Genomic DNA, 229,124 nt, shown 5'->3' with positions numbered 1-229,124 from the left:
TTATTTTTTGTGCAAATTAACATTAAGTAACTACGGTAAGGAGGCCCTTAGAGGACAGGGCGGGAATTATTTTTCTGAAATAGTTTTGCATTCCCTCTCAATAAATTTACCATAGTTTTACTACAGTAACCATATTTGAACCATGATATTCATTGTGAATCCATAGTGATAATACAGGAAACCTAAAACTATAGTAATAAAAATCATAATTTTGTGGTTATTATGGTTTTATTATACAAATACCATAGTTTAACTATTTTAAGTGGTTTTTGTTTGGCAGAAACATGGTTTTACTAAAGTATTATTGTAGACTGTTGTAACCCATAGTTTTTTGCCGTAAATCATGGTTTTACTATAGTAATATTATAAAAAGTAACCATGTTTCATTTTTTTGGGTTGAAACCATGGTTTTAATACAGTACACTGTATCCATGACTTGCTAGAAAGACTTTGATTGAGCTTAACCAAAGTCTTTCTTGCAAGTCAGTCCACTAACGGCCATCTTTGGAACGCTCCCAGGAAGCTATTTCCAGTCATGAAAGTGCTGCTCTTATCTACTTGAATGGAGAAAGACTGAAATATCCAAAACGGTTGGTCAAGATTAAGATCAAATAACATACACTATATTGCCAAAAGTATTCGTTCACCCATCCAAATAATTGAATTCAGGTGTTCCAATCACTTCCATGGCCACAGGTGTATAAAATGAAGCACCTAGGCATGCAGACTGCTTCTACAAACATTTGTGAAAGAATGGGCCGCTCTCAGGAGCTCAGTGAATTCCAGCGTGGTACTGTGATAGGATGCCACCTATGCAACAAGTCCAGTCATGAAATTTTCTCACTACTAAATATTCCACAGTCAACTGTCAGTGGTATTATAACAAAGTGGAAGCGATTGGGAATGACAGCAACTCAGCCACGAAGTGGTGGTCAGCGGATGCTGAGGCGCATAGTGCGCAGAGGTCGCCAACTTTCTGCAGAGTCAATCGCTACAGACCTCCAAAGATCATGTGGCCTTCAGATTAGCTCAAGAACAGTGCGTAGAGAGCTTCATGGAATGGGTTTCCATGGCCGAGCAGCTGCATCCAAGCCATACATCACCAAGTGCAATGCAAAGAGTCGGATGCAGTGGTGTAAAGCACGCCGCCACTGGACTCTAGAGCAGTGGAGACGTGTTCTCTGGAGTGACGAATCACGCTTCTCCATCTGGCAATCTGATGGACGAGTCTGGGTTTGGCGGTTGCCAGGAGAACGGTACTTGTCTGACTGCATTGTGCCAACTGTGAAGTTTGGTGGAGGGGGATTATGGTGTGGGGTTGTTTTTCAGGAGCTGGGCTTTGCCCCTTAGTTCCAGTGAAAGGAACTCTGAATGCTTCAGCATACCAAGAGATTTTGGACAATTCCATGCTCCCAACTTTGTGGGAACAGTTTGGGGATGGCCCCTTCCTGTTCCAACATGACTGCGCACCAGTGCACAAAGCAAGGTCCATAAAGACATGGATGAGAGAGTTTGGTGTGGAAGAACTTGACTGGCCTGCACAGAGTCCTGACCTCAACCCGATAGAGCACCTTTGGGATGAATTAGAGCGAAGACTGCGAGCCAGGCCTTCTCGTCCAACATCAGTGTCTGACCTCACAAATGCGCTTCTGGAAGAATGGTCAAAAATTCCCATAAACGCACTCCTAAACCTTGTGGAAAGCCTTCCCAGAAGAGTTGAAGCTGTTATAGCTGCAAAGGGTGGGCCAACGTCATATTAAACCCTATGGATTAAGAATGGGATTTCACTTAAGTTCATATGCGTCTAAAGGCAGATGAGCGAATACTTTTGGCAATATAGTGTATTTCAAATCAGCAGAAAAATCTGACAACATTGGTATCATAAATTGTGCGCCTTTACCTCAGATGACGAAAAAAACTGCAATTTTCACGCTTTGAATAGCTAATGCATGCGTTCTAGAGTTGATTGACAGGCGATATCTTTATCTAAAAAGTGATTGGCTCTTTGACCTGTAAGGCGGGACTTTCTACATCTGCTGACCATTGGGCCCGCCTCTGCTAAATAGTCTCGAGCTTAACTTGTATTGAACCCAAAACATTCCTTTAAAGTATAGTGTAAAGACGATGTTGTTTCACAGCTATAAGTTGTGCCACTTTTATTTGAAAACAAGCTGCAATTCGGCAAAAATTGTTGTGTGATATATTTAGAATAATGCACATTATACTTTTACTTTATACTGTATGATGAGATGAGTGTCCATATTCTCTCTGATCCCTCTTCAAATGATTCAGAGTCACTCTGTAAAATTGGCTCAATTCACTCAAACATTCTTACTCTGAGTGCCAATGTATTTTGACATTCAACTCAGCTCCAGAGAGGGGTGAGTTATTTGTTTTTATGTCTCCTGAATAAGTAATACAACACTTTTACAGTTGCTGGAACGTCTTGGGACACAATATCTGTGGGAAATATGTGAGAAGAGCTTATCAGTGAATAAAAACATACACAAAAATAGCACATACAAAATAATAGCTATGCTTTCAAAGAAATGGCCACAAATATAATACTACAGTATGCTTACCTTCAGGATTAACAGACTGGACTGGAAGGCCTCTGTCTATGAGCAAATCCAATGCAAGTGTGACATTATGGAGCTTGAGGTGGAAAAAAACAACAAAAACAACAACAATAATTGTCATTTTAAAAATTAACTAAGGCCAAGTCCACACTTATCCATTTTCATTTGAAAACTCTGTTTTCAGCTATCTAACGTCATTCATTTTCAAAAGTCTCAATTATCGGTGGAGGAAAACACTGTTCCAGTGTGAATGAGAGGCGTAAATGTAGCAAAATCAATGCATTTTCAACACGTTTTTTTGTTTCAATGCAAATCGAACAGAGATTAATTGTAACCTGTGTCTGCTGGGTTTATGTTACTCTAGATGTTTTCACAAATTCTCACCATTTCCGAGAAACCGACGGGGCAGAGGTGAAACTCGCACAGCGGGATGAAGAACCCCTCCAACTGACCGATCAACAAAAGTAGAATCACTCCATCTGCAAACTAACAAAATCACAAATCATAAACATTATGAACTCATACACTGGCGGCCAAAAGTTTGGAATAATGTACAGATTTTGCTGTTTCGGAAGGAAATTGGTACTTTAATTCACCAAAGTGGCATTCAACTGATCACCAAGTATAGTCAGGACATTACTGATGTAAAAAACAGCACCATCACTATTTGAAAAAAGTCATTTTTGATCAAATCCAGACAGCAGCCATCACTCCAACACCTTATCCTTGAGTAATCATGATAAATTGCTAATTTGGTACTAGAAAATCACTTGCCATTATATCAAACACAGTTGAAAGATATTTGGTTCATTAAATGAAGCTTAACGTTGTCTTTGTGTTTGTTTTTGAGTTGCCACAGCATGCAATAGACTGGCATGTCTTAAGGTCAATATTAGGTCAAAAATGGCAAAAAGGAAGCAGCTTTCTCTAGAAACTCGTCAGTCAATCATTGTTTTGAGGAATGAAGGCTATACAATGCTTGAAATTGCCAAAAAAACTGAAGATTTCATACAAAGGTGTACACTACAGTCTTCAAAGACAAAGGACAACTGACTCTAACAAGGACAGAAAGAGATGTGGAAGGACAGATGTACAACTAAACAAGAGGATAAGTACATCAGAGTCTCTAGTTTGAGAAATAGACGCCTCACATGTCCTCAGCTGACAGCTTCATTGAATTCTACCCGCTCAACACCAGTTTCATGTACAACAGTAAAGAGAAGACTCAGGGGTGCAGGACTTATGGGAAGAATTGCAAAGAAAAAGCCACTTTTGAAACAGAAAATCAAAAAGAAAAGGTTAGAGTGGGCAAAGAAACACAGACATTGGACAACAGATAATTGGAAAAGAGTGTTATGGATCTTAACCCCATTGAGTTTTTGTGGGATCAGCTAGACTGTAAGGTGCGTGAGAAGTGCCCGATAAGACAGCCACATCTATGGCAAGTGCTACAGGAAGTGTGGGGTGAAATGTCACCTAAGTATCAGGACAAACTGACAGCTAGAATGCCAAGGATCTGCAAATTAAGATCTGTCATTGCTGCACGTGGAGGATTTTTTGATGAGAACTCTTTGAAGTAGTTTAAGAAGTTCTGAATATATTTTTCAAATTGTAATAGTAATTTTTCACATTATTAATGTCCTGACTATACATTGTGATCAGTTGAATGCCACTTTGGTGAATAAAAGTACCAATTTCTCTCCATAAGAGAAAAATCTGTACATTATTCCAAACTTTTGGCCGCCAGTGTATGAGATGTCTTGTCATTTTAAAACCGCTCAAGTGCTGAATTTCTGCGCCACTAGCGTCACCAAACAGAACTGTAAGAACTGTCCCTCAAACCCTCCCCTCACAGACTGCTCTGCACCAAACAAACACCATTGGTTGAGGCAATGTTACTAAGTCGGGCTGCTTGTGATGCTCAAACAAACAAAGCAATATTTTAATAGCGCTGCAGAGCAATAGTGTTGACAGTTTTCGTAAAAATCAACCTATGAATGGCTTACTTACAGTTTTCTCTGCATATCATACTGAGAGAAGCCAAATATTAAATGACTCAAATCACACTTAAGCTTTAAAGGGGTTATATATCATGAGAAATCAAATTTCATACTAAATTACAGCGTTTCGGTGCTAGACCCCTTGTCAGATATTATTTTTAAAAAGAATTATTATGATATAGCCCCTTTAGATTATCAAAACTGAAGTACAGGTGGATTTACACACCTGTTTCTCAAGGTCAGTCACATTTAGTCCAAGAGATGATATGTTCTTATTCACAAAGTGTAAAATAGCCTATAGGAAAGAAAAATAATGTTACTTTGATGTTAGCTTGACAAAGCATGGCCTGAGAGTTTAAAAAGTTTCTGGATGGATGGATGAATGGATGGATGGTTTGGTGGATGTAGCTTGAAAGCTGTAGTAGGAGTTACATTTAATAATTTTTAACATAATGAAGCTGATCAAAAAAACTGTGTCGAAGGCTACAGTTAGAGAAACTAACTGGATCAGAACCTTTTTCACTGTCTCAATTTTGTGCTCTTCCAGTTTGAAGAGCTCATCAATGGGACATTCCTCTGCAAAGAGATTGAAATGAGAGATTTGGAAAGATTCAAGGTTTTTTTCTTCATACGCCTCCACTATGTAAAATTGCTTATGAAAATGGAAATGAACAGGCTCAGAATTCAGCCTGCATTTCACTCACTGTTTGATTCCCTCTCAAGATCTTCTCTCGAATTACTGCAGAGACACAGAGCAGACCATGAAACATCTGGTCCGGGCATTATCATTGATTTTCAAAATGCAGTTTAACATGTTTCTTAAGGAGATCAGAGAGAAAAAGCTTCACACACCTTTGAAAAGTGATGAATTCTGTCTGCTTGTCTGACTTGATGCCACTTTTGGTGACCTGTCAAATGAGTGAGCTCTTAATAAATGGATCAAGGCACTGAGGTTTAAATCCAACACTCATTTAATATCTGTAATATCATGTACTTCTAAACAAAACAATATTCAACAGGAAATAATATAGGGCGGGGCTTGGTGATTATTATTATTATTATTATTATTATTATTATTATTGAGTCCTCATGTATGCTGGACACTTGTTGACTGATTAATTAATTCATATTCTTTTCTAATCATTTGCATATTAATCACAATCACCTCACACTGGATCACCTCCACGCTAACATTAGCAGGAAGGACCAGATCAGGCTGGAAACACCTCACCATGGAAACCAGAAGATGCATTGTAGCCAATAGGTCCCTGCTGTGAATGACTGACAGATGGGGGGAGAAGGGTGGGCATATGCTCATAAATATTTAATTAGGTCAATGACAAGAGCTGATGTGATTGGCTCACGTTTAACACTCCATTTGGCCTTTTCCTCGTTAATCTCTAAGGTCTCGTTCAAAGCGGCGAGGATCACCTCTAGTTTGTGTACCTGTGCTTCGGCGCTCAACGCAATCTCGTCTACCTGTAACTGTACACCTGCCAACCTGCCTACAATCAGAACACACACATACATGCATATTTTACCCCAAACACATTTGCACATTTTGCACAAAAATACTGTAATTAAATGTATTTAAAATGTTTTTATAAAAAGCATTAAAGCCAGTACAATACATTTGATCATGAAATTATTTTATATAGAAATCATTTTTATTAGTCAAAAAAGTAGACATTAGAAAGTGATATAAACTTTATATATATAGTGAATATATATATATATATATATGCATTCAATTTATGTGCTTAATTGTCATGAAAATAGTATCACAAAATAAAAACAGCTTAATAATCTTAAAATAAGCTTCATTTTCTTCAAGAAAAATATAATTTCTTATTTTTTTCTTTTGATTATGGTGTGAATTGTAACATGCTCTTGACAGGTTTTGTGAGATTCACCCAAAAATGCATCTGTTAAAATCTTAAACAGACTTTTTATTTTCTCTTTCTCGCTCTGTGATTCTTACGTAGCAGGTGATGAAGGACGAGTCCGTCATACAGGTCTTCCTCCAGCGATCTCACCACAATGTGTTCGTCTTTCAGAGTTCTGTTGGTCCATTCCACCAAAACCTGACACAGATTGACAAACAAAGAGATTCAGTGTGTTTGTTTTTAAGTCATTTAATAGACGCTTTTATCTAAAGTGACTTCAAGTACACTTAACAGAGGGATAATTCTTTTGGGGTTAAAGGGGTAGTTCAAGTAGTTCATTTACTTACCCTCATGTTATAAAACCTGAAAGTCATCCTGGTTTTGGAACAACGTGAGGGTGAGTAAATTATGACAAAATGTTCAGTTTCGGGCAGACTATCCCTTTAAATGTTTTGCTCAAGGGGACAATTGTGGTATTTCTCACCTCTTTAAGTTTGCTGAGTTTGGGGTTGTCTAAAGATGCTGGTTGAATGATCAGTCTTCTCTGTCCTCCTTACAAACACAATAAAACATGTCATGTGCCACTTATCAGGCACTGGATGGTTATTAGCATTCAACTTAATTTTTCCAAACACCAATGACCTGGATCAAGGTGAGCTATGCTGATTTTAGTGTATTTTTGGCTTGTCTTTCTGTACAAATATCAACAGTAAAAAAATATTTTTGCCTATTTTTAAGATTTACGCACTTCAATTTCACAACAAAATTCCAATATTATAATTTAGTGAGGTTTATGCTTAAAACTATTTACCAATGGAGTAAGAAAAAATAACTTAATTAAAAGAGAAAAGAGAAAGTAAATATTTATTTTAATAAAATTTTTGATTTTTGATGCATTCATGCACTATTTGGAACTAATATTACCCTAAAAAATATATTTTTAAACAAGTTTTAATATCAGGGAAAACAGAATAAAATATTGATAAATAATATATATACATACATACAGGTGCATCTCAATAAATTAGAATGTCGTGGAAAAGTTCATTTATTTCAGTAATTCAACTCAAATTGTGAAACTCGTGTATTAAATAAATTCAGTGCACACAGACTGAAGTAGTTTAAGTCTTTGGTTCTTTTAATTGTGATGATTTTGGCTCACATTTAACAAAAACCCACCAATTCACTATCTCAAAAAATTAGAATACATCATAAGACCAATAAAAAAACATTTTTAGTGAATTGTTGGCCTTCTGGAAAGTATGTTCATTTACTGTATATGTACTCAATACTTGGTAGGGGCTCATTTTGCTCTAATTACTGCCTCAATTCGGCGTGGCATGGAGGTGATCAGTTTGTGGCACTGCTGAGGTGGTATGGAAGCCCAGGTTTCTTTGACAGTGGCCTTCAGCTCATCTGCATTTTTTGGTCTCTTGTTTCTCATTTTCCTCTTGACAATACCCCATAGATTCTCTATGGGGTTCAGGTCTGGTGAGTTTGCTGGCCAGTCAAGCACACCAACACCATGGTCATTTAACCAACTTTTGGTGCTTTTGGCAGTGTGGGCAGGTGCCAAATCCTGCTGGAAAATGAAATCAGCATCTTTAAAAAGCTGGTCAGTAGAAGGAAGTATGAAGTGCTCCAAAATTTCTTGGTAAAAGGGTGCAGTGACTTTGGTTTTCAAAAAACACAATGGACCAACACCAGCAGATGACATTGCACCCCAAATCATCACAGACTGTGGAAACTTAACACTGGACTTCAAGCAACTTGGGCTATGAGCTTCTCCACCCTTCCTCCAGACTCTAGGACCTTGGTTTCCAAATGAAATACAAAACTTGCTCTCATCTGAAAAGAGGACTTTGGACCACTGGGCAACAGTCCAGTTCTTCTTCTCCTTAGCCCAGGTAAGACGCCTCTGACGTTGTCTGTGGTTCAGGAGTGGCTTAACAAGAGGAATACGACAACTGTAGCCAAATTCCTTGACATGTCTGTGTCTTGATGCCTTGACCCCAGCCTCAGTCCATTCCTTGTGAAGTTCACCCAAATTCTTGAATCGATTTTGCTTGACAATTCTCATAAGGCTGTGGTTCTCTCGGTTGGTTGTGCATCTTTTTCTTCCACACTTTTTCCTTCCACTCAACTTTCTGTTAACATGCTTGGATACAGCACTCTGTGAACAGCCAGCTTCTTTGGCAATGAATGTTTGTGGCTTACCCTCCTTGTGAAGGGTGTCAATGATTGTCTTCTGGACAACTGTCAGATCAGCAGTCTTCCCCATGATTGTGTAGCCTAGTGAACCAAACTGAGAGGCCATTTTGAAGGCTCAGGAAACCTTTGCAGGTGTTTTGAGTTGATTAGCTGATTGGCATGTCACCATATTCTAATTTTTTGAGATAGTGAATTGGTGGGTTTTTGTTAAATGTGAGCCAAAATCATCACAATTAAAAGAACCAAAGACTTAAACTACTTCAGTCTGTGTGCATTGAATTTATTTAATACACGAGTTTCACAATTTGAGTTGAATTACTGAAATAAATGAACTTTTCCACGACATTCTAATTTATTGAGATGCACCTGTATATACACAGGCTGCCAAAAGTTTGGAATAATGTACAGATTTTGCTGTTTTGGAAGGAAATTGGTACTTTAATTCACCAAAGTGGCATTCAACTGATCACCAAGTATAGTCAGGACATTACTGATGTAAAAAACAGCACCATCACTATTTGAAAAAAGTCATTTTTGATCAAATCTAGACAGCAGCCATCACTCCAACACCTTATCCTTGAGTAATCATGATAAATTGATCATTTGATACTAGAAAATCACTTGCCGTTATATCAACAGCTGAAAGCTATTTGGTTCATTAAATGAAGCTTAACATTGTCTTTGTGTTTGTTTTTGAGTTGCCACAGTATGCAATAGACTGGCATGTCTTAAGGTCAATATTAGGTCACAAATGGCAAAAAAGAAACAGCTTTCTATAGAAACTCATCAGTCAATCATTGTTTTGAGGAATGAAGACTATACAATGCTTGAAATTGCCCAAAAACTGAAGATTTCATACAAAGGTGTACACTAAAGTCTACAAAGACAAAGGACAACTGGCTCTAACAAGGACAGAAATAGATGTGGAAGACCAGATGTACAACTAAACAAGAGGATAAGTACATCAGAGTCTCTAGTTTGAGAAATAGACGCCTCACATGTCCTCAGCTGACAGCTTCATTGAATTCTACCCGCTCAACACCAGTTTCATGTACAACAGTAAAGAGAAGACTCAGGGGTGCAGGACTTATGGGAAGAATTGCAAAGAAAAAGCCACTTTTGAAACAGAAAAACAAAAAGAAAAGGTTAGAGTGGGCAAAGAAACACAGACATTGGACAACAGATAATTGGAAAAGAGTGTTATGGATCTTAACCCCATTGAGCTTTTGTGGGATCAGCTAGACTATAAGGTGCATGAGAAGTGCCCGACAAGACCGCCACATCTATGGCAAGTGTTACAGGAAGTGTGGGGTGAAATGTCACCTGAGTATCTGGACAATCTGACAGCTCGAATGCCAAGGATCTGCAAATTAAGATCTGTCATTGCTGCACGTGGAGGATTTTTTGATAAGAAATCTTTGAAGTAGTTTAAGAAGTTCTGAACATTTTTTTCAAATTGTAATAGTAATTTTTCACGTTATTAATGTCCTGACTATACATTGTGATCAGTTGAATGCCACTTTGGTGAATAAAAGTACCAATTTCTTTCCATAAGAGCAAAATCTGTGCATTATTTCACACTTTTGGCCACCAGTGTATATGTATATATATTATTATTATTATTATTTTGTCATATATGTGACAAAGGGGTCTGTGGTAGTAAGGCACAATGTTTTGACATGGTAGTATGTCCCAATACTGCTTTACTATCTCATTACATACTCAAAGTATTTACTTTCCCATCACCATCTAAGTACATACTGTAAGTATGCTAATTGTGATGAAGCCCTATGAAAGTGTCATGTGATGTAACATTTGCTCACCCTGTCGACCACTGAAGTTGTCTTTTTCCTCCTCACAGCCTTCAGCTCTACAGTCTGCCATTCCTTTTACTGTTTTAAAACATTGTTTTTGTCAAAGAGAGAACTTTAATATTAGTTTTACTCAGCAGATTTTGATTTCTGGTGTTTGTGTTTGAAAACTCATGTTTTTGGTTATCTTTCTGTGTCCTGAGGGAATTTCAAGGACTGAATTCATCTTGAGGTTTTGTTTTCGAATGGACATTTTTATGGCTATGATGAAGTGCTGCAAACCAAAGCCGACTTTAAATGTCAAAACACAAGGACAGAGAATCTGCTTAAACAAATAGCAGACGTCTGCGAGAGTCTGCACTGAACTGAGAACAGAGCTCTGAGATTCTGCCTTCCTGCATCACGCATGCCAACACACACTGACATAATACAGACTGACATGCTTTATATAAAACTCTCTGACAACAAAAACATATTGAGAGACTCTCAGACAAAGAGAGAGAGAGAGAAATTAAAACACTGATAGGGGGAAAAAAATGATATTCCTCTTTCACATCTCTCATGTTTCTCCCGGATTTTAAATGAAGTAAATTAATTATTATATTAGATTATATTAGATTATTAGTATATGTAATTTGTTTCAGTTATTTTTCTCATTTGTTTTTTAATGGATATTCATTTAATATTTTTTATAAATAAAAAAATTACAAGTAAAATATTCATTGAGTAATAAATTAATAATTAATAAAGTAAACTATTATATTATAGTGCATTATAACATAGCATATTATTGTATATTATATGCCATTTGTTTCAATTATTTATCTAATTTGTTTTTTAATGGATATTAATTAAATATTTTGTATAAATAAAAAATTACAAATTAAATTTTCAATGATTAGTAAATTAATAATTAATAAAGTAAACTATTAAATTATATTATACTATAGTGTATTATAACATAGTATATTATATGTCATTTGTTTTTTATTGGATATTAATCAAATTATATTTTTTATAAATATAAAATGACAAGTGACATTTTCAAGTAGTGAGTATAGTAAATTAATAATAAAGTTATTATATTATATACAGTAGCATATTATATTATATTATAATATAGCATATTATATGTCATTTGTTTCAGTTATTTGTCTCATTTGTTTTTTAATGGATAATAATTAAATATTTTGTATAAACAAAAAAATGACAAGTGAAATTTTCAATGAGTAGTTCATTAATAATTAATAAATTATTAAATTACATTCTATTACAATATATTATATAATAGCATATTATAACAGCATATTGTTGTACATTATATGTCATTTGTTTCAGTTATTTATCTAATTTGGTTTTTAATGGATATTAATTTAATATTTGTATAAATAAAAAATGACAAGTAAAATTTTCAATGAGCAGTACAGTGCAACCGGAAAGTATTCACAGCGCTTCACTTTTTCCACATTTTGTTATGTTACAGCCTTATTCCAAAATGGATTAAATTCATTATTTTCCTCAAAATTCTACAAACAATACCCCATAATGACAACATGAAAGAAGATTCTACGAGCAGGTGTTCCCCTAGAACTGGTCACCAGGCGCGTCGTGGTCACAACAGATGCCTCCAAAACGGGCTGTGGCGCTGTTTGCAATGGGCACGCAGCCGCCGGCCTCTGGACGGGTCCGCGACTGCGTTGGCACATCAACTGCCTCGAGTTACTGGCAATTCTGCTCGCCCTGCGGAGGTTCCGGCCGTTGATCCAGGGCAAGCACGTGCTAGTTCGGACGGACAGCACGGCAGCGGTAGCATATGTCAACCGCCAAGGCGGTCTGCGCTCTCGCTGTATGTCACAGCTTGCCCGCCGTCTCCTCCTCTGGAGTCGGCAGCACCTCAAGTCGCTACGAGCCACTCACATCCCGGGCAACCTCAACACTACAGTGGACGCGCTGTCACGGCAGGTTTCCCTCAGGGGAGAGTGGAGACTCCACCCTCAGGTGGTCCAGCTGATTTGGAGTCGATTCGGTCGGGCACAGGTGGACCTGTTCGCCTCCCAAGAATCCTCCCACAGCCCGCTCTGGTACGCCCTCACCGAGGCTCCCCTCGGCATAGACGCGCTGGCACACAGCTGGCCCCCTGGCATTCACAAATATTTTCTTTCTCAGGGACGGGGCACCCTCTGGCACCCACGCCCAGACCTCTGGAATCTCCATGTCTGGTCCCTGGATGGGACACAGAAGACCTAAGTGGCCTACCACCCGCAGTGGTAGACATGATCACTCAAGCTAGGGCCCCCTCTACGAGGCGCCTGTATGCCTTTAAGTGGCGTCTATTCGCTAAGTGGTGTTCTTCTTGACACGAAGACCCCCAGAGATGCGCAGTCGGATCAGTGCTTTCCTTCCTGCAGGAGAGGCTGGAAGGGAGGCTGTCCCCTTCCACCTTGAAGGTGTACGTTGCTGCCATAGCAGCACACCACGACGCAGTTGACGGTAAGTCCTTAAGGAAGCACGACCTGATCATCAGGTTCCTAAGAGGCGCCAGGAGGCTGAATCCCTCCAGACCGCCCCTCGTTCCCTCATGGGATCTCTCCGTAGTTCTTCAGGGTCTACAGAGAGCCCCCTTTGAGCCTTTGCAGTCAGCCGAGCTTAAGGCACTCTCCTTGAAGACTGCCCTCCTGACTGCGCTCACTTCCATCAAGAGGGTAGGTGACCTGCAAGCGTTCTCTGTCAGCGAAACGTGCCTGGAGTTCGGTCCGGGCTATTCTCACGTGATCCTGAGACCCCGACCGGGCTATGTGCCAAAGGTTCCCACCACTCCTTTTAGGGACCAGGTGGTGAACCTGCAAGAGCTGCCCCAGGAGGAGGCAGACCCAGCCCTGTCGTTGCTGTGTCTGGTGCGTGCTTTACGCATCTATTTGGATCGCTGGAGTCTCTGAGCAGCTCTTTGTCTGCTTTGGTGCACAGCGGAAAGGAAGCACTGTCTCCAAGCAGAGGATCACCCACTGGCTCGTTAACGCCATAACCATGGCATATCTCGCCCAAAACATGCCGCCCCCGGTAGGGCTACGAGCCCATTCTACCCGTGGTGTAGCGGCTTCTTGGGCCCTGGCCAGAGGTGCCTCTCTAACAGACATTTGCAGAGCAGCGGGCTGGGCAACACCCAACACATTTGCAAGGTTCTACAACCTCCGGGTGGAACCGGTTTCGTCCCAGGTAGTGGCATGCAACACAAGTGGATAAGCCCGGGATAGCCGGCCGGGTGTATCGCTTGCACATAGCGCCTTCCACCTCCTTTTGAGCTGAAGACGTGCGCTGTTAATTCCCAGTAGTTTTCAAAAAAGATTTTCCCTGGTTGACTTCCTCCGAGCCCTGTGGCAGTCGAGTTTTCGGAGAAACTCACTGCCGGCACAGTACACGCGCTAACTAAGAGCCCTGTTCTGGGGTAGGTGCTCCGCATGTGGTGGTTCCCTGTAAGGCTAAACCCCATGCGATCTATATCTTCCGCTAGTTCGTTTCCCTGCTGGCAAACTGCGTCTTCCTTGGGCAGAGCCCCTCTGCCCCAGTCTCCATGTTTGTAGTAACTCCTCCCCCACTGGGCAGGACCTACCTTGAAGGCTCTCCACTTGGTTGGAAAGACCATGTGACGTAATTTTCCACTTAAAATATCCCCCCCTCTCTTGGGGCGAGGTGTGGTCTCCACGGTGTCCTCCTCTTGGGAGGGACACCCCCCGACTAGACCTGGCGGCCCAGTCGGATAATCCCCCTTCATTTTTAGGGAGTGGAAAAAGAGAAGGGGAAAAGAGGCCACGACTGGGTTAAGCCTGTCTCTATCTTTGGGTAGTCGACTTGTCCCCAAAAAGGGCCGTTCGACACTCATAACTGTGTTGGGGGAGGTTACGTGTCAACCTGGTGTGCTGGCTATGAAGCACACAGCAATTCTGCCCACGACACACCACCAGTTCACGTAACACCGTTCAGCCTTGTGGCGTTTTGTATAGGGACCCCTAGTGTCACTACATCGACACCAACGTCAAGTGAGTGACAGACAGGGAACGTCATGGTTACTGGTGTAACCTCCGTTCCCTGATGGAGGGAACGAGACGTTGGTCCCTCCTGCCACAACGCTGAACTACCCGCAGAAATGGCCGGACCTTATATCGGCTCCTCAGCGTAAAACCTGAATGAGTGGTTGCATACCAGCTCCTTTTATACCCGTATGTCCGGGGGAGTGGCATGCAAATACCACTCGCTAATTTTCATTGGCCTCTTATCAAAGACCAGAGGTGTCTCAGGCTCCCAAGAGTGACCCCTAGTGTCACTACATCGACACCAATGTCTCGTTCCCTCCATCAGGGAACGGAGGTTACACCAGTAACCATGACGTTATATTTCTTCAAAAGCTGATGAAATTTCACAATTCTCCAAACTAGCAGAATACATCAGTGAAATCAAAGATTGGATGGCCAGAAATTTCCTTCTACTCAATTCCGACAAAACAGAGGTACTAATTATTGGACCAAAAACCTCTAAAAATAAGCAGCTAAAATATAATTTGACTCTTGATGAATATACTGCTACTGCTTCACTTCAACAGTGAAATCAATATTTGATACCAATCAGTCCTTTGAAAATCAAATTACCAATGTTTGTAGAACAGCATATTTCCACCTAAGAAATATTGCTAAGTTACGACACATGCTCTCTGTTGCTGATGCCAAAAAACGAATTCATGCGTTCATGACCTCAAGACTAGATTATTGTAATGCATTACTGGGAGGATGTCCAGCAAGATCAGTAAATAAACTTCAATTGGTTCAAAATGCAGCAGCCAGATTGTTGACTAGAACCAATAAATATGATCATATTAGCCCCATTTTATCGTCGTTACATTGGCTACCTGTAAAATTTTGTATTCATTTTCAAATTTTGTTAACTATATACAAAGATTTGAATGGTCTAGCTCCACAGTGCTTAAGTGACCTTCTGACACGCTATATTCAGTCACGTTCATTACGATCACAAAATTCTGCCCTGTTAATAGTTCCTAGAATATCAAAATCCACAAAAGGAGGTAGATCCTTTTCATATTTGGCTCCTAAACTATGGAATAGTCTCCCTAACACTGTTCGGGATATAGACTCATCAGACACTCATTTATTTAGCCAGGCATACAACTAATTTATCCTTCAACTCACAATTAGGCTGCTTTAGTTAGGTCTGCCGGAACCAGAAACCAGAAAAACTGATCATGGCCTATAACTCTGCATAAAATTGAATGGCATCTATGCTAATATTATTCTATTTGTTTCCCTGTCTCAACCTCAGGACTCCTATCTTGAGGTCACCAGAACCGCCTGGATCCAGCTCCATTCCTGCTTGGTGTTGGACTCCACTGCTACGTGTCTCTGAATGATGACGACTAATAGCAGCCGGTGCCAGCCAGACATCACTTCAGTCTATTACGATGAAATGATGCCAACTCCAATCATAAGACATGGGATACTTCATTAGCCATTGCCTGAACCTTGGACTTAGGATAGACCTCACCGAAATTACCGGCCGGTTGAACTGCGATGCACCTCACCGATCTCTGCCTGCATCACCTTGGTCTAATGATGTACTACACTCTTGAAATGGAATACATAGACTATCAGTTAATTGCCAGCAAAAGTCTTCATCAGCCAACTAACAAGGACAATGCATCTATGTGAACTCTTGCAGTTAATCCAGGATGGACTTCAAAGACATCAGTCATTAATCTTACAGTTTATATAAAATCTTTGTTTTAAACACTGACCCTTAACACTTACTTAGTTTACTAATCTTAAACCATGACTTGCACTGCACATAAATAACTAATATTGGCATTATATTCATGATGTTAGTCAGAGGGGAACTGGCCCCCACAGTGAGTCTGGTTTCTCTCAAGGTTATTTTTCTCCATTAACCAACATCTTATTGGAGTTTTGTGTTCCTTGCCACAGTCACCTTCAGCTTGCTCACTGGGGTTCTAAATACAATTATTATTTAATTACTTATTTTTAAACACAATTCACAATCGTATTTAATCAAACTACACAATGATGACTCTAAGACTTTATAAATATTACAGTTTCATTTTCTGTTAATGCATGATTTTCTGTAAAGCTGCTTTGAAATGATGTGTGTTGTGAAAGGTGCTATACAAATACAAATGACTTATAGTTTATAGTCCTCCCCAGAAAATTTAGGAACAACATCTGAGACAAAGTTGATACTAAAAGAAGCATGACTGACATCTCAAATAAGTCTCCTGAGTGATGAAAGAGCAACATCTGAGCTATGAAAATGCCATGTTTACAGTGAACTCACACAAACTTTCACCTCAACTCTCAGCACACGTTTGCAGAAATCTTACGTCCTTCAGTTGGGTGGCAGCAGCCAAAACAGTGTCCAAACGGTTACGACACCAACCCTGAATCAATTTAACAAATATTTAATGAAACCTCCTTCAGAATCATGTCAAAACAAGAACTCAGATCCGGGGTGAGGCCTGCTACAAAACCAGACAGGAAGTTGCAGAAGTTTTACTTGTTGGGTTTCACTTCCTCTTTTAAGCTGTTAGATTTTGAGTGTAAATGGAAATGTTCTGGGGGAAACCAAAACTGTCAGACACACATCAAACGAAAAATACAGTTATTTCACAAAAAATGAAAATTCTGACATCATTTACTCTCCCACATGTAGCTCCAAACCCGCATGACTATTTCTTGCATGGAACACAAATGTAGATGTTGGGCAGAATGTTAGAGACTAACAGCTTCAGTCACCATTCACTTTCACTGTATGGAAAAAAGATGCAATGAAAGTGAATTTATTCAGGGAATAAATGATCAAATTATATTTATTAGTGAACAACCATTCAGTGGTCTAACATTTCCTGTTTGTGACTTACAAGGGCATATATTTTCCCCTCTCTCTTTTGACAAGAAACCAGAGGTAATTTGGGCTGTGGCATTACCATGGTTACCATCCCAATGAATTCCCCTCAATAAACACAAGTTTGAATCCAGAACAAACAAACATATCATCAAAGGAGAAACAAAAACAATAGCATTATTGTGGCTTAAACTCACCCTGGGTAGTTGCTAGGTGTTTGCTTGCATGCCCAAATCAAATTAACTCACGCCCAAGTCTCTGTTATATTCTGGTCACTAGGTATGGTTTGGATCCATCCTTCAATGTAAGTCCATAGGAATTTTTTCACCCGTTTTATCATCCACCAGGTGAAAATCGTACATCTAATCACTTATAAATGTAACAAAGGCCCATCATAAAGTAACAAGCCCTCGAATGAATCTTCAAACTCTAATCACCATTTAAATCTAAGCAGACACTTTGGTGAAATATTTATATGGACTGCGGTTTTAAAGTATGAATAATTCTAAGTATGTAGACATGATGCTTAACCGCTTATTTTGGCCAAAAGCCTTTTTTAGCTGTTCTTAAAACCACTGAATTTTCTACTGAGATCATCAATTCTGTCTGTTAAAATTCAGAGACAAAACATCATAAACTACTAAATGAATTCATGTAAATATAAAGAAAGCACTCTGCTGTTTATTTGATACAATAATTAAAGCATTTATTTTAGAATAATACACAGTGTACTAAATTTGCAAAACATTCCAGGACAAACAGTTATTCATTATATAATTTATCATATATATATATATATATATATATATAGCTGCTATATAGACGCATCTTTAAGGCTAAATACATTCGAGTTGGAGCATACGAAAACCCAAATTATACAACATGTGTGAGAAGTACAGGCATTGGTGAGGCACAAGGCAAGCTTTCTCTTGGCTGAATATTATGTCCTTCAATGTACTGTTACTCTGAGTTCTTGTAGTTGGTGAAAAGGTTGTAGAGCACCCTGAGGGTTGACTTCAGATTCAAGTTTACTACATCTATAAGACAACGAGAAAAAGAACAGAAACAACAGTTGCTTGAATATGTTAACTGTCATTGTGAAGGAATAGTATGTGTAATCATAGACTGTAATGAGGCCAGAGAGGAATGTACAGTATGCTTTAACATCTGAGGAACATTTTCACAGCATCACCATCTAGTGGATAATCTGGGAATCGCAGTTACATGTTTCACTGCTCACTGCTTAAACTGGATTAGTTCACCCAAAAATGAAAATTCTGCCAGGATTTACTCACCATGATTTTGCCATCATATGTATCGAATGACATGAGGGTGAAAAAATTATTACAGAATTTGCATTATTGGGTGAACTATCCTTTTAAGATAGTGGCTATAATTTTTTTTTACTTTGATGTAAGGTGTTTGGTACATGTTCTTCTGGTACCTTCTGGTCGAGCTTTGGGTTTCTGTAATCCTCCATCCTGCATGAGTTCAAAAGCAAATGCCACATTATGCACCTACAAGACAGATAGAAAATGATTATCTGTAACCATGACAAACATCAGACCACATCAGACCTTATCAGACCACATTAGACCCCCATGCGACCACATTAGAACCCATCAGTCCAAATCAGACCCTGATGGTAGGCTACATCAGACATAATCATTCCACATCAGTCCACAATCCACATCATACCCATTAGCCCACACTGGACAACATCAGTACACATCAGACCACATCATACCCAATCAGTCCGCATCAGACAACATCAGACAGGATCAGACCCCATCAGTCCACACCATACCCCATTAGCCTATGTCAGAATGTCAGACCACATTTGTCCACATTATAAACCATTAGTTTGTATCAGACCTCATTAGACCACATTAGTCCACATCATACCCCAACAGTCCACATCAGACCACATCAGATCCCATCAGAGCACATCAGATCCCATCAGACCTCATCAGTCCACATCATACCCCAGCAGTCCACATCAGACCTCATCAGCCCACACCAGAACAAATGAAACCTCATGAGTCTGCATTTGACCTTCAGTCAACATCAGGCCACATTAAACCACATCAGTCCATATCAAACCTCATCAGTCCACATCCAACCACAGAAGACCTCATCAGTCCACATCAGACATAAGCATTCCACATCAGTCCACAATCCACATCATACCCAACAGCCCACATTGGACAAAATCAGTACACATCAGGCCACATCATACACAATCAGTCCGCATCAGACAACATCAGACAGAATCAGACCCCATCAGTCCACACCATACCCCATTAGCCTACGTCAGAACACGTTAGATCCCATCAGACCACATAAGACCACATCAGTCCACATCATACAACATTAGTTTGTATGAGGCCTAATCAGACCACATCAGTCCACATCATACCCCAACAGTCCACATCAGACCACATCAGATCCCATCACACCACATCAGTCCACATCATACCCCATCAGCCCACACCAGAACAAATTAATCCTCACAACTCTGCATTAGATCTTATCAGTCCACATCCGACCACAGAAGACCTCATCAGTCCAAATCAGACACTGATGGTAGGCTACATCATACATAATCATTCCACATCAGTCCATAATCCACATCATACCCATTAGCCCACATTGGACAACATCAGTACACAACAGACCACATCATACTCAATCAGTCCACATCAGACAACATCAGACAGGATCAGACCCCATCAGTCCACACCATACGCCATTAGCCTACATCAGAACATATCAGATCCAATCAGACCACATAAGACCACATCAGTCCACATCATAAACCATTAGTTTGTATCAGACCTCATCAGACCACATCAGTCCACATCATACCCCAACAGTCCACATCAGACCACATCAGATCCCATCAGACCATATCAGTCCACATCATACCCCATCAGATCCCATCAGATCACATAAGACCAAATCAGTTGGCATCATACCCCATCAGTCCAAATCAGTCCACATCATACCCCATCAGTCCACATCAGTCCTCATCAGTCCACATCATACCCCATTAGTCCACATCAGATCAAATCAGACCACATAAGACCACATCAGTCAACATCATACCACATCAAACCTCATCACTTGACATCGGTCCACAACATACCCCATCAGTCCACATCAGACATAAGTAGACCACATCAGACCACATCACCCCATGTCACACTCACCTTCTGTTCGAAGCTTTCTGGAGTAAGGTAGAAGCTGTACAGAGGCACAAAATAATTTTCCAACAATCCCATCAGCAGCACCAGATACACACCATCTGCATACCCCATCAGACCAAATCAGATCCCATCAGACCACATCAGTCGACATCATACCCTATACAGTAAGTCCATATCAGACCTCAACAAACCACATCAGTCCACATCAGACCTCATCAGTCCACACCATACCCCATCAGTCCACACCAGACTACATCAAACCTCATCAGTCGACATCAGTCCACAACATTCCCCATCAGTCCACATCAGACCTTAGTAGACCACATCAGTACACAATAAGACCATATCACTCCATGTGACACTCACCTTCTGTTCAAAGCTTTCTGGAGTGAGGTAGAAGTTGTACAGAGGCACAAAGTAATTTTCCAACAATCCCATCAGCAACACCAGATACACACCATCTGCAAACTAAACAAACTTTTAAAATTCAAAACACTGTTTATTGAAGTATTGATGAAATTCAGGTGACATGGATGACAGGTGATACCTGTGAATCAAGCTCAGTCACCTCCAGGTTCAGTTTGTTCAAGTGTTTATTTACAAATGAGATCAGCGACTGCAAAAACAAAGCATCGTACAAACAGGTATAAATTATGTCTAAACTAATTATGGAAATTATTGAAAAATATTGAAATTTCCACTTATATCTATCACATATACACCTTTATCTCAAGACATTTTTCAAGTTTATGTCCCTAAAACATTCTTGAGTGCAGAGCTATTTCCTTATCCCACCAATGCCATGGTATAATTTTCAGTAATAACAGCAGTCCATTCAGATCTCAATGGCATGACCCTGTGTATTACCGTTTTTACTACATTCAGTTTGTCAGGTGCATGATCCAATAACGTGTCAAAAGCGTCCCGTTCTGCAAATCAATAAACAGAGAGAACATATGTATTGACCCTTGGGGCGAAACTGAAGTCGTAATTCATAAAAGAGAGTTTATTGAGAGTGTGTGTGGACAGACTCACCTGATCTTCCGGTCATCATTCTGCCAAAAAAGAGAGGAAAAAATTCAGGAACAGGTCATAAGCTCAGCCTTAAAAACAGTGTGGCCACAACTCTAGTTATTTTTTGGAGTAATAACCATATTTCTCCACTAGAGGTCGACTTTGAACCATAGTGAGCAGTCTGTGCCGTAAACATGACTTACTCTGTGGTGGTACTTGTGAGTTGTTTGGTCACATGAGAAGTCTGCAGGATGCCCTCTTTTTTCTGAAGCAAAAACAATACAAATCTGTATGATTAACCTGAAGACATTTGATATGACTTTCAATTCCAACACACTATGAAGTGCTCTTACTTTCACCACGATCACCTGGACAGACACATGTTCTGGTAAGCGGATGGGAGCCACATAGTATATGGCCAGCGCCAGCAACAAGTAAACGATGGACACCAGATTCTTAGAGTGTATGGCTAGAGAAAAAACAGCAAGACCGAGAATCATGTCCAAGAGGATAGTAAAACCTGAAATAATCTACATTGTTGGGACCAGCCAATGGTCTCCATGAGGAAAATGGCTTAATAAACATACTAAATTGTCTTGATGATATTAGAACCTATAATTAGCTCAGTACAAAAACAACAGAAGTCAATGAAAAGTCTCCACCTTGATAGAAAAACAAACATGTGTTTTGCCACTTACAGTCGACATTCCACTCTGTATTCCACTTCAGTGGTCCAAGAACTTCATTAACTGCTTCCAGAACTGTCTGCAGCTTCTGTTTCTGTCCGATCTCTGACTGCGTCACCTCTGCAACGTTCAGCTTATGACCTGAAAGCTTCTCTGTTGTAGAAACGATGCCATAAGAATACATCAAAAAGAAAACCGCTTAAATATGGGATAGCTCTCTTTCTCTTTTCCATTTTAGTCTTACCTAATAGTTTCTGCAACACCTGTCCATCATACAGATCCTCTTCAAGGTCTTTTACGATAATTCTTTCTTCCTCTAGTTCACTGTTGATCCAGTCAATGAGAACCTGAGAGGAACAGTTTACACTCAGACATGTATCTCTAGAGGGTGCTGTACACTGCCAAAACAGACTCTAAGGTCCAGTTTCAAGTTCCTTTGGTAACTGTTAGTGATTGTTTTTCTTTATTTTGTCCTTTATTTCCACAGCATTTATTTTTATATAAAGATGGAAGACTGTTCTACCTTCTGCAAGTCTTTGAATTTGAGGTCCTCTCTGGACGTGGGGTCTAAAATGTTCCTTTCTGCATTTTCCTCTGAAAAGATTTAGAATAAAAAAACGATAGTTTTAAACAGTAGTTCTCAGCTGGTGGATCGCAAGTGCGTTCTAAACCATGCTCAATGCAACTAACATTATAATTGTGCATAGTTAGCATACCAAAATAATCTTATCTTTGGGAAAATGCTTCCCATATCTTTTGTTTTTGACACTTTGCAGCAGTTAAAGCATTTGGTACAAATTCATGTCACTTGGTAGAAATTAACCAAATTAACTTAACATAAACTTCCTCGAAAATCATGAACAAAACTATGCAAGGTAAAAGAAACTAGATTACATTAAATACGGGTTCACTTGCAATGAGAATAAACGTGTTTTGCGACAACCACAATGTGTTACGTGCGATTAGCTTAATATAATACACTTCATTGTTTAATTTTAAGGACATTTTAGTTTACTTTTGTACGCTAATAATTTTAGTACTGTGTTTGGCCGGCACTTGTTGTCCTGAGGCAAAACCAGTTGAGAACCTCTGACCTTAAGTACGTTTCTAAGTGCTGTGTTCAAGAAAAAAACGTATTGCGTCAGTCTTTTTTTCTTGAACTCTGTCTAGGGTGTGGGTACCATGTCAGTTTCAACCAGTTCTCTGACTCAGACAGCAGCATTAGTAAGAGTCTTTATAGCTGGAAGGAAGACGTTTACCCCTACACACACAAAACCACATAATTGCTTGATAAAGACCATTAGACACTTGTTAGAGTCCACAATCAATGTGATGTACTGTACACAAATAATCTAAAAATCTAATCTATAAAAGAAGCCTGCAAGTCCAAATCAAGGGCATCATTTGGAAGCATGAAAACAGGTTTGACAGTAAAACACAAGAGACCGATAAATCTGTTTCTTACTCTGTATGTAAGAAAGTTTGTCTCTGAGTTGCTTAAAACTGTAGTGATTCTCAGTGAGTGCTGACCTCTAGTGGTGAGGAGGAATGGGACGATAAATTGAGTTTAATGGATGGGTTGAATGGGACAGAAATGTTACCTAGCAACGTGTCCTCTGGGAGCAGCTCTGAACCGGTGTGGAGGAGGGGAGCATTGATGGCGTTCTTGCCCTCTTCCTGAAGGTCACTCACTAAGAAGATAAACAGCAGAAACAGAGAAAACAGAGCAATATATTAGTAATAAAATAATGTAAAGGGTGATTTCACTTACACAAAAAGTCCCTTTTTAATCAAAATTCCCACATCTTCTGTTTTTGGAACTTTACGTACAGTTAAACAATTTGTCCGAATTCATGTCACTTGGTGTTTAAAAACATGATATTACCATGGTATATGTCCAATAAACATAGTAACACCATGGTAAAATGTCCCAAAAACATGATAATACCATGTTAAAACATCTACAAACATGATAAAACTATGGTACATTTCCAGAAATTATGGTTATACCATTGTAAAATGTCCAAAACACGGTATTATCATGGTGCTTGCCCAAAAAACATGGTAATATCATAATAAAATGTCTGAAAACCTGGTATTACTATAGTACATTTCCAAAAAAAAAAAAAAAAAAAATGATAATACCATGGTAAAATGTCCAAAAACATGGTATCACCATGGAAATATGTTCAAAACATGGTATTACTACGGTGCATTTCCTAAAAAAAAAAAAAAGGTAAAACTATGGTAAAATGTCCCAAAAACATAGTAATACCATGGCAAAATGTCCAAAACATGGTATTACTATGGTACATTTCCAAAGAACATGGTAATAATATGGTAAAATGTATAAAAACATGGTATTGCCATGGTACTTGTCAAAAAAAAAGAAAGAAAAAAGATGGCAATCCCATGTTTTGCCATCTTTGTGGGGACAGTGGTGGCTCAGCAGTTAAGGCTCTGGGTTACTGATCAGAAGGTCAGGGGTTCAAGCCCCAGCACTGCCAAGATGCCACTGTTGGGCCCTTGAGCAAGGCCCTTGACCCTATCTGCTCCAGGGGTGCTGCATCATGGCTGACCCTGCACTCTGACCCCAGCTTGGCTGGGATATGTGAAAAAAAGAATTTCACAGTATATGTGCAAATGTATAATGTGTGAAAAATAAATATAATTAATTAAAATGTTTTAACATGTTATCATAACCATGTTTTGGGACATGTACCATGTTAATCTCATGGTAGTCTTTGAAGAACCTTTTAAATAGTAGATGAATATGGTAATCATTCAGTACCATGTTTTAAGATAATATCTGCGATGGACAAAACAGCCAGTATGTCACATAACTCACTGTTATTGCTAAATCAATACCAGCAGGTTATTGAGTGATGTGTAGCATTTCACCTAACTAATTAGTGTGCAGTAAGCAGATGATCCATGAGTGACTCTCTCTCTCTCTCTCTCTCTCTCTCTCTCTCTCTCTCTTCCTCTGCCAGTTAATTACAGTTCATTTATAATTAGAGTAGTGATCTGACATCTCACTCTCAGTTTAATGCACTTCCTCCTAAACGGAAACTGAGTCATCAGGTCAAATCTAAACATAATTGACAACATCAGACAGATTTCCCTCTTTATGATACCACACCCAAACTTTACACATACACATAAACAAACACACATAATGAATTTTCCCCATTGGCAGTAGAATGACAATGCTTTAATGCTGGCAAAACTGACATTAAAGGTGAACTCAATTATTTTATTTTTTGTATTGCTAAACTTTTAAACAGAAAGGAATAGCTCTAGTAGAAGAGCACAAAAATGACTGAGTGCACTTTTAAACAACCAAAACAACAGTGGTGTTGGACTCTGTGAATATCAAACGTTTTAAAAATCTAAACAGAGACTGACTTACATGGACACTTCATGTCCAGTGGGACAGTTTTACTTTCACAGTTTCTCATCCACCCTGCAGATCATCTATTTACTACACATCTCGCACCCAGTCTGCATTTCCTGCATGATTACAGTCCTTCTTTTCATCATAATTGTGCATTTCCCCTCTGGGGCACCATAAAGCATACAACATGCCTCAGTTTCGTAAAACTACAATTCCGTCCATGCACATACCAACAAAATCTTCTAGAAATCACAGACTGTGAGGATGTACTGTAGATCAGGGACTGGCTATATAGCAAAGCTATTTATACTGAACAGTGGTAATTTAGTATATGAAATACTAACTAGATAGGCAAACTTTGATGTTGGCTTGACAAAGACTAGTTTAAACTAGTTTTATCATTTTGAAGTGTGATAGCTATACTGACATTACAGGAAGACAAACAGCCAGCCAGGTAGCTAGCTAGACAAACAGACAGACAGATTAAAGGCCTTTTGTGGGTTTGTTTACATTTGAATTTTTGACGGTTGGAGTTTGAATTAACAAGCATTCCATGGGCCCATTTGAACATTCCGTCAACTTACAATTTCTATGGGATTTTGTTTGTTTTTTGATCGTCCGCTGTGCGAAAACCACATATCAGATCAGTTAAAAAAGATATAGCACCCCTTACAAAAATCGAAAGTTCATGGCAAATTTGCCGCAAACTTGCAAATGAGCTTTGCGGCAAACTTGCGGCAAATTGTCCATTGTTGCCAAAGGTTCGCCAGAGGTTCACCATTACCGGCGAAGAGCTGCAAACTTCTGCCAAACATTTGTGGCAAATCAAAAGCTCATTTGCACGTGAAAATAAAGAGCGTCAAATCTGCGGCAAGTTTCATTTTTCACACTAAACCAGAACAGTCTGAAGGTCTGTGCCGAGATTGGTGGATGTTGCTTGAAAGTATATTAAATATATTAATGTGTTTATTTAAATCCATTTTAATTTATATTAAATATGTATTTATAATTTACATGTCATAAGTTAAAATTGTCATGACATGAGGAATCACATTTTTTCTTCATCTTTTGACATATAAGAGGTCATTGTACAATAAAAACATTCTGTAAGTTTCAGAACTCAAAACTTCGTCCTCACAGCAAAAAGAGCATTTGTTGAAACCAAGCTGCCAAAACGACTTTGTGATGTCACACTGTGGTAAACATTTGCATCTGACCGCCTCCACAACAACACATTAACCTCTACTTTAGCTTTAATCACTTTCGTAGCCCCGCCCAATAGTGGTGAGCAGTGAGAGAGCTGAGCCAATCAGAACGGCGGGCACTTACTATCAAGTCTTAAAGGAGAAGCAGCACCAAAACCAAGTGTTTATGACAGAGGGTCAGAATGAGGGAGGAAAATGATCATGTTTTACAAATATATTTGTGCAAAAAGTATTACTTATATAATAAGGGAACCTCAAGGAACATATTAAAATAACAATAAAATAAAAAAACATGTCATGATCCTTTTGACACATCATTTGCATTCATCCAATCAAGACTACTTACATTTCTGCACCATAGATTTTATGGATGCACCATAAAATAGCTATTTACTATTCCTAACCATAGTGAAAACATACATGTACGAAGCTGTGTAGCAAACAAATAAGGAATTAAAACTATACTATACAAGTACTGCATAATACTATAAATACAATAATACAAGTAATCCTTATGTTATCAACACCATATATATATATATATATATAAATAATCTGTTTATATTTAAGTATGCATTATTTAAACACGTACTTTATATAAATCTAATTAGGATATATTAATTGTACACCATAGAATAGCCAAAGTGAACACACACATATACATACTGCACGTGTCCTTCCACCAAAACTCTACCTTGCTTTCTTCTCTTCGACCCACACAGTAGACCAGCCATGTCCTGCTAAACTGTGCTGGATATTAGTAATGTCCCTGCAGTAAGTCCAAGTGGTTTGTGTGTATATGTGTGTGTGTGTGTGTGTGTGTGTGTGTGTGTGTGTGTGTGTGAGTGTGTGTGTGTGTGTGTGTGTGTGGGAGGCCGCCAGTGTGGCTACAGCAGTCGTACCCGCGTCATCACGTGTTATTTCTGTCTCTTTGACCCCCCCCCCCCCCGTCTGCTCCTGTTTTAATGAGGGGAGAGGAGAAAAGAGATGAGAAAATGAGAGGAGGGGAGTGAGCCAGGATCCAACCTGACAACTCAGTATAATGATAAATTCCTAACTACACTTACTGATGCAGTATGAGGGTAAACTGTAGGATGCACATTTCTGAGCAACTAACCGGAGAAAAACTTAATGAAGAGGCGATACAACTCTGTCTTTGGCTATTCAAGCCTTTCTTCATTAAGATTTTTAGATCACAAATTTGTTCTGTCCTATTCTAAGAAATTCTGTTGCATAGAATGGGTTAGATATTTACGTTTTTCTCCAACACAAACAATCCTAACATTTTTAGATCTTAAATGTGTCTTAATTATTAATTTGTGTTTTAATTTCTATTCTATTCTATAGAAATTCTGTTCTATTCCAAGACATTTTTAGAAATTATATTCTTTTTATAATTTGTTAAATGTATGTTTTTCTCCAACACGAGCAATCTTCATTAAAATTTTTAGATCTAAGATTTGTGTTAATTATCAGATTTGTGTATTAATTCTATTCTATTCTAATAAGAAATTCAGTTCTATTCCAAGACATTCTTAGAAATTCTATTCCTTCTACAGTGGCTTAGATATTTTAATTGTTCTCCAACACAAGCAATCCTCATGAACATTTATAGATCTTACATTTGTGTTAACTCTTAGATTTGTGTATTAATTCTAATCTTTTCTAAATAAATTATGTTCTATTCCAAGACATTCTTAGAAATTCTATTTTTTCTACAATTTTACAAAGTTTTTGTCACACAAGCAATCTTCACCACCATTTTTTGATTTTAGATGTAAATTCTTAGATTTGTGATTAATTCTATTCTATTCTAAAGAAATTCTGTTATATTTTTCTTTATAAAACATGTTAGATATTTGTTTTTCTCCAACACAAGCAATCCTCATTAAAATCACAGGACTTATTGACTACAGACCTGTCGCCTTGATGTCTGTGGTCATGAAATAATTTGAGAGACTGGTGTTGGCCCACTTGAAGAACATTACTGGACCCTTTCTAGATCCCCTTCAATTTGCTTATTGAGCAAACAGGTCTGTGGATGATGCAGTCAACATAGGATTGCATCATATCCTGCAACATCTGGACAGACCAGGGACATATGCAAGGATCCTTTTTGTGGACTTCAGTTCAGCTTTCAACACCATCATCCCAGCTATACTCCAGAATAAATTACACCAACTCTCTGTTCCCATGTCTATATGTCAGTGGATTACCAACTTTCTGATGGACAGGCAGCAGCTTGTAAGATAGGGGAAACTCACTTCTAGCACCTGTACAATCAGCACTGGTGCCCCCCAGGAATGTGTGCTCTCCCCACTACTCTTCTCCCTCTTCACCAACGACTGCATCGTCAAGGACCCCTCTGTCAAGCTCCTGAAGTTTGCAGATGACACCACTGTCATCAGCCTTATACGAGATGATGATGAGTCTGCATACAGAAGGGAGGTTGAACAGCTGGCTGTCTGGTGCAGTCAAAACAACCTTGAGCTGAACACGCTCAAAACGGTGGAGATCATTGTGGACTTTAGGAGAAACACCCCAACACTGACCCCCCTCTCCATTCTAAACAGCACTATGGCAGCAGTGGAGTCATTCAGGTTCCTGGGCACTACCATCTCACAGGACCTGAAGTGGGAGAGCCACATTGACTCCATAGTGAAAAAAGGCCCAGCAGAGGTTGTACTTCCTTCACCAGCTGAGGAAATTCAACCTGCCACAGGCGCTGCTGATACAGTTTTACTCAGCAGTCATTGAGTTCGTCCTCTGCACTTCAATAACTGTCTGGTTTGGTTCAGCTACGAAATTAGACATCAGAAGACTACAAAGGACAGTTCGGACTGCTGAGAGGATTATTGGTTGCCCCCTGCCCCCCACTTTAAGAACTATACACTTCCAGAGTGAGGAAAAAGGCTGGAAAAATCACTCTGGACCCCACTCACCCTGCCCACTACCTTTTCGAACTGTTGCCTTCTGGCCGACGCTTCAGAGCTCTGAGCACCAGAACCATCAGGCACAGGAACAGTTTTTTTCCCTCAGGCTATCCATCTCATGAACAGTTAAAACTGCCCCATTGAGCAATAACTATGTGCAATACACAGTTTAGTCTTTCTTATATTTATCCAACACATCCAACCTCTTCTGCCTTTTAATTCCTCTGAGAAAAAAACAAAAAAACATTTGCACTGTACATAACAGATTGTATTAGATTTGCACTACCCATGTGTATGTGTGTATGTATGCATGTGTGTGTCTGTACATATGTGTATAATTAGATTTATTTTTTATTTTTTATTATTATCTATGTCTTGCTGCTGTTTTTGTATTGTTTGTTTTATTGTTGTACACTGGAAGCTCCTGTCACCAAGACAAATTCCTTGTATGTGTAAGCATACTTGGCAATAAAGCTGATTCTGATTCTGATTCTATTCCAAGACATTCTTAGACATTTTATACTTTCTACAGTGGATTAGATAATTTTAGATTTAGTTTTTTTCCAACACAAGCAATCCTTATTAACATTTATAGATCTTACGCCTGTGTTAATTCTTAGATTTGTGATTAATTCTATTCTATTCTAAATAAATTCTGTATTATTCCAAGAGATTCTTTGTAATTATATTCTTTCTACAATATGTTAGATGTTTGTTTTTCTCCAACACAAGCAATCCTCATTAACATAGATCTAAGATTTGTGTTAATTGTTATATTTGTGTATTAATTCTATTTTGTTCTAAAGAAATTCTGTTCTACAGTATTCGAAAACATTCTTAGGAATTGTATTCTTTCTACAGTGGGTTAGATCATTTTAGATTACATTTTTGTCCAAGCAATCCTTATTAACATTTTTAGATCTTACACTTGTGTCAGTTTTTAAATTTGTGTTTTAATTCTATTATATTCTAAATAAATTCTATTCTATTCCAGGGCATTCTTAGAATTCTTATTTTTCTGCAATGGATTAGATATTCATGTTTTCTGCTTCTACACAAGAAATTGGTTATACTTTAAGAAATCTTTTAGTATTTAATTTTGTACTATTTAATCAGATTAATGAGGTAATAAATATAGTTTGACAATAATTCTTTCTCAGGAAGTTATAAATCTCCCTTTAAAAGCACTGCCGGCTGAATGCTTGGAAACCCTTTCTGTGTACAAATCAATTTAGTTAAAAGCTGCCCATCAGCGACTGCAGTGAGATTATAAACAGAGTAACAGCAGCAACATGCTATCCAAGATTGACACAACGCACCACACATCTCCATGAGAAATCAAAACACACACACTGCTACAGGCTGCTGTAAGTGTGTATGCAGTGTTTGTGTGTGGTCAGCGGTGTGTATGTTATATAGCACTTAGAGAAAACTATTTATTACAAAGCAGATATAAATAACGGCTCAGTCTGGTCAGAGGGAATGGAGCTGATTTTAAATATAGCACTACTTATTTCTGGAAGCATTGAGATTCTGAGACAGACACTAAATGAGTAACACACAGTTCAAGTGTCATAGAAGTTTATGTCAAGTTCCAGCATTATCAATATTTCTTTAAAACATTTTTTCGTGTCAACCCTGTTACATTTAAAATATTTCAGGATTGAAAATTAGTGCAAAAACAGCTAATAACAGCCTTAGCTAATAAATATCATTCACTGTAAAATCTAATTAGTTGACCTTACTTAGATTTGTTAAGGCAATCTGTTTGCATGCTTTTTATTTGGCTCAAGTAAACTGAACGTAATTTTTTAAGTAACATTAAGTAGTTACATGTAAACTTAACTTATCTGTGATTAAAGTATCATTGTTTTTATTTAATTATTTAAAATGAGTTATAACAAGTCTTATACAGTATAAGTGAGATTATGACTGGAATCTTGGTTAGCTATATGGCACATTGGATTCTCCTCAGTATGTCTTGTCCTCAGTATAAATCTGCACTTTTGTAAAGTACAACTGAGTAAATGCTTAAATTTAACAGGCTACAAATTGACCAGAAGTAACACTAATCACCCTCATGGTGACTTCACACAACTATCAACCAGCTACAACAAAACAACAACAATAGTCATAAGAATTAAAACTATATACATTCATAAGTTCTCTTGTTTTGACCAAACATACATAATTTATTCAAGCACAAGTGCTTATGGGTATTCCACACAGCCGCAATTTTGTACTTGATAATTTTGAGTCAGTAGTACTCGAAGCCAAAGTTTAAAGAATGTATATATTTGAGTTATGATTCCAAAATGTGACATATCAAGTACTGTTTAATTAGAACCACTTGTTTTTATTAATGACAACTTTAAGTTTTCCCAGTATATTAAAGCAGGCTCAAGTAACCCCACTGCTCAAAAAACCAACACATAACCCGACAGTAGTTGACAACTATAGACCAGTCTCTCTCCTACCCTTACTGTCTAAAACTATTGAGAGGGTCATGTTCAAGCAGTTGTCTGCTTTTCTCTCACAGAACAACCTACTCGACAGACATCAGTCTGGTTTCAATACAGGACACAGAGTTTGCCCTCTTGTCATTAGCTGAAACCCTGCAACTGGTGAGAGCTAACTCTAAATCATCCGTCCTCATCCTCCTTGACTTGCCTGCTGCTTTTGACACAGTGAACCACAAGATCCTCCTGTTCACCCTCTTTGACCTGGGCATCATAGGAACTGCATTTGGATGGGCTGAATCATACTTCATTGGCAGATCTTTCAAGGTCTCCTGGAGAGGAGAGGTGTCCAAGTCACACCAGCTGACCACTGGTATTCCTCAAGGATCAATGCTTGGACCCATCCTCTTCTCAATATACACAACATCACTCGGACCGATCATTGAGGCACATGGCTTTTCCTACCACTGCTACGCAAATGACATGCAGCTCTAACTTTCCTTCCAGCCTGATTACCCTACTGTCTCAGCTCGTATCTCTGCCTGCCTCTTGGACATTTCAGCCTGGATGAAGAAACGCCACCTTCAGCCCAACCTTGCAAGACAGAACTCCTCGTGATCCTAGCCAACCCATCTGTTGACCACAACCTCACTATTCATCTTGGTTCAACTACACTAAAACCAACCAGAACAGCTCGGAACCTAGGAGTGGTGGTGGATGACCAGCTTACTTTTATCGCCCACATCACATCAACCACCCGGTCTTGCAGATTTGCACTCTACAACATAAGGAAAATCAGACCTTTCCTGTCTGAATATGCTACACAGCTCCTGGTCCAAGCTCTGGTCATTTCAAGACTGGACTACTGCCATGCTTTGTTGGCTGGACTCCCAGCTAACAAAATTAAGGCACTGCTGATGATCCAGAATGCAACATCTCGTCTGGTCTTCAATCAGCCAAAAAGGGCTCATGTCACCCCACACTTGATTTCACTTCACTGGCTACCTGTAGCTGCCAGCATCAAATTCAAGTCTTTGACTCTGGCCTTTAGGACAGCCAATGGAACTGTCTATGAATGAGCGGCATCTGGTGGTCCCATCACATAGAAGCTCAAAGTCTATTTCCCAATCGTTCACTTTATGTTCCACTATGGTGGAATGAGCTTCCAACCTTCACATAATCAGCTGATAGCATCTCAGTGTTCAAGAACCAGCTGAAAGCACATCTGTTCTGCGAGCACTTAACGAATCCAAACTAACTGCACTTACTTTTGAACTTAACTTGCATTTATTCTACACAAAAAAATAATAAAATTATATATATATATATATATATATATATATATATATATATATACAGTACTGTGCAAAATTTTAGGCAATAGTAAAAAATTTAGTTTATTGAGGATGTCTTCAAAAATAATGCCATAAATAGTTTTCATTTAAATCTATTTAGTTAACATCATACAAAGTCCAGTAAACATAAAAAAGCTAAATCAATATTTGGTGTGACCACCTTTGCCTTTAAAACATCCCCAATTCTCCTAGGTACACCTGGACACAGTTTTTCTTGGTTGTTGGCAGATAGGATGTTCCAAGCTTCTTGGAGAATTCACCACAGTTCTTCTATCTATTTAGGCTGTCTCAATTGCTTCTGTCTCTTCATGTAATCTCAGACTGACTCGATGTTCAGTGGGGGCTCTGTGGGGGCAATGCCATCTCTTGCAGAGCACCTTGTTCTTCTATTCGAATCTTTTCTATTTGCAAAATGAATGTTTGGGAGTCTAAAATGTATTTTTCCTATTGACACACTAAAGCTGAAGATATAAATAACCATCTTAAGACAGATGTTTTTGTGAAGCATCTTATGTACCTAAGACATTTGCACAGTACTGTATATATATATATATATATATATATATATATATATACAGTTGTGCTCAAAAGTTTGCATACCCTGGCAGAAATCGTGAAATTTTAGCATTGATTTTGAAAATATGACTGATCATGCAAAAAAAAGTTATCATATGAAGCCATTTATTATCACATAGTTGTTTGTCTCCTTTTTAAATCATAATGATAACAGAAATCACCCAAATGGCCCTGATCAAAAGTTTACATACCCTTGAATGTTTGGCCTTGTTACAGACACACAAGGTGACACACACAGGTTTAAATGGCAATTAAAGGTTAATTTCCCACACCTGTGACTTTTTAAATTGCAATTAGTGTCTGTGTATAAATAGTCAATGAGTTTGTTAGCTCTCACGTGGATTCACTGAGCAGGCTAGATACTGAGCCATGGGGAGCAGAAAAGAACTGTCAAAAGACCTGTGTAATAAGGTAATGGAACTTTATAAAGATGGAAAAGGATATAAAAAGATATCCAAAGCCTTGAAAATGCAAGTCAGTACTGTTCAGTCACTTATTAAGAAGTGAAAAATTCGGGGATCTCTTGCTACAAAGCCAAGGTCAGGTAGACCAAGAAAGATTTCAGCCACAACTGCCAGAAGAATTGTTCGGGATACAAAGAAAAACCCACAGGTAACCTCAGGAGAAATACAGGCTGCTCTGGAAAAAGACGGTGTAGTTGTTTCAAGGAGCACAATACGACGATACTTGAACAAAAATGAGCTGCATGGTCGAGTTGCCAGAAAGAAGCTTTTACTGCGCCAATGCCACAAAAAAGCCCGGTTACAATATGTCCAACAACACCTTGACACGCCTTACAGCTTCTGGCACACTGTAATTTGGACTGATGAGACCAAAATAGAGCTTTATGGTCACAACCATAAGCACTAAGTTTGGAGAGGGGTCAACAAGGCCTATAGTGAAAAGAATACCATCACCACTGTGAAACATGGTGGTGGCTCACTGATGTTTTGGGGGTGTGTGAGCTCTAAAGGCACAGGGAATCTTGTGAAAATTGATGGCAAGATGAATGAAGCATGTTATCAGAAAATACTGGCAGACAATTTACATTCTTCTGCAGGAAAGCTGCGCATGGGACGCTCTTGGACTTTCCAGCATGACAATTGACCCTAAGCACAAGGCCAAGTTGACCCTCCAGTGGTTAGAGCAGAAAAAGGTGAAGGTTCTGGAGTGGCCATCACAGTCTCCTGACCTTAATATCATCGAGCCACTCTGGGGAGATCTCAAACGTGCGGTTCATGCAAGACGACCAAAGACTTTGCATGACCTGGAGGCATTTTTCCAAGACGAATGGGCAGCTATACCACCTGCAAGAATTTGGGGCCTCATAGACAACTATTACAAAAGACTGCACGCTGTCATTGATGCTAAAGGGGGCAATACACAGTATTACGAACTAAGGGTATGTAGAGTTTTGAACAGGGGTCGTTTCATTTTTTTTCTTTGTTGTCATGTTTTTTTTTTTTATGATTGTGCCATTCTGTTATAACCTACAGCTGAATATGAATCCCATAAGAAATAAAAGAAATGTGTTTTGCCTGCTCACTCATGTTTTCTTTAAAAATGGTACATATATTACCAATTCTCCAAGGGTATGAAAACTTTTGAGCACAACTGTATACAGTATATTAGAGCTGTCAGAATTAACACGTTAACACGTGTGATTAATTTAAAAGGTTTAACACGTTAATTTTTCTTAAACACAAATAATCGAATTTATCGTTAATACAGCATAAACACTGGTGTGAAGGGCGGAACCTTTGTAATGTGTCTGCCCGGAGTCATTACACTGACGCACACACCACAGAGCCAGAGCTCTTCTACCATGGTGAGCCTACAAGTTTAGCATAAAATAGGCAGCAGTCCCATAGACATTCTATGGGTGGAACTGTCTTAACACGCTAAAACTGATCATTGAAATCTCCTATGATAGAGTCGCGGAGGCTGTTATCTCAGTAAGTAAAAGACTCTCTGACAGCACTTTCCTGTCAGTGATAAAATGATGGGACTTGTGACAGAAATCAAGTATTTTTCAGTATATATAGTGTTAAATTTCAGCACTTTCAATATATATATATATATATATATATATATATATATATATATATATATACACACACACTTCTCTGTATCTTTCTTTTGTACTAGCTACTATACTACTCCAGCCACTTTGTGAACTTGGCAGTACAACACTGTAGATGTTTTTGAACTTTGTATGACAAATTGCTTGCTATGCTAACAATCATGCCATGGTCCAAATCACTGAGATCACATTTTTCCCCATTCTGATGGTTGATGTGAACATTAACTGAAGCTTCTGACCCATATATGCATGATTTTATGCACTGCACTGCTCTGCTGCCACATGATTGGCTGATTAGATAATTGCACGGATGATTGTGGGTGCCAGATCGGCTGGTTTGAGTATTTCTGTAACTGTTGATCTCCTGGGATTTTCACACACAATAGTCTCTAGAATTTACTCCGAATGGTGGCAAAAACAAAAAACATCCAGACAGTGGCAGTTCTGTGGACGAAAACGCCTTGTTGATGAGAGAGGTCAACAGAGAATGGCCAGACTGGTTCGAACTGACAAAGTCTGCAGTAACTCAGATAACCACTCTGTACAATTGCTGTTTTGGCGGCATGAGGAGGACCTACACAATATTAGGCAAGTGGTTTTAATGTTGTGGCTGATCGGTGTATATATATATATACACACACACACACACACACACTGTATATATTCTAAAATATGACCAAATGTATTTATTAATGACAAAATAAAATTTTTTAAATTTATATTTTCTTCTGTATAAATCAACAGCATTAGCTGAGATGGAATTTGTATACAAAATGAACATTATATCTTAAATATACCCATATCTATCGGAATCAAATCACAATCTAATCAAGAACTTGTGAATCAGAATCAAATTGAACTGGGTAATCTGTATCAATACCCATCTCTAGTAATGATGTCATTCTTTAAACTTGATCATCCATTTATTCTAAACATGGGAAATGTCACAGACGGTATAAAAGGTTGAACAGAAATTTTCTCTGAAAATTCCTAAAGAATTTAAGAAAAAAAAACTACATAGTGCAAGCATGATATCTACATTTCTGAAAGTGTTAAAAGGGGACATGCAAACTGGATGATATTTAGCTGAAAAACAGAAATTTTTAAAATCTAGAATACGTATATAGTATATTATCCAAAATTACAGGGACTATTTCTCTATAGGGAATACTGAACAGTGATGATAACCAACCAATCTAATCTAAGGAGAAAAAAAGCTCATCTTTGATAACTTCACCACCATAAATAATCATGCACAGGCAGAACTGATCAGGATAATACTGTATCAGTACTGAAGGATCTGAAAAGGTATTTTAGGTCACTGGATCTTACAATATCCACTAAGAAACTATACACTTCTGCATCCTGATGAAAGCTTTTTTTAATGTAGTACCTAAACTACACCTCAGGCTGTTCCACATAGCACACAAACAGTCACACATCACTGATGCTCAATGTAAATATCACATAAATATCACATAGAAAAAGTTAAACTTACTTGAATCTTGTGAAACTAACAGAAGTCTCAGGAAAATGTGTGGCACTCAACAAGTGAAGGCAAGAACAGCCAGCCACAGATCTTTCACAGTATATCTCACACTAACAATGTGTGACAGATGGCTCAGCATCCTGACGCACACACACACACACACACACACTTCCTTTTTATATATCTGAGGGTGTTCTAATATCAGTTTCTGCAGAACAGGGATGGAGGTTTGTGGTTCTGCTTTGTAAAGCTGCTGTCAGTCAAGGAAACTGTTATGACTTTCCTGCACAAAATAAGCTACTGTTTGAAAATTGCCAACAATGTCCTCTGGATGGCGATATAGACCTCATGCTTCATTCGTCTACTGTACACAGATCAGTGCTGCATGGCTGAAGTGACCCAAACATATACTTTGCGCAGTTCCTTTAATCAGTTTTTTTTGTATGTGCAGTATTAGTTAACGTTGGACTCTGTAACACATTTTCAGGTGCGTAATGGCTGCGTTCTGGTGCCCGACTTGAATGTGTCCGGACAATGTTCTGTTGAACATGCACTCACCAGCCTTACTAAATGGTACAACACTTGTAGTCATGCCAGAGCTACCTTTAAGGGGTAGTTCACTCAAAAATGATAATTCTGTCATCATTTACTTACCCTCATGAATGCTGTTATTTTTTTGTTTCAATGGAACCAAATTTTTTGTAATTATTAATAATCTTCAGACAGCTTTTTTCCATAATCTAACAGTTAAGAGAGACCATGTCTGTCAGAAAAAAATAAAATAAATAAATAATATATATATATATATTTAAAAATAGTATTAAAATAAATAATGGAAAAGAGCTGTGTGGAATGATTCACGAAAATAATAATAATAATAATAATAATAATAAATAACAACTGCATACCGGTTTGGAACTACAACATAGTGGTAAATAATGACAGGATTTTCATTTCTGGGTGAACTACTCCTTGAAGTCATGTTTTTCCAAAGTAGCCCTACTATTTAAAGAATATTTCAGGTTTAATACAAGTTAAGCTCAGTCGACAGAATTTGTGGCATAATGTTGATTACCACTCAAATTATTTTTAACTCGTCCCTCCTTTTCATTAAAAAATATATATATATATCTGGGTTACAGTGAGGCTCTTACAATGGAAGTGAATGGGGCCAATTTTTGGAGGGTTTAAAGTCAGAAATGTGAAGCTTTTAATTTTATAAATGCACTTACATTAATTCTTCATTTAAAACTTATGTATTATTTGAGCTGTAAAGTTGTTTAAGGGTTAAAGGGTTCAAGGCGTTATGTCGTCATGGCAACAAAGTTGTAAATTGGATATAACGCTAGACAGAAAATGAAGTAATATTATCACACTTCAATCATTTTAACAAACATATTGTTTATTTTCAGCTTGTGGCTATACATTTAAAACAGTGTGTATTTTAACATTTACAGATTGGTCCCATTCACTTCCATTGTAAGTGTCTCACTGTAACCTCAATTATTTGCTTTTTTTAAAGAAAAGGAGGGACAAGTCGAAATGTATTTTTGTGGTAATCAACATAATGCCACAAATGCTGTCGATTGAGCTTAACTTGTATTGAACCCGGAATATTTCTTTTATTTCTATAGCTGGAAAAAACATTCTTTACAAGTCCCCAAACAGGATCTGATCAAATATAAAGGGTCACTAAAAGTCTTTTTAACACATTGTGTCACTCCAGTGTGACTTTCTGAGGGTTATAACAGTACAAAACAATTATAAACAACATGTCTCTGTTCCTCAATGAGACACAAAGGCAGGAATGACCAATTCACTTTTAACTGTGCAGCTGTTCACACATATAAAGGCTAGAAAGGGGGTGAGCTGCATCTAAAATAGCACAAAACACCAAACTAAAGGGCTGAAACATACATTTGAAACATACATTAATCCTTAAAACGTTGAAAGGGGACAACCAACACATTTAAACAGTGGACAAAGCAGTCTGCTTCATTCTTATCTGCATAACTTAGAGTCCTTGACCTGTCTATTTCTGTCCCAGACATCAACAAAATAATTGCGGCCTGTCTGATATGAGACTAGTCAATGGCAACCCTTGAACAAATTTAATGATATAAAGATTGAAAAAAGTTCAATAGAAATGGATCACTATATATATTCTATTTTATACAAATGTTATATATTAATATTAATATTATACATAAGAGTTAATAACTCGTACTGAAAGATGCACTTTCAGAAATTCATCATAATATTGATCAAATGCAGCACCATGGACAGCGATATAATCAAACATGGCATGACGTCATGTGCTCTTCTAATTATATTATTTTCTTCTTTTTCTTTCTCAGCAGTCCCTGTATTCCCAGAAACGTACCTTCTTTCAGCTTCTTTTTGCGGACTAACGTTCCTCCCAGTTTCCCGAGCAGCGACTCGTCCTTCTTCATCTTGCCCGGGTGTCCGGATGATCTTGTCGGATTCGTGGCCATCCCGCTCCGCTGCGGCTTCGCTCAGAGAAATAGAACAAGAAATGTGTAGAATGGGCAATTCATATTAAAGAGGGTTCAATAAACGGGCGGGGCTTACCGGTCCTGATGTTGCCTCTGATTGGTCCGTTATGATCGGTCTACTTTTTACTTTTCTATTTTTACTTTTTAGGGGCCGTTCACACCAAACACTTTAATGCATCCATCTGCACGGTCTTTCCCCAATTGTTTTTATGTAAACATGCACTAAAAAATAAATAAATAAATAAAATAATAATAAAATAAAAAATTTATATTATATATATATATATATATATATATATATATATATATATATATATATATATATATATATATAAATTATTAAAACAAATTTAATAATAATTTACGCATTTCAGTTTTATAACAAAATTCCACCCAATTGAAGAGTAATCTTTAATAAAATAATATACTGTATATATATATATATATATATATATATATATATATATATATATATATATATATACACACACACACACACACACACACACACAGTACTGTGCAAAAGGTTTAGGCACTATGGAAAATGTTGTGTAGTGAGGATGTCTTCAAAAATAATGCCATAAATAGTTTTCATTTATCACTTAATGTCATACAAATTCCAGTAAACATAAAAAATCTAAATCAATATTCAGTGTGAACATCTTTACCTTTAAAACAGCACCAATTCTCCTAGGTACACCTGGACACAGTTTTTCTTGGTTGTTGGCAGATAGGATGTTCCAAGCTTCTTGGAGAATTCACCACAGTTCTTCTATCTATTCAGGCTGTCTCAATTGCTTCTGTCTCTTTATGTAATCTCAGACTGACTCGATGTTCAGTGGGGCGCTCTGTGGGGGCCATGACATCTGTTGCAGGGCTCCCTGTTCTTCTATTCGAATCTTTTCTCTTTGCAAAAGTAATGTTTGGGAGTCTAAAATTGTATTTATTTTCTAAAGCTGAAGATATAAATAACCATCTTAAGACAAATGTTTTTGTTAAACTTCTTAAGTGCCTAAAACTTTTGCACAGTATATATATATATATATATATATATATATACACACACACACACACAAACACACACACACACACACACACTACTGGTCAAAAGTTTTGAAACGCTTGACTAAAATGTTTCTCATGATCTTAAAAATCTTTTGATCTGAAGGCGTATGCTTAAATGTTTGAAATTAGTTTTATAGACAAAAATATAATTGTGCAACCATATTCATTTATTTCATTACAAAACTTAAATTTAATTTAAAAAAAAAGTTTTTGAAATTGATGACTTGGACCAAATAATAAAGAAAAGCAGCCAATAAGTGCCCAACATAGATGGGAACTCCTTCAATACTGTTTAAAAAGCATCCCAGGGTGATACCTCAAGAAGTTGGTTGAGAAAATGTCAAGAGTACATGTCTGCAAATTCTAGACAAAGGGTGACCACTTTGAAGATGCTCAAATATAACACAGTTTTGATTTATTTTGGATTTTGTTTAGTCACAATATAATTCCCATAGTTCCATTTATGTTATTCCATAGTTTGATGACTTTACTATTATTCTAAAATGTGGAAAAAATAAATAAATTAAAAAATAAATAAAATAATAATAATAATTATATATATATATATATATATATAAGAATACGTGTTTCAAAACTTTTGACCGGTAGTGTGTATGTGTGTGTGTTTGTATATATATATATATATATATATATATATATTAAAGGTGCACTCAGTAACTTTTATTTTTGTGTCATCTTGGCCTGACACCTAGCTGTTTGGATGCAGCATAATTTAAAATCAATAGTTTTCAGTTTCAGATGCCATTGTAGAAATGTAGTATTCACAGTCAGCCATGATTACTTTAACCAATGAGTGAAAGTGTCAAATAACAGGATGGTTACTAAGATAAAGCGAGTTGTATTCAGATGGTCATGTGATCCTAACATGGCCGCCCCCATGTGCGGACCCTCTCCATGTAGAATAAAACAGCTTTTATAAGGTTACTGATATGACTGGAGACTTCATTTTAATGTGAGTACTCATGATTTCATGTCTTTAGGAGTTAAAATTTTTGAATGAGGAAAATATTACTGAGTGCACCTTTAATTTTATTTAGTTAATGTTTCACAATTCAATTTATTAAAATTTGTTATGAAATGAAAATGCGAACATTTGAAAAAAGACACAAATATTTTTGTCGCATGTGCTAGAAAAACACATATTCTCGAATAAAACACATATTCGAGAGACAATGAACGCGTATTTGCGCTAAAAAAAATAAAAATAAAAAAATAAAATAAAAAATAAACATAGCTCTTTGAATAGAACAGAGTGCAGATGTCTCGAAATGCGTTTTCAAAGATTTACTAAGTTTTTTTGTTTTGTTTTTTTGACACCGTAAAATAAATAAATAAATAAATAAAAAATAAATAAATAAATAAAAACCTGCAACGCTTCTGCACGAGACGCGGCGCAAAGTATTTTTTATTTGTAAAGCACTTTTCACAACACACATCTTTAACACTTTTGGGCGGGGGAGGGGAGTACCCATACTCTACATTTTCACTTTAATAGCTATTAAAGTTTCTCAGTGTTATTATTCAGGTGTAAAATGTTGTCAAAACTGCTGCTGAAGCGGAATAGAAAAGGCGATGTCACCTGGTCACTGTTACTTTTCTCAGCGGCGGTCTGGATGAACGAATCACAGTCATTTGTGATTACTGGATAAGACATTTTTAAAGAATAATTGTCTAGAAATTGATGTGGCAGAATTTAATTAGTATTCCAGATACCGACCTTTGGAAATATTGGATTTAAACCACTATGCATTAAAGTGTACAAATGTCACCAATAAGACAAAAAACGTCCTGAAACTTGAATGTGGTTCAATGGAGGATTAGGAGTTCTGAGCAGTAAAGCGTCCCCTGGTGGAAAAATAATTTGTGTACCACAGTAAAGATTTTCAGCTATAAATTTTCAAGTACTCCTTGACTGCACACAACCGAACCCACCCACCACAGTTGCAGCTGGATGAATTAAAATACCACAATCCCTGATCCAGGAACAGACATCACATGCCATTCAGATTGATAATGAATTATTAACACAACTCAACAAGCTTCTACATTAAGATGTGTGCATTAAAAAAACAGAACAGTAAGTACCAGTGTTTTTCTGTAATAATAATTATGGTAAAAACAGGAAAGTGTATTCAAGTACAACTTATTTAAATATTTAGCTATATTTATACTCACCGTTACTCTGTCGAGTGTGGTGGTGGGGAATTTAATAGAAAGCAGGCCAAGAGTATCTTTATATACTATAATAGCGCAAAAAAAAAGGAAGTATGACAAAGTGTTTTTTCTTCAGACTTATTTGGAGAGACATATTAGTCATGTCTGGAGAAGTGTTGTAACGGATATCAAATTGGTCATCTTGAGACACACCCTTACTCTCAAATGAAAAAACACACAGAGACACAGGAAAGTCAGAAAATAACCATCCACTGCCAAATGCAGATTTGTTTTAATATCATAGAAAAGTATAAAATTACGAAAGAATTGTAAGAATTGATGATTTTCTCATAGCTCGACATAAGGAGTGAGGAGAGAGGACATCCCAGGAGTTTCCATCAGCTTTCTGAAACTGTAGACACCCACACACACATTATTATTATTCTTGTAAAACATTGTAGTATCATTACAATAAGGCTTAAAACTGGCTTACTCTAACGTCACAATGAACTCTGTATTTGAAAAATGATGAACATATTCTCATTTAGATTTACAAGCACACCATTTTGATTTGTTTTGTTGGTATTTTGGCTATAAGATCAGTACCTGTGCATCGGAGTAGACTCCACCGTTTCTGCAGCCTTTGTCTTTGCTTTTCCATCGCCTGAAAATCTTCAGGTTTGGGGGGCCCCAGGGCACCAAGAGCAGGGGCAGGGGCCCCAGAGAGGGCAGCGGCTGTAACCTCCACCAGATCTTTGTCATACCCCTAAAGACATGCAGAAATTATGATTTACTGCTAAAGTACTAGAAGCAAATACAGTGGCAAGAAAAGTATGTGAACCCTTTGGAAATACCTAGATTTATGTTTAAATTTGTCTTAAAATCTGGTTTGATCTTCATCTTAGTTACAATAATGAACAAACACAATCTGTTTTAACTAATAACACACAAATTACTGTATTGTTCTTGTACATATTGAATACATAATTCAAACATTCACAGTGTGGGCTGGAAAAAGTTTAACCCCTAGGGTAATGACGTCAACAAAAGCTAACTGGAGTCAGGAGTTGGCAAACCTGGCATCCAATTAATTAACGAGATTGGAGGTGTGGGTTAGAGCAACTATGACTTATAAAATGCTCTAAAACATTTCTAATTTGCTATTCAAAAGAAGCATTTGCTGACGTGGACCATGCCTCACAAATAAAGAGATCTCAGAAGACTTACAATCAAGAATTGTTGCTTTGCATAAAGCTGGAAAGGATTTTAACGTTATCTCGAAGAACTTATATATTCATCTGTCTACAAATTAGACAAATTGTCTATAAATGGAGACGATTTAGTACTGTGGATACTCTCACTAGAAGTGGCCGACCAGCCAAGATGACTCAAAGGTCACACCGCAGAATGCTCAATGAGATAAAAACCCTAGAGTGACAGATAAAGACTTGAAGGAATATTTGGAACTGGTTAACATCTCTGTTCATGAGTCTACTATACAGAAAACATTAAACAGGCATGATGTCCATGGCAGGACATCATGAAGGAAGCTGCTGCTTTCCAACAAAGTCATTGCTGCGCACCTGACGTTTGCTAAAGACCTCCTTGACACTCCATAACGCTTCTGGGAAAATGTTTTGTGGACTGATGAAACTAAGATGGTGTAAAAAGGCCACCGCATACCAACATGAAAACATCATCTCAACAATGAAGTACGGTGGAGGGAGCATCTTGATTTGGGGCTGCTTTGCTGCTTTGGGTCATGGACTGCTTGCCATGATCAAGGGATAAATGAATTCCCAAGATTATTAAGATATCCTACAGGATAATGTCAGGGTGGCTGTGTGCCATCTGAAGCAAAGTAAAGAAAATCCACCTTTTGGAGTGGCCCAGTCAGAGCCCAGACCTTAACCCGATAGAGATGCTATGGAATGACCTCAAGAGAGCCATTTACACCAGACATCCTAAGAATATGATTAAGCTGAAGCAGTTCTGTAAGAATAAATGGTCCAAAATTTCTTCTGAACGTTGATCAGGTCTAATCCGCAGCTACTGGAAATGCTTGGTTGAGGTTACTGCTGCCTAAGGAGGATCGACCAGTTATTAAATTCAAGGGTTCACTTACTTTTTCCACAGCACTGTGAATGTTTAATGGGATGTGTTCAATAAAGACATGAAAGATTATAATTGTTTGTGTTGTTAACTTAAGCACATCGTGTTTGTCTATACTTGTGACTTTGATGAAGTTGAGATCACATTTAATGAGCAATTAATGCAGAAAACCAGCTAATTCTAAAGGGTTCACATACTTTTTCTTGCCACTGTAGATGCTAAGTATACAAAAGTGACACATATTACAGAAGTCTCAGTGCATCACTGTAACCCAGATGTTTGCTTTTGATAAGAAAAGGTAGAACAAGTCAAAATAAAGTTTTGTGGTGATCTACATTATGTCACAAATGCTGTTGATTGAGCTTTACTTGTATTGAACCAAGAATTTTTTATTTAAAACCTATTTGAAAGAACAATTTGAAAGAAACCAGACCACAAAAAATGCTTTGGGCCAATTTCAGGTTCAGAGTCTGACCTGCAGTAAGGCAAGCGTTCGCCCCTGTGCCAGGCCTTGAAGCAGACTGATCAGGTGACCCCAGACTGGTGGCAAAAGAGTTTTCCATTTGCCCTCCTCAACAACCCCCAGCACCAGGTACGGGTTAAACTCATAAGCCAGGGGCAGAAGCAGACCCAACACTGCCTGCATGAAACCTTCTGTGAAACTTTCCCCCTAGCGAGAAACGAGAAGTGAAAGTGACTTTATGGTAACAGATTTTTTTTTTTTATATAAATGTTGCTCAATATCAGGTGTGATAACGCACTTTTCTTAGACACAATGGCACGTGGTTGATAGACTTCTCTTCTTCCGCTTCTTCACTGCATATTTGCACGAGTAATGCCGTCCTAGAGAGAAATAATGAAACTGAAAATCTAAAAACATCTGATAGATTTATGCTGCTATTTAAGGCGGAAACACATCATCACAGTCTTTGAAAAAGGTCAATTGGTAAACAGGCCATAAAAAAGATATTCAATAACTCTGCTCACCCATCACTGGTGTTGACTGGCAATTTTCCATCTCCAATAAAAACAATCAGCACCCTTCATTAAAATCACAAGCACTCCATTCAGTATCACATACTTGCAAGCAATTATGAATCTTCTCAAGGTCATTTTTAAAAGTAACTCTGGCATGACTACAAGTGTTGTACCGTTTAGTAAGGCTGGTGAGTGCATGTTCAACAGAACATTGTACGGACACATTCAAGTCGGGCACCAGAACGCAGCCATTACACACCTGAAAATGTGTTACAAGTCCAATGTTAACTAATACTGCACATACAAAAACAACTGATTAACCTGTTGTTGTTTGCTCACCTCTTTATTCTTCATTTGGTCAAGAACTGAAATTATATTTCCAAGGGGCTGGAGCATCTTTTGGTCCACTACGTCTTGGCAAAGCTTATCTCTGGGAATGGAAAAAAGGAATTTGAAAAGGCTGTAATTAGGGCCAGGCGATATTTAGAACATTCACAAAATGACTTTGCTTGTTATTTAAAAGAAAGCGATATCATGAATATCGCAATGATTTGAAAGTTATGCTTTTTATTTATATATCTATATATTTTTTAATTGTTTATATATATATATATTTTACACATATATTTTATTCATTATTCACAATTAAGTAACAATGAACATCGCAATGATTTGAAATGACTTTTGTTTTTACATTTATTTGAATTTATATATTTAATATTTTTATATATTATTTTTATTCTTAAATATTTTTTGTATTTATATTTATTTTATTTTTTATGGTATTTATTGTTTATTATTATATCTTATTATTCACAATTTTTGTAATGACTTTGCTGGCAAAATCATGAATATCGCAATGATTTAAAAGTGCCTTATTTGTATTCATTTTTATTTAATTTATATTATTGTTATTTATTAATTAATATAAAATGTTATTCATTATTCACAATATAAAATTAGGCTGCATCATGAATATCATAATGATTTGAAATGGCTTTTATTGTTATATTTATTAAATTTATATATTTTATTCATTTAAATATTTTTATTCTTAAATATGCATTTTGTATTTGTATTTATTTTATAGATTATATGTTATTGTTTATTATGATATTTTATTTATTATTCACAATATTTGAAATGACTTTGCTGGCAATCTAAATTTAAGCAACATCATGAATATTGCAATGATTTGAAAGTGATTTTTATTTTTTTTATATTTTATTTATTAACTATTATAACATTTTATTCTTTATTCACAATAAAAAATATAAAATTAGGCTACATCATGAATATTTCAATGATTTGAAAGCTCTTTTTATTTATTAGTAATATTTATTTTTAATTATATATATAATTTATTTTTATATTATTAAATATTTACTTTTATTTCATTTTATTTATATGATATTTACTGTTTATTATTATATTTTATTTATTATTCACAATATATTTGCAATTATTTTGCTGGCAATATGAAATTAAGCAACATAATGAATGCTGCAATTATTTGAAATAGTTTTTTTTTTTTTATTATTCACATTTATTATATATATATATATACACACACACACACACACACACACACACACTACTGGTCAAAAGTTTGGAAACACTTACTAATTCTTTATTATAATTTTTATTTATTATTTTAGAATAATAGTAAAGTCATCAAAACTATGGAATAACATCAATGGAACTATGGGAATTATGTTGTGACTAAACAAAATCCAAAATAAATCAAAACTGTGTTATATTTTAGCATCTTCAAAGTAGTCACCCTTTTGCCTAGAATTTGCAGACATGTACTCTTGACATTTTCTCAACCAACTTCTTGAGGTATCACCCTGGGATGCTTTTTAAACAGTACTGAAGGAGTTCCCATCTATGTTGGGCACTTATTGGCTGCTTTTCTTTATTATTTGGTCCAAGTCATCAATTTAAAAAAATTTTTTTTATTAAATTTTAGTTTTATAATGAAATAAATTAATATGGTGGCACAATTATATTTTTGTCTATAAAACTAATTTCAAACATTTAAGCATACGCCTTCAGATCAAAAGATTTTTAAGATCATGAGAAACATTTCAGTCAAGTGTTTCAAAATGTTTGACCGGTAGTGTACACACAGTTGAAGTCAGAAATGTACATACACCTTAGCCAAATACATTTAAACTCAGTTTTTCACAATTCCTGACATTTAATCATAGAAAACATTCCCTGTCTTAGGTCAGTTAGGATCACTACTTTATTTTAAGAATGTGAAATATCAGAATAATAGTAGAGAGAATGATTTATTTCAACACATTCTCAGTGGGTCAGAAGTTTACATATCCCTAGTGTCGCAGACATTTCATACTTCAGCTTTAAGCAGGAAAAATGGCGTTGGAGTTGGCAAGTTTAAGTTGGTATCTTGCATCCTTACGTTCCTTTAGTGAAAAACAGTGTGGAAAAGCTTGCCTTTATCATTCTAACTAGATTGTTACCAGTATTCTTCTTCTTGCGTTATAAATTTTCAAATGAACAAAGGCTGTTTGGTTGGAATGACTGTTCCTCCAATTGAAAAAATATAGAGATATATTTTGGATACTGTCAGGGGTAAAAAATATCAAGATTTTAAGCAATTCATCACAGCCCGTAGTTGCAATGTGGCCTTTATCCTTTTTTCTGATGTTTTCTAGTATTAGACATCTATCTGACACCCTTTTACCAACCTGATCTTTTGTGCTACTTCAGGAGCACTTTTGGAGATTTCCCCCAAACTCTTGCAGCCCTCTGGCAGTGCGACCTCCACACCAGAAGGGGGAGCTACAACTGTGCGCAGAGCAGGTGATGATCTTGGTAAGGGTTCAGGCCACACAATATCCTCCATCTTCTTCTTGGTTTGAGTCTCCGGTGAAGGTTTTGCATCTTTCGTTCCGCCGTTCTTCTCTTCCAGTTTGCGATGTTTAATGCTCGTGTCTGAATTAGTGCCTTCAAGAACAGGATGACAAAAGACCCCAACATTTTTAATTCTATTATCATTTACTCACCCTCATGTTTTTAAAATCCCATATGACTTTCTTCCCTCTGTGTAACACAAATGGAGATTGTTAGGCAGAATGTTTAGTACCAGTCACATTCTGCCTAACATCTCCATTTGTGTTCCACAGATAAAAGTACGTCATATGAATTAGGAACAACATGAGGGTGTTAAACCATGTCAGAATTTTAATTTAGTTTTAAGTAAATAAATAAATCAAGTAACTAAACATGTTTTAGTTGCCATGTGTAATCCACTCAATACTGCAAAGTTAGAAAACTTTTATTTCACCAACCTTTGTAAAACAATCTTTTTAAAGAAAAGGGAAAAAAGCAATTACATTTAAGTAAAACTGAGTAACAAACATTTACCTAAGTGTTTAAAACAGCTCCAGTACGGTGAATGAGCTGTACGAACATTCGCAATAGAATCCAGTGCACTGCGAAAGACCACACAACGTATGATTTTCAAATACTTTTTTGCTTCAAATCAAAGTTTGTAATGTTGTGATTCACCTCAGAGCTGGTTGGTTTGATTCATGACTTAGAACTCTTAAATGAAGGGTTTTATGGAATCTCTATGGAAAAATTAATAGGAAAAACACTTCTGAGAAAGTGTTTAGGGGCACTGTTGGACTCAACTCACCTATCACAAGGGGCACTGAGTTCTGACAGACGAGGGGCCGGATCTCCAAGAAGGGTCTGGACGGTCTGGCAAACCGATTGGGCCAAAGATTTGAGGTTGTACCCTCCCTTAAGGATTGAAACAGACCAGGAGAAACAGGATAACAAATTATGCAATATGCAAATGAATACAACAAGAGTGGAACTGAAAATTATGTCAACTGACCTCAAGGACGACACACATTTTGCCAGCAGCCAGAGGCATCAGGAGTTGGGTGAGGTGGGCAAAGATCTCAGGGGTGGCACACATTTCACCCTAAAACAGAACAACTGCTTAAAAGGATATTTCTAATTTAAATAAACCCTTACGACTTTATTTTTCCGTGGAACACAAAAGAGATGTGCTCTTACCTCTGGGTCACCGATGGCTGAATCAAAACCGGCACACACCAGAACCAGCTCTGGATTAAACTGAAAAGCAAAATGGTTTATCAGCTTGAACAAACAGGCACAGAAATCCTCTGACTGCTCAGGAGAACAAACACTCACCTCGTATGCGACAGGCAAAAGAACGTGGAAGAAGGCAGAGAGGTAGTCACTGTTCGTCATCCCCACCTGCAGGAAACAGGACACACTATATCAGCATGCATGTACAAAAACACAAGCCATGTGACTCACATGCTAACAAAACATATAAATGACAGATAATAAGGATTTTGGACTAATGGGATTTCACTGCAGTTGACGCCACAAAATTAAAACAAAGTGACCGACAAAATGTCATGTTGCTCATCACTTTATTAATCCTGCCTGATTAAAATATGGTGTTAGAACAAAATACTTTTTCTTAACCCATCTTAAAGGGATAGTTCACCCAAAAATGAAAATTCTCGCATTATTTCTCCTCCCTGCCCAGTAGGTGGCGATATGTAAGAAGAATGTGAATTGACAAAAACAAGAAAAGAAGAATGTGGAAGTGAAAGTGGAGATTAGAGTAAAAAAGGACTTAAATATTGATTTGTTTCTCATCCAAATTTAGGGCTGTCATGAATATGAAATTTGACTGACGATTAATTGTCAAACAAATAATTGCGATTATGATGATTAATTGTGTAATTAGGGCTTGAATGATAAATTGTCATGTAAATTGTCATATTTCTAAAGGTGCATGTGTGTTTCATACACCTCAAGAAGTCATTTTTACATATTTAACTTCAAATATATAAATCAAATAATAAAATATGGATTTATGATTTCCTTTTAAGGCTTTAAAACTATACGATAACATGAAAAATAATGTTTTATATATAAAAATATTTCAAAATACTTCAAATATGTCTCTCTTTTTGGTCAACATTAGTTTTGGTCAATTTATTTTACATTTACACTGTTGTTTTTGGAACTCATTTAAAAAAATATATATTTGATTTTTTGTTAAAAAAAATAATAATATAAAATATATATTTGTATTATATTTATATTATCTAATATTATTATATATTATATTATGCAATAGTAAAATATTTCTGTCCTAATTTCTTCACTTTCATACATTATTTTAATGCTCATAAGCCCTTATTTCTCATGAAGCAAAACCTTATTTTGTTTCATCATTTTATCCCTCCACAGAAATAAGTGCATGTCTCATCCTCTGGGTCATTGCATTAGCTATTTTACGATCATTTAAAGTGAAGCCGGAGTGCTTTGCATTCACTATCAAAGTTTATATTTGTTTGTTTATATTTTTGCAGGAGTTCGGTGCGAGCCTCTGGTGACGGCACGTGCATCAGAGCACTTGAGAAGCTCTTCACGTGCTCTTCCAGACAGCAGCTGCTCTGATTGACGTGGTGTCCGCGTCCGCGGTGCAGCTCAGTGACACTTGGAGTTCAACTGAATGACACACAAACACGGCACGGTGGCTCAGTGGTTAGCATTGTCGCCTCACAGCAAGAATGTCCTGGGTTCGAGTCCAAGCTCAACTGGGTTGTTCTCCCCATGTTTGCATGCGTTTCCTCCTAGTGCTCTGGTTTCCCCCACAAGCCCAAAAACATGCAGGTTAAGTGAATTGGAGACTCTAAATTGCCCCGTAGGTGTGAGTGAGAGTGCCCCAGACACTGGGGGTTGTGTCAGGAAGGTCATCTGGCGTAAAACCTGTCCCAAGACAAATATGCAGATCATGAATGGTCTGCTGTGGCGACCCCTAATGGGAGCAGCCGAAAGAAGAAGATGATACGCTTAAAATTCCCTTATTTAGGCATTATAATGTGATTGGAATTTTAAGTGCACAATAATCGCAGTTATCTTAACCGTGGCTAGATCAAAAAAACACGATCAGACGATTATATAATAATAATGACAGGCCTACCCAGACTTATCATATCACTTCTGAAGACATGGATTTAACCACTGGAGTCGTATGGATTACTTTTATGCTACTTTTGGACCTTCAAAGTTCTAGCCACCATTCACTTGCATTGTATGGACCAAAAGAGATGAAATATTCTTCTAAAAATATTTGTTTGTGTTCAGCAGATGAAAGAAAGTCATACACATCTGGGATGGCATGAGGTTGAGTAAATAATGAAAAAATAATTTTTGGGTGAACTATTCCTTTAATGTGGATAAAAAACTATAATTAAGCAACATGGGCTCAACCAATGGTGTGATTTATGGGCGGGGCTATCTATTTGTCCAACCAATAGAAAATGAGGGGAAGAGTTTGGGAAACCTGTTTGGAAACTTGTCATATTTCTGTTTGTTGATGGTGTGTGTTTTGAAATGTGTTTTCATTTGCCTTGTTCCAGGGGAGGTTAATGTTGAAGCCGGATCCTTTGCCTTTCCCGATACTGGTGTAGTCTGACTCTGGGAGATTGGGCCAAAAGGTCTGATGCTCATATCGATGCCAAGAAAAATAAAGCACACTAAGAAAAAAAAAAGAGAGTCATGTAAATGATATAACAGTATTATCATATTGTACTGTCCATCAGAAGAAAAGACAGTCTAACCTTGGGTCTTCCTCAAAGCAGTACTGGACACCCTGTCCATGGTGGATATCCCAGTCCACAATCAAAATCCTGGAAAGAACCCAGAAGATCAGAATTTATGTAGAGTAAACCAAATCTTATGGGACCCCATTTAGATTAGGTGTCTTTAACTACTATGTACTTAAGCATTTTATAAAATGTACCTATTATGTACACGTTTTGTTGCATCGTACTTACATTTAAAGTACCTGCATTTATTTACATCTGTAGTTACACTTTTAATCTTATGCCTAACCCTAAATCTAACCCTAACCCTTAACCTACTCGTACCTCAATCTCAGTAGCAGCAAATGTGAATTTTGTGAGAATTTTGCAGAACAAAATGTAGTTATACTGTAAGTACATTGTATTGTATGTATTTTTATGTTAGTACACAGTAGCTAAATACATCTAATATAAAGTGGGGCCGTCTTGTGCAACAAAACCTTTTTATTACAAGTGCAAATTTGGATCTGTTTCACAACTGTGCAGAACATCAACACCTGTTTACGCTGTAGTTTTTCTGAGCATAAAGTGCTGCAATGGCCACGTTATTGAACACGCAGAAACCGTTTGCAGCAGAACGCTGACTGTGGTGTCCGGGAGGCCTTGAAGAGAATAGAAGGAAATAAACAATAGTGAATTACTACAACTAAACAAAATGATGCATTCAAGTCATGTTGGAATTATCGTAATTAAGAGATGACCTGTCGGACCTGTTCACATGCTCAGAAATGACTTGTTTCTATGGCAACACTCAATTCACCAAATTGGATTCATGTGTGGCTTCGTTGGTAATGACAGCAAAATACTTAATCACTAGCACTGTTCATTAAATGCGTTAATTTTGTGTGATTAATTATATGAAAAATAATGCATTCAAAAAAATGTACGCAATTAATCATGCCCCTGACCTGTACATAAATTGCTTTATAAGGAATGTTTCAACTATCTGGGCAATACAAGCTTGATGTGCCCCCTTGAAGCAGTAGGGGGCAGTCAGCGCGACTCCAGTTGTGCAGGTAACAAAGCCTTGTTAAACCAACGAGCAGGCAGCTCAGCGTTCCACAGACACGCTTCTGCGCTCAAAGACAGCTGAAAACACGATACTCATTTTTCAATGTTTTAAACAATGTTTAATTTGGAACATCGTCCTTAAAACACAACACTTCTGACTATAGGCACTGGAAAATTATTAGACACGACACAACCTAAGTGAGACACTCCAAAAGCATCCATCTGATGCACAAATAAATAGACCAACAATTAACCCGTAATCACTGTTCAGGTCATTTAAATAAAAATTATTTCCTTAATTTGAGCAGATCAAAGTTTTAGTCTGACCCCACTGTGAGAAAGTTTATGCTTAGGTGTGGGAGATGCACACCATGGTCTGGTTTGACTGTAAGCATATTGTGGAATCTCTGCAAAATCTCACTCAACACAAGTGGTTTAAAAAAATTATACAACTTTACAAATAATTTACTTTTATAATGTGTAAAAATACATAATGCATTTATAAAGCATAACTTGTGATAATATCTGGAAATTACATTTGTTACAACATTGGCTTATAGAGATCAGCCAATGCATGGAGCACTGAAGCCATCTACTGGCTATAGTTGTCATTTCATGTAATTGTTATTTTTATTCCAGCAGATGTCACCAGAGACCCCAATGCATGACATATTTTGATGTTTTGACCATCTTTAAATGTACTGAAATTAAGATTTTTTTTACTGAAGTGAAGATAACTTAAAATGTGCTTATTTGCTATATTTGAACATGGAGTATTTTAGAGGTAAATAAGGTAAAAAATAAAATAAAATAAAAAACATAAAATCCCAAAAGCAATGCATAACTGCGGTGTTTTTACTTTAGTGAAGATAGCGTTATTACATTTCTTTAAAAAATAAATTTGGGGGATCCACATTTGATGATTCGAGTCAAATCTATTAATGGAACTATTGATAAGTGTACAAGTGTTAAACAAATAATATAAATAAAAAAATACTTTTAAAGAGACTTTTTGTATGCTGTAGGTATTTGATGTAATGTATTTGAATTGTCTGAATTATAATATTTATTATTATAATATATTATAATATTATTAAATTACTATACTCTAAATTAAAAAGTTTTCAGTGGCGTTTTGCAGTAAATTTTGATATGCGATTAATTGCAATTAATTTGATTTAATTAATCAGCACATCCTGTATTTAATTTGATTTAAAATCTTAATCAGTTGGCAGCACTATTAATCACTTTATTTATTCACCTCTGTCAAAATATCACAGAACATATAACAGTCATTTACAAGTTTAACAAAGACAAGTGAGAAATTAAGTTAATTCTGACATCACATAAACACAGCAAATGCTCTTTTTAAACACGTCAGTTTGCGGATTTCCAAAATGTAGGATGTCAGCAGATCAGAATCAGAATCAGCTTTATTGCCAAGTATGCTTACACATACAAGGAATTTGTCTTGGTGACAGGAGCTTCCAGTGTACAACAATACAAAAACAATACAAAAACAGCAGCAAGACATAGATAATAATAAAAAATAAAAAATAAATCTAATTATACACATATGTACAGACACACACATACATACATACACACATACATATGGGTAGTGCAAATCTAATACAATCTGTTATGTACAGTGCAAATGTTTTTTTTTTAATTTATTTATTTATTTATTTTTTCAGAGGAATTAAAAGGCAGAAGAGGTTGGATGTGTTGGATAAATATAAAAAAAGACTAAACTGTGTATTGCACATAGTTATTGCTCAATGGGGCAGTTTTAACTGTTCATGAGATGGATAGCCTGAGGGAAAAACTGTTCCTGTGCCTGACGGTTCTGGTGCTCAGAGCTCTGAAGCGTCGGCCAGAAGGCAACAGTTTGAACAGTTGATTTTCCAGACTTTTTCCTCACTCTGGAAGTGTATAGTTCTTGAAGGGGGGGCAGGGGGCAACCAATAATCCTCTCAGCAGTCCAAACTGTACTTTGTAGTCTTCTGATGTCTGATTTCGTAGCTGAACCAAACCAGACAGTTATTGAAGTGCAGAGGACAGACTCAATGACTGTTGAGTAGAACTGTATCAGCAGCGCCTGTGGCAGGTTGAATTTCCTCAGCTGGTGAAGGAAGTACAACCTCTGCTGGGCCTTTTTTCACAATGGAGTCAATGTGGGTCTCCCACTTCAGGTCCTGTGAGATGGTAGTGCCCAGGAACCTGAATGACTCCACTGCTGCCACAGTGCTGTTTAGAATGGTGAGGGGGGTCAGTGTTGGGGTGTTTCTCCTAAAGTCCACAATGATCTCCACCGTTTTGAGCGTGTTCAGCTCAAAGTTGTTTTGACTGCATCCATGGGGGGCACCAGTGCTGATTGTACAGGTGCTAGAAGTGAATTTCCCCTGTCTCACATGCTGCTGCCTGTCCATCAGGAAGCTGGTAATCCACTGACAGATAGATGTGGGAACAGAGAGTTGGTGTAATTTATTCTGGAGTATAGCTGGGATGATGGTGTTGAAAGCTGAACTGAAGTCCACAAAAAGGATCCTTGCATATGTCCCTGGTCTGTCCAGATGTTGCAGGATATGATGCAATCCTATGTTGACTGCATCATCCACAGACCTGTTTGCTCGATAAGCAAATTGAAGGGGATCTAGAAGAAGTCCAGTGATGTTCTTCAGGTGGGCCAACACCAGTCTTTCAAATGATTTCATGACCACAGACGTCAGGGCGACAGGTCTGTAGTCATTAAGTCCTGTGATTTTTGGTTTCTTTGGGACAGGAATAATGATTGAGCATTTGAAGCAGCATGGGACTTCACACTGCTCCAGTGATCTATTGAAGATCTGTGTGAAGATGGGGGCCAGATGGTTAGCACAGACTTTCAGACAGGCAGGTGAGACACCGTCTGGGCCTGAAGATTTCCTCATCTTTTGTTTCCGAAAGACACGGCTCACATCATCTTCACAGATCTTAAGTGCAGGTTGAGTAGCAGGAGGGGGGAGGAGGGGGGTTGCAGGAGGTGTTGGTGTTTGTGTGAAGTGAAGGTCAGAGTGGGTCTGGGGTGTAAGATTGGGCCTTTCAAATCTGCAGTAGAACACGTTCAGGTCGTCAGTCAGTTGTTGGTTCCCTACAGGGTTGGGGGTAGGAGTCCTATAATTTGTGAGTTGTTTCATACCACTCCACACTGATGCAGGGTCGTTAGCTGAAAACTTGTTTTTCAGCTTATCAGAGTATCTTCTTTTAGTCACTCTGATTTCCCTGTTCAGTGTGTTCCTGGCCTGACTGTACAAGACTTTATCCCCACTCCTGTAAGCATCTTCTTTGGCCTGACGAAGCTGCTTGAGCTCTGCTGTAAACCACGGTTTGTCGTTGTTGAACTTTAAATAAGTCCTAGTAGGAACGCACATATCCTCACAGAAACTGATATATGATGTCACAGTATCTGTGAGCTTGTCCATGTCTGTGGCTGCAGCCTCAAAAACACTCCAATCCGTGCAATCGAAGCAGGCTTGTAGGTCCCGCTCTGCTTCATTGGTCCATCTCTTTACAGTCCTTTCTACTGGCTTGGTTGATTTTAATTTCTGCCTGTAGGTTGGAAGATGATGAACCAGACACTGATCAGAGAGTCCCAAAGCTGCTCTAGGGACAGAGCGATATGCATCCTTTATTGTTGTGTAGCAATGATCCAGTATGTTCCTGTCTCTGGTGGGGCATGTGATGTGCTGTTTGTATTTGGGCAGTTCACGTGTGAGATTTGCTATGTTAAAATCCCCAAGAATAATAATAACTGAGTCCGGGTATTGTTGTTCTGTGTCTGTGATTTGATCAGTCAGCTGTTGCAGCGCTGTGTTCACACACGCGTTTGGCGCGATATACACACTCACCAGAATAAACGAGGAAAACTCCCGCGGCGAGTAGAAAGGCTTACAGTTAATAAAGAGCGCTTCCAAATTAGGACAGCACATCCTCTTTAACGTTGTTACATCTGTACACCAACTTTCATTGATATAAAAGCATGTTCCACCGCCTCTCGTTTTCCCCGTTAACTCCGTGATGCGATCCGCTCTGAACAGCGGAAAGCCCGGCAGATGTAACGTGCTGTCCAGAATGGCTTCACTCAGCCAGGTTTCTGTGAAGCACAAGGCAGCAGAGGTTGAAAAGTCCTTGTTTGTGCAGGTGAGGAGATGTTGATCGTCCGTTTTGTTAGAAAGAAAGCGAAGATTCGCTAAGTGAATACTCGGCAGCGTTGTTCAAAAGCCCCGCCGACGGAGTTTGACCAGCGCACCGGCTCGTCTTTCTCGCCTGCGTCTCCTGAACAACAAAGCTGCGCCTCCAACTAAAATGTCTAGCAAAATGTCTGAATATTCAAAAACCGGGAAAAGATTGTCTGGTACATGCTGTCGAATGTTCAGCAGTTCGTCTCTGTTAAAACTGATTGGAAAAAGATTACTAAACACAAGACAAACAAAAACAACAAAAGAACTGAGGAGCTCCACACCGAGGCAGCCATCCGCGGCACCATCGTGATGATTGTAGATTCATTCATATTTATGAGGATTGGTCTGTGAAATGCTTAGGGTTAGGTTTAGGGGTTGGGTTAGGTTTGGGTTAGCGCTTTCCTGATCAGGGCTTGACATTAAGGATTGTCATGTGCTTGTCCTTCGGACAAGTAAATTGGTCATCCACTTGTCTGAGTAAAAAAGTTACTTGTCCGGAGAGAAATAAAGGAAATGTGTTCAACTATAATTTTTTCAGAAGCAATATTCTCATCAATATTCTTATTCGCTCACTTGTTTCCCAGCAAAATGTGACACAATCATGTACCAACTTACATTTACATTGTTGTTCTTGGAAAATCAAATATTTAAAAAGGTCATTAAATGATAGTTCACCCAGAAATTACAATTCTGTCACGATTACTCAACCTCGTGTTGTTTCAATCCCACAGAAGAAAGAAATTAAAATGAATAATAAAAGGCAGAATGTTAGTCTCAGTGACTATTCACTTTCATTCATCTTTTCTTCCATTCAAAGTGAATGGAGACTGAGTCTAACATTCTGCCTAACATCTTTTGTGGTCCATGGATGAAAGAATGAATGTCATAAGGGTTTGCAATACATTAGGTGAGTATTTTATGACAGTATTTACATTTTTGGGTCAACTATCCCTTTAAGAGTTCAAGTCAATGCGCACCAGACTAAAGTTGACAAAATGCACAGAAAATCCTGAAAGAATGGACCTTGCTGCTAAATCAATTATGATGTTTATGACAAAAATAAAATTATATATATATATATATATATATATATATATATAAACACACACACACACACACACACACACACACACACATACACTGGCATAGAATTGGGGGAGACGTGGGCACACATCCCCCCCAATGCTGTGATGGCGGTGATTTGATTTATATTTCAATATCATGTCAAATCACCAAAATGATTTGATAACAATCTTAAATTTTAATGCTTTAGCTCGAACCAGTGCAAAAACCTGTATTTTTTTAGGATGGTACAGCAAATTGCCATGTAAGGACTGTCGTACCTAACCAGCGCCATGCCGTTTCTAACTTCTCTCTTCATGACGCTGTCCACCAGCTGCAATGTGGCCCCCACGGCTAACTGAGCACAATGATAGATGTTCTGCAGTCACATGACAGAAAAAAATCAACATTTAGTAGAATGTCTGAGTTGTTTGATATCATACAATGAAAGTAAATGGCGACTAGGTCTCCAAAAAGCTATATTCCAAGTATTCTGAAGCCATACAATAGCTTTGTATGTAGAACAGACTGAAATTTTATATCTTGCATTTTATATCTTTCACTGTATGGAAATGATTAACTTCGAAATTCTGCTATAAATAACTTTTTTATGTATTCCAAAGACGAAAGTCTCAACTTTTTAAACTTTTATATGTATCTACACCCAACAAGCCTGAAGGATCTGTAAAACTGGACTCACTTGGTGGAAATAGACGTCGTTGTACTTCTTTGAAAACTCCATCAGCTGTTCCTCAGTCATTTTTGGAGTTTGTTTCATGACCTCCAGATATTCCTCACTACATTGATCACAAAAATATTGAAGACATTAGAACTAAATGGAGTGATAATCCTGGAAATGACTCAATCAAAGGGATAGTGCACCCAAAAATGAAAATTCTGTCATCATTTAATCACCATCATGATGTTTCAAACCTATATTTTTTTCTTTCACACGTGCAACACAAAAAGCAGAATGTTTAGAACTGAAATCCTCATGGAAAAACTTTCAATGAAAAACAATGCAATGGTGATTGGTGTCGCCACCAACCTGTGTGCAAGTAAAATCTCCTGCTCGGTGGCCTGGCGGACTGGCACCTGTGTGCACCTCTGCACCGCGCCGGACGTCCTGAGCGCTTCATAAGACACGGTCAACCGCTCAGGCACCTCAATTTCACAAGTTGGACTGGACAAAATAAAAAGAATCTGATTGAGTATTTGACATGCTTGTGGGAGTTGATATTCAGCAAACATAAATCATAATTATTTATATTAGCAATGAAATTATTACTGGTTAAAAACCCTAATTAGTGTTATAATACAGCAATTTATCATTGACTTCTGTACAAACAGCAATAACAGAAATCAGCAATAAACTAATTTCTAAGGGGTTGCATTCACAGCTATAAACTTATTAGTTAAAATGATATCAATGATTTCTTGATATCAATAACTGAGTTACAACAAGCAACTGTGAATTACTAGGTTTTTGATTAGTGTCTATGTTAATTTCAAACAAATATTTCAGAAATAATTAAATTAAAATCCCTTAAGAAGTACTGTGGTACAGTAATGATATCAGCTACCAGTAATACCATGGTACTTTGATATAACAAGCTACTTCTTAAATATACCATAATGTTTACATACGTACTATCATGGTACATCATGTTTAAACCAAACATAATACTTTTTGGTGCTTTCTTTTTAACCCTTGTGCGTCAATTTAAAAAAGTTACTCAGAGGACAAAAATGTCCACGTCTAAAAACTGCCATAATAATATTATATATTAATTTGATTTTCCACTTTCAATGAGCTAATTTTTTTAACCATAACTACCAAATATTCATTCATTTTCAGGACTTTAACCCTTTAAATGCCAGTTTGTTTACATAATGCCACTACTGTTATTTACACATACACATCCACACAAATTTCTCAATACACATTTAAAAAACACACTCTGACATCCATACCAACACACCCACACAATTTTAGCTGCATCATTTATTCAACTGGCCTGCAGTGCTCTATAATACAGCAAACAGAAAATAGGGGAAAAGCATGTATTTGCTCCATAGGCTTAAACATGAGAAAAATGGCGCCATCTGGTGGGAAATATAAAAAATTTACATTTTGAAACCAGGGCTCCAGAATAAAAGCATATTATCATAGAATTCATGATTTTATGCTTTAATGGCACTGGGATCAAATATTGCAGTTTTAATGGGTTTCAATGGGGACATTTTTGTCCTGAAGGTCCTGAGTGGAACTATTTTGTGTACACAGTGTATTATAGATGTATTATAGGAACTGAGGTTGAAATATCAAAATTTCCCCCCAAAATGCACAGCTTTGGCAACATTTATGTCGTTGGCATTAACAAAAATGAAAAAGACAAAAATGTCACGAAGGTCGCACAAGGGTAGAAGACACTGAAAATGTCTTCAAAAGATATAACGGTAAAGTGATCGAAAGCTGAAAACGTAATTATTGATGCTAATACCAATTAACTTGTATATCTATAATGAATGACGAATGACTTGTGTATATCAAATAATTTATATATTACTAATTAAACGATAACTTACTCTTTCCAGAGGAGTTTATAACGGCTCATCTCCTCATCGAAGATCAGTGCGCATCCTGACGACATTTTAACACTTTACTTTCTGTCGCACTGATGGAATAAACTATTAATAACTGTAATTATAATGTCAATCTGTCTTCAGAATGCACATAAGCTTGTGTTTATGTTTGTTTCTTCGCGGAGAGAAGCTTCCGGCGCCCGCTCTTGGATTACTGCCATCTACCGGCTGATCGTGTGAATTACACATTCATCTTTTGTTTATGAGCGCCACCAACAGAGCTAGCAAGTGGAACAGCGATGCGAAATGACACTAAAAGTCTACATTATATTAACTCTTAAATGCATGGGTGTTTCAGCAAACATTATTACATACTTTGGTCTTTACAGACCTGGCACTCATATCTATCACAAATGGATCTTATAAAAAGTCCTATAGTGTCAAATCTTTCAAAATATTTTCAAGACAATTAGAAAATAATAGAACAAAATATATTTTTAAGTTTTATTTTTCAAAATCAAAGAAAAAATGCAACAAAACAGGAAAAATCTATAACAGGATTCATTACTTTCACACAAACAGTAATTGACTGTCGAACACATATTGAGCCACACATAATCTATAAAGTAGTATTTTCTCAGGTGCTTTTTGACTCTAAATAGCCACACAACTTACATAATTTCAGTAGTAAACCTGACTGACAATTGCCAAATCATACTGTTCATGTGTTAAACTTGCTATAGTTTACTTCCATGTTGTTTCTTCATCAAATTGCAATGTCAAATGTAAATCAAGTCAATCACTGAAACAACAGCGCCACCTTGAGTAAGAAATAGAGTGTATATTATGTACTCTGGCGGCTAAAATTTTGGAATAATGCACAGATTTTGCTCTTATGGAAAGAAATTGGTATTTTTATTCACCAAAGTGGCTTTCAACTGATCACAATGTATAGTCAGGACATTAATAATGTGAAAAATTACTATTACAATTTGAAAAATATATTCAGAACTTCTTAAACTACTTCAAAGAGTTCTCATCAAAAAATCCTCCACGTGCAGCAATGACAGCTTTGCAGATCCTTGACATTCTAGCTGTCAGATTGTCCAGATACTCAGGTGACATTTCACCCCACACTTCCTGTAACACTTGCCATAGATGTGGCTGTCTTGTCGGGCACTTCTCACACACCTTACAGTCTAACTGATCCCACAAAAGCTCAATGGGGTTAAGATCCATAACACTCTTTTCCGATTATCTGTTGTCCAGTGTCTGTGTTTCTTTGCCCACTCTAACCTTTTCTTTTTCTCAGCCTGCACCCGAGTCTTCTCTTTACTGTTGTACATGAAACTCGTGTTGAGCTGGTAGAATTCAATGAAGCTGTCAGCTGAGGACATGTGAGGCGTCTATTTCTCAAACTAGAGACTCTGATGTACTTATCCTCTTGTTTAGTTGTACATCTGGTCTTCCACATCTCTTTCTGTCCTTGTTAGAGCCAGTTGTCCTTTGTCTTTGAAGACTGTAGTGTACACCTTTGTATGAAATCTTCAGTTTTTTGGCAATTTCAAGCATTGTATAGCCTTCATTCCTCAAAACAATGATTGACTGATGAGTTTCTAGAGAAAGCTGTTTCTTTTTTTGCCATTTTTGACCTAATATTGACCTTAAGACATGCCAGTCTATTGCATACTGTGACAACTCAATAACAAACACAAAGACAATGTTAAACTTCATTTAATGAACCAAACAGCTTTCAACTGTGTTTGATATAATGGCAAGTGATTTTCTAGTACCAAATTAGCAATTTATCATGATTACTCAAGGATAAGGTGTTGGAGTGATGGCTGCTGTCTAGATTTGATCAAAAATGACTTTTTTCAAATAGTGATGGTGCTGTTTTTTACATCAGTAATGTCCTGACTATACTTTGTGATCAGTTGAATGTCACTTATTCCAAACTTTTGGCCGCCAGTGTATGTGTACGTACACGCATATGAGATACTGATCATTCAGATAATTCACCATTGTTGCACAGATGATCAACGTAATATAGTAGTCATTTGTATGAATATAATACTCACTTGTCTTGTAATAAGCAAATAAATATATACTGTATATATACTGTGATAGTAAACTTTTATAGATTTGAAATAATTATAAAAATGTGATTTATGAACGCACAAAAGTGACACTAGGACATATCTCAGGTCAATAATGACCCTATACACTTTTGGTACATAAGAAATAAAAAACAATATATATATATTATCGTTTTTGTGCAATACTATTTATAAGAGATATATTGAGGAATACGTAAGAGGTGTGGGCATAAATACATTTCATAACTTTTTTATGTACGGTTATATAGGCTGCCATAGACTTCAATGGCGGAAGAAGAAGAAGAACACTAACGAATACAATAGATGTCTATGCACTTTCAGTGCTTGGCCCCTAAAAATAACATTTCATTGATCTTCAAACGAAAGAACATGATGTGGAGTCGCACTGAAGTCTTCAGATTCCAAGAGTCTCTTCTGTCACCTGACATCCCAGCAGCACATTACCAACACACACACACTGGGACACACTGCCCACTGAAACACATGTAAAGTAATAACTGTACACACTGTAGTAAAATATGATCAAACATCTCACGAACGTTGACTGGAATGGGGATCTCACCTTTCTGAGAGCGGATCCATGATGCCGCCTTCATGGCCACAAACTGCCACTCAACCTGATCATTTATTTTATAGCCGTATAACCAGATGAGAGCCAGAAGAGTGGCCCAAACTGACTGATTCACCTGTAACACAAAACCACACATCATCCGCATGTGTTTGTCATTGGACAACGTGCACAATCATTCATACATTTATTTCAAACATCCCACTTGTTCTGGTTTCTGATTGGTCAGCTCATCCTCTGTCTTTCCAAACACATGAGCCAGTGTGGAGTTCAGATCCCAGCAGCCTGACGCCTTCTGGAGAGAAACCAGCTGGAGCAAAGAGTCCTTCTGGAGCTCAACATCGACTGAACACACACATATGTTATTTCATGTTGTTTTTACTATTCTGTTGAAGTTTGAAATGATCTTGTATTATTTATTTATAATCTGAAATTATTAGGAGATTATGTGTATACCCTCTTGTTTGCCTTGAGAGTTTGCCTGACCAGACGGCACAGCTGAAGTTTCAGACTGACGGCGAAATAAATTCATGAACTCTGCAAATGACGACAGCGATAGTGAGTTTTTGCATTTGTTTTATTTCGATTCTTTAGTGAGACTGTATATTGATTGTCTTACTTTTCTGAATTCCACTCTTCTGTTCTTGTACAGGAAAACTCCTGTTGGCTATTAAGAATAAGAAATAATATCCCACTCAAATGGAAAATCATTCATTTTTCATGTTCATTATTTTAAAATCCCCTCAGAAACAGACTATTGCGTACCCACAAACAGACACAGACTGTGAATTCATTTTGGACAATTAAAATTGCTTTAGTATTTTATTTCTTTTAGTAAACATTATTATAATTGACATTTACAGAGAATATTAATGTTTGTTATAAAAATGCTAGACACTTATGTGTGCCCAAACACACACATATTAGGGTCTGTCAGTCAATTAAAATTGTTGGTAACACTTTACAATAAGGTTGTATTCAGGTGGTATTTTTTGTTAACATTAACTAGCAAGTAACAACATGTTTACAGCTATTATTAATGTTGATTAATGTTGATTTCAGCATATGCTAATACATTTCATGACACCTGCATTTACTAATAAAGACTTACCAAATTGTTAAATTGAATTAATTACATGATATGCTTTATAATTAATGGAACTTATCGCATACTGTATATTGATATTTGCTGAGAAAAGCCCAGAAATTAAGATTTGATACTACATTCAATATATATAATTTTTTATATATATCATATCATTGAATATAAGCCAATTGCTGGCCTACAGTCCACAGAAATTCATTTTGCAATCGAGTTTGTCGGAGACAGACTTAAGGGGCCGTTCTTTATCTTTACAAAATAGCAACCGACTGAAAATAAAAGCAGATGTGCTATTAATCTGTCACAGTCACATTGCATGCACATCATTTCAGCTAAAAAGAAAGAGGTGAATTTAGTGAACGTGGCTCGGGACAGTGTCTCGGGAACGTGGCTCAGGAACGGGACAGTGGTGGCTCAGTGGTTAAGGCTCTGGGTTACTGACCAGAAGGTCAGGGCTTCAAGCTCCACTGCCAAGATGCCACTGTTGGACCCTTGATCAAGGCCCTTGACCCTATCTGCTCCAGGGGTGCCTGCGATCTTGGCTGACCCTGCGCTCTGACCCCAGCTTAGCTGGGATATGTGAAAAAAATGATTTCACTGTATATGTGCAAATGTATAATGTGTGACAAAAATAAAGGCTTCCTCTAATTGTTAGGTGACAGGAACAGCTATTTTACACGTCATAATTCTTACATGCATTCACACTTTTATGCATGTTTCCAGCAAATAATTGTCTAAATTCAGGAGAATATCAAGATAAAGCGAGAAATATTCGGCTGGTCGTGTAATCTCAACCTGGCGGTGCTCGTAAATGTGCGTTCAGCACTTTATGTACAAGAAGCATCTTATTTTTCTTTAAGATTGGTATGAAAAGTCTTCATCTAATGCGAGTGTATCAATTTAAACATATTTTCAAAAATACTATTCTACTATTATTAATTACCCTGCAAAAAAGGATCTTCAAGACAAGTATTTTTGTCTTGTTTTCCTGTAAAATTATTTCAACATTAACTTGTCATGCAAAATGGGATATGATATTAAGTCTTGTTTTAAGATAATGGGGTATTTCTGCCAATGGGGTAAGCAAAATAAACTTATCTCTTTGAATCAAGTTTATTTTTCTTACCCCATTGGCAAACAGTTTTTTCTTGTTTTAAGCATAAATCTCACTAAATTAGATTTCTCTCAAAACAAGACTTAAAATCTTACGCCAGTTTGCTTGTCAAGTAAATAAATCATGTTTTAAGAATGTTTAGATCATTTTACAGGAAAACCAGGCAAAAATACATGTCTTAAAAATCATTTTTTGCAGTGTATGTTTGTTTAACATTTTAGCAATTAGCAAAAAAACAAAAAGAAAATTCTAGGTGCAACTTTAATTTCCATCTTTATCTGCACAAGATTTGAATATCAAGCTTTAATAACTGTACTGGAAAAACTGGACCTGAATTATTTATTTATATGCAACCTCTTTGTTTTCAGTCATCAGTTTACTAGTCTTAGCAACACTTTTCATGTGGAAGTCAAAGTGGCACATGAATTTTGTGTTGCCGTGTGTTGAAGCCCTGATGCAAGCCATGTGACCGGGCCTTTAGTGATTCATTCTCTACATCGGAGTATGTTTGCTTCACTTACACTTCAATGACTTCTTAAAACCATCGATTCCTGCGCAGTCTCCTACAAACTTTGCATTTACATAGGATTTACACCTGGCAAGACCTTCACACATAGAGGAAAAACAAAAGTGAACAACTACAAAATATAAATAAATATAAATATATACTGTGTATATATATATAACAAATAAGAAAACTGTAAGGTGTGTGTTTCTCTTACTTCCACTGCGTTGGGAAGAAAACATCCCTAAACACACACACACGTAGATACATATTTATATATATATACTGTACATATACACTGTATATATATATGTTAATAAATATGTCTCTACAGGTATGTGTGACTGATAACATTTTTAATTGTTTTTAAAGCTGCGCTACGTAAACAGTTTTTGGTTAAAAATTAACCAATTTTCATTACTGATTGAGTACATAAACAATCAATGTTCAAAACAATGTCTTTGCCTTACCCCAATTCACTATGGTACGCCTATAAAAATGAGTTGTATTTTGAGCTGTCTGGTTGGATTTGGCGCGAAATCGCTGGATTATGTCGTGTACCCTTGCGTCATTACATCATGTCCGTAAACACAGGAAAGTAGTAACGGTTCACTTGCATTATCAACTGAGGCTCTACAATATGATATAATAATAATAATAAAGTCTTCCACTGAACTTGTATCAGCCATATCACATTTCAAATTGATAAGTGTAGTAAAATACAAACATTAATAGTAGATAAAACACTTGAATAATCATATTAAAATATACTGGTCATGGTTGGGTGATTTAGTCCCCTGTTCTCTATGTACAGTAAAAGCGCTTTGAGTGTAGTGTCAGAAAAGTGTTATAAATGTAAAAATCATTCATTCTAAATATGTAAATAAGACTGTTTTTATCTTCATCAAAGCAAGTTATATTGTAGTTTTAAATGTTTAATCGTATAACATAATATCAACATGAAAATAGGACATTATGACTCCGGCTCCAGTCATGATCACACACTGGCAATGTGCAGGTAAGCTCAAATCATGAGATTCATCCACCAGAAGAGTAGTGCCGAAACACGACTGACGTAAAGTGTTCTTCCGCAAATTGCTTGCAATTTTAAGTTTCAACCACAGATGTCGCTAGAGAGCACAAAGTTACATAGTGCAGCTTTAAATAAAATGTATTAATTGCAAAACAATCCATTACTAGGCACAATTTCAAGCATTTAATCATTATCTTTCAGGGCAAACGTTTTTAAGATCACAAGAAACATAAATTCAGTCTGTCCAAACATTTAACTGGTAATATTTATATCTGTATACAGTCCCCAGCAAACTCATGAAAACAGATCACACATATTGAAAAATAGCTCTGTAAGGAAAATGCAGTTTGTCTTACCGCTTAATGATGATTTTAGAAGCAGGTCTAAAAAAAAATTTTTAAAGAGGTGAATTTACCAAATGTAAAGTGTTTAGGGGCAGAAAAAGTCATTTTAAAATTATAATTTAAAATGATAAATTATGTAAATACATACAATATTTATAAATTATTTGTTTTATGTTTTTATCTTACATGTAATTTAATTATATTATTATTTATAATTATAATTTTATAATTCTTTTTTAATTTTATACATTATTTTAATTACATATTTAATTTATTTCCATTATAAATTATTTATTATCATTTGAAATAATAATTTTAAAGGGCTCGTTCACCCAAAAATTTTTATTCTGTCGCCATATTCTCACCCTCTTGTTGTTCCAAACCTATATGACTTTCTGTCTTCTGTGGATCACAAAAGAAGTTTAGCAGAATGTCCGATCTACTCTCTTTCATACAATGAAAGTGGATGGAGACCGAGGCTGTCAAGCTCCAAAAGGACAAAAATAAGACCGTAAAGGTATCATAAAAGTGCTTCATAACACTCGTGTGCAACATTTCAAGTCTTACAAAGCAGTATGATAGCTTTATGTGAGGAACATACCAAAATTTACATCGGCACTGAAAATCTTGCCATGAAAATCTTTCTTGACAGCCACTGGTTACCATTTGAACATTCAGCTAAAAATAACTCCTTTTGTGTTCCACAAAAGAAAGAAAGTCATACAGGTTTGATATGACATGAGGGTGAGGAAATAATGACAAATTTTCATTTTTGGGGGAACTTTCTCTGAGGTGAACACATCAAATGTACAGTAGTAAACTGTCAAGTGACAGGAAAAGCAACTCTTTCAAACACCTACTGACAAAAATACATTGAAAAGACAAGAAAAAAAAGTGTGAATATTATTTATCTTACCATTCTCCAAATCGGCTTGATATGATCCCAGGTTGCAATAAACACCTGACACATTTAAAAGAAGATAGATAAATTGATTGATTGATTGATTGATTGAAATACTTTATTAATCCCCAAAGAGGAAATTTCTTTGTTACACTAGCACATAAAAATATTAAAGTGCAGTTATTAAGCAAAAGACATACAACACAACAAACATATATCAAACATTATATAAAAAATAAAAAATACAATTCACAGTAGTGAATTAAAAACGGCAATGGCAGTGGGCAGTAAGGATTTTCTGTGTCTTTCAGTGGTACACCGGGGTAAGTCTCTTGCTAAAGGTGCTCTTATAGCTCATTATAGTATCATGTAGTGGGTGTGCAGAGTTGTCATAAAATACCCACAAATTTGGACAATAATCTCTTCTCAGTCACCACATTTATTGGGCCGGCTAAGGCCTTTCTTATAAACTCAGCAAAAAAAGAAACAGGACACTGTATTTTAAATATAATTTTGTAAAAATCCAAATAACTTTACAGATCTTTATTGTAAAGGGTTTAAACAATGTTTTTCATGCTTGTTCAATGAACCATAAACAATTAATGAACATGCACCTGTGGAACGGTCGTTGAGACACTAACAGCTTACAGACGGTAGGCAATTAAGGTCACAGTTATAAAAACTGAGGACACTAAAGAGACCTTTCTACTGACACTGAAAAACACCAAAAGAAAAATGCCCAGGGTCCCTGCTCATCTGTGTGAACATGGCTTAGGCATGCTGCATGGAGGCATGAGGACTGCGGATGTGGCCAGGGCAATGAATTGCAATGTCCGTACTGTGAGACGCCTAAGACAGCGCTACAGGGAAACAGGAAGGATAGCTGATCATCCTCACTGTGGCAGACCACGTGTAACAACACCTGCACAGGATCGGTACACCCGAATATCACACCTGCGGGACAGGTACAGGATGGCAACAACAACTGCCCGAGTTACACCAGGGATGCACAATCCCTCCATCAGTGCTCAGACTGTCCGCAATAGGCTGAGAGAGGCTGGACTGAGGGCTTGTAGGCCTGTTGTAAAGCAGGTCCTTACCAGACATCACCGGCAACAACGTCGCCTATGGGCACAAACCCACCTTCGCTGGACCAGACAGGACTGGCAAAAAGTGCTCTTCACTGACAAGTCGCGGTTTTGTCTCACCAGGGGTGATGGTCGAACTTGCGTTTATCGTCGAAGGAATGAGCGTTACACCGAGGCCTGTACTCTGGAGCGGGATCGATTTGGAGGTTGAGGGTCCGTCATGGTCTGGGGCGGTGTGTCACAGCATCATCGGACTGAGCTTGTTGTCATTGCAGGCAGTCTCAACACTGTGCGTTACAGGGAAGACCTCCTCCTCCCTCATGTGGTACCCTTCCTGCAGGCTCATCCTGACATGACCCTCCAGCATGACAATGCCACCAGCCATACTGCTCGTTCTGTGCACGATCTACTGCAAGACAGGAATGTCAGTGTTCTGCCATGGCCAGCGAAGAGCCCAGATCTCAATCCCATTGAGCACGTCTGGGACCTGTTGGATCGGAGGGTGAGGGCTAGGGCCATTCCCCCCAGAACTGTCCGGGAACTTGCAAGTGCCTTGGTGGAAGAGTGAGGTAACATCTCACAGCAAGAACTGGCAAATCTGGTGCAGTCCATGAGGAGGAGATGCACTGCAGTACTTAGTGCAGCTGGTGGCCACACCAGATACTGACTGTTACTTTTGACTTTGACCCCCCCTTTGTTCAGGGACACATTATTCCATTTCTGTTAGTCACATGTCTGTGAAACTTGTTCAGTTTGTGTCTTAGTTGTTGAATCTTTTTATGTTCATACAAATATTTATACATGTTAAGTTTACTGAAAATAAAAGTAGTTGAAAGTGAGAGGACGTTTCTTTTTTTGCTGAGTTTAAATGTTCTGTGTATTAATAGTCCAGTCGAGCCCCCAGTCGATGCTCTGTTTAGACCTGGTATTAAGACACGTCTCTGGTGATCCGATCACAAGTGGTCAGGCAAAATGAATCGCCATTTACACCTGGTAGTAAAATGTGTCTCCTCGGATTTTAAAGGGGGAGCTTTGATTTAATGACTGAATACATCACTCACTATATCAATGTGTTGCTTCATGATGATAAAATGTAAAAAAGTAAGAAAATACATAAAGCCCAAAAAAGAAACTAAATAAAGCGCAAAAAAATTGATAATAATCCTTTTAAAATCACACATCTACAGCCACACACAGAGTACTAACCTCCTGTTGGCACGCTCCTCTGCAGCAGGGGTCCTTTCACAGTCTGTCTGCTTTCTTTGTTAATGGCAATGAAGGCTGTATGAACACAGCTCACTCCTGCCTGAACACTGAGCTCCACCATCCTGCTCTTGATATCCTCCATTCCTGCACCACCTGCCCTCTCCTGCTGCTCCAGCGAGTGAATGAGGGACCGAGCCGCCAGACGGTGGATTGCCAACCTGCAGTAGCATAAGCCATCCATTTTTATGAAAATTTTGGGATATCACATAAATGCTGGATGGAAACACCAAGATGCTAATAAAATCGTCAAAATGCGCATAAAAAATGTATAAGCTCGTCTGAGGTGAATAAACTTGGTATTCGTTGAGAAGACACATGCATAAACTACGATGAAAGCACATTAACCAAATATATTCCTATACAATTCATACAGGAATACAAATGCGCATCAAAAAAGCCATGTGAATTCATAATTTGCCCCAAAAATATCATCAATATCATCATATAACATCTAAAATGTTGCTCTGGTTATTTTGAAATGCACGAAGCCTGTCATAAAATTATTGGCTCCTATCAACTCCAAGAACTGTCTGGCATGCTTTCGTTCCCAGACATGAGGCAAGTGGCGCTAAACGCTAGCAAACATGAGGTTCATCAGAGTGTTTTGTCTGCAAGCTCTAAAACACAAGTTATTAATTATATTTAATAAAAGAGCCAATGTGGATTGAACTTCCATTTTCATTTCTATTTTGCGCCAATTTCCCCAGAAGTGATGATTTTGTTTTCTTAAACACATGGGATGGAAACTTTAGTCACCAGTTGTTTTTAGTGATATTCCAATTTTGCACATAAATCAAATACGTAACTTGGATGGAAACATAACTATAGATGATAGAACATTTATAAAGATTTTTTGTTGGCCTTGAAAAGGGAATATGCAATTCCAACTGAAAAGCATATAAATTGAAGAAAGATATATTCAAGAAGCCACTGGAACTAACAGAACTAGTAGAATGAGCAGGCACTTGCAACACCACAGTCATGGGTTAAATTAAAAGGGGATACACGTACTGGTAAAACATTTATCCTGAATGCAGTGTAAGTTGCTTTGGATAGAAGCATCTGCAAATCCGTAAATTTAAATATTTAACAGATAATTCTAACAGCTGTTATAGTTTTGAGGAGTTATAATCAGTGTTGGAGAACATGGTTGCCACGTTCATGTGTTTTACCCAGTGTCTTCGGTTGGTTTTTGGCAGACGTGGAGCTTGTTTGTCACTGGTTGATCTTTCAGGCTGTATGTCACTGTCACTGTTCCTTCAGAGCTTCCTGAACTCTATAAAAGCAGGAAAAGGAACCATAACTTGAAGATGTGAGGTTTTTACAATCTATACTAATGAGAGACATTGGTCTGCAAATCTTATTAAAGCAAAACATGCTAAAACAGGGTTCCTCAACAGGCGGCCCGTGGGCCGGAGAGACAGCTGTTTGGCCCACGGCAAAGGCCTGATCACACCAAATCTGTGACGATTTTGTGAGACGAACCTCCGACGAAACACACACAGAGTCTGTGAAAAATAAAAACCAAACACAATTTCACCCTCGTACAGTAGGCGGCGTTGTTGCTGTTCTACAAAAATTTTCCCAGTCTCCTGCCCTGCCCAGCTGTGAATGCTAGATGAACACTGTTAAGGCATTTATTTACCTATTTTGGCATAACTGTTTCATTATGTTCTTTCCATGGGGTTGACGCATGTTGCATAAATATCATCCTGTTTATATTTGAACATGTATTCTGCTACGAGTAAACGGACTCCCAAACCCAACTACTCTTTTTATAATGTCTGCTTTAATGCCTGGATAATATAACACAAGGTTCTGTGATACAAATATACATGCACAATAGTGCAAATTAAGAATAACATGTATAGTAGAGTACAAAATACGATGCATAGGACTAATATTAAAAATAAGAAATCACTGGCTCACGGTCTTTACTTTTTTGCAATTATTGCAATACTTTGTTATATTTTCCTCACAATAAAAATAGCAGTGTGGTTCTGAAGTTCATTTGCGTACAGTAAAATATTGCATGTAAAGATTCTTTATATGGGATATTTTTACTACGAACTTAGTGCAAACGAATTGCCGAACCTCTCTGCTATTTTTAAAGGCAGGAGAGTGTGATATACATTAAATTATGTATATTAAGACAAAACACCATAAGCAGCCTTTCAAAAACAGACCAGGTGTTTGCAGTACAAACGGTTCAATTATATAATTTTCGGGGGTGCCAGCTGCACCTACATCTGTGAGTCATCGTTTTCTATAATGAATATCATCAAGAACCAGGACAGTGCACATCTTGATCAGTGTCTCAGGATTGCTATAGCAGAGTAAAGTCCCAACATCAGAGGTTGCTTCAGCTTGTCGCTGTCACTTCTGTCATTGAATGGGGAGTATATGTCAATTAATACAGGTACAGTTTGACAACAATATTAATGCTAACAGGTCTAAAAACTGAGTTTGCAGTTAGGGAAAGTGCAGGGAGTAGGTCCCATTTGGAGATAAGCAGGAACGGTTCCATGGAGAACATGGAGATCCAGATTGTTCATTAAAGTTTTTCATTTTTCATTATTTCATTCAGTTTTTATTATTTTAATTTTTTTCAACAGGTAAAGTTGTGTAGTTTTGTTGTATAGTCTGTATACAAACAAAATGTTCATAAATGTTTGAATAAATAAAACAGGCTACTAATACTGAGAAAAAACAAAAAAACAGGATATTTATGTCACGACTCTTTTAACAAAAACAATCAAAACAACAATAGTAATAATAATAATAATAATAATAATAATAATAATAGTAATAATATTAGTGGCAGCACAAACACTTTTTCATAACATCGAGGGCGGTGGCTCTTGGCTTTGTATTGTTGACAGAATATGGCCCTTGGAGAAAACTAATTGGGGAACCCTGTGCTAAAAACTCTTACCTCTCCTTTAAGATGGGCATAAATTAGTGTCCTTTGACCATGGAAGAGCACATTGATGGGTGGGGACAGTGTGTCAACAGTAATGCCGTCTTGCACAGTCCACTTCACAGAGATATTAACTACTGCGGGCTGCAATGCAAGCTTGAGGGACTGCATCACCTGATACAATTGAAAGAGAGAGAAAAAATGGTGATACATATTCAAACCCTTTACTTTAAATATTATTAAATTCTATATGTATCTTCCAGATAAACCCATTTATCTGTAGTCTTACTTTGGGCTGCATGCGGTCAGAGCCTGTGATGAACTGGGCATGACCAGATCCCTCTCTGGCCATTCCTGTAATGAGGGTGGTACTTGCACCCTCACCAATCCCGAATGAGAAACACCTGAAGACACAACAACAGCTCAGGTACTTAATTATTGGTTAATAATTGGCATCACCTGCCATGAATCAAATTCTAACATTAGAACAGGGTAATATGAGCCTTAAGCTAAATTGTGAATTATAAAGCCATGAAAGACCTGTGAGAGTGAGTATGACTTTTCACCAGGTCCAGCACCTCTTTAGTGTTAAAAACCTCTCCGTCAGTGAAGATAAACAGCTGTAAATAGGAGAAAAAGTCTTGGAGATGGTAGTCAAACATCAAAATCAGATTCTCAAGTCAAGTCATTTTTATTTTTATTTTTATTGCGCTTTTCACAACACACAGTGTTTCAAAGTAGCTTTATAGAAAATCATGATGTAACATAAAATTAAGCTGTAAAGTCTGTAATGTCTTAAAGTCCTTATTGTGTGGTTTAATTGAATAATGTGATTGTAAATAATGCCTTTCTAAATTATTTGTCTTAAGGCCCCCAGTGAGCAAGCCAAACTCCATGAGATGTTAATAACCTTGGGGGAAACCAGGCTCACTGGGGGAGCCAGTTCCCATTTGGCTAAATAGCATGAATATAAATGCCAATATTAGTTATTTATGTTTAATACAAGTCAAGGTTTAAATGAGTAAACTGAGCAGATGTTTGTGGCCAATGTTTAAACTAAAGGATATTGTATGACATTTACATTTATGCATTTGGCAGACACTTTTATCCAAAGCGACTTACAGTGCACTTATTACAGGGACAATCCCCCCCGGAGCAACCTGGAGTTAAGTGCCTTGCTCAAGGACATAATGGTGATGGCTGTGGGGATCAAACCAGCAACCTTGTGATTACCAGTTCTGTGCTTTAGCCCACTACGCCACCACCACTCCACACTATGAACTGTAAGATTTTACAACTGATAGGTCATGACCCATAATGGGTGGCAGTTACATTTTAATAATAAAATGCAACTAACCATACTGTATAATCGTGCATATTAAGAATAGAAAAATATAAAATAAAAGGGAGGAGAGAACGCTTCCCATGTCTTTTGTTGTTGTTTGTCCAATCTACAGTACTTCGGCTCAAATTGATCTGCCATTAGGTAGAAACAAAACTACAAAACTAGAAAAGGTAGAAGAAAATACGACCCTACATTAAATATGGATTCATTTGCAGTGAGGACAAACCATGTGTTTTCTGCAGTGAATGAGCATGAAACCATCGACATTCAAGAAACATTTATAAACCAAAATTGTCTATTTTTTCATTCAGCCTATGTCATGTTGACAATTTTGCATATTATTGGGTCTATGCAGTTGATGATAATATTAATAAATTTCAATATTTGATTTTCAGGACATTTTTGTCTACTTTTGTACAACAAACATTTTTGGTACACTTGATGTGGTGGCTTCTGAAGTAAAACCAACTGAGAACCACTGATCAAAGCATTTCCGAAAATTGTGTAAAGCCAGAAACATTCTGAAAAGTCCTCTATGTAGAATACTAAATTGTTTCCTGAAAGAGTAAGGTGCATTTTGAGGTGTTGTACCTGTCTGGGGTGATCAGGGTAACAGGGCTGACTGTAGATGTGTTTTAGCGGCTGTAAAATTTCAGTGCCGCCCATGTCTGCTTGCATTTTGTTCATTCTCTTCAAAGCATCATCCATTGTGTCCTGATTGTACACAACACTCTTACTGCAATCACACACACACACACACACACACACACACACACACACACACACACCAGTGAGCTCCTTTCCTCACACACAATGCAAAAATAAAAATAACAAACAAAAGATTATTAAAGATCTATTTACTAACGGGAATAACGACTCAAAATGAGAGCCAAATCCATAGATATTGAAGTAGCATCCCATTGGCAGACTCTTCAACAATAAGAGTAGCGTGTCCTATAAAGAGATATACACAGACATTTAAATGTGTCTCATCTGAATGCATTTATATATTGCAGGATTCTGAATTACCTTTGCACCTTCTATGCGACTCTGTGCTCCTTTCCCATGATGCATCATGTCGTTCATACTACCTGATCTGTCAACCACGAAAACAAACTCGCCTTGTGATCCCAATGATGACATCACTTCCTCAGGGAACTCTGGGTACAAACTGATCATGACTACAGGATCCCCCATCAAAGAACCTCAAAAAGAGAGAGAGAGCTTAATTATATTCGCCAAACACTAAACTGCTGTCAATGTGTTGTGCAATATGGCTCTTACATATCAGAGCTCATAGTTCAGGTGAAGTTCACGTTTTACCTGGCTGGTCAGTGGCCACTCCTGCCTCCACTATAGCAGTGGGCTGATGGGTATTCTGATAGTACAGAAACAGCTCAACGTCCTTATCAAACATGTGACCAGGACTCAGATTCACCTACACACACACACAGAATGTTTAGAACAACCTTATTTCTGCTTAAAAACCACATGTATAAAAACTCTTCTGTACACGCATAATAACACACACAGTACCATTGCGTAAGTGTGATCAGAGTTGAGGAACACTAGAGGATCCAGAGTGCAGTTGGACTCGAGTTTGGAGATGGGGTTTGGAGAGCTCACATGAACACTGAGAGTCAGAGTGTAGGGAACAGATCCACATACTGATGAAATCTCTGAAACTATTCCTCCACCTGAACCTGAAACACACACACACAGAATGTTATAATGATGTCATTCACTCTAGTGAGAAAGTGTGTATGAAGAACTGTAGTACCTGCTGGTGTGTATCGGGGGTTGAGTACAGCAGGCAGACAGAAGCGCAGGGCGTGATCGGCCTGAACAGCGAGCTCGGTGACGTAGATGATGGTGATGGCAGCGTTCTGACCCGGTGACAGACACCCAACACTCAGTCTGAACACATCAGAACTCTCTGCGCTCTCTTCCAACAGAAACGCCTGCTGACCCGAACTCACAGCATCATCATACTGATCCCTCGCCTACGAGAGAGACAAACTTGTGACTGATAACATATTTATTTATGTATTAACGGGACTGTCATATCAATACAGTTTTATGAACTGGCACTCAGTATTTAGACTCACACTCTGCCTTTCTTGCACCTCTGCCACAATCTCCTGCTCTCCGATCTTGGCACTGAAGTGGCAGACAGCAGCATCAGCTGGCAGAGGGAAGACGAACAAGGCCTCCAGGTGGCGCTCTTCCTCATTCACATACTGCAGAGTGGACGTGACTGTGACAACATGCCCCTGAACTAGCACATCCACCGTAATGTTCTTCAGAGGCACTAACACAAACAAACACATCAAGAACTGTATTTTATATATGAAATAGTCAAAATCAAATGTTAAAGCTTTCATTGTGGTAAATATATAAATAAGTGAGTTCATACCTGGCACATTTCCCTCAGATATAAGACCACAACTATTCATCATTCTGATAAGCCAACTGGAAACAGCAGGCGAGAATTTAGATTTGTGTGGGGAAGAAATGAGGCGCTTTCAAGGAAGTGGCGCTAACCTCACGAGGGAATTGAGCAATCCTACAGTATGGCGAAAGCTTTGCTTATGAATATTAATTAGATCGCGAATGCGGAAAGCAACCAATGCCAGCGTGGGCTAATGAATATTCATGCATATACCTTCGTCATAGTAGACCTCGTAATGTAGCGTTACGTGGGGCGAAATCCCAGCAGGGCATTGAAGTGTTCATTATTATCTCAAATGAGGTTCCGACCAGCAAAGTCTTTCTCTAAACATATCTGAAATTGCATATTTTTACATAAACATAAGCATAATGTATATGCAGGGTTGGGAGCGTTACTTTTGAATTGTATTCCACTACAGATTACAGAATACATGCTGTAAAATGTAATCTAACTTTGAGTAATCCGTTAGATTACTCAAGGTAAGTAACATATTCTAAATACTTTGGATTACTTCTTCAGCACTGGTAGATTTTTTCACTTGTTTTGACTATAAAAACTCTGTCAGTACAGTAAGACAAAATACACATGTTAAAAATACATTCTCTGAAAAACCGAAATATCTTATGCAGTGTTTCTAAAACAAGATAAATCAATTTGATCTTGTTTTAAGGATTTTTAGATATTTTTACAGGAAAACAATACCAAAATTATTATCAAGAATATGATTTTTGTCCTAATATCAAAGATCTTACTAGAAAAAAAGAAATTATGATCCAACGTGAATTTTCTTGATAAAAAAATATGATTGTGTCTGGTAATGTGCATGTAAAATGGCTAGAAATAGCATTTTAGTTTAGCGTAAAGCTGACAATTTACACAAGGTTTATTTTTATTTCTTCTGCTCCAAACTTACTTCAAACGTACTTCTCTGTCTGCTCGTATCAATGTAACACATCATAAGAAAGTGTTTCATCGCTGTTCAAATGCACTTTGGATCGCATCATTTATATGTATAAATGTTTTCCATCTGAAAGGACTAAATATTAAATGAAACAAATGTCAATAAAATGCAAAGTAATCTCTTCAGTAATCAAAATACTTTTAGAATGTAACTGTATTCTAATTACCAATGATTTAAATAGTAACTGTAGTGGAATACAGTTACTTATATTTTGTATTTTAAATACGTAATCCCGTTACATGTATTCCGTTACTCCCCAACACTGTGTATATGTGTTAGGGCTCCTTCCAAAATTTCAAAATGGGCAAAGAAGTGATGAATAGGTTTAACTGAATAAAAAATTATATGGTTTTTCTAGTCCTGTATTCACATACTAAACTGCCCTTTTTTAACGTTTGAATTAACAACAAATTAATTGGTCACTATAAATATTCTATGGCCTACATTTATTTGGACACTTGTATGTGTGTGTTTTTGTCTAAGTGTGATTAAATGTGCCAGATATAGCGGGGTGACTTCTTCTAAAGGCCATTGTTGTCTTTAGTTTGCTCACTGGCTTTAGAAAATCAATATAAGACAAAAACACTAAATGAAACAACACATATTCACTTCAGTTGTTTTCTCATTTATTTCAGAACAGCAAAAACAAATAGAGAGTTTTTATATTTTATAATATAATCATAATTTGGTGGTGATATAAACGTAATGTTAAACATCAACAAAAGCAAACAAAACAGAACATTGGTTTGCTAACGGAACATGATGTGGAGTCGCACTGAAGTCTTCAGATTCCAAGAGTCTCTTCTGTCACCTGACATCCCAGCAGCACATTACCAACACACACACACTGGGACACACTGCCCACTGAAACACATGTAAAGTAATAACTGTACACACTGTAGTAAAATATGATCAAACATCTCACGAACGTTGACTGGAATGGGGATCTCACCTTTCTGAGAGCGGATCCATGATGCCGCCTTCATGGCCACAAACTGCCACTCAACCTGATCATTTATTTTATAGCCGTATAACCAGATGAGAGCCAGAAGAGTGGCCCAAACTGACTGATTCACCTGTAACACAAAACCACACATCATCCGCATGTGTTTGTCATTGGACAACGTGCACAATCATTCATACATTTATTTCAAACATCCCACTTGTTCTGGTTTCTGATTGGTCAGCTCATCCTCTGTCTTTCCAAACACATGAGCCAGTGTGGAGTTCAGATCCCAGCAGCCTGACGCCTTCTGGAGAGAAACCAGCTGGAGCAAAGAGTCCTTCTGGAGCTCAACATCGACTGAACACACACATATGTAAAATGTTTATTTTTCTATTCTGTTGACATTTGAAATGATTTACTGTATTATTAATTATTAATAATCTGAAATGATTAATCTGAGGGTATCGAATGCAATAAGAGCTGTTTCCCAAACAATGGCAAACTATACCTCAATTCTTTCTTCCTGAAAATAACTTGAAGAATTGTCAACAGAACCATTAAGGATTCCGAATTGTTCATATATATATATATACCTTCTTATTTCGCTTGTGATTTTGTTTGACCAGACAGCACAACAAACAATGACAGCTATCGTGAGTTTTTGCATTTGTTTTAGATTTTGAAATGAAAACACCTTTAGTGAGACTGTATATTAACTGTCTTTTTATAATTCCACTCTTCTGTCTTTATACAGGAAAACCTCTATAGACTATTAATCAGTCAGGCTTCAGAAATGGACATTCCACTGAGACTGCCCTGCTGTCTGTCACCGATTTTCTGAGACAGGTGAGAGCTGGCACCAGATCATTTGTCTTTATTCTACTGGACCTATCTTTAGCCTTTGACACTGTCAACCATCAGCTCATCCAGTCCACCCTCTCTGCTCTGGGCATCACAGGAACTGTGCTCTGCTGTCTCCTACCCTCAGATAGGACTTTCAATGTAGTCTGGAGAGGTAGGGTGTTCAAGTTACATCAGCTACTTACTGGGGTACCTCAAGGCTCAGGGCTTGGACCACTTCTCTTCTCTATATACACAACTGTGATGAGGAGGAGGGCAGGGCCGGGCTGTGAGGGTACACGGCTGGCCCCCAATCGTGCTAATCAGCCGGAGAGGGATAAAGACGAGCCGGAGGCGGCAGTTCAGAAGAGAGAGAGATGCACGCGGCCATGCTGCATGTTTGTTTATGTTTGTTTTAAGTTCAGTTTTATTATTAAACTTTATGTTGACTGTTCAGCCAGTTCCCACCTCCTCCTTGCCCACCTTCACCCCGTTACATTGATGCCGAAACCCAGGAAGGAGGAGGGATGCGCTGTCATGGAGTCCTCGCCACTGCCGGCCGCCTGGAGCAGTGGTGCCGCTGCCAGGGGCGGAGGGGCTCGCTAACGGCCATCAGAATGCGGAGGGGTGTTCCATCCACCAGGGGTCAGAGGACTCGCTGCCGTCCACCCGGGGAGGAGCGGCTGTCGTCCGCCAGAGGGCGAGGGTTTAAGGTTTAAGGGGATGAAATTTAAGACATTTTAAAAATAATTTTAGACCATTTATGTAACAAAACATTTATTTAATTTTTCTTTGTCATTAAATATCGAGGTCAATATGTCAAGTTAAACTTTGTGAAAAAAAAAAAACAATTATTATTTGATATTCTCAGATGGCTTCAGGGGGCTGTGATCGATCTGAAACAATATTATGTGCCTATTTTTTATGAGTTAAATTCCTATTATCTCACAAATGCAACCAAAATATAATCTGAAAATTGTATTGACCTCTCTGAAAAGTGCAAATCCAGTATCCACATTAGGGTATCCACAACAAAATAAGGTCCTTTAGTTGTTGAAAAAATTTAATCGTACATATGATCAGCTCTGCACTATCCTTTCGCCGGAGCTCGCTTGCATTTCGAGTGAAGACTGGTTGACGCACGCACCTGCGAGCTTCAGAGACACTGCAGGATAGAGCAGAGTGCATCACTTAATCGCGCAACAAGCATGCAAAACCAGGCTTCAATCAACCTGTGCACATCTGTGTCCCACATAAGAAGCATATTTAGTACTAATGAGGCAAAATTTATATTTTTACATTTGCTTCGCCGGGCCGCTGAATACAATGAAAATGAAAGTGGCATGAGTGTGTCAAAATAAAGGTGCATCTTAAAAAATATATAATATATCCAGATTGATGGATTGTTGCACACCTAATTAATACATAAATAGCAATATTTGATTAATGTTTTTTTAATATGTTAATTTACATGAACCATCCAAGAAAACAGATTCAGTCGAATGATTTGGACATACTAACACTACATTTAATAGAAAGAGGACAGTGTGTTTGATTATTCCCTCAACTCAATTGGTGTGTACATTTTAAAACAGCGATTTAGTGTTTGATCGCTACTTGTCGGACACTAAACACCACCTCAAAGGTGGGGATTTATAGAAAAAAGGTACTTAAAATATCTTTTACTCACCGACACACATCATATCGCTTCTGAAGATATGGATTTAACCACTGGAGTCTTATGGATTACTTTTATGCTGCTTTTTTGTGATATTTGAAGATTCAAAGTTCTGGCCACCATTCATTTGCATTAAATGGACCTACAGAGCTGAGATATTTTTCTAAAAATCTTAATTTGTGTTCAGCAGAAGAAAGTCACACACATCTGAGATGGCATGAGAGTGAGTAAATGATGAGAGAATTTTCATTTTTGGGTGAACTATCCCTTAAAGTGACAGGAACAGCTATTTTCACTGCATATTTGGCTCGGTGCACAAGATGGAGCCTGTGAGCTTCCATGAAACAAGTTAGTGCATGCTTCCAGTCGTATGAGCGCTCATTGAAAATGAGATCATGGTGTGAGCTGGGCTTTATGGCGCGTTCACGTCATGTCGGAATTACTGTAATTACGAGATGGCAACTCGTAGATTCTGTTCCCATCCTCAGATGTCACTGTAAAAAAAAAAGGCTACTCGCTGTCGGCCAAGATGAATTTATTCCGGGAGAGAAAGCATCCAATTACGGGGGATTACTGAGATAAAGCAAGTAATACATGGCTGGTCACGTGATCTCAATATAGCCACACTCATGAATGTGCACATGGCACCTTGTGTACAATAAAGCACATTTTACTCATCTCATGTGAGTCTGCATATTTTGAAACATATTTAAAAAAAAAAACTTTTCTTACTATTACTAATTTTTCAGTTTAAAAGTTAAGCAGTTAGCAAAAAAATATCTTAAGTGCATCTTTAACATCCTTCTTTATCAGCACAACACTTGAATTTTGTGTTGAAGCCCTTATGCAAGTGATCAAGCCTTTAGTGTTTCATTCTTTACATCCGAGTATGTTTGCATCACTTACACAGCTCTGACTCCACAAAATCATCCATATCTTCACAGGCTCCTACAGACTCTGTATCTGCAAAGCAGCAAAGACTTTCTAAACCTTCAGACATGGAGGAAAAACAAAAGTTAAGAAAAAGAAAATATAAATAAATATATAACAAGTAGGCAAAACTCTGTACTTATGTTTGGTTCACTTACACTCCTCTGAATCATCAAAACAGTCCATTATTCCACACGCTTCACTGAACTCTATATCTGAATAAATGTCACTGTCAAAACCTTTATACATGGAAGAAACAAAAAGAAAATATATAAATATAATAAATATAAATATAATAAATAATTATATAACAATTAAGAACAATTTTGTAAGGGGGTACGTGAGGTGACAATGGGGGTACGCGAATACAATTCTGAGATTTACCGTACTTTTAATTTCATCAGTCTAAAATAACATTCAAACCCAGTTCATGTATTTCTCACTGGCAAAAATAATTTTGTGTCCTCTAGTGTAGAAACACCAAAATGGTTGTGTCACAAATGTCAGATTAATATGCAATGAAATAACCGTATCTTTTGCGGTTGAAAAAATGCATCTACTCATGCGTCGTGCATCACACAAGTATCTTTTTTCGCCAGCCCAGCACACTGCAAGGTGACGTAGCTTAGTGATTGCAAGTAAAATTGATACTTTACTGTTTTACCAGGTTTGTTTATTTTAGTTTGTCTGTTTTTTATTCGCAGTTTAAAACGTAATTTGTATTTAAGGTTAGATGCATGGGTAGTTTTGATTATGATGGTAGAAGTTAATAAGCTTTGATGATAGGTGTCAGACATCCGGTGCAGCCAAATAATTTTCCACATTCACACGCAGTAATTTTCACTCACATTTGCTCGCACGCTAGAGACCTATTTTTACATTGTTGCATGATATTTTTTCAGCAAATGAGAGCAACCTTGCTAACAGTGTCAAATGTGACATAAAAAAGCACCTTGAGCTGACCGCACAATTGCACAGATACTTACCCACAATGCTCGAAGTCGACTGGCGATGTCATACCTGCAATGATGCGCAATTTCAGGCACAGAACCGAACACTATTCTTGCATACCGTGTTTTCTCGGATAACATGTTTGTTATTAACACAAGTGTCACGGAAAAATTACGTCGTTGTGGAGAATGCTGCTTACTGACTAGCTGAATGTATACAGGAGTAAAGAGTATGCCACTTATATAGTGCATGTAAATGGATACGCTACTTTCTCACAAGAAGACACATTCTGTCATCTATGTAAACGTAGTCAGTTACACAGAGAAGCTGATGTCATCTTGAGTTGTTACCTAGTTACAGTAGTAAACAGCTTCAAGCAAAGTAATGGTCTGTGGAGATTTCATGCTGTCTTATACCGAGATCTTTAGCATTGAGCAAATTGAAATCTCCATGAATCTTCCATGTTTAATTAAATATGTTATTTAATTCATTTAATTTATACAGTCTCTATAGGCAAAATCATTCATTCAAGCTTGATTACACTTCCTAGCGCTTGACACATGCGGTGAGCACTAGATGGCGCTAGGAAGTGTAATCGAGCTTGAATTCATGATCGCCAAGGAGACGCCTGATTTCAGAATTTATAGTAACACATGGATTAAACCACTGAAGTCATTTGAATTACTTTTATGATGCCTTTGTGTCCTTTTTGAAACTTAAAACTTTGGTCAATTTTTCACTTGCATTAAATAGACAAACAGTCTATTAAAATATCTTTATTTTTGTTCCACAGAAGAAGGAAATTAATACACATTAGAGATGACATACGGGTGAGTAAATGATTAGAGAATTATCATTTTTGTGTGAACTATTCCTCTAAAGAGATCGACCAGTGGTTGTCATGCGATCGACCATCAATCACGATCAATGTAATGAGCATCCATGCAATAGGATCTTGGCCCTTAAAAAAGTTGGTGGGCTGTTTCTCCCAATCATACTTTAAATCTGAAATGTGGAACTTTTTCAGTGTTAAACTAAATTCTCCTATCCCAGGTTAATATTCAAAGGCAACTTTAAGTTAGCCATTCGTAGGTTGATGTCTTCAAAAGCTGTGGCACTCAGATCAAAACACTAATATGTTTGTCTGAGTGGCCCGTCCAGCCCACCACAACCACACTAACTCAACCAGTGGCGTGAGTTTGGGTCGGGGCTATCTGTTTATGGAATCTGTATAAAAGCAGTTTTTAGTTTGGTAATTCCATTTGCTGGCGCAAAAATTACACACTTCAGCTTCAATTTTAAAATCACACATCTACATCCACTCACAATCTGAGTAATAACCTCCTGTTGGCACTCTCCTCTGCAGCAGGGGTCCTTTCACAGTCTGTCTGCTTTCTTTGTTAATGGCAATGAAGGCTGTATGAACACAGCTCACTCCTGCCTGAACACTGAGCTCCACCATCCTGCTCTTGATATCCTCCATTCCTGCACCACCTGCCCTCTCCTGCTGCTCCAGCGAGTGAATGAGGGACCGAGCCGCCAGACGGTGGATGGCCAGTCTGCAGCAACATAGATGAAATCTGAAAAAAACTATTTACTGAGATTTAACACTCTGCTCGTGCTCCACTCCGGGTTGTTCATTGCTTGAAAAATAAATACACAATACTTGGAGAAATGTTACAATGTGCTTTATTGGAACACAAAATTAGCCCAAATCTATATGAAATGATTTATTTTAGCATACTTTTGAAACATGTCGGCAACATTCTCTGGGTTAAATAAATTAAATAATTTATATATATACCTCATTATGTAGAATTATGTATGTAATTATGTATGTACCTCATTAAGTAGAATGAAGTGTGCTTGTGTTGGAATTCAACAGACACTGGAATGGAGTGCCTGCCATAAATGTTGAGATGCTGATTTAAGAAAAATTTGGAGTGGTCTCTTAATTTTTCCCAGAGCTGTATATAAAAACAAGGTCAAGCAGCAGACATTGGGGACAACAAAGCGACAGACCAGCAGATGGCGAAAACGACTCTCCACTGACCGGGATGACCGCCAACTCATTTGAATGTCACTCAACAACTGTAGGATGACATCGAGTGACCTACAAAAAGAATGGCAAACGGCAGCTGGGGTGAAATGCACGGCGAGGAAGGTTCGAAACAGGCTCCTAGGGCCAGGACTGAAGTCGTGCAAAGCTAGAAAAAGCCCTTCTTCAATGAAAAGCAAAGAAGAGCCAGGCTGAGGTTTGCAAAAGACCATAAGGATTGGACCGTAGAGGACTAGAGTAAGGTCATCAGATTGTTTCACTTTTAATTGACTATATCACTATTCCAGTGGGTCAGAAGTTTATATACACTAAGTTAACTGTGCCTTTAAGCAGCTTGGAAAATACCAGAAAATGATGTCAAGCCTTTAGACAATTAGCCAATAAGCTTCTGATAGAAGGTGTCCTGAATTGAAGGTGTACCTGTGGACGTATTTTAAGGCCTACCTTCAAACTCAGTGCCTCTTTGCTTGACATCATGGGAAAATCAAAAGAAATCAGCCAAGATCTCAGAAAAAAAAACTGTGGACCTCCACATGTCTGGTTCATCCTTGGGAGCAATTTCCAAATGCCTGAAGGTACCACGTTCATCTGTACAAACAATAGTATGCAAGTATAAACACCATGGGACCACGCAGCCACCATACCGCTCAGGAAGGAAACGCATTCTGTCTCCTAGAGATGAACATAATTTGGTGTGAAAAGTGCAAATCAATCCCAGAACAACAGCAAAAGATTTTGTAAATATGCTGGAGGAAACAGGTAGACAAGTATCTATATCCACAGTAAAACGAGTCCTATATCGACATAAAGGCTGCTCTGCAAGGAAGAAGCCACTGCTCCAAAACCACCATAAAAAAGCCAGACTACAGTTTGCAAGTGCACATGGGGACAAAGATCTTACTTTTTGGAGAAATTTCCTCAGGTCTGATGAAACAAAAATGTTACTTTTTGCCATAATGATCATCGTTATGTTTGGAGGAATAAGGGTGAGGCTTGCAAGCCAAAGAACACCATCCCAACCATGAAGCATGGGGGTGGAAGCATCATGTTGTGGGGGTGCTTTGCTGCAGGAGGGACTGGTGCACTTCACAAAATAGATGGCATCATGAGGAAGGAAAATGATGTGGATATATTGAAACAACATCTCAAGACATCAGCCAGGAAGTTAAAGCTCAGTTGCAAATGGGTCTTCCAAATGGACAATGAACCCAAGTAGGGGTGTAACAGTTCTCGGTAAAAAAACGAACCATACGGTTCACCACCCACGGTTCGGGAAGTACTGGCACCGTGGTCGGTTCACCTCAAGTTTAATGACGCATCTGGAGCACAAGTTTTGGTCAAGAAAACAAAGCATCAAACAGACAGGCACAGTTACAACTTCTGCTAATGCACCTGAATGGATTTGTAGATGTATACGCTCTGCCTGTGTTTCACGTGGGTCAACTTGATGACATCACTGTTCTGCACGCGTTGTGTATAGTTGAAAATGGCAAGTGGAGAAAACGATCCGCTGAGAGAAAAGCCCCCTGCGTTTCTCCTTTCTGGGAACATTTTCTTTTTGCAGTCAGTTACAACAGCGATGGTAAAAAGACGTTTACAAATCAGGCACTGTTTGCAGACATCGCTCGACGCGAGTGCGCGTGGCTTGAATCTATCGCGAGCATCAATAATGCGCTTTGATTAGTGGCATTAAGATGCCATTATTGTAACACATTGATACATGATTAATCTTTTATGCTGACATCACCCAGGAAAAGAGACGCAGGTAAGCCGAAACGGCACACACTCTCTGCCAGTGCTAATTCGGACAGACATGAAACAATAACTAAAGCGTTTGGAGAGTTCATGTGGGATTTCCACGTATGATTAAAATACTTGAGCAGCATTATCAAAACATCCCTTCTTGTAAGCATTTTAATAGCAAGGTTATTCCTTTTATAGTGATGTACAGCTTCCGAATATTGAATATATGTTGAGATTAATTTTAAGTGCACTTTATGTTGATGCATGTAGTGTGCAGGTATTAAGTGTGGTGGATTGATCCGCCCCTCTGGCTCGTCATCGTCACCTTCAGCCAGGCTCATGACGGGAGTTGGGCGGGAGAGCAAAAAGAGGTGCATAATTAATAAGCCTCGTTTGGTCAGCGGTGAATGAAGCACACCTGATGGGGATAATGCTTCATCACCACTGTCTTTAGAACACAGTGCGCACCTCTTCTCGGGGAGCCGACTTCAAATCTCCATGTGTGCACACACAGCCATCCTCGCACGCCCAGGACCAGAGCTGGGAGGGATCGGACAAGTGGACGCACTGCCGGACCCGTTCTTCGGACCCCTGGACGCCGTAATGAGTCGCCGGGGTGAACAGCTCACGTTGCCGCCGATGGGCTAGATGCCGGGCCGCCTTCCCCTCACGCTTGCCGCGGGCCTGGGAAGATAGGCCGCCAGTGACGCCGTCGCCCCACGCGCCATAGACTTTGGAGGGGAGCGTGAGTGGCCGACTGACCCAGCCCGTGCCTGGGCTTTCCTATGAACACTACCCCGCCCCTTTCACGGAGCCCCGTTCACTGCGAGGATGCCAGATTCCCTCTTATATTGTGAACACTATTCCCCCTTTGACACTTTATTTCCCCTTTTGGACATTTTACGTTTATTATTGTTTCCAATAAATGCCTCTCCAAAACTTGACGTCACACCCACTGTGTCTGTCTCTTGCTCACCCTGCCACAGTGGTGGAGAATGTGGGCACTTTTGTAGGCAAAGACGGCACAGTTGGGCACCAACAGTTACGTCACTCTTCCTCTCATTCGCCGGTTCGATGGAAAGCCTGGAGTGGGACGGAGAGAACACGAGGACGGCCTCCCAGCGGAAGCAAAGGGTAAGTGGCACTTAATAAGCATTTACCCTGTAGTTGGCTGAGGCTGTCATTAATTCAGGTTTTTTCTCTGTTCCCACCTGGGTGCGAGTGAGAGGAGGAGTTGGTCTGGAGAGGTATCCCCCTTAAATCCACTCCGGCCATAGGGCCTGGTTGAGGAAGTAGCATTTCCGTGTGGGCTGCTAAAGAGTGTGCACCTCCGGCTCTGGATTCCATGATTGGATGTGAGCGTGGGAGGAGGTGCCGACGGGGTGACACTTGGGGGGAGGGGGGGGGGGAGATGTGGCGGAATGATCCGCCCCTTTGGCTCGTCATTGTCGCCCCGCCTCTTAGGGCCGCCCTTCAGCCAGGCTCATGAAGGGAGTTGGGCGGGAGAGCGAGAAGAGGTGCATAATTAATAAGTCTTGTTTGGTCAGCGGTGAATGAAGCACACCTGATGGGGATAATTCTTCATCACCGCTGTCTTTAAAACACAGTACACACCTCTTCTCGGGGAGCCAGCTTCAAATCTCCATGTGTGCACACACTGGCATCCTCGCACGCCCAGGACCAGAGCTGGGAGGGATCGGACAAGTGGACGTGCTGCCGGACCCGTTCTTCAGACCCCTGGACGCCGTAATGAGTCACCGGGGGTGAACTGCTCAGGTTGCTGCCGACAGGCTAGATGCCGGGCCGCCTTCCCCTCATGCTTGCCGCGGGCCTGGGAAGATAGGCCGCCAGTGATGCTGCCGCCCCACGCGCCATGGACTTTGCAGGGGAGCGTGAGCGGCTAACTGACCCAGCCCGTGCCTGGGCTTTCCCTATGCACACTACCCCGCCACTTTCACGGAGCCCCGTTCACCGCGAGGATGCCAGATTCCCCCTTTTATAATGAACACTATTCCCCCTTTGACACTTTATTACCCCTTTTGGATATTTTAAGTTTATTATTGTTTCCAATAAATGCCTCTCCGAGGCTTGACGCCACACCCACTGTGTCTGTCTCTTGTTCACCCAGCCACATAAGTTAAAATGTTGATTTAGTAATTAAAGAAAATGTTTTTTTTAGTTAAGGACCTTGACGAAAATTAACCATGGTTTTACTGTAGTAATATTGTAGTAACCATGACTGCTGTCACCATGGTTTTCTGAACAGAAATCAAGGTTTTGACACAATTAACCATGGTTTTATAACAGTAATACTTTAGTTTCTATAGTAACAATGATTTTACTATATATTGTAAACATGACGGTAACCATGTTTATATTGTGGTTACTATGATTTTATGACAAATGCCATGGTTAAACTATGGTTACTGTTGTAAAACAATGATTGTTATTTAAGGGTAAACCTGTTGAAGTGTTTACCAAATAGATTATTCTTTGGATTTACTGAACCGTACCGAAACCGTGACCCTAAAACCATGATACAAACCGAACCGTGATAAATTTTAACCGTTACACCCCTAACCCCAAGCATACCTCCAAAGTTGTTGCAAAATGGCTTAAGGACAACAAAGTCAAGGTTTTGGAATGGCCATCACAAAGCCCTGACCTCAATCTGATAGAAAATGTGTGGGCAGAACTGAAAAAGCTTGTGTGAGCAAGGAGGCCTACAAACCTGACACAGTTACGCCAGTTCTGTCTGGAGGAATGGGCCAAAATTCCAGAAACTTATTGTGAGAAGCTTGTAGAAGGCTACCCAAAACATTTTAGTTAAACAATTTAAAGACAATGCTACCAAATACTAACAAAGTGTATGTAAACTTCTGACCCACTGGGAATGTGATGAAAGAAATAAAAGCTGAAATAAATAATTCTCTCTACTATTATTCTGACATTTCACATTCTTAAAATAAATTAGTGATCCTAACTGACTTAAGACAGGGAATGTTTTCTAAGATTAAATGTCAGGTTGAGTTTAAATGTATTTGGCTAAGGTGTATGTAAATTTCTGACTTCAACTGTATATTGCCAAAACGGGGAAAAACATTAAAATTAAATCAAATTAATAAATTCCCAAATGAAAAAAGACTTAAACATTATTAGGTCTATGTATTATTGCACTTTATTTATTTAATTTATTAATTAGCCTTGCCCTTTAATTCTGTGAACAAAAAAAGAAACGAAAAAAAGTTGGTTATATGACACTGTAAGAATGTTCTAAAATAAGAGTAAATAAGACTATTTTTTAGAAAGACTAGATAAGACTATCAAAAATATGTTTCCAAATCTGAGTTCACTTTCAGAAATACTAACTTTTGAATCTTTTAAATCTTTTAAATCTACTCTCCTCTATCTCAGCTCGCATTTACTGAGCTTCTCCATCTGCAAATGTAAATTGCATAAATAACGCCACTAAAATAAATTCTAGATGGCAATTGCGAAGTCAAACTACGCCATATTAACAAACTCATAAGTTCAGTTGAAGTTTTAGATTGTTAAAAGTACAATTCTATTTAATGTGGGACGTAACCCAGTTGAGATAGCAATACATTAGAGTAGAATGATAATATGATTAATCAAAATATTTAATTGGGGATAGAGAGAGAGATATGTATAACTGACATTTAAATTTTCTTCCACATGTGAATGGATATTATCTATTTCTGGACACATCTTTTAAGGCTCCACAACAAACCTTTGGTCTTGGCAATTACCACCCCACTCGCATTCTCCTTCACTGTCATACATTTTCATTATACGGCAGTTGAGTTTCAAATAAGGAGCTGAGATACAAGCATTTAGTTCAAGGCAATTTTTACTAATTAATAGGGAGCGAGCGTGAACCCAGAATATAGAGAGTGAAAGTTAAAGTAGGAGGTGCAATAACCATGTACCGCTGCTCAGTACTAGTGTGTAACACTGCTTAACACATGGTAAATTATTGCATTATACATTATGGGCCATTAGCAGGTGTTGTACTCATGGAAGAGGTATTAGGGAGGCCAGCAGGGTGTGCTCACTCTGTGGTCTGTGTGAGTCCTAGTGCCCCAGTATAATGACAGGGACACTATACTGCAAAAAGGCACCATTCTTTGGATGAGACTAAAAAGATAAAAAATCCCAAAGACTAGGGGTGTAACCCTGGCATCCTGGCCAACCCCCCGGCCCTTCTAAATCATGGCCTCCTAATAATCCCCATCCATTAATTGGCTCTATAACTCTACTCTCTGTTCTCCATCAATAGCTGGTGTGTGGTAAGTGTACTGGCTCACTATGGCTGCCATTATATCATCCAGGTGGATGCTGCACACTGGTGGTGGTTGAGGAAAGTCCCCTGTTCACTGTGTAAAGCTCATTGAGTGTAGTGTCAGAAAAGCACTATATAAATGTAACATTCATTCATTCATGATGCAGCGTTAGTGGAGCACTCTTGAAGCGAGAGAAAACAATGACGCATAGATTTTCAAAAAGCCCGCACCTCGCTCTAGGCAAAATCATTCCGCTCCACTTCCGCTCCGCTCACATAGTCTGTTATTGGCCATGAAAAGCAAACAATTGATGCTACTGTAATTTAAATGTTTAAAATGACTTAAAACAATATTTTGAACATTGTTATAATTTTAAGGTGAATCTGACAGTTTCCAACACAAAGCTTTATTTGTTGAGTAAGAAGCTGTTGTTGTCTGTATCTATAAATGTGTGTGTGTTACCCAGTGTCTTCAGTTGGTTTAAGGCAGAAGTGGAGCTGGTTTGTCACTGGTTGACCTTTCAGGCTGTATGTCACTGTCACAGTTCCCTCAGAGCTTCCTGAATTCTGTAAGTGTGGGAAAGGGAACCATAAGTTGAAGATATGAGGATTTTACAATCTATACTAATGAGCGACATTGGTCTTCAATTCACATTAAAGCAAAACATGCTAAAAGCTCTTACCTCTCCATTAAGATGGGCATAAATTAGTGCCCTTTGACCCTGGAAGAGCACATTGATGGGTGGGGACAGGGTGTCAACAGTAATGCTGTCTGGCACAGTCCATTTCACAGAGATATTAACCACTCTAGGCTTCAGCGCAAATTGTAGGGACTGCATCACCTGATACAATTTAAAGAGAATGATAAAAATGGTGATACATATTCAAACCCTTTTCTTTTAGTTATTATTATGCTCTGAATGTATCTTCTTTGTTTCCAGATAAACTCTTTGATCTGCAGTCTTACTTTGGGCTGCATACGGTCAGAGCCTGTGATGAACTGGGCATGACCAGATCCTTCTCTGGCCATTCCTGTGATGAGGGCGGCACTTGCACCCTCACCAATACCGAATGAGAAACACCTGAAGACACAACAAAAGCTCAGTTACTCAAACACAGCAGTTTATTGCATTGACTAATTAGCATAATCTACCATGAATCAAACTCTTACATTGGAACAGGGTAATATGAGCCCACAATGTAAATTATAAAGCCATGAAAGACAGCCACCTGTGAGAGTGAACATGTCTTTTCACCAGGTCCAGCACCTCTTTAGTGTTTCCAACCTCTCCATCAGTGAATATGAACAGCTGCAAAAGGAAAAAAAGTCTTGGAGATGTTGGTTAAGCATCAAAATTAGTAGTTCTCAACAGTCACGACCCAAAATGGATTGCAGGTCTGTTCTGTAAAAAATTATGCTAAATCGAAATAATAAAATGCAACTAACCACATAATCATGCATAGTTAGAACAGAAAAATAAATAGGCTAATAAAATGCTTCCCATGTCTTTTGTTGTTGATGTAAAAGTCTAAACATCCAAGCAATCTCAACATTATTTCAGCAAGGGGTGTAACGGTATGAGATTTTCACGGTATGATAACCATCACAAAAATTACTACAGTATTACGGTATCCTGGTATTAAAGTGCATTGCTAATATTAGTAGTTTAATACTTAGCAGAAATATGAAATTTATATTTTTATAAAATAAGTGAATACAGCAATTAATTCCCCCAAGTAACATACATATATGCATTTATTTTTTTTTTTAGTTTTTCACCCAATTTGGAATGCCCAATTCCCAGTGTGCTTTTAAGTCCTTGTGGTTGCATAGTGATTTGCCTCAATCCAGGTGGAGGAGGATGAATCCCAGTTGCCTCCGCGTCTGAGACCATCAACCCACGCATCTTATCTTATCACGTGGCTTGTTGAGTGCATTGCCATGGAGACATAGCACGTGTGGAGGCTTCACCGCAGCATCCGCACTCAACTCACCATGTGTCCCACTGAGAATGAACCACATTATAGTGACCACGAGGAGGTTACCCCATATGACTCTACCCTCCCTAGCAACCGGGCCAATTTGGTTGCTTAGGAGACCTGGCTGGAGTCACTGAGCATGCCCTGGGATTTGAACTAGTGAGCTAGTGATCTCCAGGGTTGGTAGCCAGCGTCTTTTACCACTGAGCTACCCATATATGTATTTGTTGTATTTTTGCTTATAAGATCATGAAAGTAAATATGGCAAGTAAACCATAACAAATTATCAGGTTTTTTTTATTTCCCAGTTATCTATACAATATAATACATCAGCTGCAGATATATTGTGCATTCCTACTGAAAACTGTGTAAAGCCTGAAACAATCTTAAAAGTACTCTCTGTGGAATATTAAATGGTCCTGGTTTGGTTTCCTGAATGAATCTGGTGCATTTTGAGATGTTGTACCTGTCTGGGGTGATCGGGGTAACAGGGCTGACTGTAGATGTGTTTTAGCGGCTGTAAAATCTCAGTGCCGCCCATGTCTGCTTGCATTTTCTTCACTCTCTTCAGAGCCTCATCCATCGTGTCCTGATTGTACACAACACTCTTACTGCAATCACACACACACACTGTCATCTCCTCTCTTTTCACAGAATGTATTAATAAACATAACAAACAAAAGATTATTAAAGATCTGGTTACTAACGGGAAAAAGGACTCAAAATGAGAGCCGAATCCATAGATATTGAAGAAGCATCCCAATGGCAGACTCTTCAACAGTAAGAGTAAAGTGTCCTGTAAAGAGACATACAGTACACAGACATTTAAATGTGTCTCATAGGAATGCGTTTACTTATTCATGTGACCCTTATCTGAATGATTTTAAGCATTGCGCTGCTGCCACATGATTGGCTGATTAGATAATCGCATGAATAAGTAGTATCATAGGTGTTCCAAATAAAGTGGTCAGTGAGTGTGTATATATATATATATATATATATATATATATATATATATATATATATATATATATATATATATATATATATATATACAGTATATACAATGCCCTCCATAATTATTGAGACAGTGAGAAGAGTATGGACAAGGGAAGGAACGGCTCATGATCAAAGCATTCCACATTACCTGTTGTTGGGCCTCATGTATTCAGATAGAAGACAAAGGCAGGCCTTACACAGTTGTAAAATTTAACTCAGCCCCCACACACCAAGTCGTAAATCTTACTGATAAAAATAGCGCCAAAATCAAACAAAGACGAAAGCCTTGCTCACTAAAGGATCGAACTCTCAACTCCTATTGGATGAGGCACACAACAGAACGTCCCTCAAACCATGACATCATCAGGAGTAGAAATACCTCTGAAATGCTTCCGGGATTTGCTTCCAGCAACTTTGTTTGCAGTGTGTAGACGCAGTCCATCGCTGCTCTCAGGTGCAACCTCGTGGCACAAGGAAGTAACGTCCGACTTGAAACTGTAGCCATACAATCTCCATCTTGCTGGACGAGCTGAGATTACTCTGTGTTCAACCGAACACTCTAACGGATCTGAAGGATACCGCCGAGCAATCCGCATCTTCATCCGTTTGCCTGCAGAAGTGAAGAGATTAAAGATTTCTCTTCCATCTTCAATCAAGTCAACATTTCTGAAGTTCTCCACCAGCCCGCCAAGAATCAACAGCCGTGCCCGCCAACAGAGCAAGGAAACGGCCTCCCGTCATTACACAAGCCTCAAGGAACCAGGTTGGATTTAAAGGACGGATGAACACACATTCTACCTGTGTCCTCATGCGATTCAAGTAAGAGGTTTACGTCTGGGCAGAGATAGAATATTATAGTGTGTTATTCTTGTGTTTCAAGGTTTTTGCTTGTACAGTTTACGGACCGCCATGTCCGCTCATTATTAATACTCAGGGTATTAATTATCACAAATTTGTTTTGCTGTATTGTGGTCCAACCAAACTGGACTGTTGTGCATTTTCGCCATCGCGGGTGAGACCGGCAAGCTGTTTTGATCCATTAAGAGTCAAAGAATGCGGGACTGTTTACGAGCCGTCCACCGCGTCTCTGAGCAATAAACTAACAGCTGCTTTCTCTCCCATGATCGCGAAATCGGCTTTAGGGCCGTCATTTTATTCTCTCTCTCTCTCTCGTACTAACCACACACACACACACACCCCTCACAAACATTCTGGCACACATTTTTGGCTCGCAGATAGCTTAATGCTAAAGCCCAGCTTTGTCCCTAAGCTATCGTACAAGCGGATACACGCGGTAACTGGTAGACGCCAGTTCGCGGTCATATTCCCTGGCCGGAAGTCTCGCGTGACACTCTCCACGAGAGTCACGTCCGCCATTTTGTGCGCGTCCCTCCTTACACACACACACACACACACACTGTCACACACACACCTTATGTGTTATAGGATTATTTTAGTTTCCATATCTAATCATATCACTGTTTAGTTTGTAGTTGTAAGTCGGAAGTTTATTGACTGCATTGTATTAATTATTAATTGATATTACTGCATAAATAAACGTTGTTTATATAACAAAGAGAAGTGTTTTGGTTTGTTTTGCATATGCCTGTGTCATGCTGACGGGATGTCAGTGCTCGAATTCAAGTCTTCATTCATTGTTTTTTTCCCGAAAATCGATATTCTTCGGATGTCGATTTTCCTAAGAAAACAACCTAATATTGAGATTTATCTTTGATAATTGTTGATTTAAAGGATTAAAAAAAGCTAACATTGATTCTCATCAATGTTCTATTGATTTAAATAATTAATAATTATCTTTGATAATTATTAATTATTGCTAATAACCAAACTTGCTCCTAAGCGTAGCATACTACATTTACTGGAGCCCCATATGAGGTTTAATGAGTTAGATTCAATTAATTAATTAAAATATTAATTAATAACTAAAGAAATAATTATTAATTATTTCTGATGGTAACACTGATCTAAACAACCAGTAAAGCCCTACACTGTGAAACATGATGGAGGCAGGTGTTATAGTATGGGTATGTATGGCTGCTAGTGGAACTGGGTCACTAGTGTTTATTGATGATATGAATGTTGACAGAAGCAGCAGGATGAATTCGGAAGTGTTTAGGGCTATACTATCTGCTCAGATTTAGCCAAATGCTGCAAAACTGAAAGGATGGCTCTTCACAGACTGATGGACAGTAACCTAAAACATACTGTGAAAGTAACCAAAGAGATTTTCAAGGCAAAGATGTTGAATATACGCTGCCTGGCCAAAAAAAAAAAAAAAAAACTCTAATATTTCGTTGGACCACCTTTAGCTTTTTTTATGGTGTGCATTCGTCGTGGCATAGTTTTGATAACCTTATGCAACGTCACATCATTTATTTCCATCCAGAGTTGCATAAATCTTTGGCAGAGATCGGGAGAGTCGAACCACTCCGTAAAGTCTTCTCCAGCACATCCCTAAGACTTTTAATGGGGTTAAGGTCAGGACTCTGTGGTGGCCAATTTATGTGTGGAAATTATTGCTCATGTTCCCTGAACCACTCTTTCACAATTTGAGCCTAATGAATCTTGGCATTGTCATCCTGGAATATGCCCGTTCCGTCAGTGAAGAAAATATCCATTGATGGGATAACCTGGTCATTCAGTAAATTCAGGTAGTCAGCTGACTTCATTTTATTGCCACATAACATTGCTGAGCCTAGACCTGACCAATTGAAGCAACCTCAGATCATAACACTGCCTCCAGAGGCTTGTACGGGTGGGCACTATGCATGACGGGTGCATTGCTTCATGCGCTTCCCTTCTTACTCTGATGTGCCAATCGCTTTGGAATAGGTTAAATTTGGAACCATCAGACCACGTAACCTTTTTCCATTGCTCCACAGTCCAAACTTTATGCAAACTAGCAAACTAAGGTTGTTGTTTTTTCGATTAGCCTCACTAACAAGTGGCTTTCTTGTGGCCACACAGCTGTTTAGTCCCAATCCTGTAAGTTCTCGTCACATTGTGCTTATGGAAATGCTCTTATTTTCACTATTAAACATAGCCGTGAGTTCTACATTTGATTTTTTATGATGTGACTTCAAGCGTTTTAGTGATCTCCAATCATGATCATTCAAGATTTTCTTCTGACAACATTTCTTCCATAAACCTGTAGGTTCACCACTATCCTTCCAGGTTTTAATAATGCGTTGGACAGTTCTTAACCCAATTCCAGTATTTTTCTTTGCTTGATGCAGGCCAATAATTTGCCCCTTCTGAAACACAGTAACATCTTTTCCACCACCACGGCATGCGTCTTCCGACATGATTGTTTAAGAAATAAGAAGTTACACACTGCATCAGTTAGGGTTAAAAGAATTGTTGCCAGCTGAAACATATTAATCACTGCAATAATGATCCAATCATAGGCTCTTAAATATCTGCTCATTTAAATCCATACGGCAACTTTTTTTTGCCCAGGCAGTGTACTTCAATGGCTGATTCAGTAACCTGACCTAAACACAACTGAACATGCATTTCACTTGCTGGGGACAAAACGGAAAACAGAAAGACCCACAAACAAATAGCAACTTAAGACAGCAAAGATAAAGGCCTGACAAAGCATCACTAGGGAGAAACCCAGAATTTGGTGATATCCAGGGGTTCAAAACATCAGAGTCATTCACTGCAAAGGATTTTTAACCAAATGTTAACAATAATAATTGTATTTATGATTATGAAAGTTTGTTCTATTACTTTTGAGCATCAGAAAAGAAGGGGGGTCTGAGAATAAAACATGCTGTAAGTTCTAAACCGTTCACCCAATATGGATGTAAATAACTTAAAATTAAAACTGACAGACGTACAGAGCCAAAATGATTAAAAGTATCTCACTGTCTCAATACTTATGGAGGGCACTATATATACAGTATATACACCAATGAGCCAAAACATTAAGACCACTCACAGTTGAAGGGATTAACGTTGACCATCTATTAACAAGGCCAAATGTCAAGGTCTGGGTAGATTAGATGGTAAGCAAACAATCAGTTCTCATTGTCAACGTGTTGAATGCAGAAGAAATGAGCAGGAGTAAAGACCTGAGCAACTTTGACAAGGGCCAAATTGTTATGGCCAGACAACTGGGTCAGAGCATCTCTGAAACAGCAAGGGGCTCCTGGTCAGCAGTGGTGAGTACCTATCGAGAGTGACCCGAGGAAAGACAAACCACAAACCGGCGAAAGGGTGTTGGGAGCCAAAGGCTCATCTATGCACGAGGGCTATGAAGGCTATCCCGTCTGGTCCGAACCGACAAAAGGTCTAGTGTGGCACAAGTCACAAATTTTTTTTAATGACAGTTACTGGAGGAATGTGTCACAACACACAGTGCATCACACCCTGCTGTGTATGGGGCTGCGTAGCCGCAGACCGGTCAGAGTGCCGATGATGACCTCTGTCCACCATCTAAAGTGCCTACAATGGGCACGCAAGTGTCGGAACTGGACCTTGGAGTAGTGGAAGAAAGTCACCTAGTCCGATGAGTCCAGGTGGAGGGAGTGTGATGCTCTGGGCAATGTTCTGCTGGGAAACCATGGGTTTGACCATTCATGTGGACGTCAATTTGATACATGCCACCTAGCTAAACATCATTGCAGACCAGGTACACCCCTTCATGGCAATGGTATTCCCTTGCTGGCAGTGCCCTCTTTCAGCAGGATAATGTGCCCTGCCACACTGCACATATTGTTTAGATATGGTTTGAGGAACATGATGAAGATTTCAATGTGTTGCCCTGGCCTCCAAATTCCCCAGATCTCAATCTGATTGAGCATCAGTGGGATGAGCTGGACCAACAAGTCCGATCCACGGCAATTCCACCTCGCAACTTACAGGACTTGAAGGATCTGCTGCTAATGTCTTGGTGCCAGATACCACAGGACACCTTCAGGGGTCTTTTATAGTCCATGCCTCGGTGGGTTGTCGCTGTTTTGGCAGCACACGGAAGACTAACAGCATATTAGGCAGGGCTCATCTGTGTGTATATACAGTTGTGCTCAAAAGTATGCATACCCTGGCAGAAACTGTGAAATTTTGGCATTGATTTTGAAAATATGACTGATTATGCAAAAAAAAACTGTCTTTTATTTAAGGATAGTGATCATATGAAGCCATTTATTATCACATAGTTGTTTGGCTCCTTTTTAAATCATAATGATAACAGAAATCACCCAAATGGCCCTTATCAAAAGTTTACATACCCTTGAATATTTGGCCTTGTTACAGACACACAAGGTGACACACACAGGTTTAAATGGCAATTAAAGGTTAATTTCCCACACCTGTGGTTTTTAAATTGCAATTAGTGTCTATGTATAAATAGTCAATGAGTTTGTTAGCTCTCACGTGGATGCACTGAGCAGGCTAGATACTGAGCCATGGGGAACAGAAAAGAACTGTCAAAAGGCCGCGTAACAAGGTAATGGAACTTTATAAAGATGGAAAAGGATATAAAAAGATATCCAAAGCCTTGAAAATGCCAGTCAGTACAGTTAAATCACTTATTAAGAAGTGGAAAATTCGGGGGGTCACGTGACGCCATGCAAGAAGCAGACGTGTGAGTGACGAGCTCTGCGAACTTTGCTAAATTTTTAATTATTTTCATGATATAATCTGGTGAAATTTGATGCACCCAGTTACACATTTGCTCTTTGAGGCAAAACATGGCAAAGAAGTCAAAATCCTCAGGCTCTGGAGACATTAAAAGACACTTACATGTTCAGGATGAAAGCCCCGACAGGCCTACAGACCGGGGACTCAATTTGGATGGCGCGGCGGGAGATGAGATCCAGCATCAGTTGTCCAACATACCGGTGATGCTGACAAAGGTTCTTGCTGACTTGGAGAGTCTCGCTGTAATACGTCGATCGATTACGGCGATGGAAATAAAATTCTCTGAGTTAGTTATAAGAGTGACTGATGTTGAGAGACGAATCGATTGTCTGGAGTCTTCGGAGAGGGAATTTACCGCTAATCCTCCCGCGGCCAAAGTTGATTTGGAACGCTTGAAGATCTTGAGAAAAGAAGCCGCAGGAATGTCATTCGAATTGTTGGAATTCCTGAGCATGAGGAGGGCAAAGATATGGTGAAATTCCTAGACGAGCTTTTCCCGAGTCTGCTTGACATAACAGGCCATAAACTGGAAACCGAGCGAGCTCACAGAGTCCCAGCTCACAGATTTGCTGAGGGAGAAAGGCCCCGATCAATCCTGGCCAAATTTCTGATATCATCCGATAAAGATCTTGTGTTGCGCCAGGCGAGGAGCAAAGGGAAGCTTTCTTGGAAGAACCATAATATTTTCTTGTTCCCGGACTTTGCGAGTTCGACAAGAGAGAAACGCGATCAGTTCAAGGAATGTAAGAAATTCTTACATCAGCGAAAGATCACTTTTGCTCTGATGATTCCGGCCAAACTGAGAATAGAAACGAAGGACGGTCGCAAAGTATTTACATGTCCCAATCAGGCAATGTCTTTTATTGAATCAATGGGTGAGGAAACCATTGGGTGTTTCTCATGTGAGTGGGTCGACTCGCTGTACTTACTCTGGCTTTTGAGGAAGCTGGGCGTCATTTTGGTTTCTTTTTTCTTTTTGCAATAGCCGAGCGGCTGGAGTTTGTTTTGTGAATAACACTTTTCCTTAAAGAAACTTTTGCATTGACGGATGATCACTTTTGCATTGAAGTTCCTGGCCAGTTTGAGAGTGGACACTACGGAAGACTGAAAAATATCTACATGCTTACACAAAGGATGTCTTTTATAAAGTTGACGGATTGAGTAAGTCATGGTATATACTTTTATGCGGCCTCCAAGTGAATTGACTCGACCATCCGGGGAACCAGGATGCCAGTTTTGTTTCTTTTTGTATTGGTTCCGCCTAGCGGCTGGAGCTTGTTCTATTGAATAACACTCCCTTGGAACAGCTGTGGACTAATCTGTTCATTCTTCGTGCTTATTCCTCCTGCTGGCTGGAGTTTGTTTTGTTGAGTATTTTTACGGGACATTGGAAGGATTACGTCATTTGCTGAACTCATAACAGCTGGCTCACTGAACATTTGTTTGTCTGTCAGAGGAATCTGAACGGTTTTATATCAGCTAGAATTTGTTTTGTGGAAGATCACAACTTTGAGACAGTTCTGTGAATGAATCTACACGTTCTTTGTGTTCATTCTTCCAATTGGCTGGGGTTTATTTTACAAAGTATTCTCTGTTATGTAATTTTGCCTCACAAATTTGTGAGGCAAAATTGAGCAGTCCGATGGCAAAGTTATCATGGGGGCTCGTGTGCATTCATGGACCTTTTGAGTTTAGAGGGATTGTCGTCAGTTGGCGCTTCGTGCGTGGGGTTAATGCGCACGTTTTTCTTTTTTCTGTTTGTTTTGTTCGGGGGGAAGTTTGGGGATTGATTGTTTCACTAATGGGGAATGTGGTCTGTATAATTTTGTTTTTGACACACAATTTATTTTTTCTACTATATCAAAATGTCAAATGTTAATATGAGCAGATTGTCTTTCTCCACATGGAATGTAAATGGGTTGGGGCACCCCATAAAAAGATGGAAGGTTATTACTTTTCTTAATTGTAAGAAATATGATATAGTGTTTCTTCAAGAAACACATCTCTCTCCGCAGGAAGCTGACAAATTTGGGAAGATATGCGGTGGACATGTTTTCTTTAGTGCTGACTCAAGCAAATGCAAGGGAGTCATTATATTGATTAATAAACATCTACAATTCAAATGTCTCAAATAGACAAGATAAATTAGGGAGAGTCATTATTGTTTTAGCTGAAATTCAGGGGCAAAGGTTGATTTTGGCTAATATTTACGCACCTAACACTGATGATCAGGGCTTTTTTATAGATCTTGAAGGGATGCTGCAAACCGCTGGCACCCCTCATGTTATGATATTGGGAGGAGACTTTAATCTATTGATGGACTCAGTCCTTGATCATAGTGAAGCAAAAGTGTGTAAGCCCCCAAGAGCAACATTGACACTTCACAGGATGTGTATAAATCTTGGTCTTACAGATATTTGGAGACATTTGGACCCATCTGGAAGGAACTCCTTCATTTCATCTGTTGTTGATTGCTCAATTGGAAATATCTTAGTCTCGGATCATGCCCTGGTGAGTTTAGAGGTGTTGCCAAATACAGATAAAAAGAAATCATATAGCTGGTGCCTTAATGTGTCCCTTTTGCAAAATCCTGATTTCCAACAAATGTTAAAGACTGAAATCAATGTTTATATGGAGACCAACTGGTCCTCAGTATCCTCTGTGGGCGTGGCTTGGGAGGCACTTAAGGTGGTTCTTAGGGGCCGGATCATACAGTATGCCTCATTCATCAAAAAATCCAAGGCACGAGAACTCGTGGAGGTATGGCTTTTGCTTTACGCAGATGATGTTTTATTATTCGTCTCTGACCCCACTAGATCTATGCCTTGCCAGAATTATTAATTCCTTTTCCAAATTCTCAGAATACAAAGTCAATTGGTCTAAATCCGAAGCTTTGGCTTTGACAGCGTACTGTCCAGTAAAGGCCTTCCAGCCAGGCGCCTTCCAGTGGCCCAAACAGGGAATTAAGTATTTGGGAATTTTATTCCCAGCAAATTTGTCTGATTTAGTCAGAGTTAATTTTGATCCCTTAATAAAAAGGTTTTTGAGCGATGTGGGCAGGTGGGCTTCATTACACTTATCGATGATTGGGAAGGTTAATGTAATTAAAATGAATTGTATTCCAAAATTCAACTACCTGTTACAATCTCTCCCTATAGATGTCTCCCTCTCTTATTTCAAGCAATTTGATAGCATAGCGAAGTTCTTCATTTGGAATGGTAAGCATGCCAGGTTAAATTTCAATAAGTTACAGAGGCCGATTGACAAAGGTGGGTTAGGCCTACCCAAGATTTTGTTTTATTATTATGCATTCGGTCTCAGACATTTGGCTCATTGGTCGCTTCCACCTGAGAGAGCGCCTCCCTGGTTTTGTATTGAAAAGGAAGCTTGCCCCTATCTCGCCTCTGCAAAGCCTTTCGATCAAATTAATCGGAGAAGTTAAGTCACACCCCGTTATTTTGCATTTACACAAAAGTGTCCAGAGTGTTAAATTCTGATATTTATTTAAACGTAACCTCGAGCATATGACAGAACCCTAAACTATGCATTGATAAGTCCCCTTTCTGTTGGTCAGATTGGATTGTAAGGGAGGTTAATACACTCTGTGACCTATATGAGAGTGGAGTATTGAGACCTTTTGAAAATTTGGTTCAAAATTTTGGGATTCCCAGATCTCAAGTATAAGTATTTACAGCTGCGCCACCTAGTCTGCACTGTTTTTGGGAGTGGCACGCACCCCCCTAGTGTGGTAGATACTCTGGGAGTGGTGATTACTGCTTTTGGAAAAGGTCATGAGGCATCAGTGTATTACTCCCTGCTAATTCAGAGTCTGGGGGACGGAGCTTTAAATTCCCTCAAAAGATTATGGGAGGAAGATTTAAATTTGTTTTTGGAGGAGGGAGTGTGGGCTAGGATTCTTAAAAACATCAAGTCTGCATCTAGAGATGCAAGGGTGCGCCTTCTACAATTTAAGATTCTACATAGATTTTATTGGACCCCTTCTAAATTGAATAGGCTTGGTCTTAAGGACACACCCACCTGCTGGCGATGCCATTCAGAAGATGGAGACACCACCCATGTTTTTTGGGGGTGTCGTAAGATACAGGAGTTCTGGTTGAGGGTCCAGAATTTTATGGGTGATGTATTGGGTACTCGGATCTCCTTTTGCCCCAGGCTCTGTATTTTGGGTGACGGGGCAGTCATTGATATAGGAGATAAGTACATGAAGAATTGGATCCTGGCTGGTGTTATGGTGGGCAGACAGGTTATCCTTAGAGGATGGAAGTCAGCTGGAGCCCCCTCGTTTCGTGAGTGGTGCGAGGAGATGGGCAGGGTGGCAGCTTGGGAAGAGTTGTCATATAGAAGGCTAGGCAACATGGATATGTTCATTAGGAGTGGGGCAGCTATTTGGCCTTTTTGGAGGGCTCTCGGGGAGGGGCAGTGGAGGGAGACGTGTTGTTTTAAATGTGTATGTTGTAGCCTTTTTTTTTTTTACATATACTTTTTTTAAATGTATTTCTAAATATTTTCTTCAGTTTTATTGTCTGTTTGTGTGTCTTTGTCAATTGTATTTGACCACTGGGGTATCTGTTTGTGTTGGGTGGGGTGGGGTGGGGTGGTTAATGTTTGGGAGGAAGGGTTGTAAATAATATAATGTGATTCTAAATGTGATTTTATTGTTATATATATATATTATATAGAATCAATAAAAACTTTTAATAACAAAGAAAAAAATAAAGAAGTGGAAAATTCGGAGATCTCTTGATACCAAGCCAAGGTCAGGTAGACCAAGAAAGATTTCAGCCACAACTGCCAGAAGAATTGTTCGGGATACAAAGAAAAACCCACAGGTAACCTCAGGAGAAATACAGGCTGCTCTGGATAAAGACAGTGTGGTTGTTTCAAGGAGTACAATACGACGATACTTGAACAAAAATTAGCTGCATCATCGAGTTGCCAGAAAGAAACCTTTACTGCACCAATGCCACAAAAAAGTCCAGTTACAATATGCTCGACAACACCCTGACACGCCTCACAGCTTCTGGCACACTGTAATTTGGAGTGACGAGACCAAAATTGAGCTTTATGGTCACAACCATAAGCGCTATGTTTGGAGAGGGGTCAACAAGGCCTATAGTGAAAATAATACCATCCCCACTGTGAAGCATGGTGGTGGCACACTGATGTTTTGGGGGTGTGTGAGCTCTAAAGTCACGGGGAATCTTGTGAAACTTGATGGCAAGATGAATGCAGCATGTTATCAGAAAATACTGGCAGACAATTTGCATTCTTCTGCACGAAAGCTGCTCATGGGACGCTCTTGGACATTCTAGCATGACAATGACCCTAAGCACAAGGCCAAGTTGACCCTCCAGTGGTTACAGCAGAAAAAGGTGAAGGTTCTGGTGTGGCCATCAAAGTCTCCTGACCTTATTATCATCGAGCCACTCTGGGGAGATCTCAAACGTGCGGTTCATGCAAGACGACCAAAGACTTTGCATGACCTGGAGGCATTTTTCCAAGACGAATGGGCAGCTATACCACCTGCAAGAATTTGGGGCCTCATAGACAACTATTACAAAAGACTGCATGCTGTCATTAATGCTAAAGGGGGCAATTCACAATATTAAGAACTAAGGGTATGTATAGTTTTGAACAGGGGTCATTTCATTTTTTTTCTTTGTTGCCATGTTTTTTTAATGATTTTGCCATTCTGTTATAACCTACAGTTGAATATGAATCCCATAAGAAATAAAAGAAATGTGTTTTGCCTGCTCACTCATGTTTTCTTTAAAAATGGTACATATATTACCAATTCTCCAAGGTTATGGAAACTTTTGAGCACAACAGTATATATATATATATATATATATATATATATATATATATATATATATATATATATATATATATATATTATACAGTATATATATCTGGATCCTGAATTTTACCTTTGCGCTATCTATGCGCCTCTGTGCTCTTTTCCCACGATTTAACATACAGTCCATACTGCCTGATCTGTCAACCACGAAAACAAGCTCTCCTTGTGATGCCAATGATGACATCACTTCCTCAGGGAACTCTGGGTACAAACTGACCATGACTACTGGATCCCCCATCAGAGAACCTGAAAGAGAAAGATTTGTGATAAACTGCTATCAATGGATTATATTCAGTGTAAACACACATGTAAATATGGCTCCTACTGTACATATAAAAACAACAAAGTTAGTGTGTACCATGACACTGGACAGTCAGATTAATATGGGTATAAATGGAGCTCATAATTCAGGTGAAGTTTACGTTTTACCTGGCTGGTCAGTGGCCACTCCTGCCTCCACTATAGCAGTGGGCTGATGGGTATTCTGATAGTACAGAAACAGCTCAACGTCCTTATCAAACATGTGACCAGGACTCAGATTCACCTACAAAAACATGAAGCATTTAAAACAATGTTATCTCTCCATAAAAATACATGTTTAAACACTCTACTGCTCATATAACACATATAAATACCATTGCGTGAGTGTGATCAGAGTTGAGGAACACTAGAGTATCCAGAGTGCAGTTGGACTCGAGTTTGGAGATGGGGTTTGGAGAGCTCACATGAACACTGAGAGTCAGAGTGTAGGGAACAGATCCACATACTGATGAAATCTCTGAAACTATTCCTCCACCTGAACCTGAAACACACACACACAGAATGTTATAATGATGTCATTCACTCTAGTGAGAAAGTGTGTATGAAGAACTGTAGTACCTGCTGGTGTGTATCTGGGGTTGAGTACAGCAGGCAGACAGAAGCGCAGGGCGTGATCAGCCTGAACAGCGAGCTCGGTGACGTAGATGATGGTGATGGCAGCGTTCTGACCCGGTGACAGACACCCAACACTCAGTCTGAACACATCAGAACTCTCTGCACTCTCTTCCAACAGAAACGCCTGCTGACCCGAACTCACAGCATCATCATACTGATCCCTCGCCTACGAGAGAGACAAACTTGTGACTGATAACATATTTATTTATGTATTAACGGGACTGTCATATCAATACAGTTTTATGAACTGGTACTCAGTATTTAGACTCACACTCTGCCTCTCTTGCACCTCTGCCACAATCTCCTGCTCTCCGATCTTGGCACTGAAGTGGCAGACAGCAGCATCAGCTGGCAGAGGGAAGACGAACAAGGCCTCCAGGTGGCGCTCTTCCTCATTCACATACTGCAGAGTGGACGTGACTGTGACAACATGCCCCTGAATCCACGCATCCACTGTGATGCTCTTCAGAGGCACTAACAAGAATGGTATTTTATGTATTTTAAAATATGCCAAAATAAAATCTTAAACTGTCATTCAAGTTAATAAATAAACAGGTGAGCTCAAACCTGGTATTTTTCCTTCAGACACAAGGCCACAGCTGTTCATCGTTCTGACGCTATAAAGGAAACGAAAGTGAAAGTAAATCGAACACGAACTAACTTCCTGCCGTTAGATGTACTTCAGTGATTAACCGACAACAACAACAACTGGACTAAAGGAGTAAATACGCTACCCGTTAACCGCAGCCGAGAGTTTATGATAAATTGCAGCTAAATTTGTGTGAGGGGAAATGAGGCAACTTCTCGGAAACGACGCTCAAATCACGAGTGCAACGTTATGAATCCTACTATGGTAAAAGGATTATGCAGGGATTCATTTGGGATTTCAGTGGTGGGGGAACTCTAAAATCTGGTTATGTCGCACTCTTACATTAATAGTTTATATTAATAAAATTAATTGAACTTGTATATGCCTTTTAATAATAATAGCCTAATAATAATAATAATAATTATTATTATTATTATTATACAATTATTATTTTAAAAAAATATTATTTTCTTCTTTTTTTCTTCTTCTTCTTCTTACCAGATGAAGCTGAATTTGTTGGCCACATTAACTGTGGAATATGTTGTGGTTTCTCCTGGTATTTCAGATATTAATATCTGCATGAAACAGTATTTTCGTTTGTCTGTGCATGTATAACAACATTATTCTGGAGGCAGGACCTGTCAAGCAAAATGTGAAATGTCAAGCACACATTTTGCAGTGAATAATAAATACAAATTCAAACATTCAAATAAATTAAAATAAAATATAGCCTACAAACAGGTGTAATTCCCAAAAGTATATCAGGAATGTTTACGATAGGACACCATTATTTAGTTAAATAATAATAATAATAAGAAGAATTATAATAATAATAATGTTAAATTTATATAGCACCTTACCAGAGTTCCAGAACACTTAACATTTTCAAATTTAGCACAGTTTAAAGAAGAAGAAGAAATAAAGACGGAGTTTCAGTTTCTTCGTTTTACAAAATGGAGGAATATTCCTAATAGATGAATACTCTGGAGCATTTAAACCTTTATAGGGTATAAAGTCTTAACAGTTAATAACCTTAATTGCAGATGTGAATATAAATGTATACGTCTTTAAAAGATGTATAGACAGGCTCTGATGTGAAATCATCACTTCAGGCCATGAATTTAACATCACACTCATTACATTTATGCATTTGGCAGACGCTTTTATCCAAAGTAACTAACAGTGCACTTATTACAGGGACAATCCCCCTGGAGCAACCTGGAGTTAAGTGCCTTGCTCAAGGACACAATGGTGGTGGCTGTGGGGATCGAACCAGCAGCCTTCTGATTACCAGTTATGTGCTTTAGTCCACTACGCCACCACACTCAGGTTTAGGCTATAAATAAGTACATGAATCATGTGTGAAATGCGTGATACATTAACATAGACATTTCAAGAAGTATATATGATGTCCTATCTTAATTAATGTTTCACTTGATAAGCTCCAGACGTGCACAATTAACAGAGACAGCAAACGGAGTCGAGACGCGACCATCCGGTCTGAAATCACAATGTGCGCATTTTCATTCATAAGGTTTACACTTTAGAAATATTGGCCACACAGATTCATAAATTCGTTGTAATTTTATATGTTTATTTAAAATGTTGCTTTATCCTTGTGTTTTTTTGGATAATCAGTCATACAAATATTTTTTATATTATTCGGATGAATCCGTTATTCATTCTGAAGTCATTAGTCGTGCCTTTCTGAATAAGGTTTTCGCTTCGGGCACATCCCTATATAATTACATGGAAAATTTTGGTTTAGTAGATGACAAAAAAATCAAGAATGATATCACATGGACTACCACCCCTGGAGTCGTGAATTCGAATCCAGGACGTGCTGAGTGACTCCAGCCAGGTCTCCTAAGCAAACAAATTGGCCCGGTTGCTAGGGAGTTTAGAGTCCCATGGGGTAACCTCCTCGTGGTCACGATTAAGTGATTCTCGCTCTTAATGGGGCGTGGATCGCGGAGAGTAGCATGAGTCTCCACATGCTGTGAGTCTCTGCAGTGTCATGCACAATGAGCCACGTGATAAGATGCGCAGATTGACAGTCTCAGAAGTGGAGGCAACCACTAACTCTGTTTAGATTCTTATTTTTGTGCACCGTTTTTTTTTTTTTTTTTTTTTACAAATAAATGTGAAAAAAATGGTTTATGACCTTCTGTATCACACATTTAAATAACCCAAACCAACCTCAGATTTTTCATTTTCGTTTTGAAATTCCTAAGTAAGTGTTGTCACAAAAGGCCTCCTATTGCATTTTTTTATTTTTCATTTATTTTTTATAAATCACGTAAATTAAAATCAATAAGCACCGCCAACTGAGTCCTCCTCTCTATTCACTCTTAGCCATCCACAATGACTCTCACAATCTGGTTTAGAAATGCAATATTTTTGATGGTTAATTCTCTGAGGACTAGAGATGAGAATGCCTAGAACTCATTTAGCAATTAGTAAATCTAACAGGATGAATCTCATGAAAAACATGCAGGGGTCATACTTCAACATGAAATAAAAAGAAAAAAATTAGGAATTATATTTGCATAATGAAAGTTATGCCTATTTTTATTAGCATTAAGATTTTTTTGCATTATTTTAATGACAGTTAAGCACATTTACTCTTCAGTTCTCATTACTTTTACATATCCGGATGTTTTCCTTTTCAGTTTGTATTCAATTCTAATGATTATTAATGTAATGAAAATCAACCTATTTGTTTTACTCACAGACAAAAATATAGCGAGTAATAGCTAAGTATATGTCTTTTACAGTTATGTTGGTGTTGCTTGTATGCACAAAAAAACGAAAAATAAACGTACTTTTTAAATATATACGTAATATGGAGACATTTTTATAAATTAAAGCAAATGCATTTTTTAAAGAGATATTCAGCTTGACTTAAATTCCTTATAACAAATTATACCATGACATATAAATAAAATTTCTGTAATGAGAATGGGATTTGTTTGCATTACAGTAATGACATTGAGGAATGTGCTTAATTGTCATGAAAAACATGTCAATAAAAAAAGAAAAAAAAAAGATAATTTTTTATTTATTATAATTATTTTTTCCCTTTTGATTTTGGAGTGATATCTGACCTCCGACCTCGTGAGATTCAACGCATAAAAACCTATACTTTGCATGTTATTTTCCAGCCAGGGACTTCAGAATCCCATGTAAACGCAGACAGCCTAAATATTGATCATCAGGAGACTATAACGTAGGCTACATCCGAGTGGGATTCTCTGGGGGTTCAGATGGATGCTGGAGGAGAGAGAGAGAGAGAGAGAGAGAGAGAGAGAGAGCGTTCTTCATCCTTCATGACGTCACGCCAGCTGCTTCATCCGTTCGTCTCCAGGCTCTCTTCTCTCTGGTCTCCTCTAACCGGAAAAACACACTTCACCTCACCGTGAACCGTGTGTTTTCAAGTGAGAATGGCCGCACAGGAGGTGGACGTGCAGCCCAGCGACACTCTGGCGACGCTGAAAACCGAATCCGAGGCACTGAAGACCAAACTGGAGGAGGAGAGAGCCAAACTGCACGATGTCGAGCGTAAGAGCACCACGGGATTTACATAAATGAAAACATATGTCAGCATAATTCGGTTTCTATCCGGGATGTTTAGAGGAAATCAGGTTTATGATGAAATGGGAGCAATCGATCGTTTCAAACCGATCAGGGTTCAGGATGATGATGATGATGATTGCTGGGCAGCGTTTTATTTGCTGCTCACCATCACAATATTATTTTCTGAGAAAGAGAGCACTCGTTATTTAGTATGAATTTATTACAATAGTTATGCAATCCATATTTAATTGCCATTTTTATTTATTTATTTATTTATTTTTAATAATTGGTGTGTGGAATTACATTTATTTATACGAGTTCTTATTTATTTATCAATCAATCAATCAATAATTTATATTTATTTTATTTTTCAAGAAACTCGATAACTAAAAAGACTAGGAATCAACGCGCAGGTTCAAGACGATAAAACCCGAAAATAAAATAAAAAAACTCCATTGATGTTGTGGCTTTTTTTTAAATATTTTTTATTTTTATTTTTAAACAGTATATCTTTATTATTATTATTATTATTATTATTATTATTATTATTATTATTATATGGTTAGTGTGTGAAATGCTGTTTATTTATATGAGTTGTTGCTTATTATTTTGTGTATCAATCAAAAATTATATTTAAAGGAATAGTTTCCCAAAAATGAAAATTCTCTCATCATTTACTCACCCTCATGCCATCTCAGATGTGTATGACTTTCTGTCTTCTGCTGAACACAAGTGAAGATTTTTAGAAGAATATCTCAGCTCTGTAGGTCTTCACAATGCAAGTGAATGGGGACCAAAACTTTGAAGGTCCAAAAAGCACATAAAGGCAGCATAAAAGCAATCCAAATGACTCCAGTGGTTTAATCTATATCTTCAGAATCGATATGATAGGCATGGGTGAGAAACAGGTCAATATTTAAGTCCTTTTTTTACTATAAATCTCCACTTTCACTTTCACATTATTCATCTTTTAGTTTTTGCCGATTTGTATTCTTCGTGTATATCGCCACCTACTGGGTAGGGAGGAGAATTTATAGTAAAAAAGGACTTAAATATTTATCTGTTTCTCACCCACACCTATTTTATCACTTCTGAAGATATAGATTTAACCACTGGAGTCATATGTATTACATTTATGCTGCCTTTATGTGCCTTTTGGAGCTTCAAAATTTTGGTCACCATTCAGTTGTATTGTATGGATCTACAGAGCTGAGATATTCTTCTAAAAATCTTCGTTTGTGTTCAGCAGAAGACAGAAAGTCATACACATCATGTTACTAAAAAAAGAAATCCACTACAAATTACTGACTACTTCTCTAAAATTAGAATCAGATTACTTTACTGAATACTTCATTGAAAAGTAATCACATTACTAATTTCTTTACTTTTAAGTTACTTTCCAAAACACTTGTCATAAAAGTGCTTTTCTGCTCAACATATTCAAAATAATGTCTATTTTCTCCTTGTTCATTGTCGCACACCGTTCAGCTGTCACAGAAATGCAAACAGACATACATATGAACATATGAATTCACATTTTAATTGTATTACACATTAATAATAGTATTTTAGACATATATGTAACCCAAGGAATGTACTTAAAATTAATTACTTTCATTGAATATCAGTAACTGTAATCTGATTACAATAATTTAAAATGTAATGCTTTACACTACTGTTTGTGCCTAAAAGTACTTAGATTACAGTAACTAATTACTTTGTAATCCGATTACATCCAGCACTGCCCGCATCTGCTGTTGTTCAAACAGTCAGATAGTCCTGCCCCCAACTCACGTCAATGGTTGAATAACGTTCTTGGGGCGGGTCTTAGCGAGTCACTCAAAACAAACAGAGGAATTTTCATAGTGCCCCAGAGACATAGTGTTTTCACATTTCATGAAAATTAACCGATTAATAGCTTACTTATAGTTGTCTCTGCATATTAAGATAGGATATGAGGAAGTATTTTAACAACGGAAAAGTTATATATTTCAGCTTTAATTGTAATTTTGAAAAGGCTCATTCACCAAAATGACTCATTGCCAGCTAAATTTAGTGATATGGCACAGATTCATGACGCTCAGGATAAAACACAAAAATAAAGTGCCATTAATATTGTGGCTTTTTTCAAACAGTACATCAGGTGGCGGATAAGATGGAGGCTTTGGGTCAGTTTGTCATGAAGACCAGACGAACCCTGAAAGGCCATGGAAATAAAGTGCTGTGTATGGACTGGTGTAAAGACAAGAGGAGAATCGTCAGTTCATCTCAGGTCAGTTTATAAACTATGTCAAATAAGTATATACAATCAATTTTTGTAAATATCAAGGAGATCGTAAGTAGCTACATCTCTTAAACTGAACTGATGTCTGATTCGCTCTTCTTTTCAATCAAATTGGTTTGCAAACAGATCTGAATGATTCATTTGTGAAACTGTGAGGGAAATGAAGGGAATCCGCTGTTGAGTAAATCTAACACCGTGGTCAGTTTTTTGCCATTAGATTCATTCAAATGCCCCTTCTTGTCATTTCCTTTCACACTGACATTGTTAAATGCTTTGCTGGATTTTTAAATTCTTCCAAACTGTGTTTTTAGATGTAATTAGCCTATTTTATCATTAACAATTTCATATATATTTTTTCTCCTTTCAGGATGGAAAAGTGATTATTTGGGATGCATTTACAACAAATAAGGTAAATGAAGTGACTTTAAAAAACAAAACAAAATTAAAGTTGCAAGCAGCGATGAACGGGCCCTCGCATCCTGGTGCACGTTGGGGTTGCTGTGCCAGGGGAATGTCACTCCAAATTTTTTTAGCATTTTTTAGCACTTAAATGTTGTTAAGAGTGTATCACAGTGTAAAACATGTAATTTCCTGTTGCCAGTAGGTGGCGCTATGACTATAACTGAATATTGGCATATAGAAGTGTTCAGGCCGGGACTCTTATAAGACATGTAAAGTTTGGAGGAGATTAGACATTTTATGTTTGAGTTATAACAACTTCCAGTTTCATGGCGAAACATCGAACTTGTCAGGCCGCCACGGACACGCAGTTCAAAGAAAACTCAAAAGCTTCGCAATTTAGCATCACCAAGGTCTTTAGATTAGACTCACCGAATATGATGTTGATCTGATTTAATATCTAGGAGAAGTTCGTTAAAGTACAAGGCCTGGAAATGGCAAAAACTGAGCAAAAATTGAAGAAAAAAATCACAATGGCTGACTTCCTGTTGGGTTTAGGATATGGTTCTAAGAGACTTTTTTGTACGTGTTGACATGTTACATATGCCTACCGATGTTCTTACGTGTAGGTGAAACGTGGCATGAGGGCTACTTTGTTGAAATTTTGTAGGTGGCGCTATCGAGCAATTTTGCCACAGTTCATTCTAAATCCAGTATCAGAGGTAAATTTTCCCCACTTTTGAGATGTGTGCAAAGTTACTTGAGTTTTCAAGCATGTTAAGGCCTCAAAAATGTGACTCGTTTTGTACCAAATTTTGTCAGGCCGCCACGGACATGCCCTTCAACGAAAACTCAAAAGCTTCATAATTTAGCATCAACAAGGCCTTTAGATTAAGACTGACTAAATATAATGGTGATCTGATTAAGTCTCTGGGAGGAGTTTGTTAAAGTACAAGACCTGGAATTAGCTGTTGCCAGTAGGTGGCACTATGACTATAACTGAATATTGGCACGTAGATGTATTCAGGCCGGGACTATTATCAAACATATGAAGTTTGGGGCAGATTGGACATTTCATGTTTGAGTTATAACAACTTCCTGTTTCATGGCGAAACATCGAACTTGTCAGACCACCACGGACACGCCATTCAAAGAAAACTCAAAAGCTTCGCAATTTAGCATCGCCAAGGTCTTTAGATTAGACTGAATATGAAGTAGATCTGATGAAATCTCTAGGAGGAGTTTGTTAAAGTACGAGGCCTGGAAATGGCAAAAACTGAGCAAAAATTGAAGAGAAAAATCTAAATGGCTGACTTCCTGTTGAGTTTAGTGTATGGGTCCAAGAGACTTTTTTGTAGGTATTGGCATGTTACACATGTGTACCGATTCTCGTATGTGTAGGTGAAACGTAGCGTAAAGCGCACATCGTTGAATGTTTGTAGGTGGCGCTATCGAGCCATTTTGCCACACCTAATTCTGAAACCCATATCAGATGTACATTTTCGCTATTTCTGATGCGTGTGCAAAGTTTCATGAGTTTTCGGGTGTGTTTAGGCCCTCAAAAATGCGATATATTTATCTGTTTCTCACCCGTCCCACACCTATCATATTGCTTCTAAAGACATGGATTTAACCACTGGAGTCGTATGGATTACTTTTATGCTGCCTTTATGTGCTATTTGGACCTTCAAAGTTTTGGCCACAATTCACTTGCATTGTGAAGACCTACAGAGCTAAGATATTCTTCTAAAAATTATAATTTCTGTTCTGCAGAAGAAAGAAAATCATACACATCTTGGATGGCATGAGGGTGAATAAATGATGAGAGAATTTTCATTATTGGGTGAACATCCCTTTAAGTGTTAGGCTATATAGTGCTAATACTACTCTAAGAAAGTTTTATTTATAAATTTTTTTTAATCATATTACACAACTTTTGTTTAATTTTTTAAATATATTTTACAGCTCCATTGTGATTGGTTTTTTAAATGTCTTGACAGGAGCATGCAGTGACCATGCCCTGCACATGGGTCATGGCTTGTGCTTATGCCCCCTCTGGATGTGCAGTGGCTTGTGGGTGAGTCTAAAACTCAACTTTGTTGCATTGTGAACACCACTAACATTTTTTTAAATCAGTTTTATAAATCATATATTGTTTATTTTCAGTGGGCTGGACAACAAGTGCTCTGTATACCCGCTCTCCCTGGACAAGAATGAGAACCTTGCTGCAAAAAAGAAATCAGTGGCCATGCACACTAACTACCTGTCTGCATGCTGCTTCACCAACTCCGATATGCAGGTACGGCCCAATGACATAGTGTCTTGCATTTGTTGTACATTGCCATTTTGGACCTTGCTGATGGCTCTGGTGTGTTTTGTGTTTGCGTTAGATCTTGACATCTAGCGGTGATGGCACGTGTGCTCTGTGGGACGTGGAGAGCGGTCAGATGCTGCAGAGTTTCCACGGACATGCAGCTGATGTGTTGTGTCTGGATCTTGCCCCCTCTGAGACAGGAAACACCTTTGTGTCAGGGGTGAGAACAACACTGCCAATGAACAACACAAGCTATCCAAACCTCACCACTAACAAACCAATGTCACACATTACCTTTTTATGTAAACTTAAAGTCAACATGAAATCAAAATGGACTCTGTTCACTTTCTCAATACATGTTCCTGGTCTTATTGTGCTTAATTCATCAGTGCATGTTATAGAAAACTGTTTGTTTTTCATAATCTTTTATCAAATATAACTACTTGCTCCACCTCTGAAACAACTTAGCAATGTCATAGCAACCACCCACCCAAGCAATCACCTAGCCATGCCCTAGTAAGCACCCAGCACACCCTAGAAGCCACATTAAAAACGCACTAACATTGCTCAAAATACCTTAGCAACCACTTAGCAAAGCCAAGACAACCACCCAGAACACCCTAGCAACCACTTAGCAACCACACTGAACACCCTAGGAACCTCATTAAAATGCACTGACACTGCTCAAAATACCTTAGCAACCACTAAGCAATGCCATGGCAACCACCAAGAACACTGCAGCAACCACTTAGCAACCACACTGAGCACCCTAGAAACCACATTAAAAACACACTGACATTGCACAAAATAACTTAGCAACCACTTAGCAATGCCATGGCAACCACCGAGAACACCGTAGCAACCACTTAGCAACCACACTGAACACCCTAGAAACCACATTAAAAAACGCACTAGCATTGCTAAAAATACCTTAGCAACTGCATAGCAATGCATGGCAACCATCCAGAAAACCCTAGAAACCACATTAAAAATGCACAAACATCGCTCACAACACCTTAACAACCAAATAAAAATACTATGGCAACCACCCAGAACAGCTTAGAAACCACATTAAAAACACACTAGCAACCGTTTATAACACCTTAGCCACTGCATAGCAATTCCCTAGCAACCACCTAGAACATCCTACAAACCAAAAAAATGCACTAGCTACCATTTAGAACACCCTAGCAACCACTTAGCAACCACACAGAACACCCTAGAAACCACATTAAAAATGCACTAACTGTTTATTTTTCATAATCTTTTATCAAATATAATAACTTGCTCCACCTGTGAAACAACTTAGCAATGCCATAGCAACTTCCCACCCTAGCAACCACCAAGCAGTGCCCTAGAAACCACATTAAAACTGCACAAACATCTGTCATAACACCTTAGCAACAACATAAAAATACTATGGCATCCACACAGAACAGCTTAGAAACCAAAATAAAACACACTAACAATCGCTCAGAACACCTTAGCAATCACCTAGCAACACCATAGCACCCACCCAGAACTTCCTAGAAACCACATTAAAACACACTAACAACTGCTCAGAATACCCTAGAAACCACATTAAAACGCACTTACTTCACTCAAAACTCTTTTTGCAACCACATAGCAATGCCCTAGCAACACCCAGAACACCCTATAAACCAACTTGCAATGCCCTAGCAACCACCAAGAACACCCTAGAAACCACATTTAAAACACACTAACAACCGCTCAGAACACTTTAGCAACTGCATCGCAACACCCTTGCAACCACCAAGAACACCCTAGAAAGCACATTAAAAAATGCACTAACAACCACTCAGAACACCTTGGAAACCACCTAGCAACGCCTTGTCATTGACCCAGAGCACCCAAGCTATGTAGTGGGAAGTTTTTCTTCAGAAAATGTAAAAATCTAGTTAGGAGTAAATATTGCTACTGTACCTGACAGTATATATATATATATATATATATATATATATAAAATTTTGCCATTTTAAGGTACAAATTATGAGTCTATTAACCATTTATTAACCTTTTTTTGGGGACCATTGCCTTAAGGGCATTTAGTCAGGGGACGTTTTGGTACCCACAAGTATAGCCTGCCTACACACATTCAATCTTCTTCCAATTTGATTTTCATACACAGACACATTAGCATGATGGAGCTTGTTAACATGCCTGTGCAGTGACCTGTATATTCTCCCGTCTCTCTTAGGGCTGTGACAAGAAGGCTTGTGTGTGGGACATGCGCACTGGACAATGTGTACAGTCTTTTGAGACTCATGAATCGGACATAAACAGTGTGCGGTAAGTATGTCCGCAGGGCATCTTTTATCATCACAGAGCGAAAACCGTGAATTGGCACTGTGTCCTTCAGGAGTGACAGATAAGACCCTTAGGTGGTGGTAAATATTTATAGTTTGGGTAAACACTGAAATGTCAGCACTATCTTTGAGTATTGTTTACGGAGGAATTCACATTCATTCTCGCTGCAGGTACTATCCAAGTGGAGATGCTTTCGCTTCAGGCTCAGATGACTCCACCGTAAGTCTCTTGCTATGATTGAAATAGCATAAAATGTACTACTCACACTATTTTTGCAGTATGCAGTACTGTATGTATGCTTTGCAAAGTATGCACATTTTCTGCATGACTCAAACCTAAATATTAACATCTATTTTTTTAAATGAAAGGTGCCCCCTCTTTACAAAACCCCACACTCCAAAGATAACAAATTACTCTAAAACAACAATGGCAAAATAGCGCCCTCAACTGACAACTGTTATGAGCAACATGGCATAAAAATGGCATTAAGCCTTAATAATTCACTGCATCTACACTGTACTATGAGAACACGCAAAATGATTGACAGGCAGAAAGCGTCAGAGACCATGGCCAGCGGACACATTTTTGTTTGCTGTTTGCAGAGTCTAGAGCTGTCACAGAGACCGGTGAGATATCTCACGACACTTATTTCATTAATATCTTTTTTGCATACCATTCCGTGAAAAAATAGCTTACAGCACCTTTAATATTTGATTAAACTGTCAAAAAACATTTTACACAAAAATTGGATTTAAACATTAATTACCAACATGATAACTGAATAACATGAAACAGAATGAGGTCACGTGACAACAATGTGGCATAGTACTGTTTTAAATGCTTATCGTTGCATAATGCATGCTGTTTCACATAATAGATTTATACAGTGACGCATACTAGTACACTAGCATTATACTTGTATAGCATTCCAAACATTGCTTTTTTCTTTCTTTTCTTTTTTGCTGTATTGAAATAATAATAATACAATGTACTTCATTTCCCCCCCCTCATTTTATGTGTTTATAGTGTCGTCTCTATGATCTGAGGGCAGACAGAGAGGTGGCTATTTATTCTAAAGAAAGCATCATATTTGGGGCGTCTAGTGTGGACTTCTCCCTGAGTGGTAAGCACTGACACTGAGGGCATGTTTGGAATAGCAAACCACACTTCTGTTTTTATCAGTATGCAGCACACTCAAAAAATATAGAATAAAAGCCTATTTTTTAAGGTTGATGCCACATGAACGATTACAATTGTCAAAATGTGCCGCATACTACAGAGCACTACTTGCACTTATATAATAATAATATAGAATAGTGCAGAAGTGTGCAGTTTGGGACCAAAATGATCAAGAATCAGTTCATGCTATGCTAATATCCTTTGAATAACACTCTTAAAATTTTTTATGATGAAGTGACAATTCTGTTTGTTGATTATTTTGTATGTGTTGCAGGGAGACTACTGTTTGGGGGTTACAATGACTACACGATCAACGTGTGGGATGTTTTAAAGGGAATCCGCGTGTCCATCTTGTTCGGACATGAGAACAGAGTTAGCACCCTCCGGGTTTCACCGGATGGAACCGCATTCTGTTCAGGATCCTGGGATCATACATTACGAGTAAGGGTGCACTTAAAGGGATAGTTCAACCAAAAATGAAAATTCTCTCATCATTTACTCACCCTCATGCCATCACAGATGTGTATGAATTTCTGTCTTCTGCAGAACACAAAAAAAGATTTTTAGAAGAATATCTCAGCTCTTTTAGTCCTTTCAATGCACGTGAATGGTGACCAGAACTTTGAAGTTCCAAAAATCACATAAAGGCAGTATAAAAGTAATCCATATGACTCCAGTGGTTAAATCCATGTCTTCAGAAGCTATATGATAGGTGTGGGTGAGAAACAGTTTTATATTATAGTCCTTTTTTACTATATATCTCAACGTTCACTTTCACATTCTGAAAGTGAAAGTGGAGATTTATAGTAAAAAAGGATTGAAATATTGATCTGTTTCTCACCCATAGGGATTTTATTGCTTCAGAAGACATGGATTAAACCTCTGGAGTCTTATGGATTACTTTTACGATGCCTTTATGTGATTTTTTGGAGCTTGAAAGGTCTGGTCACCATTCACTTGCATTGAAAGGAAGTACAGGGCTGAGATATTCTTCTAAAAATCTGCTTTTGTGTTTAGCAGAAGAAAGAAAGTCACACACAACTGGGATGGCATGAGGGTGAGTAAATGATGAGAGAATTTTCATTTTTAGGTGAATTGTGCCTTTAAAGGAACTTGGAAATTAATATTTCTAGTATATATTGAACTAGTCACTAGTTTATAGTGAACAATTTATCAGTGCACGCTTTTCAAAAAAAAAAAAAAAAAAATTCGCTTTGTTATCTTCTGTCAAAATGTAATAACCTGCTCCGCCTCTTAAACAACTTATCTTTTTGGATGACATCACCAAGCCCTTATGTAATGTAACACCCATTGTGCATTAACTAATTATTCCTGATGAATAAAATGAAGTCCCGCCGTACATTTTTGAATATTTAATTTCACTCAGAATTATGTCAAATTATGGAAATTAAATGGGTTGCAAATAGCCTTACATGTTGACTTTAGTTATGTTGTTTATGGTTTATTTTTTTAATACTTTGCCAATCATGTTTAATGCAGTCTTTAAAAGATATCAGGAATCATGTATATTTGCTGTTCACATAAATAACTGATTTGTAACAGATTTTCTTATCTATTCTTTTTCCAGATCTGGGCTTGACTCTGCAACATCAGCTTTTATGTTCGGCACTATCGGATTTCTTGGTTTTATGATCGTCACTGGAATCCATGAAAACCACAGACTCTAATAGTGTGTTTAGTGCAGTAGTGATTATGATACGGGTGGGGCTGTAGTGCATCCACATAGACAAACTAAATCTCACCTTTAGTGAGCACAGTCGCCCAGTTCACCATGTGCTTGGTATTATGGGATGGCCTTGGATAGACTTCAGTTGTTGGTATGGCATCTGTTTCTAGAGCAGTAACTATCCCTTTATATGTATACTGTATATATATATATGTATAAACGTATGAACACATTTAAACTAGAAAATATATTTGTTTTAGGAAAGAATTGATTTTAACTACTGGTATTAATAATAATAATAATAATGAACAATATATTACATTTCTTGTTGTTTAGGTGTTTGCATGAGGCTGACAGCTAAACAGAGACTCTTATTATTCTTATTAACCCCTTGAAGCATTTTAAATGAGTGAAACAGAGGCAGATGAAGGACACTATATCTGATATGCAAGCTAGCAGGTTTTGTTATGCTTTCTTGTTCATAATAGTCTGCCTGTAATTCAGTTATTATGGCACTGTAGTTGTTTCTTACTGTAGCAAAGTGTATATACTATTATACCATATAGACTGTCTCAACAACACAGATATCCCCACACTTAAACAAAATAAATGCATTTTAAACACTGAAAGCTCTGTGGTGTCTTTTACTTAAATATGTCAAATGCTTGCTATTTTACTTGCTATTTTAGTAAAAAATAAGAGGAAATCAACCTATACCGCTTAAATTTGGGTCTGTTCCTCACACAAAGCTGTCATTTGGCTTTAGAAGGTTTGGAAAATGACAAAATTCTTTTGCTGTCATTTTAAAGGAATAGTTCATGTAAATTCTGTCATCATTTATTCTCCCTCATGTTGTTCCAAACCCATATGAATTTCTTTCTTTGGTGGTAAAACAAAAGGAGATGTTAGGTAGAATGTTCACCCCAGTCACCATTCATTTTTATTCACATTCATTGGAGCGACATGATGGAGAGTAAATCATGACAGAATTAAAAATATTTTAGTGAACTCTCCCTTTAAGAGCGCTCTTAGAACTTTTATTTTGAAAAACAGCAGCGCACTTCCGGTATGCGGTGAGAGAGTCTTGTCATGATGGCTTGTGTTTCTGTTTTCATACAGTGTGTTGTGAGTGTAGTGTAGACGTTTCTCCTCCTGTAGTGTACTTTAATGTGTTTTTACAGTCGTGTCAGTGTCTTATAGAACAGTATTCTAATTTTCTGTGTTTATGTGCTGAAATGAGTGATGTTGTGGAGAAAACCCTCATTGCTCTGCCCGGTTTATTTGATTCACAAACTGGAGCCGCAAAAATCACCAACAGATTAAAACAACTGATCAAAAGCATCACTGAGCTGACGTCTAAACATGTGAGTTATTAATATATATACATTTATAAAATAACAACTGTCAACTGACATGTCAGGTACTGACAGTAAAATTTGGGTAGTTGACATGACAAAAATAATTTATTATAAATTGCAGTAAGCAATATATATATATCATATATATATATATATATATATATATATATATATATAGTATATACTTTACTGTTAAGGTTTTTAAACTTTATATATATATATATATATATATATATATATATATATATATATATATATATACATATATACATAAAGTTAATAAACAATAAAGGAAATAAAAATATATATATTGTACATTTTTATAATTGAATATATAATACAGTAATATATATATATATATATATATATATATATATATATATATATACTATATATATATATATATATACAGTATTATACTGTCATTAAAAAAATGAATTATTATTATTAATAATAATATTATTAGAAACTAAAATATGAGGATCAAAATTATTTTTGCATACACTGGCGGCCAAAAGCTTGAAATAATGTACAGATTTTGCTGTTTCGGAAGGAAATTGGTATTTTTATTCACCAAAGTGGCATTCAACTGATCACAAAATATAGTCAGGACATTACTGATGTAAAAAACAGCACCATCACTATTTGAAAAAAGTCATTTTTGATCAAATCTAGACAGCAGCCATCACTCCAACACCTTATCCTTGAGTAATCATGTTAAATTGATCATTTGGTACTAGAAAATCACTTGCCATTATATCAAACACAGCTGAAAGATATTTGGTTCATTAAATGAAGTTTAACATTGTCTTTGTGTTTGTTTTTGAGTTGCCACAGCATGCAATAGACTGGCATGTCTCAAGGTCAATATTAGGTCACAAATGGCAAAAAAGAAACAGCTTTCTCTAGAAACTCGTCAGTAAATCATTGTTTTGAGGAATGAAGGCTATACAATGCTTGAAATTGCCAAAAAACTGAAGATTTCATACAAAGGTGTACACTACAGTCTTCAAAGACAAAGGACAACTGGCTCTAACAAGGACAGAAAGAGATGTGGAAGGACAGATGTACAACTAAACAAGAGGATAAGTACATCAGAGTCTCTAGTTTGAGAAATAGACGCCTCACATGTCCTCAGCTGACAGCTTCATTGAATTCTACCCGCTCAACACCAGTTTCATGTTCAACAGTAAAGAGAAGACTCAGGGGTGCAGGCTGAGAAAAAGAAAAGGTTAGAGTGGGCAAAGAAACACAGATATTGGACAACAGATAATTGGAAAAGAGTGTTATGGATCTTAACCCCATTGAGCTTTTGTGGGATCAGTTAGACTGTATGGTGCATGAGAAGTGCCCGATAAGACAGACACATCTATGGCAAGTGATACAGGAAGTGTGGGGTGAAATGTCACCTGAGTATCTGGACAAAATGACAGCTAGAATGCCAAGAATCTGCAAAGCTGTCATTGCTGCACGTGGAGGATTTTTTTGATGAGAACTCTTTGAAGGAGTTTGTTTTTTTCAAATTGTAATAGTAATTTTTCACGTTATTATTGTCCTGACTATACATTGTGATCAGTTGAATGCCACTTTGGTGAATAAAAGTACCAATTTCTCTCCATAAGAGCAAAATCTGTACATTATTCCAAACTTTTGGCCACCAGTGCATATGTATCAAATATTATAAGCTCTATAATGCAATTATAATACATACATATACAGTACTATATATGCATTATAATAACGTTATAGAGCTGACATTGAAATATGTGAGTTTACCATAAAATATTTTTAAAAAATGTTACAGAAATGGGGCCTGGTTCATGAAACATATTTAATTTAAGAATAAAAATAATAATAATAATAATAATAATTTTGTTTTCACGAAAAGACATATTTTTTTCTTAAACCATCAACATTTTTAGCTAAATACTTTTTTATACATTTCTTATAATAAGAACACTCTTACCCTTGGAAGACTTTCATGAATCATATTGTCCCTAGAGTTAGACCTAGCCTGACTGTATAATTCCTGACGTATTTTGCAGCGCTTGGCTGCATTATACTGTATTTTAACACATACTTGGGTGGGTGTTGAAGAAAAAGATGCAATGGTTTTTATTTTAAGGCAACATCTATTTTATTCTTCTTCAATGTCCCCTCGTAGGAGGAAGAGAATCTTATTAAGCAGGAGCTGACAGCCATGAAAGAGCAGGTGTCATCACCCAACACCACCATGGTGAGTGATACAAATACAATAGTACAGTCATCACTGTTAAAAGCTGTTAGTTTGACTCCGGTGTATGTGAATGTGCAAACAGAAGCAGATGAGAGAGATCATGGTGCGTGCCATGTACTGTGAGATGTTGGGCTACGACGCCTCGTTCACGTATATCCACGCCATCAAACTGGCCCAGCAGGGCGGCGTCCTGGAGAAGAGAGTGGGTACGTTCACAGCACATTTTCAATTCTAGCATGCTTCATTTCAGAGTACAATATATACAGGGTCCAAAATGAACACCGGCCAGGCAGATGCCTTAAAAATTGGGTTTTGGTATGTAAATAAAATGTTACTGTTTTGTTTATTATGAGTTACTGGCCACTTGGCTTGTTTAGGAAATGCACTATGCATTTCCGGCAGGTCTGCACTGCCGGCAGGTCTTTCCCACCTTCTTGGACCTGGGATGGAGACAAGGGGAGGGAAAAACAACAACAACAACAAAAAAGAGAGGGAAAGTCCAACATGGAGCGACAGCGGGAGAAAGAGAGAAGAGAGAGAGAAAACAACGTACTCGCCGGTTCTCTGATATTCCGTAGCCTGGTCCTCGGTCACTCCTCCACTCTCTAGTGGATGACAGCCACTCCTACCCCGGTGGATCGGAGGCAGTCCTCCAGCCCCTGATGGACGGAACGCCCCTCCGTGTTTCGGCGGATGGCCGCGGCTGCTCCTTTGGGGTGGATGGTAGTGGCGAGGACTTTACAATGGCGTATCCCTCCTCATCCCGGATTTCGGCACCAATGTAACGGGGTAAAAGTTAAAGGAGGAGGCGAGAACTGGATTGACAATATAAATAATGTTTAATGATAAATTAAAACAAAAGACATACAACACAAACGCATACAGGGTAGCTGCCTGTAGCTCTCTCGCTGCCAAACTGCCACCTCCGGCTGCCTTTATCCCTCTCGTCGGCTTGATTAGCCTGATTAGGGGCCAGGTGTGCGTCATCACGGCCCGGCCCCGCCCTCCTCCTTGCCACATTCATGTTAACTAATTATGCTAAATAATTTTAATGAATACAATATTATTGTAAAGTGTAACACCATATATAAAATCATTTTTTATTTCCTTATTGTCATTACTTGAGAACTCCATGTAAAGACGACAAAAATATGAGGAAAGAAATCATGACTTTCTTGTTGTTTTTGTGACAGGTAGCATTTCACCAACAGGTCTAAATCTATATAATTTGTGTTACTTTTTTGTGCTCCCAGGTTACCTTGCAGTGTCACTTTTCCTTAATGAGGGCCACGAATTGTTGTTACTGCTTGTAAACACAGTATTAAAGGTGTGTTTGCTTCTTAAATTCTTATAACCTCATTACTTACTCTATAAAAAACAAATTGCCTTAAATATGTAACTGAATATCTCATATTTAAGCATTATGTGTTCTCTTCTGCACAGGATCTTCAGAGCACCAACCTCATTGAAGTGTGCATGGCTTTGACTGTTGTCGCTCAGGAGTTTCCCAAAGACATGATACCTGCTGTGCTTCCACTGGTGGAGGAGAAATTGTCACATCCAAAGTAAGATTCACTCCTGTACCAATACACACAAATGTCTGAATTCCATTTAATACCTTCTTTTCTTCCTTTCTAAGGGAAATCATTAGGAGGAAAGCTGTCCTGGCGTTGTATAAGTTCTACCTGATCGCTCCGAATCAAGTCCAGCACATTCACGGCAAGTTCCGAAAGGCACTGTGCGATAAAGATCCAGGCGTCATGACATCATCCTTACACATTTACCTTCAGCTGATCAGGGTTGGTCATTTAAAAGTTTTTTTGGCTATAGAGACTGTAATTATGTGTCAGTATTTTGATTTAGCTTTGCTACATTGGACAGACAGTGTTTCCAAACAGTAGCTTTGTATTTATGAAAAAGATCCAGACATATTTATCCAGAATAATAAAGACAATACAGGTACAAGGATGTGACATTTAGGGTGGGCGACTTTTTATTTCGGACTGGTGCTCAAACTTGATAATTTTGCTTGGGTTTGTCCCCCTCTATCGTGTTTTGCGTTGGTCCGGGGGCATCAGAAGTTTAAGGGGACAGTGCCCCCACTTGCCCCCCTTTAGACCCGGCCATGTATAAAAGCCATAAATTACATTTTTTTATATATGTGTGAAATATGTTCTAATTGGCTGTGATTTTGATGCATCACACAACATTTCACTTTCATTGTGGACAGAAAAATTACTTGACACAAAAATTTTAGTTATTTGGTTGCATTTGTTGCACGAGATGTTAAGAATGAGAAATCTTTAAAAAAAAATCTAGATTTATAAAAATATCAAGTTAATAGAAATGTAATATTTGTGTCCATGTGGGTGTCATAAATTTTTTTTAAACATTTAATAGCATTTTATTAAAAAAAATTTGATTGAATGTCTTTAAAAATGTCAAGTGGTGTAACCATCAAGTAAAAGATATAAAATACTTGCACCTTGAATATGTAAGTATACACAACATTATCATTAATTTAAAAAAACGTTTTTGAAAAACATATTTTTCAAGGTGTATATATATATATATATATATATATATAGTACTGTGCAAAAGTCTTAGGCACAAAAACATTTGTCTTAAGATGGTTATCTATATCTTCAGCTTTAGTGTGTCAATAGGAAATATACATTTTAGACTCCCAAAAATTAATTTTGCGAATAGAAGAACAAAGCCCCCCACTGAACATCATGTCAGTCTGAGATTACATAAAGAGACAGAAGCAACTGGGACAGACTAAATAGACAGAAGAACTGTGGCGAATTCTCCAAGAAGCTTGGAACATCCTATCTGCCAGCAACCAAGAAAAACTGTGTCCAGGTGTACCTAGGAGAATTGGGGCTGTTTTAAAGCAAAGGTGGTCACACCAAATATTGATTTAGATTTTTTATGTTTACTGGACTTTGTATGATGTTAATTGATAAATGAAAACTATTTATGTCATTATTTTTGAAGACATCCTCACTATGCAACATTTTTCACAAGTGCCTAAAACTTTTGCACAGTACTGTATATATATATATATATATTAAAGGTCAACCAATAGTGGATTTTGCCGAATCCGATAACTAAGTTGGTGCAAAAGGCCGATAACCGATTTATCGGCCGATAGTTTTTTTAAAATCGATTTATAGAATGATAAATAATTTCTTAGTCTTTCCTTACTATGAAGGGCACAGACATTGAGGCTCCAAAATGAATAAAATCCCAAAAGCATTTTATTGTGCATCCCAAATTCCAATAATAACCAGCAAAATTAAAATTTGGTGTATACAGTGGGACTATTTTAACTGTAAACAAGCCCGAAATACACCAGGGACACTTATTTTAAAATTACAGGGCCTTGCCTTCGTTACAATGCTCTATATGTACAGTATTTACCAAATGAAGCTTTTATAGCCTTTATATTCACCAAATGAAGAGTTTTGTGTAATATTTCACCAGATGAGGATTATTGATTAGAAATAATAATAAAATAAATCATTTAAACTATCGGCAACAATCGGCATAGATTTTTGCAGATAACCGATAGTTCCAAAAAGCAACCATTGGCACAGAGTTGTCGGTAAAACCGATATATCGGTCTACCTCTAATATATATATATATATCTCATACATTTTTGAGTCATGAATATCAAGAAGTTTTCCTAGGGTTACTCCAGCTGACCTGAATGAAATGTGCTTTTTCATAAAACAAATGTCAAAATATCAGATATTAAAAAACATTTTTTTTTTTTATTCACACACAGTCATGCCAAAATATTTGCTACCTACATGTTGGTTGCACCACCTGATTCTGATTTGGTGGACAAACATTTTGTAAATATTAATAATATCTTAAAACAAAATTGTTTCACTGCTTACTTTTTAAGATATAATAATAAAAGTTTATTCTAAACAACTCATGCCAAGCAAACATTTCTTTTTAATGAATTTCAGCTTTTAATGAGACTTTTATTTTGTTTTACTGTCTTTGATCGATTACACTACTAAGACATTTTTGACTTCAAGCTCTAGAAAAAATATCGAAATGACTTTGAACTCAGAAATTTAAAACACGTTCATCATAGTTGAAGTGTATTCAAGTACTGGTAATTGTTTGTGAATTGAATTTTTAATGTATTTCTGAATAACTTAACAGTGACCCCTTTATCAGTCTTTTTCTGTTTTCCAGGAGAATCCAGACAGCTATAAGGACCTGACGGGCAGTTTTGTGACCATCCTGAAGCAGGTGGTGGGGGGGAAACTCCCAATAGATTTTAATTATCACAATGTTCCAGCGCCATGGCTGCAGATCCAGTTACTCCGAATCCTCTCGCTGCTTGGGAGAGAGGACCAAAGGTACTGACGGCCACCATAGACGCCACCGCCATGCTAATCACAGGATATTCACATACTTACACTACACACTTAGTCTATACTTGCCTGATGATTAGAAAGTACATACTTTTGAGGATAAACTCAAGATGTGTGCCATTATTTGGACATACTACCATGTCATAACCCCCCAAAATTTTAATGTAATATTTGTTTTTACATTTTCAGCACCAGCGAACTGATGTATGAAGTTCTGGATGAGTCTTTGCGAAGAGCTGAAATGAATCACAACATTACTTATGGTAAATTGTCTGTACATGAACTTTTCTACTGGCCTAAATGGTGATTTATAATCAAAATCAATGCATCTAACATGTAATCTCTCTTCCAGCAATTCTATATGAGTGTGTGAAGGCCATCTACACCATACAACCAAAAGCCGAGCTGTTGGAAAAAGCTGCGAGATGCATTGGAAACTTTGTTCTTTCTCCAAAGATCAACCTTAAATATCTGGGTAAAAGTCCTGCCTTTCTGTTTTCATTGTTTTATTTTTAGATAGTTTTGTTTCACACTGCTTCCCCTTATATGCATCTGTGTTTTCCAGGTTTGAAAGCTTTGACGTATGTTGTCCAGCACGATGCTAAACTGGCTCTGCAGCATCAGATGACCATTATAGAGTGTCTGGACCACTCAGATTTCACGATTAAGAGAGAGGTACTACAACAGGACTCTTTAAAAGAGTTTTAAGGCATAACAAATGTTTGTTATAATGCAATTGTGTACAGTGGATGTTTCAGGACATTACAGTGTTGTTTATATGGTTAGCAGATAAGTTTTGGAATAAATGCGGTATTTTCTCTTCTTTAAATCTTATTAATAGAGCAACATTTCGACTAAACCTGAGAGACTAAGGGTCTGTTCAGACAGAATGCGTTATTGCGCTGCAAACAGCAAGACGCTTAGCAGTGAATGGAACAGAACGCAGGTGTTTTGAGGTGCATTTTTTATTTATTTATTTTATTTTATCCCCTTTTCTCCCAATTTGTAATGTCCAATTCCCACTACTTAGCAGGTCCTCGTGGTGGTGCGGTTACACACCTCAATCCGGGTGGCAGAGGACAAGTCTCACTTGCCTCCGCTTCTGAGCTGTCAATCCGTGCATCTTATCACATGGCTAATTGTGCATGACACCACGGAGACTGGCAGCATGTGGAGGCTCCTGCTACTCTCTGTGATCCACGCACAACTTACCACACGCCCCATTGAGAGCGAGAACCACTAATCGCGACCATGAAGAGGTTACCCCATGTGACTCTACCCTCCCTAGCAACCGGGCCAATTTGGTTGCTTAGGAGACCTGACTGGAGTCACTCAGCACACCCTGGATTCAAACTCATGACTCCAGGGGTGGTAGTCAGCGTCAATACTCGCTGAGCTACCCAGGCCCCTTGAGGTGTATTTTTAAAAAGTTCTTTTGAAGTTAAAAATCTAAAAACATTGTGCTCCTGCACGAGACTGCTGAAAAAACAGAGGTCAATGGTCAAAAACGTCCATCTAGCGCATTTTTACGTTGAAAAACAATTGAAAAACAGTGCAGGCGGATGCAGAAATATGTTTGGTGTGATCGGCTCTCAGGTTTACACCATTTCATTTCATTTCATTTCATTTGTCTTCTCTCTCAGACTCTGGAGCTTCTGTTCAGGATCACAAACGCTCAGAATGTGATGGTGATTGTGGAGAAGATGTTGGACTTCCTGCGCGTCTGTAACGATGACCACACCGTCATTCATCTCGTTGGAAAAGTTGCAGAGCTAGCTGAGAAATATCCTTTTTCTTAAAGGGATAGTTCACCCTAAAATGAAAATTCTCTCATCATTTACTCACCCTCATGCCATCCCAGATGTGTATGACTTTCTTTCTTCTGCTGAACACAAACGAAGATTTTTAGAAGAATATCTCAGCTCTGTATGTCCATATAATACAAGTGAAAGGTGGCCAGAACTTTGAAGGTCTAAAAAGCACATAAAGGCAGCATAAAAGTAATCCATAGGACTCCATTGGTTAAATCTGTGTCTTCAGAAGAGATATGATAGTTGTGGGTGTGAAACAGATCAATATTTAAGTCCTTTTTTACAATAAATAGGCATGACATTTTGAGTTGAAATATTTATATATTATAGTGATAAGTATAAATGATTATACTTTACAGTATATGTTCCTATACAAGTCCTGTACGTTTGCTCCAGATAACTCGTGGTTCATTCAGACGATGAATGATGTTTTTTCCATCGGAGGAGACCTGTTGCAACAGGACGTCCCAAACAACTTCCTTCGAATGATGGCAGAAGGTGAACGAGAAATACAGATAGGCCAGTAATACAGAAACAGGGTGCTGTAAACTGAAGTAGATGCTGCATTTTGTAATATTTCTAAAGGTTTGGGTTTGTTTTACTCAGGCTCAGAGTCGATGGAGGAGGACGAGCAGTTACGACTGTATGCTGTCGAATCGTATCTGTCCGTACTGAATGGAGATTGTTCTCATCTGCCACAGCGTTTCCTACAGGTCATGAGTTGGGTATGTACAATGTTCTGCAACTTTACACGCGCTCATGTAATTTTCTGGTGACCTGTTGACTCATGTTGAGTTGCTGACTAGCATTTTTAGGTGTGTAGGTGTGTTTCTTAGACAAATTCTGTGGGCAGCAAAATTATGCTGCCAGATAAGAGACCTCGTTTGGACACATTTTTAGTGCTTCACTCTGTATTTGTGTGTGCTATTAACATTAAACATTAAAACCACCTGCCTAATATTGTGTAGGTCCCCCTCATGCCGCCAAAATAGCGCCAACCCGCATCTCAGAATAGAAGAGTTACCGTAGACTTTGTCAGTTCTAACCAGTCTGGCCATTCTCTGTTGACCTCTCTCATCAACAAGGCGTTTCCATCCACAGAACTGCCGCTCACTGGATGTTTTTTGTTTTTAGCACCATTTGGAGTAAATTCTAGAGACTGTTGTGCGTGAAAATCCCAGGAGATCAACAGCTACAGAAATACTCAAACCAGACCGTCTGGCGCCAACAATCATGCCATGGTCCAAATCACTGAGATCACATTTTTTACCCATTCTGACGGTTGATGTGAACATTAACTGAAGCTCCTGACCCATATCTGCATGATTTTATGCATTGCACTGCTGCCACAAGATTGGTTGATTAGATAATTGCATGATTGATTGTTGGTGCCAGACGGGCTGGTTTGAGTATTTCTGTAGCTTTTGATCTCCTGGGATTTTCACGCACAACAGTCTCTAGAATTTACTCCAAATGGTGCCAAAAACAAAAAAACATCCAGTGAGCGGCAGTTCTGTGGATGGAAACGCCTTGTTGATGAGAGAGGTCAACAGAGAATGTCAGCATTGTTACAACAAAACCCTTTAATCCCTGTATTGGATATAACTTTACCCAGATTCTGAAAATCCAGGGAATGATATTTGTACACCTCTGTATGCGTTCAGGTTCTTGGGGAATACTCTCACCTCCAAGAGGATCTGGACCCGCGAGAAGTCATTCATCTACTAATGAAACTACTGGATCATAGAAGGGTGAGCTTGGAGACACGGGTCTGGCTTCTGTCTGCTCTCACCAAGCTTTGTGAGGGCCACACAGACCTGATTCTGGACCTGTCTGAGAGTCTCTCCTCCTCACAGGACACGGTTCTCCGTCAGCAGGCCCATGAGCTGCGTCTCCTCAGCCAGGACTCGCAGATTCATGGGTGGGCACTGCCCCGTGGAGCCACCTGGGACAGTATGGAGGTAACTGCAGTGAACAAAGAAGATAGAACTTGTAAGGAGATTTTCAGCTGTCCTCACTTATTTGAAAGACTTGTATGTTGGACATATCATGTTTTGCTTGATATCTGCAGATGTTAACAGGTTTGAGGGTTAGGGGTAGAGTATAGCAAATATTTAATCACCATGATGTGTATGATATGTCCTCTCTAATATAGTCAAATTAACGTGTGTTTGTGTGTTTTATATACACTAGGTTGACTCCTCTCTGTCGTTTCTGGATGGGTTTGTGTCAGAGGCGCTGGCAGCAGGAGCTGCTCCATATAAACCTCCTCATCAGAGACATGAAGAGTTGTGTGAGGAGAGAGGTAAAGCTGTTATTATATGAGAAGTTAACCCAAAATATACAGTATTTGTGCTGTATATTCTTTCTCTAAACTGTACCATTATTACAACATAACTGGATTGTGGTTGATTGTGTTTTTCTCTGATCAGCATTGAGTCTGGAGCCGTATGTTTTTTCCCTTCCTGTAAGTTTATCATCATGTAGCATCACTGACAGACAATCTCCCACACTACCGTCTGTCACTTCAGAACTGTCAGACAACAGCACAGACCTCTTGCAGAAGGCAGGGTGAGTATCTGTGGACTGGTACATGACACGGAAACATGCTGTAACCTCATATGTGTTGAGGATTTGTATTCTAACTGTATGTCTTGTTTTAGTTCCAGTGCACTGATTTTTGAAGGGGTAAAGAGAGTGTGGGGGAAAGATGGTTATTTGCCTCAAAAAGAAACAACAGGAATAGCGCCTCCAGTGGAAGAGTCTAGCACTGCAGTTCTGGCCCCTATACAGCAGAGGGCAGCAGAGATGTTAGAGCCACAGCCGGAGCCCTTGCAGCAAAACCAGGAGAAACAGCAGCTGGCGTCGTCTTTATTTGTTGGTTTAGGGGCCCAGAGCTCCATGTCTCTGGTAAGAATAGTTTTTTTTATTTTTTTATAGCATTTTATAAAAAAAAAAATAATGTCTGGAACAATGAATGTGTGTGTGTGTGTGTGTGTGTATATATATACATATATATATATATATATATATATATATATATATATATATATATATATATATATATATATATATAAACATATGTTTGAAATTTCTGAATCATTTAGATATTTTTTGGGCCAAAAATGTCAAGGTGGTGTAACCGTCCTGAGATCGTAACAAAAAAAAAAAAAAAAATCTTATTTAAGCACTGACATCCTTGTAGAAATAAATAAATAAAAAAAATAAACCATAAAACAGAAAATGATATCAAAATGGAAGAAATGTTATTTTTCCTAAACTTAGAAAAACAACATAAAAAAACACACACATTTTAAACTAGGTTTTTTGTTTGTTTAGTTTTTTTAAAAAAATTCTTAAGCATAAATGTAATAAAGTTTAGTCAGATTTATGCTAAAAACAATAAAATAATGGGTTAAGAAAAAATTACTTGCGAGAAGAAAATTTTGATTTAGGAAGCTAAATCAAAATGGTAAAAATGTTTTCCAAAACGTATGAAACCAACATAAATGCAACTTTGCAAGTACATTTTAAACCAGATTTTTCTTAAGCACAAATCTAATGAGGTTTGTTGGAGTTTTATGTTCAAAAACAAGAAAAATAATGGGTTAGGATAAATAAACTTCTTTTCCTGTTTTAAGGATGTTTCGATATTTTTACTAGAAAACGTAACAAAAATACTGATTATGAAAATTTCCTGTGTTAATGGTATTCTTTCAGCTAGGAAAATCGGAAGCCCCGCCTCCTCGCTTTAGAAGAAAGCCACGCCTACATGACTCATCATCATCATCAAGCACCAGCGAGAAGTCGTCTGAGTCCTCCCACTCATCACGCAGCACAGCCGACAGCTTCCTGTACGGCAACCTGCTGGAAGAGGAGCCCGCCACGTCAATATCCTCTTTTAACCACGCACCTAAATCTGCGACAGCCAATCACAGCCAAGCCAATGGCCTTGGACAAAACAAAGACATTGTTTCCATGGAAGCAGACAGACAGGCAAACACATCTCAGATATTGGGCAGCGATATGGTTATAGTGCGGCCCAACAAACTACAGGATAGATATCCTACACGTGTGGTTTCAGATCTATCCACACTGATACCCTCTGACCTGAAAGACCTACCTCATTCTGATGTTATCAGCTTGACCTCTGACCCCAGCCTGTCTCTCTCGTCCTGTCGTGTGTTTAAAGACGAAGCTTTGCTGCTTGTGATATTTATTTCTAACTGTACAGAAACTACAATCAAAGACGTTGCTGTGCAGCTGAACTGTGGAGAGCTAGAGGTGTGTACAAGTGTTTCATATGTATTTTAGTGGTAAACCAATATGTGTTCTTTAATGGCCAATGCAATATCTACTTACAATAGTAGGCAGTATGCAGTAAGTAGTACACTCCATTCCATTCTAGTATTGCATTCCAAACAAAGCCACTGAACCTGAATATTAAATTCAGAATTGTTCTTTTGTTTTGTGTGTAAACTCTTCTCTGAAAGACGGCAAGTTTGAGAGGGAATGTGATGGACTATTTGGAGGAGAACAGTACGTCAGTGTGTCATTACACTTTGCTGATGAACGACCCTCAAACACAGGTGTCCTTTACTGGGACTGTCTCTTACCAAACACAGCCAGGACACACCAACACACTCATGTTCTCTGGGACGCTCTCCACCGTTGACTTTATCAGGTACTGGCTTTAAACTCTGTCTGAAACTCATGATTGATTTAACTTTGTAGAATTTCATTTAAAACAAATCATAAAAAATGTATCTAAAAATAGAGATGCACCATTGTATGAATTTTGGCCAATATTGATAATTGATCAATGATAACCGATAATTGTTTTTATGACCGATAACCGATAGGATCTTATAAATCTATGCTGCTTTGCCTATTTTTGTTTTGTTTTTGCTTTTGTTTTGCTTTTTGTTTTGTGTAGTTTTCTGTGGTGTTTTTTGGGGGGTTGGTTTTTGTCTGGTGTAGTTTGTTTTGATTTTTTTTGTAGTTTTGTTTTTGGTTTGTTTTGATTTTTGTTTTTATGTAGTTTTTTGTTTTGTTTTTTTTGTTTGTTTTTTTTGTTTGGTGTATTTTTTGTTTGCTTCTTTTGTTTTCGTGTAGTTTTTTGTTGTTTGCTTGTTTTGTTTGTGGTTTGTTTTTTGTTTGTTTTAGTTTGTTTTTATTTATTGCTTATTTTTTGTTTTGCTTTGATTTTTGTTTTGTTTTTTGTTTGGTGTAGTTTGTTTTTGTTTGGTGTCTTTTTTTTTAAAGAGCATTCACACTGAAACTCAGATCTAAAATTTGATATGCTTACAGTTAATTTGTCATCAAAGTGTTATAATGTACAGTTCACTTGTTTTAATTAAGTTATTTCTCTTTATCACACACAGGCCTTTGGTTGTAAGCACTGAGGAATATGGGAAAATGTGGCTGTCCTTCTCTCACGATGTCAAACAGAATCTGAAACTGCTGACAGATGCTGGTGATTCGCTCAGATCCACACTAAATGTTGTTAAAGAGACACTTCAGCTGCACATTGTGGATATCATTGGTAAGCAGAGCAATAGGAGGCATTTCATGCATTTTTAACTAGTACAGTTGGAGTGAATACACTCCAGAGAAAATTGCAGAGGTTGCTTTTTTATAGGTGACTTGTCATTTATATTTTCTCTGATTTTTCTCGTAAAAGTCCTTTGGAGAATTACAAATAGACACAAATGAGAAAATTGTTGACATACAGCTATAAAATGAATGTGGATAGCATAACTCTGCTAATTTGGTCTTTGTAGAATGAGACATATTTTTGAAACTCTGATTTAAATGATGACAAACTAGTTTTTTGTTTCACTGTATTTAATATTTGTTGTGTCAGGTTCGGAGGGAATTGTAGCGTGCCGTCTGCTCAGTGGCGCCCCCTGTCTTCTGCACTGCAGAGTGAACGGTGAAGCACTGGCCGTGTGGCTGCGCTCTTCTTTGCCTGCTCTCCCAGACTGCATCCTGTACCACTGCCAGAAAGCACTAGCAGAACACTGAAGATCCAGACTCTACTGAAATCCACATACACTTCCGATGGAACCTCCAGTGAAAGTTCGATAGCACCTCCTTAACAAAAAGATTGTTCAGGTGTCTTGACTTGGACACATTGTTCAAGCAATGACTGATTGAAAGCAATACACATGTATTGTGTCGTCTTATGCTCTGAATAATAATTTTAATTATATAAATATGTTTTTTTTTTTTTTTTGTATGTTACTGAGCTGCATTGTTGACAACTGCCATATAGTACAAATTATTTATTGATTTAAAAAAATCCAGCTTGTGTTTTCCTATTCTGATTTATTTGTTCTTCACTGGTTATTTGTTAAGATAAAGGAAAATTGCATAATATTGTTTTCACAATTTAGGTTTATTGGCTGTAGTTATTAGTTCAGGTTGTAAGGCCTCTTTATAGCAGAGAACCACTGGACAGATTACTTTTCAATCCAGGATATAAAGATTATATTCTTAAAACGAAATAAAAACATCTTCGGAGATATGTAATGTAGTAGACTACAAATATAATTATATTATCTTCTTAAAACATTGAAGTCAACATGAAATGAAAATTGACCCTTATTAATGCATATTCCTAATGCCTGATACATCTGTCTTTGTAATTTTTTATCAAAATGTACTTTTGCTCCGCCTCTTAAATTACTTTTTGTTTGATGTCACCAAGCCCTCTAACTTTTTAACCCCTCCCACTTGGACCATCTGGCTCCTCTTTTGTTTCGTACAGACTCTTTGAGGATCCAATCAGTTCCCAACAGATCAAGTCCCAACCCACATTTTTTTTTTCCTGTTTCAGTCACATTAAGCAATATGTCACATTATGCAAGTAAAATGGGTTGCAAATGCGTTTCATGTTGACTTTAAGGTGATTGGTTTTGGACACAGCACTACAGAGCACATATAAACCACAACAAATGTAAACACAATGTACAGTATGCAATACTAGGCTACTGTCTCGTACTGCAGAGGTCAGAATTGACTGTAAAATAGGTTTGATAGCTGAATGCCTATATGTTGTTATAGTTCTGTAGATTAGTACAGTGTAAAGGTTCGTGCACATTACACAACTGGTAATTCAGGAGTTTTGCATTAGTCAATCAACTGCCATTGAGATGAATGGGAATGCTAACAAGTTAGCTCTCTTCAGATATTACAGACCTCTTTATTCTAAGCCAGGGGTTTTCAAACTTTCATGACTGGTCATTGTTCACGTTGAGTGTTTGTTTTAATGTGTTCTTAGTTTCACGTGTTTTAAACGGTCATTTGCAAGCACATCAGAACATACGTGATATCACACACGTGAATTTTATACTTCGTTTTGTATAATCTTTTTCGCTTTTACTTGAGCATACATATTGGTATATGCCTAAAAAGTTTGGTTCGTGAACGAAAATGTGGTTTTGAACAAATCTTTTAAGTGAACACTTCCATTGTTTCATTCGTGAACGACTCATGAATAAAGTTCTCAAACATACTCAAGTACGTGAACGCAGACGCACCTTGCTACGCAAGCTCGATTGCATTGTTGCGTTGTGAAATGTGTCAGCGCTCAATTCATAACCCAATGCAAGTACGCGCTGCATTCTCAGCGTTGCCACAAGGGGCGCTAGAGCGGATTTTCTTCTTTCAATCAACAACGGACTCGGGCAGCAATTTGAGTTGAATCTTTTCGAGAAATATATACGACTTTTTGTCCCCAGTCCATTCAGATGAACTTGTTTTTTCTCCGTGTCTCTCCCCACTACTTAACTATCGACTCATCTACCAAATCTGGGCCGAAAATATAGGCAACTGACTTGCTGCCTAATCAGTTAATGGCTTAACTGACAGCTATTTCTGAACAGTTTGAAAAGCACCTTATTTTCATCCTGCCCCCATAAACAGCCTCTGAAGTCTGCATTTTCCTGGTTTCGGACGCAGCACTGGTTTTGTGGTCACATCGGAAAAAATATATTGCCCCCTTGTGGTCTGATGTTTGTTACCACCAGAGCAACGCAAGAGTGCATGTAATGCATGTACAACGGGTCACGTTTGTGTACTTGCGTGAAGTATGTTTCAGCCTTAAATGATTACATGAGTCATTACATATAATGTACATTTTTTGCTACTCGCTACCTACAGAATGCTTGTTTTTATTTTATTTTTTTGTGATTTTCTCCATCTTTTTCTCCCCAATTTGGAATTCCCAATGTGGCAACCAAATTGGCCTGGTTGCTAGGGAGGGTAGAGTCACATGGGGTAACCTCCTCGTGGTCGCTATAATGTGGTTCGCTCTTGGTGGGGCGCGTGGATGCCGCGGTGGATGGCGTGAAGCCTAGGTCCTTTGGCCTAGGTCCTCGTGGTGGCATAGTGACTCGTCTTAATCTGGGTGGTGGAGGACAAATCTCAGTTGCCTCTGCGTCTGAGACTGTCAATCCGCGAATCTTATCACGTGGCTTGTTGAGCGCATTACATAGCGTGTGTGGAGGCTTCACACCATCCACCGCGGCATCCACGCACAACTCACCACGCGCCCCACCGAGAGCGAGAACAACATTATAGCGACCACGAGGAGGTTACCCCATGTGACTCTACCCTCCCTAGCAACCGGGCCAATTTGGTTGCTTAGGAGACCTGGCTGGAGTCACTCATTCGAACTCACGAACTCCAGGGGTGGTAGTCAGCGCCTTTACTCGCTGAGCTACCCAGGCACCCAGAACGCTTAAGTTAACAAATCTGGACGAATCTATTCGGTGAACTGATTCAAAAGACTTGAGTCGGTTGGATGAATCCCCATAATCTTGCTCCCCCACCACAACTTGAAACGCCCTGTTCTAGACCACTATTATGACTGTTTGGGAAACTAATATTGACTTTTTGTAGGTTTAAAAAAAAAATTACATTGAAAAACAACTTTTTGTCAGCATTTCTGAGAGGCATTCAGGTGTTGTTTTCTGTCGTTTCTCTGCTAATGTTCTGTGCACGTTGTATGAAGCGCATGGCCAGACATTTGGGATCTTCTTCCACGGGTTGCATGGAGAGGTTATTGGTCTGTTTAATGGTGCTGATGGTGCAGCCGTTTCGAGGACAAACTGTGAACCTCGACAACAGGGTGACCAGAATCGCCTTCGTCATCACCATAGCAATGTGCTTCCCAACACAAGCCCGCGGGCCGCAGCCGAACGGTTGGAAATAACGGCTGGGAACCTGGAGGGAAGCAAAGAGTTGCCATAGGGTGGTACCATGGTAAAGTGATTATATTACCATGGTACATGTCCAAACATGCAATGATGCTGTACGAATACCATACTTATTCATATACAGTGGTATTTACATAGTTCGACAAGGTACTTCAAAGAATATCATGATGTTACCAGGACACATGTCCAGAAATGGCTATGGTTCTATATGGATACCAAATTTACACTCACTGAGCACTTTATTAGTAACATTACAGTCTTAAATGTGCACTCAGTAATTTTTTTTTTACTCATTTAAAAAGTTTTACTTCTAAAGAAATGGAATAGTAATGTTGAAGCATATGTATAAAATCGTGACCACTCGTGAGTTCAATCATATCAGTAACATTATAAGAGCTCTTTTATATAACATGGGGCAGGGGTGCCTCATGGTGGCAGCCATGTTAGCATCACATGACCAGTTGAATACTACTCACTTAATCTCAGTAGCTGCCCTGTTATTGGATACTTTCATTCATGGATTAATTTAATCCTGGTTTGCATAGTGTGCATAGTGAATTTCTACAATGGCATTGGTAACTGAAAAATACTGTGATTGAATGATGCTGCATCCAGGCCACTAGGTGTCAGTGTTAGCCAATGTAAGCCACTTCGACATACTTAAAAAAAATTACTGAGTGCATCTTTAAATTATATGCAGGTTTGTATGTGCTTATTTGACCATATAAATGTGATTCGCTTACATTGTTTTCAAAGTTTTCCAAGCTGAATTCATTGGGTTTTTTGAAGAACTCAGTCTTGTGCATACGTCCAATGTTAAGTATGAGATTTGTTCCTTTTGCCACCTTGTACCCAACAATATGGTCATCCTCCAGAGATCTTCTCATGATGAAGTCCACCACTGGATGGAACCTCAGGGACTCTTTAATAAAACGCTCTAGAACGCTCAGGTTCTGCAGATCAGCTGACTCTACATCCCGCACACCTGAGAGGACAGGTAAGGCAGATCATGATGATGTTGGTTGTCTTTTATGGTATAAAGAATTTCCTCCCTGCTGGAAAATCCAGCTAAAAACAGATTTTGTTGGTAGGTGGCTGGTTTCTTGTTGGTCCAAGGTGGACATTTTTGGTGTCTACTTGGTCCAAGCTTGTCTAAAAAGTTGATGAGCCTGTCTACCACCTTTTGGGGCCAAGGTCAACCTAGTAGACTACAATGAACTAGCAACAATCTAACTTCCAATTGCCCAAGCTGGTTTAAATAGTAGCCCATCTGGACTACCACCTATTGGGACCAAGGCTGGCCTGATAGATCATCTTGGTCAGGCTGGTTAGTGCTGGTAGACCATGGTCCAAAAGCAAGCTTATCCACCTTAGTTATTTTCCTGGTCTTATTAGGCATGATTCCTTCCAAAGGAAAAAAATGTTGGTCTTCGTTATCTTGTTTCAAAATATAATAATTGCTCAACCTCTGAAATTACTTTTCTTTTTGGCTGATGTATCTAAGGTCACTTAAAGGAGTAGTTCACCCAAAAATAAAAATTCTCTCATCATTTTCTCACCCTCATGCCATCTCAGATATGTATGACTTTCTTTCTTCTGCTGAACACAAACAAAGATTTTTAAAAGAATGTTTCAGCTCTGTAGGTCCATTGAAATACAAATGAATGGTGACCAGAACTTGGAGGTCCAAAAACCATATGACACCAGTGGTTAAATACATGTCTTCAGAAGCGATATGATAGGTGTGGGTGAGAACCAGGTCAATATTTAAGTCCTTTTTTACTATAAATCTCCACTTTCACTTCCACATTCTTCTTCGTTTTTCGCAATTGGCATTCTTCGTACATATCGCCACCTACTGGACAGGGAGGAGAATTTATAGTAAAAAAAATGACTTAAATATTGATCTGTTTCTCACCCACACCTATCATATTACTTCTGAACACATGGATTTAACCACTGGAGTCATATGGGTTACTTTTATGCTGCCTTTATGTGCTTTTTGGAGCTTCAAAGTTCTGGCCACCATTCACTTGCATTGTATGGACTTACAGAGCTGAGATTTTTTTCTTAAAATCTTTGTTTGTAGGATGGGATGGCATGAGGGTGAGTCAATGATGAGAGAATTTTCATTTTCGAATGCACTATCCCTTTGAGTTGGAGTGACCATTTTTTTCCAGCAGGGATATAAAAGAGCTACTGTTAAACGTATAATAGAGTGGGCTGTGTTTTAAAACGTTTACCATACCTATTTGAGACTCAATCTCCTGTACTATGTGCTCCTCCACAGCAGAGTTCTGCTTTAACAGTAGAAGCATGAAGAACAGACTGATGGAGAGTGTGTCTGGAGCAGCTATCACCATCTCTAGCACACACTGTCTCACATCGTCTGCGGACAGCTCCCCGTGGTTCTACAGACACACACATGTAAGTTCACACATGCTGGTCTTTTAATACAGGAGATGGTAAATACATTGACTCATTAAAGAGCATGGGCAGACCTGAGCAAATATCAGCTCTGTTGCAAAATCTGTCTCATCCAGCTTGTCCATGTTGTTTATGACCTGACGCTTTGTTTCCACAAGCTTTTCCATTTCGTCCTGGAGCTCTTTTCTATAAGAAAAAGCATTGCAAACTATATAGGTCCCAGCAGCAAACCTGCAGGCATTAGTAAGCATTGTTTCACAATTCACATGCAAAGACATTAAAGGTACAGAAGCAAAAACGTAATGTTAATTCGAAGGGTCAGAGAGAGGGTGGGAAATGGTAATGTAAATCTAAACTTTGGCTATTTTTGGTGCAAAAATTCTCGACTTTCCCTGAAGTCAATAAAAAATCAAATGACAAAAAATTTAGAACATGGCTCTTTTAAGATTTTACCATCAAATATATACTATTTCAATATTTACATTTTCAGAGTAAGGTTAAGTCTGAAGTGGACTTACGCTGCCAGGTGGTATTTGTTGTACAGAAAGTCCAATCTGAAGAAAATGTCTGGTTGAATCAGGACTGTCTGCCAGGTACTGAAATATCGGTGTATCTTTACGAGTAAGTATTTTTCTGCATTGAACAAGAATACAGAGACAAGTACTGAGTTTCTTAAGTCAATTCTATTTATCAAGCCTATCAAAAAGGTGATGTGTTTTTTACAGAATGAATGAAAATCTTGTATTGCTGGCATTATAAATTTGAGCAGGCTGACCGTTGAGAGGGATTCTTAAGAAGAGTCGGTTAGAAACGTCCACCACGATACAGCGCAGAAGATTGAGCACGTCCACATGTCCTGAGGGGTCACTGAACTCGTGCAAGAGGTCAAGCTGTTTATTGGTGGCGCTGACGCACACGTCTACTGATCTCTGGAGACCCGGACCTGTTAGAGCTAACACACACACAAACACACAAAGATAGATAGATAGATAGACAGACAAAAAGTCACATGAAATATATGAAGTATGTAACTGCTGTGCTTCCCATCTATATTAACACACAATGCTGTGCCTTAAAACATATGCAAATATGATCCTGTTTTATCTATATATAGGTTCTGATCTACTGTATGGAGTTCAGAACTGATCTCACTCACCTTTGGTGAAGTATGTTCTCACTTTTTTCCACAGTGCAATGTTGCTGTTGAATATGATGCCTTGTTCAAACATGCCAATGCACTGGAGACCCTTTTTACTGGCAAACCTTCCAGTGTAATTACTGCTCTTGAGAACATGATATATGGCAGAAGACCTGAAGCACAGTTTTTATTTTTATGTTTAATAAACAATCAAGCAATCGATTATGTAGGCTAAAAACCTATATATTCATGTGACAGACGGACAGATATACAGTAATGATATATGGACGGATGCATGGATGGATGGGTGGATATACAATAATGACAGATAGATGGATAGATGGATGGATGGATGGATATATATATACAGTAATGATAGATAGGTAGATAGATGGATGGATGGATGGATGGATATATATATATACAGTAATGATAGATAGATGGATTGATGGATGGATGGATATACAATAATGACAGATAGATGGATAGATGGTTATACAGTAATGATAGATGGATGGATGGTTATACAGTAATGATAGATGGATGGATAGTTATACAGTAATGATAGATAGATGGATTGATGGATGGATGGATATACAATAATGACAGATAGATGGGTAGATGGTTATACAGTAATGATAGATGGATGGATGGTTATACAGTAATGATAGATGGATGGATGGTTATACAGTAATGATAGATGGATGGATGGATATATAATAATGACAGATAGATTGATGGATGGATCGATGGATGGATATATATACAGTAATGATAGATAGATAGATGGATGGATGAATGGATTGATGGATGGATGGATGGATGGATATATATATACAGTAATGATAGATAGATGGATTGATGGATGGATGGATATACAATAATGACAGATAGATGGATAGATGGTTATACAGTAATGATAGATGGATGGATAGTTATACAGTAATGATAGATAGATGGATTGATGGATGGATGGATATACAATAATGACAGATAGATGGGTAGATGGTTATACAGTAATGATAGATGGATGGATAGTTATACAGTAATGATAGATAGATGGATTGATGGATGGATGGATATACAATAATGACAGATAGATGGGTAGATGGTTATACAGTAATGATAGATGGATGGATGGATATACAATAATGACAGATAGATTGATGGATGGATCGATGGATGGATATATATACAGTAATGATAGATAGATGGATGGATGAATGGATTGATGGATGGATGGATCTTGTTTTAAGAATATTTCGATATTGTTTTACTGGAAATACTTAATAAGAAAAAGATTTTTAGCATGTGGATGGATGGAAAAAACTTGCTTGCTGAGTATAAGGGTTTCTTCTCCGTTGATCCAAACCCGAGCAACGCTGCCATATTTGTCATTGTAGTAGTTGCAGGCGGTACCTATTCCCATCCACAGAAACCTGCTGTAGCTCAGAATTGGGCCAAGACCCAACAACCAACTGGGACCTTAAAACACAGCACAAAGAAAACAACATAAAATATTCTGTGTGATTTTTTTTTTTTTTTCTTGCTACTATACATGCAAAATTAAAATGACTGTTAGTTAGGCTAGACCTCATATTTAATTTGACACGTGAATAAAAGCAAGGCTGAGTGATATGTTGTACAGTCTAAAGGTCCTAAGTTATGGCAAATATGTACCCTCATTTTGTGTCCACTGGAAAGTTTTTAATGTTTCAACAACCTAACAATTAACACCAAGGTACATCAGTAGATTCTATTGACCCTTTTCACAGGCTGTGATGACACATTTCCACCTTAATTTAGCATAGTAAATCTAGAAAACTTTTTTTTTATTTTATATACATTTACAGTATCTCATTTTTATGCTTTTGGAGAAAATGGTAACGCAAAAGTCATATTTGCCATGGTCTCCCATTTATGGTTGCTGTTTTGGGATCCATTGAACAGACTTTATGTGTATACCTCACATTTTCATTCACATTATGTTAAAAACAGTATGCCATCTATGCTGACTATGGTTCATTAGTGGGCTGTAACTCACCTGGGACAGCTGATTGGTTCCAGTTCTTGGCTGTTAATACTCTGTGCAACAGAATCAGCAGTAATGTTCCCGCCAGTACCAGTAACGTTCCCTCCACTGCGGCTGTGATGTTTATCGTAAAGATCTGCTCCATCGACTTTATTTCTTCCTAACAAACTTCTTTTGGTGAAATATTGTGCTTGAAAAATATGCCTGTGCCATCTTTCTTTAAAATAAATGTCACTTTGTTTGATATTTTGTTAAATTATTCAAAGACATGCATTTCGAAGTGTCATTTATGTATCTAGATAAGTATCTAAGCCACTTTACGAAACTTTTATTGACTGAAAAACTTCATAAAACTTAATAAAATTTCAAAAAGTCCTCATCATTCTACTAGAGCTTTGATTTGTGCTGTACTTTAATGACCAAAAGTATAATTTACAGTGCATTCAGAAAGTATTCAGACCCTTATGTTGCATCCTTATGCTAAAATGCTTTAAATTATTTTTTATTTTTTTTCACATCAATCTACGCTCCATACCCCATAATGACAAAGCAGAAACCAGATTTTTTATATCTTTGCAAATGTATTAAAAAGAAAATAACAAAATGTGAAAAATGAAGGGGTCTGAATACTTTCTGAATGCACTGTATATGAATTCTACAAATTTACAGTTGCTTTGATTTCAGAGAAACCATCTGTCCTGCTAAGTTCAGCCTAATGCTTTAGCATCGATTAAATAAATTGACTTGCATTGGAGTGAAATAACAAAGACACTTACCTTCGTGAATATGCTACCACTTTAGAACTGCATTGCTCTTTTTAAAAAATGCTTTACAGTAACTCAGACTTGCCGTTTACAAGCGCCCCTTATTCTGAAGTTAATCATCCGGAGTTTTAGCCCAATATATATTCTTTCCCCAACTATTCAAGCAGCCTTGCCACTTTGAAAATCCCCTGTTGCCAGGATACTTGATTTTACTTGTAAAGTGCCATTGAAAGTGTAGAGCAATCAACCGAACACGTCCAAACCAGAACAATACAACAATAAAGAACCATAGCGGAGGAGGCATTCTTACTCTCCAGAATAAAACCACATAAATTGGTCAGTGTGGGCTGTTTAGCTCCTTCATGCAGTATGGACATCTTTTTCCCCTCTTGTTATTTTTTGTCAGGGGTTTGCTGACCTTTGTCTTGGTTCCAAATCCACTTTCATTCACTCTCTAAAGGGCCTTTAAAGAACGCAGGTCACATTGACCCAGAACTGCAGAACTGAATGAGCTTTTATCTACCAAAGATGTTAGGCAGGGAGAAAATGTTGTTGAAGAAATGTACGTATGAAGTTCTCAGTGTAGGGTGGAAAGGAGGAAGCGGGAGTCAGCGTCACAGTCCACGTGAGTGTTCTTTTTATTCTCAAGGTTTTACTCAAACTACATTTTCCAGCAAGAACTTTAGTTCACACACATCAGCTTCAGTGATAAGTCAACATAAACCCATCAGATACAACAAAATAAACAGCTTTCCAGCGTTCAGTTCTAGTCTGGGTGTGTGTGTGCGACTTGGACTCTCTCTCCCGATCTGGTGTTCCGCCGACCTTTTAATGCCCGTCTCCGCCGTCACTGAAATGAGACACAGGTGTTTAGAGTCAGTAATCGCCAGGTGATGGCTCTTACCATTTCCTCAACAAGTGATCTGCATGTTGGTATCCTTCATGCGGTGGAGCCACTGAAGCAGGGTGTGGTCCGAGCGGGAGATGAAGGCCCACCCCAGCAGGTAATAGCGGAGTGTTAGGACGGCCCATTTGATGGCCAGACACACTTTCTCGATTGTGCTGTACTTAGTCTCCCTCAAACAGAGCTTACGACTAATGTACAACACGGGCCACTCCACCTCCTGTGGGAGCACGGCCCCCAACCCCCTCTCTGATGCATCCACCTGCAAAAAGAAGGGGAGAGAGAAGTTAGGAGCATGTAAAAATGGCCCACCACAGAGTGCAGATTTTACTCTCGTGAAAGCCTGTTGGCACTTCTCTGTCCACTGGACTGGATCTGGCGCCACCTTTTTAGTGAGATCAGTCAAGGGGCTGGTGACAGAGAAACTAGGCACAAAGCTTTGGTAGTAGCCAGCCAGCCCAATAAACAGTCTCAACTACTTTTTGGTCTTTTTGGACCGGTGTCTTGGGTGTGTCCAGGCTCCCCGCAACTCCAACAGACTGGCCCAGGCTTCCTGGCTGCACTCGTGGTGGCGGAGACATAATCCTGGGAGTGGGGACGGAAAGGGGTAGGGGGGACAGGCGGATTGTGCAGCCCACGGAAGCATGGTGCTGGTTTGGGTGGAAAAACTCCCCGTTTCTGGGGAGCGGGTATAGGGCGAGAGGGAGGGACAAGAGGGGGAGGAGCAGCAAGAGGGAGAGTGTGAAAGAGAGAGAGAGATGTGGACTCCTGCTCACCGGTTTCCTGATAGGCCGTCATGTGGGCTTCGGCCAGCTGGACGGCATCATCCACCGATGTGGGGCAATGGACCCATTCCACGGTTCCTCGGGGCAGACGAACAGTCAATAACACCCTACACGTCACGACCTTCCTCGGCCAGCACCCACTCCCAGCAGGCATCATGGAGCTGCTGGGCAAACGTGAACGGGTGGCCAGCTTCACTCAGGGTGAGGGAGTGGAACCGCTGGCGATGTTGTTCCGGCGGGCGTCCAACATGTGGCAGGACAGCCGACTTCAGTTTCAAGTAGTCCAGGCGGTCCTCAGTGGGTAATTGCTGCGCCGCAAGCTGGGCCTCCCCGGAAAGCAATGGCAGCAGGTGAAGGGCCCATTGTGTTCGTGGCCAGCCGGAGGCAGTGGCCGACATTTCAAACAGGCTCACAAATGCCTCTGGAGCATCCTGGGGCCCCATCTTCATGAGCACGAGGTGCGGCTTCGTCGCTGCTTCCGGGGCCTTGGCAGAGGACCCGCCTGGAACCAACCAACTCCGTAAGGCCTGCTGATCCTCGGTCTGTGCCTGAAGGAGCTCCCGGAAGCAGTGCTTCTGGGCGAGGAGAGCTTGATGGTGAGTCTCCTGGATGCTAGCTAAGGCATGGATGACTTGTGGATGACTGCCCAGCAGTGAGGTGTCCATGGCAGCCGGTCTTCTTCCCACTCCCAGGTTTCGGCACCAGTGTAAAGTTCCCAGTGAAGGGTGGAAAGAAGGAAGCGGGAGTCTGCGTTGCAGTCCACATGAGTGTTTTTTTATTCTCAATGTTTCACTAAAATTACATTTTCCAGCAAGAACTTTAGTTCATACACATCAGTCAACATAAACTCACCAGATACAACTAAATAAACAGCTTTCCAGCATTCAGTTCCAGTCTGGATGTGTGTGTGCGACTCGGACTCTCTGTTCTGGTATGGCATTCCACCGGCCTTTTAAAGCCCGTCTCTGCCGTCACTGAAATGAGACACAGGTGTTTAGAGTCAATAATCACCAGGTGATGGCTCTTATCGCTTCCTCTCTTAATAAACATTGTTTATTTACAGGTCTGCATAAAAAAATAAAATTAAAAAAAAATTAAAAAAAGAAATCCTAGATTTTCAAAGTGGTCTCAGACTTTTTGACCCCACTGTACATAAAATAAACTTTACATATTACTTAATTTAGTGATATAATTTTAAAATATAACCTGGCTTCCAAGGGATTATTATACAGATTTAGCTTTTCAGATTTAAACATTTTTTTTATTGGGATTTGCACAGATTTGACTTATAGGTGTTTCTTCAACTTTTGGCTATTTCATGTTCTGGGGGTTGATTTGTATTCAAACTAACAAATTGCAACTTTTTTTTAAATTTTTTTAATATGAAGGTCACATTAAAACTGACTTTTTAAATGCATTTATGTATAGATTTGACTGTTTTAGCGTTGTTTCAGACCCAGACTTTCAATGTTAACCCTTTAAGCTCTGAAGGTGTTTTGAAAGATTTCCTGTTTCAGTGGCATACCCAAAATTAAAGGCTTATAACTTTAATCAAACTTTTATTAAAAAAAAAAAAAAAAAAAAAACACAAGGAAGGTCAAGGGTTTGGTATCATTGTAAAGAAAACTTTAAAAAAATGTTAATGATATAAATTATGATAAATTCTGAGACTCTCAGCCTAAGAAACTGCTGAAAAATTACACAAAAATGTATCCAAAATTTATTTATCCAATATATATTTCAAGTTTGACATTATATATCTCTGGATGTAAATATGGTGGCTCTGAAAAACTGCTTTTATTTTGTGCCCAATCATGTCACCTGTATCTGAGAAACATTGTGTGTTGATACTACAAATCAATCAAAAGTTTTAGCATTACATAAATAATTTTTCCTTGAGTCCAAAAACCACTGCAAACAAATACAACATAATAATTGTACATACGAACTATTTACACATGCAAACACAACAACGACTAAAGGTTTGCATAGCATGCAGACATGATTTTAGTAATGAGATTACACAGAATGAGTTTCATTTGCTCAATGAGTCTGTCATTGAGTCTGTGTCATGTACTTGGCTCTGATCCCAATCCGACTGGTTTAGTGTTTTATGACGCTGCATCATTTCAGATGACGTCATCTGATCCAGGAAAGCTAACGTGTTCTCAGCCAAATTGCAAGATTCCAGATAGCCAGATACTGTGTGCACATTGTACTTCATGTCAATTATCTAATGATCTATGCATCCGATTACCAAGTGTATGGGCTCGTTTGAGAGATAATCACCTTCTCTAGGTCTGTTTAATTTTCATAAAATTATAAGCGAAAACGCGGCACATAAGCAACACCAACATAAATGTCAAAGACATGTACTTAGCTGTTACTCGCTATATTTTTGTCTGTGAGTAAAAAAAATACTCTGTTTGTATTCTACTCTTTGAGCGCTTTCCAATGACATATGACACATGGCTATTTGATGAATCTAATGTTTTTACTGATTACAATAAAAATGTGCAGTGCAAAATGTTTCATAAATGATTAAAACGGTACAGTTCTGATTTGTCTGCAAATTTCAAAGCACTTGTTTAGTTTAGGTCATAATGCCTGTATGCTTCTAAGCTTTCAAATGATATCTATTTTGTGTTGGTCAAGACGTTATTCATATTTTGACAATTATTTTTTCTCCCTGGGCCGCTGACGGGCCCATCCGAGCTAATAGGGTTAAATTGTGAAAATACAAATCCATTAAAAATACAAACTATTACTATTACTGTTTTAAAGTACGATAATCTAAACAAAGAGTAAAATAAACATAAACCATTTCAATATTCATTTGGTGAACATGATTTCTATCAGTTTTTTACAAAATGACGATTGTCCCACAGTTGTGGTGTCCTTTCACCAAACCAAACAATTTTGCCCATAAGATCGTTTTTTCAAAAGTTATTTTACTTGTTAAGCAAGTGAGATGAAATATAAGACAAGTGTTGTTTGAAGAAAACAAAACAAAAATTCAAGGTAAATATACATTTTGAGCTGAATAATTTGATTGGGCATCATTTCCAATCAAGTTGTAATTTTGCCACATTATGCAAAAAAATGTGAACATATTTACAGTAAATGTATTTAGGATGCATACAATTTTAACTATGAAATTAGCCTTCGAATTCATCATTTTAATTCAAAATCCTTAAAAATATGATTTCCATCAGCGTCATTTCCAACACAGAATTCTATTAAACACAATACAGAATTTGAGATGTGCTGGAAATGACACAGTGGTGGGAATTGTTTTCATGACTTTCTGAAAAAATGACATAAATCTCCTGTGATGCATGTACAGACACTGTTGGACATTGTTAGTATTAAATAATAATAATAAATTAAATAAATAATGTTTTAACGAGACTTCACTTTCTAAAAGTCCACAGTACAAAAAGTGCCCAACACCTTATATTCAGTACATACAGTATTATACATAGTAAATTACTATTTCAGATTATATTCTCTTTGTAGAACAGTCAGTCTAGACATGCTGTGTTAAATTAAAGGCTTGGATTTCAATAAGGGTTCAGGTTAATTGGTTTCACTGAACAAGAAAACTAGAATGCGTGCAGACATGCTGCCATGGCAATAGTTCTTCAGTGCACTTCACTTTTAGAAAGAGCTCCTCAAATCTCAGCTCTGTGACGGAGCTCATTAATAAACAGGCTCTTTATTAAAAAGAAAGAAAGAGTGCTTGCTCATACCAGAGTACATTTCAAAACAGGATTTTTAAATAATCAATCAATTAGACACCCTTAGATATTTATTCACAAAATACAAGCTGATTTACATATTTCATCATCAGCGGCAGGGCAGTCTTATATAAAACAAATTGGTACCCTTAACCATGTACGAATGTCATTGCATTAGATAACAAAGTATTAAACCAAGTGGCATTTATTTTAAAGCTACTATAGGTTAAACTCATTTTTCAAGCAAAACATTTCACAAAAATTAGTATTTATATTTTAATGAACTATAAAAATAAAACAATAGATACACTGTTGAAAATGAAGACACTGTCTGATTGTTTAATTTTAGTGGAACATGTCTCAAGTTAATGTGCTGAACTACACCTGTGGTAACACTGCTAGCACACCTGTGTGAATTTGAGGGGAACTGACTTAATACAGCCACTAAAAATCACCTTGGATCAGTTACCGCTTGTTAGAAGTCATTGCACAAATAGCTCATAAGAGAGAAGTTAGTTTTGAGAAAAGCTCATTTATTTACCCTCTTGCCTTTACATTTTTTTATCTAATGCAATTAATTTGTTATATTTTGAAATACTTTTTGGGGTGACTGCATATTAAAAACATCAAAGACTGTTCAATATGTAACATTATACTATTATGTATTGATGTATTATGTAAATTATATACTGAAAACAATCCTCTGTTGTCCCATTCACTGTGAAGTATTTTTAATACCAGTTCCTTTTTGTTACTCCCAGAAGAGCACTGTTCCTCATTGAAAGCTTTAAACGGTGACCCTGAAGAGGGAGCTATTTCACCTTACAAAAAATGTACTGTTGCGTTACCAGTGATGGTAAAATCATGGTACTTTAAGCTACAGTACTTAAAAGAATATCATGGTATTGCCAGGGTGTGGTCAAAAAATTGAATCATGGTAACTTACAAAAAAACATGCTAATACCCTGTTATTTTCAGATATAACTCAGTAAGTGGACATTCAACATGTTTCAGAATTAGTGAGACACTTAATTCGGATATTCAAATATAATTTCTTATTTGTTCCATTTGATTTTGAGGTGAAATATGACCTGGACTTGTTCTAGACAGGTTTCATGAGATTTTGTCCAGATAGATCTGTTTGTTTCTGGTATACATTATACACCGATCAGCCACAACATTAAAACCACCTGCCTAATATTGTGTAGGTCCCCCTCGTGCCGCCAAAACAGCAACAACCCACATCTCGGAATAGCATTCTTCTCACCACAATTGTACAGAGTGGTTATCTGAGTTACTGTAGACTTTGTTCAAACCAGTCTGGCCATTCTCTGTTGACCGCTCTCATCAACAAGGCGTTTCCATCCACAGAGCTGACGCTCACTGGATGTTTTTTATTTTTGGCACCATTCGGAGTAAATTCTAGAGACTGTTGTGCGTGAAAATCCCAGGAGATCAGCAGTTACAGAAATACTCAAACCAGCCCATCTGGCACCAACAATCATGCCACGGTCCAAATCACTGAGATCAAATTTTTTCCCGATTCTGATGGTTGATGTGAACAATAACTGAATCTCCTGACCCATATCTGCATGATTTTATGCACTGCATTGCTGCCACACGATTGGCTGTTTAGATAATCGCATGGATGATTGTTGGTGCCAGATGGGCTGGTTTGAGTATTTCTGTAACTGCTGATCTCCTGGGATTTGCGGCTGATTGGTGTATAATAGCGTGCAAATGAACAATGCAGCATTCAAAGGCTCAAAGTCTATGTGACTGTTCTCAGGTTAATGATTAAAGTTTATCTAAGCTATAAAAGAATTTATGATTATTGTGGATAGATTATGTGACTCGGGGGCAACAGTCCACTGCAACATCACAAACACAAATAAACAAGCAGAGTTAACCCCACAAGGTTGCCATGGCAACTGTCTCGCCATTCAGCGGCCAAGTTTGTTTTGCGGTCATTTTAATAATGTACTTTAGAAAGTGCAGTTCAGTCAAACAATTAATTTAAATTTTAAAGACCCCATGAAATCAAAATTGAAGTTTTGTGACTTTTAATCCATGTAAGCTCTGAGGCTATATACACCAATGAGCCAAAACATTATGACCACCTGCCTAATATATGTTGGTCCTCCGTGTGCTGCCAAAGCAGCACCGACCCACCTCGGCTTGGACTCTACAAGACCCTGAAGGTGTCCTGTGGTATCTGGCACCAAGACATTAGCAGCAGATCCTTCAAGTCCTCTAAGTTGCGAAGTGGAGCTGCCGTGGATTGGATTTGTTAGTCCAGCACATCCCACTGATGCTCAATCGGATTGAGATCTGGGCAATTTGGAGGCCAGAGCAACACCTTGAACTCTTCATTATGTTCCTCAAACCATTCCCGAACAGTGTATGCAGTGTGGCAGGGCATATTATCCTGCTGAAAGAGGCCACTGCCATCAGGGAATACCATTGCCATGAAGGGGTGTACCTGGTCTGCAACAATGTTTAGGTAGGTGGCACGTGTCAAAGTAACATTCACATGAATGGCCGGACCCAGGGTTTCCCTGCAGAACATTGCCCAGAGCATCACACTCCCTCCACTGGCTTGTCGTCTTCCCACAGTTCATCCTGGTGCCATCACTTCCCCAGGTAAACGGCGCACACGTACACGGCCATCCACGTGATGTAAAAGAAAACGGGACTCATTGGACCAGACGACCTTCTTCCACTGCTCCAAGGTCCAGTTCCAACTTTCGCATGACAGGGGTCATCATGGGCACTCTGACCGGTCGGCGGCTACGCAGCCCTATACGCAGCAGGGTGCGATGCACTGTGTGTTGTGACACATTCCTCCTTCCATCATTAACATTTTCTGTGACTTGTGCCACAGTAGACCTTCTGTCGGTTCGGACCAGATGGGATAGCATTCATTGCCCTCGTGCATCAATGAGCCTTGGGCATCCAACACACTTTCTCCGGTTTCACTGTCGGTAGGTACTCACCACTGCTGACCGGGAGCACCCCACAAGCATTGCCATTTCAGAGATGCTGGCCATAACAATTTGGCCCTTGTCAAAGTCGCTCAGGTCTTTACTCCTGCCCATTTCTCCTGCTTTCAACACGTTGACTACGAGAACTGATTGTTCGCTTACCATCTAATCTACCCAGACCTTGACATGTGGCCTTGTTACGAAATGATCAACATTATCACCTGTGAGTGGTCATAATGTTTTGGCTCATCAGTGTATGTGCTAAATGCTAAAATAAATGTTTATCAGATTCTGAATGAGCATTTAAAATTTACAGTCTTTCTTTTCTGTCCAACGATATGCTCTCTAGTCTAGAAGGAGAATGTCCAGTCCTCTTATAAACTATAGTTATAAATGCCACCTGCTTCCAGGATGGATTTTTGTGGTGTGCTAACTCTCATAATTGATGTCCCTCACAACAACCACTTTGTTCCAAAAAATTGTTTTTTAAATTAAAATAAAAAATAGCTGAAATTTATTCATTTTGAAATTGTCTTCATTGCCTCTTTTCTATAAAGTCTTATTTATTTATTTTTTAGAAATTTAGGTAACACTTTATTTTGATGGTCCCAAGTAGATATTTAACGGACTATAAGTGACTTATCAACTGGCTTGCTATAGCTAGTAAACAGTGTTTCAACAAACATTCAGTAGACTTTCAGTAGCCTGTATATAGATCTTTATTAATGACCTTTTAATGAACTGATGTTCTCAACAATAATGTAAGTAGGTCAGTAATAAAGATCTATATACAGGCTACTGAAAGTCTACTGAATGTTTGTTGAAACACTGTTTACTAGCTATAGCAAGCCAGTTGATAAGTCACTTATAGTCAGTTAAATATCTACTTGGGACCATCAAAATAAAGTGTTACCTAAATTTATGAAACAGGCACAAGCTCTTCAATATGTTCCACCCCAACTTCCCATTTCAACAGGAAATATACATCAACACAGGAAAGAAAACTGCAGTCATCAAACAATTCCATGTGGTCTTTAATAAAAGCATTGATTTTTTTATTTTTATTTTTTATTTTATTTTTTTTGCTTCAAACAATGCACATTTCGCACAAATGCACAAAAAAACACAATTATATTTATTTTATATATCATATTTACAACCTTACTAGCTATAAGATATAAAAAATTATATATGAAAAAAATATATTATATATATAATATATTAAGATGATTTTTAGCGCAGTAAAATTAAGTTAATATTTGAATGTTCCTGTTTTACGACAGTGGCAAACATTTAAACCAAACTCCAGTCCTTATGTTTCGCACACTTAAAAAAATCTAACAATTTTTTAAGCAGTTTTGTCTTGTATTCCAGTGAATATATCTATACATCTTTAAATTTTACTTGAGAAGCAAAATTGCATAAGTTATTAAAATTTGCATTTAGAGAATACTGCCTATACCCTTAATCAATTTCTAACTATTGACAAATGATATCTTCTTGTTTTAAGCATAAACCTGTTTGTTTGATAAACAATTTGACAATGGAGTTAAAAAAATGAACTTAACATTCTTAAACCAAGTCTAATGGATCTCTTGCTTCTCAATAAAAAAATGTAAGGATGTTATATAAGATATTTTTATAGGAAAACAAGGTTAAAATACTAATTAAGGAACTGATTTTTTCAGGCTGGCTTCATAGAATCATGTGACTATACCTGCATTTTTGCAAAATTATTTTTACGTGGCTCGTTGTACGTACAATGGCAGTTCCCTTGTGATATGAACACTAGAGGCGCTAAAACAACGACTTTTATTCACTTTCAGATTTATCCGTTAATAAACACTCTTCAACCTGTTCCTCACACAATGCTATCTTATGACATCAAAGAACTTTTACTATAGCCCATGAAGTTGATACATTTTAACGTTTGCATTCCATAACAAGCTACATTTACAAGCTTGTTCAAGTGTGATCAAATTGCGCGGTAGCTCAACTGATAGAGCGTTGCACAGGACCGGGGTATGAGTCCTGAAGAGCACACGAGTCGAAAATGTCATTGAAGCACCACAAAATTATGTGGTTGCTTCAGCAATTGCATTTTTCAACTCAAATGTGCTTTTTATGACACTATCGATTACGTTTAGGTTTAAGGCTTAGGGTAGGGAGGTCGGTTTTGTTGATTTAAAACTCAATGCAGCATTAACCTTAAAAACCTCAACTGTTTGGAGGAACATTTAACTAGCTTTTAGCGCCACATAGTAGACATTTCACCTCGGCACTGTCGCGATATGTGTAATGAAGCACTTAATATCATTTTGCTAAAATGTTGCAACAGTCATGTAATTTTCATAGGATCAGGCTGGATTTTTTGCTGTGTGTACTACATTATTTTTACAACCTTATTAATGGTGAGGGCATATAATTAATGTAAACATAAATTAACTCTCTTCTGCTTCAATGGCAAACATTTGAGCTAAACTCAAGTCCTTTTTGTTTGCAGCTTTTGCGCTGTGATGTTCATTCAGCTGAGGAATACGCTGTCCATTTCCTTTGTAATCCCCAAAGAGGCTCTACAATCAGAGCTCTACAAATCTGACGTCATTCTACCTTCATCTTCAAAGCCTCTAGAATATCTCCCTGCCAGCTCTTCATCCACGTCTGTCTTTAGATGTTCCTCATCTACTTGTTCCTCTTCACTGTCATCTTCTTCCTCATTGTCTCCCTCTGGCTCACTGGTGTCTGGAATGATGACCACTTCCTCTTTAGTGTTGGGGTCAATGTCTTCCTTAAACCACACGGCTTTGTAGCCCTCCTCTGCACGCCGCTCTTTGGTAAGAATTGGTTTCACCTCCTTCTCGCCATCTAGGGTATCTAAACTCCCCAGGCTGGTGGAATCGGGTGGAATGCTGCGGGTGGTGGGTGTTTGGAGAATCGAAGCACTGCTGGGGGTCACCTGCTCTTGTGGTGACGCCCAACTCGGTTCTGACTTCAGCCCAGATTCTAGTTTCATCTCCAGGTCAGCAGCCAGACTAGAGTTCATGCTTCCAGAATCATCATCATGCTGGAAGCTCTTGTTAGTGTACTGCATACCCATCTTGGGACCACCCGGACCCCCACCCAGCTGCCGAATGAAAAAGATATGCTCTTATACAATTACAAGAAAGTATACAATTATTTACATTGAAGTTTGGCTCATAGCAAGTAACGTAATGGAATGTTCCAGGAATGTTATTAAAGTAATATTCAGGGATCAAAAGTTAAGCTTAGTTGACAGCATTTGTGGCATAATGAGGATTATGACAAAAATGTATTTTGACCTGTCCCTCTTTTCTAAAAAAAAAGAAAAAATCTTGGTTTCAGTGAGGCACTTTCAATGGAAGTGAATGGGGCCAGTCCTCAAACATTAAAATACTCACTGTTTCAAAAGCATAGCAACAAAATGTAAACAATATGCATGTTAACATGACCTATCTATCTACTGTATCTATTTATCTATCTATTTATCTGTCTATCTATCTAGCGGTAACCGGTCCTGCTCAACCCGCTCCGAGCAGGATTCCAACCCAGGTCTCTGGCATGGGAGGCGGGCACTAACGAGGAGGCTAAAGGCTACAGCCTGTAGCATTAGTCGTTAGTGTGTGTCTTGAGGCCAGGGGAGAAAGGTTTACACACTGCACAGCTACCTACCAGCTACCTACCATTACATATCTGTCTGTCTATCTATCTATCTATCTATCTATCTATCATCCATCCGTCTATCCATCCATCCATCCATCAACAATATTGAATGTTCAGTATATCTGTCTATCCATCCATCCGTCCATCCATCCATCCATCCATCCACAATATTTAATGTTCAGTCTATCTATCTATCCATCCATTCATGAAATTGAATGATTTGTTGTTCAGAGACATCTGTGAAATGTTGAAAGTCAGCTTGACATTCAACTAAAAACACAACATATTTCTTTGTGGTAACTGGTAAATTATTATGAACTTACAGTGCTACGGAAGATGCTAGCCTCAGACAGTTTCTTCCAGTCTGCATTATGGCCCTTGATGTGGTGCACCAGCAGGCCGATAGAAACCAAGCAGAGGATTATCACCACAGCCAAACTGGCCCCTAAAGCTGCCATATCCTCGGGTCTATACCCACCCGATCTCATCTGCGGCCCACCTGAAACACAATACAGGTGAGACACACTTTGTTTTTAGCATGCTTATGGTTAACATCAATTGGGTTTACCTACTGCCTTGACTAATTTGGCTTGATTTTGGTAGACCCTCGATCTACTGTGCTTTATAATAATGTGTTTTCACAAATCTAAACACAGCACACAGCCCTAAGCTGGTTTGCTGGTCTTAGCTGGTTTAAGCTGTTCTAGCGTGACCAACTGAAGTGCCCAAAACCCCATTAAAACCAGAAAATGGACCAGCCTGACCAATTGAGTAAACCAGCAAACCATCTTAGGCTGGTTTAAAATAATTTTCAGCAGGGCTTAAACAGTCAGTATCCAAAGTGTCCAGTATCATAATGCAACCTTGATGCAAATCACCCTTAAACCAGCCTAAATTGGTGTTCTGGTCTTAGCTGGTTTTGCAGCATTGTCAGCCTGGTCTGTTTTTGACCACTATCTTAGGTGTTTTTTTTCAGCACAGTTTGATGGTATTTTATGATAGTATGTTATTTCGTCACAGCATAAGACATAACACACCACAAGAATTAACAAGGCTAGGTAGCTTAGTGTAAGTAAGTGTACCTGTGGTGGGGCCAGGAGTTGTGGAGGTGACGGAGTTAGAGGTGGAGGTGTCTAGGTGAGGGGTGGAAATGGAGGTGGATATAGAAGAGGGGATAGAGGTGGAGACAGAGGTGGGGATGGAGGTGGGGATAGAGGTGGAGATAGAGGTGGGGATGGAGGTGGGGATAGAGGTGGAGATAGAGGTGGGGATGGAGGTGGAGCTAGAGGTGGGGATGGAGGTGCTTTCTGTTAGCGGTGTGTCAGTGGTCTTTTTTGTGGTTATGATAGACGTTGTCGTGATAGTAGTGACCATAGTGGTCGTGGGAACCCCTAAAGAAAAAAAACGGATCACCAGTCAAGAGCTTTGCTGAATTATATGAAATTCCATCCAATATTTGGCCCCAAAAATGTTTTCCTTGTTTTTAAGCAAAAAAAAACCTTTTTATACCTGATTTATGCTTAAAACAAGAACCAAACCAATGGGGTAAGAAAATAAACTTAATTCAAAATATTTTATCTGAAAAAAAAAAAAAAAAAATCATCATAATATTTTAGCCAATTTTGCTTCTCAGGTAAATGTATCTTATATTCAAAGATGTTAAGATATTTAAAAAAAAAAAAAAAAACGACAACAACAAGACATTTATTTTTGGCGTGTTCATGGTATTTCCTTGCAGATTCTTTAAACATGCTGAATTGGGCATTGCAATGATGTTCAATGATTTTCAGTGATGTTCAGCTAATCTCTTGAATGGCCGGAAATGAAAATGGATTTAGTGCAACCCTGGCAGTATCAATATATATCCATGCATCCCTCACCAAATGAGTAAACTTATTGCTTAAAAGCCAGCTGAAAGCCATCCAAAATTACTGTGATTAGCCCACAATTTGTTAGCCACTCTTGATTAACCCTGTTTGGATTGCATTATGTTCCGCAATAATAATTTGCATGAGATCATAATGGGGTGTTGTCTTGGTAGCATGCAATGTTGGTCTGGTCTTACCTGGAGTAACCTCGACTGTAAGGAAAGCAGTGCTTGATTCGTCGTTGGTAGTGTCAACTACCCTCATCTGAGTCACATTGAATTACATAGTGATAAATCTTTCAGTCAGAAAGTCAATGATTATTTAATGTAGAAATTGCATTAAACATTGTATATATTAAGCTCTCACTTGTAAATTTATAGTGCCAGGGGCAACAGCCTTTGCCATGAGTATAAAGCCTTCTGGAGTTATCAAGAAGTCAGTGCCATCCACAACCTCAAATCTAATGTTAGGATTCACCCCCTACGAAGAAAGAAGTCCAGCATTTGACTCCAGAAATATAAAGATTATGGGCCTCATGAAACACGAGTAGTGAATTTCTGAGTAAATCATTCAAAAACCATTTCTAAATAAACTGTAGCATTGAACTGAAGGCAACAATTGGTGTTAATAACATAAGAATGATTTTACAAACAATTCAATTCAATGCAACTATTTACATGAGAATTGTTTCACGAACAATTCAGTGTAATCCATTTGACATAAAAATGGTTTTAAGAACCACTGATGTGAAAATTTACTAATGAATGGTTTTACGAATTATCCAATTCGACAACACACAAAAGAATGGTTTTATGAACCATTCAGAAACCATTCTTACATCAACTGTAACATTAAACTGAATGAGACAACTTATGTAAGAATGTTTTTATGAATGATTCAATTCAGTGTATTCATTAACATAAGAATGGTTTTTGAACGATTAAATTCAAGGCAACTATTTACGTGAGAACTGTTTTACGAACAATTCAGTCTAATCCAATGTACTTAATGGTTTTATAAACAATTCAATGTGAAAATTTACTTCAGATTGGTTTTACGAATTTTCTAATATGACAATATATGGAAGAATGGTTTCATGAATGGTCCAATTCAACAATCTATCCATAAAAAGTTTTTTTACGCTCGATTCAGTTCAGTCCTGCAATTTATGAAAGAATGGTTTTACGAATTATCCAATTAGACAATTTCTGTACGAATAATTTTACGCTATACATAATTCGTTCTGCTCATGTTTCATGAATGAGGCCTTACGTAGTACCCCATAAAGGGAATATTCTTTATAGATTAGAAGCCAGTTAATGTGCAGGTCGATACGTGAGTATGCAGCTCTGGGATTGAAACGTGCTCAGACCAGAGTGCAGTTTGTCTCTCTGAGATCTTACATTAGAAAAGTCTTCATCTGTAGCCTGTACACGGAGGGGCTTGTTGGATATTTGGCTCTCCAGTACCAGACTGTCCACATCTGCGTCCTCTGAGATAAAACCTTCGTAACTGGGTTTCACAAATTTCGGAGGATGCTTACTAATCTCAACCACCCTTAGGATGACTGTGGTGGTGGCAAACTGATCAATGTTCTGCACTTGAAATGCCTATTGAGACAGAGAAGAAAGTTGGGTTGGGAAGCAACTAAAGGAGGTGCGAGATGATATTTGAGGATGATCACTTGATTAAAATACTTCTATGTTTTAGAAACTTCAAAAATACTGGTACACCAATATTGCTGCTCATTGCTGTGAGATAGAAAGCTAATATAAAGCACATAATTGCACATTCAAAACAGAATGGTGTGCAAATATTTTTCTCACCATAACTGAAAGAACGATTGGACCTGCTACGCCTACTGGTTTTAGCATTGTGATGCTCCCGGTGTCAGTGTTGATATCAAATGTACCATCATCATTTCCTGAACATGGACAAAAATAAGAAAATGCAGTCACTGATCAATTACTGGAATTGAGGTTTGTAGCCACAACCATTAATTAAGGGGTTGTCCACTTAATTTTGGCCATGTAGTGTAACTTCTTTATACTGTATAAATCCATGAGGATCATAATATGAAAAAATAAATCTTACCTCCAAGAAATGTATAACCAATGGCCTCATTTCTGCCTTTGTCACCATCAATAGCATTGACTGGACCTGGCTTCAAAGGCAAAGGACCTGTCTGTAGTGTACAAAAAATGTGTCATATGTTTATCTGGACAATGCCACGGCTAATGGTCTGTTCAGTTCACTCATTGCCCCAACAAACACTAACAAACACCAGTTTTCAATGAGTGTTGGGTTTTGTTGGATCAGTGCATTTACCACATTCTAATTGTGCGTTTACACCTCATCAGAAGTACTGTAATTACGAGTTTCTGACTTGTAAAGAACATTCATTGTGTACTCGTAATTGGGTGTTTCTTCAACTTCAGTCACTTTTTTTACTGTGGAAGTCTTGTTAAAAAAAAAATTCATACTCTCACTAGTTGATTTAATTTGTCTACTAACAATGTCCAACATTATATATACATGCAACATGGCAGATTTATGTCATTTTTGTAATTTGTTTTTGAAAGTCATGAAAATTCCATGATTTCCAGAGGAAATTACACTGATGGAAATGAACTTTTTTACGTTTTTAAAACAAAATGTCTGACTCTTTTGTCTTGCTTAGGCTAATTTCATAGCTAACATTTTATGCATCCTAAATACACAAAAGTAGATAATATTTTCACACTTTTTGCATGCTTTTGTGTTAAAGTACAGCTTAAAAACAAATCTACTCACAGGTGATATTTACCTTACATTTTCTCTGTTTTCCTCAAACATCACTTGTATTGTTTCATATCTCAAACATGCTCTTCACTGACACTTTTGTCAACTTGCTAAACAAGTACACTAACTTTTGTAAAAAAAAAAAAAAAAACGTAATTTTGGTAAAAATTCATAGAAATAATTTTGAAACAAATATTGAAATGGTTTATTTTTATTTCACTCTTTGTTTAGATTATTGTCATTTAAAATATGTAATCATTTATATTTTTATAATGGATTTTCCTAATTCTAATATTGAACTCTAACTCTAATATTATCTTAAGCCCCGTTCACACCGCAGACGGCATGTCGCTAGACTTTGCGATCTGTCACTGGTGGGTGTTCCTACTGCTGCCGCCGCTCTAACGATATTGGCAAACTGCACAACTGGCTATAGTAGTGTTTGAAATGCTGTTTACAGATGATACAGCCGGGGGGGTCTGTGTAGCTCAGCGAGTATTGACGCTGACTACCACCCCTGGAGTCACGAGTTCAAATCCAGTGTGTGCTGAGTGACTCCAGCCAGGTCTCCTAAGCAACCAAATTGGCCCGGTTGCTAGGAGGGCAGAGTTACACGGGATAACCTCCTTGTGGTCGCGATTAGTGGTTCTCGCTCTTAATGGGGCGCGTGGTAAGTTGTGCGTGGATCGCGGAGAGTAGCATGAGCCTCCACATGCTGTGAGTCTCCGTGGTGTCATGCACAACGAGCCACGTGACAAAATGTACGGATTGACGGTCTCAGCAGCGGAGGCAACTGAGACTTGTCCTCCACCACCCGGATTGAGGTGAGTAACCGCGCCACCACGAGGACCTAATAAGTAGTGGGAATTGGGCATTCCAAACTGGGAGAAAAGGGGATAAAAAAAACTAAATAAAAACAACTGATGATACTGCCAATAAAATTAAGATATCATACTAATTTGACAAGGAATCAGTTCTTTTGCATCTAACAATGCACATTTTGCAGGGGAGAGCGTTTTATATAACCTGCAGCAGTTTTTAATGCATCATATCATTAAACATGACGCATTTTATATCAATATATGAATTAAACTAACTCGGAATGCCGTCACAGTTTTCCAAGCATCATTTTATTAGGCCATATCTATGTAGGTGGTTACAGACAAATGATATAGAACAGTGAAATCACTCACAGAAACTTTTAACTTCTCCATCTTGCCTGCACTCGAGTCGACTCCAGTGTCTCACACTCACCCTGCCTGGAGACGGGTGACGTAAGCTTCTCTGTCTTCACTCTCATTGGTAGTCGCTCGCGAATGTTGCAACATTTGCATAAAGTTGAAAATTTTTCAACTTGTCTTGTAGCTGTCCATGGCAATCTCTGTTGCTGATGGTCGTGACAGCTCTTGTCGCCGGAAGTCGCTGTGTTCTCATTGAAAATGAATGGGATGGTGTCGCTGTCTTGCGCGATGTCGCTGGCAGTGTGAAAGGGGCTTAAGTGCCTTTCTGAGCCTGTCCTAAAAAATATTTCTCTGAATTTTTCTTTTCTCTGAACATTTTTTTTTTCTGTCTGAAATGTTTTTTTCTCTGTAAATGTTTTTTAGAGAGAATTTTTATTTCTTTCTAAAAAATAAATAAATAAGAAAATTCATTTTTCACTCGATGTCAAGTGTGACAACAGGAGTTATTTTTGATTGTTTGATGACCTCACCACTGGGAATATCGATGCCGCTATTGATTTTGTGCTTTTTTAAATTGTTGGCCTATGTAAACATGCTCTAGATGAACGCATGAACGACACCTCTCACTAAGGCACTAAGACACCTAAAAAAACAAACATTTTCACCTTGTGATTTTTTTTCACAGTGCGATTCAGAGCTTCTATAAAGTATTCTGTCATCAGCAATAAAACTGCACATGGATCCATTTTGCCATCATTTGCATTGAGTCCGAGCACATGAACAGCTCCGTGCAGAAATCTCACAATTACTTTAATTACATATCTGCAGCATAATCCAACAGCTGACTAGAATGTTTGAAATTTTGGTATTTCTTGTTTATCTTAACCACTACGGTATCGCATCTACCTACATCTTCAAAAGCACTGTAAGGCATACCCACCGCTTGTTCAGTTAAGTTAACCGTTCCTTCATAGCCAGAGTTCAGGCACACTTTGCTTGTGCCAACCTCCATTTCTGTACAGGGCTGGAACCATGGCGGACGATTGTCGATATCTATGATATTGACAACGATGATGGTCGAGGTAGTGTGGGTGTCCTGGTTGTCCTGAAATCATCAAGAAAATGTATTTACACACTCAACTTTCAAGATTAATCATGTAAGGTGGGCAGTGCCCCTCCTAGCTCCCCTCCTTAGACACGGCCATGTTGGCTGCACATGTATCATGTTTGAATGGGTGAGATTCAAGGTATTTAGTGAACTCTTCTGTGACTTTAATTTTGGTCTGTTCCTCACAAGTCTATCGTATAGCTTTGGAATACTTGGGATATAGTTTTCAAGTTGTATGGACTACATTTATGATACTTTTATTGTACTTTTTCACATTGTTAGAGCTTGACAATAAAAATCACTGTTCAGTTTTATTCTATTGAAAACTCTGAGAATGCCTGGATATTCTGCTAAACATCTCCTTTTGTGTTAGACGCCAGGGTGAGTAAGTAATGTCTTTTTTTGTGTGTGTGTTTTTCAGAGAAATCTCCAGGACAACTTACTCACCTGTGCATATAGCGTCATTGTGACTTTTTTAACTTTGTCATAATCCAGAAGTTTTTTCACCAGTATGTCAGGTTCAAAAGTGGCCCGCAGTTCAAATTCTCCCTGAAAGAAAACAGAAATGATCCAAGGGCCTTTTTTAGACAGATTTAGAAACATATTTTTGCAACTGTGTGCAAAAATGAGTTCGAAAATGAGTCCTAACGGAATGTGTTCATCATTCCTATTGGAATATTGGGCCATCTGGCAACTGTCGAGTAGTAGGACATTCCAATATGAGTAGGGTTCTAATAAACATCACATAGTATCCAATAGACGTTTCTGTGTACATTGCAAAATAAACTTATACAAAATATCAAGATATTAATTCTCTGAAAACAAGTCTTAAAGGATTAGTTCACCCAAAAATGAAAATTCTGTCATTGTTTCAAAATGGCAGTTTATGGTGACCTCCTCTTCAAGGTTCAAAAGAACGCAAAAGTATAATTCAGAAGTCTAATAAATGATTCTGTGAGACTCATGATTGTTATGAAAGCATACGATAAGTTTTGGTGGAAACAAACCAAAATCTAATGTATTATTTAGTGAAAATGTTCACTGACCGTTGATCTCCTGTGTGTGTTCATGATAGAGCGTGAGAGCAACAGTTCACGCAGTCTCCTTGCAACATTGGGGCGCTCAAGCAAAAACTAATTTGTTTATCTAAAAGCAGGTCCTCCACAGCGATAGTGACAACAGAACACAACACAGCTGCACACAAAACAGAGAACAGAACTTACTAAACATGTCTGAAGAGTTTGTAGTTGAAGAACTGATGCATTTCGATGCCCAGCCTTATTTTTTTTAATGTTTTTGGACCGGTGCCAGTTCACAGTGGATGGAGTTACTCTCACAATGCCGAAAATAGGAAACAAGCAGTCGATAGAATTTACCGTCGCTCGTCACTGCTAGTTAGGACAAATCTGATCACCACAGAAAAGATATACCTTTTTTCACATGTCATTTGCAGTCAGGTTAGGACATGGTGTGACTGTGGCTGCCGGTAGCCTCTATGTTTCTGTTTGTTTTCCGAATACTCCGTTCAAAAAAAAATAAGGCTGGGCATAGAAATGCATCAATTCTTCGACAACAAACTCTTCAGACATGCCACCTCCTCATGGTCGCTATAATGTGGTTTGCTCTCGGTGGGGCGTGTGGTGAGTTGTGCGTGGATGCCGCGGTGGATGGCGTGAAGTCTCCACACGCACTATGTCTCTGCAGTAATGCGCTCAACAAGCCACGTGATAAGATGCACGGATTGACGGTCTCAGACGCGATGGCAACTGAAATCACTACGCCACCACGAGGACTTAAGAGTGCATTGGGAATTGGGGATTCAAAATTGGGGAGAAAAAGGGGAGAAAATAAATAAATAAATAATAGAAAAAGAAAGAAAGTCATATGTGTTATAACAACATAAGTGTGAGTAAACAATGACTGAATTTCAATTTTTGGGTGAACTATCCCTTTAATCTAATACATTTCTGTTTCTTAGGTAAATTTTGTTTTATTTTAAGGATGTATATGTTTACTGGAAAATAAGATAAACAACATGATTTTTATAATGTATGAAAATTATGTACACATTCATTTGGGGTTTTTGTTTGTCCACAGGAAGCAGTAATAGGCCCTCAGATGTACCTCAGGTGACTCCAGACGATAGAGGAGGCGATCACCATCAGCATCTGTTGCCGTGATTCGTGCCACACTGGTATCCACTTTTGTTAACTACAAAAATCATTAATAGTTTTACATTTTAAAACAGTCATGAACAAAAGCAGACAAAGGAGTGACGATCAAGTAAACCTTACAAAATTAGAAACATAAGTTCAAAAGAAGTGAAATGAGAGATCTTGTCATGTACCTCATTGATGTCAAATGTATACTGGCTCTCTGCAAAAACTGGTGGATTGTCGTTTATGTTCTCAACAATTATGGTCAGTGTTAATTTGGTCTAAAAGATAAAAATATGACATGCAGGAGTTTACTTTAACAGTTCAGTAAACATCATAAATACACAGAGGGAAACAAAAAGTAAAAAGTATATAGGTTGTATAAAACATTTAGCTTAACATGTTCCACAAAAACATAACATTTTTATAGAACATATTACAATGCGAGATTTGTTTCTAATTGATTGAAATGAAATACTATTTAAAGTGTTTACTCACATTAGAATCATCTTTTGTACACTCAATATCCACCGAATAGGGATTGTCCTTGTCAAATGTCTAAGAAAACCACAAAACATATGTTATCGGTAATTTTATATATAAAGTGCGGTGACATGAGGTGACATGTTTACCTGCTACAAATGCTTTTTTTATACAGTAGCTGTTAGCTTTAGAGAGAAATGGTTAAACACAACAGCAGATTTGTTTTTCATATTTCCCATAAGATACATTTACCTCATAGTCCAGCACAATATTGGCCTTGATACTGAGGCCTGCAAGACTGAAGAGACCCTCTGGTTGCTGATGAGAGATAATGACCTTCACATCATTTTCAGCTATAATTGTTGCAACTATGTCACCGATAGTGTTGTTTTCCGCCACAAAAATAATATTACCGATTGGTGCATTTTCCAAGGAGCAAAGGTCTGTACCTTTAAGAGAAAGTGACATAAATATAATATATGTTTTATAAGTTTACATGTATGATTCTGACCACAACTGAAAGAAAACATACATTTAAAAAGATTCAGTTTTTGGTTTATACTTTAAACAAATTAACTAAATCTGCCAATGGAACAAGACAAAATTCACTCTGTAAGTTTTCTTAAAACAAGTAGACCCTCTCAAATGTGCACATTTCAAAGTAATAGACATAGTGAAATAAGAGTGTAGGTCTAGATTTAAGGTTTAAGCATTTTAAGATTTACGCATTGCTAGAAGACCACACAAAAAAAAAAAAAAAAAAAAAATGTACTTATTGTAAAAACATAATTGTAAGATTTACACATTTTAATTTCATAACATTCCATCTAATTGAACTGGGTAACCTTTTATAAAATGAAACAAAAATAATTAATTTTATTTTATTATTAAACATTACACAATTCAATGTGATGGAATTTTGTTATAAAATTAAATAAAATCCGTAAATCTTAAAAATAGGCTTAAATACATCGAACACTGACGTGTTTATAGCCATTATATTGAATTGATTGTATTTGAGCTATTTTTTGGTGTAAATCGAACAATTAATGCAGTTGCTGAATAGAGTTTCTTGTAAAATTGACCACTTGCACAATTTTATATAATTAAGCTGTTCTTGAAACAACTTCTTTTTGTTCTTGTTACTGCTCATCAGTTTTATATTCCATTAAAAGCATCTAAACATCTCTTAAACAAGATATATTTACATATAGGTAAATAATTGCCAAGAGAATGTACAGTATATTGAATATACTGTAAGCAGGGCCGTAGCAAGGTCATGTGGGCCCCTTTCCTATTAAAAAATACAGTTTAGAATTTGTTGTGGGGCCCCCTGGACCTTTGGGCCCCTAGAATCGTTACCATCTTTCATCCCACCCCATTTTGTTTTGTTCCATTTTTACTTGTTTTAAGCAGTTCTCACTAGATGTATTGTTTTATTTCTTATTTGTTAACACAGTTAATATTTTGTTATTCTCATTTCTCTGTAGGATTATTACTCTTGACGATTATAACAGATTAGAAGGAGAAAATTACACTTTCGAAAAGCATCATATCCATGTTTTTCCCAAGTAAAAAAAATGACAGCTCTCAAATCACTTAGCAAGTTTTATAATTTGAACTGAGTCTACCAATGAAAACCTGATTATCTAATATTTTTCAACTTAAAACTTTAAGCACTTACCGCTTTGCGCTTGACTGAACTTGCCCAGATTGACAATAACCAGTAGACAGAAAACAACCGCAGAACCTCTAGGCCTTAAATCCATTTCTCTTTGTTAGATGATGGATCAATAATAAAGGAATATTAAAAACGACCCCTTTGTTCCAGCTCATTCACTACTCACACAGAGCGTTTGCGAGCGGTAGCTAATGTGCGAAACTGTCTTCAAACTTAACCTTTGAGACGGAAGCTTATCTCTGATTTATTGGCCATAAATATGACCAGAAGGTGGACTTTTGCCTCACAGACATTAGTGTGTCTGTTTGAACGATCTTTTTACATGTACATCTCTTAAACCGTAAGCCACAATGACAACCATGTTGACAAAGGAATAATTGTAATTATTTGTACACTACAGAGGGTACAGCATCCGTGCTGTTTCCAAAATGTTATAATTCAGGCCATCCTCAAATGTGCGGATGAAACATCCATTGTAATAGATGACATACAGTTTGTTTTTAAAAACTACCCAAAGGAAAAATGTGTTCTTTTGTTATCGCTCATGAGACTTTTTAAAGGAATATTCTGGGTTCAATACAAGTTGAGTTCATTTGACAGTATTTGTGGCATAATGTTGATTACCACAAAAATAAATTGGACTCATCCCTCCTTTTCTTTAAAAAATCAAAAATCGAAGTTACAGTGAGGCACTTACAATGGAAGTCAATGGGGCCCAGTCAATGGAAGTCAATGTATTATTTGAGCTGTAAAGTTGTTGTTTAAATTGTAATTTTTTACAGTCATTTTAGGGTTTGTTGACATTACATCATCATGGCAACAAAGTTGTAAAATTGGTTAGAACTTTACACAGAAATGTTTAGTAAGTGATTTTATCACAATAAAATCACATTAACACGCATATTGTTAACGTTTTGTGGCTATACTTTTAAAACAGTGAGTATTTTAATGTTTACAGATTGGCCTCATTCACTTCAATTGTAAGTGCCTCACTGTTACCTAGATTTTTGCTTCTTTTTTTTTTTAAGAAAAGGAGGGGTAAGTCAATTCATTTTCGTGGTTATCAATATTAAGCCACAAATGCTGTCGATTGAGCTTAACTTGTACTGAACCCAGACTATTCCTTTAAATTGTATTCCCTTAAGTGTTAACTTTGTCTCAAATGTGTCCACTAAAATACCTCTGTGGAAATTAAAAGAGACACAAATAAGACAGTTGTTGGCACAGTGAGAGTATAGACCTAAAGAAATGAATGTGGATAGCTGCAGTTATTTTGGTCTTGGAAGAATTTGATGAGAAATGTTGGAGGATACATTGTAATCTTTGAATTTTTAATTGCAGACTTTGGTATCTTAGCAAATCCGAGCACAGGTTGAGACATTGTTGAGATCTCTTCTGAAAGTCCAGAGGAGAAACATGAGATTACTGGAGTCTTTTTCTCACGAGACATCTAAGGAGCAAGAGATTTAAGCAAAAGTCGCCATTTGCTTTCCTTTTAACCTCATTATTGTATTGGAGAAATAATTTAGATATTAAAGAGATTTAATTTGTGATTTGTGAGAAATGTGTATGTGATTTGGCAATAAAAGTGGTGAGAGTTTACGACTGAAATAAACTTGCTAAACAAGCAAACATCATGGGGACAGGAATGCACTTTTTGAGTTCTGAGCTATGCTGATTGTTGATGAACTTTTTTTAATGTTTAGTTGGTAAAGTATACAGACAAATAATGGGCATGTGATGCTGCTAATTCATGCCAACATAAATGGACACAAGTTTCACTTACGTAACTAATCTTCTAGAAACTAATCGGAGCCATCTCTATTATCTAATCTTTAAACTCCTATTCAAGTACTGTAATGCATAATAAGTGCATTATTATATTATTTGGGCACAATTCCAATTACGAAAGACACTATAAGGAAACAAAATTCTCTGCTAGTCCAGCCTATGATTGGCCACATATCAATTATGATTGTAAGTGTTAGTCATGCACATTATTGTGTACTGGAATGTTTCTGTAAAATCATGTAAGGTAATGAAGTTCTATCAGGAAGACTCGCAGACTTGGGTGAAATTTAAGATATTAAGACATTTATTTGATGAATATAAAACAGAAATGTAATGTCTCTCTTTGGCGTAAGCCCCGTCTGGCGGTCCGAAGAAGTTGTACTCAGAACCGTCATATCCTGCCGGAGATAGGAGGCAGGGGCGAGGAGCCTACCCCGTGCAGGACGGGACTCAACTGGTGGTGGTGGGGTGGTGGGGTGGTGGAGGTTGCCGTGTTAGCACACTGAAACAGCAATGTGATAGATTGTGAGCAGACTTATAAAGCATTGGCTTACATGTGATTGGCTAGGAGTTACTTAGTTAATGGTACGATGATGTATAGCTGCTAGTCTTCCCGCTAGAACTACGCTGTGCTTACATTTCTTGTGTAGTGTAATATAGAAATCAACTTGTGCTTTTGAAGAGCTAATGTGTGATTTCATGAAAAAAATAAACAACAACTATTAACTCAAGAAGCAGTTTGTAAATGTAATTTGAGTCTGAGAACCCAATCGTGATGAAACTACATTTGGAAACATTTTGTCTCTAAAAAAGCACACCAAATCTGCAGGTAATTTGTTTGACACAATTAGAAAAAGTCAGTGTCTTTGTTTATTCAAATATGTACAACAGTTTGTCATAAAACATGTTTTACAATGTTACAGCAAACTGATTCAGACATTTTGTGAAATTGGTGTCATGTTTCTTTATTGCTGGACAGTAAGCCGACATGCCAGTCGAATTCGTTACTGGTACACGTTTGGACATGAATACTGTTTCATCAGGAAAATCAATCTCTCTGGTTCTCCACCGGAGCCACTGCAAAGACAAAAGAGAGCATGCATCATAAACATGCTGTACATGAATGCAGTGCAAAGTAAAGTTTAAATGTCATTATATTTGGGAGCATTCTCTAGCAAATAACAAACTGTTATCACTAGTACATATAACTGAGTTTGCTATACTTCTAAGAGAAAACTATACATGTTATGCATTGCTAAATTTAATGATAATTGAGCTTACTGAATGCTAAGAAGAAAGCTATGTATGCTGTTTCGTTACGTTTAACAATAATCGAGTTTTCTGACTGCTAAGAGTAAGCTATTTATGCCATGTTTCGGTATATTTAACTAAAACTGAGTTTTCTAATGGCTAAGAGAAAGCTATGTATGCATTTTCGTTACGTTTAACAATAATCGAGTTTGCTAATTCCTAAGAAAAAGCTATGTATGCTATGTTTCGTTACGTTTGACAATAATCGAGTTTGCTGACTGCTAAGAGAAAGCTATGTATGCTATGTTTCGTTACGTTTAACAATAATCGAGTTTGACTGCTAAGAAGAAAGCTATGTATGCTATGTTTCGTTATGTTTGACAATAATTGAGTTTGATGACTGCTAAGAGAAAGCTATGTATGCTATGTTTCGTTACGTTTAACAATAATCGAGTTTGACTGCTAAGAAGAAAGCTATGTATGCTATGTTTCGTTACGTTTAACAATAATTGAGTTTGACTGCTAAGAAGAAAGCTATGTATGCTATGTTTCTTTACGTTTGACAATAATCGAGTTCGCTAACTGCTAAGAAGAAAGCTATGAATGCTATGTTTCGTTACGTTTAACATTAATCGAGTTTGCTGACTGCTAAGAGAAAGCTAGGTATGCTATGTTTCGTTACTTTTGACAATAATCGAGTTTGCTGACTGCTAAGAGAAAGCTATGTATGCTATGTTTCGTTACGTTTGACAATAATCGAGTTCGCTAACTGCTAAGAAGAAAGCTATGAATGCTATGTTTCATTACGTTTAACATTAATCGAGTTTGCTGACTGCTAAGAGAAAGCTAGGTATGCTATGTTTCGTTACGTTTAACAATAATCGAGTTTGCTAACTGCTAAGAAGAAAGCTATGTATGCTATGTTTCGTTATGTTTGACAATAATTGAGTTTGATGACTGCTAAGAGAAAGCTATGTATGCTATGTTTCGTTACGTTTAACAATAATCGAGTTTGACTGCTAAGAAGAAAGCTATGTATGCTATGTTTCATTACGTTTAATAATAATTGAGTTTGACTGCTAAGAAGAAAGCTATGTATGCTATGTTTCTTTACGTTTGACAATAATCGAGTTCGCTAACTGCTAAGAAGAAAGCTATGAATGCTATGTTTCGTTACGTTTGACAATAATCGAGTTCGCTAACTGCTAAGAAGAAAGCTAGGTATGCTATGTTTCGTTACGTTTAAAAATAATCGAGTTTGCTAACTGCTAAGAAGAGAGCTATGTATGCTATGTTTCGTTACTTTTGACAACAATCGAGTTCACTAACTGCTAAGAAGAAAGCTATGAATGCTATGTTTCGTTACGTTTAACAATAATCGAGTTTGCTGATTGCTAAGAGAAAGCTAGGTATGCTATGTTTCGTTACGTTTAACAATAATCGAGTTTGCTAACTGCGAAGAAGAAAGCTATGTATGCTATGTTTCGTTACTTTTGACAATAATCGAGTTTGCTGACTGCTAAGAGAAAGCTATGTACTCTATGTTTCGGTACTTTTAACTATAACTGAGTTTTCTAATGGCAAAGAGAAAGCTATACTCGTCATGTTTCGTTATGTTTAACGATTAACCCTAACTAACCCTAACCCTAACCCTAACGCTATGTTTCGTCACATTTAACAATGATCAAGTTTGCTGACTGCTAAGAGAAAGCTATGTATGCTATGTTTCGTTACGTTTAACAATAATCGAGTTTGCTAACTGCTAAGAAGAAAGCTATGTATGCTATGTTTCGGTACGTTTAACTATAACTGAGTTTTCTAACGGCTAAGAGAAAGCTATACTTGTCATGTTTCGTTATGTTTAACGATTAACCCTAACTAACCCTAACCCTAACCCTAACGCTATGTTTCGTCACATTTAACAATGATCAAGTTTGCTGACTGCTAAGAGAAAGCTATACCCGTTATGTTTCGTTATGTTTAACAACTGAGTTTGCTGATTGCTAAGAGAAAGCTACACGTTATTGTTATGTATTGTTACATTTAATGATAACTGAGTTTGCTGACTGCTATAAAAAAGCTAAACAAACTACAAATCGTTACATATTAGTAAGTGTAATAAAATATTTTTACGTTACATATAACAATATGTTGTACCTATATTGCTAGTATATACTTAATTAGCTCAGCTGCAAATATCAGAAGTATTTTGTAACAACAAAATCTAAAATAAATGTTGCTTTTGACAGAGATTTTTTTGTCTGAAAGAGAATAAGGTTCTAAAAGGGAAGAAATATTAAAGAGGACTGGTTAACCTTTTCTTGCTGTTCTGCATGCGTTTCAGGAAGGAACAGATGGAGGTGATTTTAGCTTTGGATCTCAGCAGTTCAGCATATCTGTTTGTGAAATCTATGTCACCCAGCTGTCTCGTCTGAAGCCAAAGTCTCCGGGAGCTGTAGGTCAGAGTCAGTAATAGGGACTTAGGAAGGTTAATAGTTACTTTTCCTCTCACTGTTACTGTCCACAAGGGGGAGGTCTGCACTAGACTACACAAAATAACAAAAGTGACTTATTTATTAACAATCAAAGTTCACGAGACACACCCGCTTCTGTCTGCAACACCCATATCTGCAGCATCCCTCAGAAAAAGAGTCCTTCTTGGAGAAATGCTGTCTGTTCTCGTGATGCTGCCCTCTTCTCCAACATAGCTACAGTGATAAATGTGAATAAACACAGAGTCAGAGCATAAATGAATGAGTCAGAGTTTTATACATCCATTGTAAATATATCTGCACTATATGAGGCCGTCTGTATATTACGTACAGGACCAGCATGTGAAACCGTTTTATATTCACAAAACGTTTGTTTGGTGTGTATGTGTGTGTATCAGGGAAAATGTGAAGGTGTGTGAAAATGGAAATCTAATCACAAACCCAAGCCCAAGTGTTTACACTTTTAAATCATTGCTCTGTTTGTTTGAGAATCACAACACAGCAACATTGGCTCAACCAGTGGTGTGAGTTGAGGCAGGACTATCTGTTTGTTTGACTAATGGCCGACGGAAGAGGGGATGAAATTATTTATTTGTAAAACTATTCTCCTGTAAATTGTTGCATTTGAATTATTTGTAAAATCATTCTGTAAATCATTGCATTGAGTTAAATAGTTTGTAAAACTATGTATTCCTCCATAATTGTGGCATTGAATCGTAAATAAAATAATTCTTATTTAAATATGGCACTAAGTCGAATAGTTTGTTAAATCATTCTTACATAAATTGTCACATTGAATTGTTCGTAAAATTATTCTTTTGTAAATTGTTGCACTTAATTAAATAGTTTGTAACATCATTCTTGCCTAAACTGTCATAAATAAATAAATTATTCTGTATATCATTGCCCTAATTTAAATAGTTTGTAATACCATTCTTTTGTAAATTGTCACATTGAATAATCCGTAAAATTATTCTTCTGTAAATTGCTGCACTGAATTGAAAAGTTTGGATAATCAATTCTTTCGTAAATTTTCGCATTGAAACTTTCATAAACATTTTTTTACGTAAATCGGTGCCCTAACTTAAATAGTTTGTAAAACCACTGTTACGTAAATTTTAATCATTCGTAAAAAAAATTCTGTAAATTGTTGCCCTAACTTGATTAGTTTGTAAAACCAGTCTTTCGTAAATTGTCACATTGAATCGTTCGTAAAATTATTCTTCTGTAAAATGTCGCCCTAACGTGAATAGTTTGTCAAATCATTCTTGCGTAAATTGTCGTACTGAAACTTTTGTAAAATAATTTATATGTAAATTGTTGCACTGAACTGAATAGTTTGGAAAATCAATCTTTCGTACATTTTTGCATTGAAACTTTCGTAAAATATTTTTTTTATGTAATTCGGTGCCCTAACTTAAGTACTTTGTAAAAACATTCTTACGTAAATTGTCAAATTGAATAATTTATAAAATGATTCTTCTGAAAATTGTCGCATTGAAACATTCTCAAATAAAAATTTCCATAAATAGTTCCCCTAATGTGAATCATTTTAAAAAATATTCTTACGAAAATTATCACATTGAATAATTTATAAAATAACAGTATTCATCTGTAAATTGTTGCACTGAACTGAATAGTTTGTAAAATCATTTTTATGTAAATTGTCAAATTTAATTGTTTGTGAAATTATTCTTCTGTAATTTGCTGTACTCGACTGATTAGTTTGTAAAATTATTCTTGCGTTAATTGTCACACTGAATCGTTCATAAAGTAATACTTCTATAAATCGTTGCAATTGAATAGTTGATCAAACCAATCTAACTAAATGGTTTGAAAACCATTCTTGTGTAAATTGTGTAAAAAGTGCCAGAGCAGATTTTGACGTGTCCTGACCTGCCCAGAACAGGAAAGCTGGTCACACACTGCAGTAGTAATATTGCAATGATGGACACTTGCATAAGACTCGTAAGAAAAGACATTTCCACACCTTAAAAACATGAAAATTAGAACTTTTAGTGAAAAGAGACATACAATTTTCCAATCCATTTGAATGTGAAAAAATTCTGTATTTCACTCACCCTCAGTTTGATGCTCCAATAGCAGTCTTGCAGTTGTTCAGCGGTTATTGCCTGGTTTTTATTTCCAACCTTTTTGTACCCCTAAAATCACTGATCGTGAAGCGTCACCTGGTGATGTCACAAAGTCCTCCGCACCCTATGCGTGTCAGGTGGCTGAAAATGAGTGAGTTTTATTGGCCGGACTATTTACTTTTTCATTAGCCTTTTGTTATCATTTCTCCTACACTTGATTTGATGGCTGCATGTGTGCAGTCATGTTAATAAAGTTAAATATCATCAACAATGTTCACTTCCTTAATTTATGGTAAAGGCAGATGAGGTGGCTGCAGAACCAGTTTACTTTGGGAAAACAGTCTGTTTGATATTGATGAGATTGCAAATTAATCAATAGGAAAGATTGTGTCTGACAGGAAAAAGAGATTATGGATGAACAATGAACACACACACATAAACACTGTGGTTTGCAAACTACACTTGATAGTGTCTACGCTACACACTACTATTCTTGCTGTTTCTTACTTTTATTATTATTGGTATTTACTAAGGCAAGCGTCACTATTATTATTGCTCGTTAGGGGATTTGAACAAACCCCTAATCATAAGTTATTTTGTGGCATGCTTTACTTTTGTAAATGATCAGACTTGGACTTGAGCCATGTCTAGGGACTAGAATATAACAGAAATTCGTGGGTGGGCTCTTTTCGACATGCTGTATCTTATAGCTATCAGCAGTTGGCGCTGTTAAGTCATACTTTTAGACAGCTTCGTAAGCCAATTGAGGAAATGCATACTTGAGCGAGCCTCTAAGTAAAAAAGAATGTAGCAGTTTGAAATCCCAATCAGGTCATTTCTCTGGAATCGACAAAATCATTCCAGAACTGAACGGTCTGACTGCAACTCAATTCAAAACTCAAGTATGGATTTCACTTTCACATATTGCAAAAAAGTCTGGTGTATTTCAGATCACAGGGGTGAGCCTCATTAAAACAGCACCATTCTTAAAGATATAGTTCACCCAAAAATTGTTATTCTGCTTGAGTGAACAGTTAAATATATTCAGATGCAATGTGTTAGATATGCGTTATGTGTAAACCCTGAAATGTAGTTTTATAATGTTGTGGATCTTGTTCATTCTCTTCTGACTGATTTTCAAATATGGTTGAATTTGTGGCTGCGCAATTTGTGGGCGTTAACGTTAAAGTTTTAAGGAGGCACTTGGGCCAAAACCAAATGTTTCAAACAGAGGGTCAGAGACAGGATGGAAAGTGATCATATATTACTAAATTAGGACTGTTTTGGTGCAAAAAAAAAAAGCTTCACTAACATTACCAGTGGACCTCAGGGAAGACAATAAAATTATAAAAAAAGAGCATTTCATGTCCTCTTTAAGGAATCAGTTTGTCTGATTCACAAAACAGGTCTGAAAAAAGAAAAGAATTGTGTGTGTAATATATGTCCTTTATGTTTTAGTGTGAACAGGGGGACAAAGATAAAAGAAATCAGAAGTCGTATAAGAAGCAAATAAAAACCCACTGGTGACTCAAGAGAAATGGCCACATCATATCTGGCATTATGGGTACAACAACAACAGATATATCCAACGATGAACAGTTTTCTTTCTCTCAAACAAACACACACACACACACACACACCCAAGCTCTTTTTTGTCTTTCATAGACCTGACTTTGACCAACTGCAATGAACCATATGCTGCTCCAGCCGTATTTATCTGCTTCCGAATCGGATGGTTCATAGTTTTGGTCTGGCCGTTATTAGAGAATAATGACTGATAAAGCTTTCTCAATCTTTAAGGTTATTAAACACATTTGTTTCCATTTAGAGTGAGATAGCTAACAGCACAGATGGGTGATGTGGCCTCTTTTCATAGACATATTCTAATAATACACAATTAAGGGAGCTAAAAAGCAGTTAGTGAACTAGAGAACTTACTGGCATGATTGAAACTGCGACATATTTCAGAGTGGGCTAGATGACAGTGATTTGATCCGTGCTGTGTGAGAGAGAAGTTGTAAAGATTTAAATTGTGAAGGCAGCTTGAATGTGTATGTTTATAGCTAGCGTGATGGTTGGAACGATGGTTGCTGTTGCATTTCAGAATAATTTTTTTGACCAGCTTATTCCAAAACTTAAACTGACATTGGAAAAGCTGGCAAGAACACCGGAAAAGGTGTTTAAATGCAATGCAAAATCGGGGTAATGGGCGAAAATCTCGATCTTTATGATCTTACCCTTATAATGGAACTTAAGACATACATTGTCGAGTTCAAGCATAAACCGTTTTTCACACGTACATTTTTGCCCATAATCCCGATTTCACGCTGCATGTTAACACGTTTACTGCCGTTCTTACCGGCTGATCCAATGTGCTCAAATGTATTTGCATGTCTGTTTACATTTTGACAGCAAAAGCAGAGGATAACCTGATGATTTCAGATCTCATGTAAACGCAATTATCTGCCATTGTTGGATTTTTTAAATAAGCAGCTTTCTGAGGACCTTGGTAGCTCAGTGAGTAAAGACGCTGACTACCACACCTGGAGTCGTGAGTTCCAATCCAGGGTGTGCTGAGTGACTCCAGCCAGGTCTCCTAAGCAACCAAATTGGCCCGGTTGCTAGGGAGGGTAGAGTCACATGGGGTAACCTCCTCATGGTCGCTCTCAACAAGCCACGTGATAAGACGCACAGATTGTCGTTCTCAGATGTGGAGGCAACTGAGATTCGTCCTCCGCCACCCAGATTGAGGTGAGTCACTACGCCACCATGAGGACTTGGAGTGCATTGGGAATTGGGCATTCCAAATTGGGGAGAAAAATGGGAGAAAATCAAACAAATAAAAGTAAACAAATAAGCAGATTTCTGGTAGTTATTAACATATTGGTGTGCAAGTAAACACATCTTTTTTCTTCTCTAAAATCAATAACATTCTATTAACAATCAACTTTGCTTTCTTTGAAATATGCACTTTACTTCAAAGACCAGCTGAAATTGTTTACTTAATACTAAATTAAACTGCACAAATTTAGTGCAGCACTGATCTTAGCTTGAGTTATTTTCACTAATATTTTTGTTTTATGACAATTTTTGTAATAATGTGCATTGTGCTAAGATACTGTATCTCTTTTATATTATGCTGTCTCGTAATGAGGCTTTTCACATTAAATTTCTTGACAGACTGCTTCCAAACCAAAGGACCCAATTTGATGTCTTTGATCCGCAGCTGTAAGCAAAAGATTCAATTAAAATTAAGTACCAATAGATGGTGTCAAGTACTTTTAGAACACAATGTTAGTAATTAGTGTAACGTTAAACTCAATGTGCATTAAGGAAAGTATCCAGACTAAAAATAATATATTAGATATACTGTAATATATTCTAAATATAATGTACATATATATCGATATATAATTTATTAAAAAGGTTGAAATCAGGAAATTTCGACTTTGCACTGTCCCCTAAAACATTAAAAATTATTTAGTATTTTTGTGTACAATTTGTGTTTTGTTTTGTTTTTGCTGATTTGCTGACCCCAAAACTGCTGCCATTACCATCAAGGCAAACTGTTTTAGATACAAATTGATAATCAATATAAAAACAAATATATAACCAAATATAAACAATATTTAGAGAAAATTTCTCCATGACAACCAAATATATCCAAATATATATATATATATACATACAGTATATTAGGGCTGTCAATCAGTTACAATTTGTAATTGAATTAATTACATGGTGTGCCAATTAATTGCATATATATATATATATATATATATATATATATATATATATATATATATATATATATATATATACTTGCTGAGAAATCCCCTCAAATAACAATAATTACAATATATACAGTATATTATTAAAAAACTAAGATTCAGATAATTAAATGCATTACATTATTGTGGCAGAGGAGTTAAGCATTGATATGACAATATAAAAAGTGGCTTTAAAATCCAATATATTGTTGTGGTGATGGGGGCATGGTCATGTGCAGGAGAGAGAGAGCAGTCAGGCTCCTCACCTGGGTTGTCATTATCTCTAACACCTGTTTCTCGTTGTAGTGATGGCGAAGGGAGACATAAAAAGGTGCATGAGGCATCAGACTGACAGAGAGAGAGACTGTACCTGTGTGCTCGACAGAAGCCTTTACTCATTTGTGTGTGTAAGACTACTTGGCCACTGAGTGCCTTTTTGTTTGGTTTATGAATGATGCTGAAGAGTAATAAAAACACTCACATTGACAGTTCACTGCCTCCTGACTCCATTGCCCAGACAACAAACCTTCTATAATTGTTTATTTGCATATTATTGAACATAAGCCAATCATTGGCCTACAGTTCACAGCAATCCATTTTGCAACTGAATTTGCCAGTCAGTCCAAGATTTATTATAAGAGCTCTTCTACTAAGGACGCGTCAATGTACACATGTGTGAGATGGATGCTTTTGGAGCGTCTCGGTTGCCATACCATTTTTAGGTTGCTGTGTCAAGTTAAACGTAGTATAATACTTAGAAAAACACATCTTGAAATCCCTAAGTTCGGTTTTGTGCTCCATCAAGCTGTGTTTTGAACGCAAGAACGCGTCCTCGTGTTGCGCTGTCTGCTGAAGTGTTGGTTTGTTCTCTGTATAAGCTGCGCATTGCCTATACAGCTGAAGTTCCGCTTACTGCCCCCTGATGAAAACAGGTGGTATACTTCATGCCTGAATTGCTCAGGAATCTTCCTTATTACATGGAATTTTGTATATAAATATTCTTTTATATTTATGCATATGTATACTTACAAATATATACTAAATATAAACTTTCATAATTTGTTCTTATGGAAACAACACATTATTGGGAGCACACCTCTGCCAACAGCACTCAAACTCTACGCAATGACAGAGAGTGCTTTCACTGAACAGTAAACAAACACCTTCACTGTGAAAGATATTTATGTCACAGATTACACCACATGACCATTTACCCATAATTTCCTCCCGCTGTCGGGTAACTACCCCAGCAGCTGCACCGGTGCCATCAGCCATCTGTGACCATACACACAAACACACACACTCAAAAACTATACAGAGACTGTAAATAAGTTGACATTAGGTTTTAAACAATGATGAAACTATGTTTCATATTTATATTCCTCTGGTGTTTAGCTTTAATATCTTCACTTTAACCTAATCTTGTGCATTAAGAGTATATTACTGTCAGCAATTTGATTAAAAATAAGACTTATTAAAGCTTTACGGAGACAGTAGGTGTTTTATTAGGATCCTGTTAAAGGCTTAATCTGACTTTAATGGGGACCTTAAAAAGGGAACGTGACTGTTTAAATGAGACAAATGCACAAGAGATAAGAAATGGTTTTGTATGTCAAGCAATAACAGCATAACAGTTTATGATGCAAAAATATGCAGTTTCTAATACAGAAAGCACAGATGAAAATGAAAATACACTGATTAAAATGTAGATGTTTGCGTGATATACTTTTATAAATCTTTTTTCATATTCTCTGTCTCTAGAGTGAAGTAAAGGTAAGATATAAGTCTCAAAATATCATAATAAAGGTTTCTGTGCAGCAGTAATTGTAATGCACATACTGTCCTAGCTGGCAAAATTAGAACAATAAGATAAGAAAATGAAAAGATACTTCCATTTATCTAGACAACAGAGTACATCGATACTGAAATCAGAATACAAACACACATGCATAGCTGACTCACTTCCACAAACTGCGAATTATTGATCGATGAGTAATACACAAATAGAGCATGATTGTACATCCAAAAAACATATTAAATAAGATTTGTCTTTAAATGCTGTTTTATCTTTAGCATTTCTCAGAAATGTAACCTCTATGGGAATGCCTCTAAATGAGATATTTCTTTTAAGTGATGTTAAGGAATAGTTCTGTCATTATTTACTCACCCTCTGTCGTCCCAAACCTGGATGCTATTATTTTTGAAGAATCTTCACACAGCTCCTTTCCATAAACAGTTCAGTTGGTTTTCAGGCTCTTAACTGGAGCCAAAGAAATATGTTTACTTGCGTTTTCTTAGGCAATATTTTTTTTTAAAGTAAGCTAATTAGATTTTACAGTGCAAATATCATTACCGAATTTACAATGAGTTTAACTCGCATTTGGCCTAACAAAACAGCAGGCATTTTTCACTTAAAAGTTCAACTCTCCTGCATCTATCTTTACAACCTGGAAAGGTCAAAGCATTACTCAACAACGATTTATCATAATGCAGATGAAATCTACACAGATAATCACAAAACAGATTATGACATAAAAGAAGACTGTCGCCCACAGGCCTGTTGCTCCTACTAGCTGCCTAAAGGCGACTGTCGCTGAGCGGCAAAGCAAACTTAAATTAGAAAGCCAGATGACAAGACTTAACATTGTTTAGTTGTTTTTAGTCTGATTTGAAAGGTTTGCAAGTCTCTTGTCTCAATCCAGTAACCCACTTCTACAGATCTAAGCAACATAGACCATGGTTGGGTATAAGGCGGGGCTGGGAGGGCTGGGAGGGCATTGTCCCCTAGATTTCCCTCGAGCCTCCCCAGAAACTTCTGATGCCCCTGCATTAACTGACAATGAAATGATCAATGTTGCTCCCCCCCAAACAAATTCCCTACAAAGATTGCATCACCGGTCCTGCACTGTAAACAAAATAATTAGTTGAAACGGTGACCATATTTCAGGCTTTGCAGGATATAATTTTGATACCAGTATAACCTTAACACTCGGTGCACAAAACACAATGATGGAAACAATCAACAGATATTTATTTTTTTATTATGAACGGGTAATTTTGAGTTGAAAATGAACTTCAGACTTCACAAAACAAAAAGTTATCAAACGTAACAAAAAAATCAGCAATAAAAACGGTGTAAACCAACCATGCAAGCGAATTAATTATTCAAGCCCAGTGCATGCTAGGAACACCAGCTTTGAAAAGTTAAGTAAAATTTACTTATTTTATTTACTTATGAAATTTACTCAAATTAGCATATAAATATGACAAGGTTTTCTACTTTGAATTGATACATGATGATGACGCATTGTAAAGATAACAAACAATCATAAATAATATTTACTTTTGAGCTAGAGCATTACTTTTACATGTTTGAATTGTGTACAAATGTAGAATTTACTTAATATTTTCTAGTTCACGCTTTAACTTACTTATTTAATGTAGAAAGTACTTAATCTTTTCTGCTATATTTATTATACCACAAAATGGTATTTGAAAAATGTTTAAAAGTAGTTTACTGTAAAAGTATTTGTATTTCCTTGTTAAATATATTATACATTTTTACCGTTAATTATACAGTAAAATCATATTTTACATTGATAAAACTAAATGGTGACCAAAATTCTGTAAAAAATACAATACTGTATTTTACCGTAAACTATCCGTTAACCAATTAGCGTTTCTTTTTCACTGCAGCATTTTTACGTTCTTTTACCGTTAACATTACAAACATTTTAGACCCAATCAACAGTTCAGGGCGATTCTAGGATTTTAAACTTAAGGGGGCTCAGCCCCAATGACAATATAAAATGTGCGCATTTAATTTAGGCTTTTGCACTCTGTTTGATAGATGGTGCTTTGTTTTTGTTTTCTGCGCTATAGTCAGTCTTTACAGGCAAGAAAAGTCACCAAAACAGTCTCATGCTACAAACTAGAGCTCACAATGGGCGATCACAGATTGCAGAGTGACAGATTTTTAGGGGGGCTGAGATGAAGCCCCCCTAAATAGGGTCTAGCAACGCCTATGTTCCATTCCAGCCCTACTCAAGGCAGATTAGGAAACTCAGATTATGTTGACAATGTTGATGATGATGGTTATGATAATGATGTCATCACTGACCTGACTAAGCTTTCTTAGTTGAGAGGATTATAGCCGTAAAGAGGCGTGTTAATCTTAATCACAATGACTACAAATGTTATTCTTTTTTCTCCATTTTAATGTTTAAAATGGATGTAAAAGAATTGTTTGGCCTGTCTCGCTTACAGTATGCTTTTATGTGTGTACATTGTACACTAAAATGTTAATGTTAATGTTAATGTTGACAACCAGAAAAGTTGATGAGGCTATTTGTCAAAACATTGACACAGTCTAGTGTAGATGGAAACGGAGCTTAAAAGGACTGTAATTTTAAAAACAAACAGAAGTGATTTAATACTGGAGCTTATGTCCAAATAACAGTCTTGAGATTGTCAAGATCTTCATCCAGTGGCGCATGCAGTTGTATGGCCATATGCACTGTGCATACCATGAGCGCTCCGACTGACCTGAGAAATATTTACTCTCAGAATATTTCATTAATAATGAAATGTGTCCCGTATTTCTGTTGGCTGTTTAAAAGAACTAGCAATGCCCAATTTGCAAATGAATAATTCTTTTGAGACGGTTCTTTTCAGTGAATTGTCCAAACGGGCTTGTAAAATGGTCTGAATCGATTCGTGATTCAGTACAATCCGCTCTCTCACTGAATCATTTGGAGCGGTTTCTCACACAGTAAAACAGTATCGGGATATTTATGAAAACAGCGCTGGATACAGTGAAATGTACCAACAATCAACTGAAACAAAAGCCTTTTTGAGAGGTAACTTTGAGAAACTTCAGAGAGTGCTGTCATGTGAACAAGGGGCTGTTCAAACTGAACGTGTTTTTGCGTCCGCTCGTGCTGTTTTTCAATCGTTTTCCATTTAAAAATTAGCTAGAGAGATGTCTTTTGAAAAGTGCGTCACGTTTCACTGTGTTTTTAGCATCTCTCACAGGAGCGCTGCACTTTTAGGGTACGTTAACAAGACAAAGATGTACTAAAAACGGAAATGTTTTTCCTTTGCATTTTTGAAAAGTTTCGCGTGCAGACGACAACGTTGACAAAACGATCCCCGTTCACACGGATCCACAAAAACAACTAAAAACGCTGTATTATGCATGCCAGGTCAGTAGTTGGCGATGTCACTTTGTAAAGAAACACTACGCGCCTGCACACATAAGCATTCTTCCACAGAGCGGTGAATACAAACAATGAAGATGCCGATCGCCAGTCGTAGTAGTGATGCAGTAAATCTACACTTTGCTGGAGAAGCATCAATAAACTCAGTCCTGTAGTCCGTCATTGTAGTTTTGAATGTCTCGCGCGTTGTTTTGGAGTACTCGCGCGCATGCCTATAGACTGAACACGTAATACGCGTGCGCATGACGTCATCGTTTTCACAAATTCGTGTTTTTGTATGTTTACACGGAGACGATAACGGCATCGTTTTCAAAAACTTGCACTTTGAAACCCAAAATGCAGTTGTCGTGTAAACGAACAGCCAAAATGCATAAAAAGTTTTCCGTTTTTAGTTGATAACGTTGTCATGTAAACGGCCCCTTAGACGCTGTGTCAAGTTAAAAAGAACTTTAACTGATAAAACGCGTCTCGAGACAACTGCGTTGTGGTGCATTTTGTTTTTTTAGCGTGAAAACCCGTCTGTCTGAACGGTTACTGGAAGAAATGCTTTAGCCAATAGTTATATGAATGCTACTCATCCTCAAGAAAATAAAACAAATGCTTATCACAAGTCACCAGAATTGAACGCTTTGGTGTGGTTTTTTGCACACACAAAAATAATCTCCCGGGGGAGGGGCCTGGGTAGCTCAGTGGTAAAATACGCTGGATACCACCCCTGGAGTTCGCTAGTTCGCTAGACCAGGGCGTGCTGAGTGACTCCAGCCAGGTCTCGTAAGCAACCAAATTGGCCCGGTTGCTAGGGAGGGTAGAGTCACATGGGGTAACCTCCTCGTGGTCGCTATAATGTGCTTTGTTCTCGGTGGGGCGCGTGGTGAATTGAGCATGGTTGCCGCGGTGGATGGCGTGAAGCCTCCACACGCGCTATGTCTCCGTGGCAACGCGCTCAACAAGCCACGTGATAAGATGCGCGGGTTGACTGTCTCAGACGCGTGGAGGCAACTGGGATTCATCCTCCGCCACCCGGACTGAGGCGAATCACTATGCGACCACAAGGACTTAGAGCGCATTGGGAATTGGGCATTCCAAATTGGGAGAAAAAGGGGAAAAATCCCCCAAAAAAACAAACAAAAAAAAATCTCCCAGGGGAGCATGCCCCTGGACCTCCCCTAGATATAAGGTTTATTACAGATTGCTGTGCATGCCCTCAGATTAAATCCTGCAGGCGCCCTTGCCTTCATCCACTCGTTGTACATGTCACACCCACCATCATGCCGAACGAGATTATCACTCCCGTGGATTATAAGGTTGAAACTAAAGCGGAGAGATGCCGGTTAAACAAATCATACACGCAGAAGGCTTTATTGATAGCCAAATTCACCAGCATTAACAAGTTGTTATAAAGATAAGTTCGGTAATTCAATGAAGTGCCTCAAATAATAACAGCGCGCAGCAGCTTTAAGCCGCTTTAAGTCTCGGGCAGGTGGATGGAAATAGAAGACGAGAAATCGTGTCAAGAACGACCAAATAATGGCAAAGAAGAAACGGGTTTTATCGGTGTGTTTTATCAAATGATTCCCAGATGACAGGTTATTATAGAGGCAGACATGCCAGCCAACCACACCACGAACTACAACTTCCCAGCGCTCATATTCGGGATTTTATTGATCATTTTCATCATATGTGGGAACGTTCTGGTGTGCATGAGCGTTTACACTGAGAAAGCGCTGAAAACTACAACCAACTACTTCATAGTCAGTTTGGCTGTTGCAGATTTGCTTTTGGCTGTTCTGGTTTTGCCACTGTTTGTGTACGCAGAGGTGAGTCAAGTGACTTTAATACCTTAATATTGACATTAATATTAAAATAATACTTTAAATGACTAATGAAGCCCCCTCTTTTTGGTACCAGTTTAAGTTTTGTTTGGGGCACTTCATGTTGGTTTTTTAGCACATTTAAAGGAATATTCCAGTTTCAATGCAAGTTAAGCTCAATCGACAGCATTTGTGGCATAATGTTGATAACGCAAAAATGTATTTAGATTTGCCTCTGCTTTTCTTTAAAATAAATAAATAAATAAATAAAATTAAAAAAAAGAATAAAAGCAAAAATCTGGGTTGCTTACAATGGAAGTCAATGGGGCCAACCGTAAACGTTAAAACACTCACTGTTTCAAAAGTATAGCCACAAGACATAAACAATATGCCTGTTAACATGATTTTAGTGTGATAAAATGGCTTGCTAGCCCTTTTTAATTTTTAAAGCTATATCCAATTTGGTTGCCATGACAATGTAACGCCGTAAACCCTAAAACGAGGGTTTAAACAACTTTACAGCTCAAATAATTCACAGGTTTTAGCAGAAGAATTAATGTAAGGGGTTTTATTCAATTATAAGCTTCACAGTTCTGCCTTTAAACCCTCCAGAAATTGGCCCCATTCACTTCCATTGTAAGTGCCTCATCGCAACCTTGATTTTTGCTTTTTTTTTTAAAGAAAAGGAGGGACGAAATCAGTTTTTTTGGTAATCAACATGCTGTCAGTTGAGCTTGTAATTAAGTCAACTTATAAATTGAGCAACTTGTATTGAACCCAGAATGTTCCTTTCAGCTGTTTGTTTGTTTGTTTGTTTATTTGTTTGATTTTTTTCAGCAGGTAAGTCTATAAATATTTAGGCATTAGAAGCAACTTCTTTACAAAACGTTACTGTATTGGTAGTGGTCAACTGATACATTTTTGTTTGTTTGTTTTTTTGTTTTTTGACCGATATCGATATCCAAAAAGCAGGATGGCCAATGGCTGATATACAGTAATGCTAAAAAATATACAGGGTTGGGAGGGCTACTTTTAAAATGTATTCCACTACAGATTACAGAATACATGCAGGAAAATTTAATTTGTAACATATTCAGTTAGATTACTCTTCATCAGTAACATAATCTAAATACTTTGGATTACTTCTTCAGCACTGGTAGATTTTTTTCACTTGTTTTGACTATAAAAACTCTGCCATTACAGTAAGTTAAAAATACATTCTTTGGAGGGGGCCTGGGTAGCTTAGCGAGTATTGACGCTGACTACCACACCTGGAGTCGCGAGTTCGAATCCAAGGCGTGCTGAGTGACTCCAGCCAGGTCTCCTAAGCAACCAAATTGGCCTGGTTGCTAGGGAGGGTAGAGTCACATGGGTTAACCTCCTCGTGGTTGCTATTAGGTGGTTCTCGCTGTCGGTGGAGCACATGGTGAGTTGTGCGTGGATGCCGCGGAGAATAGCGTGAAGTCTCCAAATGCGCTATGTCTCCACGGTAACGTGCTCAACAAGCCACGTGATAAGATGTGTGGATTGATGGTCTCAGACGCGGAGGCAACTGAGATTCGTCCTCAGCCACGCGGATTAAGGCGAGTCACTACGCCACCACGAGGACTTAGAGCGCATTTAGAATTGGGTATTCCAAACTGGGGAGAAAAAGGGGAGAAAATCTCAAAAAAATATCATATGCAGTGTTGCTTCTAAAACAAGATAAAGCAAATTTATCTTGTTTTAAGGATTTTTTAATATTTTTACAGAAAAACAAAGCAAAAATTAAATGATCAAGGTCATAAAATCAAATCAAAGGTCATACTAGAGAGAAAAAAAATTGTGATTTAACGTGGATTTTCTCAATAAAAAAATATGATCGTGTCTGGTAACGTGCATGTAAAATGGCTAGAAATAGCATTTTAGCTTAGCGTAAAGCTGACAGTTTACACAAGGTTTATTTCTATTTCTTCTGCCCCAAACTTACTTCAAACTTACTTCTCTGTCTGCTCGTAGAGGCAAAAGAGCCTCCAAAATAACTACTGATTAGCAGCATGTAGTCACTCCATCAGGCTACAGTGTCCCTCAGACCAGGTTCTTAGGGCCCCGACAGCAGGGACAAGGTCACTGGCTGTTACTTCAGCCAAAGACATGGAGGAAATAACCTCCTGTGAGTCAACCATGACCTAATTACAATTTTACATGAGCCCCTTTACCACAGGCTCATGGTTTGGGTTTGTAGGGCGAATGTGGGTCATTGGCATGGGAGAGAGGCCATTACCAAAAAAGCAATTAAGAATCTGTCCACTTCTCCAAGCCAATAATTAAAATGCCATTATATCCTCCAATCCGCTTTTTTATCTCTTTGTTTTAGAGAGCGATATGTGTATCAGTATTAAATAACCCATCAGCCTGAGAGCACATGTGGTGTGTGTGTGTGTGTGTTTGGCTTGGTTGTTGTGACAATGCCAAATTGCTAATGGAGAAATTAAGGTTTCATACCCAGTCGGTCTGCCGTGCCACTGAAACCAGGCAGTTTAAGGGAGGTAAAATATGGCAGAGAGGGATGGGAATAGAGCGCAATAGTGACCATACTCTTTTTTTTTTTTTCATTAATTTTCTCCGTAGGGATTTCAGATCATTATTTTATTATAGAGTTTCAAAGCATAAGCTAAATCAACCATCCCTGAAATAATCTCAACATAACAAAATTTGATTTAAGACAGAAGTATGTGAAAAATTGGAGAAAAGACAAAGGTACAAGACTGTGTAATTAAAGGAATAATCCAGTTTGAATACAAGTATGACAGCATTTGGCATAATGTTGATTAGCACAAAAATTTTGTTTGATTCTTTTTCTTTAGGAAAAGCATAAATCTGTGTTACAGTAGGGGTCTAGTTAGCTCAGCGAGTATTGATGCTGACTACCATCCCTGGAGTCGCGAGTGACTCCAGCCAGGTCTCCTAAGCAACCAAATTGGCCCGGTTGTTAGGGAGGGTAGAGTCACATTGGGTTAACCTCCTCGTGGTCGCTATAATGTGGTTCTCTCGGTGGGGTGTGGTGAGTTGTGCGTAGATGCTGTGGAGAATAGCATGAAGCCTCCACACGTGCTACATCTCCGCGGTAACGTGCTCAACAAGCCACGTGATAAGATGCGCGAATTGACGGTCTCAGACACGGAGGCAACTGAGATTCGTCCTCCGCCACCCGGATTGAGGTCACTACGCCACCACGAGGACTCAGAGCGCATTGGGAATTGGGCATGCCAAATTGGGGAGAAAAAAAAAATCTTTGTTACAGTGAGGCACTTACAATGGAAGTGAATGGGGCCAATCTGTAAACGTTAAAATACATCACAAGACATAAACAATATGTGTGTTAACATGATTTTAGTGTGATAAAATTGCTTACTAAACTTTTCTGTCTAAAGTTATATCCAATTTTACATCTTCGTTGCTATGATGACGTAAAATCCTAAAACGACTGTAAAAACGACAATTTAAACAACTTTACGACTCAAATAATACACAAGTTTTAACAGAAGAATTAATGTAAGTTATTTTATTAAATTATAAGCTTCACATTTCTGCCTTTTAAACCCTCTAAAAATTGGCCCCATTCACTTCCATTGTAAGTGCCTCACTGTAACCTCGATTTTTGTAAAGAAAAGGAGGGACAAGTCGAAATAATTTTTGTGTTAATCAACATTATATAACAAATGCTGTTGATTGAGCTTAACTTGTATTTAACCCACAATATACACTCACTTTGCACTTTATTAGAAACACTATGGTCCTAATAAAGTTCCCGACGTGGTCTTCTTCTGTTGTAGACCGTATGCCTCGATGTTCGACGTGTTGTGCATTCTGAGATGCTATTCTTCTCACTGCAATTGTACAGAGTGGTTATCTGAGTTACTGCAGCCTTTCTGTCAGCTCGAACCAGTCTGGCCATTCTCTGTTGACCTCTCTCATCAACAAGGCATTTCCATCTGCAGAACTGCCCCTCACTGGATGTTTTTTTTAATTTGTTTGTTTGTTTTTGGCACCATTCGGAGTAAATTCTAGAGACTATTGTGTGTGAAAATCCCAGGAGATCAACAGTTACAGAAATACTCAAACCAGCCCATCTGGCACCAACAATCATGCCACGGTCCAAATCACTGAGTCCACATTTTTTCCCCATTCTGATGGTTGATGTGAACATTAACTGAAGCTCCTGACCCGTATCTGCATGATTTTATGGATCGCACTGCTGCCACACGATTGGCTGATTAGATAATTGCATGAATAAGTAGGTGTACAGGTGTACCTAATAAAGTGCTCAGTGAGTGTATTTTATATATTAGTTAATTAATAACAGTAGTGATACTCACTGTGATAATTCTCTCTGTTTCAGTTCCAGGATGGGGTTTGGTCCCTGAATATGACCATATGCGATGGACTGATGACAATGGATGTGATGCTATGCACTGCCTCCATATTTAACCTCTGTGCTATCAGCATCGACAGGTGGGTCTCACCGGAGGCTTGCTGACTGAGACCTTTTTCACATGTCTTTTAAAACAGTATTGTCATGTATGCTGGCCATTTGTTGGTAGTTTTTCCTTCACTATCTGGTCTAACTCATAAAACTGTAAACACAAAAACTAGTTTTGTAAAGAAATTCATACAGAGGCAAAATTTTCTATTTGTCTACAAAACTAATTTCAAGCAGTTAAGCATAAACCTTTACAAATATGGTGAAAATGCACTGTAAACCTATTTATTGATGCAATCTTATGCAGTATTTCAGAGAATACTATTTAAGTTGTTTATAGCTACACTTTGGGTTCCATGGAAATTATTTACCATTTGAATGTAAATGCGGTCCTTAAGTAAATAAAGATTTCATGACGATCAAGTTTGTAATAGTTCCCAAAGTCCCATTCCCGTTAAAAATTTTATAATAGTGCCAATGTTAATGCTGAAATATGTTTCTTTTTCTGTGCTAAAATACTTTCTTCAATCCTAGCTTAATATGCAGAGACAACTATAAGTAAGCCATTCATCGGCTAATTTTCTCAAAAACTGTAAACACTGTGTCTCTGTGGCACTATAAAAATTCCTGTTTGTTTTGAGTGACCCGCTTAAACCCGCCCCAACAGCGTTACTCAACCAATGGCGTGAGCTGGGGGCGGGACACTCTGACAGTTTGAACAACTACAGGTGAGGAGCATATTCAGAAAGCTGTTTAGAAAACATTGTTTATTTTTGCAGATCCATTCGGTGGTGCTGGTGTTGCAGAAATTACACACTTTAGCTTTAAATATCTCAATGCAGCAACAAGCGTTAGGGAGTAACTACTGTAACTGAAAGTAGCGACATTATTAACTTAACTACATTTTTCAGTAGCATGACAGTAGTTCAGCTATTTTCACAGTGCCATAGCTTTTCCAGTAACAGCCTACTTTTTCGTCACAAGCGCTACATTTTTTGCATTGTATTACGCATATAAAGTAATCAAACATGTTTACCTAAACTGTCCTTTCTCCCCTATATATAGTGCTGGGAAATCCAAATTACTTAAGCCAAACGGTTCTTTCGGACAGTTCATGTAAATAAACCACTTAAAATAAATGATTTGCCTATCTCCAGTTCATTTTATTGAGTCGGTTCGTTCGGACAATTCACGTAAATGACCTAGTTCATGTAAATGATTCACTGATTCACTTGAGCCATTGCGCATAAATGACAGTCTTCTCTTTTAAAGCGAAATATTTAGTTAATTGATGCTGTTTATCACTATATTTTGATTCGGTTATAAATAGGATGTTTTCTAGTTTTATTAGTTTATATTTATTGTAAATGTATATGTTCAATTTAATGTTGTCACCCTAATTATCTGGTCAGAAATTCTGATAATAATATAAAAATAAGATTGTTATATATTTAAATATATTTTCTTTTTAAATAGCTTTAATGTAGCTTTTACTTTTTGTTAGTAACTTGTAGTGTATCTAACTACTTTTATTTATGAGTGCTGTAGCTTGACTGTAGTGTAACTATTTTAAGTTCTGAGTAAAGTAGTTTACCCAACACTGGGAGAAACACAATAAATTACTTTATTTTCTATATAGACTCGCTATAAGATGCTCACATGCTGTAGGTGCTAGATGTGTGAAACAGGCCCTACATTTCATGCTGGAACTTACTTAGGGTGGGGATCAATGTATCCGATACACTGATGTAACTTTTCACAGCAAGGATTATTTATTGGCTGGTGTAAGGGTTCACCACAGGTGGCATTTTCAATTGTAGAAATGATGTAATAGCGTGTATAATAAAGGGACCCCCTGCTATCATTAAAAGACAAGGCGAGAAGGATAGAGAAAGCGATATATATCCATCCGTATGGGTACAGAATAAATAAATGTCATTATCAAGTTGCCTACATTATCTCGGAATTACTCCTGATTCCTCATATGGACACTCCTTCGCTGTCTCACAGTCTTTGGCCTGACGATTTGAGTCAACGGCATGGTCATTAACTTCCCCCCTGCCATTCTGAGAGACTCAGCAGAAGGTGTTTTGAAAGCTTAATGAGATATATGCTCAGGATGGCACACTCTGGAGGTACAACAGCATGAAACTTGTTATGCAAGGAACAGCTGCTAACACACCACTTGGCAGGACTGTCCACACTATCAGCATGTTGAAGCAATGTGTGGAGTAGATACACTGGACACTGTGTTTGATCTGTTTAAACAGCTACATGCGGCCAGAGTTGTTATACACATGCGGTATGGGGTGCCTTGGTGTAAAATGCTAGGATTCAAACTTTGGGGCCGTTTACACCGAATGTGTTTTTACGACTGTCTGCACTGTTTTTCAATTGCTTTTCAAAGCAAACATGCGCTAGATGGACGCCTTTGACCGTTGTACATTGTCTTGCTGTTTTTTCAGCATCTTGCACAGGAGCAATGAGTTTTTTGAAGCTGTATCAAGTTAAACAGAACCTCAACTTTTAAAAATGCACTGCAAAAAAATCATTTTCATACTGAGCATTTTTTGTCTTATTTTCCATTAAAAATATCTACATATCCTTAAAACAAGAAAAAAATACTCGAGAATGGCATAAGATATTAAATCTTGTTTTTAGATGAATTTTACCAAATTTGGTGGGGTTTATACTTGAAACAAGAAAAAACTGTTTGCCAATGGGGTAAGAAAAATAAACTAGTTTTGCCTTTGAATCAAGGTTTTTTTCTTACCCCATTTGCAAATAATTGTTTCCTGTTATATGCATAAACGGCACCAAATTTTTTTCGATTTCTCTGAAAATGAGAAATCAAGTAAATTTATCTTGTTTTAAGAATGTTTAAGTATTTTTACTGGAAAACAAGACAAAAATACTCTGTAAGAAAATGATTTCAGCAGTGTAAAAACTGACCCAAAACTTACGTCGATTCAAACACGTATGACGTTCTTTCTTCTGTGAAACAAAAGTAGATGATAAATGGCAAATAATGTCACAATGCAAAGTTATTTGTACATTGGCTCAATATTATAAAAGACACAAAGGTTGGATATGAGTGATATTATCTGATTAGCAGTTGAGAGTACAGGGGAATATCAGGTCAACTGATAATTGGGTTAACTCAGTTAATGTATTAGAGATTCACCCAGAGGCTTAGCTAGCTTATATGGTCAATTAAATGCTAACAGGTCAAGAATTTTTTTTTAACGGAAGTTAACCATTTTTAATAAGTGTTCTGTTGCATGATGTATTGTAATGTCCAATCCGGTTCACTGCAGGTTCATCGCCGTGTCTATCCCTCTTAATTACAACCGCAAACACGTGGACCAGCGACAGATTGTCCTGCTCTCTGCCACATGGATCCTGGCCTTAGCCGTGGCCTCCCCCGTGATGTTCGGAATTAACAACGTCCCCAACCGGGACCACAGCGAATGCAAATTGGAGGACAACAACTACGTGATCTACTCCTCCGTCTGTTCGTTTTTCATGCCGTGCCCCATCATGCTGTTGCTGTACTTCGGAATCTTCCGGGGGCTGAGGAACTGGGAGGAGGCGCGAAAGGCCAAGCTGAGGAGCAGCATGCAGGCCTGCAAGAAGCTCCAGGAGGCCGCCGCGTCGCTGCAACCTCTGGCTGGCTTGCCGCCCCCCGTAATTGAGAAAGACCTCACAGACATTACCCTGAAAGAACTGGATCGGGATCAGTATCCAGATGATGGCCCGTATCAAGCAAACTGTAAGGATGGAGGTGTGTCAATGCTTGCGTATCCTGGTGAAAGCTACAATGAAGATCAGAACCAGAACCGGCACAGGAAGGGGGCAAAGATAAACGGGAGGGAGAGGAAAGCTATGAGGGTGCTTCCTGTTGTAGTAGGTAAGTTGGTTATAATTAGTGGTGTTTGCGTTAACAAGACTCCACTATTACAATAAATTTGAATTTATTCAACGAGGAATTTTCAAAAATCTCGAACCCAATTTTTCATGACTCGTCCTGCACCGGTCGGAAAAAAAAAGGCGAACAAATACCATAGACTTGTAGATTGAAAAGTGAACAGAGTGATCATATTGCTGGATCTGAAAAAGACTTGGGGGTGGGCTCATTTGACTCGGGGGTAGCATGCAGATTTAAGGTGTCCCGCTGTAAACTGCCTAGCAACACCATAGCAATCATTCAAAGCACCTTAGATACCGAATAGCAACACCATTGTAGAGACATGGAGGTGAGCTCGTTTGACTTGGGGCATCACTGTTGCCTTTGGTGGGACATTGTGGAGTTTTCTTCAAGGAATATTCCAGGTTCAATACAAGTTAAGTTCTGTTGACAGTATTTGTGCCATAATGTTGATTACCACAAAAAATAAATAATAATATGAATAAAATTCCACCAAAGACATACAGACAATTTTTGGTTGAACTAACCCTTTAAATGAAAATTAATTTTACAAAATATTTAGCCTCCTCACAATTTACCAAAAATAAATAAATAAATCATTATTCATTGGTTGGAATGCCCACTTGGAATCTCAAAATCGGCAAATATTGGAATTTGATTAGATTCTCAAAATGGCCTAATATCAGCCAAACTAATATAACATTCCACGGCTCACCCAAAGCTCAACAACAGTGTATTAGAAACATTTCTAAAATGAATAGAAATTTTCTAAAAGGAATATTTCGAGTTCTGTACAAATTAAGGTCATTCGACAGTATTTGTGGCAAATTATTTTCCTTAAAAAAAAAAAAAAAAGGTTACAGTAAGACACTTAAAATTGAAGTGAATAGGGCCCATTTTTGGAGGGTTTAAAGGCAAAGGAAATGTGCCTTTAATGAGATATATATGCCTAAAGTCATACAGGTTTTGAACAAGATGAGGTGAACAGACAAAATTTCCATTTCTGGTTTAACTATTATTTCTATTAATTTCTATTAAGCAGTATCTGGGTTACAGTGAGGCACTTACAATGGAAGTAAATGGGGCCAATTCGTAAACATTACAATACTCACTTACTACATTTACATGGACAGCAGAAAACAGTGTATTGAGAGAAAGTACCGTTCCAGTTTAGATGTACTGTATAATTGGCGTACTCTTTACTCCCGTATATACGCAGCTCCTTCAGTAAGCAGCTTTCTCCACAGCAACGTAATTTCCCTGTGGCGCTTGTGTAAATAATAAATCTGGTATCCGAGGGAGACTTCACTATTTTATTCACTGTTGTTTCGCTTTATTTACATATATCCCAGAGTTGTTGTTTTGTTTTTTTCTTAACTTTCTTTTGCAATAGCAATTTAATTGTAGCATTTCCCTCTTACGTAAAACTCTAGGATTCCCCCAGCGCATATATGAAAACGTGAGACCTTCGATATTTTACATTGGTGTGTGTAAATGGGTATAGTGTATGTGCTTTTCCCACTGTATTCCCAGAAATTTTTTATTCTTTCCACTTTGTTAACTTGTTGTTGGGCACCATCATATGGGTCTATTACAAAACCTATTGAGCTTCCTTCGGAGGCAGCATTTTAAGGCATCATAGTCGCGCTTCTGAAGCGAAGGCTGTTTCAAAAGGTAGGTATCTTAATTATGCTGCCTCATAAGATATCTCATTTTGGCCAAATTCTAAAGTATCATCGTGTGTATCTTTCCCTGGGTAGGTGATCCCAGACTGCACCGTGATGAGCTCAGTGAAAAAACAAATCCAAGATGGCGGACAGAGCGAGAGAAATTCCCATTATAAATATACTTATGATCCATTTAATACTGAAAAGTATCCCTAAAATGATCTTTTTTACCCATTAGTATTTATGCTCATTAGAGTATCACGTCACTCATCTTGCATCACCTGTATTGAAATCAGTTGCGAGTTGAGTCTCGCGTGCGCTGTGCGTTAGGAGCGCTATTTTAATGATGCACGGAGCTGCGTTCCAAATCGGTCTCTTATGAGGCACAATTTCAGTAAGGATGCTGCCACAGAAAACAGCTGCCTATTTAGGCAGTAGACAGTGAGGCAGCTTACTAAGATTTGGAACAGACCCATGATGTTTGTTATCCGGTCTATTCTTGTACATGCGCACTACTCAAAAAACCTGTTAGAATGCCGCTTATGCGTTTACATGGCCTGGAGAAACCTGGATGTGTTAAACCGCTTTCTCTTAATCCTTTAAACGGTGTAAGGAAATCAGCGTTCTTGTTTACATTACGTTTCAGAACGCTGCTTACTCAAAAACCCTGGAATAAGCAATTTTCTAAAGTGCATGTAAATGTGGTCACTGTATCAAATGTAAAGCCACAAGATGTAAACAATATGCATGTAACACATGATTTTAGTGTGTTAAAACCACTTACTAACCTTTTTGTTGACATGACAATGTAATGCCGTAAACCCAAAAACGACTGTAAAAATGGCGATTTAAACAACTTTATAGCTCAAATAATACTAACAGTATTAAGTTTTAACAGAAGAATTAATTTAAGTGCTTTTATGAAGTTATAGGCTTGTATATCTCATTAAACTCACATTTCTGCCTTTAAACCCTCCAAAAATTGGCCCTATTCACTTATTTTAAGTGCCTTACTGTAACCTTACATTTTTCTTCTTTTTTTTTTTTAAAGGAAAATTATTTTTTTCAAACAAAAGGAGATTAATTTTCATTGTATTGAAAAAAGATCTCTTGTGTACATTTAATTTCTATTATTAAATTGTAGTATATATTTATATTAGCATTATATCCATTATTTGTATTGGAATTATACCCTAGATATTGGCATCACCCATCAAGTACTTACACCTCTGCTCTCTTCTTATTTCAGTTTAGAGGTGGAGGTGTGAGTCCATGTAATTATTTCCATACCTAAAAATAGAGGTGGTCTGTTTCATGATCTTGCCACTTAAAAAATAGCCTCTTGCTTCTAAACTTAGCTAAGGAGAGTGATTACAAATACATGTGCTGAAACGCTGAACTTATTTGTCCGTCATTGGCTAATCGTTCCTGGCCAATCCTCCAATCCGATTATGATGTAAGCTTCACTTTAGTCCAGCAGACAGAGTGGGGGCAGCCCTCATATTAAGACAAACACTTATCCTCTTCAGAGGGTCCTGGGAGATCCTGATGAACCTGGATAGACCTTCGTATAGTACTGACAGTCCTTGGCAATCCCTTTTGCCCAGGCGACAATTGATGTCAGATGAGAAAGAGGGGGTAAAAGAGAAGGTTAGAATTCCATCAATGTACATGGGCGGTTACGTTTCAAAAAACAAACCCAGCTAACAATTTTTGGTTCCCAGAACATTCTGGGAACCATTAGTTTTTGGTTCCCAGAGTGTTCCCAGAACAGACATCCTAACGTTCCCTGTTGGTTAGCTAGGATTTTTTTTTTTTTTTTTTTATGGAAATAGAACGTTCCCATTAGGTTTGGAGAACATTCCCTTAACGTTTTCCTAACGTTTTCCAAACCTTCCCCTAACCTCCATTTTCAAATCATATTTATATTTACATTTTCATACATTCATACGTCATTAATCATAAATAAAACAATCAGTCTATATAAATAATCAGCCCAATCAATGTCTTTGTTGATCCATTGTTTAATTAAAAACATTTAATATAAAAAATATGAAAACATTTTCATAGATAAAAATAGATAAAAACTGATCAATTTTTGTGTATTTTATCAGTTAATTCTGGATGACTTCAAGGAATTAAAAACTTATATATAACTGCCATTATATTCATTCATTTTCTGTTATAGCATAATTGCATGTACAGCAGCTTTGAAACAACGCCTGTCGTGAAAAGTGCTATACAAATACATTTGACTTGACTTGATAAAAATGTGCAAGATCACTGTATCATTAAAAAATAAACTGTAAATGTAAGAACTGATAATTTTTTGGTAAACTTCTCCCTCCACTTGAAAAAACACATGAACTTCTTCCACTACTGTCATCTGAAAATGTAACAAAGAAATGAAGAAGGCAACGCAAGTTACATGGACATTAGATTAAACAATTAGATGAACAATTAAATAAATAATATTCTACTACTGTGTAGGCCTTTAATATCATGAAAAGTGTACGTGCAACAGCAAAACAATTATAATTCCTTTTCAGTACATATAAAACAGCTTAAAAATATAAATTAACATGAGAAGAAACATGCATTATATTAAGACTTTTTTTGTGTATTTTGTCATAAATCTTGTCTATGGAAGATAAAATAGCCTACACTTTATCCTCAGCAGTTTGGTTCTCAGATTATTGTATTTATTGTTACAGATGTTTTGGCTATATGCAACTTAAGTAACAAAATAAGTTGAACACATCATCACACATGATATTTTTAGGTTATCCCACAAAAACCACCCTGCAACGTTAGTTTATGGTTATTAAAAAAAACTAAAAATAACCATTAGAGAACGTTCTGTATACGTTTTTCTTTAGGTTATCCCACATAAACCACCCTGCAACGTTCTGGGAACGTTAGCTTATGGTTATTAAAAAAAAAAAAACGAAAAATAACCATTAGAGAACGTTCTGTATACGTTTTTTTTAGGTTATCCCAAAAAACCATCCTGCAACGTTCTGCGAACGTTAGTTTATGGTTATTAAAAAAACTAAAAATAACCATTAGAGAACGTTCTGTATATGTTTTTTTTAGGTTATTCCACAAAACCATCCTGCAACGTTCTGCGAACGTTAGTTTATGGTTATTAAAAAAAAACTAAAAATAACCATTAGAGAACATTCTGTATACGTTTTTTTTTAAGGTTATCCCACATAAACCACCCTGCAACGTTCTGCGAACGTTAGTTTATGGTTATTAAAAAAACTAAAAATAACCATTAGAGAACGTTCTGTATACGTTTTTTTTTTTAAGGTTATCCCACAAAAAAACAAACAAATGGGAACCATGCGCTAATGTTAGGGGAATGTTCTGTGTTTGCTGGGTAATACAGGCTTACTCAGATCAAATGTTTTTTTTTTTTTTATGTAATTAAGACAAAGAAGGTCAAGAAGGTTAAAATTTAATGCGACAAAACTGAAAGTTAAGACCGTTATTTTTATTATTCCGTCAGTAGTGGCTCAAATATTAGTTAGTTGCTCCCCAACACTACATACCACACTGCACTTTTTGCTGTTGATACACCCTTCAAAACTCTGATGTAAATATACCAAAAAGTCGAGGGACTCCGGGAATACACATCATGTCCTTTGTCGAGACATTCAGCTGTCCTGCCTCAATCCCTCGCTCTTAATCCTGACGGATGATGGATCTTCAGTACCTGGAGTGAGCCAGCGGATAGATTGCTGGATCATATTACACATCCATCTGAGTCCTGCGCTTCTATCTGGAACGTTTCATAATGAAAGTAATTCAAAGAACTTCACATAGTCTGCAGTGGTGCTCTGATCTGAGAATTATTCTGAAATGATGCTTGCTGAGTTGTGAAATGTATTTTAGTGAACAACTGAAGCGATTTACTGACTTCAAAAAAGCGATTTAAAAGCTCGGAGAGTGATAAGGACGGGGTCAGATGTGGTGAGATGAATGTGATCCTGTAGATTCGGTCCTACCTCGAATTTTAACATATCTCGTGGCCTTAAAAAGTATGCATTATATAACAAAATATCAAACCAAGTGGCCTTTATTTTGAAGAATGACAGACAAGACCTCTTTTCAGGCAAAATAGTTTAATTATAAAACAATAGATAAACTGTTAAAGGAAAATTACTTAAAGGAATGTTCCGAGTTCAACACAAGTTAAGCTCAATCGACAGCATTTGTGGCATAATATTGATTATCATAAAAAATGATTTTGACTTCTTTAAAGGGTTACAGTGAGGCACTTGCTTAAGTGAATGGGGGCCAACCAGTAAATGTTAAAACACTCACTATTTTAAAAGTATAACCACAAGACATAAACAATATGCATGTTAACATGATTTTAGTGTGATAAAAATCGCTTATTAACCTTTTCTAAATTACTTACAATTTTACAACTTTATTGCCATGATGATGTAATGTCAACAAACCCTTAAAACCCTAAAATCACTGTGAAAATGACGATTGAAACAACTTTACAGCTCAAATAATACATGAGTTTTAATTGAAGAATTAATGCAAGTGCTTTTATAAAATTAAACCAAGAAACGAAAACTGAGAACGTAACCAAAAACGGGAACAAAGTCATTTTCAGTTGTTCCGGAGTGAAAACGTTATTTTTAAATGCTGGTAACCAGTTATAACCGGTATATTTCGTTCCAATAATTTTTTCATGAAGCCAAAGGGTTTATCACAGTCAATTTTTGGAACTGCATCACTTCATGTTGCCTGAAAAAACATGCACTTTGATCCTGAAGGAAGCTGCTGCATCACACTTTATTTTTATTTAATTGCCCATTGTGCATTTTGCATTCTGTGGATGAAGATCTTTTAAACAGCTATGTGTAATTACTACATATACAGTACATGTACGGCTAATCCAGATACAAGGAAAACATTATTAGACGTAAAAAGTACATTTCTCAGTTGTTTCCAAGTCTTTACTGAATTATTGTTAGATATGATGCATTAATACAGATTTGATGCTGCTGGGTTTTGACTGAGAAGCAGATCTGTAATAAAAATTATACTTGAATTAACTGGATGCTTGTAAAGATTACAAGCTGATAAATTCACCACACCAGAAAAATCTTATGGCTTATTTTCACTTATTTTGGTGTGGCAAGTGGCTTATTTTGTGCTTGTTTTTCCTGACCACATTGCTTGTTGTTCTTGCTAGATCTGGCAACCCCGCAACTGGTATTTCACCCACCATTAGCTCAGTGTACTGTCATTTTAAAAAGTTATTAACCATTCTTTTAATTTGTTCTAACCGGTTACCATTTGAAAATGGAGGCTGCGGAACTTCCGAACCGGAACGTTTCGTTTTTAGTCCCTCAAAAAACTGGCCCCATTCACTTCCATTGTTAATGCCTCACTGTAACTTTGATTTTTGCCTTTTTTGAAAAAAAGGAGGGACAGTTCAAAAAAATGATCAACATTATGCTACAAATGCTGTGGATTTAGCTTAACTTGTATTGAACCCGGATTATTCTTTTAATTAGATCGCTCCCAAGTCTCTATGATAGTTTGTTCCCTAGAGATGGCTTAGGTCCCTTTTTCCATGTAAAGGCTAGAACATACTTAGTTTTTCCACATGCCGTTCCATCTAGGGCACGGTCGAGCGCTCAGCCTTTTTAAAGTATACTCTTGACCGCAAGCCCATATGGACACGTTCAACGCATGCGCACTGCGCTAACTGTTCGTGTATCTAGAAAAACTAAGCTGCAAGCACACAGTCCGCGCATACTGTGCAGAAATTTGCGTCACACCGAAGTAAACTTTGGCCTTAAGTCTAAGGGATTTTTTTCGCCCATTATTTAGGAAAATTGAAAACTGGATTTGAACTCCCATCGCCTGGATGATACAAAGCATGCGTTAACCGTTAGGCTATGGCTTCGACAGTAAGTTAGTTTCTACTAATTTTTCACATTCTCATTTGTCTGTCTCCAGGTGCCTTCCTGTTCTGCTGGACGCCATTCTTCGTAGTACACACGATGAGGGCACTCTGCGAGGATTGCGAAATCCCCAGCTACGTCACCAGCATCGTGACCTGGCTGGGCTATGTCAACAGCGCCCTCAACCCTATCATCTACACCGTCTTCAACACAGAGTTCAGGAAGTTCTTTCGGAAATTCCTGCCGACTCTGCCCAACTGCTGCTAGCCTGAACGCGCTCTCTGCTAACGGTTTACGAACAAACGAACAAAACATACCCAAAAGTGTAAATAAACCAGACGAAGTATAGCATGTTATTTGACTCAAACATGAACGTACGGTTCAAGATGTTTCTTGCCATGACGTTTTTATTTTTAATTTTGTATGTTTACATTTTGCAAGCTGACATCAAAGGGCCTCATTCATGAAACACAACTAATTTCTGTGTAAATAAGATCGTTCTTACGTAAATTGCTGCGTTTAAAAGGAATTTCTTTGTAAATGGTTTCATAAATTGTTGCATCCATAAAAATATGAGCAAAACAGATTTCTCTAAATCGTTCATAAAATCATTCTTAAGTATATTGTTGCATTCATGAAACATGAGCAAAATGAATTTCATGTTAATTGTTCGTAAGATCATCCTTGCGTAAATTGTCACATCCATAAAAACACAAGAACAAATTTCTCTGTTAATCGTTTGTAAAATCATTCTTACATAAATTGTCGCATTCATGAAACACAAGCTAAATTAATTTCCTTGAAAATCATTCGTAAAACCATTTTTACGTAAATTGCTGCATTCGTGAAACTTGTAAATTGTTCATAAAATGATTCTAACATGGACAGAGTTTTGTGAACATATGAGAGCAACGAAGAAACATGGACTAATATGAAAATACAGAATGGTTTTACGAACAATTTCCACAGAAATTTCGTATTCGCGCATTTCATAAATGAGGTCCAATGTACGCTTTAAAGCTTCTATGACAGCGATGTCTGTGGAAAGGTTATTTATGATTACTTCTCTTTGCCATTACTGAGTTCTCATGTGATGGAGTAGGTCGTCCCATGGCCCATGAGCCTAGGGGTCAAAGATAGGACATTCATTTTGTATCAGGTTGCACTGACTTTCATCTGAGAAATAAATGTTTTTCACTGACAAGAACAATTTTGAGCTGATGTCTGATTAAGAGGAGGTAAAATTATCCAATTACAGTCATAATCTAAAAGAAGAAATCAAGATGGCGTTGCAGGGTTGACATCTTGTTTCTGTGAGCTCAGGTGATATGCATCCAAATGTCTAATTAGCTTACATATTACTAGCGAAAATTCTCCTCTTTACATTGATAGTCACTTTATAATGGTTCTTAATCATTACTTTTCTAAAGTTTTAGATGAATTGCCAAGAAATAAGAAGATTACGACCAAGAAGGTGACAGTGAGTGGGAGGCTAATGTGGGGGATGCAGCTACAAATGACAGGTGAATTCTAACTCAAACATTGTTGAGGCAATGGAAAGAATAACATTTAGCATCGCCAAGGTTCTTGATGCTAAGGTTGACAGTTTTAGCGGCAATTACATGAACAAACAATCAATTTCAGGAATGAAGTGAGTCGGCCAAATGGAAGGATGAATCTCCAATGTGGAAACTAAATGATTGCTATTGAAAGTTGTGGATCTGCAATAGGAGATCTGCTTGTACAATTTGCAAATAAATGTTTTGGCCAAATCATTCTTGTGTAAAACGGCACATTCATGAAACATGAGCAGAACAAATTCCAATGTAAATTGTTCGTAAAAAAAAAATCTTACTTTGTCGGATTCATAAACACAGGCAGAACAAATTTTTGTTCTAAATTGTGTAGAAAATCATTCTTGCGTAAATCAACCCATCCAGTTTCAGGCATTAGTGGAGCGAGTCGACTAAGTAGAAGAACGAATATCTAATGTGGAAACTATATCATTGCTATTTAAGGTGGTGGATCACAAATAAAAAATAGTTGAAATGTCAGAGCATGTGCGATTGACAACTAAATGTTTATCTGTGTATGCTTCATCAAATCATATGTGAAATGTTGCATTCATGAAGCACAAGCAGAAAGAATTCCTGTGGAAATTGTTCGTAAAATCTTCCTTACGTTAATTGTTACATTCATAAAACACAAGTAGAACAAATTTTTTGAAAATTGTTCGTAAAAACATGCTTACGTTAATTGTCGCATTCATAAACATGGACCGAAAGAATTCCTTTGAAAATTGTTCGTAAAATCTTTCTTACGTTAATTGTTGCATTCATAAAACACAAGTAGAACAAATTTTTGTGAAAATTGTTCATAAAATCTTTCTTACGTTAATTGTCACATTTAAAAACATGGACCGAAGAAATTCATGTGAAAATTGTTCGTAAAATTATTCTTATATAAATTGTTGCATTCATGAAACACAAGCAGAACTAATTTGTCTGAATATTGTTCATAAAAATCATTCTTATGTTAACTGTCGCATTGATAAACATGGACCGAAAGAATTCCTGTGAAAATTGTTCGTAAAATCTTTCTTACGTTAATTGTTACATTCATAAAACACAAGTAGAACAAATTTTTTGAAAATTGTTCGTAAAAACATGCTTACGTTAATTGTCACATTTATAAACATGGACCGAAGAAATTCCTTTGAAAATTGTTCGTAAAATCTTTCTTACGTTAATTGTCACATTTATAAACATGGACTGAAGAAATTCATGTGAAAATTGTTCGTAAAATTATTCTTATACAAATTGTTGCATTCATGAAACACAAGCAGAACTAATTTGTCTGAATATTGTTCGTAAAAATCATTCTTATGTTAACTGTCGCATTCATAAACATGGACCGAAAGAATTCCTGTGAAAATTGTTCGTAAAATCTTCCTTACGTTAATTGTTACATTCATAAAACACAAGTAGAACAAATTTTTTGAAAATTGTTCGTAAAAACATGCTTACGTTAATTGTCACATTTATAAACATGGGCCGAAAGAATTCCTTTGAAAATTGTTCGTAAAATCTTTCTTACGTTAATTGTTGCATTCATAAAACACAAGTAGAAAAAATGTTTGTGAAAATTGTTCGTAAATAACATGCTTGCGTTAATTGTCACAAATCATAAACATGGATGAACTAATTCCTGTGGAAATTGTTTGTAAAATTATTCTTACATAAATTGTTTCATTCATGAAACACAAGCAGAACAAAAAAAGTCAAGCAAATAACTAGCTGTGCATAATTTAAAGGAGAATATTCTATCACTTTTAATTAAATACAATCTATCGTTTTTGAGAAAACGTCACCAGCCTCTAACAGTATGTCATCCATCTAATGTTTCCTCCCTCATTCTTAATGACATGTTGAAGTTTTTTTTATTCCAAAAACATTAAAAATTAATTTCTTTAAAAGTAAAGCCAGGAGTGATATCAAGGTCAAGCAGAGATAGTGACGTGTCCTTCTGCCGCACAGGGGGCGAGTGTATTTTCTGATGCTTTTAAAATGAGACACGTCCAAACTTATTATGCTCAGAAAACTGCAGCGGCTGTCTGTCATGGTTCATGCCACCCACTCTCTGCCCATGAAAAAAAAAATATATATATATACTGTATATGGAGACTTGTCAAATGACACTTGAGACAACTGGCAGATATCTAGCAGTCACAGTGTGACCAAAACAGAAGCTGGTGCAGCATCTAGAGCCATAGAGAACAAACTAATTTAATCTCCTAAATTTTGACCAACCTTCCCACAGTATGGCGAAAATGACTAAAGGCTCTTAATTCTTCCAAGAGGTTAAAATATTACCTCTCCCTGAAGTATAAACTGCCTTTATCCTATTAAAGTTTAATTCCAGGGTCACCACAGCCGAAAATAAACCTTTACATATTCATTGAATCATTGATGTTGGAATCTCTCTCCCTGGAAATGCAATTGAGCAGCATCTTCCCCACAGAGGAGCCATATAGAGCCCAAAATAACAAACCCCCTCAATACCACCTTCATTACTAACATACAGTTGCAATCAAAATTATTCAACCCCCCTGACCAGCAATACATTCCGGTGATGTGAATTAAAACACATCAACTAAAACCTCAGTAAACAGTCAAAGTAAGTTTTTAATACACATTTGAGTGATTTTGTGAACAGAGAGTTCAGTTTACCCAAATTTTAAAAGAAAAAATAACTAATTCTATCCACAAATGTCATGTCAAAAATATTCAACCCCCAAAGTCAATCATATGTGGAGCATCCTTTATCCTTAATAACAGCAAATAAATGTTTCAGGTAAGTGTTCTCAGACTTCAAATTTTTACACATTTCTCATGAGCTTCCAGCTATTTGACATTCTTTGGTTTCTGTGCTGCCACTGCTTCCTTGAAATCCCAACAAAGGTTTGCAATGGGATTTTAATGATGGACTGAAAGGGCCATTTAAGGACATTCCACGACCTATCCCTGAACCAGATTTTGGACAACTTGGATGTATCCTTGGTGTTATTGTCTTGTTGGAAAGTCCAGTGATCACCGAGCTTCAATTTACACACTGAAGGAATCACATTTTTCATGCCAAAATGGCCTGATACCTGAAAGAATCCATGGTGTCAGTCACATAGTCAGGATAGCCGTTTCCTGCAGCTGCAAACACCCCCATAACAGGATTGACCCACCTCCATGCTTGACTGTGGGGATGGTGTCGTTCTTGTCATCACCTTGTCATCTTACTCCAGACGTACTGCTGACCCATGGGTGTAAAACTCATTTTCAGTTTAGAGTCATACGTCTATAAAACCTTCAGGTCTTTCCTAATTACTACTTGAATATTCAAGTCAACATTTCCCTTGGTGAAATTTTGCTATCTTCACACCCCAAGAAGGTTGCTGTTGTACCATATTTAAAAACTGTATGAATGGTGCTGCCAACTTTGTCTATTGGAAATTGAAGTACCTTGGAAATGTACTTTTAGCCATGACCTTTCTTGTGTAATGAAATAATCTCTATTAGCTTTTGAGACAGCTTATATTTAATTGCATTTTTTGCATAGAAATACATTTTTGCTTACAACGCTAAACTTAAATGTTAAAACTTAAATAAGTGCCATTGCAGACTGATGACTTAATTTTGTTTTAAAACAATTACTTGTGTAGCCTTACATATTTAAGAAACAGCTTAATGCAATAGGGGTTGAATAATTATGACATGGCTGTATTTTTTAAAAAATCCTGCTATCTAGAAATATATGGTTATATATTCACACTATGACTTTGAATGTGTCACTCAACTGATATAGATGTAAAGTTTAAAAATTCTGAGTCATCAGAAAAGCTTACCTTTGTAAATCCTTACTGTCTTGGGGGGGTTGAATAATTTCGATTGCAACTGTACCTGAATGGGCTTTTAAAGAAAGGCCAGAAATAAAGAGAAGCTTTTAGAGTAAATGTCAAATCTCAACAGGTTCACTTTGACTGAACAATTTCAAAGTGACTGTCAAATTCACTTTGACAGCGGTCCATCTTACTTTTAGGGAGGGAACAAGCCCCCCATTCCCTCCTGAAATTAAAATTCTTTATGTTGTTCCAAACTTATGTGATCTCTCTTCTGTGAAACACAAAAGGAGATATTAGGCAGAATGTCCAAGCTGCTCTTTTCCATATAATGAAAGCATATAATGAAAAAAAAAAGTAGTCCATATGAACCGTGTGCTATATTTCCAGTCTTGTGAAGCCATACAATAGTAATGTAAGAAATTTAAGTTATTCGCTCAAAATCTTGCACTACGCCATAATGGTTAAATCTCTTTTATGTTTGTGTGTATTCATATATGTGTTTGAAGGTGCATCAGGCCAGGTTTGATGTCAGTGATGCCAAATGTTATTCCTGTTACATGCAGTACAAAAAAAATAAAACAACAGTCTAAATTGCAACAGATTACCTACAGATTACTAGTTACATCTCTTAAATTGTAATCAGATGAATTTACCTATTGATATCGAAAAAGTAATCCAATTAGTAATTATTTTAAGTTACTTTCTAAAACACTTTTAAAAGAAACGTTTTTGTTTTTCCACTCAACGAATTCAACAATGTCTATATTTCCTGTTTGTTCATTGTCGCACGCTAGCAAGGGCGTCACTTTGTTTTAAAAAGTGGTGGGGACATTTTAGTTGGGGGTGGTCACAAAGTAGTGAAACTCATAAATATTAATTAGGTTATGTGCAGATAATGTCAAATAATCTTTTACTGTTTTGATAAACAGTCATTCTTGATGACCAATTTAAGAGCTCCAATAAATATTTCGCATAATTAATTTGATAATTTTATATGTATATAGTCAGTGGATAAATACATGGATCACTAAACTATACCCAGAACAACTGATCAGCCTCATGGTAAAGTTTTCGCCTCTAGTACAAGGAGTTCCTGTTTCTAATCCACCCTAATAAAACTTTTATTTACTTTTTATTTATTTTATTTTCTCCCCTTTTTCTCCCCAATTTGGAATTCCCAATGCGCTCTAAGTCCTCGTGGTGGCGTAGTGACTCGCCTCAATCCAGGTGGTGGAGGACGAATCTCAGTTGCCTCCGTGTCTGAGACCGTCAATCCGCGCATCCTATCACGTGGCTTGTTGAGCGCGTTACCGAAGAGACATGAGTTGTTCCGCGGCATCCACGCACAACTCACCACGCGCCCCACTGAGAGCGAGAACCACATTATAGCGACCATGAGGAGGTTACCCCACGTGACTCTACCCTCCCTAGCAACCAGGCCAATTTGGTTGCTTAGGAGGCCTGGCTGGAGTCACTCAGGATGCCCTAGGATTCGAATTCACGACTCCAGGGGTGGTAGTCAGCGTCAATACTCGCTGAGCTACCCAGGCCCCCTAATAAAACGTTTATTAAACTTTTAAGGCAAAAAGTGGTAGGGCATGTCCCACCCGTAAATTACGCCTTTGCACACTAGTCATACACTCAGCACCAAGGTTTTCTTCCTTACAATGACTCGTTAGGGGGCGCATGCCCTTCGGCTGCCACAGAAACACAAACAGATGTACACATGAACATAATTCAGGTTTTAAATGTATTAATAAATAATATTATTTTAGTAATATGTGAAACCCAAGTAATGTAGTTAAAATTAATAAAAAATTTTAAAGTCTGAAACTGTAATCTGATTACAAGAATTAGAAATGTAATGTATTACACTACTTTTTTACTAAAAAAGTAATTCGATTACAGTAACTAATTAAATAATCATTAAAATGACTGATCGCAACCATAGTCGTGAGAAGTAGGGGTGCTGAGGGTGCTGTAGCACCCCCTGTTGGTGTTCCAGCCCACCCAGTGAAGTGCTTTCAAAACAGCGTACGCGTGAAAAATTAGACAATACATTAACGTTATTTGAAAACCGTCATATTCTGTGTTAATCTCGTTAACGAAAGTAATGATAACAATTTATAATGAAGACAAGAAAAATAATATTATGACAAAAATGTTATGATTTTAATTGAATCTTTTTTTTTTACTCTTTACGAAAATGTGAGGAGAAAAAAATAATACTGAAAGACATTAACAGTGTACTAACAATGTTTTCCAAAAAGAATAATCAAGAAAGAATGAATTAAATAATCCAGGCTTAGTGTTCCCCGCTTGAGCTGTGTGAATTGAGTGTGAATTGAGCTGACCAACTCAACCTATCTAAAACACGGAAAATTAATAACAGTCCCTAAAATGATTAACAACACCATAACTTCTAAAAAGATAATGCTAATACTAGCTAATACTTTATACTCTTTAATGCTATTATTTCAGGAGTGCAGGTTTTCACAAGGACAGGTTTCATATGTTATATATTTATGGTCATTGATCAAAATCTGTAAAAATAGAAATAGAAATGTTTCAATAAATGCTTATTTTTCGAAATGTATAAATAATTGGTTAAATCTACCAATTATTAACCCCCAATCCTCAGCACCCCCTGTTCTAAAATTGTTCCCGTGACTATGATCGCGACGTGGCGAGTTTAAATATGTGGAACCTTGGGAATATGCGTTAACCCGTAACACATGTTTGAATATGTGTAATGACACCTTTTCTATAAAGATTTCAGTCTGTTCCTCGCACAAAACTATCGTTTGTCTTCAGAAGACTTGAAATATAGAGCACAATTCATATGGACTACAACTTTTTTAACCTTTTTGGTGCTTGACAACTCCTGGTCACTATATGGGGGTATATGTTTTTGGATGAACTATTCCTTTAATGAAACATGGGCAGAATACTTGACTCAAGAATACCTGAAGATCTTTAAAGAGGGAGTAACTTCCAGAATGTCCATATTGTCCTGTTTGTCCTAGACAGTTATAAAATTCTCATGGGAGATTTTTTCCTATACCAGATTTTTAAGAGAGCAAAGTAAAAGATCTGATGAGAACGCTTATCAAGAAAGATGAGAGACAGGCAGCAAGAGAGAGAGAGAGTGACTAGAAGGACAAAGATTTGACAAGACAACCTAAGAGAACGTCTCTCTGAAGTACAGAGACCTTTCATCCAGGACCTCAGCCGATGACTGAATTTAAAGGAATCTTCCGGGTTTAATACAAGGTAAGCTTTATCGACAGCATTAATGGCATAATGTCCATTGCCACAGAAAATAATTTCAACTCATCCAACATTTATTTAAAAAACGGCAAAAGTCTCCGTTACAGTGAAGCACTTTTAATGGAAGAGAATGGGCCAGTTAAATGTTAAAATATAGACTTTTTCAAAAGTATAGCCAAAATACGGAAAAGATCTACATGTTAACATGATTTCAGTGTGATAAAATCACTTACTAACCTAATCTGTGTAAAGTTGTATCTGATTTTACAACTTCGTTCATGATGATGAATCGCAATAAACTCAATGTACTATCGGTAAATCCCTGATTTTATGTCACTAAAATCATATTGACATGTATAATGTTTACATCTTGTGGATGAACTGTGCAAATGCCTTTCTGTAACCATAATTTTTGCTTTTTCTTTTAAACTGTGGGACACGTTGGCATTTGGCCGATGGTTTTGATGACTTTGTCTGTCTTTGGACGACTTTGGACGATATTTTGTCTGAAGTCGTTGAGGATCCTCTGTAATTCCCCCAACGATTTTCTTTCCTTGTGTATCGATTCCAATTTGGATGCTGAAATACAAAAGGAGGTAATAAAAACATTGTCCTTTGGCAAACTATCTTCCTAGGGTGCTCATGGGAAATCTAACATTGAGGCTGTATAAAATTAAGCTGGAAAGTTCTGAAGAAACTCTCAATAAACACCATAAAATGTCTACAAACATTCTGTGCAACAAATTAGAATAAGAGGCTTTCCAGTATTTTAAAGGGGTCATATCAGAAGACATCAATTGAAAGAAATCGTAGGTTTAAAATAAACGTTCATTGAAAAACATACTGAGTCTTCAGTCCATAAAGATCATTTATTGAAACTAAACTGCAAAAGTGACTTGTTCTGAAGCTGCGTGACTTTCTGACATTGGCTAGATTAATAAATTAACACATGACTGTCCACAACTTCATGTAAACAGTTATGGTGATGTAATAGAGGAAGTAGGATCAATGCTATTATTCCTAAACGCTTTGCTGTTCCTGGCTGTGTAGCACCTACTACTCTGTATAACCTTTCCGAAGGATCTCAGAATTAGGAAAAAGTGTCTGTTTACTTCAAACGAAGTAATTTGATTTGATTAGCATGCCATTTTAATCCGATAGTGTAATGCAGAGTAAAAAGAAATATTCAACAGGCAAAAAAATTCCATTTTATTCAATAAGAATTGTCCCAACAATAGTCGCCTAAAAAAAAAAAAATCCCTAAATAGTTAGTTGACTATTTATTATTTTCTTCACCCCTGTGGCTGTGCTGACATCAGCCAAAAAGGAAAGTTGTTTCAGAATTGTAGCAAGTTTAAAAGTTACAAGACTAAACAATATTGCTTTATATTATTACCCAAATTAGTTTATATATTAAACTATAAACTCACAACTCATAAGCATTATTACTCATTTCATTTGCAAAAATGTAGCCAACCATAGCAGAGGTCATTTTCATCAAAATCTTGGCAACACTACAGTAAGTTTGTATTTGTTATTTGTTAACATTACCACTTATTAATCTTGGTTAATATTAATTTCTACATATACTAGTACTTTTAAGTGGTTGAACACCGCTTTAAGCTTCAAAACAACACAAAAGTATAATTCAGAAGTCTAATAAATTATTCCGTGAGACTCATGATTGTTATGAAAGTATACGATAAGTTTTGGTGAGAAACAAACTGAAATCTAATGTATTATTTAGTGAAAATGTTCACTGACCGTTGATCTTCTGTGCACATTCATGATAGGGTGCGGTTAAGGCTCTGGGTTACTGATTAGAAGGTTGGGGGTTCAAGCCCCAGCACTGCCAAGATGCCACTGTTGGGCCCTTGAGCAAGGCCCTTGACTCTATCTGCTCCAGGGGTGCTGTATCATAGCTGACCCTGCGCTCTGACCCCAGCTTGGCTGGGATATGTGAAAATGTAGGGGGAGTGGTGGCTAAGTGGTTAAGGCTCTGGGTTACTGATCAGAAGTTCAGGGGTTCAAGCCCCAGCACTGCCAAGATGCCACTGTTGGGCCCTTGAGCAAGGCCCTTGACCCTATCTGCTCCAGGGGTGCTGTATCATGGCTGACCCTGCACTCTGACCCCAGCTTAGCTGGGATATGTGAAAAAAGGAATTTCACTGGATATCTGCAAATGTATAATGTGTGATAAATAAATAAAATTATTAAAAAGAGAGCAACAGTTCACACAGAGCCTCCACAATATTGGGCAGTTCAATGAAAAACTCATTTTATCTAAAAACAGGTCCTCCACAGCGATAGTGACAACAGAACACAACACAGCTGCACACAAAACAGAGAACAGAACTTACTAAACATGTCTGAAGAGTTTGTAGTCGAAGAATTGATGCATTTCTATGCCCAGCCTTATTCTGAAATAAAACAGAAACATAGAAGCTACAGGTGGCCACAGTCACACCGTGTCCTAATCTGACAGCAAACGACATGTGATAAAAGGTATATTTTCTATGGTAATCAGACTTTTTGTCCTAACCAGCAGTGACGAGAGACGGTATATTCTATCGATCATAAAATAACATCGTAACTCTGTCCCCTGTGAACTGGTACTGGTCCAAAAACGTCAAAAAAATAAATAAAATAAAAATAAGGCTGGGCATAGAAACGCATCAATTCTTCAACTACAAACTCTTCAGACATGTTTAGTAAGTTCTGTTCTCTGTTTTGTGTGCAGCTGTGTTGTGTTCTTTTGTTGCTATCGCTGTGGAGGACCTGTTTTTAGATAAACAAATGAGTTTTTGATTGAACACCCCAATGTCACAAAGGTGCTGTGTGAACTGTTGCTCACATGCCCTATCATGAACACACACAGGAGCGTTAAGAAGAAGAAAGTCATATAGGGTTATAACAACACAGGGGTGAGTAAATCATTTTTGGTTGAACTATCCCTTTAATAAATGCTGCAAAAATATAATATTCATTTTAAGTTCATGATACCTAATGCATTTACTTATCTTAACGATTCGAACCTTATTGTAAAATGTTAACGAGATCTTAAAGTTACAGTTGCAAAATAAATGGCCCAGAAATGGAACATAGGGTGGAAAATGTGTAGTAAATAGTGTATGATAGGATCCATTTACGTTAACAGATTTTAGGAAACACATATAGAAAACAGTGAATTCTGAATTTGTAGGCTGGTAAGGTCGTTTCCCCTTTTCTAGTGTGTGTTCAGGTTAGCATTGCAGTGCGGTCAGACCTGGATTATTTCAGATGAGGTCAGCTGTGTGACAGTTCACAGCTCTTACAGGGTAAAGCTCAGCTAATCTCTGCAGTGTGCCATAGCTATTAAAAAATGCTTATCATGATAATGTGTGTGTCTGTGTGTCCTCAAAACCCATGGAATAAAGAGGCACAAAAGCTCAGTTTTTTTTTTTTTCCATTTATTTCTGTTTTGTTTCAAAAATATTGTAAAAATGTAATCCTTCATTAGATTGAGTTTCTGATATTATAGCACTGTCCGGTTAAAGGAATAGGAACACAACATAAGATATTTTGAAGAATCTACAAGCTGCTCTTTTCCACAAAATGAAATGATAATGTGACCAGGGGCTGTCAAGCTTTAAAAAGGCTTAAAAAAAAAAAAAAAAAACTCAAAACATAAAAGTATTCCTAAAGGCTCATGCACTGTTTTTGAAGTCTTCTTAAATTTGAGTCTGTTCCTCACACAAAGGTATCGTTTGGCTTCAGAACAACTGGAATATAGCGCATGAGTCATGTGATACTTAAATTGTGCTTTTTCTTTTTTCTTTTTTTTTTGGAGCCATTCACTTTCATTGTTGTGGAAAAGAGCAACATCTACTAAAAAAGCCATGCGAGTTTGGAACAACATGAGGGTGAGTAAGTGATGACAGTATTTTCATTTTGGGTGAACTTTTCCTTTAAGGATTGTTGTCACTGACAAAGCGTGCTGTTCAAGGTGAGGAAGCTGCTACTATGCGACTTTATAGCTAAACTAAAACATATGAACGGAAAGAATCAGCGATCTAAACTTCATACAGTGCAATATGGGGGATGGAATCCAGTGGTGTGGAGCACTACGCCTTCCCTTTCTCCACTTCCATACTGGCTATCTGAGTTTCTTCCTGGATGCTGACGGCCACGCTCGGCTGGCAGCAGCTCAACTGATGTTCTTTCCAGTCCTGCAGAGAGACGAATCCAGAAATGAAATTGGAGGCTTTAACTAGCATGAGCTGATGGTAAATGCTCAGGGTTGGTCTTACCTTCCGTTGACAGAACCCAGAGCAGTAATGGACTTTGTGGCAACCCGTGCATTCACTCAACGCCTCTCTGCCACAGTTCATACATGTGTGCTGAACAGTGAGAAAAACATAATTTACTCACCTCATGCCATTCAAAACTCGTATGACTTTCTTCCGTGGAACACAAAGGAAAATGTGCAGCGAAATGTCCTTGTGTGTTCCATGGTATCAATATATACATATATAGAACAATTACATAATTACAATAACAAAAGAAAGAAAGAAAAATAAAAAAGAGGGGGAGTGAGAGAGAGAAAGAAAGGAGAAGGAAGAAAGAAGGAAGAAAGAAAGAAGGAAAGAAGAAAGAAAGAAAGGAAGGAAGGAAAGAAAGAAAGAAAGGAAAGAAAGAAAGAAAGAAAGAAAGGAAAGAAGAAAGAAAGAAAGAAAGGAAGGAAGGAAGGAAAGAAAGAAAGAAAGAAAGGAAAGAAAGAAGGAAGAAGGAAAGAAAGAAAGAAAGAAAGGAAGGAAGGAAAGAAAGAAAGAAAGAAAGGAAAGAAAGAAGAAAAAAGAAAGAAGAAGGAGAGAAAGAAAGAAAGAAAGAAAGAAAGAAGGAAAATGAAAGAAAGAAAGAAAGAAAGAAGGAAAGAAAGAAAGAAAGAAAGAAAGAAAGAAAGAAAGAAAGAAAGAAAGAAGGAAAGAAGAAAGAAAGAAGGAAGAAAGAGAGTTTTTTTTTAGCTCTCCTGCTTTACAGCTGCAGTATTGTGATAGTTCTGCTTCACTCTCTCAAATCGAAAATAAACCAGCTTCTACACAGCAGGTGACCATGTGTGACGGTAATGAGGGTTTCCTGCCATATCACATCTGAGAGAGCTAACTCGGCAGAGCATGACAGAGGCCATGTTATAAAAGTCATAGTTCCAGATCTAAAATCTGATTGGATGTCCTGCATTCAAAACCGTTGATATACACACACACACACTTGTGAAAGCACATCAGTTGAATTCAATATTAATGAGTCAAGTTGCCATATTGTTTGATAAATGTAAACAGTTGACATTTTGGCTGTTTGTTGTGAGTATTTTATTAAGTAATTTAATTACTTGCCTTAATGATAATTTCAGTGATTTTGCCATCAGTTTCTTCACTGAGTGACAGTTGACTCTGAAAGGACTGGAGAGAGAGAGAGAAATGTATGAATAATTAATCTCACAAAAACATGCATTAGAAGTTCTGCAAAAGTAGTACCTGGCATTACCTTCATTAAAGGGGTGATATCATTCATTTCTCTTTTTTTAATAAAAAAATTTCTAGTCTATACTTATAATGTTAGTTAACGTTTCTTGCACTAAAAGCAGTCAGAATTTAGTTTTAAATGACCATTTCACAGTCTTTCTCTGACTATTAGAATTACACAAACTGCTTTTGCTGCCTATAAGACACTTCTGTTATATTATATAATGTTATATAAAATATATAATGGATTTTTCATGATATGACCCCCGTGTGAAACCAGTTTTGTCATTTCCCTAATTTCTATTAGGAATGTACCGACATCAAGATTATGGCCATTACGATAGCTTATAATTATTATTTTATAGCTGATGATAACTGATAACTGTTGGCTGATATTACAAATCTATAATGTTTTGCCTGTTTATAAACATTTAATACTGAAGGTCAATAAATTAAAAAGTAAAATAAAAGAAAACTAAATCTCATTTCATCACCACCTCTTTCCGGACGCTGTTGTTTTTCTCTGGACTGATAGTGTGCTGTCCGTTCTGATTGGCCTGTTTGGCTTGTGCGATCAGGATTTTGAGTTGTTGGACGTTACCGAGCAGTGTGTTGGCCATCTCCTCCAGGTAAATCCACGAGCGCTGCTCACCTGTCTCCAGCCTGTTCATCAGCGCACCCACTGGTGGAGGTTTAGACTGCACCACCTGCTGAGGGACCACCGCCAGTGCAGGGAGTGTGGTCAACACTGAGGAGACAGGACATACATTTTTGAGTGAAGGAAAAAGGAAGGGATTTGAATGGCTACAAAAGATCATATTGATTTTCCTTGTTAAAATATAATTTAACAATTATATTAAAAATAACTTAAAAATGGGGGCCTGGGTAGCTCAGCGAGTATTGATGCTGACTACCACCCCTGGAGTCGTGAGTTCGAATCCAGGGTGTGCTGAGTGACTCCAGCCAGGTCTCCTAAGCAACCAAATTGGCCCGGTTGCTTGGAAGGGTAGAGTCACATGGGGTAACCCCCTCGTGGTCACTATAATATGGTTCTCGCTCTCGGTGGGGCGTGTGGTGAGTTGTGCGTGGATGCCGCGGAGAATAGCATGAAGTCTCCACACGCGCTATGTCTCTGCGGTAACGCGCTCAAAAAGCCACGTGATAAGATGCGCAGACTGACGGTCTCAGATGCGGAGGCAACTGAGATTCGTCCTCCGCCACCCGGATTGAGGCGAGTCACTACGCCACCACGAGGACTTAGTGCGCATTGGGAATTGGACACACCAAATTGGGGAGAAAAGATTTACGCATTTCAATTTCACAACAAATATCCATCAACATTTTAACAAAAATGTTAACTTAAAAAAGATTACTCAATTCAATTTGATGGAAGTTTGATATAAAATCCTAAAAGTAGGCTAAAATATTTTTTTGAGTGCATCCTGAATATGTCGTGAATAATCCGTAGTATGATACATTATCGTGACTCGTGATATGACCTCACGTAGCATGTTCAATTCAGCGAGTGGTGTCCAGTTACCATCTTATAAATAAATAAGATTATTTAGCATTTTGTATCTAATTTTGAACTTTTGCCAGTCCAGTTGCAGTGTAGCATGTGTACATTTGTATTTAAACACAAATATTACCAACCAGCTGTATTGGTGAAAACGTCAGCAGGCGCAGGGCTGTCGGAGATGATGGCCGTGGTCTCCCCTGTCGCCGTTCGGTCAAAGGTCAGTGTGTCTGATGTGGTGATCTGTCCGGATGGAGTCACTGTAACTGAGAGTGGATATATACTGTATATCATTTAATATGCGAAACATTTCCAGCATGCTTTGTCTTATTATTTCAATGTGTGAATGACGATGTCAGACCAGATGCGCAATGGTGACTTCATTCAGTTGTTACCGGAGTCTTGGCTATGATGTTTATCGTTCAGTCTTACAAGAAAGATAGTTGATGTTGCACAGTCTGCCCTGGTTTTGATGCAAGATTTCACTTATCGTACAATCTGAGAAACAATAATCCTTAAAGACAGAAAAACTCTTACACGTTGCCCCTGGAGCCAGGGTGATGTTCTTTGGTGTCTGAACTTCCTTCTTCTCAGGTGATGCTGGGCGATCACCGTCTTTCTTCCTTCTTTTATAAGGGACAAACAGCCTGACGGGGCCCGTCTGTGGGACAACACAACCCAGAATTACTCTCTAGAGCTCTGCTTTAGAGCGATATGATATGATAATGGGACATTAAAAATTACCATGGTGATGTTCTCCTCTCCAAAAGATCCATCCTTGGTACACTGGAGAAGAAAATGTCAATGTAAGGAGAAAGGGAGAGATTTGTGACAGGCAGCTGATTGGTGGTCTGTGGGCTTGTACTAGTCATGTTAATAGACACCCACCCAGCACACATCAAATCAGACTTGCCTTTAAATGTGGTGCGTATATACAATATATGGGTGTTTCTTCAACGTCGGGCACTTTTAGTACTGTGGACTTCTGGAAAGTAAAGACTTGTTAAAACATTTTTCACACTCGTACTAATTTTACAATGTAATTTTTTACAAATTAACTAACAATGTCCAACAGTGTATGTGCATGCATCACAGGAAGTGTATGACATTTTTCTAAAAGTAATCAGACTGAGTCTGGGACAAGGATAAATGAAGTAAAATCTATACATAAATGGCATTTGAAAAGTATCAAAAATAAACGATAAAGGCCTGTTGTTTTTAATGAGACCTTCATAAAACAAAAACAAAAAGTTGTAATCTGTTTGTTTAATAAAAATCAACCCCTGGGGCATGAAAGTGCCCAAAGTTTAAGAAACACCCATACATGCCTGGGTAGCTTAGCGAGTATTGATGCTGACTACCACCCCTGGAGTCGCGAGTTCGAATCCAGGGTGTGCTGAGTGACTCCAGCCAGGTCTCCTAAGCAACCAAATTGGCCTGGTTGCTAGGGAGGGTAGAGTCACACGGGGTAACCTCCTCATGGTCACGATTAGTGGTTCTCGCTCTCAATGGGGCACGTGGTAAGTTGTGTGTGGATCACGGAGAGTAGCATGAGCCTCCACATGCTGCAAGTCTCCGCGGTGTCATGCACAACGAGCCACATGATAAGATGGCAACTGAGACTTGTCCTCCCCCGGATTGAGGTGAGTAACCGCACCACCACGAGGACCTACTAAGTAGTGGGAATTGGGCATTCCAAATTGGGAGAAAATGGGATAAAAAAAAGAAACACCCATATATTCAAGTTCAAGTTCAAAATGGCTTGTGCTTAAACCTTGTGAAAGCAAAAACAGCGCAAGTTCTCACCTGAATATATGAAAATGCAAATGAAAACTATGGGGCGAGTCAAGATTTTCACTGTAATATGACTTAAATGTCCACCTGTAAGACTACCTTTATAACACTTTTGGGTCCTTTTTTAACATTCTTATACAGTCCGGTCATTTTTTACCAAAAATTGAGTGGTACAAAACTTGGTTACTTTTCCACACACAAAAATTGGACTTGATTCGATAAGCGACACCTTTACTGTTCGTGGTCAAAATTGACCGACCATAAGAAATTAATATTAAACACTAAAAAACAGAGCAATTTTTTCTTTGATTTGTCAAATAAAATATATAAATCAGCCACAATACAGAACAAACACACAACTAAATGAAGGGGTGAGATTATACAGCATGCTGAGTGCAAAACATGAACACACACACACACTTACACAAACACAGACTGGTGACACTATATCATAGCAAAAAAAAAAAAAAAAATATATATATATATATATATATATATATATATATATATATATATATATATATATATATATTGTCAAATAAAATCTATACAAATCAGCCACAATGCAGAATACACACGCATAAATAAGGGGCTGAGATCATGACACCCACAATGCAGCACACGCACACACACACACACACACACACACACACACACAGAGAACAAAGCCAGAGTCTGACCCCAATGTAAGGAAGTTTACCTATTCCACTATGCGAAAGTTTACACTTAGGCTCAGGAGCCTCACCTTCCTTCCAAAAAACTGCATCTTTCTGACACTTAAAAAAAAAAAAAGCTAAACTTTGACAAATAATACTTTTGGAATGTCTATATATATATCCAAATGCATAACTTGTGATAAAATGTAGAATTACTAAACAGAAGGGGGCTGCATAGAACACCGCAGCCATCTACTGGCTATTATTGTCATAACATGATTTTCAAGTCAAGTTATTTTTCTTTTTTCACCAGATGGCAGTAATCTGCCCCAATACATGAGAAATTCTCATATTTTCTTCATGTATCAACTAGGTTTTTCCTGTAGTTAAATTAATACATTTTATAATAAATTTGCTTATTTGCATATGCAAATGAATGGTGAAATTGAGAAATGTATATGTAAGATCTAAAAAACTTAAAATCCCAAAAGAAGTGCATAATTTTATTGTTTTTACTTTAGGGAAGAAGAAATGTTATCATTTCTTTAAAAAAAAAAAAAAAAAAGTTACACCTGTAGTAATGTTTCCGGGTCAAAAATGACCGTGAACAGTAAAGTAAGCGGCCCTACTTGAACAGAATATGAGGGTTAAGCTTTAAAGTGAGTCACTATCACTATCAACTGCCATTGTATTAAAAACAGCGAACGAGACATACTTTAAAATTTCTTCTTTTGTGTTCTGCATAAGAAAGGCATACAACATGAGGGTAAATGATGACAGTTTTACTTTTTGGGTGAATAATCCCTTTAACAATATTCTTTTTCTGCCTTGAAAGCACTGTTATTTCATTCAGGAAATTACAAACTATTTATGATTTATGATTTGGAGTGTCACTCACTGTAGATAGATCATCACAGCAGGCCGCACAGGTACAAGACGCCGCATGAGGGACCAGAATTCGCTCCTGTGAAAACACACACACACACACACACACAAACACATACACTCGGAGTCAAATACTAAAGTCATCTGGCGCTGTTTGGTGATGTGACTACAGGGGATTTTTTGCAAAGAGGGGAAACTCAGTGTATGTATGTGTGTGTGTGTGTGTATGTGATCTCATTTGGCCAGTCTGACCTGAATAAGACACTGTAGAGGTCGGCCAGCATAGCGGATGCTTCTCTTCCAGTCTTTGCTGCTCGCTCTGCCCGACATTCCCTCAAACTCCGTCGGAGTGTACCAGTTATTGTTGTGTTTGATGCAGCGCCCTTTGCCTCCTGAGGTCAAAGGTCAAATGTCAGTCTGAGCTGGATCCTTGAAAAGCTACTTATTAAAATCCTGTTTATGGGAGTTTTATAAGTGTGCGTTTCCTGTAAATTACTAATCGAGGTCAAATGTCAGACATGTCAAACATTCTGGCTGCAAAATATTCTTCACAAACAGTTTGTGAGATTAGAATGTGTGCGTCCAAATCTTAATACCTTGCAAATAGTACGTAAAAAATGTCTGGATGGTGGTGGATTTTGAAAATGTACATACTTTATCGGGTTAAAATTACTCACAACCCGCTTACGAAGAACAGTTCTCTTTCTAATTGTTCAGTGTAAAACATTTGGTGAATGTGAGGCCAAAGATGCCACACGTAAAAGCTAAAATAATACATTTTAAGGAATTGAATTTGGCAAACAGTACACCTGATGGTCTTTGGTATGAAGACACTATTCTGAGGTAGTTCTGGTGTATACTGGTATACCCTCTTACTACATACTCAAAAGTATGCACTTTTATATTACCAAAGATGTAAGTATTATTAGTGCATAGTATAGGCTGAGGATGCCAATTGGGACACACAAGTAAAGCATGTACAAGCCATCCCTGAGATACAGCATTTGTTTGCCGCCCTCTTGTGGTGAGTGTGTACCTGAGCCCAGTCTGTTTTTGTAGAGAACACCGCTGGTGTTCCTGCAGCGCACGGGAAGCTCATTGTCATAAACTGACGGATCCCAGTTATACTTAGAGACGTCCTTATCATGTCCTGACGACAGAGGAGTGGACGGGGTCTGAGGACCTGAGATAGATCAAAACATGCACATTGTAACATTACAGACAGACAGACAGACAGAGAGACAGAGAGACAGACAGACAGACAGACAGACAGATAGACAGATAGATAGATAGATAGATAGATAGATAGATAGATAGATAGATAGAAAAAGAATGTGAACCCTTTAGAATTAGCTGGTTTTCTGCATTAATTGCTCATAAAATGTGATCTCATCTTCATCAAAGTCGCAAGTATAGACAAAGTTAACAACACACAAACTGAACACATCCCATTAAACATTCACAGTGCTGTGGAAAAAGAAAGTGAACCCTTGGATTTAATAACTGGACGATCCTCCTTAGGCAGCAGTAACCTCAACCAAGCATTTCCAGTAGCTGCGTATTAGACCTGATCAACGTTCAGAAGAAATTTTGGACCATTCATTATTACAGAACTGCTTCAGCTCAGCCATATTCTTAGGATGTCTGGTGTGAACAGTTCTCTTGAGGTCATTCCACATCATCATTGGGTTAAGGTCTGGGCTCTGACTGGGCCACTCCAAAAGGTGGTGTGACGAGGAGGAGGGCGGGGCCGGGCCGTGACTATGCACGCCCGGCCCCCAATTGGGCTAATCAGCCGAGGAGAGGGATAAGTGCAGCTGCGTGTGGCTCTCTCTCTCCCGAACTGCCGCATTCCACTGCACTTATCCTCCTCCTTGGCTGATTAGCCCAGGCCCCGCCCTCCTCCTCATCACAGGTGGATTTTCTTATTTTGAAGTCATTCTGTTGTGGATTTACTTTGATGTTTAGGGTCATTGTCCTGCTGTATCACACAACTTCTACTGGCGCACAGTCACCCTGACATTATCCTGTAGGATATCTTGATAAACTTGGGAATTCATTTTTCCCTCGATGCTGGCAAGCGATTCAGGCCCCTAAGCATCAAATCAAATCATGATGCTCCCTCCACCGTACTTCACCATTTGGATAATGTCTTCATGTTGGTATACTGTGCCCTTTTTACACCAGACGTAGTGCTGCGTGTTCTTCCCAAGCAATTCAACCTTAGTTTCATCAGTCCACAAAACATTTTCCCTGTAGCACTGTGGAGTGTCAAGATGGTCTTTGGCAAACGTCAGGTGCGCAGCAATGAATTTGTTGGAAAGCAGCGGCTTCCTTCATGATGTCCTGCCATGGACACCATGCCTGTTTAATGTTTTCCATACAGTAGACTCATGAATAGAGATGTTAACCAGTTCCAATGATTCCTTCAAGTCTTTAGCTGTCACTCTAGGGTTTTTACCACATTGAGCATTCTGCCGTGTACCCCTTGCGTCATCTTGGCTGGACGACCACTTCTAGTGAGAGTATCCACAGTACTAAATCATCTCCATTTATAGACAATCTGTCTAACTGTGGACAGATGAATATCTAAGGTCTTTGAGATAACTTTGTAACCATTTCCATCTTTATGCAAAGCAACAATTCTTGATCGTAAGTATTATGAGATCTCTTTATTTGCGAGGCATGGTCAACGTCAGCAGATGCTGTTAGTGAATAGCAAACTCAAAATGTTTAAGTGCTTTTTATAAGTCATAGTTGCTCTAACCCACACCTCCAATCTCGTTCATTAATTGGATGCCAGGTTTGCCAACTCCTGACTCCAATTAGCTTTTGTTGACGTTATTAGCCTAGAGGTTCACATACTTTTCCAACCTACACTGTGAATGTTTGAACTATGTATTTAAAATGTACAAGAACAAAACAATAAGGTTCACATACTTTTTCTTGCCAACAGATAGGCAGACAGACAGACAGACAGACAGAACACACACCAGGTGTCATTGGTGTTGCGGTGCTCTTCAGTCCTGTGGCGTCTACGATACTCCCATCTGTGTGCACTACGATCAGTGTGGCCTTCTGTGTACTCAGACTGTCTGCGATCTGAAGTGTGGTTCTGCCAGTCTATATGATGGAGAAAAAATAAATGTATCATTATCATTCTCATCCAAAATTTGTCTATATATATGATTAGCTTATTTAAGTCAACAAGACTTGCAAGAGTCCTAGAGCTTGTCTTACGAGCATGTGTTCACGGATGGATGCTGCAGTGGATGTAAATACAGTGTCATCTGTGCTTTGAACATCGCCAACAGTGACTGCAGTGATCTCTAGAAAGAAAAACGAGATAGGGTCAATTATAATGATAATGTAAGGGGCCTGGGTAGCTCAGCAAGAAAAGACGCTGACTACCACCCCTGGAGTCATGAGTTTGAATCCAGGGCGTGCTGAGTGACTCCAGCCAGGTCTCCTAAGCAACCAAATTGGCCCGGTTGCTAGGGAGGGTAGAGTCACATGGGGTAACCTCCTCGTGGTCGCTATAGTGTGGTTCGCTCTCGGTGGGGCGTGTGGTGAGTTGTGCGTGGTTGCCACAGAGAATAGCGAAGCCTCCACATGCACTATGGCTCCGTGGTAATGCGCTCAACAAGCCACGTGATAAGATGCACGGATTGACGGTCTCAGATGTGGAGGCAACTGAGATTCGTCCTCCGCCACCCGGATTGAGGCGAGTCACTACG

General features: G+C 37.8%; 11 protein-coding genes across 20 annotated transcripts in view; 3 read left to right on the top strand and 8 right to left on the bottom strand.

Annotated features, from left to right (window-relative positions):
- Positions 1 to 2,121: 2,121 nt before the first annotated feature.
- On the bottom strand, positions 2,122 to 17,020 carry parvg (parvin, gamma). Of its 2 annotated transcripts, none has more exons than XM_051690301.1 (13): positions 16,839 to 17,020; positions 10,500 to 10,568; positions 6,950 to 7,017; positions 6,561 to 6,663; positions 5,944 to 6,084; positions 5,745 to 5,860; positions 5,432 to 5,487; positions 5,284 to 5,318; positions 5,094 to 5,155; positions 4,806 to 4,874; positions 2,964 to 3,065; positions 2,583 to 2,655; positions 2,122 to 2,460 (listed from the first exon to the last, which is right to left on the bottom strand). In XM_051690301.1, the coding sequence occupies exons 2-13, from the start codon at positions 10,558 to 10,560 to the stop codon at positions 2,387 to 2,389; spliced, it is 960 nt and encodes a 319-aa protein (XP_051546261.1). In that variant the 5' UTR covers positions 10,561 to 10,568; positions 16,839 to 17,020; the 3' UTR covers positions 2,122 to 2,386. The 2 variants fall into 2 exon arrangements, with proteins under 2 accessions (XP_051546261.1, XP_051546262.1); XM_051690302.1 differs by having other exon boundaries at positions 16,851 to 17,020.
- Positions 17,021 to 18,060: 1,040 nt separating this feature from the next.
- parvb (parvin, beta) lies at positions 18,061 to 43,694 on the bottom strand. 4 transcript variants are annotated; one of them, XM_051690296.1, is made up of 14 exons: positions 43,589 to 43,694; positions 40,195 to 40,321; positions 23,916 to 24,005; positions 22,838 to 22,908; positions 22,559 to 22,661; positions 22,327 to 22,467; positions 21,982 to 22,097; positions 21,832 to 21,893; positions 21,650 to 21,669; positions 21,482 to 21,543; positions 21,162 to 21,230; positions 20,981 to 21,082; positions 18,850 to 18,922; positions 18,061 to 18,442 (listed from the first exon to the last, which is right to left on the bottom strand). In XM_051690296.1, the coding sequence occupies exons 2-14, from the start codon at positions 40,304 to 40,306 to the stop codon at positions 18,366 to 18,368; spliced, it is 1,098 nt and encodes a 365-aa protein (XP_051546256.1). In that variant the 5' UTR covers positions 40,307 to 40,321; positions 43,589 to 43,694; the 3' UTR covers positions 18,061 to 18,365. The 4 variants fall into 4 exon arrangements, with proteins under 4 accessions (XP_051546256.1, XP_051546258.1, XP_051546259.1 ...); XM_051690298.1 differs by lacking the exons at positions 40,195 to 40,321; positions 43,589 to 43,694 and adding an exon at positions 37,821 to 37,954; XM_051690299.1 differs by lacking the exons at positions 40,195 to 40,321; positions 43,589 to 43,694 and adding an exon at positions 29,181 to 29,223.
- Positions 43,695 to 43,821: 127 nt separating this feature from the next.
- Positions 43,822 to 62,417, bottom strand: hdac10 (histone deacetylase 10). Its single transcript, XM_051690289.1, has 20 exons — positions 62,220 to 62,417; positions 60,679 to 60,813; positions 60,331 to 60,427; positions 59,912 to 60,009; positions 53,832 to 53,936; positions 53,311 to 53,379; positions 53,100 to 53,226; positions 50,855 to 50,920; positions 50,717 to 50,776; positions 50,532 to 50,621; positions 50,328 to 50,434; positions 50,054 to 50,121; positions 49,375 to 49,633; positions 46,997 to 47,087; positions 46,831 to 46,916; positions 46,667 to 46,720; positions 46,441 to 46,522; positions 46,155 to 46,349; positions 44,174 to 44,333; positions 43,822 to 43,979 (listed from the first exon to the last, which is right to left on the bottom strand). Exons 1-20 carry the CDS (start codon positions 62,282 to 62,284, stop codon positions 43,966 to 43,968), a joined length of 2,028 nt encoding a protein of 675 aa, XP_051546249.1. The 5' UTR covers positions 62,285 to 62,417; the 3' UTR covers positions 43,822 to 43,965.
- A 1,517-nt stretch (positions 62,418 to 63,934) lies between these two features.
- LOC127436247 (von Willebrand factor A domain-containing protein 5A-like) lies at positions 63,935 to 79,086 on the bottom strand. Its single transcript, XM_051690285.1, has 22 exons — positions 78,939 to 79,086; positions 78,631 to 78,833; positions 78,303 to 78,525; positions 78,059 to 78,225; positions 77,846 to 77,960; positions 77,552 to 77,727; positions 77,388 to 77,476; positions 77,114 to 77,258; positions 75,718 to 75,797; positions 75,467 to 75,581; positions 75,193 to 75,351; positions 73,430 to 73,533; positions 72,198 to 72,415; positions 69,919 to 69,963; positions 69,015 to 69,041; positions 67,843 to 67,869; positions 67,642 to 67,725; positions 65,524 to 65,571; positions 65,361 to 65,441; positions 65,110 to 65,249; positions 64,899 to 65,022; positions 63,935 to 64,810 (listed from the first exon to the last, which is right to left on the bottom strand). The coding sequence occupies exons 1-22, from the start codon at positions 78,979 to 78,981 to the stop codon at positions 64,731 to 64,733; spliced, it is 2,493 nt and encodes an 830-aa protein (XP_051546245.1). The 5' UTR covers positions 78,982 to 79,086; the 3' UTR covers positions 63,935 to 64,730.
- Positions 79,087 to 80,539: 1,453 nt separating this feature from the next.
- Positions 80,540 to 109,565, bottom strand: LOC127436248 (von Willebrand factor A domain-containing protein 5A-like). Of its 3 annotated transcripts, none has more exons than XM_051690286.1 (18): positions 109,419 to 109,565; positions 109,123 to 109,325; positions 108,795 to 109,017; positions 108,551 to 108,717; positions 108,345 to 108,459; positions 107,986 to 108,161; positions 96,073 to 96,161; positions 95,832 to 95,976; positions 94,616 to 94,695; positions 94,353 to 94,467; positions 94,069 to 94,227; positions 93,849 to 93,952; positions 86,607 to 86,839; positions 84,488 to 84,568; positions 84,306 to 84,389; positions 81,099 to 81,238; positions 80,888 to 81,011; positions 80,540 to 80,799 (listed from the first exon to the last, which is right to left on the bottom strand). In XM_051690286.1, the coding sequence occupies exons 1-18, from the start codon at positions 109,456 to 109,458 to the stop codon at positions 80,720 to 80,722; spliced, it is 2,358 nt and encodes a 785-aa protein (XP_051546246.1). In that variant the 5' UTR covers positions 109,459 to 109,565; the 3' UTR covers positions 80,540 to 80,719. The 3 variants fall into 3 exon arrangements, with proteins under 3 accessions (XP_051546246.1, XP_051546247.1, XP_051546248.1); XM_051690287.1 differs by having other exon boundaries at positions 84,306 to 84,362; XM_051690288.1 differs by lacking the exons at positions 80,540 to 80,799; positions 80,888 to 81,011; positions 81,099 to 81,238; positions 84,306 to 84,389; positions 84,488 to 84,568 and adding an exon at positions 84,575 to 85,349.
- On the top strand, positions 109,560 to 123,836 carry gnb5a (guanine nucleotide binding protein (G protein), beta 5a). Its single transcript, XM_051690300.1, has 12 exons — positions 109,560 to 109,704; positions 112,605 to 113,001; positions 115,152 to 115,288; positions 115,668 to 115,709; positions 117,700 to 117,776; positions 117,866 to 117,998; positions 118,090 to 118,233; positions 120,232 to 120,323; positions 120,512 to 120,560; positions 121,368 to 121,464; positions 121,795 to 121,961; positions 123,109 to 123,836. The coding sequence occupies exons 2-12, from the start codon at positions 112,884 to 112,886 to the stop codon at positions 123,118 to 123,120; spliced, it is 1,068 nt and encodes a 355-aa protein (XP_051546260.1). The 5' UTR covers positions 109,560 to 109,704; positions 112,605 to 112,883; the 3' UTR covers positions 123,121 to 123,836.
- A 448-nt stretch (positions 123,837 to 124,284) lies between these two features.
- On the top strand, positions 124,285 to 141,189 carry ap4e1 (adaptor related protein complex 4 subunit epsilon 1). 2 transcript variants are annotated; one of them, XM_051690284.1, is made up of 22 exons: positions 124,285 to 124,571; positions 126,730 to 126,801; positions 126,884 to 127,007; positions 128,055 to 128,128; positions 128,245 to 128,366; positions 128,441 to 128,600; positions 131,021 to 131,187; positions 131,392 to 131,465; positions 131,555 to 131,677; positions 131,768 to 131,877; positions 132,846 to 132,985; positions 133,399 to 133,511; positions 133,620 to 133,738; positions 134,678 to 134,764; positions 134,870 to 134,974; positions 135,207 to 135,318; positions 135,446 to 135,584; positions 135,677 to 135,923; positions 136,734 to 137,297; positions 137,507 to 137,697; positions 138,398 to 138,558; positions 138,880 to 141,189. In XM_051690284.1, the coding sequence occupies exons 1-22, from the start codon at positions 124,443 to 124,445 to the stop codon at positions 139,038 to 139,040; spliced, it is 3,294 nt and encodes a 1,097-aa protein (XP_051546244.1). In that variant the 5' UTR covers positions 124,285 to 124,442; the 3' UTR covers positions 139,041 to 141,189. The 2 variants fall into 2 exon arrangements, with proteins under 2 accessions (XP_051546244.1, XP_051546243.1); XM_051690283.1 differs by having other exon boundaries at positions 134,678 to 134,974.
- A 228-nt stretch (positions 141,190 to 141,417) lies between these two features.
- On the bottom strand, positions 141,418 to 147,979 carry LOC127436251 (brain aromatase). The gene is made up of 9 exons (XM_051690290.1): positions 147,847 to 147,979; positions 147,137 to 147,287; positions 145,821 to 145,975; positions 145,440 to 145,616; positions 145,183 to 145,297; positions 144,739 to 144,850; positions 144,486 to 144,648; positions 142,981 to 143,222; positions 141,418 to 142,244 (listed from the first exon to the last, which is right to left on the bottom strand). The coding sequence occupies exons 1-9, from the start codon at positions 147,977 to 147,979 to the stop codon at positions 141,978 to 141,980; spliced, it is 1,515 nt and encodes a 504-aa protein (XP_051546250.1). The 3' UTR covers positions 141,418 to 141,977.
- A 10,068-nt stretch (positions 147,980 to 158,047) lies between these two features.
- On the bottom strand, positions 158,048 to 172,113 carry LOC127435941 (cadherin-related family member 5-like). Its single transcript, XM_051689769.1, has 15 exons — positions 171,954 to 172,113; positions 170,522 to 170,718; positions 170,285 to 170,344; positions 169,978 to 170,067; positions 169,755 to 169,841; positions 168,078 to 168,179; positions 167,463 to 167,627; positions 164,655 to 164,745; positions 164,387 to 164,484; positions 163,964 to 164,170; positions 162,927 to 163,040; positions 162,758 to 162,824; positions 161,775 to 162,083; positions 161,016 to 161,191; positions 158,048 to 160,135 (listed from the first exon to the last, which is right to left on the bottom strand). The coding sequence occupies exons 1-15, from the start codon at positions 172,036 to 172,038 to the stop codon at positions 159,599 to 159,601; spliced, it is 2,385 nt and encodes a 794-aa protein (XP_051545729.1). The 5' UTR covers positions 172,039 to 172,113; the 3' UTR covers positions 158,048 to 159,598.
- Positions 172,114 to 189,799: 17,686 nt separating this feature from the next.
- LOC127436046 (D(4) dopamine receptor-like) lies at positions 189,800 to 228,461 on the top strand. 3 transcript variants are annotated; one of them, XR_007896321.1, is made up of 6 exons: positions 189,800 to 190,383; positions 194,759 to 194,871; positions 198,157 to 198,749; positions 206,429 to 207,896; positions 214,833 to 215,038; positions 228,344 to 228,461. XR_007896321.1 is itself a non-coding variant. In XM_051689951.1 (4 exons), exons 1-4 carry the CDS (start codon positions 190,171 to 190,173, stop codon positions 206,638 to 206,640), a joined length of 1,131 nt encoding a protein of 376 aa, XP_051545911.1. In that variant the 5' UTR covers positions 189,800 to 190,170; the 3' UTR covers positions 206,641 to 208,520. The 3 variants fall into 3 exon arrangements, 1 of the variants encoding a protein (XP_051545911.1); XR_007896322.1 differs by lacking the exon at positions 214,833 to 215,038 and having other exon boundaries at positions 228,344 to 228,452; XM_051689951.1 differs by lacking the exons at positions 214,833 to 215,038; positions 228,344 to 228,461 and having other exon boundaries at positions 206,429 to 208,520.
- The window catches only part of deaf1 (DEAF1 transcription factor), a 13,682-nt gene continuing 2,068 nt past the window's right edge, over positions 217,511 to 229,124 (bottom strand). Inside the window, exons 2-13 of the mRNA XM_051689952.1 lie at positions 228,628 to 228,716; positions 228,381 to 228,510; positions 226,424 to 226,570; positions 225,640 to 225,779; positions 225,401 to 225,466; positions 222,797 to 222,838; positions 222,590 to 222,713; positions 222,190 to 222,318; positions 221,034 to 221,284; positions 220,408 to 220,473; positions 219,325 to 219,414; positions 217,511 to 219,243 (exon numbers count right to left, since the gene is read on the bottom strand). Coding sequence (XP_051545912.1) covers positions 219,139 to 219,243; positions 219,325 to 219,414; positions 220,408 to 220,473; positions 221,034 to 221,284; positions 222,190 to 222,318; positions 222,590 to 222,713; positions 222,797 to 222,838; positions 225,401 to 225,466; positions 225,640 to 225,779; positions 226,424 to 226,570; positions 228,381 to 228,510; positions 228,628 to 228,716 — 1,379 coding nt within the window. The 3' untranslated portion in view covers positions 217,511 to 219,138. The remainder of the gene's footprint in view (positions 219,244 to 219,324; positions 219,415 to 220,407; positions 220,474 to 221,033; positions 221,285 to 222,189; positions 222,319 to 222,589; positions 222,714 to 222,796; positions 222,839 to 225,400; positions 225,467 to 225,639; positions 225,780 to 226,423; positions 226,571 to 228,380; positions 228,511 to 228,627; positions 228,717 to 229,124) is intronic.

Source organism: Myxocyprinus asiaticus, chromosome 46 (assembly GCF_019703515.2).
Source record: "Myxocyprinus asiaticus isolate MX2 ecotype Aquarium Trade chromosome 46, UBuf_Myxa_2, whole genome shotgun sequence".
NCBI lineage: Eukaryota > Metazoa > Chordata > Actinopteri > Cypriniformes > Catostomidae > Myxocyprinus > Myxocyprinus asiaticus.
This window is presented reverse-complemented; position numbering and strand designations above follow the sequence as displayed.

Bases quoted from the DNA above. Each gene is read 5' to 3' on its own strand.
- gnb5a (XM_051690300.1), top strand. From the start codon at position 112,884: ATGGCCGCACAGGAGGTGGACGTGCAGCCCAGCGACACTCTGGCGACG. The intron at 113,002-115,151 runs GTAAGAGCACCA...TTTTTCAAACAG, and splicing joins CAAACTGCACGATGTCGAGC to TACATCAGGTGGCGGATAAG. The intron at 117,999-118,089 runs GTACGGCCCAAT...TGTTTGCGTTAG, and splicing joins TCACCAACTCCGATATGCAG to ATCTTGACATCTAGCGGTGA.
- hdac10 (XM_051690289.1), bottom strand. From the start codon at position 62,284: ATGTCGTCAGGATGCGCACTGATCTTCGATGAGGAGATGAGCCGTTAT. The intron at 53,937-59,911 runs GTACGACAGTCC...ATTCTCTTCAAG, and splicing joins AACGGCATGGCGCTGGTTAG to GCCTCCCGGACACCACAGTC. The intron at 46,917-46,996 runs GTGAGCAAACAA...ACACATTTTCAG, and splicing joins ACCAAATGAAGAATAAAGAG to GTGTGTAATGGCTGCGTTCT.
- parvg (XM_051690301.1), bottom strand. From the start codon at position 10,560: ATGGCAGACTGTAGAGCTGAAGGCTGTGAGGAGGAAAAAGACAACTTC. The intron at 5,156-5,283 runs GTGAGTGAAATG...ATCTCTTTGCAG, and splicing joins TCTTGAGAGGGAATCAAACA to AGGAATGTCCCATTGATGAG. The intron at 2,656-2,963 runs GTGAGAATTTGT...TTCCACCTCAAG, and splicing joins CCGTCGGTTTCTCGGAAATG to CTCCATAATGTCACACTTGC.
- parvb (XM_051690296.1), bottom strand. From the start codon at position 40,306: ATGGCCACGAATCCGACAAGATCATCCGGACACCCGGGCAAGATGAAG. The intron at 21,670-21,831 runs GTAAGTCATGTT...CTTTTTTGGCAG, and splicing joins CTCACAAGTACCACCACAGA to AATGATGACCGGAAGATCAG. The intron at 21,083-21,161 runs GTATCACCTGTC...AAGTTTGTTTAG, and splicing joins TGACTGAGCTTGATTCACAG to TTTGCAGATGGTGTGTATCT.
- LOC127436046 (XM_051689951.1), top strand. From the start codon at position 190,171: ATGCCAGCCAACCACACCACGAACTACAACTTCCCAGCGCTCATATTC. The intron at 190,384-194,758 runs GTGAGTCAAGTG...TCTCTGTTTCAG, and splicing joins CACTGTTTGTGTACGCAGAG to TTCCAGGATGGGGTTTGGTC. The intron at 194,872-198,156 runs GTGGGTCTCACC...GGTTCACTGCAG, and splicing joins TGTGCTATCAGCATCGACAG to GTTCATCGCCGTGTCTATCC.
- LOC127436248 (XM_051690286.1), bottom strand. From the start codon at position 109,458: ATGAACAGCTGTGGCCTTGTGTCTGAAGGAAAAATACCAG. The intron at 95,977-96,072 runs GTTAGTAACCAG...GTGTGATTGCAG, and splicing joins CATTTTGAGTCCTTTTTCCC to TAAGAGTGTTGTGTACAATC. The intron at 81,012-81,098 runs GTGGGATGTTTG...TTTGTGTTACAG, and splicing joins CCAATCAGAAACCAGAACAA to GTGAATCAGTCAGTTTGGGC.
- LOC127435941 (XM_051689769.1), bottom strand. From the start codon at position 172,038: ATGGATTTAAGGCCTAGAGGTTCTGCGGTTGTTTTCTGTCTACTGGTT. The intron at 167,628-168,077 runs GTGAGTAAGTTG...TGATGATTTCAG, and splicing joins CAATGACGCTATATGCACAG to GACAACCAGGACACCCACAC. The intron at 162,825-162,926 runs GTGAGAGCTTAA...AATGTGACTCAG, and splicing joins CTGGCACTATAAATTTACAA to ATGAGGGTAGTTGACACTAC.
- LOC127436247 (XM_051690285.1), bottom strand. From the start codon at position 78,981: ATGATGAATAGTTGTGGTCTTATATCTGAGGGAAATGTGCCAG. The intron at 77,477-77,551 runs GTAATTCAGAAT...ATCTCTTTATAG, and splicing joins GTCGCATAGAAGGTGCAAAG to GACACGCTACTCTTATTGTT. The intron at 77,259-77,387 runs GTTAGTAAATAG...GTGTGATTGCAG, and splicing joins CATTTTGAGTCGTTATTCCC to TAAGAGTGTTGTGTACAATC.
- ap4e1 (XM_051690283.1), top strand. From the start codon at position 124,443: ATGAGTGATGTTGTGGAGAAAACCCTCATTGCTCTGCCCGGTTTATTT. The intron at 128,367-128,440 runs GTAAGATTCACT...TTCCTTTCTAAG, and splicing joins GAGAAATTGTCACATCCAAA to GGAAATCATTAGGAGGAAAG. The intron at 135,924-136,733 runs GTAAGAATAGTT...GTATTCTTTCAG, and splicing joins CCCAGAGCTCCATGTCTCTG to CTAGGAAAATCGGAAGCCCC.
- LOC127436251 (XM_051690290.1), bottom strand. From the start codon at position 147,979: ATGGAGCAGATCTTTACGATAAACATCACAGCCGCAGTGGAGGGAACG. The intron at 145,298-145,439 runs GTCAGCCTGCTC...TGTTCAATGCAG, and splicing joins CTTAAGAATCCCTCTCAACG to AAAAATACTTACTCGTAAAG. The intron at 142,245-142,980 runs GTAAGCGAATCA...GCTTCCCTCCAG, and splicing joins TGGAAAACTTTGAAAACAAT to GTTCCCAGCCGTTATTTCCA.